The sequence below is a fragment of the Bactrocera tryoni genome, chromosome 1 (genome assembly GCF_016617805.1).
Source record: "Bactrocera tryoni isolate S06 chromosome 1, CSIRO_BtryS06_freeze2, whole genome shotgun sequence".
Classification (NCBI taxonomy): Eukaryota; Metazoa; Arthropoda; class Insecta; order Diptera; family Tephritidae; genus Bactrocera; species Bactrocera tryoni.
The window spans coordinates 86,379,000-86,619,954 of record NC_052499.1 but is presented as its reverse complement, the minus strand read 5'-3'; the positions used below and the strand labels follow the sequence as shown (position 1 = coordinate 86,619,954).

The 240,955-nt window shown below is 36.4% G+C and overlaps 8 protein-coding genes across 26 annotated transcripts; 4 read left to right on the top strand and 4 right to left on the bottom strand.

Moving 5' to 3' along the window:
- The first annotated feature begins 9,660 nt into the window (after nt 1-9,660).
- Nucleotides 9,661-146,646, top strand: LOC120766272 (tropomodulin). 10 transcript variants are annotated; one of them, XM_040091672.1, is made up of 11 exons: nt 9,661-9,821; nt 10,851-11,199; nt 134,550-134,702; nt 135,275-135,566; nt 135,660-135,880; nt 135,943-136,194; nt 136,260-136,407; nt 138,243-138,540; nt 141,723-142,167; nt 142,863-143,334; nt 146,186-146,646. In XM_040091672.1, exons 2-9 carry the CDS (start codon nt 10,969-10,971, stop codon nt 141,727-141,729), a joined length of 1,602 nt encoding a protein of 533 aa, XP_039947606.1. In that variant the 5' UTR covers nt 9,661-9,821; nt 10,851-10,968; the 3' UTR covers nt 141,730-142,167; nt 142,863-143,334; nt 146,186-146,646. The 10 variants fall into 10 exon arrangements, with proteins under 10 accessions (XP_039947606.1, XP_039947596.1, XP_039947595.1 ...); XM_040091662.1 differs by lacking the exon at nt 138,243-138,540 and adding an exon at nt 139,874-140,768 and having other exon boundaries at nt 9,676-9,806; XM_040091661.1 differs by lacking the exon at nt 138,243-138,540 and adding an exon at nt 139,874-140,768 and having other exon boundaries at nt 9,676-9,821.
- Nucleotides 86,933-105,123, bottom strand: LOC120766273. 2 transcript variants are annotated; one of them, XM_040091674.1, is made up of 2 exons: nt 104,263-105,123; nt 86,933-88,822 (listed from the first exon to the last, which is right to left on the bottom strand). In XM_040091674.1, exon 2 carries the CDS (start codon nt 88,151-88,153, stop codon nt 88,010-88,012), a length of 144 nt encoding a protein of 47 aa, XP_039947608.1. In that variant the 5' UTR covers nt 88,154-88,822; nt 104,263-105,123; the 3' UTR covers nt 86,933-88,009. The 2 variants fall into 2 exon arrangements, with proteins under 2 accessions (XP_039947608.1, XP_039947607.1); XM_040091673.1 differs by lacking the exon at nt 104,263-105,123 and adding an exon at nt 89,254-89,381 and having other exon boundaries at nt 88,161-88,822.
- A 9,023-nt stretch (nt 146,647-155,669) lies between the features above and the next one.
- On the top strand, nt 155,670-160,319 carry LOC120766694 (sodium-independent sulfate anion transporter-like). The gene is made up of 5 exons (XM_040092339.1): nt 155,670-156,351; nt 158,269-159,052; nt 159,146-159,448; nt 159,580-159,725; nt 159,786-160,319. Exons 1-5 carry the CDS (start codon nt 156,022-156,024, stop codon nt 160,200-160,202), a joined length of 1,980 nt encoding a protein of 659 aa, XP_039948273.1. The 5' UTR covers nt 155,670-156,021; the 3' UTR covers nt 160,203-160,319.
- Nucleotides 160,320-164,626: 4,307 nt separating this feature from the next.
- LOC120766189 (sodium-independent sulfate anion transporter-like) lies at nt 164,627-168,184 on the top strand. The gene is made up of 5 exons (XM_040091544.1): nt 164,627-164,956; nt 166,293-167,076; nt 167,136-167,438; nt 167,511-167,656; nt 167,726-168,184. Exons 1-5 carry the CDS (start codon nt 164,627-164,629, stop codon nt 168,182-168,184), a joined length of 2,022 nt encoding a protein of 673 aa, XP_039947478.1.
- Nucleotides 168,185-171,276: 3,092 nt separating this feature from the next.
- Nucleotides 171,277-174,179, bottom strand: LOC120782779 (sodium-independent sulfate anion transporter-like). Its single transcript, XM_040115246.1, has 5 exons — nt 173,520-174,179; nt 172,301-173,078; nt 171,933-172,235; nt 171,730-171,875; nt 171,277-171,670 (listed from the first exon to the last, which is right to left on the bottom strand). The coding sequence occupies exons 1-5, from the start codon at nt 173,886-173,888 to the stop codon at nt 171,329-171,331; spliced, it is 1,938 nt and encodes a 645-aa protein (XP_039971180.1). The 5' UTR covers nt 173,889-174,179; the 3' UTR covers nt 171,277-171,328.
- A 6,043-nt stretch (nt 174,180-180,222) lies between these two features.
- LOC120782836 (sodium-independent sulfate anion transporter) lies at nt 180,223-202,242 on the bottom strand. 3 transcript variants are annotated; one of them, XM_040115361.1, is made up of 6 exons: nt 202,075-202,242; nt 184,683-185,088; nt 181,977-182,754; nt 181,605-181,907; nt 181,395-181,540; nt 180,223-181,291 (listed from the first exon to the last, which is right to left on the bottom strand). In XM_040115361.1, exons 2-6 carry the CDS (start codon nt 185,043-185,045, stop codon nt 180,950-180,952), a joined length of 1,932 nt encoding a protein of 643 aa, XP_039971295.1. In that variant the 5' UTR covers nt 185,046-185,088; nt 202,075-202,242; the 3' UTR covers nt 180,223-180,949. The 3 variants fall into 3 exon arrangements, with proteins under 3 accessions (XP_039971295.1, XP_039971294.1, XP_039971293.1); XM_040115360.1 differs by lacking the exon at nt 202,075-202,242 and adding an exon at nt 185,260-185,558; XM_040115359.1 differs by lacking the exon at nt 202,075-202,242 and having other exon boundaries at nt 184,683-185,558.
- Nucleotides 202,243-210,894: 8,652 nt separating this feature from the next.
- Nucleotides 210,895-233,022, bottom strand: LOC120782654 (phosphoribosyl pyrophosphate synthase-associated protein 2). Of its 6 annotated transcripts, none has more exons than XM_040115056.1 (9): nt 232,907-233,022; nt 217,619-217,855; nt 217,398-217,554; nt 216,760-216,891; nt 215,098-215,264; nt 212,394-212,447; nt 211,964-212,078; nt 211,754-211,900; nt 210,895-211,692 (listed from the first exon to the last, which is right to left on the bottom strand). In XM_040115056.1, exons 2-9 carry the CDS (start codon nt 217,813-217,815, stop codon nt 211,534-211,536), a joined length of 1,128 nt encoding a protein of 375 aa, XP_039970990.1. In that variant the 5' UTR covers nt 217,816-217,855; nt 232,907-233,022; the 3' UTR covers nt 210,895-211,533. The 6 variants fall into 6 exon arrangements, with proteins under 6 accessions (XP_039970990.1, XP_039970974.1, XP_039970999.1 ...); XM_040115040.1 differs by lacking the exon at nt 232,907-233,022 and adding an exon at nt 232,405-232,592; XM_040115065.1 differs by lacking the exon at nt 232,907-233,022 and adding an exon at nt 230,206-230,617.
- On the top strand, nt 219,713-224,691 carry LOC120782640 (cytosolic carboxypeptidase 6). 2 transcript variants are annotated; one of them, XM_040115020.1, is made up of 5 exons: nt 219,713-220,608; nt 222,373-222,935; nt 223,075-223,446; nt 223,513-223,828; nt 223,897-224,691. In XM_040115020.1, exons 1-5 carry the CDS (start codon nt 220,596-220,598, stop codon nt 224,493-224,495), a joined length of 1,863 nt encoding a protein of 620 aa, XP_039970954.1. In that variant the 5' UTR covers nt 219,713-220,595; the 3' UTR covers nt 224,496-224,691. The 2 variants fall into 2 exon arrangements, with proteins under 2 accessions (XP_039970954.1, XP_039970946.1); XM_040115012.1 differs by lacking the exon at nt 219,713-220,608 and adding an exon at nt 222,034-222,292.
- Nucleotides 233,023-240,955: the final 7,933 nt, after the last annotated feature.

Sequence of the window (240,955 nt, the reverse complement as noted above, 5' to 3'; positions counted from 1 at the left end):
ACTTGAAAATTTGGGGCAAATTCTAGACATATTGTAGAATTTAGTAAGACTATAAAAAATTAGATTTTTTGAAACCCGTAAAACCATGAAACCCCTTTACAAAATCGGTTCCTTTTCTTTTATTTTTTTCAAATTGTAATCTGAATTCGACTTTAGAGTAGCAGCGTTTACATGCATATAAATATCAATGAGCAATATATCGGTCTATATATACATATACATATGTATATATATAAATTGTCAGTACTAATGAAATATGTTATGTATATTATAAATAAATACGAATGAGGTAAGAATAAGTTGAAATGAAATCGTATACTTCATTTGCACACCTCGACACGTTTTTAGTCGATTAATGTTTACTAACCCAATTCAGCGTGAGCCAAATGTGCTAGAAACGTCAGTTTAGCGGCAAGACTTTTCACGGGCACGTGCTGCGCACACACACTTCGGCACTTCCATGCCCCCATACCTGCACATAGACACCGGCATACCCACATTTGGCGTATTTCAAATCGCACTTTGAGGAACAAAGTAAAAATATCTGCGAACATGTTTATATAAAATGTAACGGTAAATATTGACAAAAGCATAACTGGAAATGCGCAAATTGACTTAATTGACTAAAGAGGCGTTGATAAGTAACTGAATTGGGAGCTGCTTGATCTTTTGAATACATATGTGTATGTGCGTGTATGTGTGAGCATGTGTGTTCCGAATTTCTATATTTGGCTAACCATTTGTACGCAGCCGCTCCTCCTCCAAGAGCCATGCCATGCTCTCTGGGGTTGCCAGGGATGTAAAAATAACTATTCAAAATGCTTTCCTCATTGTGTGTGTGTGCGGATGTACCCACGCATGCACACATATGCATGCGCTCACTTAAAATTCCAATTATTTATCCCTGTATTTAAAAAAACGTTTTGTTACTTTTTTGTTTGTTGTTCTGGAGTAGTGATTGGAACGGCTTCCAAATTTGATTTGAACTTTTCTCGCTTTCATTCTATTTTTACTTTCTTATTTATTGTTTTTTATTGTTTCGGGATTGTATTATTATTTTGGCTTTATCGATGAAAGCCGCCAGCAGCATAGAATGGTGAGCAAAGTGTGTGAAAACAATGTTCCATTGTGGCAATTACCGCCGAAAGCCACGAAAAGGTTATTCAAGTGCATTTATATTGGAGCGACGGAACGTAAATGGAAATGTGTATAAATTAGAACACAAATATCACTTAAAAATTGAATAATTCAAAAACTTCACTGTTGGGGATGTGTGATTTGTTTATGGCCGCTTTTTTCATTTCATTGCCCCCGGTGGTAGCTTAAGTGTTAGTGATAAACAAGCATTATTTTACTAATGTGACATACTGAATTTACACAAGCATATATAGTACATATGTTACTGCAAGCTTTATCAAGCTCTAACTAAAAATATGACTATTATTTCTTTGAAAACTAAGAGCGTCTTTTATAATACTTGCAAGACCTTGCTTCTTTATTAGCTCTGACCATCAGCCTGGTATGCTATATTGGTATGCTCTAAAACGGAGACAACTCACATGACTTGAGACACAGAAGTCACGTAAAAATCCATTTTCGCTGCATCATTTTTCTGGTATCATTTAGCACTCAGACGGCAGGCATTGATGTAAGGAAGAATACAAGTAGAATAGTCAGTAACCAAAGATTTTTCCAAAACTTGTTCTCCGGGGATGCAAACTACACTAAATTAAGCAAAAGGATATAGAATCATTTAAATTATCGCACCAAATTGTATTTCAGTATGAGTCATATTATTTTCTCTAACGAAGTTTTTATTTACCTATTCCTACGATTTTTTGCTAAGGTCCTCCTGGAGATTAGGATAATCCAAAATTTTTCTAAATTAGTCGCCGTTTATTGAGGTGAAATAAATTCTATAAATGTATATTATTTTTATTAAATAGTTATATAAACTTCCTTTTAAAAAATTGTAAGCAAAACAATTTTTTTTTTGTGGTGGCGAGTGGCTTAAGATAGTCCGAATGAGCTCAGGTAAACAGGTGACGAAAATGTGACCATTTGTACTTAGAAATATACAAAAACAAATATTTTTGTAAATTATTTCATTTATAACGCACCATTGTCACCGTTGACGAACAGTAACACCATAATCTGCGCAGATTAATTACTAGATATTACTTTTAATTAAAGTCCGAAGATGACATGAACACAGTTGAATGGATTTAATTTTGTCGAATTTTGTGTTACAACGAAAAACCAATTAAATATACAAGTATGTGGCTGTCTTTGTATGTATTTAAGTTCATACACACCTAGCAGCGAAAGCAACTTTGTTGGTAGAAACCACTTCGCAACTAGTTTGCACCGTAAGAACAACTTATCAGCTGATTTTTTGTTTTTGTTTTTGTTTTATACAAGCTACTGATATCCAAAATGATACTGATATCCAAGAGGACGCGCAAACACCTGACAATTTTGGCTATAATTAGTTGAATACAAGTCTGGAAGATCAAGCATAAAATCAAAAATCGTACAAAAGATAAAATGCTGAGTTGCGCCTGTCAATTTTCTACATTAATACAAACTTTTGAGAATAAGTAATAAATATAAGCACAAGTTCACTTAAGTCATATCAAATAACTCATTAAAAGATTGTTTTCCGAATCGCGCAAATGACGTCAGTTTTACGACTTCAATTTCAATTCGAAAACTCTAGTTACAAAGGGGTTTTTCGTGACTAGTTCAGTTTCCAAACAGTAGCATCAAATTGTGAAGTTGTGCTTTTTCTTTCTTAATGCTTGTAGAGCGGACTCCATAAATTTTTATACACCATTTCTCACACACGTGCATAAAGAACTGAGGCAGGGTGAAAACTTTCTGCCCGCTATACACACACATATACCCCCCCATGAATACATATATGGGTGTGTACGTGTGAGCATACGTGCCGCAGACACGTCTTAGACAATTGTTGGTGGGGAAATACTGCCACAGATCTAAAGTCAAAACAAAATGCACTAGGAAATTTCATAGACGAAATTATCGCGAAGCATAAGCGCATAAGAAATGAAAAAAAAACACCAAAAACAAGCTAAATAAATAAGCTGCGAAAGTGGCTAGTGACGCCAATCATGTTGGAAGAAACGAAAAGAAATTATAAACAAAGTAAATACGACAGAGAAGTACATATATAAAAGGATGAACCAAATGGAGCTAATGCAAATGGGATTAGAGAACATGGAACAAAGCGCTATGTAGCCTGTAGCGGGAGCTTAAAGCGACTAAGTCTATGTACGAATACTAATGTCTCTGGAGTCCGCGGTCCACGGAACTTAAAATGAAAATTATATAAACAAATACATTATATAGTGAAATCAGCCTTTCAGTCCGATAAAGTCAAATTCGAATGGCGAGCGATTACACAAACAAATGCGGATTACAAGAATACATAGAGGAATCCAGGAAATCCTCGCGTTTAATGTCATAATTCATGTTTTCCATTATACGATTGTGGTAAATGGCGGTTCATAAAGTCGATTTGACGTACGCTGACAGCAGCAAATCAAACAACAACAAAGAAAAAATATAAAACCAAAAAAGAAAATGAATTAACTCAGCCCAGAATGAAAGCGAAAAATTTAAAGAAAAATGTTGAAATGAGCAAATCGAAATCGCATTGTAAAATATTTATTTACGCGTCTGTCTGTTGGGCGAGAAACGTTCCAAGTTAATTCGAATTGACAAGCAAATGAGATCGACCATAGATTACCAATAAGTAAAACAAGTAAAAATAATGAAAGACGCAGCAGAACTCAAACACAAACAAACATTTCCCAACGCTGCAGAAAAATATATGGACATACATATGTATGTAATGAGAAGACGTGCGTCAGTTGAAAATTTTATATTTTAGTTAAATTGAGCAAAAAAAAACTTTTTGACAAAATGCAACTAACTCGAACGACCTCAAACGAACATGAAACAGACAGAAGTTGTTGAGCTGAGGCTTTGCCATTGCACGGCGGACATGAGAACGGCCTTGCCGCTTTGGATTATTCGCAATGAAATTGGTCATCTGATTAAAGTAAATCAGGCTTTGTGACATATCAAGCCATCCTCATGGTTCTCCGCTCTTTTAGGACTTCATTTTGCCTGAAGGACTTCGAAAGCATTTTCAGAAAGTGGAAGAATATAAGTATGCTCATCTGCTATAACCTTAACTAAACGGATCAGACTCTATCGCCAACAGCTGTCGCGCCCAAAGAACTTTTGTAGAAAGTGAGAGTGTTTCGTTGGTTATTAAGAGGTGTGCGAATTTTCACCGAGGGGTCTGCGGTAAGGTTGCCATTGTTTTACTTTATTGAAGGACAGTCACCACAATGGTAACCGGCTTCATATACTTTTCAGATGAAAGGAAGGTGAATGTTTCTAAGGCATTTGCAGATACCTAAAAGTCAGTTCATTATAATTCTTCTCGGGAACTCAATATATACGACAACAACTCCCTAAGCCATTAATCTTCAAAGCGCATAAACTTAAAAAAAAATCTAAAGGTTTCTCCAGTAAAGAAAGAAAACTCCATTAAGTATTTCAACAGATTTTGAATTTTTATGATGTAAGTGATGCTGTTGCCACATGTAGCGCTACGATAGCCGCCAATGCATTTCAGCGAGATCATCGCAGTCGGACAGCAGTAAATTGTTTCGAAAATAATATGTTGTGCTTTCGAAAACGCAACACAACAAAAACAAATATCCACGAAATGAAAACAAAGCAATAATGATTTGTGCGCGTATTATTTTGAGGCAGAAATTAATTTTAGAACGTGCCTCATGTTCGACGAATACGTACTCATTGTACTGCGTTCGCCTCATTTACCCGATGAGGCACGGGAGCCACAATTGCGTTCATAAAACTGTACTTACATATGTGAGTAACTGTGTGTGCTGTCTTAGGTCTTAGTACTTTTTATATGTTCTGGTATTATCTCGAACAGGGTGATGTGATATAATACTTTTGAGTTAAGATTTTTTCTAAGGACTGATTGCGAACGTAGAAACCATGTTGTGGTAGTAAAAGTTACATAATATCTTTAAATCATTTTTTTCAACTTTTTTCTTGTATTCAGCGAGGTTTCATAACAATAATTCTTGACAGCCGGAAGGTTGATTGTAAGATAAATATATTATTTAATTCATTAAAAGAGCCAGGTGAGCTAACAATACTGGAGAAAAACCCGTAAAGTTGGCAGAAACAGCTTTTAAGAGCGATTCAAGATAAGCTCGTTAAGTTAGTTGACTCTGAACTCTTGAACTTTTAGAGGTGATTTTATATTGGGTAGTCGAAAAAGTCTTTTCGTATTTTCTAAATAGATGTCGTTGCAGCCGTATATCTCCTGTGCTATCAATTACATTGTTTCATTTCATATATTGTTGGAAAAGCTAAAATCTCACTTTCACTTATTATTTATTATTTTATTTAACCGAAAAATTAAATTCGAGGAAGTTGAAAAGTTACAGCTGTTCAAAAATGAGCGAAAATAATGAAGAAATTCGCTATATTTTGAATTTTTTGTATAAAAAAGAGAAGCCACCAATGAAATTTGTGAAGTTTACGGAAAGGATGCTGTATCAGTTCGTGTAGTACAACAATGGTTCGCTCGCTTCCGTTCTGGAAATTTCGATGTGAAAGATGCAGCTCGCTCTGGTCGACCTATCGTTGAAAAATTCAATGAAATTATCGAAAAGATTGAACAAGACCGTCACATAAGCAGCCATAATATCGCTAATGAACTTAGCATTCATCATCAAGCGGTTTCGAACTATTTAAAAAAGGCTGGCTACAAAAAAGAGTTCGATGTTTGGGTACCACATGAATTGTCTATGAAAAATTTAATTGATTAATCTTTGCTGAAACGAAATAAAATTGAACCATTGCTGAATCCAATGGAAACAGGAGACCAGAAGTGGATCAAGCACGACAAAAATGTTCAAAAAAATACCATGGTACAAGCGTTGTGAAGCTCGCAAAGCAAAGATTGACGCCTCGAAAGGTTATGCTGAGTGTTTGGTGGGATTGGAAAAGAATCATCCGCTATGAGCTGCTCCAGCGCGGTCGAACGATTGAATCAACATTTTAATCTCAACAACTGATGAGATTGAAGTTATGTACAAAAAAAAAAGAAAAATAAACGGCCAGAACTGATCAACAGAAAGGGCTTCGTCTTCCATCAGAACCATTATAGACCATACACATTTTTGATGATTCGGCAAAAACTGGGAGAGCTTGGCTGGAAAGTTTTGATGCATCTACCATTTAGCACTGATCTTACACCATCGGTCTACCATTAGTTTTGGATCATTGCAGAACTCCCTTGATGGAGTAAAGTTGGCTTCAAGAGAAGCCTGTGAAAATTACTTGTCGCAGTTTGTCGCCGAGAAACCAAAAAAGCTTTACACTTATGGAATAATGTGTCTAGCGGAAAAATGGCAATAACAAATCTGTTTGGAGTTCTTACAGGCCATATACCAGTTTTACTTAACTGAACGTTAATATTATGAGTTTAAATTTTCGCCATTTAAAGATTGGTTATTTTAATAAAATATTTTCAGCAGTTACTCTACATTATAAGGGTTGTATGTAAGCTTAATTCTGAGTATATTACGGTGACAGAAAGCATGTTCTTTGATTCAGAGAGGCGGATGTTGGTCCGCCAGAAAATCGGAGCGGTCTACCCTAATTTTCCATTTTGTTTTCACTTAAATATATGCTATGTTAGAGGAGCATAATGCCATTTATTCGTGCTTTAATAAAGCTAAACTTCCTTTACAAACCGACGCACCCTGTATCCCTTTGACTGCATCATAATCACTTTAATGAAAGCTACACATGTCGCTTTCCGCGTTTGGCTTCGCCATGTGTATACAACTATATGCGGTAAGTAAAATAAAGACTGTTTTCCATTGCTGCATGTTTCAAAAGATGCAACAACAACAACAACAACAACAATAGCACCGCCACCAACATGAAATAGATCGAGGAAAAAGAAAACAGCGCGCGCCGTTCTGTGTGGGCAACAATCAGTCGACAAACTCAATGACTTTTCCTACATCACACAGCAAGTCAAGGCGAAATTGCGCACAAGCAGACGCACATACAACCCTGTATATTTGTATGCATATATCAATATAGTATATCGTAATGTATTCATATAGGCAGTTATTGTTGTTGCTGTAGCTGACGCTGGTGGGCATTTTTCGCCTGTGTCTGACGTGCATTCGCCGCGTCGCGGCTGTCGAGCATTTTCCACACTCTCGCCTGCACACACACACACATATGAATATATGCATACAAAATAGATTTTCCTCTTTTTGGCTTCTGTAAAAAACACGATCGCCTATTAGTTAAGCTGTGCGTGTGTGCGCTGTATGTGTGTGGCGATGCGGAACTGTGTGAGTATGCGTGTGTTGGAAAAGTGGGAAACTGGGGAGCGACCGAGGCGGCAGAAAATCGGGGCGCGTTGCAGTTGGCGCTCAAGTGTGTTTTTCGCTGAATTTTCATAGATATTTTTTGGAGCTCCTACCGCTCGCCTGTTTTCGCCGCCGGCGTGTGAATGGACTTACACATATTACTCGCCGGAAAACGCCGCTGATGCCATAGCATCGTCCTGCTCGGCAACAGTTAAATCGAGATTTTTTACCCCGCTTTCAAGTTAATTATTTTTTGATTTTTGCAGTTTGCGATTTATTTTTTACTTCGCCTTTGGCAAATCCACTTGCCGTACTTTCGCGCATTTTGCCCAGTTTTTTGTCGTACTTCCAAGTTTTTCCGCGGGCGGCCCTTGCTGCGTCGCTTTTTCCTACCGAATATCCATATAGTTGTGAACAGCGCCGAAAAGCAGTGGCGGCAGCAGCTTTGATCGCTGGCGATTGTCCTCAGTTTAGTGAAACGTTTCGCATACATGTTCAAACATACCTACCCCCATATATATATATACTACATATGTATATACTATACTTTAAATCATATTTATATGAACATTCGCACTGGCGTTACTGTATTTTAATTTAAGGAGGGTTGCAGGTCACACAACTTAGAGGATTTTCACTTGTATTATCCCCTTTCAACGTAAGAAGCAAAAGGAAACCTACATGATTGACTTAAAACATCTAAATCCATCTCTTGATCTTGGTGGGGTTCACTCTGATGATGGTCAAATCAGCGTAAAACTTTTCTGGTCTCTCGGCAAAAAAACTGCGACAAGTAATTTTCATAGGCTTCTCTTGAAGCCAACTTTACTCCATTAAGGGAGTTCTGCTTTGACCGAAACAAATGGTAGTCCGATGGTGCAAGGTCAGGGCTATAGGTGGATGCATCAAAGTTTCCCAGCCAAGTCTCCCAGTTTTTGGAGAGTCATCAAAGATATGTGTGGTCTGGCGTTGTCCTGATGGAAGACGAAGCCCTTTCTGTTGATCAGTTCTGGCAGTTTTTTTCGATTGCTTGCTACGGATAATTCATGTGGCAGCCTTTTTAAATAGCTCAAAACAGTTTGATGATGAATGTTGGGTTCCTTAGTCATGGCTGGTTATGTGACGATCGATCATAATTTCATCGACTTTTTCAACCATTGGTCGACCAAAGGGAAGTACAGCTTTCACATAGAAATTTCCAAAATGGAAACGTGCGGACCATTGTTGTGATACAGAATCATCGAATTTAAGTTTTTTTAATTAAATGAAGCCTAAAATCTCGTCATTCCGACACTATATAGTATATGATTTTTACGACTGCAACGACATCTATTGACAAAATACGAAAAGACTATTTCGACTACCCAATATTTTGAACGCTTTCAGCTTTAGAGAGTGCATAAAGGCAGCAGCCTTCAAAAAAAGATGTTTTCTGGAACTCTTTAACATTTCCAATAAAAAAGTAAATATCTTTGAAAGACGTCTAAATCTCTTAGCGAATATAATAATAAAAATGCCTTTATCACATGTATTGAACACCCCTTTCACCAATATATTTGGACGCCCATGCCGATACACACCCTAGTACATACCGCCATATTTATATACTAATTTCAAAAATATACATTTTGAACAGACATTGTAGACATACTAACCCATTGTGTGTATGTATGGATATGTGTATTTCGAGCTGCTTGTAGACAATTTGTTCGTTTTCGCCGCCAGAGATCGTCGCTCGCACGAATTTCCTTTGCCCGGTGCGTCTCAGCTCAGGCCGAAGCATTTCATTCAAAATATGTAGCTGAGAAATATGATTTTTTGATTCTATTTTCTAACGCAAGACACATAGAGCTAGTCGAAACGGCCGAACAAAGAAACCGCGGAGCACAAGTGAAATAGCGAAGAAGAAGAAAAAGTCGAATTTTCAAAAGAAGCGAAGTATAATATATGGGCGAATTTGCATGAATTTCTCCTTTTTTTGTGCGATGTGAATTGGAAATTTTGCTCATATCGGCGGCGTAATAATCGCACGCCAGCAGCATTCGAATGATCGTCAGTAGTGACTGAAAGCAACAAGATTTTTCACTTAATGCTGACATTTTAGTCTGTCTGTTTTTTTGGATTTTTTGCGCTGAAAAACAATAAGCCTGAGAGCTTAAATGCCGCTGCCGCAGGCGCTGCCGCAAACTCGGACGAACGAAGACGAATGTGTTTCATCTGTTTTGGACCGTTCGAAACTTTTAATTGAATTATATTGAACACGAAAAGCGTACAAATCGTCCGCATTGTTTTGCAGAAAATTTCGACTCGCAGCCATCGACGACAGGAATTTTCGTAATAAAAATCCCGGTGATTTTTTGTCCGATTTGCGCGCAAACTCTCTATATATAAAGCACTCAGAAATCATATGATAATTGGACGATAAATAAAAATTGAAAAGAATAAGGCAAAAACGCGTGCCGCAAGGTGTGAAATTCCGCAAGTTGTGAACGACAGATCTTTTATAGGCGAAACAAAACGAACTCAATGAAATTGATTGTGGAAGACACTCGCAGTTTTGGAACGAAGAAAGAGAGCGAAGATAGAAAAAACAGCAAAAATCAATTTGTGACAGCATTAATTATAGTTTGTGAAGTGTTTGGTTGTACTAACTGAATCATGTGACAAATTAGAGCTGACATAAAGTGTAGCGTAATAAATTTAAATAATTTAGAAAAATTCCCTTGAAGTGTCTTTCGGCAACGTATTGTGAACAGATATAGTTATATAAAGCATATTGCAACAATAAAGTGCTTACGGAAAGAGAAAAATTAAAAATCCTGTTGCCGGCCTAATTTCAAGAAAACACCAAATGCAACAACAACAATAAAAACAAAAAAGTTATTTACCGTTTAAAGGCAACGCAGGAAATACCAAAGTTTAAACGCAACTCGAATTTGTTTATGTAATCCAAAATTAAACAACAACAAGAAGCGCACATAAAATTTTATTTTCAGGAAGAATTCTCTGCTAGAAATTGTGCGCGAGTATTTTAAAATTAGAAGTTCAAATTCACTAAAAGAAACAACAACGCGCCAGCAGAAGGCAAAGGGATATACAAAGAAAAAAAACAAGAAAGAAACAAGAAAGAAATAAGAAAGTAACACCAAACAAGACAACAAAAAATCACACGAAACAAACGAAGAATATATAAGAAAAGCGCTCAAAGCGAAAACAAGTTTTAGTGTTTGTTGTTTGTGTGCAAGTGTGTGCGTGTTTGTGTACTTCAAGTGAAAATTCGAAAAAAAATATAATTTATGAAAAAATAGTGTATTATTTAAAAGAAAAGTAGTGTCTTGTTCATTTTGTATTTATTTTTTAATTATCTAAATTTTACAGCAAACTAAAAGATTCGAGTTCTTGTGCCTTCGCAAATTTTAGTGATTAAACTGACGCTAATTTGTTGAAAAACTTTAACCGCAAAGTGTCCGCAAATAGAAATTGAAAACTGTGCAAAATGTCGGAAGTTGAAACTGCTGTTAATCCCGCCACCACAAGCGCCGAGACGGAGCAGGAGCCGGAAAAGACCGTCACCCAAACGGTGGACGAGGATGAGGATATGAAGGAGGAGGTCTCCGCCGAAACGGAGAAAATGATTACCGAAACGGTTGACGAGGACGGCGACGTGGTCGAGGAGACCACTGAGGTTACGCGTAAAACCATTAAGCGCACCATGAAAATAACTGAGGTGAGTCCAAATAAGTTACTGCTCATTGCTTGCCACGATTGTGGACATCGACTAACGAGTTTGAGAGTGAAAATTGAAATTGAATAGAATGTGAATTGTTTTGGTGAAATTGAGTAACTTCTGATTGTTCCAAAACTTTTAATCAAGGCTTTGAGAGTAGTTTATTAGAACTCTAAGAAGCAAAATATACCCTTAATATACAATATACAAGCTATTATTCATATTTTCTGCCCAATATTTCTTTGCTTTCTTAATATATTTTGTTTTTATAGAAAATTTAGTCAAGTGTGTTATGTTCTTAGAAGCATTTCAAACTCTATTCACTTGATTCTTGGTGAAACCGGCGTTATTAGGATTTAATGTACGTCATTTCTTTATTTTTAATGCATCTTTCTAGATTATTTTTTTTTTTAGAAAAATTAGCAGTAAATTATAACCCACTCCTGGGCTATAAATTGTGCTACGCGCAAAAGAAAATTTTTTTTTTATTATGGAAAAATAAAGAATGTAAACAATAATGAAGTACTCTTGTGTATTCCAAATATTATATGGAAGCACAGTGTGATAACGGTGTGTTGTCTTTGTAAAAACTGAAAATAGATAATAAGCTAAAATATTGCAAAAACAAACAAATATCTAATTAACTTATGATCTTCGACAGAAACAATGCCTCTCATATTGACTCCGAATGTATTTTTTTTATTACAACTTTTCTATACAAAGACAGACTGTCTCTCCGTATAAAAATGAACTAAGCGCTCATGTCTTGAAAAATCGATTTGAAATTTCCCACGCGTCCCTTTCTCTTCAAGCTTCGAGAAGCTACTCACTTGTCGGAAAATTGTCTTTGTATAGAAATGAAATTTGGAACATAATGTTCAGATGGGACTACTTTGGCATTTAGCTGGCATTCAAATAACAAAGCTAAGTCGACTCAGCGAGTTACTTTGATAATATAAATACAGGGTTTTCCAATAAGAGTGATATGATCTCTTAAAAAAAACGCAGTAATTGTTAAAGAAATTTAAATGTTTTTTTATTTAGTGGGAAGTATAATCGGACAAGTTCTGAATATAACATCATTCAAATGGCCTACACGACTCTTCTGCGGGAGCGAATTCGATGAACCAAATTTTCGGGTACTTTTTCCACTAAATGAAGTCGGATGTCATGAATAGTACGTTCAGTATTGACTTCTAAAGCTTGAAGAGAGTCTCGTTTATTGTCAAAGACCAATGGCTTCAAACGACTCCACCAGAAGTAGTCTAATTGCGTTAACTCACAATTTCTTGGAGGCCATTCAATGTTACATCTTCTTGAAATAATCGAATCCCCAAACTATTCCCGCAATAATTCGGTTGTTGCACTTGCTGTGTGGCACGTAGCCCCGTCTTGTTGGAACCGAATGTTGTCAAGATCAAGTTCTTCCAATTGCGGTCATAAAAAGTTGGTTACCATCGAGCTATACTGCTCTCCATTGACCGTGTCGGTGTCACTAGCTTCATTTCGAAAGAAGTGCAGGCCGATGATTCCACCAGGCCAGAAACCACACTAAACTGTCAATTTAGGTGAGTCTAAAAGTTATTCATGAATAATTTGTGGTTTTCTTCGCACCAGAAGTGACAGTTTTGTTTATTTACCACACCACTAAGAAGAAAGGGAGCCTCATCGGGGAAGATGATTTTCTTAAAATCTCCAACGTTATCGTTTTCAAGTTTTTTCAAGGCAAAATCAGCAAGTTTACGATGGCCCAGTGGCTTCAATTCTTGAGTAAAAACAATTTTATACAGATGCAAGTTCAAACCCTTTCTTAAAATCCGCCAGGTTGTGGTTGGAGATAGTCCCAATTCCTGAGAACGTCCTGGAATCGACAAATAGCGGTCTTCAGCAACACTTTCCGGCATAATTATTTTGATTATTTCGAGCGGTTATTTGTCTCATTTCTACTGGAACATTATTTAAAGAAAATATACTCTCAAAATTTTCAACAATTCGACGAATGCCGAGACGACGACGAGTCATGTGTAGAAGTTAACGCTAGTGAGAAAGTTCCCTGATCGCTATTCACTTGGGAGTAGCCAGAAACGATTATTTTACATATGGCTCAAGCAGCGCACGACTCCCGGCCTTTGACCAAGTATCTTCTGGGTAGCCTAAGAACATCCAGCCATAACTCGGCTGTAATCGCGTAAGCGGTTTCGACGCAAGTAAAGAAAAAATAATTGAATAATTTGTGAACTTTGTTCTTGCGTATATCTTTCCTTAATGAAATTGTAAACATTACTGAATACAATAACAAAAAAATTACAAATCATGACATTTTAAATATTGGCAAAATAACCGTTAGAAATCGTATCCGACGTTTCCTTCTGGGTGTTACAAACTTCGTGACAAACTTAATTTACCCTGTCAGAGTACAATGAGCCGGAAGCTTTCAGGCACTAGACCGGCAGGCGCCATTATTGTCAAACCATCTCGGAAGTGATTGAAAATATTATATAAAAGTTAAGACAGTCTTATAAAAGTAATATTATATAATATTATTGTTTGAACGGAATGAACAGTAAAGCATGCGTCCGCACTTTGCTTTTGTTTTTAAGCTTGAGCAATGCGAAAATGTTTACAATAAAAGCAGACACATAACAAATATTATTTATAGTATAAACACTTTCATAGTTTATAAAATATAAGCAATAACAATAAATATATAAAGAAAAGCAGGGCGGTGGCGAGCAAAATGTTATTCTCTTGTTCTTATTTTTGCTATCGTCATGATTTACGCGCTCGATTTGTTGCGGCGCGTCGCGGCTTGTGTTTCTTACGCAAAAATTCGCTGAAATTTATTGTTGGTTGTTGTAGGTCCACTTTTTTATTATACATAGTATGTGTTTTTTTTTTTCAAATATCGCATAAACTAGAAATGAAAATTAGACGCGATTTATAACACACGTTTCCTCTATTTTGTCCGATAAACAAAATAAAAACTAAATGCTGTTTTTTGGCAACAAAGATTATGCAAGAAATTCTCTGGCATTGTGGACCAAATACTCAAAAATCTGCTGATCGCATTTCGAATTAAAATAAACGGCCGCTGCCGGTCTGAGTGGATTACAGTGATCTGGGTTGTCAAGATTAGATTGACTTACAGTGCACATTTGGCTACAGCTACGTCTCAGATGGTTCATCCGTTGAGTCTAATTTTCGATGACTCGATCGAGCATTTCCACTGGTAACTGGCGAATGACACGCGTGATGTTTTGTTCCAAGTGCTGAATCGAAGCGTCATTGTGCGCATAGACTTTAGACTTTACACATTCCCATAGAAAATAGTCTAACTGTGTGCTATTACACGATCTCGGTGGCCAATCGACCGGCCAAAAACGTGAAATTGTCGCCGAAGTGTTCTCTAATAAATCTGTTGATGCGGTTAAGTGATGCCGTCCTGTTGAAACCAAATGTCGCCGAGATGGTCGGTTATCATGGCGCGATGATGATTGCTATTGACGGTTACGTTCTCAGCGGTGTGATTTTTGAAGAAATATGGAATCTTGAATCTCTTCATAATACTCTTTGTCCCAAATGCGGCAATTTAGCTTATTTAAATACCCATTGAGCCAGAAATGGGATTCATCGCTGAACAAAATTTGGCTCGAAAACGTCGGAGCTTGTTGGAACTTGGAAGAGCTCATATTCGCTTGGGAAGGTTCTTCGCAGTTCTTGCACAAACTGTATTTTGCACACTTTCAATTTAAGATCTCGACGTAAAATACACCAAGTCGTGCCATACGTCAGTTCGAGTGTCTGTGAACGGCGGCGAATCGACTCTCTATGGTCTTCGTGTACACTCTCAGATGCGGCTGCTATATTTTCTTCACTGCGTGCTGGGCGTGGTCTATTCGATCGAATATTTTCCAATAATGAATGCTGGGTCTCAAGATCGATGATAGTGTTGCAAAGAGTACGCTCAATAGGCCAAAAATAACATAACAGTTTGACACGACTCACGTGTGATCTGTCCAAAAGAGGCTTTTTAAAAAAAGTACCTCTTTTTGGATCACCCGTTACAAAAAACAGTTTAAACGTCATGACCTCTCCCGATTAATGGGGTTTTGAGGGCGTTCAGTGGTCCAATTACTTTCCAACTACGAACTCGTCCTCACTTTTTAGCTGAGGAACACGTGTAGTTTCATTGAGATACTTCAAATTTCAACTTGAGTTGCACCGAGGGACTGAAGGACACTCGGAATGTAATTCGTCTCCCCAACCTGATCATTGATATATACTTGTATAAATATCTCTACATCTAACTGGATTGTTTTTGGTGATACAAACCAACGTTAGTAGAACAAAACTATAATATTCTGTAGCAACAAAATGCAAGAGTATAAATATACTTAATGCGCATAAACGTCAGTATTTGTAGATATAAATATCGCAACAATGTTTCCGAATATGCACACGTAAGTTGGTAATGCGTTTCGGTTGTTATGAGGCGCTGTAAAGCTTCAATCAATTCGAGAGGGAAGCGCTACTATATTGATTTCTACAGACAAAATGCAATAAAGTTTTGAACAGAGCAGAAACAATAGTAAAATTGTAATTTACAAAATCGTATATTCACACATACATACAAGCGTTCGTACGTAAGCAAACTCAAATGCTGTCCAGAATAAATGAAACAATGCAGAAACATTAAAACGCCGACGCTTTGCTCCAAAAAATATAATCCTCGCACTCATAATCTGCTACGCACAGGCACACATATGTATATATTTCCAAACTTACATTCGTTCATGCAATTGTTGTATGCCACAGAGTGTGTGAGTGCTTGTGCCTACTTTGTTGCACACAAAATGTTGCATTTACTGATGTTGCTTCTAATTGCAATTAATTATTTTATTTGGTCAAATTGCTAATTATAATTACTCGAACATTTCCGCCACTGTTACATGCACACACATACACGCACAGTCTCTTTCACACAGACGCACACGAAATTTCGCCAGCGGCATCAATTGGTCGCCCGCAAAGTGATTGGGCAGGAGGTGTGTCTCATCACACTCGGACGCTGCTGCATTTGCATGGGGACGACGCACACAAGCCAGGAGAGGGGGTCGGTGGAGGGTGTGTGTGCAGTGTTGCAGAGGCATATTGAATGCATTTCGCAATTTAATTGAAATCACACAGGCAGCGCAGTCGTACAAGTTCCTCTGCATTTGCGTAGCAAAGCGATTTTGGCCGATTTTGAGGCGAATGTTGAAATTTTCCGCAATTAAAGCAAAAACTATGGCTTATAAACGGTCGTTTGCACTGCGTGTGCGAATGTGTGTGTGTTTGTGCTTACGAAAAATCACATGCGATTATGCCTGTTTACAAAATGTGCAGAAAACAAAAACAGAAACAACAAGAACAAATATTGTTTAATAAACATAAATTGTCAGAAATAATATTACTTGCAGTTGGCCTGCGATATCAAAAAGCACCAGCCACCCACAGTTTTAAAAAAATACAGAGCAAGCTAATCGCATTAGAACGCAGGAAATTCTGAATTTTCATATATTTTTAAAAAGCTGTTGAGCGGCTATGCGCCCACTCCCCATGCAAATTAATTACTGTTTATTCGCTGATTTTCAAGTCATTTTTCATGCGAAAGTTTATTTTCGCTAATGAGCTGACGTTAAGAAGACAAAATGTGCTTGCATATAATATTTGCAAAAGTAAAGTCCCATAGTATTATAGCCGCTTCAGGCAGGGACATAGCCTATGGAGGGTGAATATGTAGGATAGGTGGAGGTTTTCGAAGTAGCACACACTTATAAGACTAGACAATTCTCTGCAACAAGATTACATGGAAGTTTTGTTCATTTGGTAAATTTTACTCCACTTTGTGTTCCCACCATTTGAGAATGAAAAATTATTATTTTTAATAAAGCGGGATTGTCGGCATAGACTTAAGACTTTACATATCCCCACAGGAAAAAGCCTAACTGTGTGATATCACACCATATCAGCGGCCAATCGACCGGCCCAAAACGTGAAATTATCTACTCACCGTAGTGTTCTCTCAAAAAATCCATTGATTGATGCGATATGTGGGAAGTGACGCCGTCTTGCTGAAACCAAATGTCGCCGTGATCACGACTTTCTATTCCAGGTATCTAACAGTCGGTTTTAGTTGTTTGAGTTGAGTTGAGAAAATATGAACCGATGATTCCACCGGCCCACAAGCTACACCAAACCGTTGTTTTTCTGGATGCAATGGCAGCTCTGCAATCTCTTCAGGTTGCTCTTGGTCCAAAATGCGACAGTTTTGCTTTTTTACTTACTCATTAAGCCAGGAATGGGCCTCATCGCTGAACAAAATTTGGCTCGAAAACGTCGGATTTTCTGGAACTTTTAAAGAGCCTATAGAGCGAAACGATCGAGTGGCTTCAGTTCTTGCACAAGCTGTACATTGCACGCTTTCAATTTACGATCTCGACGTAGAATGCGCCAAGTCGTTCCATACGTCAGTCCGAGTTGATGCGAACGGCGCCGAATCGACTCTGCACGGCAGCTATATTTTGTTCACTGCGTGCTGGACGTGGTCTATTCGGTCGGATATTAACCAATAATGAATACTGGATCCCAATATGGGTCATGGTGTTGCGAATGTACGCTCAGTAGGCCATTTATGTTGACCATAAGTTGAGCGAAGTGCAAAACGTGAATTTTCGTAATAAAGTTGAACGATTTGTAAACGTTCTTCGGGCGTAAGTCTTTTGATGATGAAATGCCAAACAATACTAAACAAAAGTAAAATAACAACCTCATGCGTGAAATGTCAAAAAAGGCTATTGAAAAAAGTACCTCCTTTTTAATCACCCGTTATAAAGACATTCTATCAATCCTTTTGTCTATTCTGTAGAGTGTCGAAGAGAGAACGACATGTGCAAAATTACAGATAGATATCTCAAAAACTGAAGGACTTGTTTGTGGACATACAGATGGATAGGCAGACAGATAGGAGTGGCTAAAGCGGCTCAGTTCGTCACACCGAACATTTATATATCTTCAACCATGATATGCTATCAAAAGATGTTAATAACATCAATGATAATGATAATAATAATAATATTAATAATAATAAAAGTAAAAGTAATGAAGCTTATAGGCCTACAACAAAAATTTTTGAAATAAATATTTTTATAATCTTTAATATTAATTTAAACTTGATCACCTTCGTATAACTGTGATTAATATGCCAATGGAAAAATGTTGTGAACTGTTCATTCTCCACTCCGTAATGAAAATTCCTATAAAAAATTTCAAGGACAGTTCATTACACTCTGCACTCGAGCGGCTAACCATTTGAGTGTTTATTTATGTGAATGTCAACATTAATTTTATGCCCCCTGAGAGTAGGAGGGGAAAATTGGCACCAAGCTTTTTCAGGAGGTTGCATTTTTAATTAATTTGCTTTGCTTTCAGTTTACTTAGGATTCGGCAGTGTGTCCCTTTACTTTTTTCTTAGAGACACCGCGAAAGGAAGGCACGTATCCGACTTTAAAATATGTATCTTCGTTTTTTGTAGGAATATGCTTTGCTGACTAAATTTTAAGGAAAGAGAATTAGGGGTTTCATATAGTCTCATAAAATTATAAGGTATATCGAACCCAACCTATAGCGTTGAGAATTGTAATTGCGTAAACTCATTTTTGTATGTAATCCAACAAAAATTTATGTAGACAAATGTAAGAATTATGATTTTACGACGTGTTAAGTCGAGTTTTAAGTACCTTAATATGGCTTATATACTACAGACACTATTGAAGCAAGATATACTATATAGTCATTGCTGTATTATCAGAAATATCCATACTGAAAAACTGTACACAACAATTCCAATATACATTCTTCGGGATACAGCCTATGTTTGTGTCTCGAAGGGCTCAATGACCGCGGTTAAATCTACAGCCCTTTGTACAAAAGATCTACTAAAAATTATTTTTAGTTAGAATTTCTGAAATCGATACAAAAGTAAAACACTTATACACAAATGATACTCACACACGCGCATACCGAGTTTGGTTGCAACGTTCAATCAATTCGAAAAATATAAAAATAGTTCCTCATTAATTATGTGGCAAATGTGCTGATGTGGATGGATATTCAATACACATAGTACATAATTATCTAACATTGTGCATGTATTGAGCAAATTCAGTGGTCTGCAAGTAATGGGTTTGCATGGAAAGTTAGAAAATGTTGACAAGATAAATTGTCTTGTTTGCCTACTTAGACTCAGATAAAAATCGCTAAAATCCAACAAACTAATATGAAGATATATAACATGTAAATATGGCAGTAACTAAGGTTATAACTTTGTATCAAAAAGAGTGAAGATAAAAATATATTTAGTATTGTCTATTCAATTTGAAGTAGCGAAAGTTCATATTAAGTTGAGATGTGGGTTCATTGACCATTTTGGTGTTGAGCACGACCGAACAGTTTCCTATACAAAATTGTTCACGTCAGTTACATAAAAAAATAGTTTATTACTTATAGATACATGTACAATCGCTTTTCAGTAATTTAACCTAAGTCGCTATTATATTAATGGCATCATTATACTAAATTTTAGTTAAGAAAAAACGTTGACTGCGATTATACGGAAGCTGTAACACGCTTCATAGGTAATAAAGTTTCAGTTTACATGTCATCTACTTATAACGTATAGTAGCCCGACAACAGCGGTTGCAACCACTATACAACCGGTTGTGACAAATTAGTGGAAAAGGGTCGTAGACACAATCTCAGTTCGTTATCTCAAAAACTGAGGGGCTAGTTCGTTTCCTTCTGGATGAAACAAACAATGTGAGAAACAAACTCAAGTGGTTACATGGGTTTCACCGGGTAAAAAACATCATTTTTCAACAATTTTTTTCTTATATAAAAAATTAAATATTTTATTAGAATTTTTTATTGTTACATACACTATTAACCACGAAATTCTGAATTTTTTGGAAAAAAAATATTTTAAACTCAGCCACTGCGATGCCTTTTCCGCTGATCCCTCGGAAATCAGATGCGCCCGCCTTGGCAGGATAACTCCTTACAGGATCATCTAAACTGAAAAAATACGTGTTTTGGTAAAAATCTTAACTTAGAACTTGGACGGTGGGAAAACAACTGAAAATTGAATTTTTGGCAGACATTTCTAAAAAAAAAAAATGAAAATTTCGCAACAGTTTTTTTCAAATAGTTGTAATCGAAAAAAAATCTTAGTCCAAGACTTTAAGTCTTTGTGTCTCAAAGACTTGTGTAAAATTTCATGAGGGACGGTTGAGTAGTTCTCGAGAAATTTTGCCCACCGACTTCAAAAACACAGTTTCGAGATAAACGCGTTTGAAGACGGCGCACTTGACCTAGCCATCCTCGAGCGCACAAGTTTTCAGGGCTATATCTCTGAAACTATTACTCGGATCAACTGTAAAATTTAGGACAATATTCCAGAGCTGATGCAGAATTTACCGTGCCCAAGGTATAATAAGAGACCCTTACGGAGTATAAGTGGTTTGCAACAAAAAGTCGCTAAAGTTGAGAAATCAGCTGAACGTGAATGTACTATGAGGTATGTTGAAAATATTAAATAAATTAGTATAAATAGTATTTCTTAAAAAGATTTTTTTTATTCAAGAATATCTATTTTGTACTCTTCAAAGCAATCACCTCCCGGTATATTACACTTCTGCCAGCCTTTTTTCCAATCCTCTAAGCGCTTAGAAAGTAATCTTAAGCTCCCGCGGAAAGAATTCAGGAGGCACGACGCCCCTGCAAAAGAAGAAAACTGCTCATGCGGCAGCTTGAAATGGGATAACTGAATATTCAAAATTAGGGATACTTTTTGTACAAACCTCGTATAAGCTATCTTTTGGTCATTTTAACGCAGGAGAATTCTTTCCTCCCTTTTTGGGGGGTCTGCATCTACTTAAATGACAGAGAGGTATTGTTGGTATTTCCTATACTTTATTGGTATGGTTCTATAGTTTGCATTTCGTCTTTTTAATTATAAAAAATCGTATTCAATATTAAATTACAGTGCAATCAAGTTCCTTTCTAAAATATAAGATATTTCAACTTCAATACTAATTTCAGTCAATGAAATTTCAACCTGATCGAGTAAATCTCGCCAAATACCACTCAAAAGTTTCAAGTAAAACTTGTATTCAATTAACACATCTCACAGAAATCCTTGATATTCGCACCAGAGCGGGCTAATTTGCATAGAGAACAGCTGCAGCAACAAATTGCTGAACAAACATGCCAGAGGAATGTTTGCGCCTACAACATCAACCACACATACTTACATGTAAACACATAAGTATATATCGCGGCAAGCATCATCCTGAGTTGGAATTCAATGTCAGACGGTTTTGTGTTTGCTCCGTTCTGCTTGTTTGGCTGCAAATCGTTCGCTAAGGATCCTTTCGCGCTTCATTTTGAGTCACCTTCACGGCATTGACATTTGTCTGCAGCAAAGCGAGGCGACGGGTGCGCGGCAGTCGGCATTTGTACCATGCGGTTATTAGCAGAAGAATGTCAATGCTTCTTTATACATATTTACAAATACATAGTGAGAGCGAAGCAGGGTGAGTAGGAATGGTACTCAATGAATAAATTTTGGATCTCAAAAGAAAAACTGACTTGAGACTATTTAATGGTAAATAAAGAGAAATGGCAGGTTTTGTAAAGTAAATCCATCGTTTTGGCATTAAACTGAAGTTTTTATTTACCTTCGGTATCTTCTATTCTGATTTGGCCAACACTTTAGCTAACTTGAATGCCTTCTTGTAGAAACCTTAGAAGCTCAAAACGTTTAGAAAGTGTATGTGATTCCTTCCAGAATACTGTTGGTTTTTGCGCTATAATTGCGCACCCTGTATCACTTTAATTTCTACCGTTGTGTTATTTGGATTTCGTCAAACTGCAAGTAGAAATATTTATGGCTGATATACAAAATGGAGCATATTAAATAATGACATATGTTCTGTCAACGCTGGTTAGTAGATAAGTGCGGGCGGCGCCATTTAAGTTGCTGGCGGCAACACTTTCGGCTGGCAAGATGACTTTGAGATGCTTGTAAAAGTGTTTATCTTCACTACTTTTAATTGGTTTTATTGTAGTTTTCGTTTGTATTCATTTCATGTCTTTCTTTTATTTCTTTTTCTCAAAAGCAACAATAATGCGCTTCAATGAGTGTAAAATATATTAATGAACTGCAGTGACAAATATCTGCGAAGCACTTGAAGAGCATACGAACATTTCACGCTGAGTGTCAACGAAAACAAATTACACATACAAATATGGCTTTCTTTGATGCACAAACACGCAAATACATGTAATCGTATGTGGGTATGCAGCTGTCATATTTAGATATTTTGAAGATCATGCCACAGTGGCAGGTGTCCACACACGTTTCCGTTAGCACATTTCTAAGCGGCACATACATATGTATATGTACTACAATAACGTGTTAGTTGAAATACTTGGCACACATACAAACATATGCCTGCATTTATGTAGCTGCCTGCAGTGGCATAGTGACAGCACAGCGGGGCGTATGAGCAACTTGCAAGATTTTACGCTCCGTACTACCCATTTTATTCGTCCTTCATAATGTCACAAATGACAATGTTTACATGCATTTTCGCGGCACAAGAATTAGAAAAAAAGAATTAGAATAGGAAAAATAAACTAAGTAAATAAATTCTGTTGCGAATAATAATTTACTCGTGCATGCTTTTCATATGTAATAAACATACATACTATATATGTGCATATAAACTTATTTTTAGTTGCAATTATTTTTTCCATAATTTATATTTTTTAAATATACACAAAATTTCACTTTCAACAATTCCTTTGAATATTTTTATTTCATTATAAACAAATAAACTTTTTTACTGTGATTGATGTTATTGTTTAGAAAGCAGTAATATTGGAGTGCATACGTACTGGATCCGTTGCTATAATAAATTAACACTAAATGCTGGCTTTAAGTAAATATTAGTTATAAAAAGCGCTAAAATATTATTTGTGTTGTCCGATGTCTTAACGAAAGAAGCCCTATAGTGAAGAAAATCAGGTAAAACTTTTTCGGAAATTGAGTTTAACTCACGCAGGGCACGCTTGAGAGAGGCATCATCCGCATTAGTTTTCTACTTGGGGAAATTGATCTGACGCAACACTGAGAAATATTAAAATTAGTTTTCTTTTTAACAAATACGAAATATCTCCATTAATTATATTAAAAACAAATGAAAGGCAGAGAACAGAACGTCGATTTGCAAGTGATTTAAGGTGTAAAACAACACACGAGATACTTACGATGGTATGGGGTCAACAAACTTTAAGGAGCGGAGGGAAATGTAAGAAAATTCTTTTGAACGTGTTAAATTCTATTAATTGAAGATAGGCAATATGATCTCCAGATGAACACAACATACTCCAAGATAGAACGAACATAAGCTGTATAATCTAACGTATAGCGGTCGGAAAATATTTAAGGATTTCGAAGGACAAAGCCAAGTACAGAAAATGTTTTAGAAGTGATATAATTGATGTGATTATTGAAAGAAAATCTATAGTCAAAGATTACACCAAGATCTTTGATTTCAGTTACATATTTTAGGACGCAGTTTGAAATATTGAATAAGAGATTTGGGAACATTTATCAAATTTTGAAAAAGCTACGATTTCAGGCACCTAACATAAGAACTATCAATATCACATTGAAGTTTTACTACATCTTTAGAGTTTTTGATTATTATGAGTCATCTGTTTATATCAAAATTTTAGCAAAAGAGAAACAATAGGAAATCTCGTGCTGATTGCCATTAATGATTGATTTAACTGCAAAGAATAACTTATTTTTAACAGAGCACTCAAACATTTTGGAAATGGTAGAGAGTTTAAAGATAGGCTTGTAATTGGAGACCACATCCTTTCTACTGCCATTGAGGGTAGGAATAATGAATGTCAATTTCTAGTCCGAAATAAAATTACCAGAAGACAGAGACTTATTGAACCATTTTTTATCAGCAAGAACCAATGGAAGAAAAATCATCAAGGAACCGAAAGTTTAAATTATTTTATTCTGAGTAAGAGTTAATTTGAATCAGATTGAGACTAAGCGGGCTATCAATAACAAATAACTCTAGAGAAGACGGCGAACAACCAGACAAGAAAATATTGCTTTGATTAAACTTTCTGTTTCAACTGATTTAAAACCAGTGAGGAAATATTATCTTTATGCATCTTATACAACTATAGACGCCCATTGGGAGGGATGTGTGAAACAACAATAAGTAGAGCGTCATTGATACAAATACATACATATTGGGTCTAGAATTGAATCATCATTATCAATCAATTTTAAATGAGTACGAGGAAACCACCATCAATGAGTACGAGGACACCACCACCTCTAAAACTGCCAGTTCGGAATCTCTATCCTTACGGAAGATATAATAGAAATTTGAAAAACTAGCTCAATAAAAACGGTACTTTGTCCATTGTTGTCTTTTAACTATTTTAAAGCATATTGGAATTTAAGAGGTTATTATACTTAAATAAGTATTTTTGATGAGTTTTCTAGTTCTTCAACTACTTCAATTACTTCTGGAATACCTTTATCATGACTTTACCAATCTCTTCTTCAATAAAAATCTCAAAAGATAAAGTGGAAGAGGGAAAAGAATGTAGAGCATTTCTCAACTTTCGACTGAAGTTGCAGGGAGAGCTTTTATTTTCCACTATTCACAATTCACTCTTTCGGTTAAGACAAACATTTTCAGGATGAAAAATGTATGATTAAATATTTTGCGCTATACTTTTCAAATTAGAAAACAGAAATCATAATTTTTCACAACAGTACATATCTACACTCATACATGCATATTCTGCTACGAAATGCTGCACTTAATTCCCTGCGGTTTATTGGAACAATTCGTTGATACACTGTATTCAAACGCATACCCACACATACACTAGTTTGGCATAATATTTCTTATGTATGTATGGATATGTGTGCATAATTCTATATACATCGACACTTGAATGCCAGAAGCCACAGGCGAAAATAAGAAATACGTAAAAGCTAACTCAAATCGTTGTTGATACTTGCAATTCAAAGCAAACAAATTCAAACTTGGGTAAATAAACGCGAAGAGAAAGAAGAAAAATCGGAAGATTAGGACAAGGCGCACAAGGAAAAGTAAATACTAAAGATTATATAAATAAATGGTATTTAAGTCCCATAATGAATTAGCTTATGTACTTGTGTGCGAATTTTTCTGCTGGCGCATACAAATGTACGTAAGTAAGTATGTTTCTAAGCGTGTTTGCATAAAATATTTTTTGAAATTTTTGTACACACATATTTATGCTAATGAATACGCGCTACATAGATTCGCCGAGTGCTAAGTAGACGAGCCATTCTCTGTAATGAGATATTTTTCGAGAAAAGGGACGCAAAAGAAAATATCTAATTATTTAAATATGTATGCGTATATTAATATACAAATGTTTACTTGTATTTATGTGTATAGAACATGCACTTATAGAATTAACCACTAAGCAACAGAACTCATATTTATACCCTGAACAGGGTATATTAAGTTTGTCACGAAGTTTGTAGCACCCAGAAGGAATCGTCGGAGACCCTATAAAGTATATATATAAATGATCAGTATGTCGAGCTGAGTCGATTTAGCCATGTCCGTCTGTCCGTCCGTCTTTCCGTCCGTCTGTCTGTCTGTCTGTATATATACAAACTAGTCCCCCAGTTTTTAAGATATCCTTTTGAAATTTTGTAAACGTCATTTTCTCTTCAAGAAGCTGCTCATTTTTCGGAACGGCCGATATCGGACCACTATAACATATAGCTGCCATACAAACTGAACGGTCGGAATCAAATGCTTGTATGGAAAACTTTCACATTTGACAACATGTATTTACGAAATTTGGTATTTGTTATTTTCTAAGGCAACAATGTAATCTCCGAAGAAATTGATCAGATCGGTTGACTATAGCATATAGCTTCCATACAAACTGAACACATAGTTACTAACAGAAATGCACCTGTGAAGGGTATTTATCTTCGGTGCAACCGAAGTTAACGTTTTTTCTTGTTTTCTATGCTTTTAAGTAGATGCTTATGTATGTGAGCATATGTGTATATGTATATATTTTTCTAAAAGAGGGTAAAAGTCGATTTTTTGAAATTGAGATACATATGTGCGTTACTAAAAGAAAATCAAGTTATATGTACATAAGTATGTATATATGCTTTCGTATAATATTCATTTAATATTTTTTAGCTCGAGTGGTATCTCTTTTCTAATGTACATTTTTTTTCTTTAAGATTATCTTAACTTAAAAATTCTCATTTTTTCCTCGAAATTTTTGCCATATTATTGCTTTTAAACCCTCTTCTATGCAGTTGTTATCTAATGAGCTGAGCTGTTTAATTTTTTTCTTCTCCTCTTGTATTCAAATGAAGTGGAGGCCTTCCTCTTCCTCTGCTCTCATCGTATCATCGAATGCGGTACGCGCCGTTGCCGTTCCCCATCTCCTCGTGTTATGCTTTCACTGGCATTCAGCAGGTCGGAGAAGTGTTCCCACCATGATTTCAGTATCTTCTGGGCATCAGTCAATAGATCACTAATGGGGATTCTAGTGTATAAGAGTGAACTCCGATCTTGAGACCTTACCTTACTCATTACATCTTTTCGTAGAATTTTCGAGCAATATCCCTGTCGGTTAATATGTCAAGCTCTTCGTTTTCACGCATTCCGGCCTCTCTTTTATTTATATGTAAGTGCGTCTCGATTTCTTCTTTAACTCTCGATATCTATCCCAACTCACATGTGTTGTGGCCTGTTGTAACGTTCCGAGGTAGACAGTCTGTTTTTTCCACTCCACTGCGACACGGCAGTCCTCATTATACCAGCTGTTCTTTTTGTCTTTTCCGAAACCAATTGTTTCGGTTTCAGTTGTACGTAAGAAACTTGAAATGCCGTCCCACACTTCCCTTATACCGAGTTGCTGATGAGTTCTCTCGAAGGCCAGGAGTGCGAGTCGAGCAGAAAATCGTTCGCGCTTGATCAACCACTAGATGATCCCAGTTAGATAGCGTTAAGACTAACCGCTCTTTCAACCAAACCAAATCAATTTTACGCTGTGGTCTTTTCATTGATTTGTCGGTGGAATGATGAGAATATGCTCTAAAGCTTTCACAACAACCACTTGGATTAATTTAAGAAATCTCTTTAATACATACATATTTCCAAAGCAGCCACAGTGAACCTGTGAACAATGCCGTCTTCTGACTGCCACATTGCAGGCTAAAGAGAAAAGGTCCATTATATTGATTAAAAACAGTTGTGTGGAACTTTCCTATTTTCAACTGCGCGCCCTTTTCCTTTTTAGTAAAATATGTTCGCCACAAAACAAACAACAACAAATCTTTGCAAGTTCCTTTTGCCTAATGTCACCTTTCTATTATTTTCTTCTCTCTGCTAAGTTCAGAGTGTGAATAACATGACCTAAAATATTTGTGTGCGAAGGAGATTAAGGAGAGGAATTGACACTGAGCAGAACAATGAGGAAATGCTGCTAAGAAAAAATTATTTAAAAAGTCCATTTTAATGGAATCTCCTTTGTTAAAATAGGTGAAGAAATGGCAAATATTTTGCTACGCATAAACAGACAAATTTGACATTGGAATTCCAGTTGGAGCTGAGAGATGAAATATGCAGACAAATTTAAAATATTTTTCAAAGGTGACTGATTTTGTGAAAATATGAACTTTCGCTCATATTTCTTGTCTCGACAAAGTATAAAATTTGAAAGGGTCAGGAATCCCAAATATGCCATTTGGTCGCTCAGTTAAACCTTTTTCAAACTTTCATGGAATTCACAGAAATAAAAGAAATTATAATTTAACGGCAATTTTGCTTTATCTCTTTATGACGAAAAGCTTTCATTGAAGCAGTTTACGTTCCGTTCAAAATTGTCAAATTTTGAAATTTTTGGCAAATTTGTCAAATCAGTTGCGGATTTATTACTGTTGCGAAAGATATACAATAGAAATTGCCAAAAAAAAGAAAAATAAAAAAATAGGAATTTTCAAAAACAAAATATTTTCAATAGTAATTTTCTGAAGCAAAGAAGAATTTTAAATTTTTATTATTTTTTGTATTTTGAATATTTTAATTTAATTTTGCCAATATTTCACTTGTGCTGCTCAATTAGCTCTACAATATTGCACATCTGTGGAAATTTTTAATTTTCTGCATTTATTTTATTTGTATTTTGCACTTTCTTTTTGCGTACCCATCAGCGCTTTGATAAATTGCGCGCTCCTGCCAATTCGATTACGTCCGCAGCTGAGGCAAACGTCGCGCAGAAACAAATAAAATACAAATCAGCTGTGGCTGCCAGCGAACGTCAATTGAGCGAGTCATTGGCAACTACTTTTCAAGTTGACAATTTGCTTCCTTTCTTTGGATGTTTTCAAATATACTGACACTAATTAATTGGGTCATAAAAAAATGTTTACGATTTTCCAACAAAATACATATTTTCCTGTATTTATGTATGTGTGCATGTGTTTAATTGTGTACAGTTGTAAACAGCTCTAATTCTTGTTTATTTCATTTATTACACATAATTTAAAGCAAATGATTTTTTTATAAACATTTCTGGAAATTTCTTTTCTTTGCAGGTATTTATTGATGAAATCTAACCGCTTAATAATAACAACACAGTGCCAGAACTAGAAGGTATTGTTAACATACTCGTATTTATAGTCGATTTTAGTTTAAATACAAAAATTGAAATATCAATTTAAAATTAACAAAACCTCAATTTAAATTTATCCTTTCTTTTGTTTTTTCATAGTTAATATAGAATAGGTTTTGAATACTGTTATAATAACATAAATAGGGAGAAAATAAAAACCAAAGAAGTGAAAGTTTTAAAGGTTAATTATGAGAAATATCGATGCCAATGTCTGAGTAATGTGATTAGCATGAGCTGACTGAAATTCAAAACCTAAACACATGTTCGGAAAAGTAAGGTAATCATCTAAGGTTTCTTAATACCTTTTAATTGAGAGTTTAATACTGAATTTTCCATTTCTTTTTCGAGTATTACCCCTGTCGGTCAGCTTGTCAAGCTCTTCGTCTGCTTCCCTCTTCAATTCTCGGTATCTAATCCATCCCGCAAATGTTGTGGTCTATTGTAACGTTACAAAAGGCAGTCTATTTTCTCCTCACTCCTCTTCGTAACAGCTGTTCTTTTGCCTTTTTCGAAAATCAATGGTTTCAGCTGGAGCTATACGTAAGGATTTGAAAAGCCGTCCCACAGTTCTCTTATACCGATTTGCTGATGAGTGCTTTCAGAGAGCAGGAGTGCAAGTTAAGTAGAAAATGGTTCGGCTGTCTGTTGTGATTGCATCTTTTCAACGTCAAACCTTTCTAGTGTTTGTTGAAATGGGCTTTTTGCTGCACTGTTTCCTCGTGGAGGCTGTTAAGTCAAAGCACCCTGACTTTAAAGTCGCCAAGCAGGATTTTGACATCGTGGCGTGGACAGCTCTCACAGGTGCGATCCAAGCGCTCATAGAAGACACTTTTCGTCATATCGTCCTTCCCTTCCATCGGGGCTTGTTGCTGGTTGTGTCTAGACGTTCATTTACCGGGAATGCCAGGACTCGGCGATGGAGTCTCTCTCCCACCACGAATCCCACACCGAAGTTTCTGGCCATTGTAGGAAATGCACAAGGACCTATTTTTCTCAGTACTTGTCCCGTCCATCGCACTTTATTAACGACGATGATGTCGACCTTTATTCTTAAAAGGACATCAACCAGCTTGGCAGCGGCACCTTCCCAATTAAGGGACAAATCCTTAATGCTTTTGCCGTGGCCGTCTATCATTCAAGGCTGTTGTTTTCTTTTCATTGGGGCATTTTACGTGGCGGATCCCAAACCCATCGCACAACCCTGGGGAGGGATAGGGCGCCTTCAAACGGACGTTCTTTGGCTACCCAGAGGATACTTGGTCTAAGACGGGAAGTCGTGAGTTGCTTGAGCCATATGCGAAAGAATAATTTCTGGTCATTCCCAAGTGAATGGCGCTCAGAGAAATTTCCTCACTTGTGTGAACTTCTACACATGACTACATCCTGCCATATAAACTGATCGAATAAGATTGTTTATATCAAACTCAAGATTTCCTTGATATGAAAGAATCCCCAGTTTTTAATTTTTTGTTTTTAATTTATGCCTTCATATATTTTTTTTTGTCTTCTAAACTTCTTACTCTTAAGCTATTCAATAACAAAAAAAGTTCCTTATAGTTCGCTTACTAACAAGAGTTGATGGTTATATCGAATTCTCCTCTGCTAAGTAACTAAGTCTTCCAAGAAACATCCTCAAATGAATTTCCACTTCTCTGTACTCCCTTTAATGCACCTACATATATACATATATATGAATATATAAAAGTACAAAATATATTTATAAAATACACATGACTGCAATGAACAGTGGCATTTTCTACATAAGGATGTAGCACAGCAGCCCCGCCTCCTTTCCCATACTTGAACGAATTTATTTTCTTTTTTCTATTGAATTATTTCTCTTTTTCCGTTATTTATAACGGTTCTGTCGCCAAATGCAATTAAGCAACGCATGTTCTCTAATTCTTTAACAAGCACACACCCAGCCAAGCACCATTAGTCAAAATTTCCTTATTGATCTGCCAACAGGCGAAAAATATGATTTTCTTCTTCTTTCGAAACTATTTATTTGTTGCTGTTTGTGCAGCCGACGGTGGAATTAAATTCGCAATTATAAAATTGTCAAATTTCTATTTTCATATTAATTAGCGCATTTGCCGTACTATCTTACTTACTTGCTGTTGTTGTTGTTGTTGTTGTTGTGCCTTTATTTATGCATTAGCCGCAACTGTTGGCAATCAATTGTTGTGTGCCACACTTTTGCTTGGCGTGCCCCTCCCGCCTTCCGTGCCGTGCTCCTTACAACCATCCCCTTTCGTCGCCACCCCACCCCCGTGCGGCTCAGCTGCCGCATGTTATTAATCTGTCATTTATAGTTTTTATTAGATTTCGGCTGCTCTACACAATTGCATTTGTTAAATTTAATTTGAAATCTAGAACGCCTGCTTATTTCGCCTGTTGATTTGTACCGTTCACTGCTGCTACACTGTTGTTATTGTTGTTGTTTGTGATGCTTAATATTAAGTGCGCTTACAAGACACTTAAGAGCGCTGCACTCAGCACCTTGTGTCCGATGTGAATGACTGCTTTCGACGGCTTTCGGTCCGGCCGCCGCCATTGTGCGCCATAAATTAGCGGAAAGGAAGCCAAATGCTCAGGCAATGAAATATGTGAGGTTATTTCCGTTAACCGATTTGCTTTTCGCTGTTGTTCTCTTGTTGCAGCATCGCACCGCACAATATTGCAACATTTTGCTAATGAAGGCGCCCTTAAAATACAATTCTCCGAATATAAATCATTTACTGTTTTAATTACAACAAAAACACTTAAATACAAGCTGAGTGCTTATGTGGTGCTTTTGTATTATAATTATAAAGTGGTTTTGGTCAGACTAATTAATAAATAATTAACTGCTTCAATATTTTAATCTTGAACCACTGGAAGGATTTAAAATAAATTCAATTTTCCCTAAAATTTTAAAATTTAATCCTAACCTAACTTTTTTTAACTATCCCCGCCAGTTCAATGGGATGGCTGAAGGTATGCGCTACCAAGTATTTAAGTAGCTTTGACCCATCTGTAAAGAAGCTTACTGCCCTCTTCTCAAACGGCTTCTTCCCACCCACAACTCCTTCGCCGGTATATGGGCAGAAAAGGAATCGTTATGGAAATTTTAGTCTCAATACCATTATAATAACAATGAGAAATCCTCATTTAGTACTTAATATCGGGGTCTTCGATGGTTCCTTGGACAGAACGTATATATATATATGTAGGTCCGTGTAGCGCGTTGAAGAAATTCTGATATGAATATATCTGACATATATATATAGTTCATTCCACCTTCCAATATACATTTTTTAATATTGTTATACAAATAAATTTAATCCTTAAAATACGTTAAGTTATAATTTAAACTAAGTCTAACAGGGTCAGATATCGAAGAGTACTTTTAACAAAACAAAAAACAAGAAAAATCATTAACTTCGGTTACAACGAATCTATAACATTATTCGAAGGTGCATTCCTTATATACATACCCGTATATGCTATAGTGGTCTGATCCGACAAAAACTATTTGAGGATATCTTATAAAGGAAAAAGTTGTCCATATAAGAGCTTGACTTGTATGTCAAGGTATATGATATACTGGTCCGAGTTTCAGCTCGATATTCAAACACTGAGACACTAGAAACTGAGAAAGAAGATATATATATATATATGTTATAGGGTCCAGTCGTTACATACTTCGCGACAAACTTAATCTACCTTGTTCAGTTTGTAACAAGTTGAGACATATTCTGAATGTGAGCACTTAATTAATTAATTTAATAACAATTTAAATCTTTAAGGAGCTGCTCTTAACTCTTAAGGGGTTAAATGGGTTTCTTCGGGTAAAAAATGAAAATAAATAAAAATGAAATATTTTATTAAAATTTTTAATTGCTACAAAAATACACTAATAACGAAGAAATTCTGAAATTTTTGGAGAAAAAATATTTTAAACTCGGCCAATACGGCGCTATTTCCGGTGGCTCCTCAGAAAAAAGATGCGCCCGCGATGGCAGGACCACAATCGAAAAGAAATGGCCGATCAATCGCCTTCTCAAATGTCCCTTTCAAAAAAATTATTTTATATACAAATATTTTGCATCCGTTTGGGCATTCTTAAACGTTTGGTGTATACCTAGACCTGAAACGTAAGAAATGTGGCACCAATTCATTGTGTGTGTAATCGAGAAATTTATATTAGTTTGAGTAAGGTCCCTAGGCAACTGACAAGTATTTTAGCAATTTCCTTTCAATTGCTCTGTTCCGAGTTTCTGTCTGCCTTTACTGAGCAGCAAACCGAGACTTGCTTACTGGCGCATAAACACGCCAATATAGTGTCTTTATAGCAAAAAGTGGGCAAAGCAAATGTCGAAGAATGAAATGCAATAGAAACGTCATGCATAAGCGAGCAAAGGGAAACTATTTATGCTGAATAAATAAATTGCATTTTAAATGCTATGAAATATACGCCGAGGAGCCACATACAATAACAACCCCGCACAACCTTCGTCACCGCAGACACACACACACAAGCCCACATAAGCGGCCACTCAGCTGCCAATGCGCCTGATTGATTTTACAACAATCTCTCCGCTGAGGCGATTGCAAGAGCAATTGATGCAAAAAATGCAGTAATGATCGCAGCAATAACAACAAAAAGTGCCAAAGGCAATAGTAGACATTCGTCTGCATATAATTATCTATTTGTGTATGTGCGCAGAGATGCCACAACAAATGCGATAAAAGTTAATGCCACACAAAGGAAACGAAACAAATTTCCGCAGTTGAATTTTGAATTCGCCAACGTCTCAGACGGCGGAGCATCGTACAAACCGCGCGCGAGCAGGCGAGGCAGAGCCACGGCAGGTAGCTCCCAGCCAAAGGACACTACAAACAACCGAATTCCATGGTTAACTTGCGGGGAATCAGTGCTACAACTAGAGCTTTGCATTTAACTTTGAGTTAGTGAGTGAATCTGTGAGTGGCAGCAAGTGCTTGCAGAGCAAGAAAAAAGCTTTGGAGCCGCAGTAAATGGTCGTAAATGTGTAGTCAACAGGAGCGTTGATTGACAAGTTCAATAAAAGTTTTACATACAAATAAATTGAAGTGTTGAAAAATTCATAAAGTAGAGAAAGAATATTTATTTTTATTTTCCCGTTTTGCAACGCTTAGCCCGATTGACTTATTGTGAGAGTGTGTGCAGCACTGTCTCGGCAACATAATCACTCATAATTTTGACGTTTTGTAAAAGCCTTCCACGCAGTTGCGGATTATTTCGGAAATCCAATAAATAATAAATTAATTAAATTAAGTAATTGAATAAAGCATTTGGTCGCGGTGGTGATCGGAGCGTAAAATTGAATCATTTAAATAAATTACTGTTACCAGAGCAAAAATTAATTGCGTTTGCCAGCGTGAGACAAATTGAAATTTAATATTTGGCTCGTGTGGTGCCACTCACAAATTTGAACAACACGTTGCACAGTTGCACAAACACACAATGGCAATTACAGAACAGGTGAGTTGTTTATTTGTAAAGACAGATATACATATATGTATATGTATGTATTATGTGCCTATGAAAAATAGGTCAGCAGTTATTTACGAATCGAAATATTTCCGCTATCGGTGGGGTGTGAATCCAGTGAAGGCTGATTTCTGCAGGCAAACATGACAATAACCAAATATCTGAGCTCAATTTTCGTTCAGAGGGAAAAAGTGAAATTTTTCTTTTGGTTTAAACATTTTTGGAAGATTTAGTTTGAGTACACCCAGCAAGCGATTGTTATGCATTTTAAAAACAATAATCATGCCATATTTATTTTGTAAGCAATAAATGTAATTTACAAGCCTTATCTTCTTTTCTTATTTGGTTTGTGAACCAAAGCTTTTTCCAGTACTCAAAGTACTCAAATACTGTTGGCCTTTTGTGTTTTAGCGTGGGCAATCCAATAATCTGCTTGACATAAACTACTTGAAGTATTTTGTAAGTTGTCTCAACAACAAATAAACGATCTGTTTTTACTGCCAGCTTATCTGTTCATAAATCTAAGCGTAGACTAATAACAGACAAGTATTATTTACGCCCACTTTGTTCGATAACAAGATGTTGCTGCTTCCAGGTTGTGTGACACTCTTGCCCTCCGAGTGACACTCTCACCCTTCGAGTACCACGACAATGCTGCTTAGTAACGCTCTTGTACTGTTAGGCACCCTGTATACCATCCACACGTGGTTACGCCATTGTTGAGTCGCTTAGCAAACATATGCGCGTGAGTTTACTGTCCAGATGAGAATGCGCTGATAACTTACATGAAAGTATCCTTCTTTCAATATGCCACAGAGGAAAAATCACAACGCGCTCACTTTTGAATACTTTTCCTGTAAATTAGAACAAGCGAGGAAAAAAATTGATTGATTTGCTTGCCGTTCGTACCCCTCGTGCAATTGTTATCGAAAAACAAAATATTTGTGCAAACAATGCATTTGCAGCAATGTTTTTATGTATGGATGTGAATCCGCTTTGAGGTGTGGTTCAAGGTGAGCTAAGGCCATTGTTGCATGCAGCGGCGTCATCGATTGCATTGTTGGCTGCGCTTGTCTGCTTTCCTACCGTTGTTATTGTTCTTGCTTTCTTTGTTTTCATTTTTCTATTTGGACTTTGGCATCTTCGTTGCAATTTATTGCTCTTGAATGTATATTCTATCATGAACAAGTGCAGCGCATCGCTATCGACGGCAAATCTCTCAATAACATCGGGTTTTCGTCGCCTCTTTAGCGCTGCCAAGAAAGTCGCCAAAGCCATTGCCAAGGTCCATGGTTTAATTAAATTTGTTCATTATGCTTCTTCACAGCGCTTGCTTTCATTTCTTTTTTTCATCGCGAAATGTTTTTTTTCGAATTGAGGGCTCTGCGTGACTGTGTATGTATGAGAGTGATGAATCTGCGGTAAGAAATCAATAATGTACAGTTAAAATTGATAGATATAGATAAAACAAAATAAATATCAATTAAAAGTATTAATAATTATGGAACTTTAGGCCTAGTTTTGTACGCTAATTGCCTTATATATTGGTAGTCGAAAAAGTCTTTTCGTATTTTGTCAATCGATGTCGTTGCAGTCGTATATCTCCAGTGATACCAATCACATTTTGTCATACCATATAGTGTTGTTATTTAAAAAAAGGAAATTCGGGAAGTTGAAAAAAAGTTGCATCTGTTCAAAAATTAGTGAAAATAATGAAGAAATTCGCTATATTTTGAAATTTGTGTATAAAAAGGGAAGAATGCCACGCAAGACTCCAATGAAATTTGTGAAGTTTACGGAGACGATGCTGTATCAGTTCGTGTAGCACAACAATGGTTCACTCACTTCCATTCTGGAAATTTTGAAGTTTTGATTTACACTGATGGAATAATGTCTCTAGCGGAAAAATGGCAAAAATTGGTCTACCAAAATGGTACACATTTGTTTATTTATTTATTAGTATAAATATAAAAAAAAAAATAATTTGAAGTTGGATTAGAAATACGAAAAGGCTTTTTTGACTAACCAATATATTAAGGGTCATATGAACCAAAAGATATGAATCTAGCTCCATTGATAGTTTTCAATTTTTCTTAAAAAAATCTCACTTTTTCAAAAGAGTTTTTCGGTTTACAGTTTTAATTTTCTCAATGATCACGAGTTTCTGCAAATCAATCAACGCCCACTGCTGTTTTTGTAATTACATTCTTCAATTTGTTGTTGTTTATTTAAGAATTCGAAAATGTTTTATTTTGCGGTGTAAAATCAATTACGTGCGAACAAATTCAATTTGATTATTTTGCAAACCGTTAACTGATTTACCAACAAGGCTTCTGTTCATTCAACAATTGCGGCTTCCACAAACTTAATAATTTTTACTGACGATATTCATATGCAGCTCCGAATACATACAAACAAAGCGCAACACATACTAAACATTGACATGTTAATTAATTTAAATAATTAAAAAAAGCAATTAAAATGTTTGCAGCCTGCTGTATAATTGATAACGGTTCTTTTGAAGCAAATGCAGTTATTCAACAATTTATGGAAGCCAATTAATCATGAGAACGTAACGCAATACCCAGAATTAAAACCACGTGATGAAGTGTACACTGAGATGCACGGACATACACACATACATGCCCTCAAAAACACATTTTCTCACACACACATTTCCTCACACACATACACTCTCACTTACCTGAATATGTAGTTTCACGTTTGGTTTACAGGGCGTATGAGTAACCATATTTTGCGTGCACGTTTAATTGTTTTTGTAATCACTCACTGGAGAACTTGCCTATAAATATCATTATATTCTTGTTATATGAGTGATGTATGGATATTGCAATTACAATTTGAAAAATAATACTTCACCATTAATTACTGCCATGCACGAGCCGATGGAGTTTGAACGCCTATTTTTATTTAATACGTAGGTTGCTATATATATTTCTGGCCTAATAATGTAAATAGGCATATTTATCAATGAAACTGTTTTTTTTTTTGTTTTTATTTTTATGTTTTTTTTGTTGATGTTTCGGGCTCATACGCAAAGATCCATGATTCGTCACCTGTGACGATCTTATAAACGTCTTTTGAAGCACCGCGATCGAATTTTTTCAGCATTTCTTTACACCAATTCACACGAGCCTTTTTTGAGCGATTGTCAAATTGTGCGGGATCCAACGAGAACAAACCTTTTTTACGGCCAGGTGTTCATGCAATATCAAATGTATGCTGGTGAGAGAAATGCATAGGCATGCCTCTATCTGAAGGTAGGTTACATGACGGTCTTGCATTATCAGTTCACGTACGGCATCGATGTTTTCTGGCACAACGGCTCTTTTGGACGACCATCACGGAATTCGTCTTTGAGCAAGCGTCGGCTACGATTGAATTCGTTGTACCAGTTTTTCACAGTGCTATAGGATGGTGCTTCATAGCCATACAAAGATTTTAGTTCATCGATGCACTCTTGTGGTAATAATCCACGTCGAAAGTTGTGGAAAATGATCGCACGAAAATGTTCACGAGTTAATTCCATTTTTTGGCCGAGATGAATCTTTTAATTCCCTGTAAATAAAACAATTCACGATTAAATGACAAAACGTTCTGAGTGATGTTATGCTAAAAAATGTCAAACTTTCCAATGGAAATGTCAGATTGCACCTGGCAACACTTAGTGTTGCCCTAGGCCAGAATAAATATAGCAGCCCTCGTATTCACTTCAAAATAAGGAGTCCGTGGGTGTTAGGTATACATATGTATATACTGTCGATTGATATTTTTTTGGTTTATATTGAAGTACAGTTTTTAACGATTTTGTTATAAAATAACTCAACATTCAACTCAACTCAACTTGCATTATCAGTTCACTCAACATTCAACTCAACTCAACTCAACTCAACTCAATTCAATTCATTAATTTCCTTCATTTCTCTTTACAATAAATTTAATTATTTTTTAGTGAAATACTAGATATTTATAAAGCTTTTACGAGACACAGTATAATAAAATATCCTAAGTGAAGTATGTAAATGGCACAAGACTTTAAATTCATCGTGTACTTATTTACAAACCTATGTGTGTATTTGAGTAAATTAGGGTGCTTAAAAAACCCAAAAAAATATATGTATGTATATAAAAAACATAAATATTTTTTTTACCAATTTCTATCCTCTCAAATGTTTCTATTTGATGTAGAGCAATTTTAGCTTTTTTATTTCAGCTTCTTTTCTTTGAAATGTTTTCAAACTCCAATCATACTTTGTTTCGATTTGAGATATTAAGAAATTACTTATTAATAATTAATAAATAAGTATTGTGTGCGGCACCCTAATGTACATATATTACTTGGTAGTAAGTGACCACTTAACAGCGCGCCGTTAAAGCATTATCGTCGCAATGATTTAAGCGTGTTACAACTTACATATGCGAGCAAAAAAAATGCATATTCTTGATAAAGCATGTTTATGACAACAACGCAGACATTTGTACTGTTAATTGATGAATTTATCGGGTAGCTATGGTATACTGAAATTATCTTAATTTTTAAATTATTCGTTGTTGAGCTATATACTTAAACCAAATATAGTTATCACATGTGATTCGCAAGAACTCAACCACAAGTTTCTTCCCTTTGAAGGTTAAGCTCTTTACTTGCTTTCAAAAGTCGAAAACTGAAGTTGGAGATGCACTGTGAGGAAATTATGCCATAGATTCCAGTTTCTTCCGTAAGTTTTATTTTCTCTCCTCCTTTCGTTCCAAAGTTTCAAGAGCTCATACGAAACTCGATTTTGCGTGCTAATGGACTTATCTTTCACTAATGGCCCGTGATTGTTTATTTCAGCGACAGTAAATGGACCTTTAATCATTCTTTGCCCTCATAATACAATCACACAAAAAATTTCGCCGGCATTTTAATTGCACACTGCTGTACATATGTTTATGTAGTCATCATTTTGGTGCAAAAACTAGCAGCAACAAACAATGTTTCCGGGATTTGCTAACCCAACCTCACAACACACACGCGCGTGCATATGCAACTATGCAAAAACACACACACACCCAGGCAAAAAATTTAATGCGTGCGAGGCGACTTTAACGCGACAACAGTTGCCGTTGTGGTGTCCGTCCGTCGCTCAGTGCCGTCCACATCATTGTACTTAATCAGTATATTGAGGCGATGGCTAGTAATCCGGCGTAACGGGCGCACACCCAACTGACTGTTCGCCTGCATTTGCGTTGCATGTCGCCGAGCTGTCACGGTTCGATGCCGCGCTGTCCACACGCCACGTCTGCTCGCAAATTTCAATATGTTCTCGAGTAATTTCACCGTCGCTTCGAATAAGAGCTTTCTGCGTAGATTTCGGGCGGTTTCGCTCCGCTTGTTTTGGCACACATTTATCTGTGCAACTGCTTGTGCGTTTGTGGCACTTTATGTGTTGTTGCATTAAGCACAAGCGCACTGCCGCACAGGGAAATCTTAAGCGTTTACTGTGCGAAATTTCCTACAAATTTAAGTGTATCACATTTTTGTGGCAATTAAACTGCGGTAAATATAACATAAATAGCAGCGATTAAGGCAGGGCTGAGTTCGTACTGAACAGTTTTTGTGGTACAAATTCTCATTTAAGAAAATAACAGAAAATTCGCAAATACTTTACTCATTCATCAACCGGAAAAATTTATTTACCCTGCAAGGTGCTGTAACCACTTGTGCATTTCAAAAAATGTTTTTTTATAGCATCTACTTATAGTAAATATATATACGCGTTTTTGTTTTTTTTAAAGCTGTTTTCAAAGTCGGTGGGGTAATTTATTCGAATTGGTTAAACTCATTGACTGGAAAATTTCGCACGACTTTTAAGAATCAGGTTATGAGTGAAAGTGTAAGGTTTTGTTCTATTAATTGTGGCTAAAAGCCATTCTGAGATGTACTTTTTTTTACAAAAAACTATTTTTTTAGGAAGTCGTCATTTTGTCAAATTTCATATATTTTGCTAATGAAACATTGTTATGTATTAATTTGTTGTAATAATATTTAGAGATCGCCTGCGGGATCAAGGGATTTCAAATTTTTCCAAAATGAGTCCCTTACTAATGAATTAAAAATTAAATTTGGGTTTGACTGATTTCAAAGTTTGTATATACATGTATTTTATTCTGCTGTCCTCTACTTCTTTCTTTACCATAGAAATATCAAAATCTTTACGGATATTTTCATTACTCATGTACCATGGCGAACAAGTGATTGTTCTAAGCATTTTCGATTGGGACCTTTGTATTAAATCAACTCTAGTTGCACAGGTCATACCCCTCAGTTGAATGCCATACATCCATATCGGCTTTATGACCGCATTGTATGAGAGCATTTTGTTGTCTAGGCTAAGCTTAGAGTTTTAGTTAAGATCCAATTTAAATTTGCAGCTCTTATCTTCATACAAGTTATTTTACTAGATATATGTTTTCTCCACGTAAGTCTTCTTTCTAGGTGAATACCAAGGTATGTTACTTCATTTGCTTTTTTACAGTCGGGCACATTTTTGGTCTTAGCGGAAATGTAACATGCTTACACTTTTGCTCATTCACATTTAAACGCCAGTTGGCAAGCCATTCGCAAAAGTTGATGCCAATACATTAAAGCTTGCAAGGTCTGGTGTTTACCAGGTTGTTTTGTGGATTGATAAGAAAAACACAATTTTATGATTCAAAATACACTTTATTATTCAGTATAATCCCCCTGAACATTAATACACTTGCTCCAACGATTCTCTAATCTGTGGATCCCATCCCTGAAGTGAGAATTCGAAAGGTCTGCAAAATACGCTTCAATAGCCGTTATGACCTCTATATTTGATAAGAAACGGTTGCCACGCATACATTTTTTGAGTTCTGGAAACAAATGGAAGTCGCTGGGGACCGAGTCTGGTGAATACGGTGGATGCTCCAGCAATTCGAATTTTAATGAATGGGTTTTAGCCATTGTCAAAATGCTTTTGTGGCACGGTGTATTTTTTCACGAATTTTTTCTTTCAACTGGTCCAAAAGGTTTAAATAGTTTCAGAATCAAATTGGTAAAACAGTTTGCACGACGCACAGAACCCACTTTATGCTTTTTAAAACGCCCCAATATAATAGAAAGTCGCATTCGAAGGTGTTTTTGTTCCATTGTTAGCGAATGCGGCAGTCGTTGTGCACACAGCTTTCTAAAACAAAAATTTCACTTAAAATATGGCTCACACTGCGTAATGAGATGTGTAGATTCTCTACTAAATTTATCTGAGTCACTCGACGATCTTCCAAAACCATATCCTGCATTTTGGCTATGATTTCTGGTGTTGATGCGCTTTTTGAACGTCCTTCACGTGGATCGTCTTCAGGGCTTGTACAATCACTTTTAAATTCAGAAACCCATCTTTCTACTGTTCTAATTTTAGGTGAACAATCATTATACATACATTTTTAACAACCGTTCGTGATTTTCTTTTGGTGCTTCACCTTCCAAAAATAAGAACTTTAATACTGCACGATATTCAACTTTTTCCATTGCAAAAAAATACAGTGACACGGCGACACTAAATGGCTTGTAAACCAAGAATGAATTGACAGATTCCATGATAAATGAAACTCACTCATATGAAGAATGTACCAACAAAATAAACAATTTTGGGCTAGTAGCAATACCCTCTCTTATCGACAAAACTTATTGTGCAGCCTGGTATACATATGATGTATAGAGTTGGCCCTAAAACACTGCTCTATGGTATACCAGCACTTACCTATCTGTCGTTCATCAGATATGAAATATCGTACTTTAACCATAAATTATCTATTTTTAAATGAAATATTTTATACAATTCTAAGAGTAGAATGTTTCCAATCTTATATAAAAGACCTTCATAACACACCTTATAAAACCGCTGAACAGTACTCTCTGTGATCAATCACCCTAATTGGTGCATTGGTATTATATTATTTTCGTGGAGGAAAAAAACACCTTTGATATTAACACTTTTCAAATATATTATTTTAGAAAGACAGCGTAGAATACTGATTGGTCTATATGAAGACGGCTGTGTCACAGATTTATCTATTAGGATAATCTGAGACTTTTTCCATGAAATTGGATAGTATCTAAAATTAAAAATTGCATTGAAGAGCAAAAAGAGCACATCTATGGATATTTTTGGTGACTCTATTAGCATTTTTTTGGAGAATATTACCCCGTCCTGACGACTTTTTTGGATTAAGTTCTTTCATGATTGCTCAAAATATTGTACTTTTAATGAAAATCACAAAAACCCTATTGGGTGCGAAGTAGTAGCTAATACTCTTCACCTCTGGTACATTTTAGGAAAAAACTACACTATATACATATATATAAAATATTTTGTAAGACATTTCGAACTTTTATTTTCAATTTTATATTCTCTCTTAAAAGCATAAGCAATTTTCGTGTTTGAAATTCGGATTTATGGAAGAATAATTTGTGTATTATAAATATTGACAACAATTCTAAGAGTATGGAAAATAGTCTGAATCATTTGGACTCTTTGTGTTCAGATATTACGCTGGCCTCATTTGGTCATGATAGCATAAATATTTGCTGAAACGGCCACATGTAGAAAAAAGTGCATGTCCTTTAATTACTTTTACTATAACTGTAGATTTTTGTCATGAAACCTGTTTCAAAACATTTATCGATTTCACGGTATTAACTTCAGCGAGTTTGATATAAATAATTCTGTGCTTCAAACTGTTTCATATTCGAAACGATATTTACATTTTTGCCTGTCATATACAGTCTATTTGAACGAATATATGGTATGTACGTATGTGTGCATGTCCGAGCATGACACTCTACATGCATGCAAATTAATCCAATTTGCGGGTCGCGCAACTACAATCGTAAATGTAACTGTTTTTAATTACCGAAACTCTTTGTCACTCTTTGCTTTGCTTTGAAATGAAAAATCTGAACATTTTGAAAACATTTTCCGGTGTGACGTTGATTGGAGCGATGGCGACGGCGCATTAGATATATGGCTATGCAAATGGCAACGTTTCAAATGTAATTGTGAGAACGCACACACAAACATGCTCAGGCACACATGTATTTAAAACAAACAACAAATAATCGTTTTTTGGTTCCAAATCACAAGTTGATTGCTGCATGAGTTGCATGTTTACTGTGTACACTTGCAGCACACTCACACATACATGCGAACACATGCATATACAATTGCGTTGTTGTGTGTGGTGCTGCCAAACTTTCGGAATTTTTGCGGCAGCTATGAAGCTTTCATGCCTTTCACTTTAAAATTGTCTTTACCTCGCCCTTGCGGTCTGTGTTTGGAATCAAGCTGTTCTACATGACTATGTATGACTTTCTCGAGCAGCGTGTTTGTCAAATTGCTGCAGAGATGATTGATTGTGTTGTCGTTGGAAGCAAGTGATATATTTTGTACATTTTACGTGTTTTATTTTATTTTTATTGAAGTCATTACAAACCCAGCAGTTCATATATATTTACACTGTTTGCTGTGTAATTCTTTATTCAAATAAATACCGTTATACCGTTAACTTGCCAGACACCAACAACCATTTTATGTAAGAAGCCAATTCATAATGTCTGTTGCGCATAAGAAAATACAAAAAATATATATGTACATATGTATGTGCTCTTTACATCTCACACACGTTTGCTGCTGGACGTGCTCTTCTTTGTATGCCATTTAAGTAGGCATGCACAGCAGCAAACTACAGTTATACCGAATTAATCAACTTAATGCATTTTTAGCCACACACATGTGTTTCAGTGTTTTGCTATTGTTGTTGTTGTTGCGTGTCTCATACAATGGATAGAGAAAGACTTTCGTTATCAAGCTGCTTTCAGAGAAACCCAGCAAGCAATATTTACACACATACATACATATGTACCTATTTATATGTGTTTTGATCTAAATACATATCTTCGTTGCACATCAAGTCAGGTTAAGTTAAGTTAAGTTAAGTTAAGTTAAGTTAAGTTTAAAGCAGCACACAAGTTGGCGTTAAGATGTTGTTGTTTTTGCGATAGTGACCACAAATTTAAGGCGATGGCGACTTTTAAAGAAGCATTGAGTTGGATTGGACAGCATTTAATTCCTTCTCTTTCATAAAAAAAAACACGAAGAGCAATTATCAAATAAAGTTTACTTTTTTATTTTTTTAAATGAGTTGTTTTATTTTTCTTTGATTAAATTTTAATGTTTAAATGAAACGGAAAAGAAAATTTATTTTTAGTTGCTAGGAAGTTTCTAAGATTATGAACAAGTAAAGAATGGCTGAGTTCGGGTGTAACCGAATACTTTCTGCAATCGTAATTTGCTCGGCTCAAAGGCGCAGGTTCGGGAATATATATTAAAAACGGTTACCTAGAGTTCAACATTTATTGTTGGACGAAACCGTGAATGGGTTTATTATGGTAATATAATGGACTAATTGGTATATTTTCAACTTATATTATAGGTCACAGGCTCACTTAATTTCTTTACTATACCAGGTGCGTTCCAAAGTAAACTGGACTTAAAAAGAAAGAACAAAACAAATGGTTTTTCGGCAAAATCATTTTACTTTATTCAAAATAGTCTCCTTCGGCTTCATACAGCTTTTTGCACGGTCCAAAAGCATGTCGAACGAGTGTTTTAGCTCGTTGGCCGGTATGGCCGCCAGTATGCCGGTGCAAGCCTTCTGAATGGCCTCTACGTCTGCATAACGCTTCATGGGCAAATGCATTTTTCCGAAAAGGAAGAAGTCGCACGGTGCCACATCAGGGGAATGCGGGGAGTGGTTAAAAGTTAAGATGTGATTTTTGGTCAAATAATCGGTCTGAAGCGTCGATCGATGAGACGCCGCATTATCGTGCAACAAACGCCAACATTCATCTTCGCGATATTCGGGCCGAACACGTCGAATATGGCGCACTAAACGCTTCAAAACTTCAAGGCATGTGGAATACCGCAATAACATTTTGGCCGGGTGGAACAAATTCTTTGTGGACAATAACTTTGGAATCATAAAAACAAATAAGCGTTGTCACTTTTGACTTCTCCATGCGCGATTTTTTGAAATTTATGTACTCTCGACCACTTTGAAAACGTTGAAGCCACTCGTGCACTCTGCTACGGGATAGGCAATCATCGCCATAAACTTGTTTCATCAATTGAAACGTTTCGGTAAAAGTTTTACAAATTTTAAAACAAAATTTAATGTTGGCTCTTTGTTCGAAGCTCATTTTCGCAGCGATAACACCAACATACTGACACTTAAAATGCAACAACTTCACTTCCAATCCATGAAATGTCATGAAATTCTCACTGACAGTCGATAAAGATAGCAGATTCTAACGCACCAGTCGACATATATATGGAACGCTCCTATTTTGTTTCAAGTTTGCGATATTTATATTCAACTGCAATATATTTGATGTCACCCCCCAAAGAGGCTAAATTCAGTATCTCTGGTAAATAAAAATAAATTAACCCGAGCTTCGAAAATCAGTATTTTTGGGATATGAAGTTTAGACCAAGTTCTACACTAATCTCATTCTTACTAAGCGATAAATTATATTAGTTTTGTTCACTTAGGTTATTCTGGTAGGCTACTCAGTCAAGTATTTATATATTTTTGTACTTTATAATAACCAATGAATTTCCATTACCAAGTCCATGTGAAGTAGTTACCCTTAAAGAATCTGGGACCTCACTGACGAAGCCTCTTCCAGTGTTCTTATACCGCGTAGAAGCGTAGCTCTTTCAGTACAGGACAAGTCTGCAAGAGATGCCTTACCTTTCCCTGATGTCTTAGGTTAGGTTAGGTTAGATGACTGATCGAATAACGTAGGTGGACTGGTATTTGTAGTACTTTGCAAAGCTATAGAAACGAAGAATAAGTCGGTGTTCCGACTTATAGATTAGCAAAACGCTTAGTGGACAACACAAATTCGTAAAGTCGTTTAATTTTAACTCCCGCCAGTTCGTTGGGAAGTCTGAAGGTATGCGCTCCCAATCGTTGAAGCCTTGACCTCCAAAAAGGCATGAAGGAAGTGTTGAGTTGTTTCCACCTCATCTTCTTCCATACAGTTTCTAAAAATGGCTTCTTGTAAGATTTCCAACCTTAGAGCATGAATGCCAATAGGGCAATGGCTTGTTAAAAGCTTCATATCTAGGGAGAGGCTAGCCTAGATCACTACATCTCCTGTGATCAATCTTGGGCCAAAAGCCTTTTGCGACAGCGGAAGTACCGATGGTGGTCTAGCAGTGACCAAGCTTCCACGAAGCCCTTACTGCAGAATTCCTCTGTACACCAATCTGGATTAGATCCAGTTTCAAAATCAGAGGAATTAGATCTATCTACAAAAAACCAATTTTATCAAAATGGTTCAATCGAAATTTAGAGCCTCCTAGTAATTTTTGAAAATAAATATTTACAATGGCCTTCACAAGTGAAAATTTTTATGAAAATAAAATAGGAATTTTCCGCAAACAATTTATTTGTGCATAAATAAAAATCGCCGCTGAAATTGTGATAAACACGCAACACCCATCAACTTTTACCATTTTCGCAGATAATAATTTCTTTATGTTGCAAATATGAAAAATAAAGACATTTCATTGTCACAAGTCACACACACATCTATGTGTGCATATGTGCAGATTTTAGAATATTTTTATGAGGCAATAAAACTCATTAGTTTTGATTTATTCGCGTGCATTGTGTGTGATGTTTTATGAGCAACGCTATAACGGTTTCATTATTTAAAACGTTGCAAGTACAACAAATTTTATGTACAATATATCAAATTGTTAGTATTATTCATATGTGCAGCTTTGTTGTTGCTTTTGGCAATTAATCTCGTTTTTTAAGGCCAAACAGCTCAAATATGTATAGAAAGACGCACACGCCCACAACAGCTGAGTGACTTTGGAGGGCAACTGGCAATGCCGAATGTGCAGTAAATCAACGGCATTTCAGCAACGCCGCAAAGTATGCAACGGTAAAATTAACAGTGGTGAAATATTTTTCGAACGCCACAAAGTGATTTTGCTGCGCGAATCGCGGGAAGAAATTAACAAAACTGGCGCATAAACAGCGCGTGGGTGGAGTGAAGGAGGAAGTGCGAAAATACGAAATCATAAAGCAAGCGGGATAAGACAATAAAAGCAATTTGCATAAACATATGCATAACAATGCGAAAAACTGAAAGTAGCGAAATGAAAATCGCCAATAAATAATAGTGTAATGTGGCCGACGGCACGCGTGTGAATAAATATGATTTCAATCCGCCGGCCATAGCGTAATTATAGTCATACACACAAGCACGAGCGCGTGCGTTCAGCAATTGCTTAGAACTGCTCATAATATATACATACATACATATGTATGTACATACGTACCTATATATAATATAGACCTTATAATGACAACGCCAACGCAACGAAAGTAGAAAATAAACTTGAAAAATTTATCAACAGACTAAGTTGTGTGAGACATAGAAGTGTAATTTAAGTAAATTTTCTGAAGATTTTATATTTATATTAAGCATTAGTTATCAGCTGTATGTTTGAACTAAAATTTTCAACAAGTTAAGGTTAGGTGTAATGGTTGTCCCAGAGATCGCACTTGGACCACTATTAAAGTCCTTCTTGAAGCCATAAAAATATTACGCCAACCACCAAGTGGCAACCATTCCAAAAAAAATGTTTGCCGAAGTTCAGAATGCATACACACTCGAAGACTTGTGATGATCAAAGTCTTCATAAGTTTGTAGGCGAGTGGGAACACTGAGTGTACCGAGTAACTCATAATCAGGAAACAAGCTTCACGCGCTTCTTGTTCGAGTTTTGGGTGCGCTGAGCACCATTTGTTTTCAAATAAAGATTAGCTCGTTTGTTCGAAAATAATGACCTCCTCTTGATTTATTTGCCATATTAGACAGTAGTGATGCTTTAAGAGTAAATTATTGAAAGTAACCCAGGGCAAGAACAGAATCAGTTATTATTATAAAAAAAATTGGATTCGAAAACTATAAAACACTGTTTCATTTGAACATTATTATTTACAATGAGCTTGTTGAATTGTGAACAAACATTTTGGAATAGAAAATTTTCGCTTTCAGCACCCTTGACGTTGTCTTTGACCGCTTTCCATGTCAATCGCACACTCATTCAAACCAAACGCGCGGTCAACGCACAATAACCCTCGCATATTTTGAGAGAGAATTTTCGAAAATGAAAACGCCTTGATTTTGAATTTGCCACATCAAAGCACAAACACACGCACATGCGTTGCTTGCGGTATTTTTAGAGTTGTATTCATAAAAATAAAATTATCAATCATAAAAGAAGCTGCCTTGAGCGTGAAAAAGTGGCTGCTGCCCGCGACTGCTTAGTCGCCAATCAATTTTTTTTCTTTAAGTTTTTTCTTTTGGCTGTGGTGGAAAATAAATGAGGGAATGCGGTGAAAAATAGTTCTGAAAGAATTTCAGCTGAGAAGTAGGTGCTGACGTACAGTTGTTGTTGGCGTGTGCGGCTGCACGAATTGTTGTGCGAACCACAGGTGAGCGGAATAAAAGTTTTTTGATTTTCATTTTAATTTTTTTTTCTTTCATTTTGCAGTGCCCCTACTCTATCGTATCGAAAAAGCAGAATGAGATGTGAAAAAAAATAAAAAATGTGAGTTTACATGATCGTCAAGAACAGAAGCGGGCGAAGAAAGACTTGCGAATAAACACAAGTCATTTGCATACGTCAAACATTTGCGGGGAACTCACACACACACACACACATGTGTCTTTGTATATGCCGAGGTGCATAGCTGTGTGTGTGTGTGCCATATTCGCTTTGAGCCAACACCTTCAGCATAACAATGTCAATGATAGACGCACGGCAAGCGCTCACGCCCACACGCAAACATTAGTGTACCCAGTGTGGATGGACATCTTCGAGTGTTGACTGCTCAGCCGAGTATTTACTTGTGCATTATGCTCCGCTAAGCGCACTTATGTACTCGCTTGTCACACTCAGGCTCGTATGCACGTGTGTGGGTGACCACGAAGCGCCCTTGTGGCCCACATGTCGTATGAGCAACGCAGCACTTGCAGGGTCCGAGCGCTTTGAAAGAAGACAATGCGTCGAAATGGCGAGTTAATGGCTAATGGCTGCCGGATAATTGGTGTACACTGGCTCACTTGCTGGATCGTGTGCGCTGCGCTAATTACCTGAGAAGCCGGTGCTGTTCAGTGTTGTTGCTTTTGCAACTATGTTTACAGTTGCTTGCGACTCACCACCACAGCGAAGCACACGCTCAAGGTGTATTTACACTTCATTTTCAGCTTCCTTGTTGTTCTCTTTGGCTGCCGCTTGCTTCCCTACCGACGCGCTGACGTCTGCGGAATCGCTTTCTTACCTGGCGTGCGCACAATTAACCCAAAATAGCAGGAAACAAGATGAAAACAAAATTTGAAATACAACAGCAACAAAAAGGCGTGACGGCGCACGAAACTTAAGTTTCATTCATGGCGATGCGTTTGTATGTGTGCGCGGCCTCAAAAACTCTTTGTGTGTATGTATGCGGTTACACACAACCTTCCATAACACTCCCCTCACCTGGTACTTTCGCAAGCGCGCTTATATTCCTGAGGTTAAAGCACTTTTCAGCAAGTTTGTTTACGCTCTCACTAATTCACTTATTACATAAACAATCGCAACTAATTTATTAGCCGCGCATGTGTTGAGGCAATCGCATGGTAGTCTTATTTTTAGATTTTGACTCACCGTTACAGTTTATTTTTTATTTTTGAAAATAATCGATAAGTGTTTTGCCTCTAAATTAATACTCGAAGCAAGCAAACAACAAGATAATCTGAAAGCAAACCTTGGCTAGCGTGCGGTTTGTATTTAAATAATATGGAAGAGGTAGTCTATAAGAGATTTACGTCTTTTGTCATTAATTATATACATTAGAGACTAACGCAGGATCATCAGCGACATGAGAGCTCCGGTGCTGATTTTAAATTGTACCAAATGTACCGGTTATACATCAGCTTAAAAAGTTTGTGGTTCGAGAAAGAAAAACTCTATTGTAAGCTTTCTAGCAGCACAAAACCATAAAACTATTTCGTATGAATTTTCAAAGTTCTAAATCACTTCTGATGGCCCTAGCGCTTTTTTGTACTTCCCAGATTAGGTGGTGCAGGCAGCTTAAAGTCAGCAGGAGTTTCTCCAAACGCAACATAAAGTTATTGAAAAGATGTCGCATGAGCCATAACTAGATATTTCAGTGCCTTTCGTTGTGAGATATACATAAAATTTAGGGGTTACTGGGTTTCCCCAGTTAAAAATCAGCCTTTTTCAAAAAATCGTTTCTTATACAAAAAATACAAAAAATGAACTACTTTAAAGAATTTTTTATTGTTATAAACATACACTATTAACAAAAAAATTTTAAAATTTTTGGAAAAAAATATTTTGAACTCGACCATTGTGACACCATTTCCGGTGATCCTTCGGAAAAATATGCACCCGCGTTGGCAGGATAACTCCTTACAGGTTCAACTAAAGTGATAAAATTTTAATTAAAACCTTAACTTAGAACTTGAACGAAGCAAAAAAGCTGAAAATTTGATTTCTGGCAGACATTTTTACAAAAAACATAAAAATTACAGTGAAAATTTCGCGACATTTTTTTCAAATAGTTCCAATCGAAAACAAATCCTTCGTCCAAGTCTTTAAGAATTGTATCTCAAGGACTTGTGCAAAAGTTCATGAAGATCGGTTGAGTAGTTCTCGAGAAATCTTTCCAAACGACTTCAAAAACACAGTTTCGAGAAAAACTCTTTTAAAGACGGCGAACTTAGCCTAGCTTCGCTTAGCCATCCTCGAGCGCACAAGTTCTCATTCGGATCAATTTGAAAATTGAGGACAATATTCTAGAGGTGTTGTAGAATTTAATAAGATAATAAAAAATTAGATTTTCGACACCCGTAAACCCATGTAACCCCTTAATACATAGCTGAGCTTTACAGAAAGGCTATCTTTTTTGCTGCCCTGAATATATTAGCAAATTTCGACGGTTTCAAGTGTCCAGATTACGAATGTATTCATGAAAGTCTTGAATGGGCTCTTGCTTTGAAGATATTCATGAACTGATGCTTCTATTAATTATCGAGTTGTTACCAATAAAACTTATTTTTTCTGTGATCATGAGGAGCTATCTAAACTTACAATATATTCATGTCCAGTTTTAGAGATTTTAACGTAATGCGTAATTAACTTAAGACCGACAAAGCAATTTTTCAAAACGTTGGACGGGTAAGAAAATAAAACAATAAAATGCGTTAGAGAAAATTTCTTCAGCTCGGTAAGAAAAAGTTAAAAAGTGGACAGATTTCATCAAAGATATGACTGTTCCAGTGACCAACGCTTGGAAAATTTTGGTGTTTATAGTCGAGACCATAAAGCAGCAAATTATGAAGAAATCTCGCAAAATGTGCTGACCAACTGTAAGATTATAATAATTTGGATACATTTTCGGATAATTTGGATAATTACAGTAATACACAGAGAGGTCGGTTCTAAAAGTGATGGAAGAAAGGTCTCAAGGCTGATGAGATTCATACCATTATTACTGATTCTTTAAAAATATCGAAAATTATACAGGAAAAATTAATAATATGTTTTCGACATTTGTCTATCTTTTTACTTATCTTTCCGAGCTAAAGTGACATTATTTATACATAATATACATATTCATACGTAGTTGAAAAAGTCTTTTCGTAATTCTAATCATATTTAAACTTATTTTTTTTTTATTTATACTAATAAATAAATAAACAAATATGTACCATTTTGGTAGACCACTTGCTGCCATTTTTCCGCTAGAGATATTATTCCATTAGTGTAAGTCGTTTATGAGGATAAGTCGAAATTTCGAAATTTCCAGAACGGAAGTGACCGAACCATTGTTGCGCTACACAGTATCGTTTCCGGAAACTTCACAAATTTCATTGGCGGCTTGCGTGGCATTTTCCCATTTTTTATAAAAAAATGTCAAATTATAGTGAATAATTTATTCATAATTTTCACTCATTTTTGAGCAGCTATAACTTTTTTTCAACTTCACCGAATTTAATTTTTTGGTTAAATGAAGCTTAAAATCTCATCTCTCCTACACTATAATCTGAGATATACGACTGCAGCGACATCTATTGACAAAATACGAGAATACTTTTTCGACTACCCAATATATGAGTTATTCTGTTTTATGTTTTTCTGATTCTGATAAATTTAAAATAAAGATTTAAAAATGAGTATTGTGAAGTGTGCGCCTTAACATAACTAGAATCGGTTTATATGGGACAACAAAACCGCTGTAATGTGAAATTATTACTCTACATATAAAATTTTTATTTACCTAAAATGGGGTTTTTAAGGTACAGAATAAGGGAACTGTAATGCAACATTTAAGTCACTTTATATTCACCGGGAGCAGTTCGCCGCTCCAAATTTATGTCTACTGAATTTTGAGAAAACGTTTCTTAAAAATGACTGACTTTTTTTGTGTCAATCAGAATTTTATTTCTCTAATTTTGCCATTTTCTATGTAATGCCAGTTACCATATAGCCAAAGAAATCGATGTTTTAATAACTAGCTGTCACCAATTAGTGTTACTCTTCAAAAAATGTGTTTCCAAAAACTTGAATGCAAATTCAAATGTGCTCATTTCAGTCAGTTTACTCATTATCCAATGCTTACTGCACAAATCTGACTTGAAAAACAAAACAAAAATAAAACCAACGATTTCTCAACCAACATTTGGCATCATTTCACCGTGGCCAGCATTTGCATTCAATCATTGCAATTTGATTTGTTTGCTTGTTTGCTTTTCCATGCGTTTTTGGATGCTCACATGTCCATTTGCTTGCGTACGTGCATTTGTGCCGGCGCGTGACGTCAGACGCAGCACGCAATTGTTAAATTTCCATGCATTCATGCATTTGCCCAATTGTTCCGAAGCGATTTAAAATGCTAACCACAAGCTCTGACAGAGCAAAGCAGAGCAAAGCGAGGCAGCTGAATGGCAATAATTTGCCAAAAATAGAAAGCGTGATGTGCAACCACTAATTTGTGGATTCTCCCGGCCTGCAGGAAGGCGTGGCGGCCAAAAAATTGCGGTTGCCTAATAAAATTCAAATTAAATAACGGTCGTGCAAACATTTGCGCTGCAGCCGGAGCGGTGACGCTCATTAAGGTCTGTTTGCATGTTGACTTGCCAGCATTTAAGATTGTGCGTGTGTGTGGTCTTCTGTGCGTAAGTCAATATTTGTATTACGCAGCTGAGTGGCAAATCGCTTTCAACAGGACGGACGGACGGACGAGTTAAATATTTGCATCGGAACGTAATCGGCGGCGTATATTTGCCACAAATTGTGTGGCTATTTAAAATCATGCCCAAATGCATATGTACACACGCGTGTCTTCAGTGTGTGTGTGTTTGTGCTTGCGGAATATTGGCCTATTTAGCTATGCGATTTGCCAAAATCAATGTGATTATTGAGGCGTTGCACAGCCGCAGCTCAACGCACGCTATAAATACGCACTTCACATTGCGTGCATACAAATAGAGGCATTAGGGTGTGTCCTTCTATAACCGAATAGCAATTACAAATTATTGCTTAGGGAAAGTTTTAAAAATTTGTGGTTTTAGGCGGAGAGTCGAATCGGAATACATATTTAAGTACGATGGCAGCAGCGGATCCTCGCTTTTTTGGGTTTGAAAAAGATCATTTTGGAAACGATCAGGTGTATTACCATGAAAATATGGAAAGAAAATGAATACACTTTTGACTGCTAGAAGAGATATTCTGAACTTCTTGTTAGGCTTAACTAGTCAAAAGCCAGAACTTACCACTAACTAGATTTTAAGATATTAGAAAGAGAAAGAACTATAAAAATACTGCTCTAAATTTTAATATGACTTAAGTTTGGTTATTATTTAGTACCAAATAACTATATCTGATCTTATCGAATTTTCTTGTACCTAACCACTACCATTTTATACGCCAAGTACACAAGGCACACATCCAATCATTGATTTTCTATTTTTAGTAATATTTATTACAATAACAGAGACCACAAAACCGAAATGAAAATTTGTCTACAAGCATTATCTGTACTATCTTTCCATCTCGTTCAATAATCTGCGCTCTAACGCTTTACTTTGAAGCTCGCACCAAGACCTTTTTTTCTGAATAATCGGGTTTATGCCATATTGCCGATTAGCCCAATGTACACACTCAAATACACAGTTACTTCACATACTCGCACACATGCACACGTCTTTTATGATTTTGGATATTTTTGGCAATGTTTGGCGGCTGCAACATTACGACTGCTGCTCACTTTACGCTTCGCTGGCGATCGCTGTGTTGCCTAGCTTGCGTTGCCACCCTTCTGATATCGCCACGCACATTTGGCCGCAAGCTAAACGGCCGATTGCTGCACGTCCCTCCCCTGTGTGGAACACTTCTCATATTTGAGCGCCAAAACCGGCAGATTAGTCGATGGTAAGGTGGTGGCGCGGCATGTGGCAGACGCTCGCTCACTTTTACCGTTTATATTATTATGCTTATTTACTGTTCTCGCCTTCCCGAAATCGGTCGTTAATGCCTTTGCTTTGCATCTGCTTCACTAGATTTTGTCTTAATATGTTGTTTGTTGTTGTTTCTGCGCGGTGATTATGATTATTGCCTGCGCTCAGTCAATATTCCCCATTCGCCGCACCGTAATGGACCCAGCCCACTTTTCTTCTTGTTGGTTGATTATGATAATTTGGTATCAGTCGCTTTCAAATGCTATGATATCAGCAGCTGCTCCCACATACGCCACCTTATTTCCAGTCCATTGCAGCACCTCGCCACTGACATAATCGTAATCTCACTCACCTATCGTTTGTCTACTTCTAAGCAATTTTTCCTCCACAAATGTTTGCCATAAAATTAGCTATGTTGCATAGCCGAAGCATATGGCTGAGCCGCGCCGGCGAACGTGAAGAACGGCACCAAGCGGATAACAACAAATTAGCGTGGCAAAGAGCTAAGCATGGTCGGAATTGGGAAGCTTGTGCCATCGACTGTAAATAATGCACATCGATTTTTATTGCTATATTTTGATTATTATTTCTTCTTTCTATTTCCATTTTATTTGGGGCAAATAAAGAGTTTTAGAGAAAAGCTTCATGTTTACATGTACTCAAGTCTATTCATATTTATATTTCATGTAGGAGCGGCGTTGGTAATTCAGTGGGCTGGAAAAGAAATACTATATAGCCACAGAGCATAATTGTGGCGCTTGCTAGGAAGAGGTTAAAGCTTATTTGATTCGAAATTTAAATATGAAGAAATTTTTTGCTTTCTTAGCACTTTTGTGGCAAAATTGATGCAAATGGCATGTTGGAAACTTTCGCATATAGAAAGTCCAATTACATATCAATTGTGGCCTTTTATGCAGGGGAATTTCTTGTGCAATATTCGAGTCAAATTTCGTTCAGCGATTAGGCCCATTTTTGGCTGAAAAGGTGTGTAAAGAAGCAAAATTGCCGCCTTTTGGGACAAAGAGAAACCTGTAAGGATTCAAGAGCTGCCTTTTCTTCTAGAAAACAAAACCGATTTGGCGTGGTATATATATATTTCTTCAAAAATGATGCGGGTGAGAGCGTAACCGTCAATGCTGACCATTATCACGTCATGATGACCTATTATTTGTTACCTGAAACTGAAGCTCGTGATCTCAGCGACATTTGATTTCAACAAGACGGCACCACGGCAATAGATTTATTGAGAGCACACTTCGGTGATAATTTCACATTTTGGGGCGATCGATTGGCCATCAAAATATTGTAATCTCAAACTGTGGGAATATGTAAAGTATAAAGTCTATGTAGACAATCCTGCTTTGATTCAGGCCTTGGAGCAAATATCACGAATGTCATTTATCGCAAAATTGGACTCAATGGATGCACCAAATGAGACGTGGCCGCGGCCATCATTTGAAAAAGATAAACCTAAGAACCTCAATTTCAAAGAATGTTCTTTCGAACGGTAATAAACATTCCTTAATAAATTTGAAGTCTCTGTGTTTTTTTTTTTCTTAAAAAAAAGTAGGGAACCTCGCAATGGATCACACTTTATTTTGACCAAAAAAACAACACGAACGTTAAAAATTAGCAAAAAAAATTTCAACTAAATCTGAGATGATTATTAAGTTATATGTATGTGCCATTTGTGTCATTTAGTTTTGAAATGCAAATAAATTAGTGCAATTTATTTGTGAAAGCAACCGCACTGTGAGGCAATATTTATGCTTTACACGTACTAATGCGACATGAAAAAAATTCATTAAAAGTTTCCGCGAAATTAGTCAAGTGCACCGCTGCTTCCAACAATTAAAGCGTCTTAGTGTTTTCTAGCTAAAATAACAAAAGATTAAAATCATTTAGCAAAAACAATAATAGTGAAGGCAAGCGCATACGCTAATGCAATAATATTATTGAACATAACAACAACAAAGGGAACAACAGAATTTTCGCAATGCAAGGCGAACAGCAGAAAATACACATACACACGTACATAACACACCAATATGCATATATCAAAGCGAAATGGGGCAAGCGAAGTCACCGTGGCGTATGAGTAACATACAATCCTGCACACTATACACAGCACATAAACAAATATGATCGCACACACACACAAATAGTCATTGAGGGTAAAATAATAAAGTCAAATTAAATAAAATTGATGAACAAAGTTCAGTGGAAGGCAGCGAGCGTTAATCTTACATTAAGCAGATGTACAAGTGCACACATGCACACACAAGGCCGGCCGTTGATAGGGCGCAGCCTCGTGCGGTGCTTTGGCCGCTGGTGATAATGATTCATTGCTTTTTAAACAAACCCTTGTTGCAATAAATTCCCGAGGCTCAATAAAAGCCAACGGCACTTAGCACCCGATTCAAGAGCAGCGGCCGCTGGAGGAGCGGGCGCAGAAGCCCTAAAGCTAACGGTGCGCGCCAAGTAAGACGCAATAATAAATTGCACACAAAGTGCCAGTGACAGTTGCGCGTCAAAAGGTGAGCACCAAGGCGGCAAAGCGCGCGAACAACGCACAAAGCAAACCAGACAAAGCAGACGGCAGCGACGCGGAACGGCGCGGTGAAGAACGTGACACAAATAAAAGGAAGTGCTGTGCCGCAAGCGCCTTGGAGTGCATTGCACGCTGACAGTTTTATACTAGGCGAAGTGGAAGTGGAAATTTTCGCCATATACGGCGACCAAACAAAGAAACAAAGCACCTAGAGGCGGCCAAACAAAGGAAGATTTTCTCTTATTTCTTTCCGCGTATGTGTGTGTGTGTGTGCGCATTGATGCGTATGAAGGCGCATTTGCGGTCGCATGTGTGCCGAAATCCCGTTGGACTCCCGCTAAACCGCTTAGCCGCCACTGATGTGGTTTATTGCACCCGCACGCGGTCGACTGTGCGGGGGATCCAGCGGGCGCAGTCAGCAGTCATACTCATCCGCCAACTGTGCTGCGCCGAACAGCCCAGCTCAGTATTGAACAGTAAGCGTTGCCATAACAACTTCGCGAAAATATTCAAGTACCGAGAATTCAATTAAAATATGCGATTGAAAATATCAAAGTAAATCCCGTTATATTTGATTAAAAAATAATAGTGAACAGTGCGAGGCTCAGCGTGTTTTAAACTGAAAGCGATATTTGCGATTTTAACGGTTATTTCGCGGATTTCATTTTACAAAAATAACAAAAAACAGTGGTAAATCTGCGCGAAAGTGTAGGAGAGAGCTAAAATAACAGTAAAGCATTAAATTCATAATTTTCACTATGTTGCTAAAAAATAAAAATATTTAAGCTTATCCAACAATACCAACAAAAGGCAACTTGAAATAAGCATTCATAACGGTATTTTTATATGGGCACATCGTTTAGTGAATTTATTGTCATAAATTTCGATGCGCTTATGCCGCATTAATTCCCAACAAAAACAATGGCTCAGCGTGCAATCCGCGCCACTCACCAACAAAAGCGCTGCGCAGACACTCAACATTGAATTAAACATTAACATTTCGCAGAAAATCACCAAATTAATTTGCTTCAATTTAAACTAACAAAACTATAAAGCATTAGCAAAGCCAGTATGGGAGAGAGCAAAGCATACATATATGAAATATAGAATTGAAAACACAACTAAAACAACAACCACAGGCAATTTCGTATATTTAATTGTTAATGGCCATTACCGCGCCTCGGATTATGTGGGAGCTCGTGCTTGTGGGAAAACCTTCATGCCGTGCAGGAAATCAAGTGAACCAAGTTTAAAATTAAGTAAAGGGCTTGGCAGATACAAGTAATCTTAACACGCTGGTATATGCAAGATTAAAGTAGGATCTGGCTGACTGATAATCGTAAAAACATAAGACTGTGTTGTCTTTATTCTATAACTATACTACAATCATTTAGCTTATGTGAACTGCTTGAAAAAATTGATTATATTTGGTAGTCGAAAAAGTTTTTTCGTATTTCTAATCAAATTTCAACTGAGGATTAAAACAGCACCTTTCCAACACTATATGGTATGATACAATGTAATTGGTAGCACTGGAGGCATACGACTGCAGCGACTATTGACAAAATACGAAAATAGTTTTTCGACTACCAATATGTTACATAAAAGAAAATACTGTGGCCAGTAAGACGAAGAAAATAAAATATTTTCACACTTGCTTTTAATGGCTTATTGGAGGTTTCCGAACTTATATTTCCGACTACCAAGTCAAAGTCATTTTAAATATTTATAACCCGCATTTTCCGCCGATTTCCTGCAGGTGCGCCACTTTGAGCGTAAACTTATGTGTTGGTGCGCGTAAGTGACTCTGTTCGCACTGTTGTTAGTCAAGTTGTTTGGATTGGCGTTGAAAAGCTGAACATCGCCGCTTGGCAATTACTTGAGTCGCATAGCGATTCTGTTGCTCCCACGCATCTCTGAATTCGCAAACACTGACATCTGCTTATATATAGTATATGTTACTAAAATACATATATGCACAAAGAGCTAGCACTAAGTTATGCGGGAATTATAGAAGTAGAAATCACGAGATATCGTTTTCGATAAAAATAATTCATTTTTCTAATGTCTTCGAATATAAATGTTACAAGAGATTAAGATAATGAATATTTAAAAATTATTTTACCATATTTTACATTATTTATAATTCTTTTTCAGTTTGGTAATTTTTGTTAATGAAATTTCGTTCAGCTCAGTCCATAAAGTTCCTTAAGACTGAACCACATTTTTTTTTTAATTTTTCATATAAAAACTGTAGACATACTCACATAAAAAGCCCATCAAAATTTCAGTTCGTTAGCATCGAAAATGCCAGCTGGGTCAGAAAGCGACGTGCCCGTACCCGTTGCTCTCCAGCAGCATGGTCAGCTGACACACAGAGTAATTTTAACATGGATATATATATAAAATAATGGATTGCGCCTGCTACAATGTGACTCACGCTGGTGAAGCCAAGGGTTCAGTAAAATTTTTCTGTTTCAGGGCAATAATTTGAAGATATTTTGTTAGATAGGCTTTAGTCAAATGTCATAACTCATTTTTTCCAACAAATACATATATCCATACTGGAAAAATTTTAGATACGAAGCTACAGTAGAGTGGCTAAAGCATGACAGCCAGGTTAACCATTATATCTCATTTACAAAAAACAAACGAAAAAAAATCATTATTCTCAAGATAAATGAAAATTTGTCAACTTTAGAAAACTAATCGCTTTCCAACACTGAAATGCTGAAAGCGACTTTTAGCTGCGAGTAAATGAAACTAGCAAACGCCATTGTCGACACATGCAACAACAACACCAGCACACGCATACACTCAAAGGCTACTTACGCTCTTACTCATGCCCTCACATGCACACACACACACATGCCGAATGCCCACACACACTCGCACATTTAAATATAAGTGCAAAAATCATAAGCTAATAGCTGGCCGATTCTCATGCCGTTGAGCAAAGTGGCCGCGGCGAATCGCCACTGTGAGCCACTTCAAGTGCCAGCGACAGCGGCGAGCGCTCTGCAAAACTGAGCACAAATAATAAGCAGACAAATAGAGATAGGAGTCCAAATACAAACGCAAAAGAATAAAAAAAAACAAAAAAAAAATTAAAAAAATAAATAAATCAAAAGCAACAGTTTCAGAAATTAAATGAAAATATCCGAATTGAAAACACCAAATTGGTAAAAAGTTGCTGTGGAGAAATTGTGCGGCCCACGGCTGCCAGTTGGATTTGTGCGCGCGGTGAAAAGTATTTCGCACAGATTTTCAAAATTCGCCGTACTGCAGCCATTCGAATATACTTTTGCGTTGGAAACATGTACTTATGAAAATTTGGCAAAAGTAAAGTTAAAAAAAACTTCAAAAAATTTACGAAAATCATTTCGAAATTTTTCTGGAATATTATATTAGAAATACACAAAATTACATACAAAAGTTAAGCAAAAAAACCAAACACAACACCGAAAAAATCACATTTTAATGAAACAACACAGTGCAATACAACAACAAATTAAATAATTAAAAAAGAACGACACAAAAACAAAAAAGTCTACATTACAAAATACATACAAAATAGTTGAAATATTATGCAAACAAGCAACAAAAGCAAACAAAGAAATTTAAAAAGTGCATTCATACCCAACATACACACACACAAAAAAATTAAAAAAAAATTAATTTATTAAAAAATCGACAAAATGCTCAAAGCAGTTCACTGGTGTCTAATATAAAACAAACGCACACATACACGCACGCTTATATATGCATAACAGTATATTGTTCAGACGCAAGTAGTTTTTGCATTGGCAGCAAAAGCCCGGGGGCGTATACGCAACGTAAACAAAGCCACTGAACCACGCAACACGACTGACAACCTAACAAAGTTCGAATCATAAACACAAAACACGGAAATCAATTAAATTCAATTAAGCACCAATCACGCATCACTGCAAAGTGACACTTGGTACACAGTCACAGTGGCAAATCTCGTCCGGGCTACACATGCATGCCCCGCCGCGCTTCTGACAGCTGCACAGACAGCCAAATAAATTGCAAAACAGAATAATTGCACTGTGCACAGCTTTCTTAGTTACCGTTATACGCAGCATGTGCTGCGTTGTTTTTGCATTACAAAGCACACTTTACGATTTACAAGGATGTTCAGAGGCGTCCAACAGAGACAATCGAGCCTCAAAATACACACTTCCTGCTTAGCAGAAATAATTCATTTCGATTGTGGTTTGCTCAATCACAACTTGTTTGCTTTTCAATTCCGGCACACAGTTGACTTAGCTATTTAGTCTTTCCGTTGATTATATATATAAATGTATATGCATATATATGTATATATATACTATATATATATGTATATATGAGTTTCAGAGTTTAAAATTATTTTAAATATTTTTTTAATCTCGAAAAGTGCTGACTTACGTTTTAATTTTCTTTCACAAAGTACTAGTTGCGCACTTATATTAGTATTGCGATCGTAAAGTGTGCGGAAAAGTGACAAATATTTTTTTTTCAACTTCCACTCTACTATTACATTACCATCCTTGCAATTTTATTACCGCACGATTGCAAAAACAGAATTTTTCATGTGAAAAATAATTCAAAAAACAAAACGAAATTCAAAATTTTTTTAGCTGCATGAAATCACGCTTAAGACTCCTTCTCGGCATCCAAGTATATTAACTAATTAATTCTTGCTATGAAATATTTAAAAAAATATGAGAAATAAATTTATAATAAATTTTTCGGAAGGCACAAAAAAATATAATTTAATTATGCAGAGGAAATGAAAAAAATAAAGTTTGAGTATTTTTATTTGCCTTGCATAATTAAAATGGTGAATTAGGCAAAATAAATCGACATTAAATAAATGAAACCAATAAAAAGCAATTAAAATGAAAATACCAGTTAATATAACCACAAAAAGAACTAAAAGCTAAATATAATCAATTATTAGTCAAATATCTGAGTAAATACATAATGCTATCTATAATTTTTTTTAATATTTCGATATATAATATATAATTCTCGATATGGCAAATCAAAAGTTGAGCAATTTTAAGGGCATTACTGTTACTTGTATTATTTACCACAAAAAAAAAACAAAATTAAAATAGCACAAATCGAAAGCAGTAAATATTTTTGCTCTGGTTAAAAAAAAATTACCGTAAATTTCAGTTTTGCCCAAAAAGCCATATTCGCTTTAAAAGCATTTTCTTGGTGTTGTTTTTGTGTTCAATCCGAAAGCATAAAGTATTTTTCCCATATTTATAGTGTGACATAAGTGTTTGTGATGAGTTGATGTGTTTCATTGCTGCGATCAATTAAAAGAATTTTTATTAAAAATAATTGAAGAATCACAAAAAAAGAGAAGAATTACTGAAATCAGCAAAAAATGTTGAGCGCCAATATTAAGCCAATTAGTGATATAACGTGAAGTGCAGAAAAAGCAAAGCAAGTAAACAGCGAATTGCAGTGCAGTTTTTATAAATTAATTTGGAAAAATATTCCACCTTGTCCGTGACAACAACAGCCCGTCACATTTCAAGGCTTCAAGCGCAAAAAACTCGCCAAGGCAAATTATTGCATTTTTGCGCACTTGCCCCCCTGTCTGTATGTATATTTGCGAAATAAATGTCATAATAAACGAAATAAAGAGCCAAACATCAAAATAAAAGCTTTGGATTGTACCGACGCACTCATACACCGACACATATGTGCACGCACAGTCATACGCACACATAAGTAGAGAGGGTTGACGACGCTACAGCAACACGTTCGCATCCAGAAAGGATTACGGACATAATTTATTCACATTCGTACGAGTGAATATATTGCGCCGCACCGCGTATTCATAATTCAGGCAACAACAACAAAGGTAGCACTTGCACACATACATACTTGCATATACATGTGAATTGCATACACCAACAACAATACAGTTAGCATTACTTAAAACCCTAACTTACCTACCCAGCACACGCCCACACACACACAAGCACACAGAATGGAGGATAACAACGTCATCGAGGAGCAGGAGGAGGAGACCACCACCTCGACTTCGAAGTGGCGAAAAACGCGCACCACAGTCAAGGTAAATAGCCGCGCATAAATGTGGCCAAATAATGGCTCTGCACGTCTGTATGAATGTATGTACATATATGTGGTATATGTGTGAGTTTGTGTAGTGATTGTGCAAATATTTGTGCAATTAAACGAATGTTCTTCATAACTTACACTAGGACTTCAAAATGCCCGCATAATTCCGCGCATTAGATTAGCTAAATAAATATTCAGGGCAAAAGCAATTTACAAGTGAGAAAGTAAAAAAAAAATATTCTGGAAAAACTAACATCATTATAAAAGCGCACTTCAATATTAAAATTTAAAAATTGAAAAGTTTCAAATAACTTCGGCTAACTTCCATTAACTTTATGTTATTTTGTATGTTACGGGTTGCAAAATATGTTTTTAAGTGCCTTAGCTACTGTAGAATTTTCAAAAAATCTTTGTTTTGCACAAGCTATGCTTTATAGTCATAAACATAAGTTTCAAGTTGATTTGTAGCGAGAAAAGTTCTTTCAAACGATTTTAAGTGTTTATAGTAAGCCCACCTGCAGTTTACCTATAGTTATATGAGAAATCACAAAACGCGTTATTTTCTCAAAACTACCTTTTTCCACTTGGCTAGACAAATAACTTTGCCAGTTTTTATGCGATCGACTGCAAATTTTGAGAAAATATAATTGGAATTGAATTTTGCATAGAAGCCTTCTTCTTTATTGGTGTAGTCAACGTTTACGCAAAATGGCAAATGGGGTTGGTGATGCAAATATGTAGCCTATCCCTCCCAAACGTCAACCTCACCTTCGCGCGGTACCCCCTGTTCACTACGAACGAGGCTCTGACAACCGAGTAAAGGCGGTATAACCTTAGCACCTGCGAGGTGGAAATTCCCACACCATTGCTTGCCTAGAAGCAAAACCGGCAGCCCGGAGCTAGGCTCGGATGCAGAAGGCTAATCACCTACTCATCTTAAACTCTCTAATTACCGAAACCGAAATAAACAACGCTTACGCGGTTATAACCGGGCTTGCATAAAAGTACGTATTCAATATATAGAATCAATGTTTTTAAATTTCCTCCGTACTTCTATGGATATTCTTAAGGGATCGGTCTCAGTGTGAAATTTTTGAGAAATCGATTTTTTTTTTGTTGCATTATCGTATAGTATACAATATATTAAACATTTTCTCACATTTTGAAATCGAAATTCAACTTATTAGGGTTGCTAAAGCGTTTCTTGTAGAAAGGGAACAGCGTGGACAACAATCTTTAAAAATCGTACCAATTAGTTAATTTCAACATTTAAAAAAATCGCACAAATCTGTGATTGTTCGGAGGATCACACTTAGACGATCCTTTGAAATATTTTTGTTTTTAAATTTTTCATCTCGAAAATCTTTGTTAAGTATAATATTCAAATTTCTATTACCAAAAATCGTAGTAAATATTAAATGTGGAAATTTTAATCCTAATTACCGGATTCTTCTTCTTTACTGGCGTAGACACCGCTTACGTGGTTTTAGACGTGTTAATTACAGAGCACCAGTCGTTTCTCCTTTTTGCTACTACGCTGGATCAAAAAATTAAAAAAGTGGTTACTTCCAGGAATACTTTGAAAAAATATTTTATTTCATGTATTAAAAAATATCCGAAATTATAACACTGGATATCTTTAAAAAGGGAAAGTTTATTTCTTACAAACTTCCATCATATTTTCACAATTTTTGTCTTATTTATATTTAATTACTCTTCATAACAATTCTCGGATACAAATAAGTTAATCTTTCCAACTTCAAATCTTTTCTAATATCATCCATTCAAACTTTTGATTTCAAATATTTAATTTTTAATATTTTCTTCTCCAATTTTTAAAGTTAAATACAAATTTTCGGTTTCTAATTCCGATTTCGGATTAAAAAACTAAATTTCAAACTTTAATAAAATTATATTATTATTAAAAAAATTTTAAAATTTTTATTTTTAATGAAAAAAAAGATCTTTAATTAAAAAAAAACTTAAAAAGATATTATTATTAAATCTTATAATTAATATTTTTTGTGTATATATTTTATTAGTAATCTGTCTTAATATTTAAGTATGTAAGTTTGCAACTGCTTCATTTCCGGTTATATTATATGTGTATGGTATAACCTAAAACATATTCAGCATATTCAACATGTTTGTATTTTCAACTTTTTCTTGAGCAGTGACCGTTGAGAGTAATCCCTGAAAAACGTAGCACAGTAAACTTGAATTGTATGAAGGAGTTTCCTTTAGATTTTTTTCAGAAGTACTGAAATAGCACAAAATATAATACAGTCGTGTATTTTAAATTATTTATAGAAATATTCTTTTTTAAAATATGAGCGACCAGCATATTAGCACTCGAACCAAATGAATTCCCCCCTGGGGAGTTTTAAGTAATAAAAAATTTCGAATAAAGTTGTTTTTCTGAAACATTTTCTCTTTTGCTTAAATTTTATTTGTTTTTATTTTAAGTGTTTTTTTGTTTTTGATATTTTATCTATTTAAATAAAACTACTTCGTTCTCATACAGAAATATCAACATTTTCAGCGAAAACAGTTCCACGATCTCATATAATTCGCACCCAAAAACCGTTAACTTCGTCTGAGGCAGAAACCAATTCTGAAAATCAAAAGAATACAAATTTCAAATAAAATTTATTGCATCATAGTTTTATCTCAGCTCATAAACCAATCCTTCAGTCACGGCCACCACGCTCACTACTCTTTGAGAATAATCTTTTTCGCCTTCTTTTTGGTGTTCTAATATTGAAACTATAGAATTATTACAGTTAATCCACGTGAATCGGAGTTGCTGAGTGCATTTAAGAAGGTATCTACGTCCGTTTCCTTTGATGCACACTTTCGTAAATACTACAATTGTCGGCTTCGAATGACAGTTTTAATATCTTCAGAGGTTTCAGACCTAGAAAGAAATATTAAGAGACGTGAATATATACTATATATATTAATATATATATAAAGCAAGTATATTTTTCACTTTTTATTCATTTTCTCTTTTCACCACATTCGCTTTATTCCGTCATTTTGCACCGCCAGCACATACCTTCATTTACAGCAACAATATTGCGTCTCAGCTACTGTCCATTTATTATTGATTCGCCTTCCTTGGTTGCCACTTCACGTCCAATGCGAAATACTATTATAAGCAAATTGCAATAGCTTCATTACCCAACAATGTCCCAACATGCAGAAGAATGTTTCAGTATGTGTGTGTGTAGGCGGGGGAATGTAAATAAAAAGGTACCCGCACTTGTTGCAAGCGAGATACGAGCAGAGCGGCACAAAGCCACGGCATCGCGGCTGAATTAGCATAATTGCACAAGTATAATTTGATGAATTTGAGTTGAAAAGTAAATAAATAAAAGTGTTTAAATTGAATTGTTGAAAATGCAATAAAGAGAAGAAAACGCTAGGTGGAAAGGCGCAGGCAGTTAAATGTGAATTTTATGCTTCATAAAAAATCACTTAAGTGGACAGCAGCCAATTCGTTGGATGACAGCAATAAAGGCCGCAGAATTGGCAGCACGAACAAATTCGTCTGAACACATATATACATATGTACATATTCATAAAAAGATTGTATTCGTAATGACCATTGGAATTTTTTCGCCTTTCTCTGCCAGTCAACACTTCGAAAGTAATTTTTCTTTCCTGTACAGACGTTTGAATGTGTGGTTGTGTGTATGTGTATGTGAGTGAGTGTTTTTGCCAAACAATTATTTCACGAGTCACATGGAATTTATCACCAATAATCAGACGCTTTTCACACGCCCACATCGAAATGTCAATACGAGTAGCTTCTCTGCTGTGACATACTGACAGCTCCCAATAAATACACATACCTCATACATATACACACACATGCATATAAAGTATAACTTTTGAAAAATTGCTGCGTCCAAATAACAATGGCTGAGGAAAGTTGTTTGAAAATAATAAATTGGAAGCGAAAAATAAGCAAAAGTTAGACAAATATTAAGTAGAATAAATGAATTGGAAAAGCATACAAAATGTATGCGAAAAAACAAGCTCTTGGCACTGGCGCATAAACTTTCGATGGAAATTAGCATACTTCACTATTTACACTTGCGCTTTGTTGTTGCTATTTTTATTTGTGATGACGGTCTGGGTGCCCACCGTCACTCAAGCGCTGGCAGATGTGCGAACTCGTCTCCGTTCTCACACTTTGGTCCTTGATTGATGGCGTTTTTGCGCTGTGACGCCTTTCCGTCAGCTTATTTACAGCGCCGTTCAACAGCTCCCTCTGCTGCTTATTCGCTTTCGAAACGTTTCCTCTTTTGCTTCTCTGCCGTTGCCAGCTTAGCGGCCGCTACTTGCCACATGTATGCCACACATGTCCGTTCTCAGCAACAACAACAGCATTACGTCGGCGGTGTGACGCAACGGCAACGGCAATTGATGTCACACTTACAGTGGGGGAAATATATTTCGATATCTAATAAATTCCAATTTATTGAAAATCAGCTGTTGTGACCGCGAGTCTCCCGCTCCGAATTCTATGGTTTTCGCGGTTATCACTTCCTCAGACTTGGCAGGGTTGGGCGTATAAATTGCCTTGGTTAGCTAATGAACTTGAACTATTCGATTGGCATTACTCATTTAGTAATTAACTTAGAAGCAAAGAGATTTAACATAATAAGTTGTAAGCCTGTGAGTCATGATATTTTGAAATGAGTTTTAATGACAAGAGTTCTGCGTAACAACTGAAGATGATGTGAGATGAAAATATTGAAAATACCAGTAGAACAGTTATTGAAAGTGTTTAAAATAGTATAATCCGGCATTAAAAATGTGTGCTTCAAACAGAAATAGGGTTTATTTTGTGACCAGTCTTCAATGATTCTTAAAGAGAGCGCCTTACTGAACAAAGTAAAATTTTTCTCAAAGCTTTTGCTACATTATTAGTACTGGACCAAATTCAGTGATGAATTTCCCTGACTACGCTTTCAAGTGCTAAAATGTATGTACTCTTTTGGTTACTTACTCCACGTCACAGTTTTCACTTATCACCTAGATAAGTAATATACTACCCGTTATAACTGTGAGTTAAGTTTCAAGTACCAGGCAACCGCAAACCGCTCGCAATGCTGAAGTCATTGCCGAAGTTACATTGTCATCACTTGTGTAAAACCGTTAAGCTAAATGAATTTTAACCACACACTACATGGTTTGGAAGACACATGTGCACACATACATATACAGACATATATGCCAAGATGGCCGTTGAAAGTGCTGCAACACATCAGCGCACATAACTAGCTAAGAGTAGAGACGCACTGAACGCCACTTGGTTTTTTGTAGAACTTTTAATTAATACAAATTAAGTTCCAACTAAAAAGTTTGAGAATGCTCTTTATATATTAAATGTATGTATGTATGCATGAATAGTATGTGCGTATATCCTACTATAATTTGTTGAGTCTTTGGAAACCCAGTGGACAATTTTTTAACGATATAAACATGCATATCATCACCTTCACCACTTATACTTGCAACAAAACTTAAGTTTTGGTTATAAAATGGTTATATACTGGTTATATTTGACAGCTGAAAATTGTATGCTACATATACATATGTAATATGATGTTGTGAATTGAAAGCATGTTGACTAGCGGTACAATATCAAAGGATTGTAGGAATTTAGTCAAAGACTCATACAATGTTATGTTTCCTGTGAAATAAAAAAAATAGTGGAAAAGTAGGAAAATCTGAAGAAAGTTTTTCTGGCTTTGGTCAACTTAAAACAGTTGTATCTCTCAGACTTCAAAGTGACTGCATCGCAGAAGCAATAAGTCCCTGAAAAAACTTAATCTAACCACTACAAAATCCCAAGCGGATTTTTTCCAGACATTATTTTTAATTAAATTTAAAACAGTGCATTCTGACACAAAATTTAACGCTCTAAAACAGGTCATATTGTTTTTTTCCATACAAATATGTCTTTAAGATTTATATGGAGTTAAAGTAATGCATCAAATGTGCTGTATTCGTACAGTACACCATGACGTATGAGCAACAGAGAATTTATAAGGCACTTGTTTGAACACTCAGGTCAATAAAGATATAACGTTAACTGCACCTAACTGTTAGAGAAATGTTTTTATGAAAAAAAGTCGACAACAATTCCTCTTAACGGGTATCGCTGCTTAAAATATCATGATCTCAAGCTGACTCCTGTCAGAGTCATAAAATTGCAGGCACGGGGCTCATAACCTATTTTTGTGGAACAAAACATTTGGTATTAGAAAATAATATTTTCAAAATTGTAAGTTTACTTGCTTAATGAAAAATATCGAAAAATATATGTTCTATACATACATGGAAAAAAAACATAATTTAAGCACGAATTAAATTGAAAGAAAGAGCTTTTCTTCTTTGAATAATGTGTTTTGGGGCAAAACCTTAATTTTTAAAGAGCTAAATGCAAAAAAAAGTTATTTGAGAAATACACCCTAATACATATAAATTTTATGCCCTTAGATGAATGTGAAGCACTCAAATAGAACATATCCCTTGAAGCTCAGCAATGCGAATCCTTTATTTGCCGCAAGTACAAGGTTCACCGTTTAGGCGACAATAGCAACAGTTATAGTGGTCACAAGTTAATCTATTAAGCCGCACACATACAAGTACATATACATATGTATTAATATATATAGCATATATATAGTATATATATATAACATTCCTAAGTAGAGAGACACATACAACTAAACGAGTGCGTGGGGAGCGAAAATTTCTAGGTCAATGAGTTTCTATGCGTTACACCCGACAAAGAGACTGCACGAAACACACAAGCCTTTTTATGTAAATAATGATTCGACAAATACAAGTATGTTATGTGGCAGCAATATGTGCGAGTATTGATAGCCATTGCCAACCGCATATTGAGCTATCTGCAAGCATGGCTCACTTTAAATTCCAATTCTATATCTCACGTAAATATGTGTGTGCTTGTGTGCCGCCTGTGACCCGGCATTATTCTCAAATACTCAATGCATAAGTTCTTCACACATATTCGCTTTTGTTTTCGATTTTTTTGTTTATTTTCTTATCTTTGCTCAAAAGACCAGCACTTACTTGAATCCTTTTACTTTCATTGCTTTCTGCAACATTTGACACATTCAGAGAACCGCCGCCCCTGTGCCGACTTTGAAGCACCCAACTCACCTACTAAGCACACTCAAGTGCCCACACACACACACAACATGCATAATGGTCTCAGCTGTTATTATCTTGCTGACAAACACACCACAAGTCCACTGGCGAGGAAACAATAGAGTAAAGCACAATCGAATTGCAACACTTGAAGGTGTCCTTAGCAGTTATATGTGTTGTATATATTGTTTAACTGTATCCTTTTGTTGCTGGTCGATATTTAATTTGCTGCATGTCACCGCATAAATTACATTCATTGACATTGAAAGCTTCTTCGGCGCATAGCACACATGCTACGTGGAAGAGTTCGCCTTTTCACTTGGTGTTGTTGTAGTTTATCAAAGTGAAGCATAAGAAGAACTTTATGGGACAGCTTCAGGGCATGAAACAAAGGTTCATTGACAGGCAAGCACATGTCATAATTTGCTAAAAATGGACGTGATTTCGTAAGAAATGATTGGTTTACATGTCTTAAGTGTTTTCAATCACAGATGTCAAATTATTTAAAATTCATAATGCTTTTATGCTTTAATGCTTTTCTTGTGCTTATAACCATAAAGCCCTCTCGTGTACAGCTAGAGCTTTCTTTGTGCTTATTGGGGGTGGGAACCTCTGCAATTCGCTCAAATATTGGGAAGTCGAAAAAGTCTTTTCGTATTTCTAATCAAACTTAAACTAATTTTTTTATATTTATGCTAAAAATTAATAAAAAAAAGAACCAGTACCATTTTGGTAGACCACTTTTTGCCATTTTTCCGCTAGAGACATTATTCCATCAGTATAAGTCATTTATGAGGATAAGTCGAAATTTCGAAATTTCCTGAACGGAAGCGAGCGAGCGAATCTTGGGCTGTTTCTATGTCATAATGACAATCCAACATCTCGTCAGCTCTACGTTGTCCAGCATCTCTTTGGCGAGCTCTATGCGATGGAGTCCTCTACCGTAAGAGATGTTGAGATTCTCTGCCATCTCTCTGATATCAACATGAAGATTTCTTGAACTTCTACGTTGTTTTCGACTCGCAGGAGGCAAACTTTCGGTGACTTTAAGACATTTATTTTTTAAATTTTTTCTACTATATTATTTTTTATAAGAGCAGTTCTGAGTCACCTTTGTGTACTTTCAAACAATTCTAGTATCTAACTTATGGGGTCAGTACGGTAATCTGGTCTCTTTTTTGGCTTTTTTTCATAGAAGCATTTATTCTGCAATAGAACTTTTTTCACATAGTATCATGAGATATATGGTGGAGCGTATAAACAAATTTTTTCGGAATTTTTTGATGACAACTGTTGGAGAAATGGCTGGGTGAATGAGATGCTTTTTTTCACAGGCGGACACGATTTCTCATGTTTGGATCATCTGAAACACAAAACCCAATTTATTCTTAAAAATACGTGAATGGTTAACGTCCCTTCTATAATCATAAAAAAATTTTGATAAATAAAAATGTAATTAACGTTTTTTTTTTAATTTTCCCCATGTCTTTTTACGTAAATTTTATCATAACATTGTCAATAAATTTAAAAACAATTATCAATCTAGACGGCCAGGCGTTTTGTACATAAAAACAAAATCAAGCAAATCGGTGGAGTACATAGTTCGACCGGAATCATGTGCCCAGTTTAAAAAGGTGTGTTTTGAGAAAAACGCGTTTAAAGTTTGCGGTACTGAAAAAGCATACGCATACGTGTATGCGTTGATAAACTGACATACCCCTAATCGGCTATGCCTGCTTTTTCGAAACCTTCCAATGGTAAAGTGGGTTCCTACATTAATTCTAAGCGTATAAGGGAACAAAAACTGAAAAAAAAATTAAAAAAGGTTACCCCTTAACACGGAAACATATGTCATCAAAAAAACTCATAATTTTACCTAGTAATTTCTCAATATGCCCTTTGTGTTTGGAGAAAGAAGAAAAATTCTACAAGAAGTTGCTCAGGGCAAGATGGAGATCAGTAGATATTCTTATCAAATAACTTATTATTTAATTTTTTGATCACTGTGGAACTCTAGTAGCTGTCAATTTCTGCACTGATGTTTTGTAGGCAAAAATCGTGGCTGCTTCATGCTTTCTTCACATTTTCACATAACGTAATATTAATCAACTAGTACATAATAGGCGGTTGTAACGCTCTTATCGGAAATTATATTTGAAAATATACACAACCTCATTATTTGATATGGATAAATTTATGGACGGAACCGAACATTGTGAAAAATTGTTCAATATGCAGTAACTTAGGATATACACATTGTAGAGATACAAAATTGTTTCTAAAATATAATCTAAGCTGAATTGTTTAGTTTTCTAAAAGCTTTTATAAAGAAAAGTGTGCTGAGATCACGAAGCTATGCATGTAAACTAACCATTTCAGCAAAGATTATATTTTTAAAACAATTTCGTAGTGAATCGGCTTTAATTTAGGGAAAATTTTGTAAACAAATCAAAACATATTATCAGCCAAAACTTTATTTCAACATAAATCGCCCCACCCTACTAGAAATGCGGTGTGTCGCCACAGCATTTCCATTCATTCGCCCACATAATAAAGTTTGAGCAAGCCAAAGCCAAAGTCATGACTGCTGTCGCTGCTCATTCATTAGGTCCTACCTGTTCTTGCGCCATTCAGCGCTTCCTGCTACTCGTATTAAACATTATTCAGTTCGTTGTTTCGTTCGTTTATTTTTTCCATTTCACTCACAGTTAACGGCTTTTTTGTTGAAAGTCATTTCGGTGCTATTTTATCTTTTAATTAAAATGAGCAGCCGTTCGCTGCAAATGTGTGTGCTTAGCTTGAATATTTGCACCCTCACACACACACACACACACAGGCATGGAAACCTTCGCATATATGGCTGGTCATATGTGTTTGCATAAATGCCATTGTGTGCCGCCATCGCAATTAAAAGGGCACTTTGCATTGCCTCCCCGGAATATCACTCCGGCAATAAATAAAAGAATTGTGGGTGCAAATGTAATTCAGCAAAACACACATTCATACATACTTACATTCACACATATGTATGTGTGTGTGTGAGTGCATGGCACTTTCGCTGCAAAACTACATGTGTTAGTGGCGGTGGCAGCAACCACATTGCGGCTACAATTAGAATCCGTTTAAATTGAATTTATTCTCCTATTAGAACTGGAGGCTCCCTCGCACAAGCACACACACGAAGGCTTGCACTCGCTGATACAACCGTATTTGCAGTTAACGGTACATCCGAGTAAGCTGCGGTGACGTGTGCTTCCGCTTCTGTGGCGTTGGTGAATAGCACTGACATTGGTTTGTGATTTTTGTTTGACATTATTTGACATGATGGAAAATCAGCGAAAGCTTTCATTGCTAAATTATTCAAAGTCCAATTAAGAATTAAGAGATCACCGCCAAATGTCACGTATTATACAAAAATTGAAAGCATGTGTTGGCGCACACCAGAGTCCTTGTAGGATGTCCATGTCAATCATTCAAAGGCAAGGTATATTTAAAAATTATTTTATGATTATCACCACCCTCGATCTGAATGCACTTTTCTATATTTAGACAAGGTCAAAAATTGAAGTTTGCGGTCGAGAGTTGTAGAAGGGTTAAAAGCAGCTTCCATGTGTTCCCAAAACTATAATAAACTTTTTTTTTTCTAAATTGAGCAAAACGACAGCTATTTATGAAACATAATTCGAAACTAAAGTTGAGAACTTAGGTGAGCGAAGAAAAAAATAAAAAAAAAGTTTAGGATAAAGTTTTAAATATTTCGAAAATGAAAATTAACTTTTGAAATTTGATTCCGAATATAATATTCCTATGAAAGCAAATTGTTTTTATATGGCATAGCCTTTATATTTATACCCCGAATATGATATAAGTGTTTGTTGAAGTTTGCCACAAAATATAAATAAATAGAAAAGCAAAAGTTTGTAGCATCCACAAGGAAAAGTTGAAGGCCCTATAAAATGAATATCTGAATGATAATGCGTGACGAGCTGAGTCCTTCAGTTTTTGAGAAATAGTTCTGAAATTTTGCACACGTTCTTTTCTCCCCAATAAGCTGTTCATTTGTTGGAAACGCCGTTATCGGAGCAAGCTGAACAATCAAAGCTAAGTTCTTGTATGCAAAACTTTTTTGTTTGGCAAGATATCCTCACCTCTTCCAAAGCAATGCTACAATATCCGAGGAAATTTTACAGATCTACTATTGAACGATGAAAATTAGGGTTTGTATGAAAACTTCTAATTTTTATGAAGGGTATTCTATCGTAGATGCAACCGATGAAAAGGTTTTTTTCTTGTACTCTTACTCCTTTTGACCAAATACGTGCTTACCCTATTACTGAGCTTGACGAGCACACCTAATAGGAAATTTTGAAAAAAAATATATATAAAATCAATTTACAGATTTACAGGCGGCTTTTAGATTTTTGTCGCCTCTAATGACTTCCGAAATTCACGTACAATTTGATTACAAAGCGTTTTAGCGACGTTCAAGCATTTAGTATATTGCCTGTATTACTATATACTATATTTCAGTTTTTATTAAATAATAAAAATAGTAAAAATTTGAAAATTCTTTTTCCTTGTGGGTATATAAATTTTTCTGGATCCAGAAAACCGATTTGCTGCGTCTTAAACGTTGCCGTCCTTTGCTACAGCCTACTGAGGCTGCTGATAAATCCGAAGCTGGTCGCTAAGATTAACCAGGTCTTTCAATTTATCATTAAACACGTTTTTCTCAAAGCAACATTTTTCAAATTGGCTGACATTGCCCTAAAAGACAAATAATCTCATATTTATTTATGTTAAAAAAAACTGGTTATACTTTTCTGTACAATTTTACTTCCATGGGCAAAAAATAGTAAGACTTTGTTCATCATTTTAAAATTGTCAATTAATTCTTCAAAATCTATGTCGTTTCCCCAAAGCAGTCCCCCTTGACTCCAATAGACTTGTACCAACGTTTTTTCCAATCCTCGAATGAGTTGTTAAAGTCAATAAGCTTCAATAGCGCGCAGCGATTCACGTTTAATGTCTTCAATAGACTCAAAACAGTTTACCCGAAGCGGTCGTTTGAGTTTGGTGAATTCCCAGAAGTTACACGGAGCTAAATCAAACGAATTTGGTGGTTGCAAACGACGCATAACACACAAATAGTATTCCCTGTTACAGTTTTTCCGCTCGGAAGTAATTGAGAGTGCACGCCACCTCGATAGTCGAAGAAAACTGTCAACTTAATCTTAATTTTGACCTGCTTTAACGTAGTTTCTTCGGGTTCGGCTCATCTTTGCCACGATATTCAGCGTATTGATCATCTGTTTCCGGGTCGTAAGCATAAATCCAAGACTCATCACCAGTAATAAAACGTTTCATGATATCGAAGAAGTCAGAAAGCATTGATTCACAGACCTTAACACGACGCTGTTTTTCGAAAAAATTTAGTGATTTTGAAAAAATCATTCTTTCATTTTTCTTAGGGCCAAATGATCTTTCATAATGCTTTTCACTGATCTTTCCGATATTAAAATGATGTCCGTAAGATCTCTGCTTGTTAATCGTCGACTCTCAATCACCAAATTCTTCATTTGATTGACGAGACTAGTTTTTGCCCAAAGTAGTATTTATATTATATAGCTAAGTTATTAAAAATATTTGTAAACTATTATATAGCCTCGCTCACTATTATGAGATTAATATATGCATAATTACTTAAGTGTGAATTCAATATTTATAGTTGATTCTATTTAGAAATTGTAGCTAAAATTAAAAATTGGATTTCTTAATAAAAATATTATTTTCTACCATTTCAGGTATGTTTACAGAAGAGCTTAAAACCATCTCAATAGTAAGTAGAATGAAAAAATATATTCTGAAAAAAAATAAATTAAATAATAATAATATTTTTTGGATTCCTAAAAGTTTGCATTTACAGTAATTTATTATTTATTACATAAAAACAGCAGCCAAAGCACTTAAAATACATTTTTTATGTGAAATAGATCGATAGATATATGTATGTACATCAATGGCAATTCTAAGAACAAACCGCAACAGCTGTCCTTGGCAGTTCAATTGGCAAACGAAAATATTAATTTTTATAATAATACAAATAAATGTACACAAAGCCATGAGTCATCTGCGATATGGAGCACATACTGACAAGTGCCAAGAAACTCACATACACCACACATACATATACAAACACGTTTGTATAACTAGTGAATATATGAGTATATCTTCTTTTATATATAAATAGAAAAGCAAGCTGCTAAATGCTGAGAGTTATAAATCTCTAATTGGCAGCCATACAGTGATAGTATGTGAAGTACATATATATATAAGAAGGATGTATATGTATATATCTGCCATCATGTACTTACATACATATATACAGTTATATTGTGCTGTGAGTAAACAGCAATCAATTTTATGACGAGTAGCCATCAAAATATTGGATCTTTCTTTAGAAAACGCAAGTGCACACACATACATACACATTTTCTTATATGAATATGCAGTGCCATTGCGCTAATGTTGGACTTTAAGACTCACAGTTGTCAATTTCTGACAGCTGCTGAATTGAAACGGTTCGCAAAAGTTTTTGCAAAATCTTTGAAATTAAAAAAGCGGAACGCAAGCAAGCTGCGAAAACTCATTATAGACAATGCCGGCGGGGCATTTCTTGAACTCTACAACAAAAGGCGTTTTTCCTATTTTTTTAATCTAAAAATTCGCAACATTTTCACAAATAAACACACACACACACATTCACATGGCTGTTATTGTTCCGCTACACTTGTTTGTGTATGTGTGCGTGAACGATCGCAGCGCTGATGCGTGCGCGTGTGTGAGTGTATGTGCGCCGCTTGTTCGCCACTGAAAAAAGCCAACTATATTTGCTATTTTCGCTTTGGCGGCCATGTGCGCAAACGAGCAAGCAAATAAATGAGTTATAAATAATTTCTGGCAGAAATTCAGCAATTTTCCCGATGATCTCCAAGTATAGCGCTTTGGCAGCCTGCCAGCAATTCGCCGCTGCGACGGTACACTTTTGGACGAAAAGCTGCGCAGTTGCTGCCACAAAGCCCAGTGGGGATGGATGGTAAGGGTGGATCGGCGAGCGGTTACGAGATATTTGGAAGAGTGAGGATCCATGCGCGGTAAAGCGGAAGCGGCAGGGGAATAGAGAAACAAATCAACTTTAACAAGCACAGTCTGAAAAAGTAGAGCATCAGGAAAAGTCAAAAGCAAACACAAAGCTGGCGAGAGCAGTCCAATGAGCATGAGTAAGGAGCTGTTCGCGCCTGACACTCTTCGTATTGGCATGGAAAAAGAAATTCGCTCTCTTTGTTTTGAAACTCAGGCATAATTATTTTGCTTCTACACAGTGGCATATCAGTAGAGGAGGCCTCTCGTTACTTTTTTCTATTTGTTTGCCTACAAAAAAGTGACTTTTGCGCTCTTCCAAAAACTTTTTCTCAAACTTCTCAGCAGAAAATTCTAAAAAAATTGTGCAAGTGTCTGTGTTTGCTGTCGACTTTTTGTACACTATTTCACTTTTATTTGAGATTTTAAAAATAGACACCTGTAAATACCTGCGCGCAATCATCGCGTTGCCATTGTGGGCTGGCGGAGCGGCGACGCGACAAATTTTAATTTTGTAATGCATAAATATAAACAAAAGGTGAAGGACGTTTTGAATCGCACTTTTGTTATTCTGCTCATTTTTCGACTCCAACACAGCCAACCACACATACATACATACATATAAAACGGTATGTATGTAACGCTGCAGGTGTATAAATAAATATTTGTGCGACAAAATGAAATTGTACAGCGCAATTCAAAACACGCTGGCGAAATTTGCGGAGAAAAAATTATCGCATGCGAGAAAAATTGTTGAAATTCGCACGCAACGAAACTGGAGTTTTCAAATATATGTGTATGTATTTATTATTTTTCCCATTTAGAGCAGCTTTTAAGGTGGTAAGGGGTTTGACGTAGGAAAAAGTCATAAAAAATTGGAATTTGAATTTCATGCACGTTTGCCTCAACTAATTAGTGCAACTCTTTTATTTTTCTGCTTTTTTTCTAAAAAAATTGTCTGCGAAACTTCTAACTTATCGCATTTGTGCGTGTCCACCTTTTGCGGCTGGCTAATTATTGTTTTCGCTGAGCGTGGGACATTAAGGCAGCGGCCATTAGCATACAGACACATATACTATGTTTGTATGTGTGTTTGTAGGCGCACATCTTCATGCACGAAAATGTACAAAACACCAGAACGCCAGTAGTTCTGTTGTAGGTATATGTGTATGTAAGTGTGAGAGTATTTTGGGCCGAGTGTTCGCCTATATTGTGTACACAAAGAGACATACACACATTTATGTATATGGGCATATACACTTAATTTGACAAGGACACGACTTTGGCATAGAACTTGATTGAAATGCGTTGTATCAATTCGATACGCGACAAAGCGCCAAGGAAATTTCGAAAGCTGCAAGCCAAAAATACGGAAAGAGAAAATATTTAAAACAAATAGCAATTCAATTCATATACAGAGATATATGTATGTTTGCATTGTTGGCGCTTTTTCCTTGGACTTAAATATTTGTCGTGGGTCAGGCATTTGTTTCATGGATAAATACGCGGAACTCTAAGCAGTTTTGTGCATTGTGTTTTACGCTCTCATGAAGTAATTAACATTTTGTGGTAGAGCTGAAACTTAAGCTTTAATCAATTTTAAAAATATTCTACATTTAGTTTTGAAAAAATATTAAAAAATTTTCCATAATTCATAAATGTTATACATATAATAAATGTTATATATACATATGGATATATGTTTTCACCCACAGAAATTGTTTAAAATCTCCTACCAATGAACCCCTCGAACTCTGAATGTATAAATTTCCCACTTATATAATTACTAGTTCCCATTTCGGTTTGCTTCCGAATGCCATTATAGCTTTTGACCCTTTGTGGTTGACAGCAGATATCAATGATGTTAACAAATTTCCTCCACATCTCTGCCTGCATATGCTGACATGACTGTCATAATTTATTCATGCCACGCAACATAAGCATTTAGAAAGGATTTAAGCACATGCACACCCTCCTTAATTTCCCTAAAAGCCATAAATATAAACATGTATTCATATTAATAGTTTTGTGTATGCAATTCGGAAGAGAAAACGGCATACGCCAGCTATTACCCTTAATAGCCGCACACTTGCTGACGCAACAAATTGCCACGGCTTAGCCACTGCTCACGAATGCATTGCGGTTAGTCAGTTTAATCAGATTCAATCTGACAACAGCAAACCGCAATTCATAATCATGCTTTTTCCGGACTAAACGGGATAAGAAGGTGAAAAGGACATATGTTTGTAGTTGTATGTGTTTGGTAAAGTTTGTTTTTTAAACAGCCGCTTTCTGGTTTAAATCACTAATATATGATTATCGCTGATTAACTCCTAAGCTATTAGGGTTTGTACACAAACCTTATATGTATAGGAGAAAATTTGAAAGATTTCTTTTGATTTTCTGTTAAAAGTAAGTTTTCGCTAATGAAAAAACTATTAATTTTCCAGTTGAGACTATATCTGTCAAGCAATCTATATATCTTTCATTTTTAAGATTGTATGACGGTAGTGTATGTATACAATAATAATAATAATCAAAAATTTTTATATGTAATTTATTTTGAGGCTCGTGTTGTTTAACAACAAAAGCCATATCAATAGAAACAAAGCACAAAAAAGTACTTAAAAGTTGGGCAAGGACATGAAAGCCAAACAAACTACTTTACATCTTTAAATACAACGCTCGTGCATGGTCCATATGCTCGCCACTTTGTTGTTATTAATTCGTGCTGTGAAGATGTTATATTTTCTTATTGTTTTTTTTTCCTTGCGCTTGTTTGCCCTCTACAAAGTTAGTTGGCATTTGGCACTTTGCAGGAAATGCGTCTTGCACTTGGAGCCGAGCCAATGCTGTGCAGCTGCCGCTTCTTGCTTGTCGAAACAATGTGTAGTCGAATGCATAAAAGTGTAAAAAAGGGGTGAGGCTTTTTGGTAGCACCTGTTTGTCGCCTCATAATACTATTAAAATATAATTATTCGAAAATTTGTCAGTTTAGTGTTTAGTTGTCGAACAATGTGACTCCATTTCGAGGTCCCCTACTTTTTTGAAGAAAAAAGACAATAACATCAAATTTAATGGAGAATGTTTATTATCATTCCAAAGATATTCTTTGTCTTTTATTTTTTGAAGATTATCTCTTAAAATGTTCACCGCGGCTACGTCAATGATCCCAACGGCCCACAAACCACACCAAACCGTTGCTTTTTCTTGATAAAATGGCAGCTTGTAAATCTCTTCAGGTTGTTCTTCGTCCCAAATATGGCAATTTTGCTTGTTTACGTACTCGTTGAGCCAGAAATAAGCCTCATCGCTGAACAAAATTTGCTCGAAAACGTCGGATATTCTTGGAACTTTTCAAGAGCCCATAGAGCGAAGCAATGTTACAAGGTCGAGCGGCTTCAATTCATGCACCAGCTGTATTTTGTGCGCATTAAATTTAAGATTTCGACGTAAAATGCGCCAAATCGTTTCATCTCAATTTTTTTATTAATATCAGTAACGCTCAGTAATCAATATCATGTTTTAATGCAATCTAAACACGATTGTTTATTGTGTAAAATATTTTATGAAATTATATATTCTGCATTTTGGTCCAATACCTTTTGCTATCTTTCGGACAAGAGATTAATACCATGCTTACCAAATTTTTGATGCTTGCAGCCAAAAAAAACTGGTTAAATTGGTTTAACCGGTTTTGACGTTCCTGTTTGAGCTAAGGGTTCTTCAACCAAAACATGTATGAGGTTTCGCATTAATCAGGCGGAACAATGCACATCTTCTTTTCATCAATTCTGGCCTCTTCAGTTTGAGTGTATCACTCAATTTGTCCAGCTGAGCACAATACATTTCCGCATTAATCGTGTTATGCCTTTTTTGGTGACTATCGGTCTTCGAAGCGGTTTGAGATGGTTCATACTTTTTAGACCATGATCTCTTGCATTTTACATTCTGGTAAACAACCAACTTTCCGTCGCCAGTAAGAAAGCGCTTCAAAAATGGATGACTTCTTTGAGGTTTGATAAGCAAATCATAGCCGTTAATGCGACGAATAAAATTTTGCTTTGTAAGAGCATGAGTTTCCTATATGTCAAGCTTCGAAATTAATCGTAGACATTTCATGACATTCCCGAAGTAATTTCGAGGAATAGTGCCGAGTGGACAGTCCTTGGCCGGATAAAACTCCGGGTTTGTTATGGTTACTTATACCCGACTTTCGAGGGAACGATTTCATGTGTTGCGAACAGTTGGGTTAGATAACTTTCAGCTTTCAGTTATCTAGCGACCCATCGGCCTCTAGAGGACTTCCAGATCATGCAGGGTACATCCTCATGGTCGAAATTGCAGAATGGAATTCTTGTAAACCAATTTGGACATTGGTGTTCTGTCAACACATTTAATCAGTACACAACACATAATTTTCGTATTGCTGCACTTTTACCGTTTTAATCGTAAAACGGTTAAAAATCCCGAAAATGCTGTTTTCGATCTTTCATCTTTGAAAGCGCACGAAACAAAAACTAACCTTACTTTATCAGCTGTTGACTGCGAAAAACACACAATAAGATCAGCTGTTGTTATCCAACGAAGTTACTCAGTGAACGACCATAAAAGGGATTGTCAAAACATATTGTAATCATTTCTGATGTCCAACTAATTACTAGAGGAATATGACATTACAACAATGTTACTGAAGTTTTCGAATATATAAAAAAAGATCCTTCTTTTAACATAAAACAATTATCAAATTAATAAGATTTGATCACTTAAACAAACACAATCTGGATTATTATTAAAAACGAATTTAAATTTCTGATAAATTTCCATTTTTATTATGCGCACAATTTTAATTGGTTTACTTGATTACTTGATAATTACAATATTTGCGATATAATTGCGAAACACAGTTTATAATTTTTGTGTTACTAACTACATACATTTGTGGAAGTCAATACTCATTTTCGTTTTTCATTCGCTGCAGAGAAAATTATTAAAAATGTGTATGTTTGTATGTTTGTTTGTTTCAACTGCTGCAGGGCAATCGAACACACATACTTACATTCGTTTGATGACATGCATGTGTACATTTCTCTATTTGTTTGTAAAACTACATTAATTTAAGAAATATTGAGTTGAATACTAAAACTATTATTGTTCAATATTGTTTGGAAACTTACTAATTACCATACTTAATACTTATTGTTGCTTACTTGCTCGGTCTCGGTGTTTTGTGCGAATTTTCGCTTTTACTTATTGCTCCTTATAAGTAATGTTATTTATGCTTATGCTAGTACGTGAAACACCCAAACATTCAATGTTGTTCGTAAAGTCTTGATTTTGCTCCAATTGTTTGATTTGCATTAAAAGTTCCGTTAGTTTGATATGTACAACGCGCCGAATCGAGGGGAAATTCTTGATTGCAGTTATGCGCTGCACATGGCAACTCAATTAAAGTACAGTTGTGTTGGTTAGCATGCAAATTACCGTTATCATGATTATTTTGTGAATAAATTCGTTGCTTGAAAAAAACTGTGCTTGCTGGATCGTCATTTGTCTTGTTTAGTGTTGTTGTTTCAATGTACCTGTTTACAAAGTCAAGTGCAGTTGGCTTCTATACTTTGATATATAATTTTCATGTCAACTATTTCCCTCATTTTGATTGAATTCTTTGAAAGTCATCTTTAAAAGTGGTATGTGAAACCGTATACTTAATATCTCACTGTGAATGTGAGAGTTTCAAAATTTAAAAAATTTTAAAAAACTTTTCTTAATTTTTAGCTGTGTCTTAGCATACATATTGTATTTATTCTAATGCAAGTCTTTTTCTGTTTTGGACCAAAAAAGACGAAAACAAATAAAAGAGCCGCAAGGAAGGAAACAAAAATTCCTACAGTCTGAGAAAAAGTAAACAAATATAATTAAATAGGTAAAAAAAATATAATTTAAATATAAAAAATAAAATAACAATTTTTCATTAAAAAAAATATTTGATATTATCAAAAATCTTCTTTTTTCTAACTTCTCTTTCTCTCCCTTTCTTTTTTTCCTCCGTTCTTTTTCTATTCCTCTATTTTTTCTTCCTTTTTATAACTTTTGTAGATTCCTTTATACTCTTGAATGCCTTGTTTGGCATAATCATAAAAAATGAAAAAAATATATTTTTGAAATTATTAATTTATGGAAGAAAGCAAACGAGTACTAAAAAATATATAAATAATATATATTAATTAGATGACTTTGCAGACGCTTTTATAATATCTAAACGTGTCTATGCAACAGATATTATTGGAACAAGATACCATGAAAATTTTCCAAAACAAGCTGCAACCCTCTTATAAAGAAATGGAACCAAATTACGGAATAACTTCAAAATGTTATTACAAAAGTTTTATCGAATCAAGTTGGCAGCGTAATCATAGCAAAGCATGCCGCAACATTTAAATGTGCATCAGTGTGTGTGTGAGTGTATTGCTAGATGTTGAGCTTTTGTTTGCAAACTATTTACTTGATTATAAGTTACTTAAACAAACAGTTTGCAAAGCTTTCCCGATTGCTAACACCCACGTCGGGGACCCACACACACACTACCGAACATAACACGCACATACATACACTTGTATATTTATTTATTTATTTGTATTTGTGTGTTTGTTTGTAATTTCAATTTACATAATTTGAAAATAGTTAAAGTAATTACTTGTAACGGTTAATTACAAAATCCCCGTACTCAATTATGAGCTCAAACTCATTAACATATTTGTGAGAGCGAGTTGAAAGCAAATGAAGTTGGCAAAGGAGTGTAAAATGAGCAGTTAGAGTCACTCAGCAAGGAGATACCGTTACTCTTAGCAGTCGAAAGCGAAATTAATACAAGCGAGTCATCTAAATTTACTGAAATATAAACTTCTTTTGAGTTGCTTTAAATATGTATATGTGTACATGTGCTGGTGTGTGTGTGTGAGTACAAAAATTATACAAAACTATCGGTTACAGAATCCTGTGAAAAGTACGTCAAGAGCATCGGTTGCTTTGCAAGTACATAACACATACAAATATAAGTATCTGTGTGTGTGTTCAAGTGCGTGCTTTGACTAAATGAAGTTGCCACTAGAGATGCCGCTAATATTCCTGCTTATGCCTGTGGCATGGCAGCCGTATTTATGGTGAACGATGATGCAGATGAGTTGAAGATAAGCTTGTTTGTAGCAGCTGCTGCCAATGCTCATTATGTTGCCGCTGCCGGTTTCACTCTGCTACTTGCCACATAATTTTAATGACTCAGATGATTTATTTGTACGCTTAAAATTAAATATTTGCGCTTGGCGGACTTGCACGCGAAATCGTCTTAATACACTCAGAAAATAACAGCTTGGAGAATTGAGTAGCAGACCCCGTTAACTAACTAGTTATTTACCAATAACTAACCAACAAGTAACTAGTTATTTACCAATATCTAACCAAAAGCTAACTAGTTATTTACCAATAACTAACCAATTACTAACTAGTTATTTACGGTATTTTAAATGGTTTGTGGATACAGAAACTAATTTAAATAAAGCGCTCATTCCACCAGTGGAGGAAGAAGTAAATAATTATGTATCTGCGATCTCTTTAAGAACTTGCTTTAGTCTTGATTAGTAGACAGGCTCATCGCGTTCACTATATCATGTCAATAACGAGTACTGGCCTAAAGCGGGACTAAGCCAAGCTTTCACTGGTACATCGTACATCATTCCTCGGCTGCCACAACCACAAGCATATTTATATTCAAGTAAATCACACGCTTTCCATAAAAATTATGCAAACCGCCTTAGTGATTTTATTTGCATAGCAAATGGGAGAGTTGATGATAAACGAAATATGCAAACAAGTAGCGAAGCACGCACTTGGCATCAATCGGCTGAGCGCTGCAAACGCAAAACGCAAATATGTACAAGCATAAATATAGTATATTCTACATTCCTATGCATTTTATTTAGTTTGTTAGAATTTTCTTCATGTGCGCATTTTAAAGAAATGCCTTGCATTCAATACTTTTACACAAACTAAATGTTACTGTTGCATCAGAAAATTCTTTTTTCTTCCATATCTTAATTCTACATATTTCTTATATTTTCTGACTATTATGGAAGAATTGCTGATAACTTCTCTTCTGCTTATAATCTCTTTATGCTGGTAAATGCATTGTTCTTAAAATATGTGTTAACTCATATCTATGCGTATGTTAAAGTTATTTAGGTCAAACGATTATAATTAAAAATTGTTGCAATAAAATATATATGAAAAATGTATTACTAAAAAATATGCCTTTGAACAAAACAGCAATCATGAGAAAAAGCATTTAAATGTGCAGAGCTTTTTCGAGCTTTCATATTTAGCTTTAGCAACGCTTTCATTTTCACATTATTTCAACTCTTGTTTCTTCAAATATATTATTAACTGTGGCGTTTATAGGAAGTTTTCTCAACATTTTTGAAAATTTGTATAAAAATGAAAGGAATGAAAGCTCGTAAAATAAAAACAAATGGTTTTAAAGCTTTTTTGTGCTTTTTCCAAAATATAATATTTGTATCCATTAGCGGTGATTTTTAAATATTGAAGCAACTTGTCAAAAAAAAACCTACTAAATATTGTCATAAATATATATTGAGGACAATTTCTATTTGTATATGTGTATGTGATCGCAACTTTACATAGAATATGAAAATGTTTATGAAACATAGTTTACTATTAATATTATAACATAGTATATATGTATGTATATGTAATCTAAAAAATCTTAAATCCTAAAATATACACGCATACGACTGTTTCCTTCCCTCAAAACCTCCTCCTGGCATCACCACATGTTCTGCTAAGCTCCTTTTGTGACCTTCATCAACATTCCGTTATTTTTATTTACATCAGACCAAAGCGCCTTGTCACGCTGAAGTTTATTTAAACCGACCCTTAGTCACTAAAACTCTCTGCCAACTGCCTCCGCTGCAAAATTTCGCTGTTTTTTCGTTTGTGTGTATTTCAATTAAAAATTTCCGTAAATTATTCTGCAGCCAACGCAATTACACGCGTTTATTTTTTTTTTTGATATCTGGCAACTTTGGTTTTAAATTTAGGTTGCACTGTTTATTTTCGCTTTTTAATTAATATTTATAGTTTTCGGAATGTCATTTGTGGTTTTATTTGTTTACACTTCGTGAATTTATGCTTTTACTGCCATCGCGCTGAAATTCGTTTAACTTCGTTTCGTAGTTTTGTTTTGTTTTTCATTTGTCGTTGCTTGTCGTTCTCTCTGCCATTTTACATTTACTGTTGCTTTTTAGTTAATTTTTTCAGTTTTGCATAAGTCTTAATTAGCTCAAGTTCCGCATTTTCGCGCTGCCTCCTCATCGGCGCTTGCAAAGCGTCGCGTCACAGCTCTTATCCAACCGAAGTGCCCACTTCTCTTTGTTGCGCTGACATTTAATTGAAACCGTGACTTTGCTGCAGGGTACACTTGTGCCATAATTAATCCACACAATCATTCCGCTGTGGCCGCCGCTGCCGCCGCCGCCGTAATCCCACGTTCTACGCGCTTATAGCAATGGCTGCAGCGCGCGACCTGATTGTCGGCCGGATTAAGCGAAGCGAAGCAACGCGCCGTTGTTCTTTTGTTTTTGTGCGTACATCTCTAGCGCAACAGCACTCTCAGCGGTTTAAACTCTTTCTTGTGGTCAGTTTGTGCCCACTGACCGCGCGTTAGCGCGTCTACCGCCATTCTTTGCAAACGCGCGACCTCCGCGCAACTCATATGTCACGTTCTGTGGCAAGCTTATACAAAACTAATATCAGCGCGATCTGACTTCGTGGTGGGCGGTTGTCGTTGAAAGGCGTACACGTTCACCAGTAATTGCGCCATGAAAATCAGGCAAAATAAAACAATTAAAAGGATGTACAGAAAGATGTCGCGCACCATGCCGACACGTCGACCCAATTCGTTGTACGTAATGCGTGCGTGTGGCTGAGTGTACCTGGTGGCGTGGCGCAGTGAGGCGGAAGCTCAAGCGCGTTCGCCGCAAAGCTTATTTGCAGAACGCGCGTTGCCTTTTGGTGGCGCGTAATGTTAGCAGAGAATAGTTCGTGGGATATCAGAGGATGCCGCGCGCGCTGCTCTTTATTTGGTGCAATGTGGCGCTCAAAGGATATATTCGCAGTTGCTATCGCTTCAAGTGGCAAAGATGTGGCGGATAATAAGGGCTTTTGTTGCGCCGCAGTGATAATACCTGCAGCACGTTCCCCGCTACACTTGCGAGCGGAAACGCGCGTTTGAATTGGATCCGCTGCAGCCGCTGTTGCCGGTGCGTTCGGATAAGTTCAACGAATCCACGCGTGGTCTATGCTTATGACTCTGCTTAACGCTATGCTTTACATGAATTTATTGGGGCAGGTGTTGCCTTTGCCAATCACAAGGCGCGTCTGTTGCGCTCAAGATTCTGTTAAAGCTGCTCAGTGGATGTCTTCCGCCTTCCGCTTTCCGCTTTCTTGTCGCATACGTCTTTTCTTTCGATGTTTTATGTATCCAACCGGTGTCGTTTAGGGTGTTTGTTCTACTTTCCTTTCTCACAGCTGTTTCGTAAGGTTGAGACTGCAAGCAGAAAGTAAAAAAGAATACTATGAAGGCACTTTCTCCGTTACAAGCAAATGTGTTGCATTTGTAATGTTATAAAAAGTATCTGAAGTTGCAGGAGAACTAGAAAACCACCAACGCTAAGGCGCACAACAACAGCGCGCGCACAATAAACAAATCAACAATGCAAATACATAACGAAATACTTGTCGTTGCAAATGTGAAATCAAATAAAAGCAAAAGTGTAACGGTCCTTATGGTGGCGCACATGTGCACGCGCTGTAGATGTGTGAGCTAAACTTGCTGAATTTACATGCAACTATGCATGCAACATGCTCAACCATTGTAAATATGACTAAACAAAGCGGCAGCAATATGCACTGCATGCCACTTCATGTGGCAACAAAACAAACCTGTGCTCGAAAATGCTCACATTCACACACACTTACCCATATATTATATCCTACATACATTAAATGTCTAGATTCCAGTTGCAACACGAAATGGTGAGGCACTGCAGTGGGAAAGTTGTACATGTCCTTTGCGGTGCTTAGCCATGCAACATAACAGCGCAACGCCACGGAGTCTCGTATGCGCATAAAAGTATTTGAATGAATTTATAAAGTTATGTATTGGAAATGCAGTGGCGAGCATAATGATTACACAAAATATTATTATAAAATGTTGCATGGGAATAAATGTTTTTGCGGGCTTAAACAATTTATTTAGAACTAACTTTCCAATTTTAATTTAAATTTCGCGCCAAAACCCATTCGTCGAAATTTTTTTCTAGGTTGGTATAACAGTCAGTGACATCTGTGCCAAATATGACATCAACACAATCATTAGCAAGTGTTTTTGATTGATACAAATTATTCAAAGAGAGTCGAGAACGCATTGGCGACGGACCACGTCCGAAGGGCTAAGTTCAGGTGTCACCGAACATTTTATACTCTCGCATGATAAAGTGATAATCGAGATTTCATTATCCGTCATTTACATATTTTTTTATTTTGCTGTAAAATTAATTAGATTAGATCAATTTGTGTACTTTGAGTATTGAATTGTATTTTCATTTTCAGAGAAGGCATCAGATGGAATTCAAAATAGCGTTATATTGGAAGAAGACGTGGTTGTGAACCGATTTCACCCATATTTCGTACATGTCATCAAGGTGTTAAGAAAATATTATATACCGAATTTCATTGAAATCGGTAGAGTAGTTCTTGAGATATGGTTTTTGGTCCATAAATGGGCGACGCCACGCCCATTTTAAATTTTTAAAAACAGCCTGGGTGAAGCTTCCTTCTGCCATTTCTACCGTAAAATGTAGTGTTTCTGACGCTTTTTGTTAGTCGATTAACGCACTTTTAGTGATTTTCAACCTTTGTATGGGAGGTGGGCGTGGTTAATATCTTATTTCTTCCATTTTTGAACTGTATATGGAAATGCCTGAAGAAAACGACTCTATAGAGTTTGGTTGACATAGCTATAGTAGTTTCCGAGATATGTACAAAAAACTTAGTAGGGGGCGGGGCTACGCCCACTTTTCCAAAAAAATTACGTCCAAATATGCCCCTCCCTAATGCGATCCCTTGTGCCAAATTTCACTTTAATATCTTTATTTATGGCTTAATTATGACACTTTATAGGTTTCCGGTTGTTGCCATTTTGTGGGCGTGGCAGTGGGCGTGGCAGTGGGCCGATTTTGCCCATCTTCTAACTTAACCTTCTTATGGAGCCGAGAAATACGTGTACCAAGTTTCATCATGATATCTCAATTTTTAACTCAAGTTACAGCTTGCACGGACGGACAGACAGACATCCGGATTTCAACTCTACTCGTCACCCTGATCATTTTGGTATATATAACACTATATCTGACTCTTTTAGTTTTAGGACTTACAAACAACCATTATGTGAACAAAACTATAATACTCCCCTTAGCAACTTTGTTGCGAGAGTATAAAAAGCACGATTGGTCCAAAAATCACAAAATTTTTTCGAAAAACAGAGTCAAGTTAACGTTTATGATAGATATAATGCTTTCCGACTACCAAGATGTCATGAAACGTATTATTACTGGCGATGAGTTTTGAACCAATAATTCCGACTCGGAAAAAGACGAACAATCGGCCAAATATCGTGGCAAAGGTGAGCCGAAGCCGAAAACATCACGTCAGAGCAGGTCAAAACTCAAGACTATTTTGTCAGTTTTCTTCGATTATCGAGATTTTTTTCGACCGACCAAACTATCAACAATATACTATACTAATATAAAAGAAGACGAAATTATGGGCCGACAACCCTTGGTTTTTGCACCATGATAAGCACCAACGCTTAATACAGTATTCTTCGTGAGGTTTAGGCCAAATTTTCAAACCATATCGTGCCGCTAGCACCGTATTCATCTGGTCTAGCTCCGTGTGACTTCTGGCTATTCAGCAAACTTAAACGACCGCTCAAGGGAAACCGTTTTGAGTCAATTGAAAACATTAAACGTGAATCATTGCGCACATTGAAATCTATTCACTATCTATGACTTCAACAACTGTTTCGAAGATTGAAAAAAACGAATCGATAGCGATTTCGCAAAAGAAGTCCTTCAAAACTAGACGAATAATATATGCCAATTTCTACGTCTCTCCGTACTATAGTTCGGACCTTCTGTGGGCTCATAACGATATAGCGTTTCTTATTTATGAATAAGATGATTCTAATTATTTGTATACATTCTACATTGCTCCTGAATTTCTATTTTTTTCAATGACCAACTGAATCTTTGAAACCACATGTGGCGTCACTTTAGCAATATTTAGGGTTTTAATGAAAGCGAAGTATGCTCGTTCTTAAAGAGTTACGTGTCTTTTCACGGCCGAAAATTCCAATATTTACCTATTTTTTCATATAATAGAGGGTTTAATGTACCATGATACAATTATTGAGCATATCAACGAGCAAACTTTGAATAATATTTTGTGTATTTTTTCATAAAAATTTGTTTGGATATTCAGCCATTGTCAGCTGGTTTCCGGATGTACAGCTCAAAAATGTCTCTTCGCATTGAACAGCAAAACGGGCGAAGGATTCATCTAAAACCAAAAAATCAAATTTCACCGGTTAGTAAATGATTAGTCAAATGTTTTGGAAAAAAAATAATCTTTGGCATAGCTGCAAACAAAACAGTTTTTGTCAAAACAAAATTTTGTCCCAAATTGCCTTGAAAAAACTGCTTATAATCCAAAAAAATTCTTCCAACACTCAGTAGGGCATTGTATTTAGAAGAACTGTGAAAATTTAAATAAGTTCGCACCACTAGTTTCTAAAATATCATGACTACCGGCTTTGAAAATGATATTTCGGGAAAAACACGATCAAAGATTGAAGCACCCGACCGTTCTACCTCAACGGGCCGCTTTCCCAAGGTTCTATCTCCTTCACTTTTAATGCGATTTCCTTGAAACTTTGGATAAATATTCTAGACGTATCATAGTATTTAAAAACGATTAAAAACAAAAACAATTTTACAAATTTTAAAACCCTCGTAACCTCTTTAAACCTAACATTTATTTAAAAAATACTAAAGATTTTATGCATCAAAACGTGACCATAATTTTTCTTCAGGTGATTCTAAAAAGAAGTATATATTTTTCACGGCATTCATCTTACCTTTAATCCCTTAACCACATAGTATATATTGTATGCATGTCCACTTAAATATATACACTGCACTTTTTCCACACATTGCTGTACACATTTCCATGCGCGTGTATGTGCGTGTGGCTTGCAAATGATATGCAAACGTATTTAATGCGACGGCAAACGACAAACGTCAGTAGGAAATTGAAATTTGAGGAAATGTGAAAGAAATTTCTCCGCAAATATTTGCCACACTGCAAACCCTTAGCTTGTGTCACAGCTATTCGAAAGCAGAAAATGTAAATAGCATTACAAACCAGGGTCCATTGCGTGCTCGCGCAGAAGCAAAGCTCCGCATGTCATCCGCATTTGCACCAGCGCCGATGCAGCGCTGACCCAGAAGTGTGAGTGTGTGTGCGTAAATGAGCACATGGAAAAATAAATGTGGAGCAAACTGCTTTGAATTGAGTGGATGGCTGAGGACTACGAAGTACGCATTGCCACAAGTGCGAGCAATAAGCTGGTGTATTTTACCCAGCCGACGAAGCCGAAGAATACCTGCGCTGCCCAGGAGACCGCACACTCGCAAATGATGTGGTTGTGGTATCTATGTCTTCCGCTGCGCCCTTGTGTATTTTCCATGTTTCAGAATGCAAAAGAGTTTCATAAAACCCGCATCTTTATTCATTACCTTCACTGGAACGCTTGGCGCTCATCTTCTTCTCTCCGCAGAGTCAGCAGATATATTTACATTTTGATTATAAGAATTCCCAACCTTTTTTCTTTCTTACGATCATTAAAACCTCCTTCTTTCCGCTTTATTTCAAATGCATAATCGGGCACACACACGCACAAATGGGATTTTTAGTAAGTAGAAAAGAGGAATTGTGCAGTTTCTCTTTTAATTACTCTCGCAGCATTGCGAAGTGCAGAGTTAAGACAGACGCAGGTAATTCTCGGTTGCTTCAGTGCGACGTAATCACTCGAAAGGAATTCAATAATCTACTAATGCTCAGGTCCTTCCTCTTTTTGCCATCTTGGTTGCTTGGTTGGTGCAACAATGCAGCATTTGTTTTAATGCAGTTGCAAACTTTGATAGTCAGTCAGTGAGTCAGCCAGTTAGTTTGCTAACGCGGAGGGAAATTTTTCGAACAACAACAACAACAAACTTTATTCACTGCGCAACTTTTTCATTCATTGCCACACACTATTTGCCATGCATTTATGTACACGCTGCTTTGTTTTTGGTTGCCGGCGAGCTGTTCATGCCACACGCATACAACTGAATTTTGTGGTCAGTTTGCGATGCAGAAATGACGTTTAATAGAGCGCCACGCTGTATTTAAATAAAATATTTTGCTTGTAGTAAAGCAATAAAATTCAAAATAAATCGTTCAATATTTGTTTGGTCAATATTTTTTCAAGAAATTCTAGAACATATTGTTTTTGTTTTTGCGTGAACATTTATAAATAAATGCAAAGCACTTGTTTTTGATTGCCAAAAAAAAGAAGAGTAAGCTCTGAATAGCAGTATTTAAACTTATTTACTGTTTCAAACTTTAAATTTCATTCAAAAAATAGCGAAGTGAGGCCGAAGTTTTGATAAATGCGCAAATATAGCTAAGCGAATTAGTTTTTCCACTCATATGAGCGAGAAATTTTGGTCAATTTATGCCATGATACTCCAAAAGTTTATTTAAAAATTTACGAATGGTCGAAAATCGATGCTTTATTGTTAATTAAAAATGCATTAGCAAAAATTAAATTGGCCTAAATATCCAATAAGCCATTAATTGTCATTAATTATTACAGTGGTGTAAATTATTTATTAAAATCTATTACGAAGAAGCGTAAAGTGACTGTGAGAGTCTATTGATTTGGTAAAAATGGCTGATAATTTTATGTGAGGAAATTTAATGTTGCGCTGTAAAAATAAATACTTTTATTTTATATAAAAAAATCATTGTGGCAAATTGTACTTGTAATTGTAATTTAAATTCCCCGGCTAAATGATATTTTGAAAACATGTATTTTTTTAAGTTGGTAGAATCATTCTTAATTACTATGATAAATATAAGCGTCATCTGTTAACCAGTTTGTTCACAGCAGCTGCTTAAGTCAGCTCACCTCAGTAGAGTGTTTCGATTTTTACAATGGATAAACATATCGAACAAACAATTTGTCTCACATTTCATATTTCTAACCAAATTTCGTGTGCATAATCGTTTCGAATGTTGGAGAAGGCTTACGGTGATTCAGTTTTATCAAAAACACAAGCCTACGATTGAACAAAGTCTTCAAAGACGGTCGAGAAATCGTTGAAGACATGCCTCATTCTGGATGACCTTCTTCTTCTTCAACTGATGAAATTATTAAAAAAGCGAAAGGAATGGTGCTTAAAAATCTTCAACTAAATTTTAGAGAGATGACAAGAGAGCTCGACTTCTCTCACGAGTCCATTCGAATGATTTTGGTGGATATTTTGGGTATGAAACGCGTTCTTGTTCGACTCGTCCCGATAAAGCTGATTTTTTTTTCAGAAAGAGTACCGTAAACAGGTCTTTTTGGTCATACTTGAACGTGTGAATCCCAATCCCTCATTCATGAAGAGCATTATAGTTGCCGATGAGGCATGGGTTTATGAGTTTGACATACAAGCAAGTCAACAATCATCGTAATAGAAGGGAAAGAACAAGCCGAAACCAAAAAAAACACGCCAAGGTCACTCTAAATCATGGTGATTCTCATTGTTTTTTTCGATATTCGTGGTTTGGTGCATCATGAATTTGTTCCAGAGGGACAGGCGGTCAATAAGGAGTTCTATTTGGCTATATTGAGGGGGTTGCGTGAAAACGTCCGTCGAAAACGGCCAGAATTGTAGAAGAACAATTCATAAATTTCACACGATATTAATGCATCATCACATCGATCCACGATTGTGACCGACGTTGAAGCCAAATCCAATGAATATCATCGATCAACCACCGTATTCACCAGATTTTACTCGCTATGATTTCTTCTTGTTCCCCAAACTGAAATTACCGCTCCGTGGAATCCGCTTTCAGTCGACCGAAGAGATAAAACCGAATTCGCTGGAGGAGCTGTAAGCCATCCCAAAAAGTGTTTCGAGGACTGGAAAAATCGTTGCCTTAAGTTTATTACATCTGGTGGGGATTCCTTTGAAGGCGAAAAAATAAATATTGATGAATAATTAAATATTTTGTGTTTTATTTACAATTTCTCGGTCCTTTTTTTTTTGTCATAACATATAATATAAAATTTCAATATTTAAACAAATTCATAAGTGATTGTTAATCAATTGAGTTGTGGAAATGCATTTAAAGAATATTTCAACTAAAGCGGAAGCGTTTTTAGAGCTTTCTATTAATACGTGACTGACCACTTTTTTTAGGTCGATTCAATTTTATTCTCAACTTGATTATTCTAACACCCACTTCATCACTATTGTAGTTGTATTGTAGCCATGCATTAATTATTCCAGCGGCAATCACAATTTAGCATTATTAAGGCGACATATTTATATTAAAATTATAGTCTAATTTCTATGACTAATTCGCCCATATCCCAAATATTACGTAAAAAAATTTTCCATTGAAGAAATATTGAATAAAGTTTATGAAAAATAAGCAAAACTATTTAAAAAACACTTATGAGCCCGCATAATTTCGCACAGCTCAAAGCTTTTTGCACAATTAAATGTTACTCATACCACATGGCGTCCTTTAAGCATACACTGGTTGACGATGAGGATGAGGAAAAGGCATACACACACTTCACACTTTCATAAATCATATATTAAATTATGCTTGCAAAGTCGTGGCATGCATTATGTAAATATGTAAGTCGAAAGACGAAAAAGTTCATGAAAAATTCTCAGTTAAACTGATTCAAAGAGAAAGAGAAAGCAAGAATAATACATGCTAAGGATTTTCAACATTTTTAGCAATCAGATTTTTAACACAACTTAAAACGAAAGAAAACAATTGCTGAAAAAGCTATTTTTAAGCGATAACAATGATAGCTAAATTTATTTATATTTTAGCAAAAATACGAAAAAATATTTGTGAAAAATACTAATCTATTAAAGTTTTAGTCAGAGACATTCTTTATGAAATTTTTCATCTCTCAATTGACAACAATAACAATGCTACAATTTAAAGTGCAATGAAAATGTTGCACGCACTTCTCCAGCAATGAATAAACAAAGTGAGCTCATAACTCTCATAAAAAGTAACTTTCACGCGAAACCACGTTTATGTAACGAGCATAACACAAACATAAATAAGCATATGTTTCCGCAGTTGTATTTCGCTGCCATAAATTCACTTTCAACTGTGTGGCAAAGCGCTTTTAAAGCCCGCTGAGTATCCTGTTGAACATTCGCTCCAGTGAAATATGGCACACATAAGCAACGCTCCGAACTCGTGAACATTTTACGAGTATTTAAAGTGCTTATGAGATATAAAAATACAAAGCAATTGAAAATTAACCCAGCAGTGACCCAAGCGGGTGCACGTGTACAGAGTGGTTAGCAAAAATTGACTTGATATAGATTGTCGGAAGACTATCTTTCAATAATCGTAATCAAAGAATAATTTAAAGTGCGCATACAAGTATTTTGATGATTTATTTCGAAGACCTGGCTGTTTCGTGTATTCTCAAATGCGAAGCATTATTTTAACATATTCGTATGCTAACTCAGCTGGCACTAGTATCGCTCCGAAAGGAACTAGTTCCGCAATAATCAACGAAAAACTCCACTTTCAATGCGAAAAGTAACAAAGCTTGTGCGTATGTATGCACATACATTTGTATGTTTGTGAGTATATATTAAATATTATCTTCGCCCACAATTCGAAATGAGGCATGCATGAGTAGAAACCGTTAAACTGTCGTTTCTTCGCTGTTGTAAAATAAAACTTAAACATAACTATGTCAATTTGTCAAATGAGTGCTCGCCTGTCGAAAAAATGTGGGGAATCGTGCAGCGCGTGCAAGTTGCCAGCTTCTAGCCGCCTCGCCCAGTGCGTGTGTCACGGCATGTATCAGTAATTCATTCACTCATTCTTGTCTGCACACAGTCATCCCAATAATCCACCACTTGGGTTGACGACAGCGCGTCCGAAGCAATAAAGCTTACCGTTAGCGAGCAGTTAGCAACAAAAGTGCTCGGCCGGCTATCAGCACAACGGCTGCAGCCAGGCAGGATATTGAGTATTCGAGCGGTTAAAATGCTGCCACAGAGCGCACACGTAATGACAGTTGCAACTTGCTTCAGCTTCTTCTGCCTCTTCTGACCAACCCTTTCAGCTTTACATGCTTATCGTCTATTTGCACACTTCGCGTGCTTTAGTTTTTTGTTTGCAATCCACTTACATTTTTTATGAAGCTTCACACGCACACACACCCACACACACGCGCAGGCTAGATGTAGTATGAAGTTGAGGAGCTTTTGCAAGTGCGTCGGATTAGAGCGGCGTCTTCTTTCGCAACTTGTGTTGGATCTATTTAACTAATGACTTCGAGTTCACGCAAAGTTCAAGTAATCTGTCGTAAAGTTGTGTTAAATAGGAAATGGATCGCAAGGGGAGCCTGCAGGCTTCAGCCAGACAGCCAAATGAGTGTCAACAGCAGCACAAACACTCGCTGAGTTGGCCGTAGAGTATTGAAGATTTGCAGTTACTCCAATTAGACAGCTGACATGTGCATCGAGGAGCCTCCGAAGGAGTGCTTAGCGCATTAGGGATACTGGAAAAAGCTCAAGCGGCAATTGGGATAAAAAATAAGAAGCGTAGGCCCAAGAACTACACCACTACAACTGTTTATTTGCGTAGGCTTAGCTGCGCCCCGGTGGTGGAACAAGGAAATTTACACTGTTAACTGAAAGAAGCCAAAAAAAAAACACCCCAGCTTCCGCCCAATGCCTGCAGGCCTATGAAATTACGAGAGTAAAGTTGCTAAAAATAGCAACAAATGTATTTCGTAGCACATAATAGTAACAAACACGCTGCTCACAGCACACACGCCTCGCAGGAAGAGGCTGACATTTCTGCAGCCGACGGGCGCCGAACTGCTGTTGGGAGTTTGCGTAAATAACGAAGTACCAAATGTGCTCCCCAGTGTAACTCATTAAAAAAGTTTGTCAAATAAGAATGCACAAAAGAATTTCACAATCTGAAGGGAATGCGAGCACTAACACTCAAATTGATGCTAGAGACGTCAACAGTGCGGGCGTAGGCACAGCGACCCTGAGGAGAAACGGGAAATAGTGACGTGCCGGCTTTTAGAGTGACAGTCGTTATAAGCACGGAGAAAAACTTAAATGATTTTTGCGTTAAAAAATTAACTCGAATAAACTGCGAATTCGAATTTTTCCTCACTGCTGTTTGAAAAGCATATTTTAATTGCTTCAATCTCATAAAAGACGATTTGAGTGCGTAATCTAGAAAGCAAACCACAGCCAGACTTTTCAAAAACAATGTTTTTGCTATGTTCTTGAAGCCTAAAATATTTATTTCTGGGAATATTGAGTAGAAAAGTAAAGGATATACGAGACCCTGTCAATAAAAAGGCCTGACATGCAAGGAAATCTCGTCTAAACTCTCACATGCGGCGCTGCTGCTAAGCTGTCTAAGGAATGTCTACATGCTCAGTGAATAAGTGTTTTGTTGTAACTCTTACACATAAATATAAAGTAATTACAGAAGCATTTGAGCTTTCCCAACGGGAAGCCGTTACCAGCAAGACACATATATATACATACACACATATGAGCATAGCGTTCTCCCTTGTAGTAACTTTGGCGATAATTCTGTGAGGGAAATAAATGGACTTTTGTATGCTTTGTTATTAAAATAATATAAAAGTTACAGGAAAAATAAACTACATTTATGTATGTATGAATTTTCATAAGAAATTTATTAGTTATTGTTAATTAAACTTTAACTGCTTTTAGCATTTAAAGGGTTAAGGCATTCCCCTGCCTTAATACAACTAAAACTTATGCCAAAAGCCTGTTACACATTTTCAGCCTTCGCAGTTCTTTTTGTTGTGTCTGCATTAAAGCCCTTCAATATCGAGGGCGAAAATTATCTAGAAAAAATTTCCATAACTTCAGATTTAGTGTTTACAGAGCTCTAAAATATTACAATTGACAACATTCGGTTGTTTGTTCTGTAGCTAGTTGTAAGTTATTGGGTAGTCGATAAAGTCTTTTCGTATTTTGTCAATAGATGTCGTTGCAGTCGTACATCTCCAGTGCCACCAATCACATTGTATCATACCATATAGTGTTGGCCATATACCATAAAAATTGTCTGTGAAAAATTTAATGGATAGAATTAACATCTGCGATTCTTTACTGAAACGAAATGAACTCGAACCATTTCTGAAGCGAATGGTAACAGGAAACGAAAAGTGGATCAAATACGACAATAATGTATGAAAAAGATTATGGTCCAAGCAAAGTACTGGATTAGCGCAAAGCCAGGATTGACGCCTCGAAAGGTTTTGCTGAGGGTTTGATTGGATTGGAAAGAAATCATACACTATGAGCAGCTCCAGCCTGGTCGAACGGTTGATTCTACATTTTATTGGCAACAACTGATGATATTGAAGCAAGCAATCGAAAAAAATTGCCCGAACTGATCAACAGAAAGGGCTTCGTCTGTCATAAGAACAATACTAGAGCACACATATCGTTGATAAAGTAAAGTTGGCTTCAAGAGAAGCCTGTGGAAATGACTTGTCGCAGGTTTTCGCCGAGAAACCAGAAACTTTTACACTGATGAATAATGCCTATAGCGGAAAAATGGCAAAAAGTAGTCGACCAAAATGGTACATATTTGGTTTAATAAAGTTCATTATAAATATAAAAAAAATAAGTCGAAGTTGGATTAGAAATACGAAAGACTTCTTCGACTACCCAATATATATATTCTACTGAGTTTCAAAGTCAATGTAAGTACTTTTGTTATAATAAGAACCAATCAATTCATCATTTATCGACTCATAACACCCTCAGAGACAATGTCTGTCGCATAATAGTGGTGTTAGACTCGCTACCACTATGTATGTAGGTAGGTAGTATGAATGCACACAATAGGATAAACGAATTACAAGTGAGTAACAATAGTAAACATATTCAGTTAAGAAGACTTTATGGATACCTCGTTGAATTGCTTTAACTACTTTCTTTACCATTTCCATACCAGTTTGTTGTATTTATACCAATTGTTTATAGGAAGAGTGGTGACTATTCAATATTTTGTAAATCAAGAAGCTAACAATTTCATTAAAACATATATAACTTCTCATATTTCATTGTTGCTGATATCATTTAAAGAAGATTGATATCAGATCTACTGTAAAGAAGAACCTATGTAAAAATATTTTTAAATTTTTTTCTACCATCTATTGAAAGTGGGTACTTTTCTTATTGTTTCACGCACTTATAAAAAAATATTGGCGAATTTTAAACATGTTGCAGTAAATTTATATCTTTTTAAGCAATAAAAGAAACTTTCAAAGGAGAAAAATTGTTTGCTATTACAAAAATGACTGAAGCTTCAAAGCAAGCACGTATGCAGACACCCAGCATGGCATGTAAGTAGTTACGAGGAAACATATACAAGGATGTATGTGGGAATACACTAATGTGCGGAAGGAAACTGTCAGTCGGCGAAAAAATATATAGCAATTTTTTACCCAACCCATTTCAAGGAAAAGTAAATAAATTCTGGGATTTGAGTGCCGACAAATGCGTGTGGGTTTGCTCGAAGTCACCGAACCATCAAGAAATCATATGTAAAACACACATGCACACATACACTTGTCTGTATGTGTAGTCAAATAAAATAGCCATTTGATACTTTCAAGAGAATTAGAAGACCGAAAAAAACGAAGCGAAACCTGCAGGCATGCAGACGCGCCCGAACAACTTGTCGACAAGTCACACGCAAATCTATCGCAATGTTCTCATATGTAGTAGTAGTCTTTGCCCACATCACTCAAAAACACTAACACGCTCCTGCGTAGGCAGTCGCCAGCTGTTGAACTGTAATTCCCCACACGCATCACTATCTTCGCTTGGCATTCCGTCTGCCATCATATTTGCCAATTGCTTTTTCGACGTTATCTCTGCGCTTTGTCCGCTGCTCCATTGCTGGGTTCAACAAGTCGTTGAGGAAATAATGGCCTTGTCGGCAACGTCGTCTGTTACAAATGACAAGATTATAAATTAGAGTTGCTCCGCCACTAGCGCATAGCACAAAGTAATTGAGGTTAACCACAAGTAGTGGTACAAGTGTAACAAAATGGGAAAACATCGATTTGATGGCTTGCAATTTGGTGTAATTTTTTGTTGATTTTAGGTACTTTTTGATTTAAGTGGGGATAAGTTTAATAGATGCTCGTTGAACGACATGATAATAATGGAGGAAGTTTATTCTGACATTTTAAGTGAGTTTGTGGCAAGCTGCATGTAAACAAATATACAGCAAGCGTCATAAAGAATATTAAAAACAAGAAAAATATATAATTTGGCTGAACTGGGTTTGTAATACCCTTCACTGGTGCACTTTTTGTAGCATAAAGGTGTATAAAAGGATCGTTTCATATGACAGCTATATGCTATAGTAATCTGATTTCAACAATTTCTTTGGAGTTTGTAGCGATAGATCGAATAGTAATCTAATTTCGTGAATATACCTTTTCAAATAGAAAAGTATTTCATACACGGACCTGAGTTCGCTTGGTCAGTTTGTATGGCAGCTATATATAATAGTGGTACGATCTAAACAATTTCTTTGGCGATTGCATTATTGCCTTAGGCAATTACTCGTACCAAATTTCAAGAAGATACCTTGTCAAATAAAATTGTTTTCCATGCAAGTACTTGTTTCCGACCTTTCACTTTATATGGCAGCTATATGCTATAGTGGTCCGATAACGGTCGTTTCAAAAACTGAGCAACTGCTTGGAGAGAAAAGGACGTATGGAAAGTTTGAGTTCGATATCTCAGAATCCGGGGGACTAGTTCGCATATATACTGACGACAGAGAGGCGGACATAGTTAAATCGACTCTGCTCGTCACGCTGATCAGTTATACGTATATACATATGTACATATATTGTCACCTAAAATGCAAAATAACGTAACATCACTTTTTTTTAAGTTTATAGGCGAAGGAAAAAGATATAATAGAAACCTTTCATATTGAAATCAAATTTGAGTTTTGGTTATCAAATGATTATATATTGGTTATATGTACCAGAAAATTTTATGCTGGATGTTTGTAGTGATGTAGTGAATTGTAAACAATAAAAAACTCAATTTCGATTTTTTTGATGATATGTCGTTTTGTATTTTAGGTTACGGTATATGCTATGCAGGGTCTCCGACATTCGCATAACACCCATATGCCCATATACCTCGTGGCAAGCTTTATACATCCTCTTTAGGGTATAAACATTTGTGGAAAAGTATTTTTTTAAATAAATAAAAAGTTTAAAAGAAAGTCTACACGTTTTTTATATCAGATATTTTTTTCTATATTCTACAAAAACAATAAAATTGATTTATCAACTACTGAACACTTTAGTCGAATTTCCACAATTATTTATAAAATTTTTATTATATTTTTCAAAAATTTAAATACTAAAAAAATATATGTTTTTTTTATTTATTTTATAAGTTTAATATTTTAATAAAATAAATTTTTATTTAAATATGTTTCTCCCCTATATATTTATTAACTCACTAATTTTTCTTATTGTTAGATATTTACTTTTATAAAATATAATTTTGTAAAATTAAATTTTTGTAAAATAAAATATTTTTTTTATAAATGAGAAAGGCTTCAGTTGCAAAAAATTTTTAGATTTTACATAAAAAAATTTTAAATTAAAATCTGTTGAAACTCATTAAAAAATATATGAAAATTATTAAAAATTAAATGATTTCTTAACCTCAAATTAAGTGTTTCGAGAATATAAAAGATATATATTTTATTATAATTTTAACTATCAATTAACTGATACTATCATTTATTATTATTATTTTTTTTTATTGATTTTAGTTTAAATACAATTTTTGATACACGTTAGCGTCCAAATATTGTATCCAAAAAATCAATATCTTTTTTTTATAAAAATGTTTGGTATTATTAACTATTTCATAATTCATATTATATGCTGCTAACAATATTTGTTGTTACACTTTCTTCCCATAATATTTATTTTTACTTCAACCTTTAACAATTAAATTTTAAAGAATCTTTCATAAAAAATTTGTGAAATTTTCTAAGAATGTTCGCTTTGCTTCCGCCTACAAATAGCTTCCTGCTTATACGAACTCATTTCTCCAGGGAGCTCATTAATCAGCATTAGGCACTACTGCGGGCGGACACTACACTCGTAATAAACCGTACACTCTGAATCCGCAAACATATCAAATACCCACCGGAACACACCGCCACTTGCAATGCCCTTGCCCGCGCTAATATGCCACAATGCCCGTTGATGCGGATGAAAATAAAAAGGCTAACGGTATAAAAACGCAGGCATAACGGCCAATGTAACTGGAATGCGAGCGTGCTAAGCGAGGCAGCGGAAGAGTAGTATAGATCTTTTTTACGTCGATGGATTTTAATTCGGAGAATATGTGCAGGAGCACTAATAAAAACGCAGGCGAACTGCTACCGTACGCCTTTTGTTTGCCCAAACAAGCTTAACGCAACACCCTTTGGTGTGGGTGAGACGGTTGGGTGGGCAACGCCTGTGGCAGGCTCCGTACTTACCCAAAAGTCGCTGAAGTGTTAAATGTCCTCCAGCTGTGGTTAACACTTGAAAATTATCCTTTCGCTTTTTGCCCGGCACCTTGGGCGCTGTGACTGATGATGCTCGGCTGAATTAGGTAAACCGCTCCAACCGCTCGAGCCGCTCATGTGTGCTTAATTTGGACCAAATATTATTAGCGTTCTTGTATTAAGCTCCAATTTCGTTGAGAGTGTGTGTGGGCGGTCGGTCGCCGAGCCCAAGTTTTTAGGTGCATATGCGCTCATTAATTTAAGAACCTCATGCCAGTTGCGGCTTTGCTGGCGAACGAAGGGAATCAAGCGGAAAAGCCGACTGTAATGTAGACGCCACAATCCAATCACTGCGACGCACCTGCGGCACGCAAACCACACCAGTCAACTAAATAAATGTACCGTTACGCGCACACACTCTTAAGCCGCACAGCTGTTTTTAGGTATTTATTTGCTTATTTATTTTCACTTTCCTTCGTTATCTCTTCACTTGATCCTTTATGCGCCCATTGGCTCACATTAAGCTGCCCCAGAGGCCAACACAATCAAACAATCACACAAGCGCCCATGGCGTTCACGTTCACGTTCAGTACGCGTGCAACAGTGCGTGTACTTGACTCGCGGAGTATTGACCAAACGGCACTTTCACTTGACAACACTCGGCGCTTTCACTGCGACTCAACGCGCGCTCCAACGGCAGTAGGCGTTTCGCTCGATTTCATTCACAAAAATTTCACTTATCACTTGGTGCTGCTGCTTCTTCTTCTTCTTCGGCAACTTTACGAAAATAAATGCGAACGCTTGTTCGACGCTCAACGAATGCTCTGCGCTATGGCAAACTCGTCCGGTCGCTTCGACGTTTCTTACGCGACTCTGCTGTTGCGTTCGCCTTCAGTGAGTCTTATATTCGTACGCCCGTCCGTTTGTTTGTTGGAGTCCTTTCGTTTCTGATCGTTTCGGTTTGTTTTCCGCCTGTTTGCTTTTTGGCCAGCCGTGTGCGAATGTTATTGCTGTAGTTGTTGCAGCCGTTGCGTTCGTTGGACTTTCGTTATCATCCCATGCCACATGTGCTGGTGGTGGGTGGTTGCAGCAACAGCAACTATAACAGCAACAGCAACAGTCACCGAACAGCGACAATGGCGGCAACAAAAAACGAAATAAAAACAAGCACAAAAACACCGAAGTGAACAGCCGGCTTTGTTTGTGTTCGCAGTTTGGCACAGAAGCCGATTTGTACTGTCGCATGGAGTTGCGTTCTCGCCATTGTTTGTTGCCACTTTTGTGTTGTTCTTCCGCTTCTAGCTTATGAGTGTTATGAAGGCAGGCGGCAGCGAAAGTTGTGTAGCTAAGTCACTGCCTCTTGGTACACTTCTTAGGCGCATTTGCTTTACTTCCTTCCCACTTCTTTCTTTCGCCTCTAAATATCTTAACGAAGCCATTTACGATTTGTTGCTCTGTTTTCGAACTGTTGTTCCGACGCTTACAAGTCATTGATGTTTTTTTTTTCGCGGAGAAATCACCGAATCGTGTAGGTTTGTCAATTTGTTGGTTTTTTGTGGACGTGGGTGTCATTTTTGTTGGTCTATTAGCGCTTAATTCTTATTAAATTCCAAAAAGGCAAGTGGGAAGAGTTTGTTATGCCTATGTTTGTTATGGGCGTGATATCGTCCGCTAATAGGTTTCATGTACATATCAACAACAAAATTCGCTCAGGACAAATACCTTGTGCAATCCTCCCGACACTGTAAAAATTAGAGATAATTCAGTCCACTCACTATGTAACGGCTCTATTAAAAGTACAAAAAGTGCGATAAATCAATAACTAAAAACTCCAGAGCCATTAAATTTTTCCTCCGAGATGAGTATGAGAGGAATTTACAGCAGCCTGGGTCAAAATTGGACAATGGTCGAAACACCGCCCTACTTTAGCTGAAATCACATATCTCGGCTGTTCCTCGAACATTTTGAACCAAATTCAGTACATAACATTTTTCTTCCCCATTTTACAGTGTGAAAATGAGCGAGATCTGTAGTACGATCTACTACTACGCCTACTTCCCATATAACACAATTTTAATTCGTTCACTTTCTAGTATATAAAACAATAGGCACAACTTTGCACAAAGAGTGCCTTTGATGAATGTCACTTTTATGGCCAAAAATTGTTCCAATCGAAGCAAAAATGTTCAAGCCTCAAATATATGGATGGATATAGATGTATAATTGAAATTCAGAGAGAATCCTCTGCTGGTAGTAGTATATCATTGTGTTCCAAATGTGTTGAATCGGGTCAATATGTACTTCTCTTAGTCCCATACTAGTATACTTTGTTTTTGTTTTTTATTAAATCGCCATAATTGTCAGTTTTTGTATACCCTTCAGCTCACCCAGTAAACAAAAACCACCATTCAACAGCTTCGCACACTTTACACCCATTTACATAATGCGCAGTTAAACAAAAAATTATTTCCTAAAATAACTTGCCACACATCCACACAGAAAACCGAGAGCGCGGCGCGTTGTCATTGCTGCAAGCTCCAGCAGGGCGTAAAACACTTAAATTTAAAAACAATTTCCATAGGTCAACTTTCTGGTCAACTAATCCCACCGCAAACTAGCGTTTCGGCCCCCTGCCTTCTCACACACCCGCATCGAACAGAAAGGTCTATATTAGCGCTTTCGCGCGTTGACAATTTTGCAATTCCTCCAGTTTTTTGTTTGGCTGCTGCATTGTCGCCGTGACAATTGCAAGCCCCGCCGCAGGATTGGCGGGTGTTCGCGTAACTCAGCGCAGCAGGACCACGCGGCGTTCGAGTGCCGGCAAATGCGCAACTTGGGGCTTGTGTGGCTTGCCGTTGTTCAGATGAGTGTGTGTGCGTTGCGTACAGTATGGCGCATGGCGAGCTCTAAGGTGCTTGACATGTTGCATGACCCATAAACATACAAATCATGCAACGCGCCGCACGTCAACTCACGCCAACTCACGCCAACTCACGCCAACTCACGCCAGTTGGCTAACAAATTGACTCGGCAAGTGCGCGTGGTGGTGGTGCATGGCAACAGGAGCAACACGACGGTGCGTCGACGAGTGTGCGAAAACGCAGAAAAGGTTCCAAGTATTTTAAGCATTCAACAACAACATTGCTTCAGAAAAGTAGTTATTGAAATTGTAACACAACACGCAAGCATTAAGAGCCGAGCGCAGGTAGAAAGCGGGCTTTGTATTCAGGCCATGTTCTTTAGGAACTATTTATATGGGACAGCCTAAATTTACACCTCCAGGTTGTCAAAACTAATTATTATTTCAATGAATATTGCTCCCCAAACGTTCACAAGGAGATTAGATCATTTGCTGTGCCGAATTTTAAATTCTAGCTCACTTCGTCTTAGTACACACCGCCGACTCTCGTCTCTGGAACGCGCTTTTCCAATGGCGCTTTGTCTGCTTGCTGCGCACAAAAAAGGCAACAAAGCGTGAATGTCTGAGATCCATATAAGCTGACAAAGTGTCAACGTCATCAGCAGCAGCAGGCAACGGCAAAAACCTATGCTGCAACTACAAGCGAATGGGGCTTAGTCAGCCAGCCAGTCAACCAGTCAACCAGCGCGACATACAATTGCTGTCACCGGCGCGACACAAAATTATATAACATGGCGTGCAACGGCACACATGCACACACTTAAACACATACATAGACACACACATATAAACAAGTAGACGCGCATATAATTCGCTGCTCTTATTTTTATTAGTCAACAGTCACTTCAACGTCAGCGTCCATGGCTCTTGTGTGTCAAAAAGTTTTTATTTTAATCCGGAAGCTGATGGAATTTCCGGCGCGCAACATTGCACTGGCACGGCACGCGTAGTGTAGCAGCTTGTTTCCATTAAGAGTCCGGCAGCCGGCATGCAATTTGTTTGGCTGCGTTCGAAGTAGGCATTCCGTGTGCCCTTCTTGACGAGCGCGCACTTTCTTAGGTTGATTACCTAAGTTCGCTTTATTTTAGAATTTTCTATTTTCGCTTTTTTCTGAGCAAAACATTTTTAAATTCATTACCTTATCACAGGCACTAATGTAATGGACTTAAGTCGACTTTCGTCGCCTTCTTCCTCTGCTTCCTCTGCTTCCTCTGCTTCCTCTGCTTCGAACGGTAGGCGCTCTTAACCAATACAGTTTCCTTTGCGGAAATGACGTTCAACTTCCGGCACCGCTCTCAACTGAACTTTGAGTAATGACGTAAATTGGCGGCAAAATCACAGGGTTGCCGTTAAGCAAAAAATGGGGTACGTAACTTGATTGAGCAGCATACTGTCGCCTCTTCAAAGAACCTGAACGTTAACTTAAGCTTGTACCAGCTTCTATACATGCAACTAAGCAAAGGTTTTTGCGCCATTTCACTCTTTTTTCCCAACGCTAGTGGTGTGTTGGCAACCCTATCGAGTACAGCCATCATTTGTGTACTTCTGCAGCTAACGGTGTGTAGCGCTGACTCTCAGCCCTAAAATTGACGTTCCCACTATTTGGAAAACATCACTTTGAGCCTTTGCTGTTGAGCTCGCCAATGTCCCCACTGGCTCCTGTGTGCATGAAACGAACGGGCACTGAGTTCGTTTCAATTTTGCCAATTCAAATGGAAAACGGTACAACGAGTCACAGTAACAACTACAGTTAATTTAATTTTGAAATATTTCAACTGTGACGAAATGCGGAAGACCGAACTACCATCAGGCACAAACCCGAATTTCGGGCGCTTTTCCCCTCCCTTACGCCGGCAGGCACAGCAATTCACCGCGAGCCAGAGCTCTGGACCGCATAGTGCCAGCAGGTAGGAGCGCGTGTATGTGTGCATGTGAGTGTGTGACGGTGAATGTGTGATCAGGTGCATATGCCAAGGAGTTAGGTTTGGGCGCCCAAAATGCGCGCTTCAATGGCTGCGGCGAATGAGCGGTCGCACAGCGTCACCTAATGGGAAATCGATTGCAGTAATTTGCAGCTACAACTCAATTTAAACGTTGAGTTTATTATATTTCTGATTTGCTTCCATTTAGTATTCGTAATTAAATTGCTCTAACAGCGGGAAATGTGTGTGCTCAGCCGTGAGAACTGTTCGTGATGGCATCACTTGAATTTTGGGTGGGCGCACCAGCGATAACGGTACGCGTCGCGCTCTAAGTGGCCATGCAAATGGCAATTTCCAGTTTTTGTAGTAGACGCCACTGATTTATTTATAGCAATTTGACGGTGAAAATTATAACGAGCGCGCTGATGGGCCAACTGCGCCGCATAAACGGCGGAAAGCGGTCGCAGAGCGTTCAGCCACTCACGCATACTCCCACAAATAAGCATAGAGGCAGCTGAACCTTTTTAGTTGGCTTTTTGGGCTGTGGGTCCTACCAAATTCCATATACTTCTTTATGCACGAGGATTTCTATCGATTTTTCAATTAGCGTCACAGCCAGCAGCGCAACGCTCACGGGCGATTTTGACACCCCAAAGCCTTCATCCGCAGTGCTTTGGCGCAGCGCGAAGGTGACAAGTGCCTTCGCCTCACCTTTGTGCCATTATTTTACTTTTTGGGTGTTTTGTATGTTTGCTTTGAAATTCCTTAAACGCTCTGTCATGTCATTTACCCCAGCGCAGTGTTGTTGTTAGTTACGGCTTTTGTTGTGCTGTCAGCTGACTGCCAAAAATACACGCATGCCATCACATCAGCGTGTTCGTGTGCGTGTTACAATATTTTCGTATTTTTGTGAGCATTTCACACATTTTTAATATCGTTGTTTGTCGGTATTTGATTATAACGGTGCGCGTTTGAGGTGCTCCCAAGCAAGAGTGCCGCTGGAGGGATGTGTGCTTTTCATTTAATTTCACTGTGTCATTCAGTCATTCGGATTGCACGTGATTGCGTGCTGTAATGCTCTCGTGAGTGCCGTTACATTGTACTTGTTGTCGGGTTGCTCCAAGCGATTCGGCACAGTGGCTTCGCTTGTTCAATTCCGGGCGAAAATTTAGCTCCAGAACAAGGCAAATGGCTGCTTGAGCTAAAAGCATCTAGAAAACCCACCCATAAGATTGGCATTTCGCAGACAATTGAAATTTTGAGTTGCTGGACGTGACTTTACTGATGTTTAACACTGGGTTCCATAATGCTAAAAGGAGTGGAAGCAAGGAGAGGGTTTAAAATTTGACGCTTTTAATTTAGACCACCACAGCATCTCCGTTCATGAATCGAAATTGCTTGGTGGTATTAAATAATATCTACGACCTTGAAATGGAACAGTATTCTTCCCGGGAAATTCAAGTTTACTTGGGATATTAAAAATCCGGGAAGATCTCTTATGAAGCTTTCGATAAGAGCGCTAGCGAAAGTACATTCGATGTTATATATGGAACTCGATTTCTTTTGCATGGCCACCATCGGTACGCTGGCAGAAGTCCAAACTCCGAACCCTATTTCCGACGGTTTTCAAACATAAATCGGCCGATACTGCTGCAATTTCACGCTCGATAATCGTACGAAGTTCATCAATCGTCACTGGCTTGTTGGCATAGACCATAGACTTGACGTAGGAAATTGTCTAGTGGCGTCAAATCGCACGGCCGAGGCGGCCAATTGACTGGACCATTTTCAATAAATGGATTGTGACATTCACTGGGTGGCCTGTCGCGCCGTCCTGTTGGAACCACATATTGTCCAAGTCCATATCATCTAAATCGGACCAAAAATATTCGGTTTTCTTTGAGCGGTGGCGATTGCTGGTCTTGATCATCAGCGAAAAAGTACGGCCCAATAACGCCGTCGACCGCACCGAACGTAAGTTTTTCGGGATGCAATGATAACTCATGGAGTACGTGAACCCTATAGCTGAAGATGATTTTTCGATGAACATACGGATCATTTTCAAGTTGTTGCTCAGCCCAATTCACGAACATACGACGATTCTAGTGGTCAAGCGGCTTCAGTTCTTGCGTCAATTCGAGCTTGTAAAGATGTAAGCCAATATCTTTACGTAAAATTCATCACAACGACTTCACTGAGATGTCCAACGCTTTAGGTCGACTTGTGGAAGACTGATTTGGGTCTTCCTCAATTGATGCGCTAGCGGAAGCAATATTCTCAACACTACGGGCGCTTCTTTGTCTCACTGGCACGAGAACATTTTGTACTGTGTGTGTGGATTCAAATTCAAAAAATTGGAAGTAGCGCTCTTAAAGTGGAGGCCACTCCGGTAGTAAATTTTAATAATTTCGCCTCGTAGTTGGACCGTATACTTTCTTTTCATGATGAAATGGCAAACCTTACTCAAGAGAAATGTCAAAAGAACGGGAAAAGTACGGCGCCGTTTGCTGTCCCTATCGGTATACTTTTGTGGCGCCCCTATTGAAAAACCCGTTGTAAACCCGGTGTACAAAACGATGGAGTAATGAACATGGATTAAATATTTTTCATTTCGAGAATGTTGCAATAAGTTTCACTGTTGCAAACACACTTGCTCCTACTCGCATGTATGTGGAAGGTTGTTGTGCTATTTTAAACCTGGGAATGTCTGTTATCATTTCAACTGAAAGCGTTCCGCTCGAAAACTGCTTTGTCGGTTGTAATACTCTGCAGAGCTCATGCCTCAGTTATAGTAAGTACTTGTCTACATCCATAAATTGGAGTATTTAGTCGTCATTGTCAGTTGAATGTTTAATAACAAAAAAGAAGAATAATAATAAAAATAAAAGTAAAAGTAGGAACCGTTTGTCATGCGACAGACAAACTTTTCTTCATTACTTTCGTTTGGTGTTTTTCTTGCTAATGTTGTTTTTGTGTTGCTGTACTTTATGGAGAACGGTAATTGTGGCACGTCAAGGAAGCAACAGCATTTTTCTGACACTGGAAGAAACTCTTTGAGGCGCATGCATACCCCAGTAGGAGAGCCAGTAGAGTAAAATAGAATATCTCCACTAAGGATATATTGTTCTAAGGCCGGGAACCTAAAGCTCTTTATATAGAGCTCATATAGAACTGAAACTGAAAAGCGAAAGGGGTTTCAAAAGTATAAATTTCTTGTAACTGTAACTGAGTCCAATATCGTTTCGATGGCTAAAAAACTGCTAAAGAAAGCACAATATCTTTGATGACCGGCCACCCTCTCTCTCTGCGAATTTAGTATACCCCTTCTTTTCACGATAATAATTACTGAAGGAACCAGCATTATCTATATATTGATTTAAGACGTTCTGTTGAAAAGAAATCAGAAGCAATCAGAGGATATTCCTGCAAGGCAATTTGGAGCATACAATTTTCATTTCGCTTATCAGGTGCGTAATATGGAGACGACATTAAGCATTTAAGCGTCAACTTAATTTTCGGAGGGCCACATACAAGCACGCACCAGATATGTATGCATGCGGACATATGTACATATGTATGTATGTGCATTGCGAGGGAGGTAAGTTTGCAACTTGAGCTCCACCAGTCCTCAAGGTGAAGGTAATAACGATTCCTTTTATCTGCATTCCCGCAATGGCTTTTAATTATTCGAAATAAATGGCGAAAAGCTCAAGCATACCTATTTTAAACTTTTTAATGGCGAGTACTTAACGGTACAACGTACATGTGCAACATTGCTGGAGTGAAGGAGCTCAGCGCTTCCATTACTGTCCATGTTCTGCGAGTACATTTCTCTGTTGGCATAAATTGTCCGTCCATATATCTCTCTACCATTCATGTTCCTTTTATTTCGTTGTAAATCACATTTTCATGTAAAATTTCCCCTTTGAAATATTTTGAATTGATTTATTGGCCAGTTGGTGGAGGGGCGGCGGCGGGGTGCGCAACATGTTGCACAAATTGGCCTCAACGATGTGCAATCAACGTTTAATTCGCACATAACGGATATTTTTGTTTGTATACCGCAACAGATAAATACTGCTGGTACCTGCATAGCTGTGTGTGTATTGGCGTAGATATGTACATACGTACATACATATATGTATGCATTGGAAAGAGGAAAATATTTTGATTTCCTGTTCGCACATTTGATCTACATATGCACGTGTATTTATATATTTGTATGTATATGTGCACACGAGCAACTTGGCAAATTAACGCTGAAATAAAAAAAGATAAATAAACTGGAAATGAAAAATCTCACTGGAACTGGTTTCATCCGCCCACATTATGGAGCAAATTTGTGCTATCTACCAGGTTTACAAGAAGGTCCAAGTACTGATCGGTAAAGACATATTGGCTTACGGAATCATGTCTAATTATATAATTAAAAAAAAAAATCATGCTTTATAGTAATAAAATATTTATTAAATAATTATGGAAAAACGTTAGAGCTCTTTCGTGGTCCAGAAGTCAAGACAACTTCTAACAAGGCTTATATTAAGAATAGCTTTAAATAATAGGTCTAAGAATTAATTTTGGATGAAAAAGAATTTAGAAAATATGTACATTCGCTCTATGGACTCAATGATTATATTAGACCAAGCACGAGCGACACGGTATGTTCCCCTTTCCACTGTCCTACAAAAAACAAACGGCCAAAGAGTTCATGTGTGAATACGGCCTTCAGGAATGACCTTTTATGACCTCAAATATCAGTTCCCACTTTCTAAATCACATGTCTAAATATGTAAGTACATAAGTATAACAAATATATGATGAGTTACATTATGATTAAAGAATTACGACAACAAATTGCTACGGTCGCACTGAAAAATTGTATCACTGATGTTTAAATTAAACTCACCGATCAACTTATTTTCTAATTTTTTTAGCTCTGTCTTTATATCTCAAATAATATATGGATGCGCCTACTTCCTGTATTTACTCTTTGATGATTAAAGTTATTATTATTAATGTTTAATATATTCAAATTCCATATATATTTTATTAATTATTAACAGCCTTTCCGAACTTTCCCTTACAATTTCATATTTTGTTTCTATTGCTCTGAGTCACCCTGCTTTATCGGTTTTAGCGTTCCAGCGTATCAGCGGTATTTTGCAACATTGTTAACTGTCTTCTTCTAGTTGGATGGTTTGTTGTATTTATTTCTTATTGAGCATTATTTGAGTGTAGTCGATTTCGCAAATCATTATTAATATCGCGTGGATTGAGTTATTATTTTAATTATTCAAAACAAAATAACAGCTTATATTGTGCGGAGGTGATTTCGCAGGTGGTTCTTCGTAAACAACAAAATATTCTTTGGTGCAGAGAGCGTATCCCTTCAATAGGGACAAGTGAGAACGGTGTCAAGTGTGTGTGTCGCAGCGTTTACGTTCACGCCCAAACGAAAAAAGTGGCATATTTTTATTAAAATTAATTGGTGTGATTGAGCTTTAGAGCGAAAATATCAATTAAACTTAATTTAAGTGAAAGGTTAAATTCATTAAATAGTGTGGAGTGAAATTTTTATAATTCCTGAAGGACATTTAAGATATGGAGGTGAGTGAAGAACTTCAAAATATTGGTGTTAAGAAAGCTGTATATCACCGCAGCTGGTTGATTGCATTCCAAATACACAAAAATTTCAACGTGTTAATATTGTTACGCTACTATATGTAATAGAATATTCGTGTTTTAATTAATAGAAAAAAAGTTAAAATATGAGTGTATACCATAAAAAAAACACTTGGCGACAGTCTGCTCAGAAAGAAGTCAATCTTCCGTGCTTGCTGTTGTTGCGATTACGTCAGTTCACAATGATTAGCCACTAGCAACCGCTATTGCTATCTCATTTCCACGCTCCACAACATCGGGGAGCTACACAAATGTTTGTTGTTTGCCATTGCTCTTCTTGTGGAGTTGCGCCGTGTCTCTGTTTTCGCATATCACCGGTGGTGCCTCACTGCTTGAAATTCCTAGCTCCACGATAACAACACTTGGTTGATGTTATTGGTGGCGGTGATGGATGTGCAAGCTACATGTTATGTATACAGGTCAGAATCGATTTTGTTACGAAGATCACTGCGTGCAGAGTGTGGTGTGAAGCAGGCACACAAAAGGTGTCGTCATCAATATTTTCATTGCTTTGAAGTGCTCGTCATCAATTAAATGCTCACACTATCTTTATGAGCTTCACTCCAGAGTACTGTTATTTATACTTTTGCTTTTACCTTCTACCGTGTTTAGTTTATGTTGGGTAAGCAAAGAAATAAAGACAAAGCAGTCGAATATGCCTAATTGCCGGCTTGAGGGCTTATTTGTCTATTGAGGCATTCCACATATTACATATTAACATGTATGGTTATAGTATGTAGCTGCTTACGCCCTGCCCAGTCCGGTGTTTTGTGTCATCAACATTTGACAGCTTCACAATATTGTTTCTTCTTTAGTATGCAAGTTTATTTAAGTTGTATTTTGCAATTTTTTATTTTGATTTTGTTTTATAGTTATATACATGTTTATGTATGTATGTACAAGCGTGAATAGTTTATTGTTATTATGCAATTTTCGAAACCACTTTCATTCATTGGAAATGCAAATTGATTTACAAATTGTTGTTGTACAATTTTCTACACTTATGCAATTAGCCAAGCCATATTGTAATTTAAATACAATAATATGGTTTGCAATTATAATATCATATTTATACATACAAACTACAAGACATATTTCAATTCGTTATAATATTGTGCAGTTACATAGGCATGTTCATACATACAAATTATTTCGCTGTTATACATATCTGCTAATATAGTATAGGAGAGCCTGATTTATTCAAATATCAAAGTTTCTGGTTATTTGCTGACAGACTGTCAAATACAGTTGTTATAATTTTCCGTATTCTGCAAAGATGATCAAACAGTGTAGAATATAGTTAAACAACTAATCAGACAAAAAAATATACAGTTTAAGTTCTTCTCTTTAAATGTTATTTTATCTGCCGAAATTCTAAAAATACTTTTTGCAAATGACGGTGTCACAATTAGATTGATCTGCACAATACATGCAATGATGTACACACATATGTAAATATATGGAACTATATCTTGACTCGCATTTCCTTATCTTCATACCAAATGGTTTTCTTGCATTTTTTGCAAGTATTTAACAAATTTAATTGTTTGTACGCGGTTTTGGTGACGCACGCTTGCAATTTATTGCAAATGCGATTAAGTCGTGATTAATTACATTGGTAAATATATATGCATATAAATACGTAAGTATGTATGTACATACATATATTGCCTCGCCCAGGGTAGCACAATAATCGAAATAGCTTGGCAGCCGACCCATCGCCAGGTGTATTAGTATTAAGTATTTACGCTGTGACGCCTCAGTGTCAATCAACTCGATGGTTGTCGATTATGTAATATACATATGTAGGTGTACATACATAGTACATATGTTTATATAGTATGTACTTTGTGCGGAAGTGGTGGATTTTGCAATGGGACAGAAAAGACAGTAGTAAAAATAAACTCACATACAAATGACTGTATTTAGTGTTGTACTTACCATACATACATACATTTGTATGTAGATACGTATGTTCAAACAATGCAATTAATTGTTTGGTTATTTTTACTTACAATAGTCATATTAAAGTTTTTTGATATGGCTGGAATCACGAATATTATGGATAAGATAAACCATTTCGTTCAAGACTGCAATTTTTTTTATTTTAATAAGTACCTAACAAGCTTTCTAAAAAAGTTAATAAAAAATATTTTTCACGGTCATATTTAATTAGATACCAAATGCAATTACACATAATATAACATTTTAAAATACAAATTATAAATATTCCCCAAAAGACGAATTCGTAAAAAGCTCTTAACAGCAAATATACAATACAAATACATTTTATAAGTGAAAGGCAAACTGCACAATTAAAACTATAAAATACAATAATGGCAAATATAAAAAAATAATATGAAAATAAATCAGTTTTGAAGCAACATAAATCCTCCTCGTTTAGCATTTTATATAATGTATTTATTTGTACCCAATAGAAGCTTGGAAAAAATACAATATGTAACCTTGTGGATTTTGCGGACGAAAATGTTATTTTACCTTGTCTCAATTCGTGAGAAATCTGGGGCGTTGATATTTTAATAGCATAAAAACTGTAACATCTAACGCCTCAACAACAGTTTGCCTACCTTTATTGTGTCAGCACAGCATACAACGTTTCGCTGCAATTATGTTTTTGCCCGACCAACAAGCTCATTTGGAGCTTCTCTAAAGTTAAAAAAATCGTTTGGCTTTTTTTTACAAAGAAATGTTCAAGTACTTTATTGCGCTCCTTAGATGTAAAACTTGTTTTTTTTTTTACTTTTGTCACAGCAGTTAAGAACGTTAACTCAATTATTTATTACGTTTTGATATTAATAAGTATAATTATTTATTCATATTGGGGAACTTTTTAATAATTTGGTTTTTTTCTTTCCTTTCAGGTAAGAAGATGAACTTTATAATTTATAAATACATATTTGGAGTAAACTACAGCATCAATGATAACAACTTACACACATTGTTGATTAAGACTGATCAATATGGGTAGCTTGAAGACATACAAAGTATAATTTAATATTTGCCATAATCAATTTGGTTAAATTATGTATGTAAAGTAAGTATAATTATATTATAAAATAAAATATAAAAATCACGAGTACATAGTCTAAAATATGCTTGACCAGCACACTCTCATCAAACCTCAAACGATGAATTTTCTCTGAATTTGAATATCCTTCGGTATCTATTCAGTCTATCAACATAGCTGCAATTAATGCATTCATAGGAAGTCTCCGCAATATTCATGTAACTAGGTTAAATGTTTTTGTGTTAAAGCGTGCAACAATTTTTATACTTGTAACATTGCAACAAATAGAAAAAAATACCTTCGTGCCGTTCCACACGATTATGAATAGCTAATACAGGCTTTGGTTCGAAAATAATCACATCAAGTCATTATGCTTACATATTAAAAACTTTTGTAATCGTTGTTAATGTGCACCGTTTTATTACAAACACACCACCTTATCACGTAAAGCTTGACTTGTGATTTCCACACAAAGCCTTCGCAGCGCGAAAACCCATAACACACCCAAAGAAGGCGGCGATCGGTGTGCGGCATGCCTCAGCGGCGGTTGCATGCGTCAAAGCATAGCGTTATGAGCAGCCATGCGAGGCATCATTGCCGCCAACAACAACAACAACAGCTAGTCATTGTTAATGTACTCATATTTGATGAATTACTGTTTGAACTGACAATCATTGTAAGGTGTTGAAATTAATGGTAGCTCTCAGACACGGCTGCTGCAAGCATTTCTTTGCTCATTGATTTGGACACTTGTGCGTGCATATAACACAAGCATATGCATGTACCGTGTTCAATTTTAGTTTACTGCTAATGCAAGTAATTTGTGCTTTCCATTTGCTGTGAGACATTTGAACTATTGTCAAGTCGTTATTTAGTTTGTGCCTAATTAAAATAGCTTGAAAAAGTTGCACAACTTGAAATGGCGTTTCTCTAACTGTCGATTGTTGATTTGAAAAGTAGCGGCTCATCACGATGGAAATTATTATGGAGCACTGCCTAAGATATTCAACGCAACTTTGTCAAGCAGCTCGGTAATTAACTTGAAAAAAGTAAATATGCATTAAATACTTGGAAAATTTCGTTCAGCAGTACATGTTGGAAAATTGGAGAGCACTTAATAGCATTATGACAAGCAGACATTTAAAATCGCTTTAAACGCAGACTTTCTTTCTGTAGATGGTTGGTCGAAACGCCGTCGAAATATGCATATCACCGCAGACGTTACGTCATTTGAATATGTTGACTTTCTTTATACCCTGATATACATATGTACAGTTGCGAGCATTGAAATAGTAGTGCCTATTGGTCAAGAGAGTTTTGCTTTAAATTTTGTTTATTTTATGATATTGCCGTCGATCATTATTTTAGTTATATTCTCTGAAGTATAACGGTCCTATTATTCACAACAATAAGTGTGAAACACTTACCGTTACTTTTTTAGAGCAAATTTTATTGGGATATCTGTTTCTATGAGCGAGCAATAGAATAGTAGTGAACGGTGAGCTGATTACAAACAGATAATTTTTACTAAAAAAAATTTAATTTAATCAAACAAAAAGTATGTTTCCTAATATTTTATTTATTATTCAATGCAAAAAGCAAAAAAATATATGATTTTGCTCCTTTTATTGGGCCGCGGGAAGCACTGTAGTGAAGAAAAACGAGAATGGATTCAATCTGTCATAAACAACGGTAAATCCTACAATGGGGTGGAAAGACTTGTAGGGTGTTAAGCCACAATGATTCGCAATGCAATTATTTATAAAAAAAAGGCGAAAAAAGGGGCGCAAGATGGATTCATTCTGAGAATTTTACACGAATAGTTGTAAGATGTGCCAAGACTCGACCTAGAATGTCAGCTATGGAGATTCGGAATGAACTTAACCTGGCCTGCGGTGTTCATACAATGAGAAGACTTCTAAATGAACATAATTTATATGTCCGCTGTCCTCGAAAAGTACCGTTATTAAAAAAAAATCATGTAGCAAAACGTCTTAAATTCGCCAAAGGACACCTGAATTGGCCGATTGAGAAATGGCGTAACATCTTGTGGACAGACGTGTCGAAAGTTGTTCTATACGGCGGTAAAGGGTCCCGTCAGTATCTAAGATGCTCCCCTAATGCAGAGTACGAATCCAGATTCAGCACAAAAACTTTGAAGCATGGCGGTTTGAATATCATGGTTTGGGCTGTTTTTCTTACAGGCCCAATTTTTTTGTGTAGTCCCAATTCACAAGATTACTGGCATAATGGACCGATACACATACGGGGATATAATGCAGCATATTATGATACCATTTGCTGAAGAGGACATGCCGCTGAAAATGATATTTCAGCAGGATAATGACCCGAAGCACACCAGTAGGGTGGTAAAAAAGTGGTTTCGGGTCAATGGAGTTGAAGTCATGGATAGGCCAGCTCAATCCCCTGGCCTCAATCCTATTGAAAACCGTTGGGCAGATGTCAAGAAAGCCGTGTGGAAGGATAAACACAAAAACAACAACGAGTTGTGGACCGTAGTGCAGCAATCATGGCAGAGCATACCACTGAAAAGATGCCACAGTCTCGTAGATTCTCTGAAGAAGCGATATATTGCTGTTATCAAAAATCATGGCCATGCTACCAAGTACTAAGATCTCCTATAGACGAAACTTGCAAAAATCCTTCAGTATTTTTTAAAAACAATTTTTTAGTACTTTACTACTATTTTACTGCTCCCCAAAATTTTCATACATAAACACATCTTTGTAAATAAACATATCTTATACATATTCAAATCTAAATATTTTTAGTAATAAACATAGCCTGGAAAATATGATCCACTTTTGCATTTCAATGGATGTTAAAATTGTTTGACATTTTACATAACTCACAGATATGTAAAGCTCTAACACCCACTACTATTTCACTGCTCGCAGCTATATATGCATATATACATACTTACCCTGTATTAAGTAACACCCAAAACTAGTCCCTATATACTTATCTGAAATTTTGCGCACATAATTTTCTCTTCAAGAAGCTGCTCACTTGTCGAAATTGCTGATATCGGACCACTATAGAATAAAGCTCCCATACAAACTGACTGATCCAAATCAATTGTTTGGAATATAAGCATTTCATAGTAAAAATTATGATTATGTAAAACTTAAAATTTCGAACCAATGTACACCTTGAAAATACACCTTGGGTTTGTTTTCGCCAAGTCCTATGTAAATTTTCACTAAGACCATATATTTTTGGCAGCTGAGTTGTTTACTTCATCTTGTTAAAAATTTTATATTCCCATCAGCTTTTTACTATCAAAGTTCACTCACATAATGCTACGATGCGCAGCTATAAATTAACCACCAGTGATTTTTATTTTTGTTGTACAACAACTATTCAGTGTTTTTACTTTCCTATTTTTGCTAGGTTAAAAATGCTTGTAGCGTGGAAGACTTCAAAAGTCGTTCGATGTTAATGTTGATGTTTTCTCTTTGGCTCCTCTATTTTATGACTTCGTTTACATGTGTTCACTTAAATTCCACAAAAATGCTCACGAAGAAAACTTGTACCCCGCAAATTTGTATTCACAACTTTTATGTTGAGCACTTGAGCTTAATTATTGTATGCAAACGTACATACGAGCCAACTTTTTATAAAAAATAAACACGAGTTCACACGAAGATAGATATTTATCTACGTATATAACACCAAGAAAGCGTAATTTATTTTGTCGCAAACAAAATAAATTTTTTTTTCAGTACGTGATTCCATTTGTTCACCATTCTAAGCGTATAAATTTGTTTTTTTTTTTACAAATAAGTGGGGAAAATGTCTTTTCACAGCCATTAGTTTGACACGCTCAATACGAACACTTTGCTCGTGTAAATATTTTTATGCAGTTAATTTCGTTAAAAAAAAATTTGTTTACCACACTTCAAATTGCGCATTACCGGCACATAATGGCAACTGTTTTTCTATTATGCTGAAAACAGGGTGTCTCAATAAGACTTTGCTTGACGTTGAAAGGAAAAAACTGAAAATATTTGTAACAAAAAACGACAAAAGCGCATTCTTCCGATTTCAAAACAGCTTTTGAACCACCCACTATCTAAAATATGCAATGATGGGTTTTTACTGTGACAACCAGTCAATCAAATGACAACAATGATGAATGGTTGGTTGCCGCTCCTACAGTACGAGTTTATTACTTTTCTTTACTGTCCCTAGCTTTCGCCGAGGCTATCGGCAGATGACTTGTTGCGCCGCGAATATAAATATATACATAGCTAGAGTATGCACATGCATGAACTTTTCACATCTCGACTCTATACTTAACATAGACACCTAGCCTACATACATAGCGCCTTGGAAATGCAGAGCACGTTTTCCATTAGCGCCATTAAAAGGAAAAGTGATGCCATAAAACTTTTTCTAAACCGCCACTATTGAGTATTCTGTGGCGTGGTCGCGTATTTGCCCAAAAATTCAGCTGCATTTTCACCTCACATCTCATGTGGAGTGAGTCTGCAGTGGAACTTAATTCCACTGGTTACAAACTAGTTACTTTAAAAAAAATGTAGCCCAGAGTCTTTTAAGCTTTGCAGACAGCCGATAAATAACAAATTATTATTTTTTTAATAAGTGAGCTTAGGGATCATCTAAGAATGCATAGAAAACCTGTGCCGCCTATCTTTGTGCTAACGGGTGCATCTAATCTGAGTGCCAGGGCATAAAGGGGTAACAGGAAATGAGATGGCCGACGAACTAGCCCGCTCTGCGGCAGCGTCTAAGATGATGGGACCAGAACCATGCATCGCAGTGTGGTCCCACACTCTTAAGGAGCTGCTCCGCACGGAGGAGAGAGCAGGAAGAGATTAGCACTGGCAGCAGGCCGCAGGAATGCGCCATGCCAAGCTGCTTCTAGGAGGGTGCAACTTCTCTAGGTTCAAAGAACTAATTCACCTCTCCCGTGATAAATTCCTCCTCCGCGCTCTGCAAAGGGCACTGCGCTCTACACAGGGCACTGCACTTCAGGCTCAGGAAGCACTTGTCCAACATGGGCATAGTCTCTTGCGCTAACTGCCGGTTCTGCGACGTATACCAGTACACCTAATTCTGGATTGGCCAGCAATTTCCAGAAGAAGGCTTAAGGCTCTGGGTTCCATCTACATAGACAGGGATCACATCACCTCAGTAGCGCCCAGCTCCCCAGGCTCCTGGAATTATTCAGGTTGCTGGACCTTGGTGAACATACATATGTGATATAGGAGAGGGCACAATAGACAGTAAATCGCGGTGCAATACCTCTTTAACAATATCTATCTATCTAGGGATCATCTACAAATTTGCGGTCATAAATTTCTACTCAAAAGAATTATATACTTGTAAAAATTAGCTCAGAAACTAGAACGTCTGCCGTCAGTTTCGAATTTTCGCCCCAGTACGGTTACATAAAAGGTTCCATGTTCATGCTCGGTTTTTAATAGGTCATCGATATTTCAATGACAGCTTTAAAAGCCGTTAGTTCGTATTGACTGTCAAAAGCATTGCGGTTTCACAGTTTTTTTCTGGCCTTAAATATTGCCACTGTTGCTGTTGCCAACATAAGTGCACAGCGCTCAGATAACTGTAATGCAGTTTATTCAATTTGAAAAAAATGCAAACCAAAACAAATAAAAACATTGCATAAGTGCTCGTAATGTTCTCGAGCATAGCTATTGCTTTCAAATCTCCTCCGTCGCACTGCGTTCAGAGCAGCGTTGGGAATAATATCTGATTACCCAGCGTGTTGACAAGTGCTTTGGCAGCCAACTGCGATTGAGTTGAACGTAAAAGAGCTTTTTGCACGCTTTCGATGCTATAAAATGCCACGCTAAGCGCATCTGCCGCCGTTCCTGCCACCGCCAGCACTACACGCCTCGAAACTCATTACACGCTTAATTCTATTATGATGCAATAAATATTCCGTATCTACTGCGAGCACTTCCACTCGCTTGGCGTCACAATTCGAAACGTGTCGAGCATGGTTGTGCTCCTCGATGCTCCTCAAAGCGTGAAGCTGTGTATATTTAGTTGTGATGCAGCATTTCCAGCATTTGTTCAGGCGTGATTACAAGCGCACGAACATCGCTCGGTAGTCAAAGTGCTTGACAAAGAGTTGCTCAAATTGCCATCTCATCGAAAAAGTCCCGTTGACAGTGCTCCTCACCCGACTTAGTTTCCCCATTCATACATGACACACATATTGCATTTTCCTGTAGCGCTGCGCTTGTGGCGAATTTCCAATGGCTATGGTACTCGCGCTTGCATCACAATAACAACAACTAATGCCTTTCAACAATACACTTTTCATGCTCTTCATTTTTTATCCATCAAACTTTTGAATTGAATTTGAGTGTGATCTATGTACATAGGTACATAAGTACATACATATGTATGTACATATATGCACATGAACGTTGGATGTTATGTTCAAATAAATACATATAACGGAAGTTTGCAAGCGCCCTTATATGAATCTAAGTATGAATGTCTACTAAATTTCTGAAATCGCTGAAATTGAATTGAGCGGGCTAAATTTGTTTTTGGCAGTTTAAAGTGCACAAAAAATTTGTAATGAAATTCTTTATGGTTGCATATAAAAAAGCTGTTGTGCAGGTGGCAAATCAAAATAACAAACAGTACTTTTCATAAGGTAGGATAAGGAAAAAATAATAGGGACAAAAAAATATCCAAAAATTGTAAATAAAATGCAAAATATTTAACTATTCATCAATATTTAATTTGTTGCCTTCAAAGTACCCACCAGATGTAATACTTGATCAGTTGAATAGGATGAAGTTTGTCCAGAACGAGGCATGTCTTCAATAATCCCTGTGTAACCACTCGTAGGCTTATGTTTTTGATAAAACTGAATCACCATAAGCATTTTCCAACATTAGCAAAGATTCCGCACACGAAACTTGGCAATAAATACAAAATTTGAGACAAATGCTTTGCTCGATATTTTTATCAATTGTAAAAATCGCAAGGCACTACTGAGGTGTATCGACTTGAACAGCTGATGTAAACAAACTGGCACTCTTATTTGGCATAGTACAATATTAAGGACAATCCTACCAACTTACCAAAATGCAATTTTGTGAAATATCATTTACCCGGGGAATTTAAATACAATTTCCGGGTGCTTTTTTGTCACAATATGCATATGTATTTTCAATATGTATGAGCTGCAGCAGTCGCTGGTCCTTACTCGCATAACCAAGAAAAATATACCTGAACATTTAGTTAATTTAATTTATAAATAACAGACGTTTAAAAAAGTTGCTTGTGTACATACTTAGGTGTATGTACATATGTAGATGTGATAAATATATGTGAATATGTGTAAAGAGATAAGCAAAACTACCAAAAATCCGCATTTATTTACTAACCCAATTATCGCGGCGTTGCTTGTTCATACATTTGCATAAAAAGCGTGTGCGTGTGTACTTATGTACATATATGTATGTATGTATACAAATGTGTTTTCTGTGGGTTGCACCATGCCACACGCTTTTAATTAACTTTTTGCACAACTTGTTTGCTTAAGTTTACGCTCCATTGGAAACTGTAAATACATATGTATGTAGTATATACGAATTTTCATAAAAATAAATTACAACAAACATTGTCATAATTGAGTCAATTAATTTTTAAATTGTTTAATGATTGAGCCGTTTTAGCTTTGCTGATTGCTGCCTTTTGTCGATAAATACAAAGTTTTTCAGTCGGCTATACTCCATAAGCTTTTTTCGGGTTCTGTTACCAAAGAAAAGTTATAGAAAAAAATCTATGAAAAAAAATTTCACAATTTGTGAAATACCTTTACATTCTAATATCGTATGAATTTGGAATAAAATGCCTTATGTAAATCATTAAATACATAGTGTACAAGCCAGACACAGCAGCATAGCATAAATTGTGAAATTTAAACGCAAACTTATCAAGCGAGTTAAGCAATATGAGGACAACAACTGCGCAGCTTGTTCTACCTTGATTTGCTTCCCAATCGCATGCGGTTTCCGTATTCTTACTAATATGGTAAAGCAATAATGAGAAATTCTTTGTTTAACTGACGATTTGTTGCGTCTTGTTTATTATTTGGTTGTTCTTTGTTTAGCTTTTGTTTAAATACAATAATTATTCTAGACTTTTTTCAATGTTCGTTATTAGTAAATTCAGATTTTCTTTGCGTGTTACGTTCTCTTGACAGGAAAAGAAATTTCATAATTAATTTGTTGTAGTTATTTTCACTTTACCGTTACTACCTCATTTTCATACAACAAATTGTCGGATGACAGCTTGCAACCTAAAAATAACAGATTTTCATTTGGCTTACTATTTTCAACTACAAAGTTGTGATCAAAGCAACTTTTATTCTTATCTCCGGCAATCAAACGGCAGCAAAAATATTAGAGTCTGCTTGCGAACGGCCAACTAGTTTAGCCTCGTTATTTTATGTGGAACAGAATGGTTTATATTAACAATTGGTAGTCATGCAAATAAGCCAGTTTTGACAGAAGTGAAATTAAACGGTAAATTATTTGCTCTAACATGCATTTCATAACTGGTCTGGGGTTAGTGTGGATGTAGAGTGCAGACAGCTTGTTGCGCGCTACGATAATTGTCAGCAAAGAATTGCATATCATTAGCAGTTAATGATATCTAACAAAAAAATCTTAAAGTTTAATTTTTTTATGAAGATTTTTATTAATTTTTTGTATTGGCTTTGCCTTGACTGAATACTCGCTGGAAATCGATGTTTGTCGGTAGTAGTTATCCGACAGCCGTCTCTATTGGCATTTCAATTAATCTAAGTTTACCAACGCCAAAGTACTAATTTTTTATGAAATGCTAATTTTGTGTTTTTTCGCGTTAATTTTCCAGTTTTATTTGCTCGAGCATCCAACTTCCAACTTTCAGCTGAGTTGCAAAGCTCGCAAAACGGAAAGTTGTCTGCCACTACAAACTTGTACATTTGTGTGCGTACTGCTCATTACAGCTTTCAAATATTGTACATTTTTGTTTTTGTTTTTTGTTTTACCATTTGCGTGTAGGTTGTTGAACACGAATATGCAGTTGCATGTGTGTACGGGTATGTGTGAGCGCTTGTTTTGCAAACATTTCCTTTTTTCGGGCCTTGAGCTGATTTTGGAGCAAAACGACAACAACAACATTGGGCTTTGGTAATTCAAAAATAGAGCAAACTGTTTGTTTTGGAAAACTTTTACCCTGTCACTTTTTATTTGCTTAAATTTCACAAATTGTGTCTGCTAATCACAAACTTCTTGTTGATACCGATTTTGATTAGTTCAAATTAAGTTTTTGACTTATATTTTCCATGCTTTTTGTTATGTAAAAATTTGCTTTATAACGCTTAAAGGTTAGGTTATAAAATTCACATGTGAAAAAAACAGTATTTTAAAGCAACAATACTAATAACAAGATAAAACGATGAATTGGGTTGCACCAAAGCTATAATACAGGAATTTGAATTTGATCGATCAGTTTGTATGGCAACTTTGTACGTTTATATGTACCGGATATTCTCCTTGGACAATAACCCATGTCGAATTTCGTGTATCTTGTCAAATCAAAAAGTTTTCTATACAAGAACTTTCTTTTGGTCTTTCAGTTTATATAGCAGCAAAATGGTATAGTGGACTGATATCGGCTGTTCCGACAAATTAGCAGCTTCATGGGGAGAAAAGAACATGGCAATATTTTATATCGATATCTCAAAAACTGAGGTCTACAACCTCGGGGTTATAAAAACCGGTGGACTAAAAGACAGACGGACATGGCCAAATATACTCAGCTTGCCATGCTGATCATTTATATTTTTTTTGTGAAATATGTATATTTATATATATTATTTTATGTGATAGTACCATCGGTTCCTCAAGTACCCTGTCAAAGAAACCTACATTATACTTACATATGTACATACGATTTTAGCTTTTCTTCATTCCAATTAGTTTGGCAATTACTCGTACCATCTCGTATGTCGACCGCTGCAAACCTAACAATATTTAATATCCGCTTAGCACAAATTTCACACATCACCGTTTGTTCGGTGCCCACTCACCACCTACTTACCCACTTCGGCTACCAATAATGTTCTCAATCTCTCAATGAAATGCAGTTCAAGAAAGCGAAACAAGTGATGCCAATTTTCTCAGATGTCAATACCGTTATACGCTTTTCTGCATTGTCAAAATTAAATTCTGCAAATCATTTCGACGTCTCGCTTCGGTCTTCAGCCGTTATCCGATCACTTGTATCGCAAAACAAGTGCGTGACATGATTGGTTCGCAGACACACCCACACACATCACTTGATGAACGTGCGAATTACGGCAAATGAAAATATATCTCGCACATAAACGAATATCTGGGCTAAGCCAGATAATATTTAATACTTGTTTATGCATTTTTGCCACAAATACGCCTCAAGCAGCGCTGAGACAAACTGGATGTAATTAATGTCACTAACGTAGACTGAGACGCCTACTTATGCTGCGTTGCTTATTGTTGCTGTTGTTCCCCATTAATGATTCCACAATTTTATTATAACTATTCTGTTTGCCGCCACACAATTCGGTCAACGAAAAGCCGATGAACTGCAAATATAACTGTGTGCCAAGAAAAAGAGGCAACAAGTCGTGGTCACGTTTCCTATTTGTCTTCATTACCTTTGCAACCCTGGTGAAACGTGAATAGGCGCAAGCACACACACACACACACGCACGTTGCTGCGTTCAAATAAATATTGTGAGTGCATTCATATTTTCGTATTGCTGATGTATGTGTCTGTTGATTTCCAACGTTCGGCAGAGGTGTGCTTTAATTGGATCAGGTTACGGTACATTTAACCGGCTGGATTTATTTACATACGTTGAGATGTTGCAATGTTTGTGTAAATTTTTAACTGTTTTTTGTCACAGAAATGCAATTGGCAAGCTTTGCTTAGTTGGTCTAGCAGACCCTCTTAATTATAGAGCACGTACTTTTTCTGGCTGTTATTGAGTCGAGGAGGCGGAGACAGGAAAACTCTAGGACTTACTTCGAAATAAAATCTCATCTACTTTAGTTAGAAAAGATTTGTTTACAAATTGGTACGATTTGGAATTAAGTAGAGTTTAGACTCAAAAAACAATTCAAAACTTAAATTAAGTATACTCATATGGAAAAATTTATACTAAATGTTATGAAACACCTGCTTAAGACTTTCGTTTACCACTTTTAAAAGTTTTTTTGAGCTCACTGTCTTCAATTTGATTTTATTATATCAATTACGATCGGTCACATAACCTTTTTCCTTGAGAAACTTGCTTTAATGGGGTCTGCTGGTATAGAGCCATTCATTTTAGGTTTCAAAGTATCGTAAAAAGAGACAATAAAAAAAATTGTTTCAATTTTTTCTATCAGTTTTTATTACAAAAGTGCAGAAAAATCAAAAAATAAAAAAGGTGAACAATTTTAAAATTAGCGAGCTGATAAAGTGGAGGATCTCTATAGATTTCAACCCTCCTAGCAATCGGAAACAAAAAATAGTATTAATCTAGATCAACATCAGAATGTTTGGTACTACGGGGAAAGTTTTTCATGGAATTTCCCGGCTCCTGAACTTAAAAAAAAAATTTTTTGTATCACATTTTTGTCTGTTTAGAATTTTTTAGACATAGTAATTAGAATGGCTACCTAGAGACATAGGCAAGTTTATAAAAAATACTCTCTAAAAATTTCAGGTAAATCGGGTCAGTAGAACCTTATAAATCGTGGGTATCGGTTTGAAAAAGTCAGATTCTAGAAAATATGTTGAAAGTTTCAGTTTCGGCCGGATCAGTTTGGATGCCGAATCAGCAAAATACTTCCAAAGTAATTTGTAGAATTATTTTTAACAATTAAACTAAAAAAAAGAAATTTTTATTTTATGGAAGAAACTTTCTTTTGACTAGCAATCTAAGTCAATTTCGAAATTTTTTTAAATTTTTATAATTAAACAAAAATGCATATAAAAATCATTTAAGCAATGGTCGTAACTTATTGTTGAACCTCTGCCAAGAAAATGGAAACAGTACAGGGCAACGATTTTATTGACCCTTGCTAAATTACCACAGAGAGGGTCAATTTCACGCGATATTCCAAAATTCATATTATTGGAATCTCTTGGTCATCGGTGTAAATATTCGCACTTTAATTTAAATTTTCATAAAAATCATGTATGCAGGTGCATCTATTGGTCTGTGCATCAGATCAACCGGTTGTCCTCAATGCTTGTATTTTCCCGCTTTAGTCTGCGTGATTTATCTATTAAATTTATGACAGCATTTATAGCTGAGCATGTGTGTGCTATCTCACGTTTGATTAGACCATGAACTCAATTGCCATTTGTTTGCAACACGTCAATTTTGCATATTCCACAGAATGCTTATGCCACGCTCAAACAGCATTTGCAGTGGTCGGGCATCGCTACGAACCGACTTGCAGCATTATTCAATGTAAGCTGTGTAATTCGAAGCTTTTCTTACATAAATACCATATTTGCTTATTATAATAAATAAAATATTTATTCAAACAACTCACCTTTCGCTGCTGCAAATAGAATTTTGCAACACTTGCAATAATCACCGCGGCGCAGCGTTCAGCTTGGAAATATTGCAACTAAACTTTAATAATGCAATAAATGCATTCCTTCTGACTTCAATGCAATTTAATGCAAATCGTTGATTTTTCATTTCCATGCTCAAGGACACGCTACACCTATGAACATAGCTAGATAGCTATAGCACGGTAGATAGCACGTTCTTATTAAACATTTGGAGTTGTCTCAAGGCTTAGTGGAGTTATTGCGTATTTGTAGTATTTCCAATGTTAAATAATAACTCTTGTCGAAGTTACTTATTAATGATATAATTCTGTATATTTTCTATTTGTGGTGGACACACCTATTCTTGTGGTATTATGTCTGCCAAAAGATAATTATTTTTGATTAATATAACAGCTGGTTTCAGTAGCTAAATGATTAATTATAAAATGAAAAATTTAAAGCAAAGCTTCATTTAAATACATAAACTGTTATTGAATGTAGAAAACATAAGCACTATACATACGGAGTTAACTTGTGGCATTTAGAATGCTAATGATTATAAATACGGATTTAGATGTTCGAATTTTCTGTTTTCAATTGACCGGTATCTAAAGACTTTTTTCCGAAATTTGTATTCACTCAATCAAATATCATTAGCTAAAAGACCATAGAGCCTGACCATCAATAATGGACTCATTCAAATCGTATCACAAACTAATCCAATTAAATCCGAAAATTTCGAACTCGCCTACCACCTGAGTACCGTTTGTTTACGATTTGACTTGTGTACAAATATTTTCCACAAATATTATAGCCAACATATATGGGTCAATTTTCTATGACCAAAACCTACAAGACCAGTTCGTTTACCCAGCTTTGGCTGTCTGCCGCAACGTCGCTGTCATTACCGCTTTTCAGGTTTCAAGTGCTCGTACGTGTGGCTTGTCGACTCACTACTTTTGATTACTGTGTATTATTTATTGTTATCTTTTTATGTTTCACACGAACCGGTTTTACGCGCCGCTTAATAGTTATACTATACACTGCACGAGCTGGTGGCGTACAGAACATAAATACAATAATTTTTTCTCATACAATAAAAGACACAAGCAAAGTCAACATAAACAGATAACAACAACAAAAACAAGAAAATAAGATGATTACACCTGAATCTGAGTTTCAGTTGTTTATGATCATGCACAGCTATGTACATCCACATACAGGGTGTCGCGCACTATTTCTTGTTAAAATGCTGATGAACTGATTACTTTCATTTAAAGAAATTAAAAATTTGTATGTATGTATATATGTACATACGAGTGTTTAACAAATAACGGAAAATTACGAAAAAAAATATATATGTATGTATATATTAATTTGTCAACATTAATGTTGTCGTCTTCAAATTAGTCCCCGTTCGATATTATGCATTTATGCTACTCAAGCTCGATTTTTGGGCTAGGCTTGAGCTCCTTCAGCTATGCGCTTTAAGGTTCTTTTTATTTTTGGAAATAGGAACAAGTTGCACAAGTCACACGAATTCATGTCTGGTGAATATGGAGATTGGATATTTTTGGCAAAGAATTCTCGAAATAAATTTTTTGATCCCTCTCTTTTAACAATTGAAAATTGACAAGCTCTTAAAAACTCGTCTAATCTTAGGGCCGCTGCAGACAAAGTAAGCTTTGAGTATAGCACATAATTTTAGCGTACTTCAAAATCTACAAATTGATTCTCCAAACCCGCAAAATTTTATTTGTAAAATTCCTGTTATTTTTTTAGCAATAAATTTATTGTCAAATTGATGTACATACATACATACATAATGTCTTTCCGTTATGACATTATATTATGAATTCTTAACCTCCATCTCTCCTCTATGACGTATTATATATCCCTAGTCAAATATTTTTCATATATTTAGTGTCGCGACACCCTGTTTCTACGTATTAAAAATGGGGGGAAAACATTTGCCTAGCGCGTCTGTTTAACGAAGATTGCCATTTAAGGTCGCTTTTGATTGCGTCACGCTCGATGAATTTAAAACGTTCAAAACGTCCAGTCTGCGGGCTCCAAATGGGCTTTAGAACGGATGTAAGGGCTCGTAACTACCGCAATGTTGCTGAAACAAGTTAGCATTTCTGCGTCTGCATGAAACAAATGTAGCCTGAACAGTCGCACGTAAATACTTAGACAGTGAAGCAAATTAAGCTTGGCCAGTAACGCTTCGTGCGGCTCTTTAGCCAACGTTGCATGTCTAATTCGACCGCCGATCGTGGCAATATCACGATTTAACAATTCAACCGCTTTTGTCACGCTACTTGAACTTTGGTTGATACTTAGCGAGTACGTTGCATACAAATTAAAGAGCTCATTCAAACTCTTTCATGTGAACTGTAATGTGCTTACCGAGGTTTATCCAAATTAAAAACTTTTAATCGGTTCGTATTGAAACTTCTTCTGAAAAGGTTTTTTGGATACTATTTCTTTGCGTAATATGAATGAGATAGTCGATGGTCCGAAAACAGGTCTATAGGTAGTTCTCTAAAAGGGCTATAAAATATGTATATTGAGATGAATCCCCACTAAACCAAGTTATCAAATAAGTGCACACATTCAACTTATTCTCATAAGTATGCCCGAGCTCAATTTGGCTTTTGAATGCTGACTTTATTTGACTCTCTATTTCCATTTTATTATCTCCACTTCCTTTCCACAAAAAAAATTCAAAATAATGATTCATATGTTCGCTTTAAACCATACTTTGGCAGTCACTAGTTCAAATGAGGCCCTTGAACTCACTCACAGAACCACAACAAAACATATATGTACATATGTATTTTAGAATTTCCTTTCTTGCGTTCCCAGCCTCACTGAGTCCAGCAGCCGCCTGCTAATGCCATGCATCGCCGCAGCCGAGAACTGAGTCACAAAAGCTACAATAAAACCTTTAACTGTTTTCGTGTCTTTGTAGGGTCCCACCAACCTCGCTGCACAGCCACGGTTGCTTATTGTGCAATCTTAGGTCATACCTATGTGCTTGCGATCGAGCATTTCGGGTGCAGCCGCACGCCATTTGGCTAACATAAGCAAGCATTGTTATTGTTTTGGTAGGTTCGCTAGTGGTTTGACGACTCTAGCTCGCCTGCTTGCTTGCTCGCTGATCCGCAATGCCTCACATTAATTTCCGCTGACTGCTAAATCTTGTATGTGACTGACTATGCAACTCGCAACTCACGACAGTCGTACAGACGGACAGCGCTAACTAAGCGTGCCAAGCATTGTCGTCGTCGTCATTATTACTCCACCTCACTCGAGCATGAACAATGACCGCCGAACCCTTTTTATTTGCCCGTTTTCGAGCTGGCTTTGCTTTGTTGAAGGTTTCGTTGTGGAAGTTTGCCGTCCAAAGCCAAAGACACAGCGTCATTGCGGGCGACCTGAAATAGGTTTCTTCTCGCCGACTAGACACTCAGTCGCATTTGAACTTTGACGGCAAGCGAAGGTGCGCATTTCCTACCCACGACGAAGCTTCAACAGTTTCCACAGTCTTCAATTGATCGCTTTGTATGATTCATTCTCTTCCGCTGCCAAATGGTAGGTAAACACTTCAAGCCTTCGACCTAATTGGATTAATTTTTACACTGGGCGCATATATGAGGAAATGCAATATTGATTTATAAATGTTCACATTTTTCCTCACTTATGCGCTTGCAACGCCTCGTGTTTCGAAACGCAATCGGTAATTCGTTGCGCCAAGTGTTTATTATATTTCCAAGTACTCACCCGAGAAGCGTACGCTGAGCCCACCAAGCTCATATTCAAAGCAGTGTTTATTCAATATTAAATAATTAAATATAAACAAAAAAAGATTCATGGAGTCTCCCGAAGAGAGACAAGAACCAGAGGCTGAGTTCCAGCGCATTAAGTTACGTCCAGTGCCGAAAGTGAAAAGACGCGCACCACAACCACCCACCACTTTGGCGCTGAAAAAAGTTGGTATTCACTGCAAGCGAAAACCAAAAAAAAATTATGATTTATGTGTTTATTTTAATTTCCTGAGTTATTGTTGCTAAATTTATTGTTTTTATTTTTACCTTTTCAGACTTCATCGACAACCAAGACCACCACTCTCACTACGCCTGCCAAATTGTACGGCAAGGATTTGAGCGAGTATGATGAGGTTGACGTTGATGCTCTGCTGGCGCAATTGTCACCGGAAGAAATCAATATTTTGGCCAAAGAAGTCGATCCCGATGTAAGTAGTGCATATTCCTATAACTTGATTTTTCGTAATAAGTTGTGTGGCATTAAGCAAGAGATCTAAGAGTGTGTAAAAATAATAGTCCTCCATGAAATGCCGTAAAAGGATACTACGCTAAATGCTTTCAGAACTCTAAACGCTGCATAAATTCTAGCTAATGTCATCATAAGTTTCATTGTCACCTTAGTCAAGCAGCGTGTAAATGAAGTTTCAAGATTAGACTCAGAATTATTGAGGGATTTGGAAAAGACTCCTACTAAAATCATCTCCACGAGCAATATTTGAAATTATGGAATCTAGTTTTACACATTCTGAAACAAAAACAAATCAACCAAAAAAGACATTAGTCAAGACATGATATGTCGTATTGGCGGTCCGATTGGCTTCGTTCTCTGTATAGGTACTTTTACTGTTGTTTACTGGCAAAGCTCAAACTGAGCGGACAGAAGATATGAATCGATGACGAAGTGCTTTAGTGTATATACTACGTCATTTCTCCTGTTAGGGCACTTAAAAAAAAATGTTAATACAAAAAAATTAACATAATTCTGTTTCTTGTTTCACAGGATAATTTCCTGCCACCCGATCAACGTTGCAGTTATGAATGCGCCAAAGATCCCACTGGTCCGTTGAATCGCAAAAAGCTTATCGAGCATATTAATAAGCAGGCCTTAGAAACACCCGATGAGCCCGAATTTGAGCCGTACGTTAAGGGTACAGTACGTGGCAAGAAATGGGTGCCACCGCCAAGAGATGAAAGCGAAGTTGCCGCTGAGGAACAGATCGCCATCGATTTGGGTGAAGAGTATGAGCATGCGCTGAGCGACGCTACACAAGAAGAAATTATCGATCTGGCTGGTACGTAAAAGCAACCAAGATTAGACAGGCTCAGAAAAAATGTACTTAATTTGAAAATATTACTAAAAATCTGTTATGGTTTCTCATTTGCAGCTATTCTTGGCTTCCACTCGATGATGAATCAGGACCAATATCATGCTTCTTTGTTGAACAAAGGTCAGCCAGTTGGCATGGGATGGGATGGTATTACAAAGTCAACTCAACCAAAATTGTTCCCCATGGACCCACCAAATAACACAGATGTCGAAGAATCAATTAAACGCGTAAAAGATAACGATTCAAAATTGATTGAACTGAACTTAAATAACATTAAGGTATAAGGTTAAATTTTCGAAAAAAATTCAATATAATTATACAGATATTTTCATAATTTTAGAACATTTCCGATGAGAAATTGGAACAACTTTTCCAAGTACTGCCTGAAAATGAAAATTTGGAAGTTCTTTCCTTAACAAATGTCGGCCTTACCGACAAGACAGCTCTCTTATTGGCTGAAGCAATTGAGAAAAGCAAAACCTTGAGAGTATTAAATGTTGAGACGAATTTCATTAGTCCGCCTGTTATTGTGACCTTAGTGAAAGCCCTGCTCAAGTGCCGCACAATTGAAGAATTCAGGGCCTCCAATCAAGTAAGTACCCTCACTCATATATTACAAAGGTAATTAAACAACAAAATATTTTTACTGCATTGTAGCGATCCTCAGTGCTCGGTAACAAGATCGAAATGGAAATAACCGAATTAGTGGAAAAGAATCCATCATTGCTCAGATTGGGTCTGCATTTGGAGTTCAATGACGCACGCCACAGAGTTGCCGCACATTTGCAGCGCAACATAGACAGAAGTGAGTACACGTTTTCAGTTAGTTACTCCTCTACATTTTCTAGGCACTTAATAGAAGGATTTTGTACATATGTACAAATGTATGCCTTCTCCGACTGCGCGAAACATCGTTGGCTTTAGTGCAGTTCACTCAATTTTCCGAAGCCTAAACTTGCCCTTGACTGGTCGTATAAGTTTAATTAATTTATAATACATATAAGGAAAGAACTATTTATTAGGTTCGCAAAGACACTGATGTAACCATCCCATTCTTCACATTTTTCACATACAGCCGAAATACAATCATCTGCAGCTGCTGAAAGCTCGCTCATGCGCTCACCGCCATCCGAATCACAAATCGCGCCATTGCCACCATTATCATCGCCATCGTTAGTTTTGTCCGCTCATTTGCAAATGTTGACAAATGAGGCAGCATCGCCAGCATCACCAATAACGGTCTCCATGAATACAGCACAACTGCCGTCCGTTGAAACTAAATTTAAGCAAAAAATTCAATTAACAGCTGCAAACGCTGACGATGCAGCTACCGAGAAAAAGTCAGATGACTCGGCGATCAGTGCATCGAATGGCTCAGACGAATTTAATCTTTTGAAAACATTGAAAAACGATATTGACGCAAATGCAAAAATCGAAAAGTTAGATGTAAAAATCGGTGATGCTGATTTGGCACTACCACCACGAATGCCAGACGTAGCAGCAGCAGCAGCTGTGCTGCCAGCGCCGGCTACCGTTGTAGCTGCATTGAATATCATACAAAATGCCAACGATCGCAAAGAGAAGGAAATTTAAAGAACTCGCACAAATTCAAATTTGAAAAAAATATTTATTACAAAATTTAGTCCAACATTTTACAAAATTTTTTTAACGAATATTGTTGAATTCCTTAATATAAAATTGTTCTTTAAATTTCCTAACCTTCAAATCTCAAATCAAAAAAAAAATCGAATAAGAGTTGCATTTGCTGGCGTCAGGTAATATTGATTACCCCGTTCTCTTACTCTCTCCCACAACTAAATTTTGCTGCGTTTAACATAAACAGTGATTTGCTCAAATCTCGTTCGAAAATGTGCCAATGTACAAATTTACATAACGTCACTGCGTTGTTCATCGATCGTTCAATTGTTTTTGTTGAAGCCTCATGTGTTCTTAAATCGTTCATTTTATTACTATTAATTGTTGCTGTTATTGTTGTTATTACACTGTTAAGAATATAGTTGAATAGGTCTTTAACGAATAGTTTGCCACATTTAACAGTGGACCAGAGATTTATAATAATGTTTACAATTTAATCACGGAGAAACTCACTCAATCATCATAGATCATGGGGACTTTTCATTCAAAACGATTACATCACTTCTGCTGCCGCCGCAAGCTCAGCCATACCATACATACTCATCATCAATTAAATTAGTTACATAATGTACATACATACTTATGCTCCCTTTGGCTCTGGGGCAGCTTTCATAATTTTCACTCACAAGCTTTGCTTTATGCATTTTGCCCCGCTCATCCTTCAATATATCCAAGCAGTTGTCATTCAGTCCGCATTTCATTCAACATAGCAAAAGTTGTGTAGTTCGTTCCCTTTCAATGTAAGTCCGCTCTTAACTGTATTTGTTGCTCTTGTTGAACCCGTTACTCTATCCATTTTGTATGTATAAAATTGTTGAAACTAGAAAACCTCCTAATAGTGTTTCTTTTATTTATTTGTTCAAAAACTGTCTTTGTCAACCACAAATTTGTAAATTTATACACGTGTAAATTAAACAAATCAAACAAATGATAATAAACGCCGCATCATCGCTTAATGCATCGCACACACCGGCCGTACAACAGTTGTACGCGTGCAAAAATTGAAACCGAACTTGCCGAAATTGATTGTGCCGGCTAATATGGAGCTGCCGCCGGCATCAACGCCATCGCCATCTTCCTCACCGTCGCCATCGCCGCAGCCACGCATTGAATTCGACCTTGAGGAGGACGCCGACCATGTGGCGGGTGGCGATGATTTTGATCCTGAAATTGATCCGGACAATATGGTGGTGCCGGGTAGCCGTGCCGTGACACCCAGCTCCGAATTGCAATCTCCATCACCGGCGTTCAATCAAAGTGCCAACAGTTACAATGCACTCATGTGAGTTAGTGTGTTGCTCTTGTATAAAAAAAACATTAAAAACAAAACAAATAACGAAATCGAAAATGAAAACAAAAATACACCGCCAACACACAAACATTTGTCCAAAATCAGCCAAGTTAAAACCACACCAGACGTCCACACAAACCTCCAACCAAATCAGTCAGCATCACTTCTTCGTTCTTTGTATATAAATCTGCATCACTATTAAATAATTTCATCCACACCAAATGATCATCAAATATGGAATTTTCGTTGTGTTACTTCTTACAATGTGTTTCAAGTGTAAACTAACCTCGTTTTTATATGTTTTTGTTATGAAGTCATCTAAAGCTTCAGAAAGAAGATTCAGTTACATTAGGTTCATCGATTAACTTGTGTTTCTTTTTCACTGTAAATAGCCATTGTGTCATTCTGATATGTCCATAAAAGTTTTCCCATTTCTTGTCATATAACGGGATGTTTATGTCTTCTTTAAATAAGTTCATATTGCGTCTTTGCTAATTGCACTCTGCTTTATCTATTGATATGGTTTTATCGATTGACTATTAAAAAATTACTTGCATACATATAGAAGTGCATATTACATACTATATATATTACAGCCGTTCTTTAAATATTTTTTTCTGATTTTGGCTATGTTTTATAAAAACTTACTTAAAGTTAATTAAAAAATATAAATTTACCATCAATCCAAATTGGCTGACTGTAAGAAATTATAGCTATCGGTTTCAAGAATCTAATAATTTGGCATCGAAAAACAATAACTAAAAGAACGCTGTTTATATATGTACATATCCATAAGTTTCAACAGCCCGCCATCATCATTGTATGCATTTAAACCAGGCTTCAACTCGTTTGTGCCATCACTTTGAGCACACTTTCGTCGAGACAATGTCATCATGTTGAATTTTGTTTCCTACCTGCTGTCTATTGTACCGGACAAATACTGTTCACTCCATCATCGAGCTTAACATTCAACCCGCGTCATGCGAATTCGCCCATTTGTTTGCTATAGTTTGCCATATATTCAAATCCTTCACTCGCGACTCAACATTTCACCACTCCTCCAGCAATACCACTTCTACTCTGTCTCGGGTTTGTTTTTTGTTCATTGCCGTTTTGTCTCCACCTCTCTATATCTCTATAATCAACTTTCTGTTCCGAGTACTTGTCCACCACCCACCGCTCAAGTTGTATGGCCACCACACTTTGTTGGCGTCTTTCTTTTTCCTTGACTTGCATACGCGCACATACATTCCTTTTGATTTGCCGTTTTTTAACATTTACTTGTTTTTGTTTCTTTCTATGTTTTTTGTCTTTGTGTTTGCAGTAAGAAAAGATCTTGAGTTACGTCTGCAGTTCAGATTTTTCAATAATCTGCACAGAAAGTCAACAAGAATTCAATAAAATAATGAATGATCTTAATAAAGATATATTTATATGTATAATGATTGAAGTAAAAGAAAATAAACACAAAAAAAACTATTTACTAAATATATAACGCACTCGTAAGTTAAGACAAATAAGTACCGCGTTTGATGCAAGCAAATGATAGCGAAAAGAAGACGTGCAAACGCCGCAAGGATAACAAGCCTATATATTTATATATATATATACCTAGAAAGAGTAAGAGAAAAGCTAATTCGTCATTAAAAGATGCTGCCGACTATATCAGACCATAATAGCGCGGCTAGCGAGTTAACTTCTGCACAAAAACGCTTAATTTAGACTTTAGCGCACTTTTGCACACACAAAAAGGGCGCGAATTTAACAAAGGATATGGCGAAAAAGTTCCCAAATCGAATATAAATTAAAAATTAAACTAACCTCGTTGAAAATCATAAAAAGAATGAACAACAAAAATTCTGAGAAAAGGAAAAAGTCAAAAATTACAGTGCACAGTGTCTGCAAAACAACGTGAAACACACAAAAGCACACAAACACTAAATATAGACAAAAACTATAAATGAAATCAAGGAAGAAATATATTTTAACAAACAAAAAAAAATAAAATACTTAGGTTTACGTTAAATCATATTCATAAATGCATAAATAAATTTCATACACAACCCACATAAAATATATGCGAGGTGTATGGCGAATGAAAGAAGCCGATGGACTTAAAGAAGACGAAAGCTGATATTGATAATGATTTATAAAACAAAAACGAAGTTTCGAGAAATTCAAAATGATTTCTAGGAGTAAATATTTATATAATAAACAAGGTATCTATAAACCATTCGTATCTGCATACTGCAAGCGTAGAGTGTTGAAGCAAGCAAACTGGTGCAACGCCAATCAGCGCGCACAAACATCAAATAACCACTAAACCGAAATCTAAACCCAAATTATTTTCTTAAAAGCTAACGATTGCCGCTACTACCGACATATGTATGTATGCATAAAAAAGGCGAGCCAGTGGCGTTGCTAACATTATTATTGTACATTCAACAATGTAGCCACCATTCAATTGTAGTTTATAATTTTTTCAGCACAATTTAGCCTCGAAAAAATTTAATTTGCCTTTAATGCATACTATGCAAACCTAAATTGGCGTTATTTTTGGCTTGACCAATTTCCAAATCCCGCTTGTAGCCCCATTTCGTCCGTCTAAAAGCAAGCTCTGAAATTTTTATTAACTCACTGTAGTTTTAAACACTTTTTAGACCTTGTTATTAAAGTACCATTTTGTTCAGTAACAGTAGTTCTAACATTTATACATTTCCACTTTGACGCACTGCCACAATTTTTTTTATTTGTAAACTAATTTTAACTTTTTTTGCATGCTTCAATTTACTGACTGACTATTTCATCATTTTTATTATACATTTTTACTAAAAGCATGTTTTCGAAGCAAAGTTCGAACTTCATCGAGCAAGCGCCCGTAAGGACATCATGCAGTCAAAAAATTCAAAAATTTCATCACAAATACCGCACTTTCTCTAGCTGCAGTGAAGTACTTTGAAATTAATTCTAATTATTATAAAATAATTATTTTTGTATAAAAAAATATAATACGAAAAAGTAAAATAAACAATTTGGCACTTCACTGCAACTATCGGTCCGGCCATTGAAAGTCACACTAAACATCAGCAACAACACTGCTAACTCATGCTAAACACAAAACCAAAAAGCCGAGCATTCTAAAATAAATTTCGAAATTTATATATTTTATTTAGGAATTAAACTGCGATTTAAATTATTAAGTGAAATATTAACTCTCCCAACCTAAAAAACAAAAACTCACCACGTACTCTGTTGAAGCCCAAAGGAATAATAGCAGACCTCAAACATATAACACGAATACCACAACAACAAAACAACAAAAAACCGAACCAACCATAAAATGTGTGAAAGCATAAATCCTTATAACTTTACTTACAAAATAGTAAAATCATGTATTTACTCATAATTCAAAATAATATCGATAACAACAAAAAGTTTACTCATAATTCAAAATAATATCGATAAGAACGCAAACTGTAAACAAAAATGCCGAAAAAATATAGTGAAGCAGCTGTTGAACAAATCGAATCCACCGAAAAACCTGTGCATCTACATAAGTCTGTATGTACACCGTATACGCTGTGACTGTCGTTTGGCGTGGATGTCAAGCGCAAAAAAGTTCGTAAATTTTGTAAATGTTGTATTTGCGTTTCTGCGTTACTATACCTAGTATCTTTAAGATGTTGTGAAGTGAACTAACCAACAAAGCAAATCTTAATCAAACGCATTAATCTTACGAAAAAGCGCTTAAGTAAGCGCAAATGAGCTTTCACTTTTTTATTTCATAATCTTAATTATTATTTTTTTGTTATTTTTATGTATTTGTAAGTAGTTAATACTGCGTTGAACACGAGTGGTTCCATGCATATGTTTGCCACTGTATTTTTTGATTGCCTACTAACAATTGCATACAGACCCACCCTGAGCAGTTAAGCCTTCAACTAGCTGGAAAAAGGCTGGAAATGTTGGCGTGTCCACTTGAAGAGTCTTCAACGTTGGTCTTCAGTGTTTTTGTATTTTGAAAAATTTAAAATAAGTTGTAATGAATGCGCTGGCAAAACGTTTAAAATTCACCCCAATAACTTGCCCTCTCGTGTTGAAAATGCTTGTTGTGAGAACGTTCTTAAATGAATTTACTACTAAAATAAGATTACTCCTAATTGAATGCCATTACTTCTTGTTGTTGTTTATTAACTAAAAGTTCCCACCACTCCTTAGCATAATGACAATTTGTTGTTGTAAACATGTTTGACTAATCAATGTTTCTTGTTTTTGGTTTTTTCTCTCTTCCACGTGTTCTTCTCTACTTCCAGTACGTGTAAATCGCCTCAACCAGCGTAAATAAACCGTGTGAACCGACCAACCAACCAACCAACTAGCCACTTTGTTGTTCACCTTAATTTGCAAAGCCAACCGTAAACAAACAGAAAACCTCTACAATATACATACATACATAATTCTCTACTACTTACATAATATGTGTGTTGTTGAAACAAAAAATAAGTAGAACAAAAAACTGAAAATTTTAAAACTTTTTTTGTACTATTGAATGAATGTTTGTAAATCATGTTAAAGCAATGAAAACAAAAACCGAAAACCACCAAAATATAAAATTTGCTCGACTAATCACTTGCTCCATCTACTACTGTGTTACTCCAACTACAATTCAACTGCCACCACCACCACCACATCACCATGACCTCAGCAGCCACAATATCAATTTCCAGAAATATAAAGGGTGTAATCAAGCGAGAAAAGTCCCATTGAATGAAATTGTGCAAAAAAGTACGTATGAAAATTTGAAATTTACTTTGCTTCAATTATTCCGTAGACTTAACTTTTAAGCATTCTTCCTGATGAAACAAATATTCATTTTTTATTGTGTTGTATAAAATTGGTAGCTTACTATATAACTTAACTCAATAGCCAATTTAGGAATGCGCTGTAAGAAGTTTATGTAATAAAGAATTGTTCAGACACAAGAAAACTACCACTTCGACTTTGTGTAACTGGCTAAGAGCGAACTATAAATTAGTAATTATAGAAGTGGCAAATATTTATTTAGCTGTTCTAAGTGACTCAAGTTGTAAATCAAGGTCCAGTTCCGTTTGTTTAACTTCATATGAAAATTCGTCGCAAAAGTGTCTGTTTCGCATACATATTTACATATATAATATTTGTATGACACATTTGTTTCAGCGTCTAAAAACATTACCATGGCATAGTGTAAGTCACGTTATTTGTGTTTCAATTATCTCTCTAATTTTATAATAACTAGGCTTTGGTAGTTTAGGATTGATTTCTTTGCATCTCACCCACGAACCATTAATAAATATTTTATATGAGTTAGGTTAGGTTATATGGCATCAAAGATCGCACGTGAACTGCTATATGTATGTAGTTCTTTGTGAAGCCATAGAAATATTTTATATAGGTTTTGGGGAAATTTTTCTTCAAGGGGCATCATCAGTATGAGAGCCTAAAAAAGACGATTTTTGAGAATTAAAAATAGCAACTGTATCAATTGTTTAAAAATTTTAAGCATATATTTAGACTTATTTTAAGAACACAATATTGGAAAAATAAATGTTTTTCGAGTTACGCCGTTAAAAAAACTTAATAGTGATCTGATCATTAGTCTCTGAGTAATCACTCAATATTTAAAGATAAATGGTTGCCTGTCTAACTGCCGGACAGTTAATCTTTCAATATCTATAACTCAAAAACTATTCGAGATATCGTTTTAAAATTTGAGTATGCTATGATTCATAACCCAAGGTGAGCACCTTAAAATAATATTTTATTATAATTTCAATTTATTTCTCTATTATGTTTGCAAAGACAATTATTTTTGTTCGATAAAAAAATGTTTATTAGTTTAAATTGAATAACTTTTTTATTAGTATTAATATATGTATCTTAGTTATCACAAAATATGATAAATTCCAAATTATGGTAATATACAATCGTGAATCAAAATTTTCAAGTATTGTGCATATTTGACTACATTTTATAGCGGTACTTTTTGCGGTATAGAAATTTTTTATTTAGAAATAAGTTAATGACATGTTATTAATCAAAAATATAAAAAATTAAAAACAAAACAAATGTAGCTATAGATAAATCAAGATAGTGAGCTTTACAAAATGAGCTCGAAATGTAAGAGACTGACATTCGATGAAAATTTTCTATTTTTTATTGAAATTAATATTTTTTTTAATTTTTTTTTTTTAATTGAAACACGAAGTTGTGTAGGTGTATCACTTTAAAAACAATCAAATCGGCCGCTTTTGTACAAGCACAGAAAAGCTAATTTGTGTTTCACTCATTAAACGTAATAAATTAAAAACTATAATTATAATTTGATAATATAATTTAGTTTACTTATGCTTACTAAAAACATAAAAAAAAACAAAATTGAAGAAAATCCCGAACGAACGAAAAAGTCCGAAAAAAATTTATGATAATATAGTGGTAAGATTTGCGTGGCCTCGATTGTATATTATAAACAATAACTTCTATACTTTTTTTCCAAAATTTATTGTTATAAAATATTAAAATAACGGAATTTATTTTTCCTAACAGGCCTTTCAAATTTGCTTAAAATTTTAAATTTTTTACTACTAAAAAATTCAGTTATGTGAAAAAAACGCATTTACGCAAGTAAATGCAGCTATTAATATTCGGGACAATGTAAACAAACGTAATTAATTAAAAAAATCGATCGCAAAAGATAAAAGGTTCGATATCTTTAAATGCAGATTTTAACTGGTTAAGTCTTTTTTCTTTTGGTCAGTTTAATTAATTTTAACTATTTAAAGTATTCGCCAAATATTTTGAATTAATATTAAATATCAAAATTAAAATGGATTTCCCAAAGTCACCACCGGCAATTGTTACTTCGATATATATTAAATCTATATTTATTCTAATATATTTTATTAGCTAAATTAAATCAGCAAATATTGACATTCTTGGAAATCTAAATTTTAGATATAATAATTGATTTCTTCAAGCACTCTGTACTCTCAATTGACAGTTTATTACCTAATAAATATATCGAACTGTCAAAATTAAGGGAAAGGCGATTAATCAACAATTTCGGATTTTAAGTTAAAATTGAAGAAGAACAAATAAAATGTAATCAAAAAATCTTCAGAAAACTATTTTCTCAACATTTCACACTTGAAAATGTGAAGAATTTTAGTTTGAGCGCAATTTAAAATAATACTCTGTAGCAACTGTGCCCGTACTCATTATTCTTTGTAGCTTATGGGTTTATGAGTATCATATATGCGTAAAATAGAAACAATGTTATTTATTCATAGTGAGCGTCTGCCGCCTCACTTCAGTGAATCCATACTTAATGCAAATGCTGACTAGTTAATATAACTTGAGAGCCCTTCAAACATGTAATTGTTCTTCTAATTCAGACTGTCACAAGTAGCGGCTTAAGTACTTTGCCAAGTAAATATAATATGTATCTTCTCTATTTGACCAATATTTGTCGGTGTGCGTCATACTGAGTTTTTTACTACCTTCACTCAAACTAATATAAATGAGACACGGCGCATATACTATACATACAAACACACTTGCAGTTTGACAAAATCATCTAACTTTTGCTTTTTCCCAGGTGGCCGCCTACGACGTTTGGGTCACTTCAGCCGCAACTACACTGTGGGCGCTTGGCAGTAGAAGGCATGCAGCGCACAGCCGCAACAGATCAAAGTGGAATCGGAGCGCAGCAAGCCGTGGCGCTTATTTATACACACATACCTAATCGTACGACTTCAAAAAGCAAATAACTAACATCAATTATAATCCTAGACTACTTGAATGCTAAAGTTACATATGCAGTTACAGCATTTATAATTCACGTGTATTAAAGTTTGTAAAAAAACGCAGGCACCAATGCATGGACACTAACACCAGCGCAAAGCTCGGAGCAAACTGCACACACACGCTTTATTATTCTCAATGAAAATGCTTAAAAACATGCATAAGGGTATTACGTAACAGCCGATCTGCAATAAAATATAAATGTTTGTTTGTTTTCTTAGCTTACCTACACACGTATTTGCGTATATACATACATACATACATATGTGCGATTGAAATGCTATTTTATACTTAAATTTTATCGAATTATGTTTTATAAACGCGCATAATATGTGCGCACATGCGCAGGATTAGTTTTATTTATGTTATTAGTTTATTGTTGAGGTTATTTCATTTGTATCGCACACAAAATGGTGTCTAATTGTAATTATGTTTATAAATTGTAAGCGCTCCGTTGCGTTTTTGTATCATGTAATTTTCATAGTGAAACTTTTGGAACACACTCACACACATATATACTTATATATATGATTGTATGTTTAACAGATGCTGCCAGTAAATGTACTAAATGCATGGTTAGTTTATAAAAATACTATATTTTGTACAGTCAAGTGCAAAGGCGGTCGATTCGTTTTTAAACCACACCGGAAGTGAAAAATATCCAGAACTTAACCCAACCTACCGTCTCTACAATAAGCTGTCATATTGATTGCACCTTATCAGTGCAATTTCGAGTATACACATTTAGTTTGTGGACATGTATTTGTGAAATGATGTGATTACTAAAAGTAAAAACCTGAAAGACAGCTAGAATAATTATATAAGAACTTCAAGAGTAGCACATTTCAGTGAGCTTACTGTGCTAAGTGGCTATTAGTCCACCAAATTGGCAACTCATGGCGCCCATCAAAGTCCTCTTGAGTCTGATTTGCATTTTCGCGCGGTTTTCCTCGCAAATGTGAAAAAGTATCTAGGTGTAAGAAGCAAAATTCAATTGTTAAGTATCAAGCATACGTCAGCTTTCTTGAAGCACTCGAAGGGCTAAATTTATTGCGTATATATCATGTTTTTTGCACAACCGCCCTACTTTTGAAGTGCAGAGAAATTCTTTAAAATTTATTAAATTTCTTCAATAAGAGAAAAAGAGAAGGCGAAAAAAAGGTCTTTCAATAAATTGAGTCGCCGTTAAAATTAAATAAATTTAATATCAACAAATTACAATTACTTCGGTTCAAGCCAAAAAGGTTGGTGAATGGCGTGACGGTAAATTCATTGAATTCTCAGCTCCACACAAGAACACTGATTTTCATGCTAAAAAAAGAAAGAAAACTCTTTAGTGTGTTGTGTGCTCACGTATTTTACTGCACTGCGAAGACTTACCACACAAATCTGTAAACACTCACCCACCCAAATACACGAACAACAACTGCACACGCATCAGATGCTCATAGTGCACACACATATAGAAACATATACATACATACATAAAGCTAATAGTGCTTGCACTTGCAATAATTCTGTTCATTCATAACTCTTACCAGTTGAAATGCATACATACATACATAAGAAATATATACATACTCACATATATATTTTGCTTATCAATGAAAGTAGCTTTTGTATGGCAAGCGTTAAGAAATTAAAAATGAAAATGAAAAAAAGATCATGCTATTTTATAATTATAATTAAACAAATTTAACAATCGAGCTTTTTAAATTGCAACTGATTGAATTATGATTGAATATATGATTTTACTATTTAATGCAAATTTGTAAAGTGTAATAATAAAAATTTATATAAACATACATATATATATTTAATGATGAAAGCTTATAAATTAATGAAAATTGTAAAATAAAAATGAAATAAAAAATAAAAAAACGCTTAAAAATGTAACGAAGCTTTTTTATTTGTTGTTTGTGGTATTACAGTGTTGTTTTAAAATAGCAGTGCCAGGGAAATCGTCACCTTATTTGAACGATTTTAACTAAGATGTGAAATTAAAAAAAATAGATTTAACGATTCCAACGCTCTTCAAATTTTAAAACATTTTCTTGTAAAAATGGACCTAGAGAGTCTGGTCTCTTTTAAACAAAAACGAAATCTCATCAAAAAATGTTGGGGAAAAGAAAATCTTACAAATATTTATCAAATTTGCACGGATGTGCTGCTCAAATAGCTATGAATGAAAAAAATTGAAGTTAAATCCTCGTAAAAAAGAGGCTTTTTCGCGGCCACAGTTTTTACCTGGTACTTTATACCAAAAAAAAAAGTTGATATTAGTTGAATCTTAGTGTTACTCCGTCTACATAAACAAACAAGTAAGGAAGGGCTAAGTTCGGGTGTCACCGAACATTTTATACTCTCGCATGATAAGGTGATAATCGAGATTTCATTATGCGTCATTTACATATTTTTCAAATACCGTATTTTTGTAAAGTTTTATTCCGCTATCATCATTGGTTCCTAATGTATGTACTCGTATTACACAGAAAAGGCATCAGATGGAACTCAAAATAGCGTTATATTGGAAGAAGGCGTGGTTGTGAACCGATTTCACCCCTATTTCGTACACGTCATCAAGGTGTTAAGAAAACATAATATACCGAATTTCATTGAAATCGGTCGAGAAGTTCCTGAGATATGGTTTTAGGTCCATAAGTGGGCACGCCACGCCCATTTTCAATTTTTAAAAAAAGCTTGGGTGCAGCTTCTTTCTGCCATTTTTTCCGTTAAATTTAGTGTTTCTGACGTTTTTTGTTAGTCGGTTAACGCACTTTTAGTGACTTTCAACATAACCTTTGTATGGGAAGTGGGCGTGGTTATTATCCGATTTCTTCCATTTTTGAACTGTATGTGGAAATGCCCGAAGGAAACGACTCTATCGAGTTTGGTTGACATAGCTATAGTAGTTTCCGAGATATATACAAAAAACTTAGTAGGGGGCGGGGCCACGCCCACTTTTCCAAAAAAATTACGTCCACATATGCCCCTCCCTAATGCGATCCTTTGTGCCAAATTTCACTTTAATATCTTTATTTATGGCTTAGTTATGACACTTTATAGGTTTTCGGTTTTCGCCATTTTGTGGGCGTGGCAGTTGGCCGATTTTGCCCATCTTCGAACTTAACCTTCTTATGGAGCCAACAAATACGTGTACCAAGTTTCAGCATGATATCTCAATTTTTACTCAAGTTACAGCTTGCACGGACGGACGGACAGACGGACGGACGGACAGACGGACGGACAGACAGACATCCGGATTTCAACTCTACTCGTCACCCTGATCACTTTGGTATATATAACCCCATATCTGACTTTTAGTTTTAGGACTTACAAACAACCGTTATGTGAACAAAACTATAATACTCTCCTTAGCAACTTGTTGCGAGAGTATAAAAATTGTTAGCAGATAAACTTTTCAGCAGGTGTCCAAGAAAAGAGTCAGTACTTCAATCCCGGCATGTGAAGGCCAGAGTTCAATTTGTTTGGGAGGACCTGCTTTGGCCACTTGAAAAATGTCGCAATATATTGTGGTCCAACGAAACGAAAATTGTTTTATCGCCGCGGAGAGTATGCACAAAAGCCAGAAAATACTGCATTCAAAGCCATATATGTTTCCCGGACGTTAAAATCAACGTATGGGGGTGCTTCTCTTACTATGTTATAAGCCCCTTTATTGGATTAATAAAAGCATCGATACCAAAATTGTACGTTGAATATGCTAGCATACGCTGAATTAAAATTGTTGCTGAAATGGGTATTTCAACAAAACAACGACCCCAAGCATACCAGCAAGTTAGCAAAAAAATCTGGTTTACTGCAAATAGAGGTTATAAGCTTGGTCACCTGACCTTGATCCAATTGGGAATCATTAAGCAGAGGCCAAGGAACATGTAGGGAGATAGAACATGTCAAATTCGAAACAGTTATGGAGTGCTGAAAAACCGTTCCTCTCGATTAATAAAATGGTTATAACGCGTGATCCAAGTAGAGGTACTTTTTTCAATAGCCTTTTGACAGACCACGCTTGAGTCGTGTATGAGCCGTATTTTTTTGTTTTTGTTCAGTATTGTTTGGCCAATCGACCTTCCAGTTTGGTGTGATTTGTGGATGGTGGAATCATCGGTCCATATTTCTACAAATATGATGGTAGTAAAGACGTAACCGTCAATGGCGACTGTTATCGCGACATGAGAACCGACTATTTGATGCCTGAAAGACGGCTCCTCTTACCACATCACATCAACCAATGGATTTATTGAGAAAACACTTCGATGAGCAGATAATTTCACGTTTTGGCCGGTTGATTGGCCACTAAGATCGTGTGATATCACGTCGTTAGACTTTTTCCTGCGGGGATATGTAAAGTGTGAAGTCTACGCGGACAATCCCGCTTCGATTCAGGCCTTGTCGAAATGACCGAACGAGTCATCGAAAATTGGAATCAACAGATGAAAGAACATTTGAAAGAGATACTCTTCAAAAAATTAATGCAAAGGAGAGTATGTTTTTAAATATTATTCTTATCTTGAGGTATAAAAGTAACAAAAACGTATAACCCTCTTTTGGAAATGCTCTTGACGGCGTCATTAATCACAACTGAAATTTTTAATTATTTATTCAAAGAAGTACTTAATGTTATTTTTTTTAAGAAATCATGTTAGGTTCAAATACATTATTATTTTTTTCTTCAATTGTTTTCCTTGTTATGCTACTGCTATTATTTAGAACATAGTTGTAGGTTACTACTTATTTAAATTAAGGTATGTATATATTTCTATCTTATGGCAATATTCTATGTCCTAATTCACATTGTTTAGTATTTGAAAATGTCGAAACCGATCAATGATGAGATCCGATGAACCAATGATGAGAATAATGAACGAATGCTGATGGAAACATCATAATGATCGATTGCACCCTCTGCATTAACTCTTCCTTTCTTTATGTCAAGTGCTTTAGTACTGAGTATTAAAGTACAGAGGCACCTGGCATGAACATGTTCTTTTATATCGGAGACTATCTTTTAAATGCAAACGCAACAAGCGAAAGAATTTAATATGCCGTCATAATCCGCAAATCCCAAGAACACCTGATATGGCTATTTGTACATAACACCTTCAATTATCATCCCACTACTGTGACGCAAGCACAGTTTTCATACAACGGTCCAAATGTTGCGAATTTCATAAAATTTTTCGCTTACATCTTTTTTATAAAGGTGGCCAAGAGACAATTTTTTAAGGGGATATTCTGGTCTACATAGAAGTATGAATTTCAGGTAATTTTTAAAGTGTCGTAAAAAAAGGCAATTCATATTTTTACTATCCATTTTTTATTAGTTATTTCAAATTTTAAAAATTATGAGCTGACGAAGTGGGGGTCTCTAAAAATTTCCACGTGACCATACCCATGATTTCAACCCTCCTAGTTATCTGAAACTAAAAAAAAACAAGATTATTAATCTTGAGTAATGTCGCAATGGTCGGAACTACGGAAAAATGGGAAAAAATTTTTTTTCACAAAATGGCGACTGCCTGAAAAAAAGTTTTTTTGGATCACTTTTTCTGACTATTTCGAATTTTTTAAAAATATTAAAAATAAAATGGGGATGGGGCTAGTTCCAACCATAAACAAGCCTATAAAGAAGACTCCATAAAAATTTCAAGTAAATCGGTCCAGTAGAACCTGAGAAATCGTGGGTATCGTTCCGAAAAAGTCAGTTTTGAGAAAAACGCGTTTAAAGTTTCCCTAATGTCTTTTGTTCGATTAGTTCCGGCCGAACCAGTTTGGATGCCGGGTCAGAAAAATGCCTATATCTCCGAATATAATTTGAATTTTGAAAAATCCTCTTGTACACATATTCTTGAATAGTTAAACTTTGAAAATAAAAAAAAAATTCGATTTTTTTAAATTTCAAGACCAGAATACCCCCTTAACATCACTTTAAACGAATCAACCTTTTCTAACCACAGATGCTAAACAAATTCAATTTTTTTAACTTAATTTTGGTCGTCACGCTTCCGAGCTGATTGATAAGAGCCATTTGATTTCTTATGACTAAGGTAAATATGTACATAAATGCATACGCACAATACAAGATGTTTACTAAGTGCGAATAAATCCATCTTCAAATATTGATAGACTCCACATACACCCAAAATATTTGGGAACACACTCACAGACATCCCTATGGCATCTTCTATTTAAGAACCATCTGAGCAAATGCGAAAATTGTTGATGCAAACATTTGGTGAAGCCGTTGGTGGCTTTGTGTGTTTAACTTTATAGATGATAATTATATCATTTATGTCTTTATCACTTTTGAAAACGAAATCATATTTTTACGGGTAAGTGTTCCCCGTCCATCTATGTATGTATATGAAAATCGCATGAGATAAAAGTGGGCAAGACGACATAATTTGTTCTAGCTGTTCATTAGTGAAAGGAATAACGGAATTTGCGAAAATACAAATTAAAGTAAACTCGTATCTTGAACTTTTGATATAATTATATAGAAAAAAGACAAAATCTGTCAAGTTTAATTCATAAAATAGGCTTACTGCAAAGGAATAGCGTAGAAATGAAGAAAGCTAATTCACCAATTTCCTTCAATGTGATATTTGCAGCTGTGCTTTGTTATTCCGCACTTTAACTACATTTGACTTGGTTAGTTTGGTGAAAAGGAATGAACCGCAGGCGGCCGTCTTAGGCCATTACTAAGTCCATTGTGTACTCTGGTGGTAAACAGTTTAAGCCTTGTCCAGCAAATCAGAGGATTTTGCAAAAAACGTAATTCCTTTCTAACCCCAACTACCCAATATCTATATCTCTTAAGTTGGAGTATTGGGAGCCGCGGAATCCCTTCCTTGCCACGTGTTATCCGCCTGAAGTCTGGGCATTAGCATAGATAATGTTCCATAGTTTCTGCATCTTCCGTGCATGCTCTGCATTCCGCTGAACCTACTTTTCCCATTTTCTGAAGGCGGGATTTTAAGGATAGGTGCCCAGTGATAATCCCTACAATGTTACTACGCTTCCTTTTGCCTAGAAGTAGGAGCTTTTTGGTCTGCCAACATTACCCCAAAGTAATTTGGTGGTATGCCCTGTGTTACTTGTGTTCCAAGCCCTGAAGTGTTCTTTAAGGGTCCATTGCGTTTGACTTACGATCACTGCAGTTTTGATTGAACAAATTTTTGTTTTTGGATTTTTTTTTAAATTTCCACCATTTGCCATAATACATACATATGTAAATCACATATAACATTCGTAATATCAAAATGCACTCATCTAATAAAAATATGTTCGACATCAGTAGTATTTAGTTGCTAAATAGTACAAGAACATCATCAACGCTACAACATCTAAAGTGAAATTGTCCTCGACTTCGCTCAACAAATTTCCTACAGCGTTGAACAGCTCATAATATAAATTCCTCCGCATAAAAGGACGCAGAAGGAATGAAACTTATAATGGGAAGCATAATATTCGAGAGACGTATCAATATGTAGCTTATTATAACTCAATATCCACAACCAAACGAACCACATGAAATACCTTTGTAATATAAAGCTCTCGGTATACAAAGTCCTTTAGTGCACCAATAAACTACCGCTGTGATATTTGTGTACTTAAGCTACTAAATATTATTCATTGTTGTTAGTTTGTCAATATTAGCTTGGGTCTGAAACTGCTACATTAATCACTGAGATACCTTAACACGCGAGTATAAGAACATGCACGGCAGTACTCTTACAAGAGAAGGAATATCAGCAGCAAACATCTTTTACCGCTTTACAAATAAAAAATAGTAATAAAGATTACTTTAATTAGATGTTCAAACGTCAAACGCATGAGAAAACATTAAGTGTTTTAGTACACGTTAGACGTGCTTAAACTGATCTTCGAAGAGGTGAATATGTGATGATCGCACCAAGGGGAGCTAGATGGACTAATAAAGATAAATAGATAAATAAATAAATGAAGATTTCACCGCGATCTAAGGACTACTGTGCGCTCGCTTAAGTCGTAACGACTCACTCAGCCCCAGCATATTGATAAATTCCAATATGCTGCTAGGTACCATTGAGGCGACGTGATCCCTATTTGGAAACATGTATCCATGGGCCTTCATCTTGCGATTACATACTGCTGTGTTTCTAGCTTGCAATGGCCAGGAGGTTGATTATATATTAAAATGCTTTAGATTTGTTACCAATATCTACCTGCTCTTTTATGATATGGGGAACAACTACCGCATTAAAAGCTTCAGGTCCTACTACGTTGGTGGATGCTGCGGAGCGGGCGAGCTTATCGCAAATACCTCTGCCTGGAGTATGCTCGGAAAAATTCCCATAGGTATGAAGAGTTTGGTGCGTGGTTCTGCGACTACTGCACGGATTCCCTCTTACTTTTTCGAGTCGTTGGTGTACCACTTGGTTGTACTATCCCTAAGCAGTAGCTTGAGAGCGGAATTATTTCCTTCAGCCTTACTGCCAAAGCTATAATTATTATTTATTTTGTTTGTGTAGTTGTTGAAATAAAAACGTAATTGCCAACAGATGTATTATAGATTTTTCACATATCTTTGCCTGAAGGAAGAGCTGTGCATCATCAGCAACTTCAGTTAAGTGATTTAAGAATACCCCATCAATATTTTCTTCACTACCACAAGTTTTCACCAGTTGTCGACGTGCCTGGGTTCAGGGCATGATATGTCATTGGAATCCGTCTAGGAAAGCTGTTAAATTTATATTTTTCGACGAAGCAAACCACTCCCAAGGGCTCAAGCCACTATCCCTAGAGATAGAGTTAGAAGGGAATATCATAATATCAAAATTTAATCTTTACTCAAATTAAATTGTCAAATCTTCGGCGCACTTATCAGCTCAATAAAATCACGATCAATTAGTTCAATATCAACTTAATCAAGTGCTGAGATATAACACGATCAGTAGACTTCTGTGCAAGTACTTTCTGACGAATTAGTAACTCACGTCGGTGAGGCTTTGAATCACACTTGAAGATTTCGCATATTTGCCTGTTTGCCAAGTCAACCAATGAGTTTGGTTATCAGAATAATTTGACTTAAGCAAATACCACTTTTAGCACGCAGATACACGAGGAGTCTTCTACGGAGGCTCGCGCTTAGCACAAATACTACAATCACTACACTCTAAATACAATATTCACGACAATTTTCAAGTGGCTTTGTTAAGTGAAGGCGTCAACAGTTAGGGCGACACACTTCTCACTGTGTAGAATCACTCTCCTCACTTGACTCGACGCGTTCGGACGTGCGGAGAACCCACGACTCGAATCGGTACTTTCATGAATTCATTGCTCTAGTTGTTTTAATTGAAGACGTTTCGAGCGGAACCCTACAACTTAAATTTGTTTAGAAAATTTTATATAAAAGCAACTTGTATGAAACTTAAGAAAAGCAAATAAATAGAACCCAGATAGAATAAGCACTTCAAAACAAATTGTGAAAAACAAACTAGCACGTATTGTGGTGCTGTGTAAACGCGAAAAACCTCGAAAGTGAAACAAATTCAATTGAAACGCGGGCGACTCTCATAAATAAAGAGTAGTGAATTATTATTTAATAGTTATTTGGGTCGGAACATGTCAAGTGTTGAGACGGCGGAAGAGTTTAAGACGCGCTCTCAAATCGATCAGCCGGTGGAGACTCAATTCAATGGCTCCACGGAATTTGTACTCATTACTGATCATAAGTCACCGAAGAAGGGCTGCAACATCGGCGATTTCCTCGAGTCCGGCGTAAAGAATGTCTTCCGCAAGAAGACACTCTACAAGCGCTTTCCGATTTTGACCTGGCTACCACGTTACACACGTAACGACGCAATCGGCGATGTGATTGCCGGCATAACGGTCGGTTTAACGGTCATCCCGCAGGGTTTAGCCTACGCGGGCGTTGCTGGCTTGCCAACACAGGTTAGTTTCGCATTTAAACGTAGTCAGACCATGAAATGTAAGTTTATTAGGGTAAACACGCGGCGCGTGCATTATTTGCCAATGAAAATACGGAACGATGTTATGTAAGGATAGACACTTTGCCCACTTTATTATTGCGTCTGTGACTTTTGTGTGTCTGTGATCGTAAATCACTTTTGAATTGTTCAAGTGCAGGCTCCGGCTGGTGCGTGCGCGTGTTTGTGTGGGTTTTGCCCAGATAAGTGATGAAATATGTGTTGATCTTGATCCACATCATAAAGTGGCTTTCACGCTATGTACTGATTTTTATGCGAAAGATCGAGACATGATGACGCGTGCAATTAATGACTTTTGATATAAAATAGTTACATAATTTGCAAAGAACTTTCAACTCAGAGAAGTGTTTAACTGTTTGCAGTTCTAAGTGATGTATGTTTCGACCTTCGGCCTTAATCGCAGAACCCTCAAGTGTCATCAGTGCTTTGTGGGGATAAACATACACTTCATTCGCTGGAACCAAATGAATTTTTGATGCATTATATTAGACGGAAAATTAAGATTTCGTCAAGTCTGTCTTTATTTAGAGTTACAGTTTTGTGAGACAGCTAATGCGCAAGGCATTCTGTAAAAAGTCCATAATGAGAAAATAGAAGTTATCTAAAGTGGCTGTATACAAAGTACTTGAAAGCTTTTTGCTTAACAAATCAACAAAAGTGCATAGGCGCATCTGGCATGTTTACTCACGGGTATAAGCACATATGTAAATATGTAACTAGACGGACTACTCATCAGAATGTTTGATAATGACAAACAAGAGTTAATTAAACATACCCAGCTTCCTGACAATTCCGACAATCTTCCGCCCCATTTACAAAAAAAACGAACAAAAAACAAAAAAAAAAGTAGTCATTTCGTATTAAGTCTCAGATTTAACGAAGATGTTTTTCCATCTGACGATCTCTTCAATGACCACACTCGCTTCTAAGCATTGTTGAAGTATTGGCAACCATTCAGCTTCTCATTATTTCATTTTATTGATCCAGCTCTCTCTCCACTCAGTTTTCAAGTCCAGCATGCGGAATGACCTTTTGACGCTTGATTTTCTTTAGCAACCGGAAGGCTATATAACTGTTTACATATACATACGTTTAAAAAATTTAAAAATCAGTTGTAGGTACAGGACTCAGACGCAAGGGCTTTGTAATAGCACTGAGTCGATTTAAAAAAAAATAATTGAACCAATCGTTACAATTTTTTAAAAACTTTCAAAATGTCTGCGATGTCTTGTCGGACCCGATTAACCCTTCGTTTGAGTCTTTTGAGGACTTTCACGTAAAACTTGGGGTTGACGGTTTGTCCAGGATGAACAAATTCATAGTGGACGATGCCTTTGATAATACTCAAAGATCCATGACTCGTCACCTGTAATTACGTTATTCAAACCTCGGCTCACAGAAACACGTCGCGCGAAAATATCTGTCCTGACTCTCCAGGTGCTCGGAGACAACTTACCAGCCGTTCGTTCGTTAGCTAGGAACGCCCTCTACTGAATCCAGTCGATGCGCGCACGCTCCAAAGTACAGTCGCGGCGGTCTTACTGCTTTCTGAATAAACCCTGTATATACTTACATACTTAATAACTGGTCAAAGGAACTTCAAGATTGTTAAGCCCTAATGTTAAGTTATAGTCGTACAGCACATTTTAGAGTTAAACAGTGAATCACAATTTCGATTAAGAATGCAACAATATCAAATCAATTGATGTGACATCATGTGATGCGACATCATGCGACTAAATTTGAATTCGTTTTATACGAGTATCAAGGGAGATTGTTCTTACAACATTTGTAAACTTTATTATCTAATCTGAAATATATCTGAGGCATAGCATAATACAAATCCTTCTCCTTCCGCCAGTTCGGTCTTTATGGCGCCTTTATGGGATGCTTTACTTACGTTCTACTCGGCACTTGCAAGGACAGCACGATCGGTTCGACGGCCATCGCATCGCTTATGGTCTTCCAGTTTGCCAAAGGCGTATGGCAACTAGCGATATTACTCACCTTTCTTACCGGCATCATAGAAATACTTATGGCACTCTTTCGGCTGACTTTCATAATTGAGTTCGTATCGGGTCCAGTGAGTGCGGGTTTCACCAGCGCTGTCGCACTGATCATTTCCACGTCACAAATCAAAAATATACTCGGTATTAAGAATGCGTCAGGTAATACATTTTTGGAGCGTTGGATTAGCATGATCAAGGATATTAATACCATACGCGTGGCCGACACTATACTCGGTTGCAGTTGTGTTGTCATTTTGATTATAATGCGTTACGTAGGACGTATTAAAGTCGGTCCGAAGAGTGATCGTAAATGGCGTCATGTTTTCGCAACCAAATTACTGTGGTTCTTGGGCGTTTCGCGCAATGCAATTCTGGTGATCGTTTGTGCTGCCGTTAGCATGTATCTGGAGAATGAGGGTAAAAGCTATTTCCGCATCACAGGTTTCGTACCGGCGGGACTGCCTGAGTTCGGTCTACCGCCCTTCTCTATTGAGGCAACACCAGCAAACGCCACTTCCGGAGCGTCAGCTGTCGAAGCTATGAATTTCACGGATATGGTGGGCGAGTTGGGTTTCGGTTTGCTCATTGTACCGCTCGTCGCTTTGTTGGAGAATATCGCCGTATGTAAGGCTTTTGGTGAGTTTATAAATACTGCTTTAGTAAGCATCTCTAATTTAATATGCATATTTATCTATATTTATATAATGTAATCGTCTATTATTTTTACAGCTAAGGGCCAACCTATTGATACAACTCAAGAGGTGCTCACCATAGGCATAGCAAATGTTGCGAACTCATTATTCCAAGGCTATCGCGCTAACGGCGGTCTCGCACGTTCGGCTGTCAACAATGCCAGTGGCGTACGCACCCCGTTAGGAAACTTTTACATCGGCTTGATTGTGATATTAGCTCTGCTCTTTTTAACGGAATTCTTTTACTACATTCCACAAGCGGTTCTAGCTGCTATTATCATTTCGGCGGTTATCTTCCAACTGCAATATCACGTGGTCTTGCCAATGTGGCGCAGTAAACGTGAGTTTCACCGTTATTAATAAAAATTGCAATGATTTATATTTAAGGAACGGCAGAGACTAACCCTAGCAAGGCTTATTAAATCCCAGATTCAAATTGTAGTCGAGTAATTTGATCACTTCTATTTACAGGCTCGGATTTGATTCCCTGTTTTGTTGCCTTTATTGCGTGTTTGGTTTTACCGTTGGAGATCGGCATCCTTGTTGCGATCGGTGTGAATCTTCTGTTTATTTTATATCACTCAGCACGACCCAAAGTGCGCTTGGAGACATTAGAAGTACAAACAAACAAATTTGCTGAGGTTTGTCATTATTTATTGAATCATTAATCGTTTCAGACTCAGGATGGCATCAAATTCCTGCAGCTCACACCGGATCGTTGCCTCATCTTTCCTTCAGTTGAGTTTGTACGCAACCTGGTGCTGAAGTTCGGCAACAAAACCACACTGCCCGTGGTCATCGACTGCACGTACATCTATGGCGCCGACTACACTGCCGCCAAAGTGATCTCTTCTCTGATCGAAGATTTCAAACGCCGTAACCAAAAAATTATTTTCTATAATTTAAAACCAAATGTTGTGCAAATCTTCGATGGTCTGAATATTAGCCTAACATTGTGCTACAACACTGACGCACTGACCCAGGCGCTGAGGGAGAATCAAAATGGCGCGGCGACGAAACCGCCCCTAGAGAATGATGTAGAGGCTGGTATAAAAAGAAGCAGCGAAACATTGAACTCAGCGCTTACTGCCTAAGCTTCGTGAATAACGAGTACTGATGTTTACATAGATGTTAGTTTTGCTGTAAATTTTGTTCCTAGTTTGTAAAAGAAAAACGATAATAGTTATAGTTTTAAAATAAATAAAAACGTCGGAGACCTTATAAAATATATATAAAAATGATCGGCGTGACGACCAAGCTCTATAGTCCCTAAGTTTTTGAGATACCTTTTTCTCCCCAATAAGTTGTTCATATGTCGAAACATCCGATATCAGACCAATTAATAAATAGCTGCCATACAAACTGAACGATCAAGATCAAGTCCACGGAAAACTCTTTTATGTGACAAGATGTGTCCACGAAAGTTAACATGGATTATTGTCGGACCAATATGTCTTGTAGATCCCATTCAATTTGACCACTCAAAACAAGTTTTTGTGTGAAATTTTTTATTGTTTGCGAAGGGTATTATAACTTCACTGTAATGTTTTTTTTTTTCTTGTTTTGTCTCATGAAGATTACACTTTTTTTGCAAATATCACACGCTTTTTATTTTCTAATAATTCTTTGCCTATTTCGCTGTCAGATCACGTTCGTCAGTGATAGTATTTAAATTTGTTTGTTTTTTTCTTTTGCAAAATTCCGAATATTGCTCCTTGGTCTGTGTTACAAAGGCAGAATTAAGAAAGAAATTGTAAAATAGGGTTCAAAGACCTTTTCTTCAGTAATTTTGTATTCACAAACCAAAACAACAAGTTCGATGTGACCAAAACATATCGAGATAAATACGTGACAAAAATTTGTTATATATATTTTTTTTTGTTTTTAATTACGCTGTAACAGAGGAGTAGAAATATCATTTGCAGTTATGTAAATATTAGCTATTTCTTCTTCTTGACTGGCGTAAACACCGCTAACGTGGTTGTAGCCTAGTTAATAACAGCGCGCCAGTCGTTTCTTCTTTTCGGTCCTCCTCTTTCTCTGCTTCCACCAGCTGGTACTGAATCGAAAACTTTCAGAGCTTAATTGTTCTCTTTCTTTCGGACAACATGATCTAGCCAGCGCAGCCGGTGTCGCCTGATTCGCTGAATTATGTTAATGTTGTCGTATAACTCGAATGCGATATTCGCCGTTGCCAATACGCAAAGGACCATAAATCTTAAGCAAAACCTTTCGCTCGAACACTCTTAAGCCTGACTCATCAGATGATATTATTGTTCATGCCTCTGCACCATATAGCAGGACGTGAATATTGAGTGACTTATAGAGTTTGGTCTTGTTCGTCGAGAGAGGGCTTTACTTTTTAATGATGGAGCCAAGTCGCGTGTGCGACGACTATTTGTTAGATGACAGGAGATATTTCGTCTTGTCCTTATTCACAAGCAGACATATTCGATTTGCTTTCTTATCCAGTCTGGAGAAAGCATACATAACGGCGTACGCCAGCAGCTGTACACTCTTATAAAAGATTGTATCATCTCTATTTAACTTTGCAGTTCGTATTATTCTCTCCAGTAATAGGTTGACAGTCACACGACTAGGTCTGAAACCTATTAACTACTTAGATTTTAGACAAATCAACGCTAAGAAATATCGACAATGTTTAAATACATTTTATATATTTACATATGCTTTCTGTTTATATATTTAATGTATCGAGTCGTCGAAGTCAAATAGCGTAATCTAATATTAGTCATACAAACACGATTAGTCTATTCATTGGTCTATTTTTTCAACTAGTTCGCTACTAGTTCAATAGCACAATAAACCTCAGGTTAGATTGAAAAACTCATTTTACTCTTTCATTCCGGTCGATGAATCTTTCTTAGACAGTCGTAAATTTAATGACTAGTTTGCTATTTTACTGCACACTTGAAACTTTGAAATCAGACAACATTTGCTATATGATCTAGTACACATACATACTTGTACAGCCTAAGAATATGCAGTGACTTCAAAACTTCAAATTTTATTCGCTTAGGAAAAGCTCCCTACACTGAAAATAATTCTCGTCTTACAAACATTAGCTACGGCAAACTTTTCAATAAAATAACACTACTCGGCAAATCTAAAGGAAACATTTTCGACTGATGTATAAAGAGGTCGCCTGATAACGAATTTGAGTTCAAAAACTGTCCATCACTTACGTTATTTTTGTAATTTTAGTTAACGATGGTGGTTTGACCCTGACTACAACACAAAAAATCCTATGTGTTAGATATGTTTACTATTATTTTCGATTCATCGATTTTAATATCTTAAAACCTGAATCAATTGTTGAAAATTTGTTCATTCATGAGTTGAAGAGTGTATTTCGAGCAACAAGTAAATTAGAGCGGGTTGATTTTTTCTATAAAATGTTGTACTGACCATTCTGAATAACTCTTCCTAAAAAATTAGCGTTCTAAAACCAGTTTCGAGCTACCGATTTTTAAAGCGTAGTTTAAGGAATCTGAATAATCGATTGAATGGAAATATGTAGCAGAGTAGTCCCATCTGGTCAAATGCGACAAATAATCAATAAAATATCAAAATGCACCTACGCATTAAATTTCATTGGGATATCTCAAAATCTGGTGGTGGAACGACCTATACCCGCTACTCGAACGAATTTTGACGTCTCAACAATTACTGGAAAGTTAATATTAACAATTTGTTAATATGTATACGACACCGTTAAATATATGTTTTGGTTGTTGTAGCGGTAGAAATAAATTCGGCAAATAATTTTGATTAGGAGGCTGAATAAAAATCCGTTTCCGAGCCATTTTCAGTATTTATGGTCTCGTCCATCATTTTGTGCGAAGTTTATGGGATTTGAATGGTGGCTGTCTGCCTATGATTGAGAAATCGTAATGAAATCTGCGACTTTTTATAGGCAAATTGTGAACTAAATGTATTCGAATAATTGAATTATTTTTAGCAAATGTATTATCTGTATTTACTTAAACCTAACAGCGGCGCCTACGAATTAAGTGGACAAAAAATATATCGCTCAAGAAATTGATTTCTATTCGTGTTTTCGTCATAAGTGTATGTGTATGGGCGAATGCATGTTATATAATGCCACATGCGCACAACTTCAGCAATATGTACGTATTTATATCAGCACATCCATTGTTAAAAATTACTATTCATCAGTGAAAATGTTTAATATAAACAGTCAGCGTGGTGTTTGTTGTATTTATGTATAAAACCCTAAATCAAAATTGACTTATCAAAGCTCGAAGAGGAAGTCGCGATGTGTAAATGGAAAATTTTAGTTATTATTACTGATTTACCACTATTAACCAGCTCAGGTTTACACTGGAAAAAAGCTTTTAAACTTATTTCAATTGGTCGATTAACTAGTTAGCTTTGATCGCTTTAAGTGCTGCGACAACGATGTCGGCAATTTGTACTTTAAATAAAATATACCGAAAATGTTCTGGACTTGTATAACAGGGGCATACAAGTCTAGAACATTAGAAAATTGGAAAATTTATATCATATTTAATGATAATAATAACAGAAGCTGCAAAAGATTTTTGCACATCAAAAAATAGAAAGAGTTTTTGAATTGCATTATTGCTCATTAATTGTTAATCCTACCACATGGTGTCCCTGGTTCGTTTTGCAGTCACTTTTGTTACATTTTTAGGTACACTTTTGAATGAAGGTTTTAAAGACGGGTATTTATAGAAATAATAACAAAATAAAAAAAAATTATCTATAAATATTTTGAAGGAACTGAAGTGAGTCAGTAAGGCTGGTTGCATTCTAGTTTTAAGGTTTTGTATGGAAAAAATTCAATTCGGAAATCGTTTAGTTTTAGACAATGACTTTAAATCCATTATTATTTTTTACTAACTTACCATTAAAAGTAAACATGTATTTAAACCTGTGCATATAATATTTCAACTCAAATTTTTCACATACCTAACAAAGCTTCGTAATAATCTTACTCAGAAACACCTTTCCTATTTTTACGCATAAAAATAGCTCCCTCTCTCCCTTGATTGATGTTGGTAGCTTTTTTATAAATATTTTTTTTTAAATTGAGACATTACTAATTTATTAGAAATTAGGATAATTATCGAAGGCGCTAATAAATGACAAACATTTTGTGTCAACTCATTCAAAAATCTCTGATTACCTTAGCAATTTTTCTTGAGCAAACACACGCATACACGCATAAAGAAACCAGCAGATTTGTTGGTGGAGAACCCGCTCTCACTTCGTTTAAATAGGAGCACAATGCAAAATTTGCCATGAGTTTATTCAACTAGCTCTGCCAACTGTAGGCGTCAAAGGTTTGGAGCGCCAATTTCATACTTCACAACTTACTCTCTTTATGACACTCGGCGCGTGCGGACCTGAGCGATTAAATTTGAAAAGAGATGTCCACAAACCGAAAATAATTTCACGAAATTAAAAAAAAATTTTAAAATCGATCAAAACAAATAAACAAGGAAACACAATGTCAAGTGTAGAAACGGCAGAAGAATTCAAAACGCGATCACAAGTCGACCAACCGTTCGAGGCACAATTTAATGGATCCACCGAGTTCATACTTGTCACAGATCATCAAACACCTGAGAAGAAGCGAAACTTTGGAGAGTTCTGTGCAACCGGGTTGAAGAATGTCTTTCGTAAGAAGACACTTTACAAACGACTGCCGATCTTGAATTGGTTGCCACATTACAATCGTGAAGATGCCATCGGTGATATCATTGCAGGCATAACTGTCGGTTTAACGGTCATACCGCAGGGCTTAGCATACTCGGGCGTCGCTGGCTTGCCGACACAGGTAGGATTTTTCTAGTAGAAGTATTTAGTTGGTTGTTGTTGTTGTCGTAGCGGTATATTTTGAAGAACGCTGTCAAGTAGGCAGTCTCTGACCGGATAAAAATGAATTTCGGGTTAAATGCGATCCGGTATACGGTCTTGTATTACGAAAACTTCTCAGACAGTTTTGTGCTCAGTATTAATTAAGCCAACACTAAAGATGGATGGTGAAATGTGAATATTGTTTAGTGTTATACAGCCAATAACACACAATTTCGGTTTCGCGGATTCCGTTCTGGTCACTTTAACGACATGGATGCACCATGCTATAAAACAGCAATGTTCGAAAATATGTTTCGATTGCCCAACAGATAAAATATTCCGAGGTATGGAAGAAGAAGTACCAAAGAATTTGTTGCTGTGCGTTTTATGCTGCACGGAGGCGGATAAGTATCTTCGCTGTGACGAGATAGTCGTCCGAGTCAATGCTGAGACCTCGGAGCGTACGCACGTCTAAAACACATCGATCTGATTGGTGGCTTTTCGATCCGCTGGAATCTAGTACCACGGTTAACAATATTTCTGGTCCCGGCGAAATCGATCAGCCTCAACTCATTTAGGGATGTTTCCTCGTGGAGACTGAATTTACCGACTGTTGTGCCAAAGATATCTTCTTTGCCCACCCTGACGTTAAAGTCGACAACCACGATTTTGACATCATGGCGGGGCAGCTCTTACTTCAAGCGCTCATAGAAGACAGTCTCTCTCCCATCACGCATCCCACACCGAATTTGCGCTCCTATATATGGCCACTGTAGTAAATGCCACAAGGACTTATTCGCCTCAGTCCTTGTCCCGTCCATAGCACTTATATCGACGGCAGTGATTTCAGTATTTTCTTTTACGAGGACAATAACCAGCTGGGCAGTGGCATCTTTCCAATTAAGGAACTAGACATTTGAGGTGCATGCCCTTAAATGGTAATCCTTAATGTGTTTGCAGTAGTCGTGGTAAAAAGGCGGGTCTTTCGTACTAGGCTAGCGGGTCCCAAACCTAGCGCACAGTTTAGAAAAGAGATGTTTCGCCTTCTCACTTCAGCTCGTCTTCAAACGGATGATTTTTGACTATCCAGAGGATACTTGATCAAAGGCCGGAAGCTGCTAGAAACTCATGTAAAATAATCGTTTCTGGTCACTTCCAAGTGAATGGCGCCCAGAGAATTTTCCGCACTTGCGTGAACTTCTATATATGGCTCTATCCTCTATCGAAAATTACATTTTTGTAAAAATTGTATTATTAACTTGTAAACATAAATTGTTTTAAAAAAATTTAATTTTAAAATTCATTTGATTCCATAGTACGGTCTTTACGGCGCCTTTATGGGTTGCTTTGCCTATGTCATATTCGGCACCTGCAAGGACAGCACAGTCGGTTCGACGGCCATTGCATCACTTATGGTTTTTCAGTTCGCCAAAGGAGTCTGGCAAAGAGCGATCTTGCTCACATTCCTCACCGGCATCATCGAAATACTCATGGCGCTCTTTCGGCTAAGTTTCATAATAGAGTTTGTATCAGGGCCGGTGAGTGCGGGTTTCACAAGCGCCATTGCGTTCATCATAACCACATCACAAATAAAAGATATAATTGGTGTTAAAAATGCCAAAGGCATAACATTTTTGGAGCGTTGGATCAGCATGATCAATGACATAGGGAATATACGCATAGCAGATACGATTCTCGGTTGTAGCTGCGTTGTCATCTTGATGTTGATGCGCTCCTTAGGCAATATTAAGGTGGGTCCAAAACATAATCGCCGATGGTATCATATTTTGGTGACCAAGCTATTGTGGTTCTTTGGCGTATCGCGAAATGCAACGCTGGTGATCGTTTGTGCGACAGCAAGCATGTACATGCAGGAGCGGGGTATGAATTATTTCCGGTTGACAGGCTACATACCTGGTGGCTTGCCCGAATTTAGACTACCTCCTTTCTCCATTGAAGGAACGCCGGGTAATGAAACCACCGGTGAGCCAGCAGTAGAAGCTGAGTCTTTCTTTGAGATGGTTAATAATATGGGCTATGGTCTGATCATTGTGCCACTCGTCGCCTTAATGGAGAACATCGCCGCTTGTAAGGCTCTTGGTGAGTAAGAGTACAAATTTCGTTGACTTTTCTGTAATAATTTGATTTCGCTTTTGTAGCGAAGGGAAAACCTATTGACACAGCCCAAGAGCTGATCGCTATGGGTGTTGCAAACGTGGCCAATTCATTTTTCCAAGGTTATCGGGCCAACGGCGGTCTCGCACGCTCGGCTGTCAATAAAGCCAGTGGCGTACGCACGCCCTTGGGCAATATGTACATCGGCGCCATTGTGGTCTTCGCTCTGCTCTATCTAACTGACTTTTTCTACTACATTCCAAAAGCTGCATTGGCGTCCGTCATTATTTCGGCCGTGATCTTCCAAGTGCAGTACCAAGTGATTGTGCCAATGTGGCGCAGTAAGCGTGAGTTCAAATTCGTTTCGTCCTTAACGAAAAATTTTTATTTCACTTTATTCAATATTTTGATGCTTTCAGGTACGGATTTGATTCCGTATTTCGTCGCCTTCATTGCTTGCTTGGTTATGCCGCTAGAGCTGGGGATTCTCGCGGCAATAGGCGTAAATCTTATGTTTATTTTATATCACTCCGCGCGTCCGAAAGTTCGCTTGGAGACACTTGAGGTACTTACTGGCGACCTACAATAAATAACTAAATTAACTTTATATATTCCTCTGTTTCTATGTTTTTAGACGCAAGAAGGCTTGAAATTCCTGAAACTCACACCGGATCGTTGCCTCATCTTTCCATCAGTTGAGTTTGTACGCAACCTGGTGCTGAAGTTCGGCAACAAAACCACATTGCCCGTGGTCATCGATTGCACTTACATCTATGGCGCTGACTACACTGCCGCCAAAGTGATCTCTTCTCTGATCGAAGATTTCAAACGACGTAACCAAAAAATTATCTTCTATAATTTGAAACCAAATGTTGTGCAAATCTTTGATGGTCTGAATATTAGCCTAACATTGTGCTATAACACTGACGCACTGACCCAGGCGCTGAGGGAGAATCAAAATGGCGCCATGTCGAAACCGCCTGTAGACAATTACGTAGAGGCTGGTAATAGAAGTAGCAACGCGACCTTAAACTCCACACTTACCATCGATGTGGCCAGCATTGAGAATCCTGAGAATACAACCAAGTTGTAAATACTTTATTTCTTGCTCGTGTGCGCCCTTAACCGATTCCATATCCATTTGTAAATATGCATTTAATGAAGAAGCTCATTTCTGGTAAAAACTGTTCCTATATGCATACATATAAGACATACAAAATATAAAGCTCTAAATAAATACTGCGTGAATATGGTCCCTGTTTTCCTTTTGAAGCGTTGTATGTTAGATGCGAACAAATGATTGATGAGAGATAATGATTGATGATTCTTCTATATAAGATTGTTTTACTTTGGAGACTGCTTTCCATACGAAACAATTCGTTATAACATAATGTCGAAAAACGGATTTGGTGTTTTTTTTCTCATGATTTTTTTTTTTTTTACTATTTGATGATTTTCTTTGATTTACAATCTATGCGTATTCAATTATCACTCAGAAACATATTCGGTGATTTTTTCGACGAGTGAAATTATTCAAACAAGAAGTTCCATCCAATTGTGTGTGTGAAATTAAATTTCTGGTGCCGAAACATTCAGAATGTTGGAAAAGGCTTTCAGTCATTATTGTTTGTCGCGACCAAGTGTTTTGAATAGGTAAAAATTATTCAAAGAGGGTCAAGAACGAGTAGACCACGAACCACGTCCTAGACGTCTATCAACATCAGCTGACTTCAATAATTTAAAGAAATTGGTACTTGAAAATCGAAAAAGTCAGAGATCTCACTGGCATCGATTCCGATATTCCAAGGAAGGATAAGTAAAAACCATTTTGAAAGCTCATTTGGGATTAAAAAACTCAAAACACCATTGTTTCCAAAATCACTCAACTTTTCGAAAAACAGCGCCACGTTAACGAAAAAGCCACGTCAAAACAGGTCAAAAATCAAGGTTATGTTGACACTTTTCTTCGATTATCGAGGTGTGCTGCACTTAGAATTCCCCTCCGAGAAAACCGTTTGAGTCAATTGAAGACATTAAACCTGAATCGCCACGCGCATTACTTTAAGAACTGTTTCGAAGTTAGATAAACCGTTGAAATAAGTGCATTGGGGCCAATAAGGATTGCTTTAAGGGGGACGACATAGATTTCGAAGTATAAATTAAGAATTCTAAATTATAAACAAAGTCTTACTCGGTTTTGCCCGCACCACCAATATTGAATTCAAAATTTAATTATATAAGGTTAATAAGTTTTTTAAAGATTTCAGTTTTAAATGGGCGTTTTTAGAGTATTTTTTAAATATTTTTCAGTTAAAGGTAAGCAGTTTCTTCTTCACTTCTCATTTAAGAATTTGGTATTCACTGCAACGAAAGCGCTAAGAGCGAAGAGCGTTTCAGCGACTGTTTCCAGTGGTGTGATTGTCAATTGGCATCCATATGAGAGCGTTTAATGTGTCTACACTGCTTATAATTATTTCACCTTACGCCCAAAAGTAGCTTTAATATTATAATTTGATGACAAACGGCCAAGCTTTTTTGTATAAAGCTTTATACGCTGAAAAAAATTTGGAACGAGTCTTTAAAAAGTGAGTTTCTTGTCTGGAAGCATACTTTTAGGCATATTAAATTTGCCAAATAGTCTCCAAACGATCTCACTAAAAATTAAGTTCGTTCACACTGATAATTAAGTTTGCTCAGCGAGGATCATTAACAGGCAGAAATACTTTTTTCGTTAATAAGTCAAATGCTGCTCTCCTTATATTAAGTCTCACCACTACCTCCCGGAAAACTAAAAGGTATTTTAATTATACTCTTAATTCTTATACGATTCTTTGAGTTTTTATGCTCTTATGTGTATTTAAGTTGGTGTTCCTAGATAAGAAAAATTTAGCAAAAGCTTTTCACTGATTTATTTTACTGAAATATATTACTTTAAATAAAAATCATATCCGTATTTTCACATAATCTCATAAATATTTATATTGTGCAAAATATAAGCAAACAAAAAAAATATATTTATGTTTAAAATAATAAACACTGGTCAGTTGAATTACTCATACGCCCCGGGTCTTCCTCACGTACCATTTTTAACATGAATTCAATAAAAAGGTGTTGCAAAAACCCTTAATCCCTTATTGTTTTTACTAATTGGCTAGTTGATCAATTTACTAGTGGAGAATAACTAGCCGAAACTAGGCAGCTCTCAATTAGTAAATATGTGAGGCAGTCATATTATGATGCAAAATTATTATAATCGAAAATTACTTTTTTTTCAGCAGATTACCTTGTCTGACGACGAGCTCATGCTAACGTAAGTGCGCGCAAACGAAGTCGCTCCTGAAATAAATTACAATTTATTAACATCAATTTGACAGATTCATCGCTCATTGACAAAAGAATATATTTAAACTAAGAGTTATCAACATTATCACGTTTGATTAAGCAACACAATGAGCAATGAAATGCGCATCCACAGGAGGCAGCTATTTGCTGTCGCAATTTGATGGTCACATTGGCAGAAATTACCTTCGCTTAGCACCTCTGAAAGCGATCGTCAGAGTGCTCCAATGAGAACATAAATAATTTAATTCTTTCCATGCGAAGATCATGAAAGAATTGCGTGAATTTGACACAACATTTTCGGCGGAATGAAATAAACTTCACATTTTCATATTTATTTATTTATTTTGTATATTTTTTTTTTTACAAATTAAGATCGTCTTATTTTACTTAAATAATTAACTTACTGTAAATATGTATAATTATGGTCTATTTGTAATTTCTCCAAAGTAAATATTAATTATAAGATGAGGTATGTATTGTGGAACACAATATAAAAAAAATAATGCCAATTTAATTCAATCAGAGATTTTACATATTTTATGGATGCTTCGCATATAAGCTTCGATAATTAGCTTTCAATATATTTGCAGAAACATAATTCCAAGTTCATCATCAAAAAGTCTGAAAAGTTGATGAACATTATATTCCGCGTACAGAGAAATTATAGAAAAATGCCAGCAAATATTTAAAAATCATATACGCTATATTATTACATGATGTGTTGTTGTTATTGTAACGGGTACTTAATTCCGTTGGGATAATAAGGATTAATAATGCATCGTAAGTACTCATACCAGCATCCGTGTGCCGTTCGCCTCTTCCATAATACTTTCGTCGGTTTACATTTCCATTCCGCTTACTTGGCAGTTGAATAATCTCACGATTTGTCCATTTCTCAGGACTTCGCTTCCAATTCTTTGCCTGCGAGTACCATTTCCAAATGCTCAGCATCGTAGATAACAATCAGCCCCTTGTTGAGGCCCTCGAACACCTGCGCTACACGCGCTTGCAGATTGTAGAAGTAGAGCTTTTGGTTGCGAGTCTCGAAGTCTTTGATCAGCATGGAGACGACCTTGGCGGCCGTGAAGTCCGCACCATAAATGTAGGTGCAATCGATGACCACCGGCAATGTCGATTTGCGGCCGTGCTTATTGATCACGTTGCGCACAAACTCCACCGATGGGAAGATGAGGCAGCGATCAGGAGTAAGCATGAGATACTTGATGCCATTCGAAGCCTGTAGGTTGAAGAATTGATTATACATATTTGCATTTGCTGCAGTTTAAATGGACTCACTTCTAAAGTTTCAATTCGTAGCTTGGGACGCGCTGCGCTGTACAAAATGAATATCACGTTAATAGTCATGCCGACCAATATGCCGATCTGTATAGGTAGTACAATGCAGGCAATGAATGCACCCAGACCGGGAATGAGGTCGGTTCCTGAAAAGCAATTATAAGTGTTAACGAGAAAGAAAAATATGTTTTTTAAAGTCTTACTTTTGCTGTGCCACATCGGCTTGACTACGCGATATTGCAACATGAAAATCGTCGCCGAGACAATGATGGCCGCCAGAGCTGCTTTCGGCACGTAGTAGAAGGCAGGCGTAAAATAAAGTAGTGCGAAGATAACAATAACGCCCGTATATAAATTGGACATCTGTGTTCGAACCCCGCTGGCATTCAAGACAGCACCACGCGCCAAGGGACCATTACCGCGGAAGCCCTGTGCGAAAGATGTGCCCACATTGCAAAGACCAATGGCAATGAGCTCTTGGTTGGCGTCGCAAGGTTTGCCTTCAGCTGTGGATACAAGTAGAAAATATGTATACCTACTTATAAAAATTAAGGACTCTCTCTTCACTTACCAAACGCCTGTATGAGGGCTGTTGTTTCCAGCAGCGAGACCAGCGGAATGACGATCAAACCAGCGCCCAAACTGGAAACCATATCGAAAAAGCTCTCATTCATCTCAACAAGCTCACCGCTTGTTGTATTTGTGTATGTAGTCGCTGAGAATGCTGGCACCTTAAACTCGGGCAAACCACTGGGCACATAACCCACCATACGGAAGATGTCGATGCCGGATTGCAGTAAATGGTAGCCCAGCATTCCCACCAGAACAACCAGCACGGCATTTCGCGAGGTGCCAATCAACCAGATGGTCTTCTGCAGTACACGTTGCCAGCTTTTCTTGCCCTCTTTGGGTCCAATTTCAATAAAAGTCATAGCACGCATGGAGAGTAGCAGAAAAACAGCGCTCACACCCAGAGCGGAATCATTCCAGCTAATGTTGCGAAAATCCTTGACAATAGAAACCCACATGTCCACCAATGTGTCGCCGGCTGTGTTCACGACTAGCAAATCCTTCAGCTGCGAGGTGAATATGATCAATGAGGCGGCACTGGTAAAGCCCGCACTAACCGGTCCGGATACGAAATCAATGAGAAAACCCAACTTCAGTAAGCCCATCAGCACCTCAATTATGCCCGTTAGAAACGTTAGCAATATCGTCTTCACCAAATCACCGCGCCCTATTTGGAATGTGAGCAGCGCGGCTATGGCCGTGGGCCCAACCGGTACGTCTTTGCTGGTGCCGAAAAGCACGTAGATGAAACAGCCCATGAAGCAACTGTACAAGCCATACTGTGAGTGAGACACAAAGTGGTACGGAGTTAGTATTGAGTAGGAGACTGGTTTCAGCCGTCAGTATTTAAATATTGAAAGATATCAAAAATTCATAAACCTGAAAGTGGTACGGGTTTTTAATTTTATTCTTACTTTCATTTAATTATTTTATTCGTGTATAATTAAATAAATTGAAGCTTTTCTAGTGAAAAGAAACTATCACAAGAAATATTATTGGCAAAGACAGACTAGATCGGCACACAAATGACACAATTTCTCAAAGCAACTAAATGCGGATTTTAAATAGTTCCTCGGATGACCAATGAGGAGAGAATATCATTTACTTATTGTCCATTGCCATCGCAATTCATACGAAGAAAGATTGCTTTGAGCCACTAAACTACGAAACACTAACACTTCAAAAACTAATTTGCGTGGAACTACAATCTCTGTACTCACTTGCAGTTCCAGACCCGTTATGCCTGCAAATGCAAGACCTTGAGGTATCACAGTTAAGCCGACGGTAATACCGGCCACCAAATCACCCACAATATCATTTCGATCATATTTTGGTAACCACTCTAAGATGGGCAGTCGCTTGTACAGCGTCTTTTTGCGAAACACATTCGCAGCAGTGTCCTTCAGCCAATCGCCAGTAGCCGAGCAGCAGTCTCGTTGCTCGTTCACATCCGCTTCGTCGACAATGCAATCCGAAGAGCCTGTGTAGAGACCGCCCGGCGGTATGTCCAAGGTTACATCGGAACCATAATTATCACAACCTTCTAAGTTGCGTGTTCTCACGTTTGAATTAACTGTACACATTTTCATTAACTGTAACTAATTTCAGTAACTGACTTTTTATTTTATTCTCGAAAATGCTTTGGCGGTTTCGTTTTATTGAGAATACCTTTACTGGCGAAATGAATATTTACATGCACGTCCAATAATCACTTTACACTTTTATGACTAAATAGCCGTTAAATGAAAATATTATTCCGCAATTACACCGTTCACCCCAACACCCGTGTGAGCATCGGTGCTCTGTTGGAGCTTGTTAATGGCGGAAATATCTAAAACTCGGACTTAGCGAGGTTTGCGAGGTTTCGAACTGTACGTGCCGCCGTCCCATACGCGAATGCTGTAGCTTTAGAAGTTTAGGTGGCTGGTGAGCAAAGGTGTGTGCGTGTAAGCGTGGCTTTCGCTGTATGATAATGATTTAACTAATATTGAGATGTTTCGTCGTACTTTCTTGCGGATCAAATAATTTGCGCCGTTTTCAATGGTAATGCCAGACAAACGGCAAACAGCAGGTGGTTTCTTGTTTGTTGTATTGATTAAGTCTTGTAGCCGCGACCGTTCTCAGTCAATTATATTTTTATGTTGTAGAGATATTTGATAATATTAAGAACAGCTTGTGTAAGTCAGTAGGTAAATATGCGTCAATGGTTCGGTAAGTCAGGAAAATGATAAGAGCCTTTTATCTACAGGTGAACTTCAAGATGTAAGCCAAAATGTCAAAGTAGATTTCGTCATAGCAAGCATAAAATATGTAGAACTCATAGTAGTAGCAAATATTACTCTAAATATGAAAGTGGGGTTAACCGGGAATAAGATCTACTCGAGGCAAGACTAAGCCTTGGGTATAATTAATAACCGTTCATTTATTAGGACATGGTTTCAGTTATTCTCACTTAAATTTTAAAACTAAATAAATTATGTTAACCGTTATTTAACGAAAATTATACATTTTCTCTAGCTTCGTTAAATAATAAATTGTCTAGTAAATTGATTCGAAATGAAGTTCCGCCTAAAGTTTGCTATAAATGAATGTCCGCGTTCACAAAATGAATATTCGCATTAATATGCAATAGCTATTTGTATTCGTGGAATTTTAATATCTTCTTATCGGTTTATGTGTGTATGCATTTGCATATTTAACAAGTAAGGAAGGGTTAAGTTCGAGCGCAAGCGAAAATGTTATACCACTGCAAGTTGCAAGAATCAAGGCTAGGGGAAGCTACTTTCAGGTGCTTCAGGTTTGTTAGTTATATGGGGTCTGGGACAACTTTTCACCCGATTTTAACCATTTCAGGCACAGAGATGAACCGTTATTAGAGGAGCACGCTTTTTCCATTTTATTACAATAAGTAATATACGTGCCGATATATACGGTATAAAGTTAACCTGAAGTTTGAATATCTTTCTATTGGGTAAATGGGGGATAAGGGAAGTATTGACCCGATTCAACCCATTTTTGAGACACATAAATATTATTTTCCCTACGAATTAATATAATATATCTCAAAGAATGAGCGATATTTTCGAAAAAATTTCTCAATTGGAACTTTAGTTCACATATTCGTTTTCAAGGGGATTGAATAGTTTTGTTCCGATTTGGACAATTTTTGGTCGTAAGGTGGTAGTCCTCAGTGGTGCTATTTGAGCAAAGTTTTATCCCGATACGTTAATTGGTGCTGAGCTTGCATACTGAAAGTGAAAGAATCAGACGAAATTTAAAATTGTATTATATGGAAAGTAGGCGTGGTTGTAGTCCCATTTCGCTCATTTTCGCATTGAGATGTACGAATGTCAAGATAATTTTATACACTCAATTTGGTCAAGATGGTTGAGTTGGTTTTGAGGTATTAATTTTCAATGAAATGTGGGCGAAATTAAGTCTTCTCATATCATGTTTATAATCTAGAAATTTAATATCTCTGGCGTCTATTTTTATTGATTTATCGTGGGCCAAGTTTCATTAAGATATCTTAATTTTTACACGAGATACCGCTTGCACAGACGGACGGACAGACAGACTGTCACTCGGATTTTATACATAGCTCTAAATCTAACTCAATTATGTTAGATGACACAAACAAACCGTTGGGTAAAGAAAACTATTATACTCTGTAGCAACATGTTGGGATAGTATAACAACTGCGCACTGTCTCAATGACACACACAGACTTACAATATTGCAACAAGAGGCGACGTTTACTCTTTAAGTACCTCAGATTCAAAAATGCCGTTCGATTTTCAAAAAGTGTTTTTGTAAAACAATAGAGAGGGACAAACTGGAATGATGGCTGCAATAACTGCTAGGAGCCACTCATATGGTAAAATAAGGGTAATAAAGAGACAGTTCTATATCCTTGAGAGTTGGGTATATGTTAAGTGACGCTTTAAAGTTTTTTGGACAAACTCATCGAAATTGTTTTAAACTGAAATCGAAGAAAAGTAATTTCCAGGAGAACTAAAGCAGTTGCAAATATTCTCCCATCTAGCCACCCGACTGCGCTTAAATCCAAGTACGTGTGTACGCAAACCCGAGTGGGTAATTAATAACCGCTGTCGTCAGCGAGATAAATGAGTAACGACATGCGACCAGTGCATGCCAGTCATGTTGCTGTTGTTTGTGACATTTTTGGGGAAGCCGTTTGTTGCGATGAAGATGAGACGGAAGCTATAAGCTTTTAAATGTCGCGAGGCCTGGTCTCTTTGCGCTTTGACAATGCTAGATGCCGCGCAGCGAAAAAACAAGATATTTTTTATTAAATTTATGCATTTACTGTGGTTTGTTAATCGCTTCTGTTTTACCTTACCATACGGGTTTCAGAGACGTGTTGAAGCGCTCAGGCACCCTCTAGCATTTTGTCGAAGCTCACGTGCTGTCTAGTCGTGAGCTTTGCTCACATGTACCCTTATGTGGTTATAAGTACATACAAGTAAATGTGTAAATATGAGTATTTAGTAAGCGGAATACAATATTTAAATGCACAATTACTCGACCATAAAACTCGCTAGCACTTGATTTATTTCTAATACCCGAGTCAATTCGTTGAACCAGTAAGATAAAACTAAGTTCAGGCGGGTGGGAAACACTTGTGAAAATCATAGGCACTAATGTTCGGGATATCGAGAAGTTTAGGTATTTACATATATGGATGCAGAAATCTAGAAGGGCCTCCGAAAAAAGCAAATCCAAGATCAATACAGGTAATGATCAAAGGCCAGTAAAATTTTGAATTTTTGACAAAATGGCAGCTTCCCGAAAAGAACCTTTTTTGACAAAATTTACACTTCAGAGAGCTTAAAAAGCGAAATTATTATCAACAAGTAAGCAAGGGCTAACTTCGGGTGCAACCGAACATTTTATACACTTGCAACTTGCAAGAATCAAAACCAGGGAAATATTTTAAGTCGTAAAACCAATAATATAGAGTAAAGTCAGCCGGATATTCGAAAAACTTGATATTAGTTATATAGGGGCTAGGCCCAGTTTTCGCTCAAATTTATCTATTTAGGGACAAGGATACACTGTTATGAGTAAAATAAGCTCTCTTATTTTCATTGCGATAACTCACATATTGGCCGATATATCAAGGATAAAGTCACCTGTAAGTTCGAAAATCTTTATATTAGGTATACGGTAAGGGGCTAAGGGAAGTATTGGTCCGGTTCAACCCATTTTTGACCACCATTATAAAAGAAAGACTATCTTTTAATTTTAGTTATATACATATATCACACATTGACCGAAATTTTCCATCAAAAGTCAACTATAGGTGCCGGGGTCTAAATATTCGGTACCAACTTGCTTGAACACTTTTTATTGGATTTTAACAATTTTTGGTTATAAAGTGGCGTACTCTAAAGACATTATTCGTGCAAATTTTTCTCCCGTTATATGAATTGCATCTTGATTTGTGTACTGGAAACTGAACGAATCAAGTGAAATTTAAAATTGTGCTATATGTGGAGTAGGCGTGGTTGTTGTCCGATTTCGTCCATTTTCACATTATGACATAAGAATGTAAGAAGATGCCACGTATTAAATTTTTTCGAAATCGGTTGGTGGTGTCCTGAGATATGGTATTTCACCAAAAAGTGGGCGGTGCCACGCCCATCGTCCAATTTTTACATCAGCTCCCACAAAGTTCTCTCATTCCATATCAGAGGTAAAACTTTATGCCACTGGCGTGTTTAGTTATTGATTCATTTCTCACAGATGCCCCTTGTCACTGCGATCCTCTGTACCAAATTACAGTTTTATATAATATCTTAATTTAATGCTTAGTTATGGCATTTCATATGTTTTCGGTTAATAATGATTTGTAAGCCCATCTGCGAGCCTGTAATTTTTTTGTATTAAGGAACCCACATACCAAGTTTCATCGAGATATCTCACTTTTTCATCACCTGACAAACATATCTAAGAAAGTGGTGTAAAAACTTCAATCCGGTCGGTTTTGAAGAAATTTCATTATTGACTCTTAAAACAGCCTTGGAGAATATATTTCCAAGCCCAATTAAAGAAAACATTGCTGATAAATGAACCAAATGAAAAGCAACAGACACGGTGATGTTTTATTAAGTACACACCTGATATGTAATATTTACAGTAGTAGCGTAGTTACTGTTATTTTTAGCACGCTTCATAAAAATATTTACTTTCAAACTTAGCCAGATATATTTTTAGGCGCCTTAGTTAACGATTGTTTCAATTTGAAGCTATACTTTTCTATATTGATATATGCATAGCTTTCAAAACAATTGGCATATTTAAGCAAGCAATTTCGTGTGAGTAAATAAAATAATGTTTGCTGAATAATTCTCTCATTTCCTGGATTCAAGGTTATTTGAAGGCAACGATCCCAAAATAGTGAGCCAGTTGTTTTGAAATTAATTAATGAGCAAATATTTCGAAAATTGGGAAAATTGTTCAATTGCACCTGTGTCAACAGCGGTAATAAAGAATGCAGTTGTCTTATACCCATTGTACTGTAAATATACATAATAAGAATTTCGAATGCATATATTTAATTATGAAATGGGTTTTGACCGACATTGACATTGCTGCGATCTAGTCATGTGATTGCGGGACATTCACTCCAATAAAAATTGCTTTGTTTAGGTTAAATACCTGCTTACCCCCAAGTCGTTTTGTTTTCACTTTCTTTTATATGACAACATGGTATTTATGATCCATTATACCCACAAAATGTTCCAATTTTTAAAAGATAAGAGAATGAAAAACTTCAAATTTAATGGGAAACGTTTATTATTATTCAAAAGAACATTCTTTGGCATTTACTTTTTGAAGATTATCTCTTTCAAATGTTGGCCGCGGCTACGTCTCAGATGGTCCATCCGTTGAGTTCAAGTTTCAATGACTCGTTCGACCATTTCGACAAAGCCCTCCGCGTAGACTTTAGACTTTACATATGCCCACAGGAAAAAGTCTAACTCTGTGATATCGCACGATCTTGGTTGCCAATCGACCGGCTCAAAACAATTATTTGCTCACCGAAGTGTTTAAATAAATCCATTGATTGATGCGATGCGACCAAATGTCGCCGAGATCGCGAGCTTCAATTTAATGCATATCGGTTATCATGACGGTTACGTTCTCACCGGCAATATTTTTGAAGAAATATAGACCGATGATTTCACCGGCTCACAAACCGCAACAAACGGTTTTCTCTGGATGCAATGGCAGCTCTTGAATCTCTTCAGGTCAGAGATACCGCAATTACACATACATACCCATTTAGCTAGAAATGGTTCCAAAATTTTTCTCTAAAACGTCAGGACTTTTTGGAACTTTTTGTGAGCGAAACAATGTCGCTTGGGAAGGATGAGCGGGTCCAGTTCTCGTTTCTCGACGTAAAATGCGCCTAGTCGTTCCATACGCCCTAGTTGCTGGGAACGGCGCCGAATTGACCCCCACGGTCTTCGTGTACACTGTCAGCTACGGCTGCTATATTTTCTTCACTGCGTGCTGGACGTGGTCTATTCAGCCGAATATTAACCAATAATAAACGCTGGGTCTCAAGATGGTTGATGGTGTTGCGAATATTACGCTCAGTAGGCCTATTTTATTGACCATAAATTGAGCGAAGCGCGCGAAACACATTCTTTACAGAACGTGAATTTGAAAGATTTGTAAACATTGTTCAGGCGTGTGTCTTTTCATGATGAAATACCAAATAATACTGAACAAAAATAACATGACAGCCTGACGTGACTCTCGGATGATCAGTCAAAAAAATGCTATTGAAAAAAGTACCTCGACTTGGATCACAATAATTTTCAATTAAAATGCATTAACAATTTTAATTTATAAAATACATATTTATTATAATTACATATATAATCGTCTATTATTTAAATAAATACATTTCCTTAAGCGCGATCGACAAACTTAACAGTTGTATATAAAACTATACAAAATTAACTAGGCCTATATACTATATGTATGTTAGCATATATGAATATGTATATCTATATATCAATGACAAGATTTTCATCTATATATCTATGGTGTATGTATATATGTTTCTATGTACATGTGCTGTGCGAATAAATGTTCGTAGGCAAGCAGGCAGTCGCAGGACTTGATGAAAATATACATAATTTGTTACTAACAAATATAACAAATATTTAAACTTTCTAACTGATTCCGTTAACAATTAAGTGAAGTCGTATGGTCCCCTTTCCGCTTCAGCAGTGGCATGTCATAGTGTGCGTATACATATACAAACATGTATGGATCTATATTTCGTAAATATTTTACTCCTTTCTCAACTGCCTGTTATGCTTTTACAATATATATATATATCTCGATATAGGAAAAGGTCTTAATATATATTACAAAGGATATTGGAATTATTTACAAATGTGTCAAATTTTTTTCAAACTAGTTACTTGAGGTATGTCACTGACATGTCTTTGCACCAACATTCCGTCATTGAATAAATTGTAAAGAAATAAGTAACGGCTGTATTTTTAGGGTTGCCGTTCTTTGCAAACAATATCACATATTCTTTTTCTAAATACTGCCTTTCAGAATATACTTTCAATGCTTAAGACTGTACTAAGCTATACTTTCACTTATTCGCCTCTATTCCTTTACCAGCGAGTTCCATTTCCAAATGCTCAGCATCGTAGATAACAATCAGCCCCTTGTTGAGGCCCTCGAACACCTGCGCGACTCGACGCTGAAGATTGTAGAAGTAGAGCTTCTGGTTGCGCGCTTCGAAGTCACTTATAAGCATGGAGACAACCTTGGCAGCCGTGAAGTCCGCGCCATAAATGTAGGTGCAATCGAGAACCACAGGCAGGGTTGACTTGCGGCCTTGTTTGTTGATCACGTTGCGCACGAACTCCACCGATGGGAAGATGAGGCAGCGATCGGGAGTGAGCATGAGATACTTGATGCCATTCGACGTCTAAAGTGGGAGAGAAAGTGTAATGAGCAAATGGTGGATTTGTGTATTTTTATTTTTTTTATTTTAGGAGAGTAAACACCAGTAATTTGTTCAATCAACTTACGCAAGCTGTTTCGACACGCAGTTTCGGACGTGCGGCGCTGTACAAAATGAATATGACATTAATGCCGATGCCCACGAGAATGCCGATTTGCAACGGCAGCAGTAGACAAGCAATGAAGGCGCCGATACCGGGAATAAGATCGGTTTCTGTGAAGAGAGCGACATTAACCATGATTTCATTAAGCAGTAATGATTATTTAATTTAACTTACTTTTGCTTCTCCACATTGGCTTGATTACGCGGTATTGCACCATGAAGATCACGGCAGACAAAATGATGGCGGCCAAAGCGGATTTGGGGATGTAATAGAAGGCTGGTGTGAGCCACAGCAAAGCGAATATAACAATTACGCCAGTGTAGAGATTGGAGAGTTGTGTACGAACACCACTGGCATTCAAAACAGCACCACGGGCAATTGGTCCATTGCCACGGAAGCCTTGCGCGAAGGAATTACCAATATTGCACAGGCCAATAGCGATGAGCTCCTGGTTGGCATCGCACGGTTTGCCATCAGCTGTGGAACACAAATACATAATAAATTTAAAATCTTAAACTTCATTGTATGTCTCTCTTTTGTACTCACCAAACGCTTGCACCAAAGCGGTATTTTCCAGTAAAGAAATCAGAGGTACCACTATCAGTCCAGCGCCCAAACTGCTCACCATTTGAGCGAAATTTTCATGTGTCTCAATAACCTCGCCGCTTGTGGAGTTGGTGTAGGTGGTCACTGAGAAAGGTGGCATTTTGAATTCTGGCAAACCCTTCGGCACATAACCGACCATCTTGAAGATATCAATGCCCGAGGTGCGCAACGCATAACCCATGAGTGCAACTAAAATAACCAGCACCGCATTGCGTGATGTGCCAATCAGCCAGATAGTTTTCTCAAGCACCTTTTGCCAGACCTTTTTGCCATCCTTGGGTCCAATTCTTACGGTAGTCATGACACGCATCGCCAACAGCAAGAAAACACAACCAATCCCCAACGCAGCGTCATTCCAGCTGATATTATGTATATCGTTCCCAATTGAGATCCACATATCGACGAAAGTATCGCCCGAAGTGTCCACAACCAGTATATCCTTGAGTTGTGAGGTGAAAATGATGAGCGCGACGGCGCTCGTGAATCCCGCACTAACCGGACCGGACACGAAGTCTATCAGAAAGCCCAGTTGTAATATACCCATCAGCACTTCAATTATACCGGTGAGAAACGTGAGTAATATGGTCTTCTCCAAACTACCACGCGCTGTCTGGTAGACGAGCAGCGCAGCGATGGCCGTAGGACCGACAGGCACATCTTTGCTGGAGCCGAAGAGCACATAAATGAAACAGCCGAAAAAGCAGCCGTAGAGACCATACTGTGAGAGTAAAAAGAAAATGTTTGTTGTTTTATTCAACTAAATAAGTATCGATTTTTACATAGGGTGAGCATTTTAATGTAGATTTTTTCTTTAATGAGAACAAGCTTAATATAACGATTTATTATTCTGGTCTCACTATATTTGTTAAACTAAGTAATTTTAAGTTGCGCCTGAGGCGAATTTTAACAGACTCTGCGGCCCCATTATCGATACCTCCTCTAGTGTATCATACCGTGCGGACCCAGATGTTTACAGCGTAATCTTGCCAATGCGAAATAAGTGTACAAAAGATTCTCCATTGTTTCCCTGGTGCCCTGCTGTAAACATTTCCTGCAGTCTTCTCGATCTGAACTAAGTAATATAATGAACAGAACCTTGTAGAGGTATTATTGTTGTCCATTTACATAGTGGTATACTGATATTTGGAGCTGCATTTGGAATTTCTAGTTTTCGTATATCAGACCAGATACGATGAAATATTGTGGAAAGTTTCGTTCCCAGTTTTGAAGTTAGTCTTTAGTTAAAAGTTAAGATTCCACAGAAAACAGATTAGTGTACTAACTTACATTGAAATAAACTTTCTGATCGATAAACTTCAAATCAGGCAATCTAGCAGTTGGGAAGCAACTGGACTAGATATTCAGGACCATCTGAAGATATCCTTACTTCGGTTACGCCTTTATGGATATTATCTTTAGTCTATTTCTGGCATTCTTCAGTTTGAAACAAATCTGTTCGATATCTTATATTTTTATTATTCGGAATATTTTTTACTTCCGTCACTTAAACAAGCGCTTCAAGGAGAGAAATACACTCGAGAGATTCAAGTGATCAAGTACGTGCCTCTTCAATTTACTTAGATAGCATCAGCATTGATAAGTGCAAATCAACAGATGTGTTCGTTCTGGTAGTCGATGACAGATAGACGGCTTACAAATTGCTAACACGAAGCTCATTTACAGACACTCTCACATACATACATATGTACACCTGTAAGTTATTGTTATGGAATTATTTACGGCGATTTTATGAATGACCGTTTAATAAGTCAAATGCGATTTTACTTATTATTCGTTATAAATAATCTCACTTTAGTACGAAACGATTAACTCAGTATCGAGGCTAATGGAATACTACGGCGTACGAACAGCAGTAACCACATACATATGTATGTGTGCCGATAAGTACGTATACTAAATGAACACAGTGTGTGGGAGATTCCGTGTGAACGAAATTTACAAAGCCGCATTTGCATAAATCGTAAGTTCAGTGCGAAAAAAACAATGTAAACAAAGGCAAGGAAATTCATTTGGTGACCAATTTTAAATAATCGCCTTAGAATATATTCACAACTTTATATATTTATGTGTGCACAAGTGTTTGGGAATGCACTTAGCGCCAAAAGCACTTGCTTGAGATTATCTGGATCGGAGGAAAAATTATTTCGCAGAATTCGATTACTTTTCGTCAAATACAGACATTTATTTTTGGTTAGTTACTGACTCAGCAGAATTTGTTAATCTGATTGCGAGGTGTGACGGACCGCTGCAGATGCCTTGAATGCAGCTCGGACAATGAGACAAATGCTTCGGTATTTATAACAAGAATAATAAATTTTGTTTTTCTCGAAACACTGTATGACGTATGTACTTATATTTTTAAGTCATGCAAAATGCAAATTACGGTTATTTTTTAAGTTTGTTTTTTTATAATTTTTTATTGAGGTATGAGTCGAAAAAAGGCTGGATGGTTACAGTTGTTCATTCTATATTTAACTAAAATTTCGCGATTTTGAGTTATGTAACTCTTCTGTTAACTGTTAACTAACTTTCATTAATATACTTTATTGTCTTTTTTTATTGGGGTTTCTCAAAAAAATTAAAAATTTTCAAAACTTTTTATTTTAACAATTTCCGTACACTCACCTGTAATTCTAGGCCTGTTATGCCCGCATACGCCAAGCCCTGAGGTATCACCGTTAAACCGACCGTTATACCAGCTACCAAATCACCAACGAAATCGTCACGATCGTATTTGGGCAGCCACTGTAGTATTGGTAAGCGTTTGTAGAGTGTCTTTTTGCGAAACACATTCGCGGCGGTGCGTTTGGCCCAATCGCCCGACTTTTCACAGCAGCCGCGCTCGGTTTGTGGATCATCATCTTGCACTATGTAATCGGTGCTGCCCGCGTACAAACCACTAGGCGGTATGTCTAAGGTAACTTCCGAACCGAAATTGTCATTGCCTTGGCCACTCGGTGTGATCGCACTTAGTCTGTCTGAAGTCATTGTGCGCACTTTTGGTTTAACAATAAAAACTTATTTGTTTAGACTGCAATTAGAGTGAAAAACACACACTTTTATTAAATAATTATTAAAACTAAAACACTTGTGTCGCAATATGATTATTTGTTGTTTTTATCACACGAGCTAACAACTCCTTATAATCTGAAGTTATTTGTCAGCTAAACTGTATAACATATGTATGTATATATGAACGTACACTAAAATGTCGAGCCACAAGTGTGGGTGAATCGACGTTGAAAGGGTTATTATTTGTAATCACTGAATTTGCACGAGAGTCGAATTTGTTCCGCGAGAAAGGCGGGAGGTTTGCGTGTGTCGTCGCCTTAACGTCGAGTACGCGAATGCCACAATTGCGGCGAGTGTCAAGTCTAAAAAGTGTGATCTTGCAGCGCTTTAAGACGGGTGTGTCAGTTCTCGAATGTGCGGAAATCCCGAATAAGCGAACCCGAATGCATGCAGCGGCGACAGCGCCAGCAGCAGCAGCAGCAGCAGCTCAAATTAGTTCGCGTCTGTCCAATTGTCTGCAAGTGCGATTTTAATTGGAGGTTTTGTAATCGGCCGATGGCGCAAGCCGAGCAGCGATAACTGCTGCAGCGCAGCCGAACCCTTTGGGCCAACGTCGCGTGCACGACGGCGGCTCGTCTGTAGCGCGCACCTGCTGAGTGAAAAGATTTTCGGAGCGCGCAGCACATTAGCTGCCGAAAAATCGCCAGCGCACAAACAAACAGGCGAGAGATAGACATTTGACACTTTCTCACACACATATGTACATATTTATGTATTTGTTTGTAGACTTGAAGAATCTGGGATATTAAAGTGCCATCAAATGGGCAGCCGGAAACAAGTGATCGGTAGATATTATAAAGTAATCACAATTAAAAAAAATTTGCTGTGAGTTGACATTAGTCAGACACGAATCGGGTGTAATTAAAGAATTCTTAAACTTTAATTTTTAATTTTGGTTACATATGAATATAATTACATTTCTATTTACCTATGGCATGTGTACACCCGATTACACGCAATTTTAGTTCGTAAAATACACGACATAATGAACATATGATCATTATCGACGGTATGAATATTATTGCTCAGGGCGCCAATCTTGAAGTTCGTCACTGATATCTGCGACGAAATCGTGCTGCCATTGTCTCTTTATGGCTAATCGCAGATACATGAATTATATTCACACCTTGAACTGAATGTCAAAAAGTAACTAGCTTACCTTTGAGATTGAAATTGGAGTAGTTCAAAGAAGACCACTTTTATACCAAACACAAAATTATTTATTGAGAAAGACTTTGATTTTATTCCATGTAAATTTTTTGTTGAATTTTGATTTTGGTCCAAAAAACTTTATTTGTTTGTCCATTTAGAAGAAGTACGAGAATGATCCCTTTCTGACAGCAGCTGTCAATTTCCAGCTTGAGAACATGTCATGAAAAAGTACCGGTTACTGATTAGTTAAAATCGTCTATCACACTGGCGGTACCGAAGCTTACAACTGTTTCATTATGCTGCAACTTATACACACACACATACACCGTACATATGGGTTATTACCTTTGTATGTATGTATGTGTGATTGTATGACAAGTGTACACAATAGCAGCACGTGCCGTGATATCTTCAATAATCGCTTATTTAGAAAACGCAATTATGGTCATAACGTGTTTTTAATAATCGTTCAAAGCACGAACAATAACAACAATATTCATATCAATCAGATTTCTGGTCAGCTGATGAATTAATTGTGAAAATAATCTCCAAAGCATTTTCTCATTACACCCAGCACCCGTGCCTCGCTGCTAATTGTAGCAGACTCAAAATAATGCTACAACAATAACAACAACAACAACTGCAGCGCACAACAACATTCCAGACTACGAGAAAAGCGCATTGTGACGCATTTAATCGGCTGCCTTCAGTTGTGTTTTTGTCGAATTTATTGCCAGCAGTACCTTGGCGCTGCCTGTAATTGTGGGGCAGCAAAAACGAAAAAAATAAACAATTATGCATAACAAGCTTGTATTACGTAAACGATTTTGTGATGCTAAAAGTGACAAAAATACGAAACTCAAAATAAGACGCGCCTGATCGGCATTTACAGCAAAAAACCCGGCATACTTATTGCGGCGACAGGCTCACCGGCCACTCTTGCGCGCATATCTCCGCGCGTGTGAGTGTGTTTGTGAGTACAGGCACATCAATCGCGGCGCACGCATCATTCAAAAGCTGTTAAAAATACCTGTAATGTGTAATAAAGTAAAATACAGCTTTCAGGCTAATTTGTAGTAATTGAAATGACTCAGTTCCAGTTGGACAGCCGCTCGATCCCAACCCATAATTATTCAATAATAATTTATTATTATTTTCTGCTTTCAATATGATTGCGTCCAAGATAATTCAATATTTTGCAAATAAGCGCGAATCAATCAGAAAGTGAGAATCACAGCATTTTCAAACAATTAATTCCTTGCCTTACATTGCCTAGGCAGTGACGCCGGTCAAAGGGTTCGCCTGGCGTGGGGTCAACGCACGCCACACAAAATATTTCAAGTTCGTTACTAAATACAACGAACTTGCATATTGAAAAATGATGTTTCCGTTGAGATAGCAGCATGTTGACACACACGGGAAGTGATAAAAATTGGGGATCACGAATGTGAACTGCAATTAACTGTAAATGCCATTAGCTGCAGGGTACAAGTAATAGTTGGTTATTGCTTAACGTTTGAAGTGTGGTAATGGTTCAAAATGTTGTTTTGTTCGTCGGTCCGCATCAGCGCCGGAAGAGTTACCTTGTGTTTCGCACCAGACGCGCTAATGGATTTCGATTAAGATGTTACCTTTAATTTTGCAACCAAATACTGCAGGCGACAATCAATTAAATATTTGTTAATGTGATGACAGTTTACACGAACGAGGAAGTCTAGAAGCGTCCGAACCGGGTTTCTCTCACTGATTGAATTCCAGCGAATGAAATACATGAAAAATATGTTTTGAGTAGAACTTCATATGTATATTGAAATAAAGTAAAATAGAATGACAACAAATTGGCTTATATTAGTTTTAACCAGCTTTTTCAGGCGTGCTTTCTTCAATGACCCAAACAATTGATGACTCGGAGGTTTCACATAAAATTTTTCTCCGTATATTTTAGAAAATAATGCAATCAAATGCTACACATATATGTATATATGTACTATACATTAAATTATAGTGTATGATTATGAATATACATAGTATAACCATAAATATCTCAGTATTAATAACCCTATTCATATTCCACTGACACCGACAACCAAAATGTCGACATGTGAAAAATATTTTACCTTGTCCGCCCTTATTTCTATCGAAGCACAGAAAGAGATTTCTACTGACGAAGGGTTATGATCCTGAGCGTGTTCATGGCCGGAGGCCGAAGGCCGCACGTCCTCGAACGAACAACGCCACCTTTTCTTGATTTGTCGGCATTACGACATAATATTTATTCCGATTCGTAGCAGTCCACTCCTCTATTTCATAGTAATCATGTTCATATTCCTACCCTTACTCATTCTTCAAAATAGTTTGTTATACAAAATCATGCTTAATTTTCAAAATGATCCTAACAGCGCGTGCCACTGGGTGCACTCAATCGCTTCCTGGTTTGTGTTCCACAAATCGGAACATTTATTACAGTTAATTGATAAACGAATCAAAATCTGTGAAGAGGTTTTGACGAACACAAATTATTATTTGAAAGTAATTCCAACGTTCTAACGATGCTGAGTTAATTAACACATAAAAACAAGATTGTGGTAGAAGCTGACAGATTATTCTGTAATGAAAACTAATTTGCTAATTATACAACTCATTAGGCAGCGGTCGTGCCTTTAGTAATACACACGCAGTTGCCACAGCGCGATATCTTCTGGTACACTGCGGATGGAACAGCACTTTCAGCGCGCACTGTACTTTGCCCATAAAACTGCAAGCGCAGAAATTGTGTTTTGCATTTATTTACGTCACGTGACGGCGAAGTACACAATTAATGTCCCAAAAGGAAAGAAAATATTACAGAGGCTTATTTAACGTCTGACCGTTGCCTTGTATTAAAACACTTCTTCTTCTGCTTGTGTTTTAAGGTAGAAATTTCGGCTGTTTACAGACACCAAATCTTGGTGCAACGAACTTTCTTTTATTTTCGGCTAAAATACGCAATCAAAGGCTAAAAACAGGCTCATTGTGGTAAGCTGCGGAAGGTATCGCTGTGGCTTTCTCCGAAGACATTTCTCGAAATGCATCGAAAAGATGCGCAAACTTGTATTTTTAGTATTTTTGGCAAAATAAAAGTCGACTCAAAAGCCACTTTTGTTGCTTTTCTTTTTGATTTTGGTTTTCGTAAGAATAATAAAGCAACTTTACATTGAAAGGGGAAGCACACTCGCGGCTGGAGTTTTAAATTTGTACGCGGATTCAGTGGTCAGCGATGATTCAGAGTTCATGACTTGACCTCATTCGGCATTAATTTACCGCTTCTTATGTTGCATGCACTTCGTTTGCGCCTTTTATCGTTCGCTATCAAATAACGGCACTTCAATACAAAATCACGTTGTGAAATAAAATTTATGGTTTCCAAAATTCGCTACTTGCATATTCTAGACTTAAGTAGACCTCGCAATGGTAATCCACTTAAATCTTTGGATACAAAACAAAAATTGATAAAATGGTTGAGAAGTTCAATAACAAGGCATATTTGGCTAAATTTAATTGCAGACTTTAGTTGCGTGAATATTTTTCACACCTCGTGAACTGAGTAAATTACATAAGTTTATTTGTGGATTTCTATACAGTGGTTCATCGTAATGTTATTTAATAAGTCTACAATCAATAAAATATTACGCTTTAACCATGATCTATTTACATGCACCGAGGTGATTTGAGTTTTCACACTTCCGATTTAGCAAAATATTTACACTTTCACTGGGCAAATCGTATGATATTGTAGGTGTGGTCTTAAGAAAATTTAGTGTTTTGCATAAAAAGTAACACAAACGCACTAGAAAATCAAGCCTTCGATATTGAAAGAGTTCGAGAAGGCAGTCAAAAGTTACCAACAAGTCACGACTACTGAACCTTCAAATAGTGAAAGAAAGACGTGAAAACTAACATATGTATGTATGTATGTATGTATGTATGTAGAACAGCGTTCAACTCATAAGCCCTTTGCGTAAGAAAGAGATGAACGATCACACGTGCACAAGTGTTTCGGCTAGCTGTATCAATTCGACCATACGAATTTCATAGAAACAAGAAAAAACAGAGCGCTTTTGGTAATTCACCGGGGTTCTAAATGATAGTTGGCTTGCAGAGAAATAAACAAGAAATTGTTCGATTGTTGACTATCATTTCTCGCAATTGTTGTTCAATATTGAAGCGAATATATCAGTCTTGAGTCGATAGGGCACAATCGCCTCAGTTGAAAGTGTTATAAGACCTTACCAATGTTAATATAAACATGTCCGTTTAGATTTTAATTGACAGCTTTCTATCTCTTTATAATTTTATAAAATATTGAACCAAAGTTCTTCATTTTCACTCTAATCTTTTAATATCTACAAATTTTTTAATAAGATTCCTCTTAAGAAACATCACAAATCGAACTCCAAACTTGATATTAAAGAGAATTATAAATGTGTGTGTACATAATAATCCGACGTGGCGCCGCATTGGCATTATAATTCCCTCCCAACGAATTTCCTTTTCCATTATTAATTACTTTCTGCAATAATTTGAACCCGGAAAAAATCAAAAACTTTTTGTTTCCTTCGCCTTTTGTAATATATAGGGTAGTGGAATTTTTGTATAAAAAAGAGAAGAAGCCACCAATGAAATTTGTGAAGTTTACAGAGACGATGTTGTAACAATTCGTGTAGCACAACAATGGTTCGCTGGCTTCCGGACTGGAAATGTCGATGTGAAAGATGCACCTCGCTCTGTTCGACCTATCGTTGAAAAATTCGATGAAATTATAGAAAATATTGACCAGGACTGTCACATAAGCAGCCATGACATCGCTAAGGAACTTAACATTCAACATCAAACGGTTTTGAACCATTTAAAAAAGGCTGGCTACAAAAAGGAGCTCGATGTTTGGGTACCACATGAATTGTCTGTGATAAATTTAATGGACCGAATTAACATCTGCGATTCCATGCTGAAACGAAATGAAATCGAACCATTTATGACGATAATGTACGAAAAAGATCATGGCCCAAGCGTGGTGAAGCTCAACAAATGGTCTTAAAGCCAGGATTGACGCCTCGAGAGGTTATGCTGAGTGTTTTGTTGAATTGGAAAGGAATCATCCTCTATGAGCTGCTTCAGCTTGGTCGAACGATTGATTTTACATTTTACTGTCAACAACTGATGAGATTGAAGCAAGCAGTCAAAGAAAACGGCCAGAAACGATCAACAGAAAAGGGCTTCGTCTTCCATCAGGACAACACTAGACCACACACATCTTTGATGACTGGGCAAAAACTGGGAGAGCTTGGCTGGAAAGGTTTGATGCAGTGACACCCTGACCTTGCACTATCGGACTACCATTTGTTTCGGTCACCGAGAAACCAGAAAAGTTCTGTACTGATGGAATAATATCTCTTGCGGAAAAATGGCAAAAAGTGGTAGACCAAAATGGTACATATTTAATTCCTTAAAATTCCATTATAATTAAAAAAAATAGTTGAAGTTTGATGAGAAATACGAAAAGACTTTTTCGACTACCAATATAATTTCTGACGATAAGTAAGATATTCGTAATAATTTGCCATCAGCGAGATCTATCGGAATTAAGCTTCACATTTGCCATAGCAACTCGGTACGGTACAGGAAAATCCGAATGGCTAATTTCTTTTAATACGTACATAGTACTATATCTGCCATATATAATTAGTTGCTACCTATAATCTATAAGTAACATCCATGCTTTATTTGATTGGCATAATTTCTAATGTTTCTAAAAACCCCCTTTGGGAATATTTATGCATAACTATTTATTTATGTATTTAATTGCTGTTTATCAACGAATTGTTAGCATACTTGACAAGTAATTATATACGGCGCTGTAAAAACATCCATACAAACTTATGCAGTATGTATGTTAGTACATAAGATTGTTCATACCGTGTACTTTGTCAAGTCTTCATTATTTGCATTTGATGACGTTTTCTTCAATATAACTTCAACACCTCGTTTCACATGATGCTTCACAGCAAATCAAAGTCACGTGCTATGACGACCAAAGAGTCAAATAATAAACATTGATACTAATATGTACATACATATAACCGTATGTATGCAGCAAAATGCACATTAACACCGACAAATAAATACCATATGTAAACAGAGTAACCAACCTTTGGTTTACAATCGTCGGAGGCGGCAGCGACGAAAACGAAACAGTGGGGAGCATGTAAACAAACATAAAAACAACGATTACAATCATGTGAGCATTATTAAATATTGCAATTTTTTTGAGCCACACGCGCTAAGCGATTCAACTTTGTACACAACAACACAGCTGTTCTTAAAGCCTCTCTTATGCTGTAGAGTGGCTTTGTAAGTGTCCTAGACTGGTCTAAAACACTAAATGAATCAAGGAAGCGCCGGCCACGGACCAATATTGAGTCAGAAAATGCTTGTCATGGAGAATCTCGAAACCGGTCAATTTAAAGCCGGGTTTTGTTTGCCTTAATTGGCATGTGCGTAAGAGTCGACGAGGAAGGCGTGTAGAGCATAACAAACGGCTTGCACGCAAGCACATAGCAAGCATCTACGAAATGTTGCCATATAATATACGAATATGTGTGTATAGTATGTACAAGTTATGAGTATTTATACATAGGTACATATGTATAGTATATATTTCAAGAGTTGCACTTTGTACCATGCATGCGAGCTCAAGTAAATGCACCGGGAATACACAGTGAAAATAATTGTGCGATTTTAGATGGCAATCCTTATTTTAAGACCAAAAATGCTTAATCTTTATAAATAAAAAGTACGAGTCACGTTGTTTGTCCGCGGTGGACTCCTAAACTACTGAACCGATTTTAGTAAAATTTAGCACACTGTGTCCGCTTTGAACCAACTTAGAAGATAGGATAGTAAAAACAACTCATAAATAAAAAGTTCAGTAAAAGCTCTATTAAATAGATGCTCTATTAAGCGGACATCTCCATTAACCATGCACATTGCTGATGTTTATTAAGTACAATCTATTAAGCGGACAACTCTATTAACTGTACAGAAAGGCCAGGTAACCAGACATTGAGAAAGCAGCCTAAAATTCGTTATTTTTTCCAATGAACATATTCAAAATTAAACCTCAAGTAAAATCCCTTAGATTATTTTACAGATAAAAACGTTTCGTTGCATTGAATAGTTTATTATATGATAAATATATATGTGGTATACATACCAAAGCAACGCCTGACAGGATCTACTAATGTATTATAAAAAGTGAGGATTAGTAATTCGAAAATCTGCTATTTTGCTAGTCACTTTAGTAGTTTTGAGTGTGAAATGATGAAAATAAGACATGTTTTAGTTAAAAATTTAATTTAGAATTTAGACAAAGGAAAAAAACTGAAAACTGGATTTTTGGCAGAAATATCGCCAAAATAGTTGTAATCGAAAAAAATCCTTCGTTGAAGTCTTTAAGAATTGTATCTCAAAAACCTATGTACAATTTCATGAAAATCGGTTGAGTAGTTCTCGAGAAATCTTTCCAACCGACTTCAAAAACACAGCTTCAAGGAAAACGCGTAGAAGTTCTCAAGGCTGTATCTCCGAAACTATTAATCGGATCAACTCAATTTAATACAATATTCTAGAGGTGTTGTAGAATTTAATAAAATAATAAAAAAAAAAATCTCCCCTTAAACACCTTATTAACACGATACGCTCTCCACGGTTTATTATTTTGATCTCACTTCAAATGAAAATGAACTAATTATTATTATTTCCGTGAAGCTAATAGCACACGTCTCTACTCACTTTTTTTTAAAGCATTGCTCAAAGAACCTGAAATTATCGAATAGTTGTTGAGTGTATTGCAAACAAATACACTTTGGGGCATAAAGCCATATTATAATGAGCTTTAATCCATTACAATGTACAGAGATTGTGGCTATTAAATAACAATTATATTTTATAGTTAATTATATTGTAATAAAACCCGTGTTTAATACGCGTAAATTCGAGCGGAAGGAGTGAAGAGGTGAAGTAACTGCCGTGTTCGATTCACCGCCTCTGTGCTCGCTAACTTTAAACGCTGTGCACTTCTTAAAAAATAAATTTGTGAAAGTTAGTGTAATAAAACTCTAAAATTTCAATTGATATTTGTTTATGCCTGTCTAGTTGGCTTACACCAGTTACTTGTTCGTTTCGTCACACTCCAAGTTTTCGCATATCTAAGTCAGCTTTAATTATTATAATTAATTGATTTGATAAATTAAGCAATAGACACAACTAAAACCATTAACTGCAGCTTATTTCATTTTCTAACATTACCATCCTCCATAAAAGTCCTTGGGTATAATGCAGTTTTTATTGATCTAATGCGTCTCTAATTGTCTCAGCAATTATTATTAATTATTGTTATTGATTTTTGTGCACAAGTTAATTATATAATGGTCAGCTGGGGTTTCCTGTTAAATCACTCGCTGCAAATGCAAAAACGCTTGAGAATTCTTAAAAAACAACAAAAAAGAAAAGTGACTGTGACGAGCTTTAATTGAGTCCACCTCTACACATTTCACGCTTATTTTTGGCTGTTTTTTATTCACTTATGTATGTATGTAGCTCTTTACGAAAACATAATTATCGAAGTATTTTTTCAAAGCGTGTTAGACAAAAGTGTGACGTCTGTGCTCATTGAAGCAGTCGATTTACTATGGCTCGTGTGGGTTTTTCCAAATTCCAAAATAAAGTGCGACTTAAAATAGCTTTTTTACATTTTTCTGTTTGCCGGCTTCCGGGCTAATCCGGCGAATTGACAAACTTGAACTTAGCTTGTGCTTAAATATATTATTAACCCAGCACTAGACGCAATTGTTTCTGACTAATTCGGATTTGGTATACTTTTAACTAGGTATTTTCGGTCGATAAGAAAACAAACAAACAAGCTCTGAAGCCTTATATAACGGGTTTTTCAATAGGGACGCTACAAAAGTAGAGCGATAAGGACGGCAAACGACACCATATTTTTCACGTTCATTGGACATTACTCTTCAGTAAGGTTGCCATTTTATCATGAAAAGATATACGATGTAATAATGAGTCCAAAATATTAAAATTTACTACCGAATTTCGGAGTCGGTGGCTTCATCTTTAAGAGCGCTATGTCCAATTTATGGTCGTCATAATCATCCTGTCAGATCAATAATTGATCAATCTAGTTAAAAAATTTGAATCCACGGGCATAGTACAAAATTTTCCCGAGCCAGAGAGGCAATGAAGTGCCCGTAGTGTCGAGAATATTGCTACTGAGTCACCATTACATCCCGAAAAAAATACGGTTTGGTGCGGTTAATGGGCCGGCGGCGTCATTGGGCCGTACTTCTTTCGTGATGATCAAGATCCGCACGTTTCTGTGAATGGGAATCGCTACCTCTCAATAATAACCGAATATTTTTGGGCCAGAATTGGATGATATGGACTTGGACAATATATGGTTCCAACACGATGGAGCCACAAGCCACACCGCGCATGTTACAATCGATTTATTGAAAACCAAGTTTGGTGAACGTGTTATCTCCTGAGATGGCCCAGTCGATTTGATGCCTCGGTTCTGCGATTTGACGCCGTTAGACTATTTCCTGTGAGGCTACGTCAAGTCTATGGTCTACGCCAACAAGCCAGCGACGATTGATAAACTTCGTACGAATATCGAACGTGAAATTACAGCAGTATTGGGTTCAGCGACTGGACTTCTGCGAGCGTGCCCGTGGTGGCCAAAGTTAACGTCTTAATAATTATTTGGTCTGATAACTATACTTGAATTTTATTCTTAAAACTCATCTCCAATAGATTCAAATTAAGGTTGTATAATTAAGACTTTCATTTATGTGAGTTAAATACTTATCTAAAGCCGTTTTTATGTACTGAAGAAAATTTCATACTACATCAAAACTAGTACACATGGAACTAGTTTGAGTATGCCGTCACTTTCGGTGCTAGTTTGAGTGTGCCTACACTCCGGTTTTAAAATGTGTATGTATGTGTAGGTTGGCTAAATTGTCTAATGTGTTTCGGGCATAATAATTTGAAATCAAAAATTAATAAAGTTCTGTCTAGTCATTTCTACTGTATATAATTTTGTTCGTCTGCGATTTTTGTTATAAAAAGTTGATTTCATTTTGCCATTGGAGTCGCTCTCATTGACTGGTACGAACTTGCACGTATATTTTAGTGCCATGACAATCCCAAATATATGTAAAAAGTAAACACACTGACGAACAAAAGCAACATTTAGGTGGGTTATTGGTTATTGTGTCTTAATGATTTGACACACACACACAGCACACCCAAATGTTTAGTGGATATTTGTTAAATTTCGCAATTTGCATCTGCTCAAAGCTGCGCTTATGTCATGAGCAATTCACTTTTATCGCCACTGTAAACTGACTAAATATTTACTTACACACATACATACATACATACATACATACATACATGCATGCAAAATTTTACGCTTTCTTATTTTCTCTATGTCTGCACTTATAAAATACACAATAGCAGTCAGAAATCATCAAACAACCGCTAATTTCCATTATTGCCGTCAAAATTAATTTATCGTGGACGAATTGGACTGGAAATTTCCTATACGCAATTTGACTTGATTTTATTTTTGACAATATTTGCTCAATTCCCTTATCACTATTAGAAGCATTTATCTGTTCTGCCAAGGAAATGGGTGTGTTGGGCTGCGTACATACATACATATGTATGTTGGTCCTTAATGATGCCAATAAAATCTATTGGTGCAATAACCAACTTCGCTGCTGCGCACTTGCACTGTTGACAGTTGTTTGTGGCCCGAAGCATTGTTGTGTAGGAAATAATTGTCATGTAATGCCTATAAACAACTTCTTTGAAGCAAACAAATAAATTAAACAAACTTGCACAAATGCGAAAACGATAACAATTTAATTACTTATATGCGACAAGTGAGACTGGTACATATTTACCACAACATATCAATGGCTAGTTTATATTTGCACGCCATATTTGCCAAATAATAGTTGTCAATATTCATAATTACTCGTGGAGCTACTGCCACCAGAATTTCGCATGTATAAATTTGGAAACAAAAAGAAAAAAAAAGCCTCAAATCCAATCAATCATGTTTATTGTGATCATAAATACTATTTGGGTAACGCCAAGTACACTCATACATGTGTACATACCTATATATATTTATTTGTGCTTTGTGTTGTTTGTGTTTCGGATTATGTTTATGGGTGGCTGTAAATCGCTTTTATTGCTGGGATATTTTGTGATTTGGTGTGGTTAATAAAATTACTCCAATACAGAAGCTCATAGTTAGGTGTTATTAGTACACGGTAGTGCATATTCGACTGCTCAGAATTGGACTTTGTACCCTATGCTACCAAGAGCCCAATGCAGATACTGCAAATATATGCTAAAATACAGTGAGGCTTGCGATGGTGGTAAATTGTTATACCCCGAACAGGGTGTATTACGCTTGTCAACCAGTACAGCCAGAGCTGAATCTATTTTGTCATGTCTATCTGACCTTTCAAAATTAACTTTTGCTAAAACATAATTCATTATTTATTTTATGCAGAGTCAAGGAAGTTTGTTGATATATAAAACATGTTCGGCTAGAAAACTACAGATAATATTATAATAAAAATAAATAAATAAATAAAAATCCATAGTTAGATATAACAAAAATGCTATATATGAACCATATGCAAGTTATACAGAGGCTTTAAGGAGATATCAAGCCTCCTCGATTTTGCATTTTTTTTGAAAATGAAATAGTAATTTTGAGTGTAAAAGTAAAATCAAAATGATTCAAAGTATTGGCCATTGCTTTTCAGATATTTTGACCACCTTCAATGCGTGTGCCACCGATGAAAATAAATTATGATTCGCCGCATAAATAGTTTCGGCGCAGGTGTTATTGGTAAATATGATATCTGGGATCGACTGACTGTTTCAAGCCATTATATAATTATAGATTATATAATTGTAGCTGCAGTCGACTATCATTGGTTTAACTTCCGCTTGAGTTTCGCTGTTGGAAACTGCAGAGTGTTTCAAATCGATATGATGGAGTAACCGCAATCAAATATTTTTCATTTCTAATATTTGGTGGAGTACTTCTTGTGATTGCTCTGCAAGGCAGATAAGCCCAGCGGACCCCGTAACATAGGTAGAAACCGACACCTGCTTGCTACAATTGGCAAAACTAGGCTCAAGTTGAATGAATATATTTTTCCACCTTCTGAGCATCATAAAAGAAGCTAAAATCACATTTGATAACCCAAAAATAAACCATGGACTTTAGTGGAATTATAAAAATGAATTATTTACTACCGCAACACCTGATGGAGTGAGCAATCCAAAGTATTCTAAGATCAAATTTAAAAATTCATAATTTCCGAATACTCAGAGATTAAATCAAGTCTTTCGTACTTCTTTTTTCTTAAAGAGAAATCAATTTTGTTTACGAGTGCACGCATAAATTTTAAACGGTCGTAAGATAATGCTAAATATGCAATTGCTATTATAAATCAGATATATTGGCTTCGTTTCCTATTGATAAGACCCATGGTGGCGCTCTACTGCCCCCTGTCTATATTTTACATTTATTATTTCATACAATGAATTTATTTTGTGGATTTTATCATAACGAATAAATATAGTTAATGATATTTGTTCTTAGTGAGTCAGCCTCTGCTGAGTTTACTGTGTGAATTTTATTGTGAAATTGGTTAAAAATTCCAAACTAAATTCAGGCAATTTATTGTATTATCACTATGAAGTAATAAAAAATGTGCATTATTTTCAATTTAATAGTGTTAAAATCATAAAATTGCTAATGTATGTAATTTTATATAATACATTTTTGAGTAATTTATTTATCTTTCTTCGCTTAGGCTTCTGACACTCGGAAATCGACTGCCATGGCGTATACGTTACCAATAAATCATGTGGCTGAAGCGGCTATCCCAGCCTTATTTACATTCCCATCACATACAGCGAATTCCTTCTGTATTTCGAGCCTATTAAAAGTAAATCCGAAAGCCATTAAAATATCTGTTTGAGCTACGTGCTCTGCACACACAAGCGCCCACACGCTCCAAGAAAGGCTGCCAAAGTCGAGTTCAGAGGCAGTTAAGCTATCGCTAGCGGCATAAAATTTAGTTGAAATTACATTTTAAATATTGCGCGGCATTAAACAAGAAGAAGCACACTGCAAATGTTCTCTTCAGAGCTCCACATAAACCAGCTTCGTGAGCTAACTAGTGATTGTTGCAGCTGCATTGTACTTATTTTGGCAAGCGTATGCTAATGTTTATGCAAACACAGGCATAAGCCAGCTCCTGTTTTGACTTGCAGTATGAAATGCTACCGAAAGTTAATAAACAAAGCGGCAGCGATGATGCATCAAGTATAAAATTATTCGCGATGACAAATAATCTAATTACTGGAATTTAGTAAGAGGAAATGAGTAAATGGCAGACAATAAATATATGCTGTATATGAAGTGCTTCACCATAAGCCAGACTAATTATTTTCGACGAGATAAAATCACCAACCGAAGGGAAATCACGCAAGTCGGCCGCAAGTTAGACGAGGCAAAATCACAAAGTTTAATTATAATTATGTTAATTAAAAAGCTAAGAGCACAAGCAAGTTTACTAGAGCACGCGCGCGACAGGTGCTGTGGATTTGAAAGCATTATCTCATGGCTAAAAGTAGAGTAAATATCTTATTATCTCATAATTGTCTAGGCGCTGGACATCAGCCGCAGATCACGATAAGAAAGTAAGCGAGCAAAGTCAACGTTGACGCACGTTTTGTCTAAGATAGTCGCTTGGCAAGACGCGTGCATCCGCTTAATTAGGTTAAAAGCGGCAGAAGAGGTCTAATGTCTGAATATAATTTGAGCACAGATTGATCAGTACGTCGCCAGAGTTATTCCAATTAAAAACAAACAATAAACAAAAAACACTTTCCACGTAGAATGATTGGAATTAATGATAAAGTTATAGTCGCGTGCGGACATTTATATTTTGAAATAATGCGCGCTTACAGTTGAAGGTAATTTAATAATAGGGAAAATACGAATAAAAAGAGTTACATATGTATATACAATTGGAAGTCAGAAAAAAAGTAGTTTTTGTGAATTTTCGAAATTGTAGTATATTTTATTTAGTAAATAAATAAATAATAATGTACATTTAGACAGTTCAATTTACTTTAAGGGGTTACATGGGTTTACGGGTTTCAAAAAATCGATTTTTTTATTTTCTTATTGAATTCTACAACACTTTTAGAATATAGTCCTAAGTCCAACTTGATCCCAGGAATAGGTTGAGAGATACAGCCTTGAGAACTAGGCTAAAAGCTAGCCTCGAGCGCACAAGTCTTTAAACGAGTTTTTCTCGAAACTGTGTTTTTAAAGTCGGTTGGCAAGATTTCTCGAGAAATACTCAACCGATCTTTATGAAATTTTATACAGGTCTTTGAGATACAATTCTTAAGGACTTGGTCGAAAGATTTTTTTCCGATTACAACTCTTTGAAAAAACTGTCGCGAAATTTTCACTGAAATTTTCATTTTTTTTTTGTAAAAATGTCTGCGAAAAATCTAATTTTCAGTTTTTTTCCTTCGTAAAAGTTCTAAGTTAATGTTTTAACTAAAATATGTATTTTTTCACTTCATATGATCCTGTGTTGAATTATGCTGCTAATACGGGCGCATATTTTTTCCGAGGGGTTACCGGAAATGGTGTCGCAATGCCCGAGTTTAAAATAGTTTTTTCCAAAAATTTCAGAATTTCTTTGTTACAAGTGTACGTTTGTAACAATAAAAAAATTATAATAAAATATTTAATTTTTTTTATTATAATAAAATAAAATATTTAATAAATATAATAATAATAAATAAAATAATAATAATAAAATATTTAATTTTTTTATGAGAAAAAAGGTTTTTACAAATGCCGTTTTTTACCCGAGGAAACCTATGTAACCCTTTAATAATCGGCGATTCATAGAAACATTTTTAATTCCCTTGATACCGTTGCCGATATCCACAAGGGCCGCCTAAAGAGTGTCTGGCGGGGAGGGAGATTTTTTTGCTTAAAACTCTCACAGTTTCAAAATTCCAAAAAATTCATTATTATTATTGATGAAAACAGGTTATAATAAAAATTTTGATTTTTCGCAAAATGGCGACTTCTTCAAAAAGAGTTTTTGTGAAAAAATTTACACTACAGGGTAGCTTAAAAAGTTGAAATTATTTAAGAAAATTTTATGCCTTTGGTAATTAGTCTCTTAAAGAGAATATTAAATCAACTGCGAAAGATTTTGGTCTACAGCTAGTTTGTACCGCTACTTGTTTCAAATTTCACTTATTATCAAAAGAATATACACTTCTTAAATAAATTTCTCATTTTTGTATCAAAACAGCAACCTGAGATAGAAACACATTTTATTTTACAATTTTGGTTTCATTCAAAGTCTCTTCAAACGGAACTGAATGTATGACACACATACTTAAGGAGAACGTTGATAGTATATCTTTTAAAATTCCGAATTTTTATTATTAGTTTAGAGCGACACCATTGGTAATCCTAGAAAAATTCTGCGTAATTTAATTTTTTTTTGCATAATTTTCTGTGCCATTTTTTGATAAACTTTTTTAGTCTTTCTTTTACACACCAAATATACACATAAAGTGCTAAAAATTAATTGCTTACACTGAGAGAAAAGTTCCTTTTGTGAAATCTGCAGCAACGCACCGAAAATGTCCTTTCAACTTGGTTTTGCTTTACAACCCGAACTCTTAATTGTGTCTCAGCCTTTGCGCTTTGGTGGTTGAGGTTTAACAGCGCCTCTGCTGCCGAACGGCGTCACAACAAACTTTTTTTAATATGCTTGCCACCGATAAGGCAACACCCACCGACCACGAATCTTTGCGTTTTATATTTCGAAATCAACTGAACTGTGACGGGGCTTCGGAATGGTCTTTATAAATTTTATATCCCCGTACGAATATACTCGAGCATATATAGTGTTGACTCGTATGCCTCAAGATAAAATTTTATGATAAGAGTTTGAGTCAATATTTTGTGCGCCATGTCGGTGTATGACACACGCACCAGCCAACTAAAGTGTGTGCACACGAGCACACATATACATACGTGTCTTTCCATACATATGTATGTATGTTTGGACATACAAAAAATGTCATGAAGAAAATGAATAACAAGAAAGGTGCGGATGTACGCATGTATGTATGTGTGTGGGCATATAAACATACAGATTGTGCTGTAGAAAATTAGACTTTAATCAAATTGGCAATTTCCGAGCACGTTAATCGTACGTTATACGATAAAGGGACACGTAGGAGGATCTAGATCAATAGAGCTTAATGATATGACATTACTATATATTGATGATCGGTCTTTTGGATGAATCAGTACTAATATTGTTAGAAAAGTAGAAAAGTTGCAATTGTATGAAGACATAATTGGAATTATGAGAGTCCGATTCTGAGTACGATTAATTGACTATAAAACTTCGTGCACCGTGGCTATAATACCTGTCCCAGGTACAGTTCTTTTGGCATAAAAGGGTATAAAATGATATTTATATTGATTTTGAGTGAAGTATTCGAAGATTTGTAACACACTTTGGTCAATAATCCATTCCAAATTTCGTGGAAATAGCTTGTCAATTAATATAGTATCATATTTATTATGAACTTGCTTCAAGTATTCACTAATTAATTTCAAGGCAAGGGAGGACAGAACCTTGCGGATTTTCCAAAATCGTCAAAATATTTTGCTGAAAATTTGTTTATTGTTATTTATTTATTGTTTATACTCCTGTATAATTTATTCATTCACATATACATATGTATGTTTAATTAATTCTTTAAATATTTTTCGAATTCATATTAGACATAAGTTTTCTGTTTATGTACACAGCACTGTGACATTTCTCGTATGTAGGCTATTCATTAACTACCCTCCGATAATTGAAGTTTTGTGAACCGCATATTCTTGTGCAAACAGCAAGTGACGTCACTGTTCCTAATAGGAACGGCACATAGTGCGCGCGATCGCCTAATCACAATGCCAAAGCAAATGCACGATTATTCATTAATATGCAAGTTTGTGTTGGTAATCAAAAGTATGCAAATAAATACGCCAGCCCATAAGGATGCCTGTACTTGGAGCGCTATGCACACTCATGTGAACATAAATCCTGGATTTCGTGAAATTTGCGAAGTGCGAAAGCAATATTTCCGCTCAATGAAGGATGTCTCAATTAACTGTGTAAATACATGATTCAAACTTAATTTGCGGAACACTCAACGAAGTTATATTAAATATATGGAATATAAAATTAGCATGCGTCTAGCCTGAAAGAGTCGAAGTTGGGTCATAATGACGAATGATTCGTAAAGATCGGACAACGATCAAAAATATTAAAATCACTAAATAACGGTTTTTCGAAATTAATGCAAATATCTACTACATTTTAGATGAAGGTCTCTGATATTCAAATATGTCTGAAACTTATCAATTTATTTCGTCTTTAATATATACACAAGCACGTTGTCTATGAATGAATGACATGAGAATGCTTGTCCGATTGTGTCCAGCATGAGTACCTGCAATTAGAATTGATATATTCCCACAAAACATATGTTCAGAAGTGTCCCACTCAATTTTAAACGCGCGTCGTGTCTCTGTGTAATCAAATCGCTTAAATAAAATCTCAATAGCACTTGATTTATAAGTGCCATGTAGATTATCAATGAAATTAGGGTGGTTCTATTCGATGCGTTACAAATAGTGCAACTGCAATAAAATCGGCTACAGCAAACTTTAACTCTGTTGATGACGCAGCAAGAAGCTTTCGACGCGAGCATATAGTATAGCATAGCTTGTTTGCAATAACACCAGCATTCTTTACTATAATAACAAAAGTGGCTGAATATTTTTAAACTCAAATTCGTAATCAAGCCTCCTCAAATACCCCACAGACCTTTAAGCACTTCGGTGGCAATTTTTTCCTTCAGGTTTGTTGGGTGGAGTATTCAACGGCATATATTTTATGTTACCATAAAATATCAACATTCTCTCTCAACTATTTTTGCAGTAGCCCTCTCTCTCTTGAGGGACTTAGCGGAACGGTTTTTGATAATTTAAATATTTATTACATAATAACCTTTAATAAAAAAGCGGAGTTCGTCAATATGACAATTGAATACAAAATTAAATTTGGCCCTCTAAAACTTCCGAAACATACTTAAGTCGACATATGGAGGGTCTTAATTGTAACAATATTTATTCACACTCATATGTGTTAAAAAACCGCTAATGCATTTTTGACCTGTCGAAAAATATTATATCATTCGTATGTACATTTATATATATATACATACTTATCGATGCAAATTGATGCTTTTATTGCCTGGCAGGTGATGGGAAGCAGTTTCACATTTATTAGTAATTTTTCTGAGAAACTGTTTTTTATTATTATATGTTAATTCCATAAGTAATTGGTCATTGTTTCGTGTGCACTCCTGGATACCTTTTAATATTGGCATATTATACATATATATTAACATCTGAATATGAGAAAAGTTCATCAAAGGCCATACATTAGATAATGAACAGAGCTAACTAACGGTTAATTGCAACAATATATTAATTAAATGGTGATAATAAAAGAAATATATGCAAACTAGGAACGCACGCGCAACACGAATAATACCTTACCCTCCTCGTATTATTTGTACCCCAAAAATTATCTACGAAATTCGATTCCAAGTTAAAAACTAACCTAATTACTAACTAGATTAAGTAATTCGTGATTCGGCGAATAATCCCACTTGAATCACTATAGACGCTTGTCCGTTATCATGTCCAGAACTCCTAGGTACATGTGTATCAAAAAGACCGCCGGATATCGCCAAAACGCCTGGTATTCAGTTTGGACCCCTATTATTGCTTCGATGTGAGCCTTGCTAGAGCATAGCCGGCTTGGAAGTCAAGAATTAATCAAGCCAATTTTTTATATCCTGTTCTATTGTGAACTTTACACCAGTAAAGTCCTTCTACATCGACGGGAAAAAATGATAGTCGGAAAGAGCAAGGTCAGAGCTATAAAGCGGGTGAGGCAAAACTTTCCAGCCGCTGCTTTCCAAATAGTTTTGAACCGGTCGTCCAACACGAGCCCGAACGTTCTCATGATAGAAAACTCTTGTCTCGTATTTAGTCGGGAATTTTTATGCAGCCGCTCGCTGCAATTTGATTAGCAGCTGTCGGGTTCTCCATTAACGATTTCACCCGGCTTAGAAGCTCGCATTCCAGCATGCCTTTCAAATATCATCAAATACACCAAATATTTGCCATTGTTTTGGAAAAAATTTAAAAGTAATTTAAATAAAGCGTGAAGGATGTTTCTTTAAAACACTTTCGCTGCCTGCACAGATAACGGTTATTATTTATACAACAATGTTATTTATGTTGTTTTTACTTCGTCTACAAAGTAAACGTTATAAATGTAAAGTCAAATGCATATAGACACAGCACTACTATTTACCTCTGTTTTCACTTTGCTTGTCAAATAAACATATCATAATTATTAAGTAGTTAGAGACGCGATGAATTAATAAATCCGATTAATGTTAAATTTTGTTTTACATTTTGCCTCGCTTTGCTTGTGCGGCGTTAATTAGCACAATTTGAGTAACAATGAACTCTAATTCGCGAGCGTGCGACACTGCGTATGACGGCGGCCAAATGGCCCAAGCGCAATAAAACTGTGTTTATTTGCTTAGCTCTCGACACACAAACGCACGCACACACAAATTCGCAGACAAATATTTGCCTTGAACACACACGTGACGACCATTAGCTAAACCGCCATGCCGAGTGTGACTCGAGACCGCCCAGCCCAGGTAGGCGGTTAGAACGCACACGAGCGAGGGGCGCTTGAGTGCTGCCTCCTCTTGCCGGCTGCTTTGATAAGCGCGCTAATATGTTGTGCGCACCATCAGTGACGACTTGCCAAGCTATTGTACACACATAGATATAAACATGTGTATGAACGTGCTTTCATGTGCCTCTTTCAGCTTGTACACACGCTCGTTCAAATATTTGCGCCCAAGAGTACTAACTAATGTGCTGTCAACAGGTGTAAATACACCCATTAACATATGGTATATATGTAAGTATGTTTGAGGGTGTGCCTTTGTTTACTTATCACTGCGACGAATTCTCGTGTCTCAACGCTTTGATTGACAAACCATGAACCCAAATTATAGGGTATTTTAATCATACAAGATCCACGTCTGTCAATGGCAGATCTGCGTATAGCCTCCTAATGGATAATATTTATTTTTATCGCGTTGCAAACTTGGAAATTATTATAAATGTAAATACTTTAAGGCAAAATTGATTATTACTTCATTTTCACGAATTTTTCGTGATATTATTTACTTTCCTATATTGTCTACAAACCTTGGTTGGAGGACGTTGGGTTAATGCTCTAAATGCGGCAGTTTTTTTATTATCTCAGAAAATATTGAAGATAATCCGACCTTGCCTTTAAGTGGCTAGTGCTACGTCTTCAGTCCTGATCTTGAAGTTATGTCTACATACTATGCAATTCTCCAAATCTGGTGAATAATCGTACTATTTACGAAATTTAAATTTATCGGGACGAGTTGAGTACGAATGCGTTTAATATCCAAAAAATCCACCAAAATCATTCGAACGGATACGCGAGAGATGTCGAGCTCTAACACTTTCCTGACGATTTTCAAGCACCATATTTTTAAATTTTCTAATATTTTTATCAGTTGACGAAGTCGAAGGTCGGCCAGAACGAGGCATGTCTTCAACGATCTCATGACCATAATAGAAGACTTTGTACGACTCGTAGGCTTATGTTTTTGATAAAACTGAATCACCGTAAATCTTTTCCAATATTCGCAATGAATCTGCATACGAAATTTGGTTAGAATTACAAATTTGAGAAAATTCTTTGCTCTATATTTTTATTTTTATTTTGATTTGTTGAGTAATGTAGGTAATCATCTAATTTTTGACTAACTGAACTAAATTTTTTTAGTCTGCAATTTTGCTATTTTTTTAAATCGTGGGTCATTGCATAAACAATATCTTATAGATTTATATATTTTTTTATCAATGACGTACTTTTTTAGTAACTTTAGAAGAAGCGAATAATAATTAAATTTTGTTTTAAGAAAATTCTTCTATTTTTGTTCTCAAAATTTTAAAACACTTTATCTAAGTTTCTTAATAAAAACCCTCGAAACAATTCACTTTTTTTATGCGGCCACACTAGGTGTGCACCTTTAGCACGTTAGAGCTCAGTGGTTGTATCATATGCCGGCAATTTTTAAATCATTTAACATCAACATCATCTTATTCTGGAGATCAAGAAGTCATTTCAAAGAACTAAAGTTTTTAGTTCTAAACTAGAGAGTGAAAAACAGAAGTAAAACCGAGCGTGTTGAACACATTGGGAATCTTGCGATCCACAATAACCTTACCGAAACGAATTTTCGCAATTCGTATTGTTTAACAGTAACAACTCTTTACTCTGCTGAGCAATTACGCATTTCTTTCAATTTCGTTGTTTTTGGAAACTGACTACCTATCATTTGAGTTACTCTTAGGCAAGTGTGTATGTGTGGGTCGATTAACCGATTAAAGTGAAAACCAATAGGTAAAATTCAGTAGCTGAATACCGCTATATTGCCACACCTTTTCTGCGCATTTACGCGAGACTTAGCACCGGCGATCAATTAACACTTCAGGCGTCATATTTCTGTGATAGATTTTATGGTGGCTATAAATCTGTTGCGAATTGGTGTTATCTAGAAAATTAGATTATACATACATATGCATATATGTATATACAAATTTGCACATTTTATTCACCTTTTTCGCAGTTCAGGGCCTTAAGCCTGAAGGTGATTCGATTAGATAAAATTTTATTACCTGAAAACGAAGTGAATATGTTTTGAAAATTAAGGGATGAAAAGTGGAACTGCTCTGAAAAGTGATGCTAAGTGGCCCAGTTTTCAATAGTTGCCTTATTTGAGGTCGCGGTTAGAAGACAAACTAAATTTAAATTAAATTTTACGCTCCGTTTTGCCATGAGCTCATTCCCTCTCATAGTACAAACCTTTAAAGCAAAGTTTATAGGAAGTGAAGACGCGTCTTCTAGGCATCTCAAGAATTTTATTAAATAAATATTAAAGTAGGCATCAAGTTTTATTCGTAATCTACTTGTAAGGCATGTTTTAAATATGATAACTGAAGAAACGCACGCATAGTCACCACATACATACATATGTGCATATACTCGTATACACTGGTATGTGGTTCAAGGCAATGGAAAAGGCACTAAATCTTGTTTTCGCAATACGTTTAATTTATGATCAAGACGTTTACTCTCTTTTTATATTTAAAGCACATACTTACATGTGTATACATATGTATATATAGTACTCTTTTCATTCATAATAAATCTGTGTGCCTACCGGCAATTCACTATTTCCCTTCTTTTCCTGTTTCTTATACCCTGAACAGTGTATATTAAAACTGACACAAAGTTGTAACACTCAGAAGGAAGCGTCGGAAACCCTGTAAAGTCAATACCAGTATAAATGATCTACATGAAGAGCTGAAGCGATTTAGCCATGTCGGCCTTTCTGTCCAATTATCTGTCAGTATATATACGCCAACCAGTCGCTGAATTTTTGAGATATCGATCTGAAGTTTTGCACACGTCCGATTCTCCCCAAGATAGCTGCTATAAGAAATTCACCTGTTAAGGGTATTAAGCATCTTATCGTTTTTATTTTGTTCCTCTTAGAAACATTCAAGCACCTTTGATGACTACAGTGACTGGTTCCTTATATGTAAATATGTACAATATTGTTTATGAAGATTATTCCATCATCAAACACTTATAAAATAAATTTATAGCAATTGACAGTAATGTTTTATGCGAGGCGTTAAAGTTATTACGTGTTTCAAGAAATTAGCCAGCATTTTCAAAATATATATAATGACTGTTGTCGTATTCTGGGGATATTACTCATTGTTTTGCAGAAATCGACAGAAATTTCTTACTGCTTGATCACTGATGAGGCGCCTGTTATCATGTGTAAACATAGATATCTGTTAGTTGTTGTTGTTTTATAAAAGATTTGCTTAATATTTTTGTGAAATTAATATGCGACATTTTCGGGGCGTTGATAACAGCCAAATCGAGTAAGGACTCGAAAATTTACATTTTTTCTTGTACTAACTTTAATGAAAGATTTAGTCGATTTATAGACCACAATACTGTTGCGATCAAATTGAAAAGTGAATTTTGTCCATTTCATCTCCTTCAAAGTAATGCCCTCCCGCTGCAATACACTTATGTCATCAGAGCTTTTATATCCTCAATTGAGTCAAAACGGTGTCCTCGGAGTGGTCATGTGAATTTGCTGAATAGCCCGAAGTTGCACGAAGGTAAATGAGGCGAATGCGGTGGTTGCGCCTCGATGTTAGTTGAAAATGTGGCGAAATGATTATGTATAACCAGTATGAGATGGTGGATTATCGCACTTTTTTGTTCAATAAATTCAGACATAGTAATAATCGAAGAATTCACTTTTAGAGCCTTACAAAACGACGCGTATCTCCAATAATGAATATTTTGGCGTTATTAAATTTATTTGGCATGGATGTCACTAACAGTGCTACCAACTTACAGAAAAAAATATTACCGATTCGAAAATCACGCGAAGTATAACTTAATTAGGGTATTGAATGTTGCTCTCCACAAAGAGTGTAGTAAGTAAATATTTCTTGCCGAGTTGTGAATCTATTGCTCCACCCTCGTAAATACACAGTATAGTCAATGATAAACATACGCACACCTATAAATAGTGTGTTTGTATTTGATTGCGGCTTATTGTCGTTTAGAGCTTAAGTCAAAAGAAATAATTAGCAGATTATATGGTGCCACCTAGTACTTGTCTCCTTACGCAGCTTATTGAAGCTGACGTCAGGCTATCATCACAAACAACACATTTTTAATTAGTTGGGATTTGAAAAGCTATACGTACACAAAATTATTTTCATTGATGGCTTACTTCTGTTTGTTGAAAGCTTAAAATGATTACCAAAATTGAGAAATAAAAATGTGATAATTTTCTATAATTTCTACGTTTCACTAAACGCATTCTGAAATAAGTTTTAAATAATAAATTTAAATGTTCAGATTGAAGCTGGATAGTTTTTCACATATTTCAAAATGGATTTGGATCTGTAGTCGGACCAGGATTGTCAACTTGGCTATAAAAAATGTTTTCTCGAGCAAAACATCTAGTCTAAAACTAGTTCAGCATCATAACTGGAATTTACCTCGTTAACGTCAATCAACATCAGATTGTACTTTATATAAAAATTCTAAATTAAATTATTCTAAATTACCTCCAGCATCTAGAAATCTTTATACGAAATACTCGGTTATTTTTCAACAATTCTTAGAAGTGTGTGTTTATTAGTAAAATAAAGCTGATTATTTCTACAATGTTCTCGAGAACATCTTCAATCGCAATATTTATAATTAGCATATATGTAATTATGCATGTATAAGTGTTATTTATTTATTCACAATATTCAATACGAGAATTGGGTACAATGATATTTTGCCGTAATACGGAAATAAAAACGTTCTTAGATTTACAATTTAATTTACAATAGAAAAGGGTTGGGATATCGGAATCTACGGGGACTGTCATCAATGGTTGACTCCTTGAAATAAATTTCGTTCATTTAACTCATTTTTAACGCAAACTCTGCTGGTTTCGCAATTCACTTCAAGCTTTTCAACTTTTAAGGTTATGAAGAGTTTGAATAAACTAGTCATACATGCGCAAGTAACTAACAGTAAATTTAGAAAATTAAAACAAAAAAGTCTTACATTATACATATTGTAACAGTAATGATAATGTTCTACAATGTGTTTGAAAGAAAGATTTGTGCACGCTTTTCCCTAAAGAGCGTCCACCATCACCGATATCATCACTATTGTTTGAACATAATTATGAGGGACAACATCCAATGGATGCTGTCTTTAGAAAAACGGTTAAGCTGTGCACACATTTAATCCTCCAGCGTTACATTGCGGAAAAGATATGACATGGACTCCTTATTGTGTATGCGACGTATAGCCTCGGCAATCAGAATGGAAATGTCAATCGTTTTGATTTTGTGACACTGCAGCTTTTGGATCTCATGTGGAATGGTATTGGTAACAACAACCTGTGTGGAATAAAACGCATGTGTTAGACTCTGCAAGCGCATATTTCAGATTTTTACCCACCTCATCGATTGAGGACTCCTCGATCAGTCTGGGTGCATCCGAACTGAGCAGACCGTGTGTAGCCAATAAGTAGATTTTGCATGCACCGTTCTCCTTTAGCAACGCGGCCGCGTCGACAAAAGCCTGCACATCGTCGATTAGATCATCCTGACGGCATGAAACGAAGGCGCTTAATAACGAACTGCAGCACTTGCAACATCAAATACTTACCACCATGATGGCTATGCGTCCCTTGACATCACCTACAATGGTTAGCGGCGGTTTGACCTTGGGTGGGTGCTCCGGCACGCCCACCGACACGCTGATGGTGCGCGCTCTGCTGTTGCTGTAGTGGTGAATTGGAAGTTGCCAGTGGTGTTTTGTATTATTGTTGTTGTGATAAGGTTATTGTTATGTTGTGCAATGATTATATTGTAGGTTTAATTTGTATGAATGAAGTTTTGAGGAAATAATTGTTTTTGTTATGAGAGAGAGTTTTTGGTATGATAAGTTAGAGAATGTTGTACGAAATGAGTTGTTTAATTAAAGCAAAAATTTGAAATTTTTCGTTTGATGTCGAGTGTGAAACCAAGGAGAGAAATGCGTATAAAATATACATATTTACCGTTATAAGTATTTTAAAAAGAAAATCAATACAAACCTAGGAGAACAGGAGCACATTTCAACTGTATTTCCTATTAAATCGCTATATGTACTGATAAACAGATAAAGAAAAAAATTTTGTTCGTTTTCGTTTCGTTTCTGGTAGATAATAAAATTGCTTTTAAGTCTATGATACTTATATACGAAAAGAGCGTATATTTAGCAAAAAAGAAAAATCTCAAAACTTTTATCAACAAATACTCAAAATTCAAAACATCAAGTAACTGTACTTAAAATCAAAATTAGCAACATAACGGTAATAACTTCAATCAATTGAATGAACTAAGTAAAATAAAAGTTTGCTCTGATTTGACTACTGTGAAGTGTGGCCACCTAAGACAACTGCTAGCCTTTATTCAACTTGGTACTATATAAATAAGGTTACAAAGAACTGTAGTCGGATGAAATTTGTATTTTGACTCAAAAACGGACAGACAGATAGACTTAGTTTACAAATATTGTGCAATATTTGGTTCTATGCAACAGTAAATGGATTGGATTGGGAAGTGATTGGAGGTATTAAAATGCTCAACTTTTCAAATATCAAATAAAGAATTTCACTAAAAATGGCAATATTATTAATTATTTTAGTAATCTATCATTATAAAAACCCAGGATTGTAATTACTCAAGTATTTTAAATAGCGTAAACTAATCTCTTGATAATTATTTGAAACTCAAATTCGAGAATATGGGATCTGTCATTATGAAATTTATTTTTGAAGAGTTAAACTGGAAGTATCGCTTGAATAAATCAAAAAAAAAAAAAAACATTTTTTGTTGTTCTGTGTTGGGTTCCACAAATTATATAAACTATTGAAAGAAAGTGCCAATACAAAATAGTATAAAAGAAGCAGCAAAAGTAGCACCATATTGGCTGGATAAAGTGAGCTCTAACAATCAATACATAAATAGGGAACAAAATCGCAATAACAAACAGCCAATCCAAACAAAAATTAAATCCTCATTCCACTACAATGAAAAACCAATGTGAAGTCTCTAAATACATGTGTGTCTGTGTGTAAAAATTATTACTTTTCAGTTGAAAAAAAATGCGGTGGTTTGTGCTGCAATGTGTGGCTAAGATTTTTGAAAGCTGAGTCCGAATACTTTTCCTAATTATATTTTCCATTCTCAAAATCTACAAGAATCAGCTGACCCATGCATAATTAACAGAATTGCGAATTCGAACTCGAAAGCTTAAAAAACATTGAATTATGTCGTTTTAACATTTTTAACGCATGCAATTTCAAATCAAATTATTCGAAAACAAGCAAAGGAGATTTTTTTTACTGTAAAACTCAAAACCAACAAAATCATTTACAAACTAGTTAATAGTCGGTCATTATGTACTCGTACATACTTAATTAAAGAATTTGGAAGTTGAAATGTACTTTGCAGAAGTCATAGAAGTAATATTTCTCAATATACAGTAGGTTAAAGGAAAATATAAGAAGAGAAGTGGTTATGTTACAATTTTATATTTTCCCATTTACAAATCTATTTACAAACTGTTAATGGTTTTTAAAGCAATGAGTTGCAATGTAAGCGCATTATTTACATAAAATGAGCGATCTAAAATATAAATACATCAGACACACAGAAGGGTTGACAAAGTGGGATTAAAGTGAAAATGACAAAGTTACGAATAACCAAAATAAATGCACCAATCGTTTGTTCGATGGAATGTATGTAATTAGCAGTTATATTGCGATGTTTGAAAAAATCGATTTTCTCATATTTTGGCAGTTCATACCTTTAAAAATGATATACTAATACTATAATTTTAAATGGATATTTCGAATATTTTTCAGTTGCAGGGTTCTAAATTGAACCTGTACGCTTCAATCAGCTCTATCAGTTTATATTTAAATGCGCTTTTCGATTTATATTTCGAATAGATTGATTCCTCGGAGACAAATAATCATCTCACAACCTGATTTTATATCTGATTAAAAACACCACAAAAACAACAAATTATTGGGTAAAATTAAACTTCCACTTTGCCATTCTCCGATATTTTTCCGAAAGTAAGTAATTTTTCGATTATTAATTTCTAGAAAGATCAGTTTTTAGCATTCATCCACGGAGAAGGCTGGATTCACTTCAATGCAAGACTCGAAAAATATTATATTTCTTCATCAAAAATGTTACTGTGCGTTCTTAAAATATAGCCCTTTATTTTAAAACAATTAATACATTTCAATTCTTTTTAATTCTCAAAAATCTTCCTTTTAGGCTACCACACTAGGTGTGTCTCTTAATTCGACACTTTATTTCAGTTTTTTAATTGCAAAATGTTTGCAAAAGTTTAAAGCTTCAAAAAGAACGTGTTGTTTCGGCGGAATTCGCGGTCATTATTATAGACCTCGAACAAACCTTGGGCACTTTATTTTACAAAATGACAACATCTAATCCAAAGAGAACATACTACAGCGTAATTGTAAACAATTTTAATTCTATAGAAAGATTGAGAATTTTATCAATAATCCCAGTTTTCTTTACACCAATGATATGCGAGAAAATAAAATAATAATGATTAAGCAATTAGTAATTAGTTTGACAATGAGAATGTGCTCATTTATGACAATAGTATATCACAACTTGCATTCATACATATAAAATGTGGAAAGTACACTCGCTCTAGTTAGCTGTGATAGTGCAAACGTGAAATATCTCTACGCAAAATGTGCGCTGACTCACCTCACGGGGGGCGGCGAATAGCGGCCATCGACCTCATCACTTTCGGCCTCCTTCTGTTCGCCGTGTATGACTGCTATGGCGAGCCGCAAGCGTTCAGCGTACGAGGTCGCCTTCTTGGCGCTGTTGGGATTACGCGCCACAATCACCGAATTGCGATAGTCAGGGATCTGCAAGAGTGTTGTTGGAGTTTATCAAATACTCTAAAGAATCTTACAACAATATTTGTTTTAAATATACGCTTCGGTGACTTAATATTTTCTATGCTGCCACTAATTTTCAATACCAATAACAATAAAACACTTTCCATAAGTACAGAGATAATTGGAGAAGGAAACAATAACATTGGAGAAGAAGCAGGCAGTCATGGCAGTTAAATGTCGAATAACTTACTTATCTTTCCACATTAAGCTAAATATAATTAACAAAATATATTTTGAGGCTTTGAAATTTCTTAGCGAGAGTTTAAAGCTAAATCGGTAAGTGAAATGAAATGGTTACAGTACAGACCCGTAGAAGCCTATTGTTATCGTTTATAACAGTAATGAAAAGCCACATGACACATGACACATTTGGGTTAAACAATTGGTTATGTTGAATACTTATTCTGATTTGCTTTCTTTGGATTTCTCAAGCATTTGGTTTGAACAGCAGTCTAAAAATCGTACAAATTCCTCGGCTCGGGAGGGAATTTGTGCCTTTTACACTGCTGATCGCGCCAAATTAGATTGTTTCTAAAATAACCGAATTGTGACTTTCGAAATCATAAGTGGAAACTGTATGATACGAAATTCACGAGTCAGCAATATTTAAAAACGACATTTGTGTGTGTTTCCCTCTAACTCAATTCCCTGCCTATATACAACAAAAGTATTTGTGCAAAATTGTCCCAGCTAAAAGAGAATGTTACAAAACAGTGACAGTCTGAATTTCGATAATGAAAATATACGGTTATGTCAAAGTTATTATAGATAAAGCTAGTAAGTAACTGAAATCAATTATTTTATAGATTTACAAGTCTAGAAAGAAAAAATGAAGAACAGAACGTTAAATCTCATAACAGATATAGGTGTGTTCGCTATAAGAAATCATCTTAATTTATATGCATAAATATACATGAAATACTAAGACCTACATTAATTCGTTCAAAGCTTCCTAAACCTTGACTATATATTTTTCGAATGTTTCTTTGCCAAGTTAAAGTCTTTCGATCAACCAAAGGAAATGCAATATCTTGTGCGTGAGCTATCGTATTTGGATCTATAAAATATCAAAGTGGCAGTTGAGGTGCTTATTTAAAATTATTTAGAAATATAAAATAATAGATAATAGTGCTCACTTATAATTTGAATGCATTTCAATACTAGGGAATAAGATACTCTATATATCCAGGATTACAATTGAAATGTTACGACTTTTGGAAAACTAAACCCAAATTAATCTATGCCACTCATATATATATATTTAACTAGCCAATAACGTGCATGTAAATTTTCGGGGGATAACTAAAAAAAATAATTAATATTCGTTAGCTTCAAAAAACATTAGGCAATTTAAGTGACTATAAATCGGTTTAAATCTATTGACACTAATTTTATACATATTCTGATCTAGCTAAATACTCTAGTTGTACACATTTAATGTAATATCAAAAATTGCACATACACTCTCCTGTATATATTGCAACAGAAATGGTGAAGCGCGCAAATTATCGACTGGTATATCGAAAAATCCTTGTATCTCTTTTTGGTGCAAATCCATTGTAATAATATGCGTTAAGCCGGAGGTGCACAGCATCTAAAAATGCAAAAGGATATAATAATAGGAGTAATGGAAGCGTTAATGAATTATGGCGAAAAGTGTTGGAATGATCTGATCCAAAAAACAAAAATTCTTTGTTAAACGGAGTTGGCATTGTGAGGCAAGTTTATATGTGTATATGCTATATTTGTACGTTTCAATAATGCAAACTTTCGTATTTTAGCACCTCAAGTTGCTAATTAGTAGTGTTTGCTGAATTAACGGTTAATGAGAACAATTAGTATTTTAGGTTTAACTTGACACTTGACAAACAGAAGGAACCGTTTCAAATACACACACTGTTCTTCTTCGTGGCACAATATTATGTGAAAATATTAATGTTTATAAGAAAATATGTTAGCATAAACTAAAAAGGTGAGTTGAATGTAAGAAAATTTAATTCAAATTGGCTGGTCAAGAATTTTCGAATTGCCCTGCACTCGCCACCACCCAACATCAAACGAGTTTCCAACACTTTTCTTTTTCGTGAAGCATGTAGAAACCTTCGCCAACAACTTCGACACGATACAACCGCGTTTACGCATTTTACATTGTTTCGAGTAGGGTAGATATGGTATGACGCCAACTATAGAGCGCGCCGAAGATGTTCTGCAAGCGTAAGCCATGATCAGCAGTTCCATGATGTTGTTATTGGCATCTCTACAGAAGTGTGGAGAAATCATTAGTCAAAATTTAGTGAAATTTTCGTACTACATGTACTTACTTAGTGCCAGTTTGTATGATGTAGATGTCTTTGCCGCGCACCGAGTCGCCGATCTCCACCATCGTCTCGCGATTCGTTTTGTGGAATACAGAGCAACCGCCGCTCTTTATGCCCATGCGTTCGGCCACTTTATTGGCCAGATCTGGATGTGAGTTGCCATGGATCAGCACAATATCCGAAGCGGATGACGTATCCATTTCGCTTCTGCAACGTTTTGGTGGACGCACGCTGCCCAATCTGGAGAAATAAGAGTAGAAAATGTTAGAATTTCACAACAAGGCCATTTCTTCCACACAATCAATAACAAGCAACAGGAGTAAAGCGGTGAACTCAATATGTAGTGTATTTTTATATTTCTGGTTATTATTTATTTACAACATAATGCGCGACAAACTATGAATGGAATGTGCCTTGCTAGTCACAATGTTTACTCTTGGATACACTACAACAAATGCAACGCCACGCTGGCTCGTGGCACACGCCAAAGCCATCGAAAGTCAAAGCCAAAGCCAAAGCCAATAAGAAATGTCAGAGGTAGGTCAATATTACATGGAGGCGACTGCGTCGAAGTCAAGCACATATACATAAACACACCTACATACCTATTCCAAACAATCATTCTCTTTTGTGTGGGTGCGCAGAAGCCAATGGGTGTTTGATTGTGGCGCTCTTTATTACATGAAGGTCACGTGCACGAGCAGCACAGGATAATAAGAACGTTTATTAGTTTATGTCAATATGCCACGGATATTAAGTGTTACATAAATAACACAATAACTGCACAAAGAGTAGCAACTTATTGCCATTAATTTCTTTAAGAAAGCACTCGTTTAATGGAAGGCGTTCCTTTTATTTGGAAGCACACTTACAACACTAGTACCTAGGAGACATGAACTAGCCAAGTGAATGGCCGTCATGGTTACAGTTAAGCATATGTACTGAGGCGTTTTATATTGAAAACTTCGATTATTGCCTGTTATATTGATGTGAGTAATAGAAGCAAATGAAATATTTTTGAAGTATTACATTCTGCTAACATTTCCATAGTGCAATCTGTCAATAAATTAACTTAATTTAAAAAAAGCTCTCTGTTTCAAAGTTTTTTCTTCATAAAAATGTACTAAATTTTTCAAAGAAAGTCAATATTTTTGTTGGATATTTTATCAAATATTTAATTTATGCCCGTCCCGATCCTTAATCGCGCTCCAAATATCTTTTTCTTAAATTAAAAATATCAAATTTGATTTGAGAAGCATCCGGTTTCACTAAGCTGGCATCCTTTAAACGTTTTGTTTACCAAATAAATGAAGAATATATTAATCGTCTTATTTTTCATAGTCCTTAGCTTATGAGGTGATGAATTAAAAGTGCTTTGTCAAAAGCATTATCGGGTTTCTTATGAAAAATTATTTTTCAATCCATAATCTCAAATAAACATTTTTATGCTTTATCATGAATATTTTGTTTACATTCTGATGACTTTAATCTAATAAAATTCAGTTAGTGCGTAAAAAAATTCATTGTAAAATGTATTTTTAAATCACAAAAAGTAAACAAAACAGCTGATTTTGACATTATGAGTTAAAATACTTTAGACAATTTATTGTTTTGCGCTATCGACACAATTTTTTATAGTGATATACTGCAGAGTGAATTTTTTTAATTTGCAATTAGAACAAAATTTGATTTAAACCCTCACACATTCTCAGAATAACCTTTAGTTCCATTGAGGCCAGTGTTTCCTCGCAAGGAACGATGTATAGCAAACTTTATTCACGCACTGTATATTCAAAAGAAAACTAGTTTCTGCAAACAAAACTAATAAACAATGCCATAAAAATGAAATTAATGGATTTTTGAGAGCAATCAATATTCATTAAGTTCCAACGAACATCACGCACCTTCTGCCAAATGAAAGTAGCGCTACTGTGTTAGCCAAACTACTATCCAAGGCGCGACTGGGGCAATGTGTAAGCAATTAAATCGCTTCGTTAAAAGTTTGCCCCAGTCATTATACTACAGAACTTGCGCTTCGCACTCCACAACATAGCACACACATACCCATAGAGGGGACCTATTAACGGACGAGGTGAAGACTGTTCAACTTTGAAATAAAGACGCTTATTTATTGTGTTTAATACGCTGACTCGCGCAGTACACGGGCAAATGCAACAATGGTAACTAAATACGAGCAGTCACCAAGTGCGATGGAATGCAAGCGAATACCGACACTTGGCTCACATATGTGAGGGGTAACCAAGTGACGTTGCGCTGGGCCTGAAACTTTCAATATCGACCAAACAACGCCACTCACTGAGAAAAGACATAGTTGTTTGCTCTGTCGCCTGCCTTTGGCGTGTTTGTTGCGTGAAGCTGTCGGAAGTGCAACTGAAACTGGCACAAAAGTGCAAAACCCCTTAAAGTCAAACGTTGATTTGGTTATCCTGCGGTCGCGATCTAATGCTGGCGCTGCAGCCACTAAGCAAGAGACGAACACTTCACGAAGGATAACTGAGTGCCTGGCGATTGCATATGTACAAATCTATATGAGTCTTAGACAAAGCGCATAACTGCACACGTGATTTCGGTGGCACGTTCAAAGGACGTAAGAGCACGGTGTTCGGTGGTGCGCGTTTGTGAGGCGTTGCGGCAGTTATTTTTAGCATAAAATGCTTACAAAAATATGTGCTATGTGAGTGCGAAAAATGCAAAATTAAAATTTACGACTAGCACGCGAATTCATAAGTCAAGTGGCGCAATCATCTTTTGCTTAGACTGAGAAGCCCTCCACTTGCGGTTGCGGTGGTGCCAGTGCATCCTACTCGTGCTCCTCGTGAGCGTGTCAGAGTGCCAGCGGTATCGAGGAGCGCCTCTGGCACGGTGTTATGTCCAATAAGTAAATTAAATTCAAACAAAAACAAATCTCAAACTGGCATGTTTTAACTCTGCGATGGTTTAGACTAGATATCAAAGGAAAATGGGTGATTCAGGTGAGTTTGCGAACGGTCACACTAGAGGTATAAAAAGAAAATAATAAATTTACATTTTTTCATGAGTACAATAGTTCAATATTAGTTTAATTTAAAAATAAAGTTGATTTAAATATCCCTAATTAGCGTCACTTATGCTCAAAATCACATTAATCTGGATGTCATATAAACTCTGAAACCACAAAATTACTAATTTTGCCGCAAGAAAATTTCATGAAAACCTTGCGAGTATGCTTTCACAGATAAAGCTATTAAATAACCAACTTTTTAATTCAACCTTTTTGAAATAAATTTTCAAATATGCGTACCAAGCAAAACCGAAAAAATTGTGGTCTCGAAGAGTTTAGATAACTTTTAGAATCCCTCAGTTATGATTTTTGTGCAAATTAAAAAATGTCTCCAGTGAAGCTTTTTTGTTTTTGGTCCGACCACATTAAATGAATATGAGCCTAAATTCCATCTTTGATTTTTTCTTTGTGACTAAAGTGAATTTGGGTCCATAAAAATCAAAGAAAGAAAATTAAAATTAATTAGGAGAAATCATTTCGTCTTCGGAAATATGTTAGAATATGTTGCTGAGTTTTACATACACCTGGAAAATGTGCTGGTGTAAACCAGGAAACAAATTTAATAAACAAAAGTAAATTAATATAAGTCATTTATCGGAATATTCCCAGTTATATAGTTGAAAATAGTATGCATAGGTTATATTAATTTTTCCTTGTTAAGGAGACATAGAGCGTTATCAGTGACATGTCAGTCAGAACTGTCAAAATATATCGAATTCGTTTTCTTTTACAAAAATACTTTGATTTTGCACATAACAAGGAATATATAGTATACATATATAATACATAGTGAAGAGATGGTATTCCATCGAATGTTTTCATGCCACAAATTTGACTTTTATTATCTTTAATTCATTGAGTATCGGCATAAAATATTTGCATATTTATTGAACTTTCGCACCCTATTTGCCAATAAGAAACGGCTAAACACTGCCACAAGAAGGACTAAGAGATCATAAAAGCGATTACAGGTGGAATTCATAAAGCAATCGCATAATGTGGAAGTGCTAAAACCGCGATAATCGACACGCACATAAGCACCTAACGGCGCTTTAGTGCAAAGAAACGATAGAGAATGCCGTGGGAGAGGCAATGTAACACTTATGCCCATTTAACTACTGACACCATTTATATGCATATTAAGAGTGCCTAGCAAGAGTCAGCCAGTCAGTGAAGAACTGATGTTGCATGCATGCGAGGTCAGGCGCGAGAGGCTTAGTGCCGCATTTCCGCTGTCATGTCAGCTTGTTGCTCGCGCTGCAGGAGGAGCACCTCAAGAAAACTGTCTTAACCATTGGCGCTCAAGCTTCTACTCTAATGTCGAAGTATGTAGATTTCTGCATGTGTCTGTAGCATACACGTATGCCAGTGTTGGAGGTTAGAAAATCATAATTGAAAAAAATAATAACACCTCTTGAGGTTGGTTATTGTTTTTGGTGGTCGCTTATTGAAGTGGCTGCTAATTCCATGGAGGTTAGATGAAGTTTAGCCACGCTGCTTAACGGTTGTTTTCTTGGTACACAGAGTAAAGGAACACAATAGTTTTTCAAACATGATGTTCGGTATGGCTTGCGATCCTTTGAAGCATACAAGCATGTATGAGCGCATGAACGAGGGTAGAGTGAAGCGCAATTTAAAATATATTTTCTCAAAAGAATTTAATTAACTTCCTGCTGAATTCGCTTTCTACTTGCAGACAGCGAGGACAGCGATGGCGAAGGTGGTCTTGGTAATGTCTCACGCGTGATCATACGCCCACCCGGACAGAGCGGCAAGGCCAAACGCGGGCACCTTTGTTTTGATGCCGCTTTCGAGACGGGGAATCTCGGCAAAGCCGAACTGATTGGCGATTTCGAGTACGACTTGTTTTTACGGCCGGACACTTGCAATCCACGCTTTCGTTTCTGGTTCAATTTCACTGTGGATAATGTGAGACAAGATCAACGCGTTCTTTTCAATATCGTCAACATAAGTAACACACGCAATTTGTTCAATTCTTCGCTGGTGCCGCTGGTGAAGTCTTCCAGCCGGCCCAAATGGCAACGCTTGCCAAAGAAGAATGTTTTCTACTATCGCTCACTGTTGCACCAAAATCATTATGTGCTGAGTTTTGCATTCTCTTTCGACAAAGAGGATGACGTGTATCAATTTGCGGTTGCACCGCCTTACAGTTACTCGCGGCTTCAATCGTATTTGAATGTGATCGACGCACGACAGACGGAGCAACGATTCGTACGCAGCGTGCTGACGAAGAGCGTGGTAAGAAATCATTTCTATGTTATTAATACGCATTCACCATCCGCTTCGGTTGAATGCGCCGTACCGTCTTTTTAGGGTTCCCCAGCAATTTGTGTTCTCCTGAGCTAGCAAATTAATTTCTTTATAATATTTTGTACAGCAAAAGCGAAATCTTGACCTGCTCACGATTGACCACGTCACCGCCAAATCAAAGGCGTCGCGCCTGGATCGCGGATTCATACGCATCATAGTAATTTTATGTCGTGTACATCCCGGAGATGCGCCGGCCTCCTTTATGTGCCAAGGATTTATTGAGTTTATTACGAGCAATCACCCGATTGCCGTTGTGCTACGCGATAATTTCGTCTTTAAGATAGTGCCGATGGTAAATCCGGACGGTGTCTTTTTGGGCAATAACCGCTGCAATTTGATTGGACAGGATTTGAATCGCACATGGCATGTGGCCACTGAGTTTTCTCATCCCACGCTGTATGCCGTAAGGAATATGCTCAAGGAACTCGACAACTCTGACGTGCGTTTGCTAACTCTCTCAATATAAACCTTGCATTCATTCAGCAGATGTGTGTTTTCATTGCAGATTTATCAGATTGACTTCGTGATTGACTTGCATGCGAATCCCAGTCTGCATGGCTGCTTTATTTACGGCAACACATATGAGGACGTGTACCGACATGAACGCCATTTGGTGTTTCCACGTTTATTCGCCGCCAACGCGCCCGACTACGTGGCCGAGAATACAATGTACAATGCGGACGAGAAGAAAGTCGGTTGTGCGCGCCGTTATTTCTGCGAGCGGCTCAGTGATACAGTGAACGCTTACACCGTCGAGGTGTCCATGAGTGGCCACTACTTAAAGGATGGCAAAACTGTTGCGCTCTACAACGAAGATGGCTGTAAGCGAAACAAGTGCATAAATAATCGATCACACTCTCTTTTAAATGTTTAATTATTCATTACCCAGATTACCGTTGTGGACGCAATTTGGCGCGCACCTTCCTTCACTACTACCGTTTCATCAATGTGTTGCCCACGCCCGTGGTATCCGAGGCGCGTTTACGCCGCCGCAATCGCCCGCGCACGCATCACTCACGTTCACGCTCGCGTACACGATACGAAGTGAAGCCACGACCGAAGACAACGCGCTGTTATGCACCGATAGCGTACACTAACCTTTCAATTCATTACGACTCTGGTGGGGGCTCGTCTGACGAGGGCGGCTTCTCACCCACACGCCCCATAGCACCGGGTAGCAGTCTTTTCAGTGGCTACCGTAATTACCGACGCATGCACGGCAGTTCGGCGGTGACACACGATCAATACGCACTGCTGGCGCTCAAGTCGACGAAACACGATCACCTGGGCGACTTTGGTGGCGCCGGCAGAGCGCATGCGTATCAGCCAACGCGTGCGGCAACGGCTGAAAAGTCAGGCAAATCGGTGACCTTCGAACAGCCACTGAATGTGCCACCGAAGCCGTATTTATCTATCATTGATCTCAATCAGCTGACGCGCGGTAGTTTGGATCGCAAGTCGGGCAGCTTTGATGTCGACCATCGTTGACGAAAACCGCAGGGAGACGGCCCGTGTGCAAGTAGATAGAATAACAAATTTTTCTCTCGAAAAATTATAGTTAAATTTCAATATACGATTTTTTAATTAATCCATTACGCTTCGTTACCTTTTCTATGCAAGAAACTTGAACGCTATTAATAATTATTATACACTTTTTGCGCAAATAAATTTTCTCTATGAAAACAAAAATCTCGTTAAGCAAATAAATAAACAAACGTTGCGAATATTTTGTTTACTTTGAAAGTGTGTGCAGATGAGCTTGTGTGCATGCCAATGATTTGTGTACATTAAATTTAGAATGCATCTCAGGGTCGCTGCCTCTTGTGTATAAGATACAGTTGGGGTCAAATTCTTAGTAGTGCTAGGCATTCTTTTAATATAAATAAGCGATCATTCTTTTTATTGCATCTTTATTTTTATTTATTTAACTGAAATTTTTGGTTTTAATGTTAAAATTTACTATTCTTCATTTAGCAATGCAATAAAAATAATATTGGTTGCTCACCCACAATGACAAAAAATAGATTTCTGAGGGCAAAACTTATGTCGAAGTCCAAAATATTTTTGATTGCTCACCCACAATGGTACGTTACACTATCAGGTATTAACTAAGTAATAAAAAACGTGGAAGAAAGCCAGCAATGTCAGGGAGAGAAGTCAATTTCATTGTCAGATACTCAAAGCAGTTTCCATTTGTGGCTGCTACAGAGGTAAGCCTTTAATGTAACTAGAAGTATTGAAATTATATGCCGGCGTTTGTGTGATCATGACCTGGGTGCCCACGATCCATCTTTGAAAAAAGACTTTGATTCGCTAAAGGACATTTTAATTGGTCTTAGACAAAATGACGCAATATTTTATGGTCGAACGAATCAAAGATTATTAAGTATAGCAGAAAGGGATCGCGTCAATATGTAATATGTCCCGCCAATATCGAATACCAGCCGAAATATACAAAAAAAAACCGGTAAAAAGTGGAGGTGCGAGTATCATGGTTAGGGGATGCGTTTCTTGGCTAGGTGTAGGACCCATTTATTGGATTAAGGAAAACATGACTGGTGATTCGTATGTCGAAATACTTCAGAAAACCATGGTGCCGTATGCCAGTGAAGAAATGCCGCTTGCTTGGACGTTCCAGCAGGACAACGATCCCAAGCACACAAGTAAAGTTGCTAAAAGGTCATTTGAGGAAAGGAATGTCAAGGTAATGGAATGGCCGCCGCATTCACCTGACATTAACCCCATAAAAAATTTGTGGACTGATGTCAAGAAGTCAGTAACCCGATGAAAGCCGACATCGACCACGCAACTATGGGAGGCGGTGAAGAACGCGTTGGAGTCTATTTCCATAGAAGGATGCGAAAAACTTGTTGACTCAATGCCACGCTGCTGTGCTGCAATACTATAAAATAAAGGTCCCTCAATAAATACTAATTTTAAAAAAGGACAATATTCAATTTGGAACAAATAAAAAATATATACATATATTTTACTAACTTTTTGTCGAAATTTCGGGTTTAATTTGTTACACTCCCAAGTTTTTGACCGCAAAAAGTCCTCATAATTTTGTTTGATATATTTATAATTCATTGAAATTAGTTCAACAGTGAGTTTTTTTTGTGACTTGTTTTACTTTGTGTTAGGGATAAAATATTTTATTTTTATAAAGCCGATACTACTCGCATACTTTTTTTTTTAACAGTTCCTCTTCTACGTTTGCACACTACCAAGAATTTGACCGCAGCTGTCAATACATATGTATGTATGCATGTGTGGCATACTTGTACATATGTACATATAAATATAATCTATGAATGCATACAATCCATTTTGGCATTTCAACTATTGCATAAATTTATCTTTGCATATCTGGTGGTAAGGAAGCCTATGCATACTCAGGTGATGCTTAGTTCTTTGACGTCGCTATTAATTTATCGATCTAAAAGCAAAATAATACTTTTAATTTACGCTGACTTGTTTATTTTGCCTTTGTTGGCGATTTCTGTGAATTGCAGCCAACAAAACCGCAGCTGGTCGTAATAAATACATACTTACATACATACATACTTATGTATGTATACATACATAAGTATGTATGTATGAAACTGTATATTATACCTCTGCGTGACTTTAGCAGAGTGAATTAATTGAAATTCTCGCACAAGTCGAATATTATAAATTTAATTTCTAATGGTTGTGTCATTCCTAAAGAATTTTCAATTATTCCACCTACTATGAGAACCAGCTCTCTCTGTAGCTGATCTACTTAGAAGGTTATATCCATTTGTTTCAAGAAATTAATGTTAATGTTAATGTCAGGTAAAGACCGAAGGAATACGATTTTTTAATACAACATTTTTAAACCTGAAGGGTTAAAATAAAAAAAAAAACCTTTTTAAGTATACCATCATTTAGACAATAATAAAAAAATTCAGTTTTTGGATTTTAGATCATTTTGAACAGAAAGATCTTCCTATAACCCTTTTTTGGAGACACTTCTAGAGTAAGGCTAAAACTTTTCACAATTTTTCAAAATGAATTTTTGTTTATTTATTTCTTAATATGGTACATATACAAAGAAATCACAAAGAAATGAGAGCATTCTTCAAAAGTGTTTGAAGAATGTTTTCTGCCGCTACAACAACAAAAAAATAAACTGCCAAAGGTGAGAAAAAACATTAAAAAACCGTAAGATCCCTCACTGTTTCAAATCCTCCTTACAACAAATGCTTGATTGGGTGAAAAAATTAAATTATTCAGCAGTTTAGTATTAAAAAAAATACAAGAAATCGGAAGAAATCTGCCGCCTAAATATTTCAGTGTACACAAAAATTGTTGAATATCGCAATGAGTTTTCTAGACATTTATGCATGCTTAATGTGTGATGGAGTGGCGCACACAAGCAAACACATACAAACATGTGTATGCACTTAGAAACAGAAACAAGTGTATAAAACAAGATATTTTGAGATAATTATTATCAGCCAGACAGATGGACGGGCAGTCAAAACATGCAGCTATTAATTAATAGCAGTGTCTAAAAAAGGCAGGTGGGAACGAGATTAGCTAAACCAACACATTAACAAATGTCAACCCAGAGAATGCGATTAATCGACCATACTTGCTGAATGCGTCGACATATTACCGCCAAACAGTTGTGCCCCTCATTTAGTGGCATTATCTCGCCACCATGTGCTTCACTCGTAATTCCTGTCTCTATACAGAAGGGGCGTCAAAAATAAATTGAAAAAAAAAAAACGAAACAATAACAAATCCATGCCGGCTTGTTAGCCATGTACGAAATACACTTGCATTTGAGCGAAACAACTTTTGGCTTTCTGCCAGGCGCCATATCAGCATGGATTGAGGGATTATTGTTTACTCTTGGTGCTGCTACCCTGTTGGGTCTCGGTCTCATTCACTTGGTTTTCTAATGATGTGCCGTGTGCGCCAACACTTTTTCTCTTCTTTCTACTGCTCTGCTATCTGTATCATATTTTATCATAATGCCGAACACGTTTTTTCCTCTATTCTAAGCAACAAACAACAATAATTACGACAGTCAATGGCCACTATGCGACAACTGAATGAGGGCCAACAAATCCACACGCTCACTTCTGCACATACATACTTACATACGTATGTACATTTAAACATTACGTATACGTAACAAAATTTTATTTGGTCGTCTATTTCTACCACATGCTTGGGTGATAAGTTATCAACTCTCGAACTTTTCACCAGTCTAGAGCTCGTGATAATTAGTATAAAAGAAATTGTAAAAGCAAAGAAATATCGTTTATTCTTGTATAATTTATATAGTACTATTCACAAAAAATATATATGTATTTAACATTAGTTGTAGTCATATGTTGGGAATCCATGAATAAAAATTTCTTATAAAAACATGATTTTATTTTAAGAGTTATTAGAATTGTTTTCGAAATCATCGTATCAAACCACAAGCTTTATGAAATTAGATAGACAATCGTGAAACTTCGTTCCGAATACTATATTAAGCTAAACGCTTACTTATGCAAAATCGTCTTATGTATGTCCTACTTGCAAACAGTTCCCTCACAACCATATACCCCTCTTTACATGCCCCAGTAAATCGACTCATTGAACACGCCTCTCTCTATTGCTCTTATCCCCATCAGAACAGATTGTTTCCCGGAAAGCAAAAAAAAATTAATTTTTCAATATAGAGTAGAATATAATGTTAAGATTGCGTAGATCAAGTCTGCATGTATGTATACTTGAAACAATTAATAAGTATGTGGTTTAAATATTTTGAACACGTCTGGTCTACTTAATTTTCGAAATAATAATCTGTGAGATTATTTGGTCTAATATTCATTATACCATGAACAGGATATATTAAGTTTGCCACGAAAATTGTAAAACCGAGAAGAAAATGTTGGAGATCCTTTAAAATATACATATGTATGTACCTACATATATACATATACATAAGTAATCAGCATGATGAGCTGAGTTGATTTAGTCATGCCCGTAATTTCTGAGTTTTAGAGATCTCGTTTTGAAATTTTGCAAACATACTTTTCTCTGCAAGAAGCTACTCAATTATTGGAATCGCCGTTATCAAAGCACTATAGCATATAGCTGCCATACAAACTGAACGATCAAAATCAAGTTCTTGTTTGGAAACTTCTTTATTTGTGAAGGGTATTCTAATTTTGCTATTTCACATATATTTGTTATTATTTTATAACAATACGAATTAAGCCAAGGTTGACATAAGTTCACTGACCATTGACTTTCAAGTCTATTTAGCGATAATTGTTACACAATGCGATGCCATGCATACACTTGAGTCTTGTACGAAACAGATGCAAAGCCTGCGAAAAAATATTAATTCATTTGAAACACTATGTAAAAATTACCAGCGCAAAATTTGTATTTCAGCTTTAACTAAATTTAATTAGCAGCTGTCCTCCAAATGTAGACTGAAATTCTCGTCAGTCGAGCTTTAAAACTAGATTTTTCGGAACATTTCTTGAACAGGTTGATGTCCATTACCGACAAATGTTCTCTAGAAAAGGATGTTAGGTGCTCTAGAAAAGGCCGCTTTCAATATTATAGATTAACTGACTTGACTTTCGAAAATACCCACATATGTATATAAAAGTAAATGTAATAAAATCCCACAATTTCACAAGAATAAAAAAAGCGTTACCCCTTATTACAATATACACATAAATATTTAACTGATAAGCTATATTAGCGTGTATGTATGTAATGCATAATTGAAATGCAATGAGTCGTAAAATTGATATATTATTGACATAGGTTATAAATATAGTACATAATTTTGTACATATATATTCATGCTGTATTCTATCTACCTATTCATATTTGTACACACGGTGAATAACCAATAATATTGAGTTAAGACTTTATTGAGTTAATGTAGAAATCTCAGATTCGGAATAGTTGTTTTGCTTATCTTATTTCTACTTGTATTATTAGTTCAAGTGTTAATGTTTAGGCATAGAAATTAGCACGTCTCGGCACGGAAGATATACTGTGTAAAAACACATTTGTCTTATTTAACTAATATAGTATAAAACTGTTTTATTTTCGCACAAGCTAAAAGCAATTATATGCTTTTGTAATAAGATTTCTTCACATCACATGACAAGCAATTACACTAAGCATTAAAGCTTTTAATCACCTCTAAACGGGGACTGTCGCAACCAATTTCACCTGGTGAATTCACAAATAATTTGTATAATTTCAAGTTTAAGATTTGGCAATATCACAATAAAACGATTTCTTAAGCTTTTGTTAATTACATATATTGTGCTATAATATTTTCGTTATATAGTATTATATTTTGCATAGAGGGACCACTAAAACACCAGACCACTTGAACGACGCAATACGCGAAGAAAACTTGAGCAACGCGTGATAACCACAAACCCAACTGATTGATAACTGTTTGCTGTGCAACACAAAACAAATTCGTTCTCGTTTGGAATCCAGCGATTAACTGATAAACGACACAACTAGAGTATAGAAATCGTCCAAATTTGTATCTATACGATTGTGCATTGTGCGTATAGCGTATAGCGGAACTAACAAGTGTACGCTTTCAATTAACAAATACACTGAAAGCCAAAGAAGCTAGCAACTAGCCCGGTGCCGGTGACCAAATCAGAAGTCAAAAGCGCCAGTAATCGAAGGGGCTAAGTAAACAGAGAACACATTTGATGGTTGAGAAAATAAGAGTAAATATATACGAGTCAACACATCCGAGCGTATCGAAATCTGTGTGGGGGAGAGCATGGAAAACGGTGATGACGTAAAACTACTAGAGATAGCGCGGTGTAAAGCGAACAAGAAATATCAAAGGCAACATGTCAGAGTCTCTACCTTTGAGAATTTAAGAGTATATAAAAAGATATGTACTTTTACTGTGTCGCCCTTAAGGTGGGAGTAAGGTCTCATGATAACTGAAAGAGAATCAATCGATCGTGTATCAAATGTATGGAGAAATCTGCTGTTTGCATGATGGCTGACTACCTCTGAAAGACAATGTCACTAAGAGACTTGAACGTTTAAAATATTGAACTTAAGTCTTGTGTAAAAAAATTTTAATTCACTCAAAAATATGTTTAAATGTATGTATATAAATAGTAGCCTTTGCTAGACGTTTTGCGGTGTCGGAACACCAAGCACTGTCTAGCCTTTAAGGAGCGATTAAAAACAATTAACACATTGCATATTCTATATTTTAAATAATCATCAAACTTCCATCAATTTATCTTCTCGATGGATAAACTTCATTTAAGCCATTGCGTTCTGGGTTAAGAAGGACACTCGGTTTCTACTTTGTCATTTCGTGAACTGGGAGCATGTCAGCGTTTATACTTATTTTGCTGAACTCTCTTTATCTCCGTCAATGCGGTGACTAAGAACCTTTAATATGCTAACTTCAAGCAATTAATTATTAAGAACAAACGTTTGAACACTTTTTTCCAATGCGTCAATAAGTACTTAAACAGCTGGAAGGCGATTTCATGTAAAGAAAAATGAGACGAAAACAAAAACAATAACTTCACAAAACACTCCAGCAAACCAGAAAACGATTATGTATATATGCATGTACACTGTGTAAATATGTTAATTGCACTTTGCATTGAGGTGGGTTGAGGGATTGATGTGCGGTGCGACTGTGTAAAACTTTTTACAGTATAGTATATAAAGAAGTAAATGGTATTAACCAATTTGCAGAAAACTGATACGAACGCGAAGACAAACAAAAAGCGAAAATAAGTACGAACAATAAAAACAAGAATTGTTTAAAAATTTTGATGATACGGCGAAAGCAGCGATATGACGATATGACAAAACTCCAACCAAAAGCAGTTGAAGGAGCAGTTTAATGGTAGATACATATGTATGTATATACATATGTATGTTTAAGTGCAAATAAATCATATAAGTATATTCCATATGTTGCGTTTATATTTACAAACGAAATTCTTGTCATACGGCAGCCAAGTTTGTCGACCGATGAGCTAGCCGGGACATATGGAAAGTGAAGAACATATGTATAGAAGCAGGTAAGCATATACATACATGTGCTCACTTACATATACACTTTTATATATGTATATACATACATACGTATTAATCGTACGATATGTAGGTGCAAAATGTGGGAGGTTGAGCTGGCTCCGACGTCTGACTACACACCCATACACTTACTTACATATGTATATAGTTATAACCAAATTATTAACACATTTTTGAGAGGAACATACTAAATTCGACATATATGCTAATTTTTAATGCATATAAGAGACGTTTATAATATAAATATAGCTATTAATTGGGTCACATGTAACTTATGGGGTTTTCTTATTACTTGTTTCGGTTGAGTAGCATTTTGCAAAATCCTTTCTATTCAAATCGACGAGTCTTTGTGCTGTTTTGTCCGCCTTAAATATCCTTTTCACACTTTTTTATAGTAATAAATATATATATAGATTTATATATGATTAACTGAAAACAAATAAAATACAATAAAAATATTTTCTTAATACGCAGCAAAATATACTCGTGAATGCACTGTACGCAGTGAGGAAGAGACTGAATAACATTTCTTTGGCTGACGAATCCCCAACCAAGTGCACCAACAATATAATCCCCCCAACAGAAGAAGAGGCAGCAGCAACAGCACCGCAGTGTAGTTGGCTGCCAGTTTACAATAACAACAATTGTGTATAAACTGGAGCACACAAAGTGCACAGAGTATTCACATTGGGCGCTCTCCGCGCCACGATAACTGAGAGTCACTTGTTTTCATTCACTGTTTTTTCTATCTATTATTATATTTCACATAAACTGAACCGCTTAAATTATATTACCCAGTTAATTAGTTGATGAATAAATTGATGTTTTGGTTGCAATGCACTGCCAAATACGCACTTTTATCTCAGAAATATCAGTGTTATTTTTCTCTAATTTGTGTAAGCTCTAATTGAAAGCGAATGATGCCAGCTGTAAGTTTGTGGTAAATAGCACATTCTATTTGCTTGGTGTGGGGTGGAAATCTATTACAATATAGGGTGCAACAGGGTGTCGAAGAAGTGTGTATCAAAATTTTAGAGAAGCACACGTGGCGCATAAGGATTTAATAACCAACTTGTAATCCATTCTGAAACTTATTAATTTATTGTTTTGTAAAAAAATTATCCGTTTTTTGCGTATGTAGTGAAAAAATAATAAAAAAACGAGTTTGGTTGAATTAAATGTATATTCAGTGAATGTGTTTGATGTTAAGACATCAAAGGGTATTTTATATTTTATTGGCGTATATATTCATACATTTATAATGAAGTTATGAATAAATAAGTAGTAAAATGTTTTAGATTAAGTTAAGATGTTTGAATAATTTATTTAAAATATGTAAATAAAATATTATTTTCGGTTTCTTAATTTCAGTTGAGTTACCCTGTGTTTCGAACAAAAGTTGGTAGTGTATGTCTTTGCTAAGGGTGAACTTTTGTTTTATTTGTGTCCCCCTGTGCTGTTATTGGTGAAGACATACTTTTGTATTTACAAGGATTTTTAATCTTTTAATTTCAATTTAATAAATAATTAGTTAACGATAGACTAGTACTGAATTGTTTAGTAGATATGACCATATCTGCAGCTAAAAACTGCATACGTATTATATATAATGGATACCACAGAAAAGCAGACATGCAATCATGGCTACATATGTATATTACATATTTTTTCTTTTTTCAAAAACAACTTTTATGCCAATTTTCTTTCTTCTTGTTAATAGATATCACGTTGTCTTTTTCAATCAAGATAAACTTTCTTCCGCGATGAAGAGGAAACTCTCAAGAGCACTGCTTCACCGACATAAGAGTATGCACCACTTGCAAGCTTACAGTTTCACCTAAGTACTAAGCAACGCGCCACTTCTACTACTCTCCCCAAGAAACTATCAAGAAGGTATTAGCCCATGGGACTGATTAGCGCAGAAACTCCTCTTCTCATTAATTCGTATCTCAGATTTCTATAGAGTTCTTTAGTTTACTTATATGTATATTAAAGAATACGCATAGAAAATTTCATATCGTTCCGGTGAATATTTTCGAAGATACACGCAAATTCGAAAAGGTATTTCAGAGTGCTTGGAAATACAAGGTCAAACTTTGAACGCGTTTTCTCAAAATAGTGTTTTCAAATTCGGTGACCAGCATTACTCGAAAACGGCTAAACCGATTAGCCTCAAATTCGAGCTTCTAAAATATATTATTTGGCAATTAATCGAAGATTTTTTCTCGTCAATAAATATTTTTTTTATAAACAAAGCCGAAATTTTGGTCAAACACCGTTTTTTTTTAGAAACCGCCATTTTGTTAAACATTTTATTTTCTTATTCCTTCGATTAATTACTAGATTTAACATTAATTTATCGAAATCTGTTTAGTTTTTTAATTTCAGAGGATCCAGTTCACAGAAATATTGGTCATCGCAAAACGCCTATTTTGAGAAGAGCTCTCGGAGATCAGCTATACTTCCGTTTCAAATAAATATTTTTACTAATACTAAGTCTTAAAATACAGTTAAAAGATACCATAAAAGAGATTTTCCGGATATTTTATACAACAGTGGTGCTCAAAGAATGTTTCCATGCATTCCCCTCTCGATCTTTCTTTGCTAACATTTCTAAAGCTCCGTACGCCGGACGGAGGATGATTGCAACCTTCTTACAGCGAAATTGTCGGTGCTAACGTCATTATCCACATGTAATACCAACCTAATTATTACCCAGAAGCACCTCGTTGCATTTATTAGCCATTCACTAACCGCAATTTGTTGTTGTTTTTCCAAGTTGGCGCAATAAAATTTTTTCACACATGCCACCGAGTCAAAACAAGAACCGGAAAAAGTGGAAAAGTAAAAAAATGGAGCTATTTTCTACGTGTGAGAGCTGAGATTGCGATTATAAATATCCACACGTCGTAACTCATTGAGTGGCTCACACATACACATTCACACACGTAGGTGTTTCTGTGTGGCGGAGTTGCAGTGAATTGGTAACATTAGTTTCATTGCAGCTTAATGGCCGCGTCAATGGCAAAACTTAGCCCATTACGAGTCGAGTCTTGCGGGGCTTGTTGGCGGAGCGGGGCCATTTGCAGCGACAGAATAATGTCGCGAGGCGAAGAAATGAATTTTTATGGCGGAAGTGGAAGTGCATGCACTACCAGATCTTAACTGTACATATATACAGCTATGTGTTCGCGCAAATCGAATGAAGCAATCGACGAAACTTTTCAGCGGAAAAAACAGCTCTTGAAAAGTTTTGCCATTGGGACGCGCGCGTACAAGTGCCGGCGATGGCTGCTATGTGTGGACGTCGGGGGAGTTGGCCGGGCTGCGCATTTCCATGTGGGTTAGTTGTAAGCAGAAGAAAAAGCTGGCTGTGCGCATTTGGCTGCAAGTTTGGCTAATAAGCGCAACGCGCGACGAAGGAAGGCGGTGTGATTGACTTTGAGCTCCTCCTTACAAATACTCATAAGTACTGACATATGTATATATGTATATTTTCCTGGATCCCACTTGGAAAATATGCGCTTGACTGTAGATTTCACTGTAAATATTGAAGAGACTCTGCATTCTCTATTTTACTGCTGGTCGTTTTGCTGTTATGTGTCTTCCATATTGAGACTTTTCCTAACACTCACTGGGACCAGTCCACGAAGTTGCGAACTGCTGAATATCCATCTCCTTCGCTTCTGAGTAGAAAAAGGTTGAACTTGAGTAGTTCACGCAAGTTTACTGGTGGCTCATCTTATATGATCTTGGGGATTAGCTTACTTACAATCAGTATATAGTGGTTGGTTTTGAGATTCTAACGTGAATCAGTTTTTATTTTTTATCGAAACAAATATATGAGTGAGCCCTCAATCGGCATTAAAATATAGTTTCACTGCCCCTACAAGGACCACGTACACATATGTACATTATTTCACCTTCCAAATCACCTTACCCTCTTATTTAACCACCGACGAGGCATGTCTAGGCGCTCGTGTTGGTGTAAGTTCAACGGCGTTGCCAATTGCTTTTGTGTGCGCGCAAATGTATGCTTCTTTGAGCAGTTGACCAGGACCATTGAACCATTAAGTGGGCAATTAAATTCAATTAACTTCCGTCATAGATTCTGCGCAGCGTAAGTTCAGCTCCACATGCGCGGCTGAAAGCCAGCACAGCTGCTTGTTTGCCTGACTCCATCCTTAGGTCACCTTGTCTCGACTCACACACTTTGGGTGGGTCTTACTTCACGCACGTGCCTGCATCGCGGCTCTGAGGCGAGCTGCTTGGAGAGGTGCACACTTTGACTTCGCTCCTTTATCGCCGCTAAACGCTGCATTTTTCCGGTGCAAAAGTTTTCGCAGCCTTAAAAGTAAATGCCACAGACATCGGGCTGCCAACATCAGTTTTTGGCTTCGCGCAAGCATCAGTGTCGTCACCGCAGTCGTGTCGAACGATTCTCCAGACTTATATCTTCAAATTGCCGAATTTGTTTCTGGTATTTTTGAATAGTTTGTATATGTGTGTGTGTGTTTGTGGAAGTAAAGCTTTTGCAAGATTCGGCTTTATGCGGTTGCCTTTGACTCGGTCGCAAGCACTCCCAAGAGTGTGTGTGTGTGTAAGTGCAATCCACAGCCTGTTTATTCGACTCCTGTTGCTCGCTGAACTTTTACACTTCTGGTCCGCTTCTTCTTTCTCCGCTAAGTCGCTGGCGAAAAGTTTGCCACTGCGTCTTTTTATGAATATCATTGATTCTGGCGATTTTGCGTTTTGTCTGCGCAGAGTTCGCTTTTCTTGCTGCAGCAGAAAATTGTTGAATTCAACAGCTCACATTTTCATAAAGTCAATTGGGGGGCAGCGAAGTGTAGTCTTGGCATTGGCGGCACTGCTGCTTTTCAGTTTCAATTAATATTGATTGCTCCACTTGTTTTTGGCCTTATCCTCATAAGGGAAGGGATTATTAACAGTCAGAGAATTCAACAAAAGTTTACAAGCACACATTTCTATTTGTGACGAATGTCTGAAAGCTTTTATATATGTGTGTCTTTCAGAGCATATTTGTGTGCCAGAGTCAATAAGGTCAAACTACGTTATCTACAAAATCACGAAAAATAATTTGGAGTTGATGAAACTTAGGTTAAGTTTTAAGCTTTCAATAAATAAGACCGCACATGGTATAATTTAAGAAATAAATTTATAATAATTTATATAAACCACCAGAGTATTATTGCTAATTGTTGCTTTATTTTCTACATAAGATACATTCTTCTTCCTCTTTATTGGCGTAGACAGCGCTTACGCGGTTATAGCCTAGTTAACAACAGCGCGTCATGTCCTTCTCTTCCTTTGTTTCCACCGGCGGGTACCGAATCAAAAACCTTCAGCGCTGGAGTGTTTTCTTCCATCCGGACAACACGACCTATCCAGCGCAGCCGCTGTCTCTTGATTCGCTGAACTCACTATTTCGTGCAGCTCATCGTTCCATCGACTGCGGTATTCGCATCTTCCGCAAAACCTTTCTCACGAACACTCCTAAGACCGACTCATCAGATGATGTCATTGTCCATGCATCCGCACCATATGATGAGGGCTTATAGTTTGGTCTTTATGGGTCGAGAGAAGACTTTACTTCTCAATTGCTTACTCAGTCCGTAGTAGCACCTGTTGGCAAAAGTGGTTCTGCGTTTAATTTCAAGGCTGATATTATTGTTGGTGCCGATACAGGTTTCAAGATAGACGAATCTGTCCACGACTTTAAAGTTAAGACTGTCAACAGTGACAGAAGTCACACGATAGGGAGTCTCCTTGTCTGAAACCTCTTTTGATATCTAACGACTCAAAGAGGGCCTTCCCGATCCTGACGGAGCTTTTCGTGTTGCTTAACGTCGGCTTACACAGCCATATTAGCTTTGCGCGGATATCAAGTTCAGACATAGCGGCATAGAGACAGTTCCTTTTCGTGCTGTCGAAGGCGGCTGTAAAATCGACGAAGACGAGGTGTAATGTGTCGATCTTCCTTTCACGTAAAACCTTACTTAGGTTCCAATCGTTGGGCATGCTTTCATCCGACCATACCTTGAAAAGAAGCTGACGTATGCACCTTGTCAGTTTTTTGCCACCTTATTTGAACCCGTATTAAAATTAGGTGGGTAATTCCTATTCGAACCTCATCTTAGTCGGGCAATGGAACATCTATTCTAACGTCATCGATTGGGGAATCGAATTCGCCATCTCCAGGTGATACACTTTCACTGCTGTTCAGCAGGCTGGAGAAGTGTCCCCTCCATAACTTCAGTATATTCTGGACATCAGCCACTAGATCACCGTTTTGGGTCCTACAAAAGTATTCCCCGTCTTGAAACCTTCCGATAGTCGCCGCATCTTTTCGAGCATTACCCCTGTGAGCCAGCTTCTCAAGCTCTTCATACTTACGCATTTCGGTCTCTCTTTCGCTCGTGATGTGGTCGACAGCAACACCTGCTTTCTCTCTACGGCGACACGACATGGTTTCGCTTGTAGCTGTACGAAAGGAGCTTAAAATTCCATCTCACAGTTCCCTTAGTCCAAATTGCTGATTTTAGACCTTCCCTGTTTTTTTTGGAGGCTCAATTTTGCAACTGTTGTACTAAAGATGTCTTCTTTACCCTCCCTGGCGTTAAAATTGCTAAGCACAATTTTTAAATCGGGGGCAGTCATCATAAGCGCGCTTCAGCTGCTCATAAAAGGCATCTTTGGCCATATACGAGGACCTCTATCAGGTGTGTAGCGGCACCTTCCCAATTTAGATACCGTATATTCCAGGTGGATGATATTAAATCATAGTTCTTATTACGTTTGCTGTGATCGTCATCATAAGTGGGGGTTTTCATCCGAGGTTGTTGTTTATTTTTCATTGGGAGTAATTTCTACGCGGCGGGACCTACACCCCAGTGCACAACCTCACTAAGCGAGTATTATAAAGTTTTCTACTATATTTCAGCGGACCATTAAACCGAATATGTCGGACTGGCCCCGCTCTGTCCAAATTTTACTAGGTTTCGTGTTTTCTATATACAGAGCTTACCAACAAACAGGATGTGATGTTAAAATGAAATAAAATACTCAAATTTGGCCACCACCGCTCCGTTTGCATATCTCCACCCGTTTATGCCAATTTTCGATGATCCCGTTGGAATTTCGGCCATAGTGCGTTGAATGTTGTCTTCGAGCTCCACCAGCTTTGCTGGTTATTGGCGTAAACCTTTAATTTAACATAACCCCAGAGAAAGTAACCTAGTGACGTTAAATCGTAAGATCTTGGTGGTCATTTGACTGGGCCATTTCCAGAAAATAATGTTTAGACGTGAAACATGAAGCGGCCCAGCTGATTGGCCGGGAAAAGAAGTTGATCAACATCGTGTTGATCTCCCTTTATCGATGGTAACGTCATTTCCTGCCTCTTTTCGAAAGAAGTACGGCCTGATGATACCGCCATATCACATTCCGCACCAAATGGTAAATTTTTGGGATGCAAATACGTTTTCTGAACCACACGAAGATTTCATTCATCTCAATAACGATTTTTGTTGTCAAAGCCATTAAGCCAGAAATAAGCCTCATCTCAGAAAATGGTTTTCCAATGAGCGTAGATCTGTGAATTCGGAAAACGTGAATCTTGGACAACTTCCCAGCGTTGTACCAAAGTGAAAAATGAAAGCGGACGTGTTCCAAAAATTTAATGAAATCATTTTTTTCACAGCAACTGCCGGATCCAAAACTTTATGTACATATGTCTATTGAAGGCACATAAATCGCCTTTGCTGCTTGCGAGTAAGGTTTATTATTAGCTCGTCTGTTGGATTATTTGGAATAGAGGAGTAAGCGTGGTGTTTTTATTTAATTCTTGTTTCTTATATTAAAACCGTCGTGGAATCCAATGTTCTATATATTGCATCTGAAGTAAAATATGAATGCTCAGACTTGGCTCCTTTTCCTCAAAGTTGCTTTTTGTACAAGGTCTGTCGCAAAAGAAACAGAACTTTTTAAATATAACTGTTTCTGGTGGCGCCACCTATTGGTGGGTATATAAAATAAAAAGTTTGATCTCTTGTTGACATTTCGTAAAAATTTTAAGACAATTGGATAACTTCAATCTATGTTATCGATCAAAAAGTGACAGCAGCTTTTGGTCATCGGTCGTAAAATGCATTTTGAACAAAGAGCAAATATTAAATTTTGTTTTAAACTTGGGAAAACGTTTACTGAAACATTTCAAATGATGAAAAAAGTTTAAGGTGATCAGTGCCTATCCCGTAGTAGTGTGCATGAGTGGTTTAAGCGATTACAAGAAGGTCGTGAGGGCCTCTGTGACGATCAGAAGTCGGTCGTCTTCAACGTCAATGCTGATTTGTTTTTACGATTCCGAAGGTATTGTACACCGACAGTTCGTCCCACCTGGCCAAACGATTAATGCTGTGTTTTACCTTGGTGTCATGAAGCGTCTTTTGTCACGCATTCGTCGTGCTCGACCACAATACCGTGAGGCAGGGTCCTGGCGCCTGTTGCACGATAATGCGCCGTGTCATATAATGCAAGAGATTTTTCTTCCAGGCGACAAATAATCAACCACATTATAGATAAGAACAATATCTTACACTATCAATTTAAATTAATTATGGTCGACGCTTGTCACTGATTTTTTGACAAAAAACTCCATATTAACCATTAATCACTCACCCTACTCACCTGATCTGGCACCCTGTGATTTTTACCTATTTGGAAAACTTCATTTGCCCAGGAAACACACTGGTTTCACTAAACGCTGTATCGAAGCACAAGAAAACTACTTTGAATAAAAAAATATAACTTTTGAAAAATATTAA

What these genes read in the sequence shown, in the direction of transcription:
- LOC120766272 (XM_040091672.1), top strand. Translation starts at nt 10,969, where the DNA reads ATGTCGGAAGTTGAAACTGCTGTTAATCCCGCCACCACAAGCGCCGAG. An exon ending in CCAAAGAAGTCGATCCCGAT is followed by an intron (nt 134,703 to 135,274) that starts GTAAGTAGTGCA and finishes CTTGTTTCACAG; the next exon opens with GATAATTTCCTGCCACCCGA. An exon ending in GCAGCGCAACATAGACAGAA is followed by an intron (nt 136,408 to 138,242) that starts GTGAGTACACGT and finishes GCCGTACAACAG; the next exon opens with TTGTACGCGTGCAAAAATTG.
- LOC120782836 (XM_040115361.1), bottom strand. Translation starts at nt 185,045, where the DNA reads ATGACTTCAGACAGACTAAGTGCGATCACACCGAGTGGCCAAGGCAAT. An exon ending in TAACAGGCCTAGAATTACAG is followed by an intron (nt 182,755 to 184,682) that starts GTGAGTGTACGG and finishes TTACTCTCACAG; the next exon opens with TATGGTCTCTACGGCTGCTT. An exon ending in TGCGTGTCGAAACAGCTTGC is followed by an intron (nt 181,292 to 181,394) that starts GTAAGTTGATTG and finishes CTCCCACTTTAG; the next exon opens with ACGTCGAATGGCATCAAGTA.
- LOC120766694 (XM_040092339.1), top strand. Translation starts at nt 156,022, where the DNA reads ATGTCAAGTGTTGAGACGGCGGAAGAGTTTAAGACGCGCTCTCAAATC. An exon ending in CGCCGTATGTAAGGCTTTTG is followed by an intron (nt 159,053 to 159,145) that starts GTGAGTTTATAA and finishes TTATTTTTACAG; the next exon opens with CTAAGGGCCAACCTATTGAT. An exon ending in GCCAATGTGGCGCAGTAAAC is followed by an intron (nt 159,449 to 159,579) that starts GTGAGTTTCACC and finishes TTCTATTTACAG; the next exon opens with GCTCGGATTTGATTCCCTGT.
- LOC120782640 (XM_040115012.1), top strand. Translation starts at nt 222,229, where the DNA reads ATGATGTTCGGTATGGCTTGCGATCCTTTGAAGCATACAAGCATGTAT. An exon ending in GTATGAGCGCATGAACGAGG is followed by an intron (nt 222,293 to 222,372) that starts GTAGAGTGAAGC and finishes TTCTACTTGCAG; the next exon opens with ACAGCGAGGACAGCGATGGC. An exon ending in GCGTGCTGACGAAGAGCGTG is followed by an intron (nt 222,936 to 223,074) that starts GTAAGAAATCAT and finishes TATTTTGTACAG; the next exon opens with CAAAAGCGAAATCTTGACCT.
- LOC120766189 (XM_040091544.1), top strand. Translation starts at nt 164,627, where the DNA reads ATGTCAAGTGTAGAAACGGCAGAAGAATTCAAAACGCGATCACAAGTC. An exon ending in GCCAATGTGGCGCAGTAAGC is followed by an intron (nt 167,439 to 167,510) that starts GTGAGTTCAAAT and finishes TGATGCTTTCAG; the next exon opens with GTACGGATTTGATTCCGTAT. An exon ending in TTCGCTTGGAGACACTTGAG is followed by an intron (nt 167,657 to 167,725) that starts GTACTTACTGGC and finishes CTATGTTTTTAG; the next exon opens with ACGCAAGAAGGCTTGAAATT.
- LOC120766273 (XM_040091673.1), bottom strand. Translation starts at nt 89,340, where the DNA reads ATGTACAACTTTCCCACTGCAGTGCCTCACCATTTCGTGTTGCAACTG. An exon ending in ATGTAGGATATAATATATGG is followed by an intron (nt 88,823 to 89,253) that starts GTAAGTGTGTGT and finishes TTCTGCTTGCAG; the next exon opens with TCTCAACCTTACGAAACAGC.
- LOC120782654 (XM_040115040.1), bottom strand. Translation starts at nt 232,424, where the DNA reads ATGCTACTCAACCGAAACAA. An exon ending in TGCAATATATACAGGAGAGT is followed by an intron (nt 215,265 to 216,759) that starts GTATGTGCAATT and finishes ACACTCTTGCAG; the next exon opens with ATCCCTGACTATCGCAATTC. An exon ending in TATTCGCCGCCCCCCGTGAG is followed by an intron (nt 212,448 to 215,097) that starts GTGAGTCAGCGC and finishes TCTGTTTATCAG; the next exon opens with TACATATAGCGATTTAATAG.
- LOC120782779 (XM_040115246.1), bottom strand. Translation starts at nt 173,888, where the DNA reads ATGAAAATGTGTACAGTTAATTCAAACGTGAGAACACGCAACTTAGAA. An exon ending in AGCCCTCATACAGGCGTTTG is followed by an intron (nt 172,236 to 172,300) that starts GTAAGTGAAGAG and finishes TTGTATCCACAG; the next exon opens with CTGAAGGCAAACCTTGCGAC. An exon ending in TACGAATTGAAACTTTAGAA is followed by an intron (nt 171,671 to 171,729) that starts GTGAGTCCATTT and finishes TTCAACCTACAG; the next exon opens with GCTTCGAATGGCATCAAGTA.